The sequence below is a fragment of the Perna viridis genome, chromosome 7 (genome assembly GCF_037379345.1).
Source record: "Perna viridis isolate PV_CMFRI_1.1 ecotype Kerala chromosome 7, ASM3737934v1, whole genome shotgun sequence".
In the NCBI taxonomy this organism is placed as follows: domain Eukaryota; kingdom Metazoa; phylum Mollusca; class Bivalvia; order Mytilida; family Mytilidae; genus Perna; species Perna viridis.
The window spans coordinates 36,999,723-37,288,080 of record NC_142451.1 but is presented as its reverse complement, the minus strand read 5'-3'; the positions used below and the strand labels follow the sequence as shown (position 1 = coordinate 37,288,080).

At 33.1% G+C, this 288,358-nt stretch overlaps 13 protein-coding genes and 1 pseudogene across 32 annotated transcripts; 3 read left to right on the top strand and 11 right to left on the bottom strand.

Annotated features, from left to right (window-relative positions):
* Positions 1 to 11,467: 11,467 nt before the first annotated feature.
* LOC148612542 (uncharacterized) lies at positions 11,468 to 13,026 on the bottom strand. The gene is made up of 2 exons (XM_088594095.1): positions 12,867 to 13,026; positions 11,468 to 11,885 (listed from the first exon to the last, which is right to left on the bottom strand). Exons 1-2 carry the CDS (start codon positions 12,919 to 12,921, stop codon positions 11,551 to 11,553), a joined length of 390 nt encoding a protein of 129 aa, XP_088450221.1. The 5' UTR covers positions 12,922 to 13,026; the 3' UTR covers positions 11,468 to 11,550.
* An 18,953-nt stretch (positions 13,027 to 31,979) lies between these two features.
* Positions 31,980 to 39,163, bottom strand: LOC148612541 (uncharacterized). 2 transcript variants are annotated; one of them, XM_088590534.1, is made up of 6 exons: positions 39,006 to 39,163; positions 38,403 to 38,508; positions 35,287 to 35,361; positions 34,184 to 34,260; positions 33,244 to 33,340; positions 31,980 to 32,161 (listed from the first exon to the last, which is right to left on the bottom strand). In XM_088590534.1, exons 1-6 carry the CDS (start codon positions 39,068 to 39,070, stop codon positions 32,129 to 32,131), a joined length of 453 nt encoding a protein of 150 aa, XP_088446660.1. In that variant the 5' UTR covers positions 39,071 to 39,163; the 3' UTR covers positions 31,980 to 32,128. The 2 variants fall into 2 exon arrangements, with proteins under 2 accessions (XP_088446660.1, XP_088446659.1); XM_088590533.1 differs by having other exon boundaries at positions 31,983 to 32,161; positions 35,137 to 35,361; positions 39,006 to 39,161.
* Positions 39,164 to 40,054: 891 nt separating this feature from the next.
* Positions 40,055 to 53,926, bottom strand: LOC148612540 (dynein axonemal heavy chain 7-like). The gene is made up of 3 exons (XM_088594094.1): positions 53,824 to 53,926; positions 42,344 to 42,526; positions 40,055 to 41,626 (listed from the first exon to the last, which is right to left on the bottom strand). Exons 1-3 carry the CDS (start codon positions 53,845 to 53,847, stop codon positions 41,474 to 41,476), a joined length of 360 nt encoding a protein of 119 aa, XP_088450220.1. The 5' UTR covers positions 53,848 to 53,926; the 3' UTR covers positions 40,055 to 41,473.
* Positions 53,927 to 60,642: 6,716 nt separating this feature from the next.
* Positions 60,643 to 80,412, top strand: LOC148612539 (ras-related protein Rab-14). 3 transcript variants are annotated; one of them, XM_088594093.1, is made up of 10 exons: positions 60,682 to 60,731; positions 61,207 to 61,271; positions 65,200 to 65,312; positions 65,786 to 65,831; positions 66,889 to 67,020; positions 67,431 to 67,497; positions 72,280 to 72,367; positions 74,203 to 74,233; positions 74,716 to 74,784; positions 75,778 to 80,412. In XM_088594093.1, exons 3-10 carry the CDS (start codon positions 65,207 to 65,209, stop codon positions 75,881 to 75,883), a joined length of 645 nt encoding a protein of 214 aa, XP_088450219.1. In that variant the 5' UTR covers positions 60,682 to 60,731; positions 61,207 to 61,271; positions 65,200 to 65,206; the 3' UTR covers positions 75,884 to 80,412. The 3 variants fall into 3 exon arrangements, with proteins under 3 accessions (XP_088450217.1, XP_088450219.1, XP_088450218.1); XM_088594092.1 differs by having other exon boundaries at positions 60,686 to 60,731; positions 61,207 to 61,301; XM_088594091.1 differs by lacking the exon at positions 61,207 to 61,271 and having other exon boundaries at positions 60,643 to 60,731.
* Positions 80,413 to 83,737: 3,325 nt separating this feature from the next.
* Positions 83,738 to 98,441, bottom strand: LOC148612538 (tektin-like protein 1). Its single transcript, XM_088594090.1, has 6 exons — positions 97,912 to 98,441; positions 92,840 to 92,944; positions 91,134 to 91,520; positions 89,244 to 89,339; positions 87,125 to 87,238; positions 83,738 to 86,829 (listed from the first exon to the last, which is right to left on the bottom strand). The coding sequence occupies exons 1-6, from the start codon at positions 98,284 to 98,286 to the stop codon at positions 86,644 to 86,646; spliced, it is 1,263 nt and encodes a 420-aa protein (XP_088450216.1). The 5' UTR covers positions 98,287 to 98,441; the 3' UTR covers positions 83,738 to 86,643.
* Positions 98,442 to 98,798: 357 nt separating this feature from the next.
* LOC148612537 (uncharacterized) lies at positions 98,799 to 131,202 on the top strand. The gene is made up of 3 exons (XM_088594089.1): positions 98,799 to 101,538; positions 122,041 to 122,278; positions 124,881 to 131,202. The coding sequence occupies exons 1-3, from the start codon at positions 98,917 to 98,919 to the stop codon at positions 125,078 to 125,080; spliced, it is 3,060 nt and encodes a 1,019-aa protein (XP_088450215.1). The 5' UTR covers positions 98,799 to 98,916; the 3' UTR covers positions 125,081 to 131,202.
* Positions 131,203 to 135,350: 4,148 nt separating this feature from the next.
* LOC148612536 (uncharacterized) lies at positions 135,351 to 156,954 on the top strand. Of its 7 annotated transcripts, none has more exons than XM_088594081.1 (13): positions 135,351 to 135,508; positions 136,087 to 136,226; positions 138,360 to 138,383; positions 140,751 to 140,792; positions 142,183 to 142,435; positions 144,370 to 144,636; positions 146,443 to 146,605; positions 146,964 to 147,180; positions 147,683 to 147,879; positions 148,930 to 149,014; positions 149,635 to 149,823; positions 150,863 to 150,964; positions 154,258 to 156,954. In XM_088594081.1, the coding sequence occupies exons 4-13, from the start codon at positions 140,771 to 140,773 to the stop codon at positions 154,287 to 154,289; spliced, it is 1,527 nt and encodes a 508-aa protein (XP_088450207.1). In that variant the 5' UTR covers positions 135,351 to 135,508; positions 136,087 to 136,226; positions 138,360 to 138,383; positions 140,751 to 140,770; the 3' UTR covers positions 154,290 to 156,954. The 7 variants fall into 7 exon arrangements, with proteins under 7 accessions (XP_088450207.1, XP_088450205.1, XP_088450202.1 ...); XM_088594080.1 differs by lacking the exon at positions 135,351 to 135,508 and adding an exon at positions 135,519 to 135,701; XM_088594079.1 differs by lacking the exon at positions 138,360 to 138,383.
* Positions 156,321 to 187,902, bottom strand: LOC148612535 (uncharacterized). Of its 4 annotated transcripts, XM_088594084.1 has the most exons (19): positions 187,871 to 187,902; positions 182,716 to 182,891; positions 175,632 to 175,690; positions 173,732 to 173,791; positions 173,291 to 173,378; positions 172,478 to 172,576; positions 169,382 to 169,516; positions 168,967 to 168,996; positions 168,550 to 168,591; positions 167,774 to 167,926; positions 166,071 to 166,100; positions 165,661 to 165,684; positions 164,879 to 164,902; positions 164,199 to 164,351; positions 162,246 to 162,275; positions 161,424 to 161,564; positions 159,203 to 159,227; positions 158,776 to 158,807; positions 156,321 to 158,168 (listed from the first exon to the last, which is right to left on the bottom strand). In XM_088594084.1, exons 1-18 carry the CDS (start codon positions 187,885 to 187,887, stop codon positions 158,801 to 158,803), a joined length of 1,293 nt encoding a protein of 430 aa, XP_088450210.1. In that variant the 5' UTR covers positions 187,888 to 187,902; the 3' UTR covers positions 156,321 to 158,168; positions 158,776 to 158,800. The 4 variants fall into 4 exon arrangements, with proteins under 4 accessions (XP_088450210.1, XP_088450209.1, XP_088450212.1 ...); XM_088594083.1 differs by lacking the exon at positions 156,321 to 158,168 and having other exon boundaries at positions 158,709 to 158,807; XM_088594086.1 differs by lacking the exons at positions 156,321 to 158,168; positions 182,716 to 182,891; positions 187,871 to 187,902 and adding an exon at positions 177,423 to 177,482 and having other exon boundaries at positions 158,709 to 158,807.
* Positions 187,903 to 193,553: 5,651 nt separating this feature from the next.
* Positions 193,554 to 214,923, bottom strand: LOC148612534 (uncharacterized). The gene is made up of 13 exons (XM_088594087.1): positions 214,777 to 214,923; positions 213,189 to 213,247; positions 209,852 to 209,911; positions 208,253 to 208,306; positions 206,925 to 207,045; positions 205,424 to 205,579; positions 203,639 to 203,677; positions 202,618 to 202,770; positions 201,818 to 201,844; positions 201,338 to 201,478; positions 195,075 to 195,102; positions 194,588 to 194,617; positions 193,554 to 193,617 (listed from the first exon to the last, which is right to left on the bottom strand). The coding sequence occupies exons 1-12, from the start codon at positions 214,880 to 214,882 to the stop codon at positions 194,611 to 194,613; spliced, it is 951 nt and encodes a 316-aa protein (XP_088450213.1). The 5' UTR covers positions 214,883 to 214,923; the 3' UTR covers positions 193,554 to 193,617; positions 194,588 to 194,610.
* Positions 214,924 to 221,804: 6,881 nt separating this feature from the next.
* On the bottom strand, positions 221,805 to 239,943 carry LOC148612533 (uncharacterized). Of its 7 annotated transcripts, none has more exons than XM_088594067.1 (14): positions 239,863 to 239,943; positions 238,659 to 238,714; positions 237,712 to 237,771; positions 235,323 to 235,452; positions 231,951 to 232,052; positions 230,980 to 231,132; positions 229,911 to 229,949; positions 228,424 to 228,579; positions 226,847 to 226,999; positions 226,421 to 226,465; positions 224,510 to 224,668; positions 223,476 to 223,503; positions 222,343 to 222,372; positions 221,805 to 221,863 (listed from the first exon to the last, which is right to left on the bottom strand). In XM_088594067.1, the coding sequence occupies exons 1-13, from the start codon at positions 239,903 to 239,905 to the stop codon at positions 222,366 to 222,368; spliced, it is 1,131 nt and encodes a 376-aa protein (XP_088450193.1). In that variant the 5' UTR covers positions 239,906 to 239,943; the 3' UTR covers positions 221,805 to 221,863; positions 222,343 to 222,365. The 7 variants fall into 7 exon arrangements, with proteins under 7 accessions (XP_088450193.1, XP_088450196.1, XP_088450195.1 ...); XM_088594070.1 differs by having other exon boundaries at positions 224,510 to 224,650; XM_088594069.1 differs by having other exon boundaries at positions 228,424 to 228,576.
* Positions 239,944 to 241,311: 1,368 nt separating this feature from the next.
* LOC148612532 (uncharacterized) lies at positions 241,312 to 245,746 on the bottom strand. Its single transcript, XM_088595386.1, has 2 exons — positions 245,531 to 245,746; positions 241,312 to 242,289 (listed from the first exon to the last, which is right to left on the bottom strand). The coding sequence occupies exons 1-2, from the start codon at positions 245,744 to 245,746 to the stop codon at positions 242,119 to 242,121; spliced, it is 387 nt and encodes a 128-aa protein (XP_088451512.1). The 3' UTR covers positions 241,312 to 242,118.
* Positions 245,747 to 247,840: 2,094 nt separating this feature from the next.
* On the bottom strand, positions 247,841 to 248,492 carry LOC148612531 (uncharacterized). The gene is made up of 2 exons (XM_088595385.1): positions 248,264 to 248,492; positions 247,841 to 248,040 (listed from the first exon to the last, which is right to left on the bottom strand). Exons 1-2 carry the CDS (start codon positions 248,388 to 248,390, stop codon positions 247,841 to 247,843), a joined length of 327 nt encoding a protein of 108 aa, XP_088451511.1. The 5' UTR covers positions 248,391 to 248,492.
* Positions 248,493 to 254,576: 6,084 nt separating this feature from the next.
* Positions 254,577 to 256,100, bottom strand: LOC148612530 (uncharacterized; annotated as a pseudogene).
* Positions 256,101 to 262,670: 6,570 nt separating this feature from the next.
* LOC148612529 (uncharacterized) lies at positions 262,671 to 271,779 on the bottom strand. 2 transcript variants are annotated; one of them, XM_088594065.1, is made up of 5 exons: positions 271,691 to 271,779; positions 271,108 to 271,159; positions 269,440 to 270,386; positions 265,927 to 266,090; positions 262,671 to 264,903 (listed from the first exon to the last, which is right to left on the bottom strand). In XM_088594065.1, exons 3-5 carry the CDS (start codon positions 270,368 to 270,370, stop codon positions 264,538 to 264,540), a joined length of 1,461 nt encoding a protein of 486 aa, XP_088450191.1. In that variant the 5' UTR covers positions 270,371 to 270,386; positions 271,108 to 271,159; positions 271,691 to 271,779; the 3' UTR covers positions 262,671 to 264,537. The 2 variants fall into 2 exon arrangements, with proteins under 2 accessions (XP_088450191.1, XP_088450192.1); XM_088594066.1 differs by lacking the exon at positions 271,691 to 271,779 and adding an exon at positions 271,397 to 271,432.
* Positions 271,780 to 288,358: the final 16,579 nt, after the last annotated feature.

Below are 288,358 nucleotides of genomic sequence, written 5' to 3'. Positions count from 1 at the left end.
ATCAGAAACTTCCATGCCGATGCGACTTTGTAATATCACTCAAGGATACATTCTCTATTTGAAAAAGACCATTATTTGATCTCTGTATCACTGGCTTTGCTCAGAATTTTTTGTTTCAATACAATGTTAGAATAATGAGGTTTTTGACAGAGTTATCTGCCCTTGAAATGTTCGTTTTCAGTGTATTTCAATGAAATTATAACTCAATGCAACAACATGATATGGAAAATATTGTCTATTTTTTCCTTGATTCTGATGATGAAAATAGTCAAGTCATACCATGTTTCACCCACTGTCCGAATATTACTGAGACTGACACTTAAGCTTGCCACTCATTATCCAAAGATAATACTTTTCATTCAAATACGAAGTGACAAATTTAAAGCATCTTTCTCGTCAAAATTCCATTTATCGCTTTCACTAGACAAGCAATTCAAACGCAGCATTCGAAACCTTGAAATAGAAGATCATTCTTGCCTGTCTAGGTTGATTTGAAGATAAAAATATTTGAGGACGTGAGAAACAAAAAATAAAAAAAAATTCTTAACTTACGTAATGACCTAAATGAATTGTAAAATACCAAAGATAAATCAATTAACAACAACCAAAACTCAAATATTCTTTTCAATAAACAATTACTACCGTCTTGCTTTTCTAAATAAAGCTGTGAACCCGTCGGCAAGAATCGTCCAGTCTTCGGGTGTACGATTTATATTCATTTGAATTAAATGGCAAAGAACCAGTTACTTGAATCATTCTCAAGCACATACATTATAAACTTGAAGCTAATTGCGGACATACGATTGTGTTCAAGTAATAACTCTTGTCATATGCAAATTTGTTTTGTTCCTCCGCTCAAATCATTTCTTTTCATAGAAGTAGTTTAATCAATGACCACCCGAATATACTTGCGTATAAACTAGTACAAATATGTTCACGATCGCTAGTAAAGCATTATAGTTAAACTTATATATTGTAACGGATTAAAACAAAAACTGTTATGTTGTCATCACTCATGTTTATGAAATGTGTTGGATTATTTATATATGTCATTTGTAGGATAGCTTGGTCAAGTTTATATTGCGTATACAGAAGTTGTGGTGATCCATTGAGATGTGTTTTTCATGAAAAGTCAAAATGGTCTAACTTTTACATTATAGGATTCTGTTTACTCTGTATGATGGTAGTTAGCACGTATCTTCAATATTGAATTGTTAATTATGTAATTCATTATTAAGGAAAACTTGTTTTACATAAAACCTTGTTTTTCATACAGACAAAATATGATAGTCACCACATTTCTTACCGTTTTGAATTGTTTAACTGATCCGGCGATTGGAAAACTGTACTAAACCATGTATCTCAATGAGAAGAATGCTAGCATCACTTGTTTCAAAACGAATATCTATTTATATGTCAGGAATAGCGAAACAACGCCTTAGTCAGAAACACAAATTTTGACGTTGGCCATGTTTTTTTTTGACGTTACCGTAAATGAGTCTTTACGTCATGACGTCATAATGTTGCACAAGCTGTCAAGTGGTATAATAGGAGAAACATCGATAGAACTGATCAGTCGTTATACGACCTCCGAAGTGTATCACTTCTGCCTATCAATAAACGTTATACGTGAGACTGCCTAGTTGAAGTTAGCATACCAACCAACGTTTATTATAACGACAAACATATTGTCTTTACGGCGCTGCTTCCAAACAACTAGAAGTCATATTTCAAAAAGCTCATTATTAATAAAGAATTGTAGTCTTTTCCAGTATAAGAGACGCTTTACCAAAGTTCTTATAAATATAAGAGTCTACAAATGTTTATAACTTTGTCGAATTTCACTCTCACATAGAGAAAGTTTCAAATTAAAAGCACGTATACTTCCGTCAGGTTAAATAACCAAGAAGTCACATACTGTATTCCAATACATTCGTAGTAAGGATATTTTCGATGGATTAAATAATCCAATGCTCACATAAATCAACCATACCGGATTGAATAACCACGAAATAACTCTGATGTCATCTGAATAAAATATAACCAGTCCGAACACCAACTAACTAATGATAAGAACCTGGTCTTATATATCAAATGCATTAACTAACTTTATTTTTGCTATATATATATATTATTCTTCGTCGACACGAAGCGCTTGACCAGAGCTATTCCCACATGCATACTGCTTTCTAATGTTATGAAGTTTTATGTTAAACTATTCAAATGAATACAATTAAAATAGTAATCTATTTTAACACGTTCGCATCACTTATGCCAGTGTATTAAACCAGCTGCATTACTGGGCCATTACTTGCGTCTGTCGTTCCAGAGGTACTTGTCTGCCGGTCAGTAGTCAGTCACTTCAGCCGTAGCGGTCAAGGTCGTTACACATTGGGTGGAGTCTATCAGTCACTTCTACCGTAACGGTCGGGGTCGCTACCATATATATATATAATGCAATCAAAGCACACTAGGTGATACCCCTCTCCCTGCATATAGGAAAGGCAAGTATTCTTCAGATGGAAAGATAAGATGCATAATAGTGTTATCTGTGTAAGTATGCAAGATTCTTCGAACTTCATTCATCGCTTTCTGAAAGTTTGCGAATAAAATCTGGGGATAAATTTCGCAGGGACGGACGGAACAGAGAATTATACAATTATTATAAACATCCTGCATTCAAACAACAGTGTGAGTAATTATTTACGATGGTAAAATATCTATGTTGATAACACGTTGTGCTGCAATTACCGTTGCCGCCACGATTAGCGATTTAGATTGCAAACAAAATGTATGGTACAATCACTCACGCATGAAAGAAAACCAAATAATTATCAAAATTTTCTTAATGAATAAATGAAACCAAATTTGTAGATTTAATATATGTCGCCTACTAATTTTATGACGTAAGTGGCATCTACTTCCTTCTTTTATGCCTAAAATACAGTTCTGAGACCTTAGTAGATCTATAAACTTGAAGAAGAAAAAAACACGTAGGTTGATGTCTTAGTTATTTGAGTAGTTTTATTTATAACAGGGAAGTATAGACAGCTATTTTATGCAGATAGACGGCCTCATTATTTTGTTTAATGAAAACAGTCAAGTAAATTATTTCCTCGTCTGAATGGCCTTCCGACTTGCCTAGTTTGTATATTGTGCTAAAACAAACATAGCTCTCTCATAATATAGATAGTCAAATGGAAAGTCTTTATTACTTATGGTTATATTAGGTTAGAATATGTTTTGGAAACCACTGCAATGGTCTTGACTTTGTACAGGCATTTCCGATAGGAGTTGTGCGCCAAATCAGGTTTATATCGCGCTAAACCTCTAAAGTTCATTATATTAAAGTTTACAAATGGCCATCGGTCAAAATCGGCACAAGTGGTAAACAATATGACAGTTTTAAGATTTGGTTTCACAGTTGTATACAAAATTCCCCCATATTTCAAAGACAAATCCATACCAATTATTTCATATTCCTATACTTCACTCATCGCATCCAAAATTTTCAATTATAAAAGGCTATTGCAGAACCTCGAGATTGAGGACTTCAAGGCTAAACCGCCTGACTGTTCTTGCAAAACCTCTTCATTCAAATATGGTCCTTCTGGTCACGTCGTTACGGGAGATTTAACCATTATCGAAAACGAATCTCTGCGTAATATCCTTTCTAAAGGTCCCAAGTACCGTGAACCACGCTCCATAAATTGGAATTATAACTTTAAAGTTCTTATGGATGCCGTCGAGGACTATGCAAGAAAATGTATAAAACAAGAACAAGAAGACATTGATTCTCTGTCAGAGTAGTTAAAGGTCGTGAGGTCTTTAATTTTGAAACGAATGAAAGTTTTAAGTAAGTCAATGAGTGCCAAGACTTAACTATATCAGTTTTCAAAGACCCCGATGTAGCAAAAACATTGTCTACTATACATGACAAATATGTTGTCGTACCAGCAGACAAAGCCCAAAACAACATTGTTTTTGTTTACAACACGTTTTATATCCAATGTTTATTATCAGAGGTAGACGTAGAAAATAATAGCAGTGATAAGACCTACATTGCTACCACTCTCTCCAAAAAAGAGATTATGGAAAACCATAAATCTGTGCTATCCTCTTTTGGTCTCTCTACCAAGGACGATGATTGTGATTTACCGTCTATGTACTGGATTCCGAAACTTCACAAGAATCCATACAAACAACTTTTCATAGCTGGATCTGCAAAATGTACCACCAAACCTCTTTCAAAACTTTTAACTTCTATACTCACAACTGTCAAAGAGGGTCTACAGTCCTACCACAATACTTGTTACTCCCGTAATGGTATTAATTCAATGTGGATCCTGAAAAATTCGAAAGATCTCTTGGAGACAATCAGTTCATGACTATTATCTGACTATAATAGCATTAAAAGCTATGATTTTTCAACACTGTATACTTCTATTCCCCAATACTTAGTTAAAATCCCGACTTAAAAACATTATACATCGTTGTTTTTCCAAAAAAGATGGTACACCTAGATACAAATATATAGTTCTTGGTAGAGATTCCTCATACTTTGTCAGACATTATTCCAAATCATCTTCCAAATATACAGAAGAAGATGTTTACAAAATGCTGGAATTTTTAATCGACAACATATTTGTCCAGTGTGGTGGACATGTCTTTCAAAAAAACGGTCGGCATTCCAATGGAAACAAATTGTCCTCCTTTACTTGCTGACCTATTCCTTCACTCTTATGAGGCTGACTTTATAGCTGATCTGATCAGAAAGAAAGAATATCATTTAGATCCTTCAATCTCAGTTTCCGCTATATAGATGACGTATCATCTTTAAACAATCCTAATTTCGGGGATTTGATACATCGCATCTACCCAAAAGAACTTGAGATAAAGGATACTACAGACACTGTGAAGTCAGCCTCATATCGTGACCTACACTTAGAAATCGATGGTAAGGGAAAACTATTGACCAAACTTTACGATAAACGTGATGACTTTTCATTCAGAATTGAAAACTTTCCTTTCATCTGTGGCAACATCCCTTCGGCTCCTGCGTATGGAGTGTTCATATCACAACTCATACGTTATGCCAGAGAGCTGCCGAAACTACGCAGACTTTTTGTATCGCGCTAGAACTCTAACAAATAGGCTTCTGGAGCAGGGTTATGTTGCTACAAGATTTAAGTAATCACTACAGAGGTTTTATGGTCGTCATCATGAACTCGTGGATCGTGTATCCATCAGCACCATGAGAACTGATTTATTCAACGGGTCATAATTTTCCTTCCCTCGTTTGTCTACCCCGGACTTGACTTTTTATGAGCAACTCAGCGGGTGTTTCTAGAAAAGCAGAGGACGCTTACCCTACCGGTGCACCTGGTCCATGCTCCCAGTTTTTAGTGGAGTCCGAGTTGCTCATTTACTTTTGTTACTTTGTATGTATGCTTTTAGTTACTTTATGTTCTTTGGTGTGTATGTCTGTTTTCCATGTCTGGTCTTTGTCCCTGGATTACATTTTTTTGATTACCGCTATAACCTTGGTTCCCTTGATTACTCTTATAGACCTCCTCCCCGTGTCATTAATTAAATTACGACTAATGTCCTGTATAAAGTTTTGATGTTATCATATTGAAATTTTAATAAATATTTCCGTATGTCTCTTGATATTGTATTTAGATTATAAAGAGTAATCAAGTCGAGTCCAGGGTAGAGGAAAGGGGAAAGGAAAACTATTGAACAAATCAGTTTTCATGATGCAAATGGATACCCCTTAACGATCCATGAGTTCATGACGACCATAAAATTTCTGTAGTGATGACTTCAATCTTGTAGCAACATAACCCTAATCAAAAAGCCTAATTGTAAGATGTCTATTGCGATACAAAAAGTCTGCGTAGTAACGGCAAGCTTGGTAATAACGTATTAGTTGTTGTAGGAAAACTCCATAAGAAGATGCTGGAGGTATGTTGCCAAAGATGAGGAGAAAGTTGACAATATGGAATGAAAAGTCATCGTGTTTGTCGTATATTTAGTCAATTGTTTTTCAAAAGTATAGTTAACTAATCTCTCAAGCTAGAAAATTGTGTTGAGTTCGTCTTTTGTTATGGATAAATTCTGCATTTCTATCTTAAACTGAAATGTACAGATTCCATGTCTGGTCTTTGTCCCTGGATTACATTTTTTTGATTACCGCTAGAACCTTGGTTTCCTTAGTTACTCTTCCATTCTATACTGAAATAAGCTACTTTGATTGAAGCCCCGTCTCAGATTATACTCACTTTTTACTTTTCTGGTATTTGTTTTTAAATTTTGCACATACCATTTTATCACTACTTGCGCGCATCGTTAAATTTCGGTTCTCTTCTAAAACTTACCCTCCCTCCTTTTTATATAAATAGTATAACTGCACTCGTTTTTAGTTCCATGTGTGTCTCATGAGAGATAACTAAATTCGCTGCTATCTTTAGTGTGCTTTTTATTTCTTTCCCAGATTAGTTTACAATTTAATGAGAAGGATACCACGGAGAGTATAAAACGGCTTATAGTGAACTAAAATGTATATAACGTTTTAATGGACACAATACAAATAGCTACAATTCCAATAGGAATCAATCACTGTTAGTGAAAAATTCTAACTATTGTACAGTTGGTCATTAAACTCTTAAAAAAGAGTGATAACTCAAGCTCTCTTCGATTGTGTTCTTCGTTTGTGTCAATAAGTAATCAAGGGAACCAAGATTCCAGTCAAAATCATAAAATGTAATCAAGGGACAAAGACCAGATATGGAAAACAGACATACACAACAAAGAACATAAAATAAACAAAATAATACATAGAAAGTCAAAAAAGTAAATGAGCAACTCGGATTCCATTAAAACCTGGGAGATCAGGTGCGCCGGTAGGGTAAGCCTCCTCTGCTTTTCACTGCTACTCCACCCACCAAATTCCGCATAGAAAGTCAAGTCCAGGATAGTCGAAAGAAGAATGACATGTATTAAGTCTTGAGTGAACGTTGGGAATATTAATAGATCGGCCATTTTTCATCGACTGACAAATTGATATACTAGCATATATTAAATAAATAGTTTGATATTTGGTTTATAGCTGGGTAACACTGAAAACCTCTGCACAAATATATTAAATATGCCCAGTTTTTAGACTTATCTGACCCCATTTTTTCATAGATTATTTACCAAATTAATTAACAAATTAGATAAAAACTGAGATTTCATGCCTTGTATTTCACTTGGATAAACCTTCTTGGTGCAGGATAATAGAAAATAAGGGTAACAATAAAATTACCGAATACTAATCCGATTTATAATCTAGTCAAGTCCAAACTAAATCTGGTAAAATAGATATTACACCACCAAAGCAGCTGGTACCGCAATGGTCCTGACTTGGTATAGGCATTTCAAATGAAATGGTAGGACAAATCTAGGTTTTACAGTGCGCTAAACCTCCCTTTTCCATTGCGGCGTGAATATATCAGTGGTAATTAAATAGTATTTGCATGCTAATTTCAAAATCGGTAAATCAGCGGTCAAATCATCACGGAAGACAATTTACAAAAGAAGAAACTAAGTATTTTTCAATCAAGGACTGATATCTAAAAGAATTTGGTAAGAGACCTTTTAAGACGCATTTCCTCATACCTCCGATTCAAGAGACTGTTACGCGGATATTTTTGCGTTCAAGGGAATCAGAGTAGTAGGAACTTGCTCTTGCAAAGCGAATCAGTTGTGAAATACTATATGCAGAAGATGAAAGGATATTGCTACACAGTTAAGGAAAAGTTATGATATTAAAATTAAGTCGTTTTTTTATAATGAATCTTGGTGCTTAGATGACCACTGTTGTCAAATTCGAGATATAGGTCCAAAAAAGATCCAGAACAAGCTGTTTCTTTAGTTTGTAAAATGCAAGTAAAATATTTTGACCCTACAATGAAAAGGTAAATTACAGTTAACTATCCAATTATCCAAAACGCTTTTCTTGATACATCTGGTCTGTATGGAAAAAGGGAGAAAAAGGGAGAAAAAAAAACATATCTTCTCTGAGTAGAATGATAATCTTTATTGAATAACTTTGGAATGGCTTTCAATATTTGGTACCTCTTAATTTGTCACACGAAAGATAACTGTATTTAGTGTTTAGTGTTTATATTAGAAATAATCGTTTATGTTAATGATTAGTAGGTCGCTTTCCTATGTTTATGTATCTATTTGAGCCCTTTTTAACGTTTGTGTATCCGTTGGGATCTTTCTTATATTTTTGTTTACGTTTGGTCCATTTCTTCCTTTTTTTGGATCCCTTTGGTCCCTTTCTTATGTTTTTTATGTTTTATATATATATATATATATCTGTTTGAGTTCTTTCTTATGTTGGTGTATCCTTTTGGGCTCTTTCATATGCTTTTTGCATCTGTTTGGGCCGTTTGTTACGTTTTTGTATCCGGTTGTGCTTAGTATCAGTATGGCCTGTTTCTTAGGTTTTAGTATCCGTTTGGTCCGTTTCTTACGTTTTAGTATCCGTTTGGTCCGTTTCTTACGTTTTTGTATCCGTTTCGGCCCTTTCTTATGTTTTTGTATCCATTCGGGGCCCCTTTCTTATTTTTTTGTATCAGTAAATTGTAATAACAGAACTATTTAATTCATTACATTGAAGTAGCCTCTGGTCAACATGAGGTAGTATTAGTAGAAAGTTCACTTTGAAAAATTCAATCTCGTTTTGTTTCGCTAATCATATTTAGACAGTTGTAAGTATTTTTCCGAATAAAAGTTGGTTTTTCTTGAAAAAATCTTTTTAGTACACCGATGAATATACGATGACGATACAGGCCGTTTTTCAGTTTTTACATTCTCTTTATCATAATATTCAATATAGTTTAGATGTTATTGGCACGTAAAAAGAATGGTATCTTAGCAGCAGGTAAAATAATATTGCAAAACTTATCAGCGAATTTATGATATGTTGATGTTTCGTCAATGAGACTATTGGGCTAAGTCTTCATCACAGTCCCATTTTATATAACAGTCCCAAATACAATATTCATTTACAAGAAGTACTACTTCTACATTACAAATTCTAAGATGTGTCTACCAAAAGACTAATCAAGGGAACCAAGATTCAATCGGATGTCAGAAGTATTTTTTTCCTAGGATGAAAACGAGACAGAGAAAACAGAAACATACAACAAATAACATGAAATAACCAAAATACCACGTACAAAGAAATACAAGTACATGAGTAACCCGGATTACTTGCTCATTACATTCACGTCCAGGGTACATAAAAAGTATAAAAAAAGAAAACCATGATTTGAACGAAGAACAAAATATTCATGATCCAGGAACAAAGCATACAACCCCATAAATATAACAAACCAATTTGTATAACATACACACGAATAAAAGAATTTACGAGTCCTACTAAAACCTGGAAGCTTGAACCACTTGTACAGACAGGATAACTCTCCTGTTTTTTTCTTCTTCTAAAAGCACTACCGAGTTGCTCATATGATGTTAAATCTAATTTAAAATGACAGAGAGAAACTGTGGCTCTGTGACCACATGAAAAACAATGTACGAGTTCAAAGTGTCGATCATTAAATTTTTGAACTGGTGCATTAAGTGTTGAACCAGCGTAAAAATAAGTGTAAACACACCTTTAAGTTAGCTCTACAATGCCCTGACAACAAAGTAATAAAACCATGGTTACTGAACAATGACAATTTTTTCAAAATCAAACTAAGAAGTAAAATGACGACACAAAGACATATTAATAACATCTCTTACACTAGTTTTATAATGACTTAACCATCCGTTTTAATGTAAGGTCAAAAATAAAGTGAAAAAAACAAACACACCATAAAATACCTCAACATAAACCATATAGCCAAATGATATAGCCACTGAAGTCTCTCAGTTACTGAAATATTAAAGGATAACAATACCATCAACACTACCAGCATTAGGAATAATCGGTTACTACAATCACAGTTGGTTGGAGTTGCAGTAGTAACTTCAAGTACTGAAAAAGCAAGATTCAATGTACTTTAGCCATTTCAGAAAAGTGGAGGAACGTCAATGAAACCGGAGTTGCTTTGGAGTTCGTTAAAATATATAGTTAAGTCTCTTTTATTTATATAAGTCCCATTTCGGTTGAGCATTTTCCTCAAGAAAAATATTTGGTCCTCTTTTGCTCGTAAATGATTAGATATATTGTTCATAAATAAATATGGTCTCACTAGCCACTTCTAAGATTTCCATTATTTTACATGTTAAAAAAGTAATTTTCAAAGTCTCACTGTGAATTCCCAGGACAAATGACATCTTAAAGCTGCATACCGTTGCGAAGCTTGGAAAATAAGGCTTCCAAAATCATTATGCTAATGGTACGATGATAGTAGAAATTCTTCACAAAATTTACTTGAATAAATAATACTGAAAATCCACATTTTTACCTGTTCTGCTAACTGACAGCATGGAGGCAAATTACTCACACATGTAAACAATATTCATACACTTTTGTAGTTAATTACATATATGATTTTAAAGTACACATTCTCAGCTTTATTTTGACTACTTTTAATCATAATACACACAAATAATGCACTTACAATGCATATGTCTAAATTCAGTGTGTTTTTGGTACTACCTAGGGGGATGGCTATTTGACCCGGAAGTGGTTAGTGAGACCTATTGCATATCATAGAGAGCTTTTATGTAACTCTATGGCTTGGGGTACCAGTCTTGCATTTTATATCCCTTAGCATGTGGACTAAAAACATGGAGGATATGAAAATATAGCGAGTTTTCCTCTTGTCTCCTTACAAACTAATGTTTTGTAAAAAAAAATATGAACAATGACTTATAAAATATAGCAATCACTCACACAATTACATTAAAAACAATTTCCACTGAGAAGGTTAGTTTATAGTTACAGTTCAGGACTAAATTTCTACAAAATCTGACAGAAAATCTGAATATTGGTAAATTCAACGCATTTGTTTCTGTCCTTCGAATGAGAGAATTATCAAAAGTCGTTATGTTTTCTTATTTGTAAAGGATTCAAGTCTGCAAAATCACAATTAAATCATTCAACACGTTATGATTTATTTTCATTTGTTTACTGATTTAAATATCAAAATAATATTTGACTACTTTATATACTTAAGTTTTATATGAAAAAAAACCACCATAGTTTTTTCTTGACGCATCAAAATATGCCTAGTAGGGATGAAATAATGACTATGAACTCATAGCATAGCTAATATATTTGCCTATAAGAATATACAACAAATTTGTTTGGTTTGATTATTACAGTTCCGTTTTATTAGAAGTAGTCTTTTTTGTCCAACATTGAGATATTATTATTACGTTTGAGATTGGGTACTATATAAAAATTAGAATAGCAATATTTTCCTTTCACCAAAATTAAACTTAAAGTTCCTTCAAGTTTCCTTCCGAAACAAATTATTTATTTGGATCAAAAATTATTCATCCATGTTCATGCATGTTCACCTCGATATTGAGGATTTTTCATTTACCACGATCGGAATCATCAGTGCCATAAAATCCCTGATCCCCATTATACTGATATTTATATCCATAGTCTTGGTCTTTGTCTTTGTATCCGAAGTATTGGTCGGCGCCTTTGTATCCGTAGTATTTGTCTGTGTCTTTGTATCCATATTTTTTGTCAGTGTCTTTATATCCATAGTATTTATCTGTGTCTTTATATCCATAGTATTTGTCTGTGTCTTTGTATCCATAATATTTGTCTGTGTCTTTATATCCGTAGTATTTGTATTTGTAGTCATTGCCCCCATAGTATCCGTTATCGTCTTTGTAATCATACTTGCCCTGAACGTAATCTGAAATGGTGTAGTTATTTCTGTTATTCATACATATTTTACGTTTCCGTATTTACTTCTGGGTAACAGATAAACAGCAAATATTTGGGCATATGTTTAAGAAAGAAAATGATATAATTATACGGAGGATCGAATCGTAAAAGCAGCAGCTCTTGTTTTCTGATCTTTTAGTCATATTGTTATGTCATGGGTTGTGATACTTTGTACTTGTCTTTTCCTGAATTAAGTGTGTTTGAATTAAAGAAAAATATAAACTACTTAACACTTGAAACGGTTATTTTATTTATTATTATATAAATAGCAGTGATATACCAAATTTTCACGGTGTTATAATGTACGATAATTCTCATTGTGAAATATAAATTGGTAATTTCACTCTTAGACATTATCCCATCGAAACGTCACAAAACGTCACAACACGAATATCAATCCGCAATCCACAAAATTTATAATTTAAGTTGAAACTACACGTTTAATCAATGTGTTCTTCAGCACTTGTGATCATATTTTTCGTGATTGATTAGGACCAATTTATTATTATTTGTTGCTTAGTGATACAAATGTAATTTTTTTTCATGTAACTTTTCATGTGAAATACACTTCAAATGAAATTCGCAAGAAACTTACATTATTTTCAGATTAAAATTCATTTAACATGCACTACATTGGGAAAGTTCACATGAATTTAATGTGAATGCTCGTTTTTCCCCGCATTTCATTTTAATTCTGCCATAAATTTTATTTGCTCAATTCAGGTGAAAATCACATGAATTTGGTGTGAAAATCGTGTGAAATAATTCGCTTGTGTAATTGTGATTCAGTTTTTTATTATCAACAATACAGTCAACCTACAATCATTAGTTAGGAAGTGCCATTTCTTATCCAAGACGGTTTTTCCAGATAAAATATGATACCAATAAAAGTTACTTATATGAAAATACTATTTAATATATTAAAAGCTTTAGCGTTTGTTATACTTACCTTGTCCCTGGACAGAGACACCAACCATTAAAATAACTACCAATGTCAAATACATTCTGAAACTCTGCTACGCAGTGGATGGTTTAGTCGTGGTCCCATTGGTTTATAAACGTTCACATTTCCGTCTCGTTTAACAATTTATTCAAGCTATGATTCCAATTGCCGGGAATTTGGGTTTCAAAAAACCTTTAATTTGAAGCGGAATAGAAGAAAGTAAATTATATGAAAAAATTCAATTGAAATATTATAAGTTTTATAAAATAATATAAATCACTTCTATGCACTGAACTTTCAGATTTTTTGTACAGCGCATTCAGGTACAATAATACAATGTTACGTAATAGCTTTATCGTTTTACTTTAATATTTCAACATGGCCATTAACCGCAATATCAAACAGTTTTTTCTGCAATACGAAATATGAATTAATTCTCTTATAAAGTAAAATTATGCGTCCGATGGAATTTCATTAAAGAATTTAACAGGTAAAAATCTTCGAAAAACATTTAGCTAGCATAAATATCTTTACTGTACTAGGAGATGGTAAGAAAATATTTCTGTGCTTGACTCAGCAAGAACATGATGTTTGTAAGTCTCCTGGTCGACAACTTTCTCATTGTTTCGTTTTGTACAAGCAAAGACCAGTCATTATTTACTACAAAACAGTGATTAGTAAAAAAGCCGCTTTAAATATTATACATTTCCAGTTAATCTAGAGGTAAAAGTATGCCGATTGATAACATAAAGTTCTTTTTTTTGTAAAAAACAATCATGGTAGTGTGTATTTCAAACATGCTTAAAATATACATGAATTTTCTCCCGAATTATATTAGCGCATTTTTGTCAGGCATCTATGGACGCATTACATGGAGATAAATCCATGCCATTCGATTTAATATGGACGAAACAGAGACATCACTGAAAATGAAAGGAATTTCGGCATTGTAGCAGCAAAATCACAATCGACGAGTTAATTTTGTCGACCTTTAAACTTTTGAAATAATGATATTGATTTTGGGGCATTATAACAAGAACAACACCAATATCAATCAAAGTACTCATGTACTGAATCAATTTATATCGATCGTTTGAATTTTTATGCCTCAAATAATCGTAAATTGCAAAAATTGGGATAAAAGGAAAGTACGGGGATCGAATTCAAACCTAAATACATAGAAATAAATAAGTACAGTACTGATAAAAGGTTAGAGGTCAACTATTGGATCGTTGTTTATACAAACCAAATTTAGCGGCATATTTAGTTCCTAGTAAAAGTTGTTTATTTGGTTTGTTTATTGGCGTAAATAACATGGAATTAAATTTGATATATTAGAAATACCTACGAAGTGGAACTAACTATCTGCATTTGAACCTTAATGGGGAATGCCAATGGGACTATTTTCCTGCTGTAGTGTAAGATAATTGCAGATGCTATCAGGTTTTACAAATATAAAGGCTGTGATGACCGTTATATCAATTCTGATCTTCGATCTTAATTGATAATAATGACTTTTATTTAAACAGAATAAATAGCATATTAAGTAAAAAAAAACTGGTTTATAATGTGGTACTGTGTGATATACATTTTTAGACAATGTTTCACGTTTGAATAGCTTCTTAAGGCTTTGTATTTAGTTTAACATTTGACGTTTTATACATATAAAACTGTTGAAGTGATATTGCCTCCGACGAACAAAAGAACAAGTGAAAATTTTAAATGAAAAAAGGACATTGCACTTTTCGTATAGTTTACTTATGAGTGTTTCTGAAATGCGTATTCTAATTGATTTTGTAACTTCATATATAAAGAGTAAAATCATAATGACACATTTTTCTTTTGAGCAAAATGTCAGCCAGCTTTTTCAAATCTAATAAAAGATGTATTTCTCAATGTACTCTTTTCCAAAAGGCAAAACTTTGCTGTAGAATTTGAACGATTGTCAGAATACTCCATATTGCAGTTATTATCTTGTAACTATTCATTTTGAATTGTGCTTAAACAATTGTAACGCGAAGATAATGGAAGGTCGTCCCTAAGGATAAGGAGGATTTTTTTTATCTTTCAACTGGCGAAAATATATGATAGCATTACCTAAGAAATATAATGAAAAATTTGATAGGGAATGAGCGTCAGCAACGTCTTACAATTGTAGATTCTTTGAAACATAAATGGATCAAAAGTATTCTGTCTAGTATGGAAATGACGTATGCAGTTAGGAATTTATTGTCAAACGAAAACGCACAGCTTGTGTTATATGCAGTCAGACATATTCCTGTTGGTCGAGACATCAAACAACTTGAAATAACCATAAAATCGATATGAAATTACTTTCGATTTTTTTTTCAAAATGAACAGTCGGGACTAAAGAAGTTCGAAACCATGTCTATTGTTTAATTTGAAATATGCATCGATGTTTTTGTTGTTCTACTCAAGAACATTGATACTTCCTTTCCCATCTTTCCGTTTCCTTTTGACAATTACTTAGAGTTTATCAGTTCTGTAGTTCATAGAGGTTCATTTTGATGACTGCTATCAAGAATGCCTGTACAAAGTCATGACCATTGCGGTTGTTTCCAAATTTCCGGGTTTTCCCTCGATATTGCCATTTGTAATATGGATTTTTCCTTTGACTATTCCTTTTGACAGTATATAGAGTTTTTCAGTGCTGTAATGTTGCTATTAAACTATCAATTAATCAATCCTTGTGGTAGAAATTCAAACATTTTACGATCAGAAAGTGAATCTTTACGGCTGTTTAACCATCAAAGTGATGACTGTTGCATTGAAAAGAAATTTAACAAAGAACATTTGTAGCAAATGTTGTAGGATATCAAAAGTTGAAAACGGATAAAATAAAACTTAAATTAAACATTACCATACAACATTACCTTTCTTCAAAAGAAAGAACAGCATTTACTTTTTTTTTAAATGAATAGCATTTAACACTTTAATGAACATTTTATAATATTGCAGGGTCATTTTATGGCAAAAACAAAACTCGGTGAAACTTAAGAATGTCAAACAAGACATTCGTCATAAAGATTAAACAAAATATTCAAACTCCAACTGAATGTTTAAAGATATTATTTTTTTTAGATACATTCATAATTCAGGAACATGTCAGTCCAATACTAGAAAAGTGATATATATATATATATATACACCTAAAAAAAGATTATATTTAAAGAATGATGCTGTAACAATTACGTCTAAGAAGACTCGAATTCTACGTACAGGAACCTCGATTTTCATATAGTTTCCAATACACTGTTGTTGAACTACAAAACAAAACGAAGAAGAATGAATTTTCAATCTCAGTGTGCATTTTTCTAAGAGGAGATTATTATTATTGAATTACAAATTTGAAATTAAAGTGACCTCTTGAATGGTAAAATTGACAACGCCATACACATTCGTGCTAAGTTTCAGTTCAATTATTTTTTTCTTACATTTATGTTCCAAAAAGGATTGACAATCAATACGTTGAAATCAAAATTCCTCCAAATTATGAAATTACTACATTTTCTTGAAAGTATACAGGATTTTCATTTCTCGTGATGGCGCCCGTTGAATTATTAGACTATGATTTATCTAGATTTTTAGGGGAAACCTCGCCATACTTGCTTATTTGTTCACGAGGAAGGCTGTCGAAGATGTATAACTGAACTTTTTTTATATTTAATGTTAAATGTTTTACAACTGCCATATATATTTTTGTACCTTTCTTATTCAATCCTTTTCTGTAATTAAATTAAGGTAGTAGACATGGGGTACCTCCAACATATTTCCATCATGTCTTTAAATTTGTACATTGTTCTTAACGAACTGTAGTACATCTTCTGACTATTTTAAAGAAATTTCACCGTGCAGATTTTGCACAATGGGGACTTAAAAATTATTATTTTAAAAAATCTGAATCATTGGCCAAAATGATCCATATCCGATATTTTAGGGTCATTATAGACAGATCATTTAAATATACAACTGAGTATTGAGTCAGATTTACTTTAAAAGGAATAATGTATAAGATTTAATATGAATTTTGTATTTTATTTATGTTGTGGAGGTGTTAATGGGCTTACCAAAATGACAAAAACGGGGACAATTTTAGGCTATTTGCTTATATAAAAATCTTTTTTTTACAAAAAGCTATAATTCCACTTTCGTACAAATATAGTATTTTTGGACCATTTATGTACAAAACCATCAACAAAGAATTTTTTAAATGTTTAACTGATTTTGTGTTTCTAGAAAATCAGAGGACGCTTACCCTACAGGTACACCTGGTTCATGCTCCCAGTTTTTAGTGGAGTCCGAGTTGTTAATTTGCTTTTGTTGCTTTGTGTGTGTGAGTTTGGTTGACTTGTGTTCTTTGTTGTTTGTGTCTGTTTTCCATGTCTAGTCTTTGTCTCTGGATTGCATTCTTGAGTACCGCTATAAACATGGTTCCATTGATTACTTTTTGAGGTACAGCATTAGAACAATAATTTCCTTATTAGTCAAAATCATGTTAGTCTTCAATATAAAGGTTACCTAATACCAAATTATGATGACCTATATTAAAGAAAGAGCATTGCCGAGCACAGGATGATGCAAAGATAGGACAAATTTTTATGTGGTTGGCAGTTATATGCTAGATAGTGTAATATGCTGAACGCATCTACATAATTAAAGCAGAAAGCTTGAAATATCAATAAAAAGAATTGAAATAGTATCTTTTTTTCAACTCTTAAAGGTTAATGGGGTATTAAACCAAGAAATTTATTGGTTAGCCGTACTGTGTCGTTCATGACAGTTCATATTTATTTATATTTCAATATAAACAAATTATCTCAAGGAATCTTTTCATGTAAAAGATGGCGCCATTTCAGACATTTTCCGAATATTTAATCAATACTTTTCCACAGAGCAAAGTTGCTTGGCGCTGTAATTCTTGTTCTAGAAGTTGCCTCTTGTTTGGAGTTGTTTCCATTTTACATCAGTATCACTTTGAAGCTTGAATATCAGGAGTCATTCAACCTTCTAGTGACTGAATGGCTTTCTATTTGGATTACCTCCTTTACCCCACGTTATGCTCCCTTAAGTTTGTATTTCATTATTTATCTTACAAAATGTAGTATAATTGAAATAGAACAAAATTTAGATAAATTTAAACAGCTTCAAGAAAGTTCAAATATTTTGATAAGCTGATGATGTAATTTGTTTGAAAACACAGAGCGTGTGCAAAACATTTTTTTTTTGCTGATTGCCTCATTTAAGTAGTATCCACCAATAAGAGTGCAATTGACAGTTGGTAACCGGAGATATGGATACTTTGAGTTTGGTTACGTTCTACCAAAGAAGAGTATGGTAAAATTCCCCGCCTGAATTTTTATTATATAGCTATATATATATATATATATATATATATATATATAGCATATTGAGGGAAATCAACACAGAAAGAGTTGCTTTATGACATAACAAATGTATTTCAACAGTTTCATTAATTATCTCAAGATATGATGAATCACCCTTTGCCTGATTTCTAGACAGGTCCATACTTTAAACCTTTTTCCATTGAAGTTGTTAACATTTTAGCATGCTGCATATATCGGTTAAATATCATTTCTGCATAGAATCCGAAAACACATACAGCATACAGTATATAGATAAATTGTAACTGCAAAAGCCAACAAATCCCATCTAAAAGAACTAGAGATATAGAGTGGACAATTAAGTGACAGTTGATTTCAAAATTAAAACGCAACTATTTAGTTTTATAAGGATGGGGGTTTGGCTAGGATCAAATTTGAAATAAGAAGGCCGGACGAAAATGTATTGTTTACAAATATCTAGGATGAAAAATTGGGTAAAATTAAAAGGCAGGATGCGAGTGGTAGAAAAAAATTAGAATTTGATTTGAAAAATTAAGGTCAGACTAAGCCACAAAATTGGATCCCAGCATCTCAGTCCCGAGGAAATCAAATGGCTGCTCCCTTAGGCATTAACGTAGTTGTTCTCGTGTAATCGTACAGATGAAAAAGGCGTGATAATCAATGCAACTGGGACTTTACTGATATATTTCTTAATTCAATAAAAAAAAACAAGTTTTTTTTACGAATATTATTTATCCATGTTCATGTCTTTTATTTGTCATCCTAACCGTATTATCCATCGCCGCCGTAATATCACTGATCCCCTTGGTAATGATCCTGAAAATGATATCAGTAGGGCTTTATATGTGTCATTATATCCGTCGCGGTCAAAATTATGGTAGTGTTAGCACCTACGGTTGTATTGGTTGTGATCACCATATCTGCTTTTGGCGTCCTATCAGTCGACACCATAGTAAAAACCTTTGAAGTAGTATTCATTGCCGCCATAATTTCGAACACGACGAACAAAATTTACTTCGCCCATTTATTTATCCCTGGATAATTTCTGATATTTCCATTGCATCTATTGCCTCAATTATGTCGGTTATCGCCATAGTAACCATCGCCTCCTCCGAAATGTTGGTTATTACCATAGTATCTTTCGCCTCCATAATATCAGTTATTGTCCATGTAACCATAATTTTCCTTGTCGTATACTGAAATGATGTATGTACATGCATAGTTTTACAGAGAGTTTGCTTTTTATCAGTATTCTAATTGTTTGCTTTTTATCAGTATTCTAATTGTTTGTATTCTAATAAGTAGATAAATGGAAGTATGTTTAAGACAGAAAATAAAGTAATTGACAGGACATGTGTCAATAATTGCAACACAGCTATTATGTAATAAATAAGTTTGAAATGAGGTGCTATCCTGCTTTTTCTTGTGGTGTTTTAGCCCAAACAGAAAACAGGAAAGGACATAATTGTTTTAAAAATATTAATTTTTATATAACACCAGTATAATAGATTTTTAATAAATCAAAGAATAAATTCATAGCATTTGTTAAATTGATATTAAGTAATTGTTGTGGACCCCACCAAACGATTATAACTTAATATAATTGTTTTGTAACACTAATTTTGTTTGATATTTTCCCATTATTTCCAAGTTATCTACTGCGTTTACATAATGATCCTTATTTGAAATGACTGATTTCCCCATTGTGTAAATAGTGTTTGACACGTGTCGCGGAGATGCATTATGATTAATAAATTTTAACTGAATTATACTTACTAGTAATATGGCGGGTGCCGCTGGCGGAACAGAACATGCTTATTCTTCCGGGGCACTTAATTTCATTTCCAGTTTTCTGTGGGAGTTCAGATTGAAAGTACTGTAGTTTTTGTATGTGTCGTCGTGTCTTGTTTCCCTTATCTACAGTTCTTGTGTGTAATCCTTTGATTACGTTCGCTACATTGTGTATGTAGGTCGTTTCATGTATTAAGGGCACATCCCACTGCTGGCGCTTCGGTACTTATTTGCCAATATTTTTTACCTTTATCAAATAGTAAATCTTTATAAATATTAGACTGGAGGTGATTCATGCATGATAACAAAGAACATTATACATTCACTTCTTTATAGAAACAATTACAGGCCACGTAATAAGTCTCAGTTTGTAGTTGTTTGTTACACTTTAGAGATCAAAAGTATAAGGATTGTACATAAAATTGAAAATTCTTAAAGGTTATCGTTCTTATTTTTGTTTGATTTAGTTGAATTAAGTGGGAGATGAAAGGACACTCCTAACGTGAATATGTTTTCCCAACTTAGGTACCCATCTTCTACAAATCATTATTCTATTGTAACTTTTCATTTAAAAAAAACTTTTGTTATGTTCTGAGTAGAACAAAGAGTAATCAAAGGAACCAAGATTCTAGCGAAAACCAAAAGAATGTAATCCAAAGACAAAGACCAGAGATGGAAAACAGACAAACACAACAAAGAACATAAAGTAACTAAAATAAAACATATAAAGAAACCAAAGTAAATGAGCAACTCGTACTAGTACGGATAGACGAAAAAGGAAAGGGAAACTATGACACGTTGAGCAAATCAGTTTTCATGGTGCAGATTGATACACCGTAACGATCCAAGAGTTATGAAGACGACCATAAAACTTCTGTAGTGATGACTTCAATCCTGTAGCGACATAACCCTGTTCCAGAAGCCCTAATTGTAAGAACTCTAGCGCGATACAAAAAAGTCTGTGTAGTTATGGCAAGCTCTGGCATAACGTATGAGTTATGATAGTAGAACTCCATACGCAGGTGCCGAAGGGATGTTGCCACTAATGAATGGAAAGGTGACAATTCTGATTGAAAGGTCATCACGTTTGTCGTAAAGTTTGGTCAATAGTTTTCCTCTGCCATCGATCTCGAAGTATGGGTGACGATAAGAGGCTGACTTCACAGTGTCTGTAGTATCCTTTATACTCTACACTTTTTGAAGACCTTTTTGTGACCTTTACCGTATTTTGTATCACGGTTACATGCTGGTACATTTGTTGCGTATCACCATATCCGTTCATTTCTTTTTATTTGCGTATGATGGACACATGATTACAGTGCTTTATAGTGTTTAGTTTTCTGTATCATGTCATATAATCGTTAGGATATAAATTACTTTGCTGAGGATTTAATTATGTAAAAATGTATTTCTATTACTAGAGAGTATCAAATTGAAAATAAATTGTATATTATATCAATTACTTATATGCACTTAACTTAACTTTTTGGACAGCTCTTTGTCTATATTAAAGCATTGTATGTGTGAGAGGCACAAAAGAACTGTAGGCAAGAATGCTGTATTTTTATTTAGTCATGAACGTATTAAATGCATTGTCTAACAGTTTTTTTTCTGCAATAACCAACATTAAAACAAATGAAATTTATGCAAATAAATGTAAATCATTTATTTGGTAAAAAATTTTTCTACATCTGTTGTCTATTTTATACTCAAGGATGCATTATCTAATAATTCGAGATGAAAACAAAAGAATAATATCCAAGGATAAAGATTAGACAGGGAAAACAGACACGCATACATCAAAGAAAATGACATAACTAAAGTATACGTACAAAGAAACAAATGTGAATGGGTAAAATTGACTCCATTAAGTTAGCGTCATCTGCTTTTCTTCAAATAACCGCCGATTTGCTCATAACATGGCAAGTCCAATGTAGACGAAAGACGAAAGGAATACTATGACATGATGAACAAATCGGCTTCATTTCTTTTATCGAATGTGGTACGATTTCTGAATTATGAAAAGTTACTCCTTGAAACATGCGTACAACCTACCGCAATATTTATTTAAGATCGGTATTGTATTCATTTTCATTGTGTATGTTTATATCTTTTGTTTGTTTGTTTGTATTTTGTTATTGCTGTTTTGTTGTTGTTTTTTTTACTTTGTTTTGTTTTTGTTGTGTGTGTGTGTGTGTGTGTGTGTGTGTGTGTGTGGATTTTAAGGAGTTTTTTTTGCTTTGTCTTTGCAGCTTAATTTTCTGAAATTTTACGTTTTACTTAACCTGTTTTCCTTGGATAACAAATGTTAAAGTTGTCAAAACTATGAAATTGTTCTACATGCTATGAAATAACAAACATTAAATTATTAACACTTTTATTTTATATTTAGCAGTTTTTTGTTGTTGTTGAAACTCCTGTTTCTGAACCTACCTCATCATTATACAGACTTGTAGCCATCATTTTGGATATTGGTTTCTACAGACTCTTCAAACAAGTTTGTGTTAAAGGTCAAGATGAAGAAAAACAATTATTTCTTCCACTACCTTTTATCAACAAATGTTTAGATGCAATTAATTTGGCCAATATCCTCCATCACAAAACGTCACGAACAAAATTCCCCCATTTTGCAAAGACAAAACAATACCGATTATTTCATATTCCTATACTTCACCTATTTCGTCCAATTTTTCTTTAATTATAAAAGGCTATTGCAGGACCAGGAGATTGAACATTTCAAGGCTTTACCGCCTGACTGTTCTTGCAAAAATTCTCTATTTAAATATTTTCCTTCCGGTCACGTCATTACGGGAGATTTAAACATCATCGAAATGGAGTCTCTTCGTAAGGTCCTTTCTAGAGGTCCCACATAACGTGAACAACGTTTCATAAATTGAAATAATATTTTTATAGTTCTTATGGATGCCAGGGGGACTATGCAAGAAAATGGATAAAACAAGAGCAAGAAAACATCGATGCTCTGTCAGAGTGGGTTAAGGCTGTGAAGTCATTAATTTTGAATGAAAGTTTTAAGTAGGTCAATGAGTGTCAATGCTACATCAATTTTCAAAGACTCTGATGTAGCAAAAGCATTGACTACTATACATGACAAATATGATGTCGTACCAGCAGACAAAGCCCAAAACAACATTGGTTTTGTCTGCAAAACGTATTACATTCAATGTCTTTTATCACAGGTAGACGTAGAAAATAATAGCAGCAATTAGACCCATACTGCTAATACACCCTCCAAAGAACAGATAGTGGAAAACCATAAATATGTGGTATCCTCTTTTGGTCTCTCTACCAAAGACGACAATGGTGATCTACTGTCTATGTACTTGATTCCTAAACTCCACAAATATCCATATATACAACGCTACATAGCTGGATCTGCTAAATGTACTACCAAACCTCTTTCAAAACTTTTAACTCCATTACTCACAGTTGCAAAGACTTCCGGTAAAACCAGTTCAAGTTGCACATCGTTGCTTGCTATGTTTTCCAATGCGAGGAATGCTTTTGGTCCTTGTAACCAAAAGCAGTCATGGAGTTCAGATGCTAGGATGGACCTCGTAGCTGCATCAGCAGAATTTCTGTCTGTCGCGACATAGTTCCATTGGTAAGGAGTACTGAACTTTCGGATTCTTTCTACTCTGTTGGCAACGTAGATATAGAACCGTTTTTTATCATTATTGATGTAGCCAAGTACTACTTTACTATCGGTATAATGCTTGACTGTGTCAAATCCGATTCGAAGTTGGTCGATTACAATCTGTGCAAATTTCAATAGCTAGTACAGCTCCACATAGTTCTAGTCGTGGGATCGTGTGCCCAGTAGTTGGTGCTAACCCGACCTTGCCTAGAATAAACCCAACATTTGTTATACCATTGGAGTCTATCGTTCTGAGGTATGCCACAATGGCTATAGCTGACTGTGGTGCATTGGAGAATACGTGAAGTTCAAGCACTGGTTTCTCGCTAAAATGTTGTACATATGGACGTGGTATACGTATGGTTTCTAACGCACTCAGTGTATCTTTCCATTGTTCCCAGGCGGATGCAGTTTTGTCAGATACAGGTTCATTCCAGTCGGTGGTTTCGGACACCAAATTTCGGAGCAAAGTTTTACCATAGATTATTACTGGAACTAGAAAGCCAATTGCATCGTAGATACTGTTGATTGTTGATACAATTTCTCGTCGTGCAACTGGCTTTTGGTCTTGTGATAAGAGGATAGGAACTCATCCGTATTGACGTCCCATGATAATCAAAGGCTACCTTAAAGTGGTTTATCGTCAGAGTCCAGATCTAGATCTTTAGATTGGAAGCAAGATCGTTCAGAGGAAGCGCTGCCATAACTTCCGGATTGTTAGAAGCAAACTTATGCAGGCGGAAAATTCCGCATTCCATGAGGGTAGCTTGGGTATCTTTCATGATCTTGATTGCTTTCTCTGGCGTCAGAATATGAGGTAGTTCCGGTGGTCCTCTCGCACTATAAAACAGTGAAACATGTGTTGAATGTCTGCGGCGACGGCTACCATATCTTTACGAAAACGTAACAGAACCCCAAGAAGACTGTTTGCTAGATCTGGTCCTGTTAACAGAACGTCGTTTAATGACACTCCATTGTATTTACGCCTCTTATCTAGTCTGGCTTTTTAGGGTGGTAAACACCGGGCAGGGATAGGTACCAACATTTTTCGTATTTGTTTAGAGACGGAGCGATCTCCGCATGATAGTTATCCAGTATCTTAGCCATGAACGTCTTGAAGTATCCCACTTGGTAGGAGTTTTCTTAAGACTTATCTAGCATTTTGGCACGGACTCGCGGTTTGAGCGGAAAGGTAATGATGCGACCCAATTTCCATTTCCGTTCCTTTTGAACTCTCTGTCTATCTGTGTAATGAAACATCGATCATCATGTGATAATCCAGGTTTGTCGTCGTCGGGTGTTCTTTCGAATGCATTTGCACCCAAAGTGTCTACAGATGTTCATTCTGATACGGGACCATTGTGGTGTTCTCGAAGGTGTATTCTGTTTGGACAAGGTTGTATCGTCGTAGGTCGTCCATCTGGGAGAAAGAATGTTCTCTTTACATCGACATCTGACGATACGTGTTGTCTGTCAACACAGGTTTCACCGATGACTACCCATCCTAGGTTGAGCTTCTGGGCATATGGAGCATTTTGTGAACCCAATCTTTGATCCAGAATGTGATGCGATAAGGGTACATTTCGTCCAATAAGTAGGAGAATTTCACAGTTCTCATCGATTGGTGGAATAAAACCAGCTAAATCTTTCAAGTGCGGGTGATACATCACCGTTTCGGGTGAGGGAATTTCGTTTCTGTTGTGTGGGATGTAGTCACACTCGATAAGTGTTGGCAGTTCGTACTCTGTGCCATCGTGTATCGATCTAATAATCAAATCCTTTGCCCTTCTCCCCGCCGTTACCATGCGACCTGAACATGTTGTTAGAGTGTACTTTACTTCCGGTCCGTCGATATTAAGTAAGCCGAAGAATTCATGTGTTGCTAAAGACTGGTTACTCTGGTCGTCTATTATGGCATGCATTCTTCGTATATTAGACGGGTTACTGTTCGAAAATACGTCAACAGACAATATTTTGGCACAAGACTTTCAATTTTGTGGGTTCCCATAAATTTCAGTGCATGTTGATGTTACTTTTTGTTCAGTTTCGGTCTTAGCGGGGCTCCCTGTCTCTCCGCCTTGCTGTGGCGTAGTTTTGCCGGGCGGTCCCGCACGCTGGCTGTTCTGGTTGATGTGGAGACCTGTAAGATGGTATTTACTATTGCAATCTATACACGGGTCGGCACCCGTACAATCTGGACTCATGTGAGTGTTTGACTGACAACATTTAAGTATATATTATTTTCCGTCAGTATTTTCTTACGATACTCTATTGATTTTCCCCTGAATTTTCGACACTCATTCAAGGTGTGCTTCGACTTGTGTAGAATACAATAGCGTCGTGGGTCGACCGTTTTACGATTCTCAGTTGTTTGTTTTGTGTTAGTCATTCGAACGCTTACTTTCGCCTTTATTGGGAAGTGTTGTTTCGATATGTGATTTGAACCAACAATTTTAACAGGAGAGTCATAGTTCAGTCCTGGATTGTTCTTGGTTCTGCTCATTTCCGCTATAAACTTACGGAACTCTGAGAATGGCGGGTGAGTGACCCCATACTTTGTTATGTAATTTGCAGCTCTGGTAATCTATTTTTCCTGTAGTCCGATTGGCAACTTTTGTAGAATGGGTTTGATTCCAGAGGACCTGTCGAAATAACTCAGAAGATGCTCGTAGGTAGGGTTTCCTTTCAGGAATTGAACCTCGGCGAGAATGTCAGAGAGTTCACACAAGAGTTTGGTATCTTTATTTGTCAATCTTGGGAAGCTTTTAATTTTGTTTGTAATTGATTCTTCTATCATTTCAGGGGCACCGAATCGTTCATCTAAACGTTCCCATAGGTATCGCAGCCCTTCTGTGTGATTTCCAACACTGGAAGTTTGGATGCTGATAGCATATCGAGATGATTCTGGTCCCAACCATTTAACCAGAAGATCCAGTTGTTAGGAGTCTGTTACTCCAAGCTCTTCAGCAAAACATTTAAATTTGTTTTTCCAAACGTTATATGTTTCGGCTTTATCAGTGAAGGTCGACAGACGGTTGAACAGTAGATCCTTTCGTTAGAGAAATTTAGTGACCTCTGATGTAGGAGTAATATCCATTGACAATTGTTTGAGCCTGTAGAAGGCACTGCCGTCGTCTGTCTTTGTTGCGACGAAGAGACAAATGTCGATGCTTGAACGTTTAATGGTTGTGACGATACGGTAGGAAAACCGCACGTCACTGCTGGATCAGGAGTCTGTTTGGTGACTGGTGTTCCATAGTTTTGTGACACATAATTTTGTATCATATCTGTGTGTTGTTGCAGGAGCTGGATATGAAGAAATTACGGGGACAGATTTGAACCCCAAAAATCTTGGAGACTGTGAAGCAGCAATCTTGAATTTCGCCGCGGGCGTCACACCAGTATCGTCGTCGACTTTATCGTATCCAATGGCCCGCATCTCTTGCCTGAAGAACGTTCAGGAGATCATCGAGATTCTGACTTCCGGCTCCGTCGCCTTCCTCCAAAACACGGGCTTCAACTTCAGCAACTGCAGCTTCTTCCTCAGTTTTTAGAAGTTTGAGTTTCGCTTGAACTTTGGCTTTTTTCAGTGCTGCGGTTGCTGCTGTGATTTCTAATTCAGCCTTTTGGCAACATCTGCTGTTCCATCTCGGTCCGTTGCTGTAACATCTGTTCCTCTATTTCAGTGTTCTGGTGGTCGATTTTCCCTTTCTTTTGTAAAGCCCGACGCTCCATTTCTTTTTTTATTGTAGTACTTTACGTTCCATTTCAGCTTTTTGGATTGCCGCTTCTTTTATCTTATTCTGATTAAGTTCGGTTTCTTGTTTGGTGAGGAAATTTTCCTTGTGAGCAAATGCGAGTCTTGTTTTCAACGCCTCGGCGTCGGCTCGCTTCAGCTTAGTGGCGTTGGCGGAAGTTGAAGAGCCTTGACTTCCAGAGTTTTTATGTTTACCAGAGCACTGCCCAGTTATCATGGATTCTGCCTTCCATAGAGAGCTAAAGACAATCTGCAGTGCATTTAAAGATAAATCTGTCTGATCAGTGCGCATATCAAAGATTTGCTTAAAAATTTCTAAGTCTTGACTGCTCTCTTCGGACCGTTGAGACACAGGGAATTCAATGTAGTCCTTACTCTGCCTACGGTATTTTTCGACTGATGTGAAGATTCGCTCCTGTGGCGTAACAAGTGGCTCGTTTTCTGGAGGTGTTGATTTAATGTCCTGAAGCAGTGAAGCAATATATTGCCATAGAGTCTTCAATTTATTGGTATGCTTTTTACGTTGACTCTGATAAAGCTCGAGTCCCTTTTGGATTCAATTTCCGTTGACGCGGCTGATCGCGCGGCTGGTCCTCATCCTGAAATAATGTATCAAGCCTGGGTTGGTCTTCATTGTGGTCAGACATTCTGTTGTAGAATGGGAATCACAAGGTTGAAGTTTCAGACATATGTACGCTACTTGAACATTTTTCTTTAATATTGTTTCTTTCCGGGGTAAGGTTCAGGACGTTTACAACAATACTTGACTGAGACGTTTTGACAACGTACTTTGGTATGATAAGTTTATAACTTTGGTAAGAGTTCAATACAACCCTCTTGCTCCTTTAGAAAGTGGCTCTTTATTTCACCCCGTGTAAAAAAATCAGACTTATGTGGGATATATATGAGCAGCTTCAGTGAGGTGTATTCGAACACACCCAACAGACAAAGTTTTATCTTTTTGTAATTCGACCTTGAAGTTTGGTGACCTAAGAATCCTTTGTGAAGTGTCAATTGTCACTTTGTTTTTACTGAGAAAGTCATTACCCAGAATACCATCTAGTTGGCCTATTTCTGCTACAATAACAGGATGGGCTATTCTTTGTCCATTTATGTTAATGGGAGTGTTAATCATTTCCTTAACATCAAGTGGGGTCACCGTCTGCACAGTCTTTAAATTGGAAGAAACATCATGCAGGAACATATGATTATTTTTTTTTAAATAGTTCGGAGGGTACCAAAGTAACATCTGAACAAGTGTCCACAAGCATAGCTAAGTTTGTATGGTTAATCTGAATATCAACAAATCAACAAAACTGAGAAATACTACAAATTTTATATGAATTTGGCCTATCAAAAATATTACAATCAACTTTATCCCGGACGAGCCCCCAATGTCTTGGGAATGAGTTTTCCCGAGTTTCTACAGATTTTTGCCTGTAATGAAACCAGTAGTCTCATGTTCAATAATTTATTATATTTTGTAAAAAATTGAGCATTTACGATATTCCATACGATCTGAAACTAATACGGAGTGCAATGGTGGTTTATTTTTACTTAAACGTGTAATACCAATCAACGGATTGTGTTGAACAAAAGATCTCCTCTAACTGTAATGAACACTGAACCAGAACTGTCGGTCACTGGACCAGTGAGCCAGGAATACGCTGAGTAACGGCTGGTCCACAGGAAGTGGACCGGAGGGTGCTTCCAAATGGCTGCGCCCATAGAATTGAGAGTAAATGATAACATTGAAGAGTAAGACGACAATATAAAACGGTCTACAACAGAACTACACTTTAATATGCATAGAACAACATTTTATGCCTGACTAGAAAAAAACGATAAATCTAGCAACCAGATTACCTAGAAATAAAAACTATCTATTATAAAAGTTCATGGACGATCAGTAAGAAAAGACCCAAAATAAAAGTATTCATTGACAGCAAACAACTTCTACTATATGTCAAGATGGCGGGACCTTATTATTTATTAATTTATTTATAGATGACTGATAATTGAAGACCCGAGTTTTTTTAATAGATTTGGCCGAGGAAGAGCTTAGTTTGTCTTAGAATACATCTCATTCTAAGAATCATTATGAGCTTACATTAAGTTGTAGGTTGTTCAGTCAACAAAGCTGTACCCCACATGGTTAAACGGGAAAACAATTTAATCAGGGTTGTCAGACCATAGAAAGAAAATCTGACCATCATTGGTCAAGTGAGTCGAAAGCTCTACGTTACGTATTGGATCCTTCTTTAGATTTCTACTACATGGAGCTGCTGCCGATAACAAATTTTCCGCACGTATCCAGTTCTTCCATTTTCCGGTGGCAGTTAAAATTGACTTCCTCCATCCCGATTATACATTTTTTATGGTAGAGATGAAAACACCGTAACGATTCACGAGATCATGATGACGAACACAAAACTTTTGTAGCGATGACTTCAATTTTGTAGCAACATAACTCTGTTTCAGAAATCCAATAGACCCCTTTAGTGGTAAGTTGATGAGTATGCTCAATATACACTTCCGCGAGGTAGGGCTTGGGTAGAACTAAGGAATTTTCCTCGCGGAAGTGTATATTGAGTATGTTCTACGCATGCTCATTGACTATCCCACAGTTAGCACAAAAGTGGTTATTGTAAGAAGTCGAACAAAAAGCGCAATGTAAATAGGTACAACTTCATACCCCGTGAATTATTTCTTAAAGGAAGCGGTTGTAACATCTGTTGGGGAAGGTAGCTTAAATATGTCAAGAAACATAAAACTTCCTTAACAAATAAATTAACCAAAGTGACAGCTAGAACCAATCGCCAACTGAGCCTACGGAATAAATCTATCATTTTAATAAATGTACAGGCTATGCAAATAACCACGACACAGTCTTATTTCTGGCACTAGAAAGCATGGCCGTTTTCATAAATTAACCTTATGGGACGCTTATTCATGACACATATTTTTTTAAACTTATACTTGAATTATTTTGCACGATAGTCGCGGTATATCATATTGAGTAATCAAAGCCATCATTTCTGTCTATGGTATATTTTTAGCTTGTATAGGGTTTTGTATGCTTTCGTACTTGAGACTAAAGATATTTCGTCGGCGAATGTTTATACATCGTCTGTATAGTGTATGGTGTATGGACTAATCTGATTAGCGCACTCGAAGAGTCATTGAATGAGACAACGTATCGCTAAACTCTATTTGTTTTTGGTCTTGTAAAAAATTTGAGATGTAATACGAGATTGTGTTGGACCATGTGAACACCTTAGTAAAATGCACCTTATTGATGCAAGCTACATCACATTGAATATGTTACGATTTGTATTACTCTAGCGTCATATAAGCGTTTTTATTATGATTGTTAGTTGACAATGTTTTAACTAACTGCACGTTTTGTACAATAGACTTAGAGAGTAAATAGCGGTTACCAGTAATTAGTAAATTCTTTTTTTGCAAAACCTTTATCCGTCTATACTTATCTATCTTTCTGATTTAACGTCCTCTCTTATAAAGAATCTGACTATTATTCTAGTGGGTTGGTATTATGTTCTTTGAAGGTACAATTAAGTACCAGTCCACATTCAATTCAGACACTACCAATGGTAAAGTTTTTCATGGTGCAGAAAATCCCACCAAACAAATAATGCTGTTTTAGTCTTCATTTGCTATGCTTTCACATAATAATAGTCATTTTTGCGTTCAGATCTGCACTTTTTAAGAAAACCGTACATTCATCTCCCACTGAAATCAACTAAATGAAACCAATTCAAGAACGATAACTCTTGCAAAGTGCCAATTTCATGTACAATCTATATAGTTTTATCTCAAAAGCGCAACAACCAAATGAAAAACTACGACTGAATATGTAATCAGTAACTGTTTCAGAACAATAATTAAAACTGAATTTGGTGGGTTTGGTGGGTTTTTGACATGTATGAATCACTTTTTGTCTGATTTTAGAAAGACTCTACTTGAAAATAGACAACCGTTGCCTCGGCGCTTAATCAGTGTGTCTTTACATCATCTTTACTCCTGATTAACATTTTTGTCAACGTCAAATACGTAAAATTGTCATATCAGCATTTTATTTACTGTTCAAAACAATACATGCAGGTGCATGAGCCCTTTGATTTAGGATGATTTTATTTATAACAACTTTTCTGTCTAGTATTATTCTAAAGTTTGTTTGCAGCGCCTTTTAATTATATCCAGTGTGAAAACCGAGGAAATCTAAAATCACATACAGGGAGCGACGGATCCAGTAATGTACAAAGGGAGAGTTCCAGTCTATATTTTGCAAACCTTGGTGAAAATTTTACACTAAATTAACACTTTAATTCTGGATCATTTGTTTTTACGAAATAATAAATTCCTAAATACTAGTACTAAATATTGAAGATGAGCACACGCATTCTTCTGCTTTTTTTCTTTTTTCCAGCAAAAGGTGGGTACCAAACCTGGATTTACTACTGAATTCGTCTTCATATGAACCCTTTATATCATCCAAATAAACAAGATTTTTTTTTTTTTTTTATTGTTTTTTTTGACTAATTAATAAATTCATAAAATATTAAATATTGTAGATAAGAATATGTATTATTCTGTTTTTTCTGGTACAAAATTAGCTTTTTTTCCAACGTTCATGCGTTCAAAACGTATCATTTTTCACTCAAATAGTTGGTCTCTCTCTTTTTGTTACCTTCTGGAAGTAAACAACGAATAACAGTTGCAAAAAATTGAAAATTCAATCATGTATTTTCCAGATTTTTCCAAATGATCTACTGTGAAATTGAATCTGAGAGTAAATGTTGATAAAATGTTAATAAGTTGTGATAAAGAAAGTGTGAAATTTTCATTGAATTCCGTTCAACATAATTTGCAGTGGCGTTGTCAAATTCCTTGCAGCAGTTTGAGATAATTTGTAGATCAGAACTGAGAACGTGCAAACAAACGGACGGACGAACAGACGGAATATGATCACTATATATCTGCCGTTATGCAGGAGGAAGTAATACAAAAAAATTGTATGGACATAACACTTTTCCTGCCGTTTTTACATTGCGCCTATATTTATGTACCAGTGTATATATAATTCCGATACTGGCTGTGGTAGAAGTGATTCGTGGTACAGGAAACCCCACCTTTTGTCTACATATGCTACATTATAACGTCATATAGTCCTTTCTCTATTCGAATCTGTAATTTTTGTGAAAAGCATGTATACTCTCATCTCCCACTAAAATTAACCAAATTCAAACCAAACCAAGAACAATAACTCTTGCAAAGTGCTATATATATATTTTTCGAAAGTGCAAAACCCCAAAAAACAAACTAATACTGGTTATATAGTGTATAATTGTCTCTGAATAAATGTGAATCCGTGGATTTATGTAGTCTATAATTGTCTCTGAATAAAAGTGAATCCCTGGGTTTTTTACCATGCATGAATTAGCTCCATTCTGATCTTTATACAGACTGCTACTTAAAATGATTTTTTGCAGATTATCCAACCGGCAAACGGGGTGTTCAAGTTGTTTTGGTTGAGTCAAGATTTCTCATTTTGCTTTAATGTTGTGTTATTTTTTATTTTACTATATTTCTGTCTTTGCAGCTTGGTCTTTGTATCTTGACTTCTAAGTTTTTTCAAATTGTTTAAACCGTGGATATCCTTAATTTATCCTAAATTACTTTGAGATAAATGTTGAAAGTAAGAAAATAGACAACAAGGGAAGACCAAGTACGCTTAAAAAAATAAAACGCGAAGTTTGCAAATAAGCAACTTACCTGTGGTACGGAGAGTTCGTTTCGTTTGCTCATTTTAGAAATGATCAACATTGCTGATAAAACCATGATTCGGTTTACTTGATTGGCTGAATTGGTCCTAAAATAACCATGATAAACTTACTTAAAAATGTAGATGACTTAAGAATGAAGATGCAGAAGTTTTAAATGTCGAATAATCAGTTTCAGAAATGCACTACTAATTTTCTGAGATGCCATTAAGATCCTTTCGAAAATGGTATATCCAACTAATATCATCGGGCCTGAGCACTACAAAACTGAAAATATATACTTTGAGAATTTTCTTAACATTCATGGTAACTAAAATCAAGTTCCTTAAAATTTATAATGTCATAATCTTTTCTTCTAGGTATCTTTTTAAAACGATTTGTGGCGCTGGGGCCGGAAATCATATGCTGATATTCGGAAATGTAAAACAGATCTGTGTTTAGAGCACAGGGGCTTGCTCCCACTACCAAATATACAGCCCGACTATATTTTAGTGGTAACAAGCCCCTGTGCATGTACCAAGTTGTTTTTAGCTTAGTTTTTGCAAATGCTTTGCTTATATTTCTATATTTCGATTTTGCAAAAGTTTGGCTAACTCTCTAAGCGAAGATAAAACAAGTTTACAAATATCGAATTTAGAAAAGATTTTTTTCGTTGTTTCATTTTGGATCTTACTTTCATATTTCTTATTATTTTTTTTTTTTATAGGCTAAGCTCGTTTTGTTGTTAAGATTCTTCGTAGTTTTCTTTTTTATTTTCAGGAATAAGACAGAATGCGCGGGAAACTTTTCTATGTCATAAACCGCCTTAAGTTGTGATTTTTCGTATGTTTTAAAAGTTCAACAGTTTAATAGGAAATATGAAAATTAGATACTATGCTCGGTAAAACTTAAAACGATGCCACTGCATAAATCGAAACAAAGACAAATCTAACCTTTCACTAAGTCCATTCTTCACTGACTCTCTGTTGTAAAATCGGCATTTAAGATCATCAACTAATTGACTAGTAAGCTGAAACAAATTAAGCAAATTGATTTGTTGTTAATTCATATTTTAAATAACACATAATATATACATGTATACCACTCTCGACTTCGCCTCTTGCAATATAATTACTCCGCTGATAATCCTTTACTATAGGTACAAAGTGTATAATATCACTTATTTCACAATCATGGGGATATGTCTAATGAAAAGCGGCAAGTACTTTTATTTTTTTTTTGTCTTTATACAGTGAAACATGCACATGCCCTGAATAATTTGAAAACTTGCCTAAAACATACACTTTTAAAAGTCTTTGATTAACCGGACACCTGTCTATTCCAAACCAATTAAGTCAAATATGGATACGAAAAAATATACACTTATAAACATTATAAATAGTAGATTAACTTTGAAACGGAGAAACAGAGGAAACAAGCAACCTGCGACTAAAAAACAAACAAACAAACAAAAACATCCCATCCTTAATAATGAAAATAAAATGCAACAAGTCAAAGATCTTATATGAACCCGAAACTGGTGACTCATTTCTTTTTCCATGTCACAGTAACGGAGCACCGAGTCAATGAAAATCATCGGAAAATTCTGACTATAGAAATATTAATGGAGAGCATAAGAGTTTGGTAAGATATGATTAAAAATGCACACATACAAAAAACTAGATGTGTGCAATGTCTTTAAATAAAAAATACAAATTATGTAACCTCTAGACTTGAAATGTTCTAATGTATTACTAAGATCACACAAAGTGGTAAAATAATATTTTTTGAACCTTGAGATGATGAGTTGGTGACTACTGATGTTGCTAATTTACCTTAAACCACCAGTCTTAATTACGCCTAAAAAACAAAACAAATAAAAAAACACACAAGCTACGACCCTTACTATTTTGATTGTGTGCCTTATAGAGACTTCCTTCATCAGCAAATTTTGGTACTTATGAAGCTCTTTTAGTGCTTTCTGAGTTTGCACTCCAACTTTATCCTTTAATAAACCAATAGTTTTTAAGCATTCCTTTCTCTTTTCTTTCTTCACCTTGTCAAGGAGACGATTTCCGTCATCTAATCGGAATCTTGTTTTGATCATCCCGCTTTCAGCCCAGAAACAAATCTTCGAACATAGAAAATAGTTTTTAGAATAATACTGACGAAGCTTGAGTTAATATAAGTGTACAATATATTGTGTTCATGCACTTAAAACACTATGACATAAAGTCGCATTACAGAAATATTATATATCTCAAGTTTTTTTTTTTTTTTGGAAAACGCAAAACATAAATTGTATTTTAGACTAAAATGCCAAAATCGCAAAAAAATAAATGCACACAATAATGTTTGCTTTTTCTGTATTGCGTTTTTTTCTGGTAAATATTAGTCAACAATTAAGTCCGAAAAAGGACAATGGCGGATCCAGAGATTTACAAACGGGTGCATTGGCGGTGTTTTTCCTCTGGTTAAAATTGAACGTGTTTGCATTAATATCCTTCTATGTGTAAAACAAACAAAAAAATTTATCATTTAAAAGATTTTTCGATTCCATTATGGGACCAGTTAATGAGTTGTTAACAAACTACTAGGTCCCATCTTCATAAATGGCTGAACTGAGATGCTATTGTTTAATATATTTGTTTTCGACTTTGCCATGCAAACTCTTCGTCAAGCAAATGTCTCTGTAAACTAACAGAAAGACATTTATCCTATAATCAACGAATCAGACCTTATAGTGGATTGTCGGTAAACATACATGTAATTATTCTTTGTTTGGTCGACCTCTGGGGGTATTTTAGTTACTTGCTTTAGGTACACCATCGGTCTCCTGTATGCGCAAAAGTATGTATATTCGCTATTTCAAAGTTTTACACCTTGCCCACACTTAATGCTAAACACTACCCCTTTATGCAAATTAGTACTATACTCCGGAAGCAGCTTCGCGGATTTGTAATGAGTAGTGCTAAGGGTGCAATCAAAATAGTTACATTTAGGCGCACCGTTTCGAACACCAATTGTGGAAAGTACTGAAACTATGATATATTTTTCAGTATGTTACCATGGCTACTGGATTTTATGACAAATATCACTACTTTACTTAAAAATTACTTGAACCCTCACACACCATGGATTAGAAAAATGCGTACTTTTTATTAAAAAAAATGAAATTTCTATGTGAACTGCCTCAAATCAGCTTTATTTCAGCTTTATTACCTAATACCGGGTACCTATAAAATGCGAAATGAAATCGAAACGAAACAATTCGAAACGAAACGAATCGAAACAAAATCCATAAATTGCGAAACGAAACAAAACAGAACGGAGAAAACAAATGTATGTGAATTGTAGTAACTATGTACACATATATGTACTTGAAATAATTTTTTAGATGGATACAGTGATAAATATTCAAGAAGGGTAACCAAAATTAACGTATGTATATGTATGTATGTAAGTGTGAAATACTCTTATTCATGTCCATAGCATAGTGAATGTCTTTTTCTCATTTAGAGTGTAAATACAATGTAGCACCCAATGAACCGCATCATACAATAAACATACCATTAAAGCTTCAAAAGAACGACCTGTGTTAATACCGAAATTGTAATTTCCAGCTGCTGACATTTTATGATATTACATGGTCTTATATTATGCCGACGGCCTTTAGATTTTCCCTGATTAAATGGAGTTGATTTCATTTGCAATTGTTTCTTTACACCAGTAATCCCCCCCACCCCCTCACAGTTCACATCTAGCAAATATAACAAGATGCACACTTCAAAGATAATTTCTCTGAGGTCATCATTAGATATCTTTTGAAGTCTATATGAATGAAAATGTATTTATGGCTATCACCATGTTTTATTTAGTAGCCGTCCATATGTCCGTTCGTGACTTCGTCCATGGCTACTAATCAACCTCATTTGTGTATTATTTCACATGCAGTGACTAAAATCATTGAAAAAACATTATTAAATGTCTTCTGTTATTGATTACAATTTTTTATGTTGGCTATTTTATTTTGCTCGACTCTATTGGCAGTATCGGACTGAGTCAAATCGTAGGACAATGCAATAATAATGCAGCCTTGATGCCTCTTGTGTAAATAAGTACAACAAACAAATAACAAACGTTGGTTTGTTGACAAAAATCAACATTGTTTCAATTGTATGAACTAACTTGCTATTTAGGCCACGTCCACCTTTTACGGAACTACTTTTTGTTTGTCAACATCCAAAACAACGTTTTCAGTCACATTGTAACGTTGAAACGTTTTTGTGACAATAAATTATTAACTAACTTTATGTCCGCCGGGTTTATGTCAAATACCTGCTTTAATAACTGTGTCTTCAACTTTGGAAAATAACTGAACATTTCCCAGTGATGAAATGACAGTGTCTTGCCGCTGATTTTAAAATGGTGGCCAATTTGTTTACTAGAATTACTACACGGCGGAAAAATTTGCTGTTTACTCAGTGTTAATAAAAGTGATGGATATGTCATTTTTTTTATTTTTAATTAAAATATAATGAATGTATTCAATTTCTGATTAGTTTATACGCTATAACCTAATTTGGGTCCGTTTACGCTGAAACATATATATATATATATATATATATATATATATATATATATATATATATATATATATATATATATATATATATATATATATATATATACACACGTCTCAGAATGTGACGACTCTATTCGCTACACTGCTCCATCGGATCAAATTGATACAGGGAAGATATATAAATGTATAGAAAGGTCTGAAAAATTCCCAACGATGTTAGAACTGTCAAATTTGCGATGCAAATTTTTGGTCGTTCCCTCCGCAGAACTGGAACTCGTACCACTGTACATCTATGGCAACACCGCCAGCAAAAAGTCTAACGCCCTAGACCACTCGGTCTAATAAATTATAAATAAAATAATCAATTATAAATTAAATAAATTATACAAAACACGTTTCAACTTTTTTCTTCGTTTCGTTTCGCATTTTATAGGTACCCACCTAATACCCTATAATTTTTTACATCCTGTATACCAGAGCCTATAAGCTAGCGGAGTGATACGTAGTGACACAGGAAGCGGATGAGATTGGGGAAGCCTCAAACCAATGACAATGTCAAATACAATACAAACATCAAAATATCTTACTTCTTCTTGCTTCAGGATTTTGTTGTATATTTTCTTCTGTTCTTTGATCTTCTCTTTTATTTCCGTGACCCTCATTACATATTCCTTATAAGAGTGTTTATCAAACCTTCAGAAACAAATAAAGAATTTGAAAGACCATCTACCCCTAAGAAATGGAGGTACCATGCTCTACTTCTGATAATTAGGCTTCTGAAATAGGCATTGTTGTTACGAAATTGTTATGATGTCATCATAAACTCATTGATCGTTATGGCGTATCAATCTATACCATTAACTAAATTTTGTTTACGGCGTCATAGTTTTCTTTTCCTCTTTCGTATACACTTTTTGTTTTGTTTGTTTGTTTGTTTGTTTGTTTTTTGTGGAGTCTGGGTTGCTTAATTATCACTTTTGTTATTTTGGCATTAGACCTTATTTCTCACATTTTTTGGGTAAAAATCGAGCGTTATATGATTAACACATGTTTCAGTTTACCTATGATTATCGCATGATCATACATTTAACATATGCATACTATAGTCATGTTAGTCGCCAATATTTACATGTAACTATGAGTATCGTATGAATCGAGCGCATATGATCTTTTCATTTAATATAACTTACAAATCGTTAAAAGTTGCACTCAGTTTCTTTATATCTGGAATATTTACTACTTGAAGTTTCTCCATTTTTCAATAAAATGAAAACTTCCGCAAAGCGCTAATTCTGTGTCTTTCTTCCTCTCGTTGTGAAGGAAAATGAATCGGAGTCAGAAAGCTAAAGCATAACGTCATAAGAGGCTTGTTGATCGTTTGGTCGGCGAGACAGATGGCGTCACAATTACAAAATTTAAACCCTGCCACACGATCACGACGATATCGCTATGTAGTATGTGGTTGCGTATTCATCCGTCCGTCCGTCTGTCTTTTCCACTACGGTTTCCAGATGATAACTAAGTTTTTTTTAAACTTTGCAAAATTGTTATGTACCAACTAATACAGGTTAAGTTCAATTTTTAATCAAATCCAAAATGCAGCTTTAGGCTGTATTGAACATTTTCCATCCCATCTTATCACCATTACGTGGCGGGATGTTCCATTAATGCAATTTTGTTTGTCTTGCCTGTTTGTTTCGTTAGTTCGTTTTATTGAAAATATACACTACAAATACCGGCAAAAGTTCCAAATTCATAATTAAATCGTTCAACACTTATGATTAATTTTCAGTTGTATTTTAGGCCAATAAGACCCTTTATCGCCCCTCCTCCTTTGACCTATCAATATATTAAAAGGGCAAAGTTTACAAATACTTTGATGGTTATTTCTGGAGGGTATGAGGTATAAATATTTGGATGGTGCGATAAAATCTCGATCTGCGCTTTTTTTTCCCTCATGTACCACAACTTATATATATTTTGCCTGATTCTTACACAGAGAAGTACTTAAACATGTCATAACCCACCAATACAGTTCATACTTCCACTCACGGGGGTCTTTTCTATTTGAAATGACCAGTTTTTGATCATTTTATCACGGGGTGTGTTTCGAAATTTTTCATTTCAATGTTAGAGAACCGAGGATTTTGACAGAGTTGTCTTTCCATTGAAATGTTCATATGCTGTGCATTTCAATGAAATTACTGACAGAGACTGACATTAAATACTCAACTTGGTGATTCAAGATTTTATTCCTAGTAATATGCATGAACAATGACAAAGCAAAATGATTCGTAAAGAAGAAGAACACTAAATATCAGTAGTGACATAATATACATGAAATATATGTTTTTTTAGTTATGACACATAGAATATAACTATGAAAATACCAAGACACAATATCCAATAATGATATACCACAGCAAGGGAATAAAAAATATCAATAGTTCGCTTTGATGAAACTTTTTACAAGTTATTTTTCTCGTCATTTATTTTGTTAATCTAAAATAATGTGGTCGTCCGAAGACAGAAACCGTACAAACCTGTCTTTAATGTTTAAAGCTTGAAATTGTTTTTTATCAATAACGAGAATAGGTATGGTGAATATGACTAAGAGACAACCCCACCTGGATGAAAATATCGACCCAAGGCCACCCATTGGCGTCTTCAATGAACGACGAGGAAACCCTCACACCACAGGGAATTTTTACTATGTCTAAAAATTGTTCTCTAATATGATCAAGTTTATTACATTTAAGCAAAAGGTGGAGTTCATCTTCAGTTTCTGAAGAACATACTTAGTAGTTTACAAAGTCTTTGGTTGGTCTGAAGACCTATATAACATCCTTTTCTATATCAAGATCATGGTTACAGCATGGTTACAGCATGGTTACAGCATGATCTAAACTTTGTTGTTGTTTTCATAGTCTCCCCATTCCAAATATATTGTTTTTCAAAATGGAAATCTGCTTTGAAGTTTCTATAGGTTCCTAGTTTATTGCCATAGTCTTGGTTGGGATAAACTCTAAATAATTATTCATCCCAACAGTTTTTTTCAATATTTTTCATGTAATGTATTCAAATCTAACCTTTTATTTTATTTTTTTTTCACTAATAAATAATTCGTTTTCTGCTATGCTCATAAATTCTGTTATAAATTAAAGGAGGTAGACCTAGGGCAAGGAACATAACTCAAACAAATCATTAGAACATTTGTATTCAACTTTTTACATCATTCTTATGTAAGCATCAAAGTAACTTGGTCTGGTTTCATCATCAATATTTCAAATGAAAGCTTGATAGGTTTTGGTGAAATTGGATATGATACAAACATATCACCGATTTCAAGAGTTATATCCCTTTCTGTTACCCAAGGTCTACTTCCTTAATATAACTAAACCATGATGATTTCTTATCCTTTAATCACTGTTCTGATATAAGAAAAGCTTTGCTGATCATTATCACAAAAATATAATCTGGTATAATATTATAACATATTTAAAATAACCTTTAGCATTAAACGCAAACGACACTTGTGCAGAAATTGTCTAAAATTTATGTGTGTGACTCTAAAATGTCCAACAACAGACCTCTCGTAAAATATACCAGTAGCATAGAAATGTCTTAGTTATGATCATCGTAAACATCAAGTAGTCCATCATTCGGTCCCTTTCTTTTGCTTTTCATACTCATTTATCTCATGCACCCAACGACAAATACTGGCAGCCGCTGTAGAAACCTTTTGAACACTTTCGTATGAACTTTGTGGATCTTGTAAGTATCCATCGCGGATTTTCTTCAATGCATCTGTCTGAAATATTTCATATAAAAAATTACAAAATTTGTAAAAGAAAAATTCGAATAAATTATTTTCTGAAACTAGTAAAACCATTGATTTACTCTTGTATATACGCGTATGTCATATCATTTACCGCTCTATTTATAGGCGCTATTTCATCGAAATCTGGTTTTCTGAATACTGAAAAGACTCGGTATATTTTACTCAGTCTGAAGAAGTTGTATGTATACCAGTGAATTATTATAAACTGCAAGGATTTATATATATTTAACTCCTTGTAAACTGTTATGTCACTACAAATCTGAATTGTGCAACAGATGATTTTAGCAGGAAACCCCACTCTCTGTTCAATAAAGCGTATTTGTCCGTGAGAAGTAGTCGTGGAACGTATTTATAATGCAACTTTTTTTATTTCTTTGCAAACTAAACTAGGCAGCGTTTATTGTACATTCACCTAAATTTGGAAACTTTTATAATCATCGCTAATGTGCTAAAGTTCTAGAAGTCTAAAATTATACTAAACTAAAATTATTAAACTTAAAACAGTGAGATGTGGACGTTCGTTATCTCTCTTACCAGTTTTGGACAGTTTCGGATATTATTGATTTTATCACATTCGGATACTGTCGCGTTAAATCGAATTTGCACGATTCCTGCAGTCTGGAGCGTCTAAAGTCGGGTGCCATTTTGGAGTTTGTTACAACTAGTTACAAGATTTATTTTAATTACCGGTATGTTGTCTATGTCATAGGTGTTAAGAAGATTGAAAAAGTTTGAATCTGCCATCAACTTCTTTGCTGCTTGCCAACCTGTTTGCTTGCCAAGCAACAGACATACAGCATCCATTGTCTCTTTGACGAGTCTTGGGGGTGCTGACAATGATTTTAACTCAGTTATATCGCCTTGCTTTATCTAAAATTAAATTAGATAAAGATAAATAAGAGTATTATCTAAATTAGAAACGATAGGTACTTAGGTAACAGGACCGAGTTTCTCGGCCCTCCCCTTTTTTCAAAATCTGATGTCCGTTGTGAATGGTAAACAAACAAATGTCATTTATTGTATATTTGTGTGTATTGTAACAGTAATTAACATTTTGATCACTGAAATCTAAAGATTTTGAAAATGTGGAAGGCCAATAAACTTCCTGTACCCAAGTATATATGATTTGAAACTGTTCATACCCGTAGCCAGGGGGGTTCGAGGGGTTCGGACGACCCCCCCCCCCCTTGAAAACCAATAAGCACTATTAAACTCGCAATTCAGATTGAAGCCTGACTATTGAAGTCAAGATATTAATTGAGTTGATCCATAAGTGCTTGAACTGTTACTCATTGTTCACGTTTTTATTGGAGTTCATGTCAAATGGTTTGTTAACTAAGCTCGGTTATTGGTTATTCTAATATATCAAATTAAATTCTACGTTATTCACGCCAATAAACAAACCAAATGAACAATTTTTGCTGTGAACTTAATATGCTGTTTAAAGATCCAATTAAAAATAGTTGACCGGTGCAGATTTTGTCCGGCATTGATTTTCTTTTATAAGAAGAACTGTTTATTCACCAATGAAGGGCCCTTAAAGGGCATGATTACAATACATTTTTTTTCATACAACAGTTTTGATTGAACATATATAATAACATAGATCAGGGAGGGAGGTTACAAAAAGATATATTGTTTGGTTGTGTTAATATTCTACCTGAAGGTTTCAAATATGCAAATGAGGAAGCGGAGGATCATGTTAGTCTCAGTCATGATGTGTTGAAAATATGTTCTTGGAATATATCAAAAGGGCTTATTCGAAAAATTCAAGATAAAAAGTTTCAAAGTATTGTGAATTCATATGATATTGTATGCTTCCAAGAGTTTTGGGTTAAATGCCCAGAAGATTTTGATATGTAAGGATACGAAAAGGAATTTGTTCATAGGAAAAAGTGCAATGGAGGTGGTGTTATTGTATGGTATAAAAAGTGGTTGAAATCATATTTAAAATTAATCAAAATTAGTGCTGATAGTATAATTTGGTTCAGAATTGATAAGAGTATAATGCTTAATAATAAAGATATGTTTTTATGTTCTATTTATATGCCACCTGATAAAACATTTTTCACAGGGAGTATGACATTGATGTATTTGAGACACTTGAAACAGATATTGAGCATTTTTCCAATAAAGGTATTATAGCAATTATAGGTGATATTAACGGACGTGTGAGTTTAGAACCAGATTACATACAAGGGGAAGCAATTCAATCTCAGTTACGTGAAATTTTAGATTTTATTGACTACCAAAATGACGATGAATATTATAAGGTTAAAAGAAAATCTGAAGACGATAAGACAGTCAATGCTTTTGGCAGAAAATTACTACAGTTATGTTATTCTACAGGTCTGCGTATCTGTAATGGACGATTTGGCATAGAAAGTGAAAAGATAACATTTAATAACAAAAATGGGTCGAGTGTAATTGACTATTTATTAGTTCCAAAAAATGATATGAATGTTGTTAAAAATTTTCATGTTAGTAATTTTAATACTTATTCTAGCCATGCTCCTATTTTTGCAGATATTTTCCTTAAACATAATACCTTATGTCAAGAAAAATGTAATTGTCAAAATATGAATTGAAACGTTTTTAAATGGAATGATGAGAGCGAAGATGGGGTCAGAGGGCGTTTGATTGAAAACGCAGGTAAATTTGATGATATTGCATCGTTAATAGACGAAAGTAGAAGACATTTTTGAAGGTTTTAGAAAGACCGAGATAAAACGTAAGTGTGACTATTGTGAGCAAAATAACACTACATGTACAACTATAAGTAAGACTGAAAACCCACAGCTGAGTTAAAGAGATTACATATTGACTATCAGAGTGCTTTAGAAACTTTTAATAAACTTCATTCTAACGAAAATAGGCTACAAATGAATTTACCCAAACAAAAGTACAAGACTTTAGAAAATAGACTTAAACGGCAATATAAAAATAAATCAGGAAACATGATTGAAAGTCTAAGAAAAACCAACCCAAAGCGGTTTTATAAGAAATTTTAAGTGAAGAAGAAGCAAGTGAACAGTATTATTTCACTGAAGGATTTTGAGAACTATTTTAGTAAGCTTTCATATGATGAAACTCTACACGGAGAAGCGCAAGATAATCCATGAGTGAATGAATCTGTCTTTGAGGAATTGGACGTAGACTTTACTGAAGGCGAGTTAGTGTCGTGTATGAATAAACTTAGACGTAATAAATCGAGTGGTTTTGACAATATATTAAATGAATATGTGATATTTAGTAAACCGTTAATCCAGTGTTGATTAAGCTTTTTAATAACATATTAAATAGTGGAAGTTTTCCAGAAATATGGACTCAGAGTATAATTATTCCGATTTATAAAAAAGGAAACAGTAATGATCCAGGAAATTACCGAGGTATTTCTCTTGTTTCTCATCTCGGAAAATTGTTTACAGCCATTATAAACAATAATCTCACAAGATGGAGTGATAAACATTCTGTTCTGACCGATGCACAATTTGGCTTCAGACCGGGTTTTGGCAGAGTTGATGCCATCTTCGCTCTCCATTCACTGATAAATAATTCGTTTAGTAAAAATAAAAGGCTATATTGTTGTTTCATTGACTATAAAAAAAAAGCTTTCGATAGTGTTTTACATTCTAAATTATGGTTAAGATTAGCAAAATGTGGCGTGACTGGTAAATTGTTTAATATTATTAAATCTATGCATCTAATATAAAAAGCTGTGTTAGACCAGACGGTCTTTTCTCTAACTTTTTCAATTGTAATGTTGGTCTGATGCAAGAGGAATCACTATCTCCTCTGTTATATTCTTTATATATAAATGACATTGAAGTAGACCTTATTAGACAGGGATGCCAACCAAATGAGCTTAAAATGTTAAATTTATTTCTGTTAATGTATGCTGATGATACTGTATTGTTCAATGATGATATAAAAGATTTACAATATATGATTAACTGTGTTGACAAATATTCAAATGAACATGGGTTGAGTATTAACCTTAATAAAACTAAAATTGTAGTTTTTAGGAAAAGTGGTCGTATTAATAAAGATAATAAAAATGGTTTTTGAATAATGTACAATTAGATGTCTGCAATGAATTTGTATACCTTGGTGTTTTATTCAGATTTAATGGTAACTGTAGTTTTACACAAAAGATGTTAACAAAGCAAGGGAGAAAGGCAATGTTTAGCTTGTTTAGTAAAATTGTGGATGAATGTTTTAATCATGAAACTTTACTCTCATTATTTGATACTTATATTTCAAGCATTTTAAATTATGGTAGTGAAGTGTGGGGCTTTCACAATGCTGAAGATATAGAACTTGTCCACATACCATTTTTAAAACGTATTTTGAAAGTAAAGACATCGACGAGCAATTTTATGGTGTATAGTGAATTGGGGCGAAGCCCTATGTTTATACAGAGATATTGTAGAATTATCAAGTATTGGTTTAAGTTGTTGAAAACTGAAAATTGTATTTTGGAAGGGCTATATGGAGATATGTTGGATAAACTATCAGGTAGTAATGACAAGTGTAAATATAATTGGTTACAAAATGTAAAAGTGTAATGATTATTTATTACTATCTTCCAGTTTGTTTCCTTATGTTTGTCATTTTGATATTGATGATTTTGACCCTGTTATTGTCCGATGTACATAACTCAATACACATTTCTCTTCGCATTAATTCACGTAGGGGGAATCAAAAAGATAACACCCCCCCCCCCCGCGTTACAAAACCAGTCAAGTGGAGAGACAAAAACAGGTCGAGTTCGCCCAATGTTTACACGGTAAACAAATTGAGTTGACAGATATTTTATAAGATATTGATCATTTACACATGATCGACTACATTGATCAAAATGACATGGATAATGTCATTGGTAAGATTTGTGGAGTGTTTCAATCAACTAGACAACAAGTATTCAATAAAAATAAACCTCGAAAAAATAGATTCAAGCCCGATTCAAAGCCATGGTATAATACTCAATGTTATGACCATAGAAAAAAGTTCCACAAGGCTAGGAAACGATATAACGAACACAAGAGTGAGCCAAATCGGCTGAGTATGATTCGGTGCAGTAAACTGTATAACAAAAGTCACAAGCAAGGCATACAATGACTTTCAACTGAAATTTGAGACAAACATTCGGAAAACTGCAAAATCAAACAGTAAAGAATTTTGGAAGATACTTAACAATTGTCTGAAAACAAATAAAAATAACCCTAACGATATTGATTTGAAGGTGTTGACTGAACATTTTAAGAATTTAAACCAAAATGTACATGAGGATGAGAGTGTTGATGTTGATATCAATGTAAATGATATAACTCCAGAAATGGATGAGATACTCAACTCTCCGATTACTGAAGTTGAAATTAAAAAATTGGTAAAATGTTTGAAGAATGGGTAGTCAAATGGAACAGATGAAGTGCTAAATGAGTATATTAAATATTCCATTGACGATATGATGCCCATTTATGTTTCTTTATTTAATTTGGTTTTAGATTCAGGGGTGATACCGGAGAGTTGGGGTGAAGGTATTATTATCCCTATTTTTAAGAACAAGGGGTCTACATCTGATCCGTCACGTTACATTAAATTCGTGTTTGAGTAAACTATTTTCAGCAATAATTAATAACAGATTGAACACTTTTTCAAAAGAATTTGATCTTATAAACAATGCACAAGCAGGATTTAGGAAAGGGTTCTCAAGCATTGATAACATTTTCATTTTTCACTCTCTTTTATCTATTTATTTTTCACCTGGAAAAAAGTTATACTGTACTTTTGTAGACTTCAAGAGAGCTTTTGACACAGTATGGAGAGTAGGTCTATGGCAAAAGATGCATAGATCGAACATACAGGGAAAGATATTTTAGGTCATTTATAATATGTACCAAAATATCAAATCTTGTGTGAGAAAAGGGGATGATTGTTCGGACTTTTTTGGCTGTGATATTGGCGTGAAACGGGGAAAATTTATCTCCTTTCCTATTTTCTCTTTACCTCAATGATTTAGAAACCTTTTTCACAGAAAATGATGTTGATTGTTTAGAAAGTATATCTAATATGTGTTTAAATCAGCTGGAAATGTTAATTAAACTATTTATCATTTTGTAAGCTGACGATACTGTTATTACGTGTGAATCAGTAGAAGGTATGAAAAATGCATTCGAAAAATTTGAAGAATATTGTAATGTATGGAAGTTAAAGGTCAATACTCAAAAAACCAAAATTGTAATTTTTAGCAAGAGGAAGCACAATCCTCGAACGACTTTTAAATTGTATGGTAATGACATAGATATTGTAGATTCATATTCTTATCTGGGTGTGTTATTTAATTATAACGGAAATTTTTGTGCAGCAAAAAAAAAGTTAACTGAACAAGCTACCAAGGCTATGTATGCCTTGTACAGAAAATTGCAAAATTTATCTCTTCCGGTGGATTTACAGTTAAAATTATTCGATTCTCTTATCAGTCTCATTCTCACTTATTCTTGCGAGGTTTGGGGTTTTGAAAACATAAAAATTGTTGAGAAGGTTCACTTACAATTTTGCAAAAAGATATTAAAGATACGAAATAATACACCAAGTTACATGGTGTACGGAGAACGTGGACGTTTTCCCATGGAAATTATTATTAAACTGAGAATGGTTAGTTTTTGGAATTCTCTTTTAGAAGGAAATAATAGACTGTCAAGTATTATATACAATCTTATGTTAAAGCTGCAAACAAATAATATTTTTTTCATTTAAATGGATTAATTTTGTTAAATCCATATTTGATGGAACTGGGTTGAGTTTTATATGGAATGACCAGTTGAGTGTTAAGAAAATTATGTTAAAATCAGTTGTAAAACAAAAATTGGTTAATCAATTTATTCAGGATTGGTTCTCACAACTAGGTACTTCTTCACGGGGAAAGTTTTATGGATCTTTTAAGACTGAATTTAAGTGAGAGTCGTATTTGATTAAGCTGAACAAGGCTGATCGTATTTATATGGCAAAATTTAGATGCTCTGATGTAAAACTTCCTGTTGAGACTGGGAGATGGGCCAGCATACCGATACACCAGCGAATATGCAAATTTTGTAAAACTCTGGGAAAGGAATATCATTACCTATTTGTTTGTAACCATCCCGAAATTGTGGAAGCTAGAAACAAATTTATTTCACAATATTATACTCGTAATCCAAATGTGAGCAAACTGAATGGGCTATTAACGTATTGTAATGTTCGTGAATATCGCAATATTTCATATTTCATCAAAAACATTATCAAAATTCTTGCAACTATGTAGATTAATTAAAGAATATGCATTTTAATTTCTAATATATAGTAATGTACTTACACATTTGAACAAATTTTAATCCATTCACATTAATTTTTAAAAACCCACGTGCAGAAGTCTGCGAATGAAGTCACGTGGTGTAGCAAGCTTGGGATATATATACAAATTCATTCATTAACTACCAAATACTATTATGTCACCTTACATTGCCTTAGTTGCTATTGTTAGATGTATGTAAAAAAAACCTGATTGACCTCTTGTACACCGCGGTGTCTGAGGAAAAATAAAGTCTTTGTTGTTGTAAAAAAAATAATAATAAAATACATATAATATCAACAGTTAATTTACAAACTAAATAATTGTCACATTTTTGAGCTTTTACTTGCATTATGAGTAATACATCAGAGTAATCAGCACATAGTGTTAAGTTATCATACAGGCACACCTCACTTTCATTTACAAAATTGGATTATGATAATGGAGATTATAACTATGATCATCAAATTATTATATGAATAAAGAATATAAATGTATATTCATTTAAGGGCATATCTATTTGCAATAGTGATAATAATGCAAAAAAAAAGAAAAGAAAAAGAAAAGAAAAAAAAATAAATGCAGTGGACATAATTCTCACTAGAAGCCTCCTTGTGCCCAGTGCAGAGAAGCAAGTCTTTTGATTTGCTTCAAGACAAAGGACACCAAGGGACGGTGCTCTGGGCTTCAAGTATGAAAATTAATGATCAAATTTGCATATACTGGGCTTTTAATTACCCCAAATTCTTACATTACATATTACAATATAAGCAGAAAAAGATATGGGAAGATATTAATGATCGATAAAAAATAATAATAATAATAAATAACATATACAAAAAGAAAAAAGAAAATTTAAACACCACTTGATATAACAAGATCACTTAAACCAGATAAAATAATAGAGTTTTCACAATTTAAAATCCATATCAATTTGTTTTCATCACTGAGGTTAATAAAATGTGGACATGTAGATATTATTAACTCATATAGTATATCTCTCTCTTTTTTATTTGATGAGCATGAAAAAAGAAAATGTATTTCATCGTCTACTTCTCCTGAGGCGCACCTGCGACATAATCTATTTTGTCTAGGAATACCATGATAACGCCCTGTTTCTATCTCTAGTCTATGAGATGAGATGCGCAGCTTTGTAATTTTTCTCCTTTGCTCAATATGTACTTGAGATAAGTATTTCTCTAGCCCAAAATTGTTTTTAATTTTAGCATATACATTAAGTTTGCCTTCACTGTTCTTTCTCAAATTTCTTACCCATGTCTCTCTATAGTGCTGAGAAAGGATCAGTTTAGAGATTCGTTCAAATGAGAATTGAGTCATGTTTTATATCCTGAACAATGTTCATAATGTATTTTATTGATCCATACCATGAGGGTTTATTTTGTCTAAACAAATTTTTAGATTCTGCAAAGGCCTGTTGAAGCAATGGAAAGTCCGACTGTAAATTTTCTAGTCTATACCAATATTTTATCATCGATTTGATCATATCAAAGTGAAATGGAAAGCGACCTAGTTCTGACAATACTGCTAATATTTGTTGACCTTTTATGATCACCCGAAATGAATTTTGAAAGTCTTTGGTATATATCTTCGAGTGGTAAAACTTCCTTTTTAAGTCTAGTTTTGTATGGGTTAAAATATCCACATATCTCAGCACCATATAGAAGAATTGGTTTGATGGTATGACCAAAAACTCTAATAGAAGCTTTTATTGAAGGATTTAAAGATAAAAAATCATTTCTAAGCTTGTGATATGCTTTCAATCCCTTTTGAGCAAAGGAGAAAGTGCCTAAGCAACTGAATGTAATGCCAAGGTACTTATACTTGGACACACACTCTATTTGTGAATTATTAAATAAAAAAATTATGTTTGATGAGTCTGCCTGCTTTGTTGAAAGTCAAAATCTTTGTCTTTGAGGTATTAATATTTAAGCACCAATCTTTACAGTATAAGTGTAGCATATCTAATTTAGCCTGTAAGCCTGGTACTGAAGATGACAATAATACTATATCATCTGCATACATTAAACAGTGGAGTGGGCTTGAGTTCATATCTACTGGGTCAGGAGTATTTTTCAAGTAAGCCGGCAAGTCGTTTATAAATATTTTGAATAAAGTTGGACTCAAGTTGTCCCCTTGTTTTACTCCCAATTTTACCTAAAAAATCAGTTAACTGGTTCTGAATTTTAACACAAGACTTACTTAGACTGCACATACTTTTGATGATATTATAAAATTTTGACCCAACTCCACTTTTTAATAGTTTGATTTTAATACCTGTGTGAATGACAGTATCAAAAACTGTTTGAAAATCAACAAAGCAAGCAAACATCCTACCATCTTTTACATTACAATACTTATCTATTAAGGTTTTCATAATAAACATATGGTCAGATGTTCTAGCTTTTCGTGTAAATCCAATTTGTGTATTGTCAATAACATTTCTTTCTTTAAAAAATTTATTGAGTCTTATATCAAGAATTTTGTTGAGTAATTTTCCAAGTGCATTAGTGACAGTAAGTCCCCTATAGTTATTTGGACAAGAACTATCATCCCCTTTAAAGATAAGCGGTATATATTCAAGAGCCCAATACTTTGGATATTTTTCACTAGACAAACAAAGATTAAATATCTTATGAAGACTTTTCATAAGTGATAACTGGCCATATTTTATCATGTTGTTGATGATGCAACTGTGGAACTTCCATCCCTTCTTGGGGTTTTCTTCATTAAGCTTTTCTAGTTCGGATAGAAGGGATTGTTTATATTTTCTGCACTTAAATTTTCTAGGTTTAGTGTATTCTCTGTAAAGTTTGTAAAAGTGTCCATTTACAATTGGATCTTTTGGATATTTGGAATAATTTTTTCCATAATCTATTAGGTTTTTTTTTCTTAAGGAAAAGATCAGTATCAAACCATTTCTTTTTCTTTTTTGTTTTTTTACTCTTTTTTCGTTTCAATGATTTTTCTGCAGCCAAAATTATGATTGCGGGGTATCATGAGTATAATCGAGGGCATGTACATACTGCTGTCTCCTTCAGTAAAGTCAAGTAGTGTGGAAGCGCGAGCATTTAAGTCTCCACAGATTAGTATGTCCCCCTGATTTTGATAAGTCAAAATATCTTTTTCAATTCACTCCATAATATCATAATCTAAGTTTTGTAGGTAAGGTGACACCTCTGGTGGATTGTATAAAACACAAGCAAAAAGGTCCTTTTGAAATAAAAAAAAAAACTTTTTTTCTAGTTTCACCCACTGATAGTCAGCAACAGAATTTTAAAGAATTTTTACATATGGTTTAATTTCAGGTTTGCATAAAATTGCAAGACCTCCAAAGTGCCTGTTATTACCTTTAGAAGCCAATCTACATACAGTATGGCAGTATATCTTACCAGTTTTTGTCAGTGGTTTATTTGCACCTAAGTGAGTTTCTGCCAAGAACAGTATGTCAAAATAGTTAACTTTATTTATGAAAGATGGATCTTCTGTCTTATCGTTATATTTTGTAATCATGCCCCCAATGTTCGAAAACCCCATTTTAATTGAGGTCACTTTCAACAATTTAAGTTTACCTGCTACAGAAAAATAAATATAGAAATTGGATTCTAATAAATTTCAATTACTGGGTCTTAAAATTTCTCATGATTTATATCAATGTATACTTTAACTTAAACTGGGGCTTTAGAGCTTCTGTGTTCAATTGAGGAAAACTTAACAAACATTTAATGGGGAAATATTTGATGTTTCAAGGCTGTCTTATATATACATGTATCCCCGTGCAGGTCCGGGTGTTAAAATAATAGGCCTGCAGCAGCGCTAAGCTTGTCGTAAAAGGCAACTAAATAGTGCTCAGAACCGTAGCCGGGGGCTAGGGCGCTCTGCCCACAAAGCAACTGGGATGTGTGCCCCAGGTGGTGGAATGGGGTACCCCTGGCGTGTTACATGCTGGGATTGTCAGGCTATAATGCGGAAAACCTGACCACAAACCATAGTGGTGCACCGTGTTGGGAAAGATGCCACGTTCCTCGCACATTCTGAGACGTTTGTATATATATATAAACGTCTGAATATGTTTCACATCACCAGAAGATGGTAAAATTTAGATTGAATATTTTGGATAACTGATATCCTTCCTCTGCATAAAACTCATAAAACTAAAAACTTCACGAGCATAAAACTCAAAAAGTTCAAGATCAAAACATATTCTGAAGCTGAATCGCGTACGCTGTGGGTGATTGTATCTTTATCAAAGGCTCACATAAGCAACTGACAAGGAGCCTGAATGAAAATTACAATGTGAGGTTGCAAATTTGCGATACAAATTTGGTCGCTCCCTCAGCGGGATTCGAACCCTCTCTCTTCTCTGACATCTATGGCAACACTGCCTGCACTAAGTCCAACGCTCTAGACCACTCTTGGCTATGTAAAAATATAGCCTTCCTTTTTCGTTTAATTTATATATATATAAGCTTGCCGTAACTAGAACGCAGACTTTTTATATCGCGCTAGACTTTTTACAATTAGGCTTCTGGGACAGGGTTGTGTTGCTACAAGATTGACAGTACTACATAAGTTTTATTGTCGTCATCATGAACTCGTGGATTGTTACGGTGTATCCTGTATAACTGCATTCAGTTTTTGCATTGATACTGCTATTTGTCATAAATAATCTCCTTCTTTAATGAGACTTATCGTGCATAGTCCTTTGAATGTACTGCAAAATTTGCAAATGAAAATTTTAGATCAGTCCAATCTTTCTAAGAAAAAATCGAGTTAACAAAAAGTTTTATAAATATCAAAGCAAGTAACATTACAATACCTTATGAATCTGTGGTGATGCCATTTTCTTTAGATTACACTATATGTTCATATTAAGTCAGGGATGTTTATATAGAGAGAACACGTTTTGAAATCGATATTGTGACACAAAGGAGTAATGGTAAGGAAAAATCCCTTTAAATTTTCTAATCTAAATTTAAATCATATTTACGTTATTGAACAAGTATGGTGTTTAAATTTAATTCACCCTTCCGAATCATATATGACTTATTCTAGTGTCCATATATTTTAACCTCATGTTCATACTTTCTGTTTTGCATAGTAACTACATATAAAAAACTGTCATTAGTCAAAGCTACATCAGTTTTCAAAGATCCCGATGTAGCAAAAACATTGTCCACTATACATGACAAATACATATGTCAGTGATTAGTTTTATTTTTTTCATAGCTTTCATTGGTATTACTCTCATTTGGGTATATATGTTAAAAAAGGGTAATTATGTAACTTTTGCATTAAACAACTATATTAGGGGTCATTATAGAATACTGTTTAAAATTTAAAATGAGAATTGACCATTTTCTATGATAATGGGAAACTATTCTTGTAACTCAATGTTCCCAAACCCTTTTTGTTGTATAGAGTGCTTATATTTTTAAACAGTAAAATTTTAGTTTAACATGATTATGGACTGTTATAGTTGAGGTTCACTTTTAAGCTTGTAAAAAGCAAGTGTATGGAGTTTTAACCCCCACACGCCTTAAAATATTGAAGTAAAATGATTTAAACTCCCCTCATCAGATTTTTAAATCATATATATGGTGAACAGAAAATTCTCCAATTCAAACACATTTTATACACATTAAAGGAATTCTCAAGTAATCCCTAATTCATAAGCTTAGAAGATGGTGTTGGAATCAAATACACTGTATTTACTCATTTGCATTACATTATGAATAATAAATAATGTTACAAAAATGTATATTGTTGTATTATTGTTTTTTTAATCCATGTTTAATAGTATATCATTAATGCCTTACATATTTGAAAATTTTGACTTCTTTTGCTATGTTGATTTGCTTAAAACTTTGAAGTAAAAGTATACAGATGTAAATGAAATTGAAAATTATGTCTATCTTTTAAAAAAATGGTTAAAAAACCGGACTTTCTCAAATACAAAAACAGTGCCAGGAAATGGCCAGCTAGGCTATATAAAAATATAGCTTTCGCTGACCGGGTCATTCCTCTTCGTAGGATTAATCTAGGGCTGTAACTTAGTACACGATGTGTGGTAGTATGGGACAGTTCATTTAGATGTTATTATGTAGGATAGAGGATCATATTAATGATGCATGTCACAACAAATCAATATTATACAAACGTCTCAGGATGTGACGACTCTATTCACTATAGCGAAAGCTATATTTTTATATAGCCTAGCTGGCCGAGTGGTTTAGGGCGCTGGACTTTTTATATAGCCTAGCTGGCCGAGTGGTTTAGGGCGCTGGACTTTGTGCAGGCGGTGTTGCCATAGATGCCACTGCGGTACGAGTTCGAGTCCCGCGGAGGGAACGACCAAAACTTTGCATCGCAAATTTGACAGTTCTAACATCGTTGGGAATTTTTCAGACCTTTCTATACATTTACATATCTTCCCTGTATCAATTTGATCCGATGGAGCAGTGTTTTGAATAGAGTCGTCACATTCTGAGACGTTTGTATATATATATATATATATATATATATATATATATATATATATATAAAAGTCTGAATATGTTTCACATCACCAGAAGATGGTAAAATTTAAATTGAATATTGTGGATAACTGATATCCTTCCTCTGCATAAAACTCATAAAACTAAAAACTTCACGAGCATAAAACTCAAAAAGTTCAAGATCAAAACATATTCTGAAGCTGAATCGCGTACGCTGTGGGTGATTGTATCTTTATCAAAGGCTCACATAAGCAACTGACAAGGAGCCTGAATGAAAATAACAATGTGAGGTTGCAAATTTGCGATACAAATTTGGTCGCTCCCTCAGCGGGATTCGAACTCCCTCTCTTCTCTGACATCTATGGCAACACTGCCTGCACTAAGTCCAACGCTCTAGACCACTCTTGGTTATATAAAAATATAGCCTTCCTTTTTCGTTTAATTTATATATATATAAGCTTGCCGTAACTAGAACGCAGACTTTTCGTATCGCGCTAGAATTTTTACAATTAGGCTTCTGGGACAGGGTTGTGTTGCTACAAGATTGACAGTACTACAGAAGTTTTATTGTCGTCATCATGAACTCGTGGATTGTTACGGTGTGTCCTGTATAACTGCATTCAGTTTTTGCATTGATACTGCTATTTGTCATAAATAATCTCCTTCTTTAATGAGACTTATCGTGCATAGTCCTTTGAATGTACTGCAAAATTTGCAAATGAAAATTTTAGATCAGTCCAATCTTTCTAAGAAAAAATCGAGTTAACAAAAAGTTTTATAAATATCAAAGCAAGTAACATTACAATACCTTATGAATCTGTGGTGATGCCATTTTCTTTAGATTACACTATATGTTCATATTAAGTCAGGGATGTTTATATCGAGAGAACACGTTTTGAAATCGATATTGTGACACAAAGGAGTAATGGTAAGAAAAAATCCCTTTAAATTTTCTAATCTAAATTTAAATCATATTTACGTTATTGAACAAGTATGGTGTTTAAATTTAATTCACCCTTCCGAATCATATATGACTTATTCTAGTGTCCATATATTTTAACCTCATGTTCATACTTTCTGTTTTGCATAGTAACTACATATAAACAACTGTCATTAGTCAAAGCTACATCAGTTTTCAAAGATCCCGATGTAGCAAAAACATTGTCCACTATACATGACAAATATGTTGTCATACCAGCAGACAAAGCCAAAACAGCATTGTTTTTTTTAATGCAAAACGTAATACATCCAATATTTATTATCAGAGGTAGACGTAGAAAATATTAGCAGTAATAAAACCTATATATACTGCCACCACACTCTCCAAAGAAGAGATAGTGGAAAGCCAAAAATCTGTACTATTCTCTTTTGGTCTTTCTACCAAAGACGATGATTGTGATCTCCCGTCTATGTACTGGATTCCTAAACTCCATAAGAATCCATGCAAACAACGCTATATACTGGATATGCAAAATGTACCACCAAACCTCTTTCAAAACTTTTCACTTCTATACTCACAGCTGTCAAAGAAGGTCTGCAGTCCTACCACGATACTTGTTACTCCCGTAGTGGTATTAATTTAATGCGGATCCTGAAAAACTCAAAAGATGTTCTGGAAACCCTCAATTTAAGATTATTGTCAGAATACAATAGCATTGAAACCTATGATTTTTCAACCCTTTATACTTCTATTTCCCATACTCAGTTAAAATCCCGACTCAAAAACATCGTTGTTACTTAAAAAAAGACGGCACAACAGGATACAAATACTAATATATAGTTCTTGGTAGAGATTCCTCATACTTTGTGAAAAATAATTCATCTTCCAAATATACTGAAGAAGATGGTTTCAAAATGTTGGATTTTTATCAACATATTTGTCTAGTGTGGTAGACGCGTTTTTTGTTTGTTTGGTTTTTTTTTTCAACAAACGGTCTTATGATGCTGACTTTATAGCTGATCTGATCGGAAAAAAAAGGAATAGATATATCATGGACACTATTTTATCATTATTTTACCACAGGTTGGTCATTAATGTCGCATTGTTTTAACCCCGAGCGACAGCGAGGGTTTAAATAACGACATAAATGGCCATCCCGTGGTAAAACAATGATAAAATGGAGTTACCATGATTTATTTCAATTCTATTAGAACTATTTTCTTCATATTTTATGCTAGATCCAGCCTATGTGTTGCACGATATGTTGGTCATGTGTTTATCACTTTTTTACCATGGCTTTGGTCTACAAAGTTTTGAAGCAAGATATATTAGAATGCTATATTCCTTCACTCTTATGAGGCAGACTTTATAGCTGATCTGATCCGAAAGAAATCCTTTCATCTCAGTTTCCGCTATATAGATGACGTGTTATCTTTAAATAATCCTAGTTTCGGGCAACTTTCCTTTCATCTGTGGCAACATCCCTTCAGCACCTGTGTATGGAGTTTTCATATCACAACTCATACGTTATACCATAGCTTACCATAACTACGCAATATCGCACTAGAACCCTAACAAATAGGCTTCTGGAACAGGGTTATGTTGCTACAAGATTGAAGTCATCTCTACAGAAGTTCTATGGTCGTCATAATGAACTTGTGGATCGTTATGGTGTATCCACCTGCACCATGAAAACTGATTTGTTCAACGGGTCATAGTTGTCCTTTCTTTTTTCGTATATCCCGGACTTGGCTTTTTATGAGTAACTCGGTGGTTGTTTCTAGAAAAGCAGAGGACACTTACCCTACCGGTGCACCTGGTCCATGCTCCCAGTTTTTAGTGGAGTCCGAGTCGCTCATTTACTTTTGTTACTTTGTACGTATGATTTTAGTTACTTTATGTTCTTTGTTGTGTATGTCTGTTTCCCATGTCTGGTCTTCGTCCCTGGATTACATTCTTTTGGTTACCGCTATAACCTTGGTTCCCTTGATTACTCTTTAATGTATGATGCTAAGGGATGTTTTACTAGATAACCTGTTGGCTGGTTAACTTTGCTTGGAACTCGCCAAATTACACATCTACTCGTATTTGTGTTGCTTATATACTTTTGTTACTTTAATGTGTATGTATTATTTTAGTTACTTTATGTTTTTTGTTGTGATAGTCTGTTTTTCATGTCTGGTCTTTGTCCCTGGATTACATTCTTTTTATTTCCTCTAGAATCTTGATTCCCTTGATTACGTTCTATATTTTATATGTATATATAAGGTAAGGTTTGAGACAGGGTGACCTATTCAAACCCTTTCTCTGCATTCATTTCAAAATTGCTTCTAAATGATCCAGACGAATGTTTTTTGGTATCAGAAAATATCAATGGTCTTAGTACCACAAGTAAATGCATAGAAGAAAAACTAGGAAATATTTATGATTATTTTATTTTCTTATATGCCGGTGATACTGCTTTAATTATTATTTGAATGAGCTGAAGATCAACAACAGCAGTTAGATAATTGTAGTAATTATTGTATTTGGAAAACGATCGAAGTTAACGTAGCAAAACCAAAGATAGTGGTTTTTGGTTTGAGTAGACAGGAACCTTATTTGTACTTCCTATATAGAAGTTTAAAATCGGAAATAGTTCCAGAATTTAACTATCTTGGGTTTACTTTCACCTAAAGCTACAGAATTTTAAAAACTGAGTTTAAATTTGAAGAATATTTGAACATTCTAAATATTACATATGCTGAAATATTGTGTAAATTTAGAACAACAAATCATTTTTATCAACCGAGAGTGGTCGTTAGAGAAATATAGCTGTATAGAGAGTAACCAAAATAAGCTGGGTGTTGAATATCATTTAATTTTTGAATGTATATAGCTCTGAAAGAGCGAAGTTCAAAGTATATCAACAATTAATATGTGAAAAATCACAATACGTTAAAGTTCAATCAGTTATGATCATATAATTAAGAAGAATGCTGCTCTGGTAAAGATGTATAAATTCAAAAAACAAACCAATAGTAGCATTTTAAATTCTGGCTAAATTATATCTCATGTCGGTTTGTATATATTGTATTTAGGGTGCACTATACAGTTACATCAAGGCGCACTATCTGTTGCGCACACCAAGTTACCCCCGTCAAAATTTGTAAAACTTACATTAAAAGTTGAAATTTGGTGGATATATTGTTTAAATGTAGTTAAGCATTTATACATAGACAGATGTAATATATGTAATGGTAAACAGGTGTAATTTAAAGGAAGAATGTTATCAGGAATGTTTTTGTACCCTACTATATTAGGTTTTCTCTCCAGCATCAGATGGCTGATTTTCAAAATACCTTATTTCGCACGAACTTTGGAAATATAATTGTGAGAGAATGAATCAAAAAGGGTCTTACCCTTTTTCCACCTACTCCTTGCATGCTTTCATCCTGTGGTAGTGTCTAAGTGTCTGATATTTTATAAAACATAGTAATTGGCTGTTAGTTTTGGAAAGGCGCCTCTGATTTTTACTAAAACTCAGTAATATTTTTTTCAGTATGTTAACATGGTTACTGGATTTTATAACAATAATCACTAAATTACTTAAAAATGACTTGAACCTCCACACACCAAGGATTTCAAAAATATGCAGTTTTTTATGACATAACACTATAAATTTCTGTGCGGACTGCCTCAAAACAGCTTTAATTCAACAAAATGAGACCAAATTTTCAGAAATGACCTAACTGTATTGTACTACCTTAGCTGTTGGTGTATGTTATCTCCGTGTATGTTCAACCTAAACTAGTTTCGGAATTTGTCGGGGACTGTATGTAATATTCGATCCCTTGTTTGGGTGAATGCACACCAACTTCTATGATTAATTTATCCAAATTTATGAAGAAAGCCAATGGATGTCAGAACTTCGATGACGATGAAGGTTTACAGTTTACCACCGACGCCGTCACATCGTGGAAGAAGGATAGTAATTAAACTAATTATTTCACTATCAGTTTTACTTGCGTTTTGCAAAAAAAAAGTACATGTTAATCGAGATTTGAGACGATATGTGCATTCTTAATTTTTATTTAATAAATTAATAGATGTTTAATTAAAATTGAAAAATCCCATTAGCTGCTAAACTCTGCTTACTATAAAAAAATAAGTTTATTGATTGTAATTACAGGGAGGTAATCGGGAACCAATTATCTTCCTTGTAGTACAAGGGGCGCTGTGATTGCCTATTTACTCCGCCATCTTGCTGCTGAATCAGACGTATAACTTGGAGCTTTCTCATCAAACTAGGTACTATACAAGCACTGTTTTGGCTTAAAACACAGTTTAAGTACCTAAAATGGATGAAATCCCCTAATCTGATTATGTGGAGTAAGGGAAATCCACCGCTGCTCATGAAATGATACCCTTGATTCTTAGCAGGCGTTGAGATTCACCCCTCCCCTTCCAAACCGAATAACTGTCAAAATAATATTCGCGAATTCTAAAAACATTTACTGTAGTTTAGCAACTAAATTCTATAGATATCAGAAATGTTATTAAAAATGTGCTCAAAGTTAACCTTGATTGGGATCCTTTTTCTTCTGCTCAGTTACAAACTATACACCTTCAAAATCATTTTTTTTCTCTACTGAAATGAGTGTTGCAGTATGTAAGACTGTTTATTGGCTAATAATGGACCCATTCACATTAGGTACTTTTGTACAGAAATAGCTACACTATCCTGTAAAAACTTTTTTAACAGTTTTTAATTAAATTTTTACAGGAAACTTCTAAGTGTTTCAACTACTTTGCAGAAGTAACCAGCTTTAAAAATGCTTGGAGAAATTGGCACGTAAAATTCTGTGATAGGCTGCTTAGGTATAATTGTGGAACCAATGTCCACACACCATATAGTGTGTTTGTGCACTGCGTCACAACCGCTGTATAAGGCTCAATTCAAAGAAAATTTGTTTAAATTGTGAATATACTCAAAATACAAATGTACATTGATCTTCAATTTAAAAAATGAAGCAATTGAAATAATTCCTTTATTCATGCCTACATATATTTTGTTACCCAAAATCACTGCATATTTCTCAAGTTGACAACAATGTCATGGTTTAGTAAACTAGAAAAAAAAACAATTTATCATCACTCAGGGATCGCGCTGGGCTTTGCCAATGTTGCAATTTGCGATTTTTTTATTTAATCTGGCGACAAAAATAACCAGTTGGCGATTTTCTTGGTGCCTAGGTTTTGTATATTAAAACTGACATGAAGTTTGTCAGCAAGGGATATTCTCTCCAATTTAACAATTGTGTTGACACCTGGTCAAAGTTAATTGACCATAACCAATTTATGACTAAAGCCAATCAAAGGTAATTAGACCAAGTGGTCATGACTCGCAATATCCTCCTGGGAGGTGTCAATCAGATGTAAAATATATTATTGAGCCAATCAAATCTCTCACCATCTGGTCAAAGGTAAACACAATTATGGTCATGTGCACGTGGCTACATACAAGCTTCACGGCTCTGTTATACCATATGATACTTCAGACACAGATTTACCTTATAACAGAATAAATTAAATCCAATTAACAATGATTATCCCTTCAGGAAGTCTTTAAAACACCTCGAAATGCAAGAATTGATACAAGAAAATGGATGACATTTGTTTACACTTTTGTCATGTGCCTTTTTGGCGGGAAAATCGGTAAACAAATAGATGGGGATTCCCAAATTCTAATTAAGGAAATACTGAATGCATTAAGTCACAATATTTAAATAAAGAGAATTAGAGATAATTGAAAAGAGACACAATTAATGGTCCATGTTAGTTTGCTAGAAATTTTATTACTTGAAAAAATAATCAAGTTGTTGAAAATTTATAAATAAAATATAAAATTATACAATGTATTTTTAGAATAACTTAATTAGACCACAAAGGACAAAGATCAACATGTTTTAAAATCAGGGACTATATGAGCATAGTAATATTAAGTCCTTGATAGAAATAAAGCACCTGTATCTGGAGTAGCACTTAATTAATTTGCATACAAAAAGTGACAAATGGTTCTAGATCCTGACTAAGACTAGAGCTAAAAACCTGCTTTACACATGCATCAAGAGTGAATCTTGGATACATGCATGTCATGAATGAAGGGGTTATTTTGATAAATTTGCAAAGATAACTCATCACTGGACTTAATACTGTCATATTTTTAAAAAATAGAAAAAAAATTGTGGCACCCATTTTTTCTATAGTTTCTGAAAAATGGCGACAAAAATTGGCAGCTGGAGATTTTCCTGGCAACAGAATTTTGAAAGCCAGAGCAGCCCCTGCTCACTAAGTCATAGCACTAAAGGCATTTAAGTACCCTATCTGTACTTAAATTTTTGCATTGAAAATATATAATCTTTCAACTGTAACACTACTTTATTTAGCATGAAACTGCTCGAACGCCCGGTCCTGCTCTGTAATTAAGTAAAATAGGAAGACATTATTTTAGCTACATGAATTTTTCTTCAAGTAGACTGCTCAAAGACAAAGTTGTACAATTTATTGTTATAAAACTGTGGTATTTTTTCAGTTCAGTTGACCCATATTCCGATTCAGTTTTGGTCCAGAACCGTTCCATTTGATAGAAATTTCTATAGTGACAAAGCAAATGGTGTAAACATAAGTTTCCCCTTCTAAAATGATACAAGAAATGCTGACAAAAGGGAATACAAAACTTGTGGATTATTGGTAAACCAAAGTTATCAATCCATTGGTGCATTTGAGAATTTGCTAGTAAAATAATTTTTAACAAAAATGTACTGGGTTACAGGTACTGCACTGGCTTCCAAATTCTGTCTCCTGAAAAATTCTAACTGCAATTTTTGTCACCAATTTTCAGAAATTGGAGCCAACTTGGGTGCCAAAAAAGTGATTCTTTTTCAGAAATATGACAGTAAGTCTATTGATTTATGACAGGATGACAAAAGTATATTATTGAATTGTACTAATTATATACATATAAACCAGGCTGAGAAGGATGCTGTTATGGAAGCATATATAATAAGCTACTTACAATTGTCATTCTTAATATACTTTGATCTCAGAGTAGAAATTTCAAAAACATCTGCATGATATAAAAATCATTACTTAAGAGGATAAAATTAAACACATTTTTGTGGGACAAAAATGGAAAGTATGGACTACATCAGTCATGTCTGTATAAAGCTTTACACAGACTAATTCACTTCACTCTATAACAAAATGAAATTCATCTTCTACACCCCTGACTTACATATAGTACATATTCTATGCTCTAAAGGGATGTTTAGGTGGCGTCCCAATGTGGGAAAGCACCCCTCGCCAGCTCAACAAATACGAGTAGATGTGTAATTTGGCGAGTTCCAAGCAAAGTTAACCAGCTAACAGGTTATCTAGTAAAACATCCCTTAGCATCATACATTAAAGAGTAATCAAGGGAACCAAGGTTATAGCGGTAACCAAAAGAATGTAATCCAGGGACGAAGACCAGACATGGAAAACAGACATACACAACAAAGAACTTAAAGTAACTAAAATCATACGTACAAAGTAACAGAAGTAAATGAGCGACTCGGATTCCACTAAAAACTGGGAGCATGGACCAGGTGCACTGGTAGGGTAAGCGTCCTCTGCTTTTCTAGAAACACCCGTCAAGTTGCTCATAAAAAGTCAAGTCCGGGGTAGACAAACGAGGAAAAGAAAACTATGACCCATTGAATAAATCAGTTTTGATGGTGCTGATGGATACACCATAACGATCCACGAGCTCATGATGACGACCATAAAACTTCTGTAGTGATGACTTCAATCTTGTAATCTTGTAGCGCAATAAAAATACGTTCCTTACATTTTAAGAAGTGTAGCTTGTATATGTCAATTGAATTTTGGTATGATATGCACAATTTTATTGACTTGTAAAGCATTGTTTACGATCTGCCATTTTAATTTCTGGTAAACAGGATGTGCCAAAACCTACACAAAGAGCATAGAAATTGTTTGAATTAATGGAAAAAAATTGGCTTGTTGAATTTCTATTTGGCTAGCAAGATCAATATTTCACTAGCCAGAATGGCAAGTGGGGGGAAAATGGTTTCCCACACTGTGTCCTTTTTCTGTATAAAGGTTACTATCACTTACTCTTAACTAAATTTGAGAATGTTTTTCTGAATATTTAGCAATGACAATTCTCCAACTCATATCTGTTGTTAACTTTTTATATGTTCTAAACTTGTTTTTAGCTTTGTCGGAATCTATTGAAACATGTGTAAAGCAGGTTTTTATCTGTAGACTTAGCCATGACTCTAATAACTTTTGATTGGCTTCAGTTGTAAATTGGTTATGGTCAATTAACTCTAACCTGGTTTCAAAGCATTGGCAAAGACCAGTGGGATCCTTGTGGATTATATATAGTTTTTTTTTCTTTATTATTTCTAAGCTGTTTCATGTATTTTTTTTAATAAACTTATACATACATGCCCATTCTCATGCTAGTGCATGGCTTGTGTAAAGGATATGTAATTGCCCTGATGTCAGTAATTCCAACCTTTGACCTGCAAGCAGAAATTGTCTGTTATTTTAAGACATTATCTTAAACTTTCTATTAATAGTATTCTGATGACTAACTGATGTGAGTTACAAAAAAAATGCGGAAAAAAAATACTACATTGTACTATTCTTTTACTGAATTTGTTTTTGTCCCTTAGTATTCACTGATTTAAGTCATATTTTTTTACAGAGCCAAGATGGCAGCAGGCCCATATAATTACTCATATATTTTTAAGTACATCATCATTGGAGATATGGGTGTTGGAAAGTCCTGTTTATTGCACCAGTTCACAGAGAAAAAATGTAAGTACATTGTATACTGTACACATGCTTACAGACTGCTGTAGTTAAATGGATTTTTAGATGGATCCTATAAGGAATTGTTATTTGTTGAAAGTTCCTTTGTACATTCACTTTAGTCATTGCAAAATTAATTTTCGACTTGTCTGACCAAAACCCAAATTTGACAGTTTTCTCCTACATGTATAGAAGCAGTCAAAAATTACAAACTTTCTGTCTGACATCTTTAGTTCAGGTGGTATTTCATGATCATTGTACATTAAAAAAACTTCCTGCTTAAATCTACCAGTTCTTTAATCCACTATTAACATGTTTATGTCATGGGACAATAATAAACAACAGACTTATATCTTGCAACCTGTGGTAATCACTCAGGAATGTATAATGACCAATTTTACACATGTAGCCAACTTGTAATATTCTAAATTTGTTTCATGTATATCAATCACTCAATAGTTCTCTTCTTTCTATTTTAGTCATGGCAGATTGTCCGCACACTATAGGAGTAGAATTTGGAACAAGGTAAAAATATTCTGAGTCATTTTCCTGCACAACCAAGTCTGTAAACCTTAGTCCTCAAGCAAATAATCGCTTTGGTAAAGGAAAACCTTTGAACAATCTCTAAGGTTTTTATAGCATACAAGACCGTGATTATTATGTGTAAATTTCCAGTGCGAAATATTATCAGAAGATAAGATTTTGTTGGTAATTTGATGTACACAGATTGATAATGCTTGTCACAGCGTACTGGCCTTGACACAAAAAATGACAGGTCAGTTTAAAACCAGGCATGCATGATAGATTGTAATGTCTCAGTGGAGTTGAATGAAGTTTGCTCATCCCAACAAAAAGGTCATTTGAAAGTATTCATTTACTAGGTTACAGTTCTAATTTTTGTATTTTTTTAACATTAAAAAAACAAAAAATAAAATGTTATCTATAAAATATGCATAAAGAAAATATTAAACAACTGGTTTTTGATACCCATGATAAAGGTTGTATCAAATACCAATTGTCCAATATACCCATGATAAAAGTTGTATCAAATACCAATTGTCCAATATTCTGTATTTATCTTTGTTGTTGTATTAATGAAATATTTCCTTTGTGATATCTCAAGAGGATAAAGTTAGAAAAAACATCTCTTGTTGACCAGCAGTCGGAATCTTCAGCAACTCATCTTAAGCATAGTGCAAGTAAAAGTTGAATCAGGCTACTGACAGTAACTGTAGTTTTTTCATGATATGATTGAAAAAATATGCAATTGTGTTGCCTATTATGATGAAAAATATTTTTTTGTAGATTATTGTCAATCAACCTCATAGGGTAGATGTTTTTTTTTTTTTCTTGCACAAACCTCAAGCTAGAAAAATTATTCCAAGTGAAAATGATTAATAAAATTAGATCTTTTAATTTGGGCTTGGGCGTAGATGATTTTAGCAATAACAAAGTCTTGTACATCCTTAGTTCCTAGCAATGATTTTCACTCATTCACAGGTCTGAGAAAGGAAATTAATTGTTCATAACAGCAAAGTGAAAAATTGTTTTGTAATTTATTTAACTGTTAAAATAATTTTAGAATTATAGAGGTTTCTGGGCAGAAAATAAAATTACAGATTTGGGATACCGCTGGACAGGAGAGGTTCCGTGCAGTGACACGTAGTTATTACAGAGGAGCGGCAGGGGCATTAATGGTGTATGATATTACAAGGTATAATCTCTGTTAAGTACAATGTATGGTTGAACAGTACAGTGAAAATTATCTTAACCAAACACCTTTTGGTCTTTAAAATTGGCTTAGGTATATGAACAGTTTACCCAGGTGAGAAAATGCATATAAACTGATGTAAAGGGACTTCAGAAATTGTCTTGTTTAGACAGTTTTTTAATTAATCAGGGTTTGATTATAACAAGTTTTACTGCATCAATATCGGAAGCCTTGCTAGAAGATTAGGTTGTTCAAATAATGTTCATGTTAACGAATTCTACTTATACATTCATATTAACAAATAAGATTTATCTAATTTTTATTATTGTAATTCAAATTCATTCAACATTGATATCCTAGAGCAATTATCTAGTTAACAGAACAATTATATTCTAAAGACAATTACATTGTAGGAGAAGTACATACAATCACTTGAGTAGTTGGTTAACAGATGCTAGAAATTTAACCAATCCAAATACAGTAAGTACTTTTGAGTATAACATGTAGAATTCCACACAGGAATGGGAACTGTTGTTAGAAACTTAGGGGAGGATCCTGAGATTTTGAAGGGGGTTCCAGGTCACTATTTTTATTTCAAATTGAATGGCATTTTCAATAAGGGCTGTTCCAGCAAAACATACAAGGGACCCGGGACGGCATTTTAAAAAAAATATATACTTGGTTGTGGGTTGGTGGAAAATGCATCTATGGCACGGTACTGGGCTTGGAAATTCGCTTCTGTGAGTGGTTGTTGGGAAAATGAAGGAGCATTCTGTTGACAGTTGTTTTTTACTTTCTTGAAATAGTCCAAAAAGAATCCTTGTCATTGTATAAACCTTTAGTATAGTTGAATTACGCGCTTTTGTTTCCAGAAGTTCACACCATTTTTACAGGTGTTCCGCCCGGAAATTGCCCCGTGTTTGTTTTGACATTATTCTTCCAGTATTCTCGGGGTTTTGCTGTGGAGCAGTGGTGTGACCAGAGACGCCCGAACATCAGAAAAGATGTTAACTTCCGTCGTTTGTTGATGTAGTTCATAAGTGTTCCTCGTCTCTCGATTTTTATGTAGATTAGACCGTTGGTTTTCCCATTTGGATAGTTTTACACTAGTAATTTTTGGGGCCCTTTATAGCTTACTTTTCGGTGTGATCCAAGGCTCCTTGTTGAAGATCGTACTTAGACTTATTATTACGATTTATACTTTAAATAAATAAATTGTGACTTGGATAGAGAGTTGTCTCATTGGCACTCATACCACATCTTGTTCAGTGTCTGAATTATCATCAAAGCAACTCTTCCACAATTAAACTTCTTTTGAAACTGAATTTGCCAGAGCTTGCCGAAACTACGCAGACTTTTTGTATCGCACTAGAACCCTAACAAATAGGCTTCTGGAACAGGGTTATGTTGCTACAAGATTGAAGTCATCACTACAGAAGTTCTATGGTCGTCATAATGAACTTGTGTATCGTTATGGTGTATCCATCTGCACCATAAAAACTGACTTGTTCAACGGGTCATAGTTTCCCTTTCATCGTTTGTCTACCCCGGACTTGACTTTTTATGAGCAACTCGGCGGGTGTTTCTAGAAAAGCAGAGGACGCTTACCCTACCAGTGCACCTGGTCCATGCTCCCAGTTTTTAGTGGATTCCGAGTTGCTCATTTACTTTTGTTACTCTGTATGTATGTTCTTTGTTCTGTATGTCTGTTTTCCATGTCTGGTCTTCGTCCCTGGATTTCATTCTTTTGATTCACTATGTAGTCATTGCATATAGATATCAAGAATAACCCATTCCAAAACTTCTAAATGAAAGGGTATGGGCTATGGAGTGAATGTGTAAGTGACAAAAACACCAAATCATCAAAGAACAGGGCTTTTACTTCTGTTCTTCATCTTAGAAATTGTCAGAGAGTCTACAACAATGGACAAAATTTCCATACCCTTAAACAGATAGCCCCCAGTGTGCAAATGAGCAGAATTTTCGACATTGATGCTTAAATACAGCAGATTTCCAGCTGAAAGTGCTAGGTATACAAGAAGAGAAGTTTTCTTGAAATCATTGATCCCCGATAAAAGAAATGAAAAGAAACTTCACACAACTATCAAGGCAATCATATGGATACACACCAAAATTTCAACTGGTTAGATGAGATACAAAATAGTTCATGGTAATACACCAGCTTCATATACTGTCACTGTTGTACAGTGTGGATCAATAAAACTTCTGCATTATCTTCTATTTCTCTTCACATACCAAATATCATTGACCTTTGATATAAAGTGGTTGTTGAAAATTTGCTATGGACAAATACTCTTACAATTGTAAATACCAGAAAGGTTATCCCTATATTCTGGCCTTCTTCGAATTAGCTCTTAGGCAAGACAAAAATCAAGATTTAGCTATGCATTGGAAAGAGCATATGTGTGGATAAAAATGAATGTTAGTATATGAAATAATTTTAAAAATATTTTCAAGTTGACAGGTCTATGTTATGTAGAACCATGGGTGTAAACAATTGCATGTTGCATATGTTTGTTTATTCAATATGTCAGTTATCTCTGTCAGTTCAATTCTTTTTAAAATTTTCTATATCGTCAACAGTACAGGTAATTTTTCAAAAGTTATAATTACATTAGTTAGAGAAAATTATACGATTTTGAAATTGAATTGGAGCAATATTGAATATTTGTTACATTTCATGCAACATTTTACCTCATAGTATGTCATAAATGTTAAGAATCACTTGCCCTTAATCTCCTTTATGGTGTGATAGTATACTGCTTTAAATTCTACAAAAGTAATGTTAATTTTTATCTACACATCATTCTTGTATTATTTAGTAAGAATACATACATACAAGAAAAGCAAAAAAAAATATATATGAATTTTAATATACAGATAAATGAACGCAAGCAGTAAAAGCGCTAGTCTATACATGAATATGTGCAACATGCAAGTGATAGGCAAAACTACAGAATATGTATAAATGAAATGAAGCATTCATGAAATCATGCTATGTCTTGCTATTATCTGTATGAAATGTCTCACATGCAGCTGAATTATATAAAAAAGTAATTTCTCACCATGGGAATACTGTTAAAGAATATATATAAATTTTAATTTGCTTCTGTTGGTGCCTATAAAGCTTGGGTTTTTACCTCTATGGGTGGGTAGGAGTGGAAAAATATCGCTTCTATGGGAGGTTACCCCAATTTTCAAGTGCCTTCCCCTGTCACATGTATGTTTTACTGGAACAGCCCTAACAATATAGAATAAAATATGGTAAATTTAGTGCAGTACATATTCAAAAATAAAAGAATTAAGATTTAAACTTTAATGATTAAATCAATTATGCATGAGAAGTAAGCATTAAACAAAAACTATTGGCTTTCCATAAAATGGTGATAGATCCATTTTGGATCCATTTTTTATACCATCACTTGGCCTCCATTGTCGTCCTGAACAAATTTTCAAAAATCTTCTCCTCTGAAACTACTAGACTGACAGGTTTTAAACTTGGCATGATTGTTCCTTAGGGTGTTCTGCACAAAATGACCATTGGGATTTTTGATCCATGAAAAAACATGGCTGCCGTTACTAAAAGTAGAACACAGGGAGTCAGTTGGCAGTTTTTTGAAAATAACTGAAAAACCGTTGCCTTTAATAGCAAATTTCTGGCATTGGGTAATGTTGTTCAGCATTATGAGACGGACCTATGCCAATATTTTCAAAACTATTCATCAACTGATGTAGGAGTTGCGGCCCATGAAACAGTTTTTATTGTATGTTTCACATGTGCAGCTTTGAAAATCTTCTACCCAAAATCCATTGCACAGAATTCAATGAAAGTTAGCATATATGTTCCTTAGGGTATCCCACAAAAAATGATGTTTGGGATTTTTGATCCATGAAAAAACATGGCTGCCGTTACTGAAAATAGAACATAGGGGTCAGATGGCAGTGTTTTGCAAAAAAACTCGAAAACCGTTGCCATTAGCAAATTTCTGGCATTGGGTAATATTGTTCAGCATCATGAGATGGACTTGTGCTAAAATTTCCAAACGATTCATCAACTGATGTAGGAGTTGCAGCCCATGAAATAGTTCACATGTTCAGCTTTGAAAATCTTCTACTCAAAATCCATTGCACAGAATTCATGAGGTTAGCATATATGTTCCTTAGGGTATCCCACAAAAAATGATGTTTGGGATTTTTGATCCATGAAAAAACATGGCTGCCGTTACTGAAAATAGAACATAGGGGTCAGATGGCAGCTTTTTGCAAAAAAACTCGAAAACCGTTGCCATTAGCAAATTTCTGGCATTGGGTAATATTGTTCAGCATCATGAGATGGACTTGTGCTGAAATTTCCAAACGATTCGTCAACTGATGTAGGAGTTGCAGCCCATGAAATAGTTCACATGTTCAACTTTGAAAATCTTCTACTCAAAATCCATTGCACAGAATTCAATGAAAGTTAGCATATATGTTCCTTAGGGTATCCCACAAAAAATGATGTTTGGGATTTTTGATCCATGAAAAAACATGGCTGCCGTTACTGAAAATAGAACATAGGGGTCAGATGGCAGTTTTTTTGCAAATAACTCAAAAATCGTTGCCTTTAGCAAATTTTTGGCTGGGTAAAATTGTTAAGCATCATGAGAAGGACCTATGCTGAAATTTTCAAAACCATTCATTGACTGATGTAGGAGTTACGGCCCCTGAAACAGTTTTTTTGTTGTTTTTTTTTTCACATGTACAGCTTTGGAAATCTTCTTCTCTAAAACCATTTAAAATCATTGAATGAAAATAAGCATAACAGTTCTTTAGTGTATTGTGCACAAAATGACTTGTGATTTTTAATCCGTGAATAGATATGGCTGCCTATACTAAAAATGGAACTTAGGGGTCGGAAGACAGGTTTTTGAAAATAATTAAAAAATTGTTGCCTGTAGCAAATTTCTGGTTTAGGTCATGAAAATGCTATTAAAAGCATTTCCTGCATTTGACAATTTAGTTGATTTTAACTTATCCTGTCTCATTCCTCAAGTTTTTCAAATAAGCAAATTTGACTCATCACAAGATAACCCTGATCAGCTGATTGCTCTTCAATGGAAGAAATGCCATTGAAAATTATATTATTGTTTTGAAATCAATAAGATTAAGACCAGCAGTCCTGTAAACCAGTAAATAAAACAGAACTCAGGCCTATTCTGTAAGTTTGTAAGCTTTGTAATGAACTGTAATTTCTTGTTATAGGTTATATTTTTAATTGGAAATAAATCAGATTTAGAAGCACAGAGAGATGTGACATACGAGGAAGCTAAACAGTTTGCTGATGAAAATGGTTTGTACATCGTATTTAAGCTGAATGGATTAAAAATGGGGGCATATTTAATATTATATTAATAGTAAATCAGTGATTTTGTTATTAAGTCTGTTTCTAATGGCAATCACAACTTTTTACAAGGTATGCCTATGGATAATTTTTATGTAAAAAGTAATTGAATTGCACATGGTGATTTCCTCTTATCCAAATCACTGGTAATTCTGAAATTTGTGTATGCAGTTACATGTATTTTGAACTTCACATTTTGTGAATTAAAATGAAATCACACATTAGAAATGATGAAAATTATGTTCTGAAATGCATACAGCCTAATAAAAATCTTTGAATTGACACATTCTAAACTATGAATCTTTTTTATTTTTAGTACTAGAGCACAAAAAAAAATATTTGATTTAATTTTTTATCAATAAAATTTGCTTAGTTTTTAAGAAGGAAAAGCATATTAATTTGTATAAGCTCATTTTCAAACAGTTACTGACACAGTTTGATTATCAAATACTGAGATGACCAAAGACTTTTAAAGATAACATTTAAGATATAAAGAAAATAAAAAAGTTTTATAAATTTGAAAGGCTTCACAATGGGACTGCAAAAAACTGGCTGAAATCTGATGTTTATATACTTCCATTCAACAAGTACTGTATATACCGAGTCAATTGGCCTATAAAATTTCTGGAACCTAGCCTTGACCCGCTTATTAGTCGAACTGATTTCTGACAGCTGCATGGCTAACATTCTTTAATACCATAAGTACACCTGTTTGTTTTGATAACTTCAGTAAGTGTTAAATTAAATAATTACAAGCCTTTGTTGTTTTTATAGTAGTAATAAAGTAATTATAATCTTGACATGTTTTGATATGGTATTTCTTTCATTCATTCTTAATTTTGGTACAACCAATAACCCAAATTAAAATCATAAATATAGTGAACAGCAAAGAGTAAAACAGAAGATTATAATACTATAACAACTCATTTTTGAAGATATTTCATTTAGTTCAGAGATTTTATATTAAAGAAAAATAAGTCATTAAAAGAATTGCTATAACCAACTAAAATATTGATTACTTTTATCACAACTTATGGTACGTTATTAGGTCATGGTTTTATTACACCTTTAGGTCTTTAGCTATATGAGTGTACACAAGTTAAAATCAATACACAAAATGGATGAGTGGGAAATAGGAATAAAATCATGAAAGGCCAGTATTGTGGCAAAATAAAGACTAAACAGTAAATGTTCTTTCACTGCATCATATTTTAGCTGTAGAAGGTAGAAGAAGAAGACAGTCTTCCTAAAACTAATGTTTACAATTTAAAATTACTGGGGTAAACTTCATGGCGCGGGTCTGGTTGTTCAATGTTGGTGTCACGCTCGTGTCAACTATCAAGCTTTTGACATTTTCAGGCAGAAAATTTTAGTTCATATCTAGATCTTGTCTGTAAGTCAGAACCCTTCCCAGCAATTAAAAATTAAGTTCCAAAAATTTGACTAATAGGTGAGTATATATGGTAGGTAGCATATTGGAATCACCTTGTCTGTCTGTCTTTCTATTCTTCTGTCTGAATTATATGGCAATTTTACGAGCACATAATAGATGGATCTATCTGAAATTATGTATGTGGCTTAAGAAAGATGGGGCATACATTTTAAGCAATTTGGCTGTTTTCTGAAATATCTATTTTCTTACAGGAGTGGTGGTACATCTGGTACAATGTATTACGGTATGCAAACTTCATCTTTTGAACATCATAATTTTGTATCTATAAATGAATTATCTGTATTGTAACTGTGAAACATAATAATATGAATTCATATTTATTTTCTTTTAGGTTTAATGTTTCTAGAATGTAGTGCCAAAACGTAAGTACTGGATGTTACATAGATATCAGAATCAAATAATAGTTATCAGAAAAATCTATACTCAAAAGTTTCTAATGAGCTTTTTTTATGTATCTGTAAAAAGTTGTGGTTGTATGATGGTATGCTGTCAGCAGCAGGGTTTTCTTCATCCTTATATATATCACATTCCAGACAATAATGTTTGAAATTCTTGTATATTGTAGTATTAGATAATTTAAAAATTGCAAAATGTAGCAATGGTTTCAGACAAGAATTGAAGAGTGAAACTATTGAAAAGGAAAATTTTGATTGATGTTTTGGTGCAGCTCAGCTCAGAAATTCTGAGCATGTAAGCATAAAACACCTACACAAATAGCAGTTCTTTGGACATGCACACAGTCCTTTTCAGGAATATATTCTCTTAATTTTTATGATGACAAAATAATGTTATTAATTTCGGGCAGGATAACGAAGATGAATGTAAAAAAAAATTTATTTTGCAGGGGAGATAATGTAGAAGATGCATTTTTAGATACAGCAAAAAAGATTTATCAAAATATACAAGATGGAAGGTTTGTCAGGCTTACAAATGTATCAAATAATTTACAGTTAACTTCTCTTGCTTTAACTCCGGATTTCTTGAACACAATTTTAGTACCAAAATTCGCCTATATAATCATTATGAATAAGCTTGGATTTCTTTAACACTTGAACTAGGTAGTTGGTCTGTTTGGTTATAAATCTTTGAGGATAACCTTCAATAACTTGGAACTCGTCAGCCATTTTGTCAGCTTGGGTCATAAAAGGTGTGAAAAGCTGAAAACCTATCATTAATCAGTTTGATTTTAGTTAATTACAGGTAATATTTAAGTCATCACAAATTAAATAGTTTTAATTGTACATAGTACTGATCGAAATTCAAGAACGTTCTGAACTTAGCACAATAAAAGCATCAAAGAAAATTAGATGAAAACAAATTATTGACCAAGAAACTTGAATTCTGAAAGTTTTTATGAAAGCAAACACAGAATCTTTTAATGTCCACAAAACAATGTAACCTTCTGGAAAGTGTATTAAAAATATCAGAACTAACAAAACTTTTTAGGAAGTAAGCAATTTCTAACTATTAAAGTCGGACCAACAACGAAAAAAATCTGGATATATATGACCTTCAATAAATGTAGAGCTACCTTAGGTTTGACTTTATATTTGTTATATTATCAGTCCAAAAAATGTTCAGACTTTTCAAGGTCAGATACAGTGTGTTCTTATAGTCTACATAACTTGGGAAGAGTTGTAATAGAAGGATATTTTTTTGTTTTGTTCTAACTTTAGCAAGTGTTTGAAAAAAAAAGTTGTCTGAAATCTTCTCTTAACAATTAACACCATTGAAATTTTGCATTCAATGATAGATTTTATGATCATGCAAATATTGTTGTGAAGTTATTTAGAAAAAAAAATTGACGTTGGAAAGTTAAAATATTTTTTAATCCAGTCTCCTGTTGAAATGGTTAGCATTTGGAGAGTTTTTTTATCTATTAATGAGATGTTTCTTTCTTCTGCAGTTTGGACTTAAATGCTGCAGAGTCTGGAGTTCAACATAAACCTGCCACACCTAGGAGTCCAATTAGTACAGATCAGGCACCCAATGATAAAGGATGTGCATGCTAGTCTTCAGAGATTTTATCTAGACAATAAATCCATTCCAGCAGAATGATTACTGGTTAAACTAGCTGTACAGGAAACTAGACTGTACTTCCTGTTTCTGGTCATAATGTAGTATGACAAACTTTTGGAAGTTGTTTGATGTATCAATAATAAGAAAATTATTTTTTTTCTCTGAATGGAATTATAATGTTTTAGATATGTAATAGAAGTCAGGCACTTTGTATATGAATACTCAATGATGCGATTCTAGTTATCACCAATTCAAGTACATTATAATTATATTTTCGTTCCTTTCATTTTAATACATGCAAAAAAAAAAGTGATGAATTACTGTGAAACCTATCTACACCACACCCTGAATAAAACCTGTCTAAACCAGACACTTTTTAAAGTTCTTTTTATATCAGTTAAAATATAATTTAACCTGCGTAAACTGAACACCTGTCTAAATCAGTCGAATTATACTGTCCAAAACGGGGTTTGATATTGACAGATTTCACTGTACAAGATACTAATGTGTTTTGTTTACCTGACTTAAGGACAACGAATTTAGGGGATATAAAATGATCACTTCTGAAAATTAAACAACATTTAACTTTACTCCTTCATTTGTTAGTAGGCATATTTCAGGGTATTTTATTTTTGTACTTGTCAAAATTTATAGCATATTAGTTTATGTAATATGTATTATGTATTTGCTTCTGTATGTGATAATTTAGCTTGTGCTTGACCCAGTATGTTTTTTTGTTATATTTTTAGAGTTAATTGGAGATCATGTTTACAAACATTTATATCCTATTTGTAGTGCACATATTTTTGACACTAAGTGGGTGTCTATGAGGAATTATATGTATGTCCAAACCATAGACATAGTATGAAAAATTCAATTTAACCAGTAATCATTTTGGAAAAATGTTCCTCGCAATTTTATGTAATTTTGTCATCACTTGATATCATTTTTCATTGAATTGTGTTATTAAATTTGAAAGATGAGTGTAAGATGGAATTCAAAGAACAGTAAATATAGAGTAGATTGTTTTTGTGGATGTTAAATTTAGGGGAAAAAACAAATGGGGGAGAACAATATATTTTATAACTTGGGTCATTTCATTTTTGTCAGTAGGTGATTATTTTTTTTTTTTTTTTTTTTTTGTATTACATCAAAATTGCTTGCAACTATTAATTTTTAACTAAAGATCAAATCACCTGATTTTAAATGATTTTATGATGGTATTATAAAGCTGTTATTTGAATTTCCTATCGATGTTTTTCTTTTATCAAATTGTTTCAGGTGCAACTTCTTAGAATGCATTGATTAAATTGGCACTCACAAAAAGTAATCCGCTATACGGTAGTTGATAGTTTTGTATATGGACACATGCATGTACACCAGAAGTATTCTCTTCTACAAGTGCAATCAGCTGGACTGAACAAAAAAGTGAATGTTTTTTTTTTTTTAACTAAAAGTAGAAGTTTAACACCAGCACATTGTATTATAAAGTGCTCATCAATGGGGAACATATGTGGCATGTCAATGTCTTATTAGCTCTTTCATATTGATAATTATGTTCTGAGCTTAAGTGTGATTTGTGTGTAGTTGTGTGAGAGTGTGTAAGTTTTTGATAGATGATAGAATGCCAATGATTATGAATGTGATAGATTGTTTACATTGTATTTTGTTGAATTCTAGACTTATATTTGTTGCTATAAGTGCTTCTGTTATCAATTATGTTTCTTATCAGTAAATATTCAAATGTTATTAGTTGTTATGAATGCATCACTTGTAATGAAAGATGTGCACTTATCTATACAGCTAATTTCTCATAAGTTTGGCATCAAGGCAATAAGTTTTATCAACCTCTGTCCATCTTTTTAATCAGATTTAAGAGAAATGCTGACCTCAGTTTATTGATGATTCTCTTATGTCTTTCAATTATTGGGATGCATTCAAGGACACATTTTAAGTATTAGAACCATAGATTTGTCTGGTGCTCTTTCCTTTGAATTAATGCTGGAAGTCTTTAATTTTATGAGTTGTGTAATTATTTTTTGAATCAGATGAGCATGACTGCAAAGATGTTTGCAATGGGCACAACAATATTCAAGCATACTTTAGTCGTAATATGTGATCTTATTTTAAAGAGATTATTTTTGCTAGGAGTTGTAATTATTGCTGTGATATAAGTCTTTAAATAATCAGTGATTCATTAATAGGGTTTGTGCACATACCTCTTGGTTTGCTCAATTATGGGTGTTTTTTAGGGTCTTGAAGTGGAAGTACTTGATTTCATGGGTATCAATTAGGTGTTTATATTCCATTTAGATTTTAAATAAATAAATACCTTTCTGAAATGAAATTATGAAAAACTTGTATCACAAAGAAAAATAATTTATGAATTGGTTTATGTTCTTAACATGTATTTTCCACTGTAAACATACTAATTTTCACCATTTTCATGGTGGACAGAGCAGTGTGGATAATAGTACCCATGAATTTTAGTGCTTAAAGTCGAATCATGTTTGAAACCTTAAAAAATGATACCCTCAAGTATGTTCACTTGACAGAATCTACAAAAATTACTAGGTTTACAGTAATTGTGGTTTCCAGTTCTTGAATAATTGTAGCATTCAATTCTGAAGTATGAAGAAAAAAAATGACTTGGAATAGTTTTGATTCTGTTTCTCAAGGAGGTATACCTAGGGTAAGGGACTGAACTCTTACAAATCATGGAAATGTTTGTGTAACATCAATCTCATGTAAGCATCAAAGTAACTTACAGTGATTTCATTCTGCTTCAAATGAAAACTTGATAAGCTTTGGTGTAGTTTAATATGATACAAACATATCACTGATTTCAAGAGTAACATTCCTTACCCAAGGTCTACCTCCTTAAATAATGACTTAGTGCATCAGCAACTTTATTGAATATTTTAGATTTATGTTTATCAAAAGTGTTGTTGTCTGAGGGAATATATGATGGAGCACTATACATAAAGTGTTTATCACTTCATGACTTTAAAATTAATCACATTAAACCATATTTCCATAGAATGAAATTTGAAAGATATGTAAGATCATCAATCTCTAGTCTGTAAGCTGTGTCAAGGGAGACTCAAGTTGTTAGACACTGTATTACCAGTAGCCAAAATGTTAACAGCAGATGATGCTTTTCTGTTTTAGAGCATTTATTATTGATAATGCTTTTTTATATTTATTGTCATGTATGCTTTGTCGAATCTAAAAGTTCAAACAATCAGTCATATCTCAATGGGACCAAGCTTGAAAAAGGGTTGCTTTGTGGCTTGCCTTTGTACCATAATAAACTTTGAAGGTAGTTTTCTTAAATTTTTCACTACTGAATGAATATTAGAGTAGATACAGTCAATGAATTTTTAATTTTCTTACCTGACAAAGTCATGCATATATCCTTCAATGCACTTAATTTCAGGGGATTTTTTTTTAGGAGAAGAATGACATAGCACTAGAAAATATTTACTGTGTTTATCAAAGTTAATATTGAATACCCAATGTGTATGAAATTTCAAAAAGAAATTATAGATAAATAAAGAACTTGAAAAGTAAATTGCTTGTTGACTGAAAGGGGGAAAGCTGGAATAGGATGAATGTGATAGATTACATCAGTGCTATTTATAATCATTGTTTATTTCCAATTTTCTGTTGTTATACTATTTTTGTTGCTGTGTATAGATAAATATGTACTAAATGTATGAAATTATTTATTATATCACTTTATCATGATGAATCATATAAACATGATTAAGAAAGGACAGTTATGTCCCTTGGATGTCAGTTGACTTGTCTATAATCAATTGTAAATTGAGAAATTGTCACAACTTCTTTTTGTGTTATTTGTGTTAGAAATTGAAATATAAATTTTACTTTTACAAAATAGAAGTATTGGTTAAAGTATCTTATTTGTACCCAAAAGTTGGGATGTGATAATCAGTCTTTTAAAATTTTAGATGAAAACAATTTTCTTGAAAAAAAACTAATGAAATTTATCCAAGTTATGTTTAATGTAGGCAGTGTTCAATAAATCTGTATGTATAATCTCACTGATCAATTGATTATTGAAGTTAGTTATGTAGTGAAACTTATCGAAACCAAACCCTGGACTGAAACATTTGTTGGTTTTTAAAGATCTTAGGTATACTTGAGTACCAAATACTGTAAAAGTACTTTAATTCATAGATACCAATTTTAGTGGATTAGGGAAGAAACACATGATGTTGGATTCTTTAATTTAATTTAATAGTTACACTGTAGTTATATTATATGACAAAACTAGACACAAACAAATCGTATGCAACTTCTTTTAATTTAACATTATAAGAGTTAAGGAACTGTCAAAAAATACAGCATTTAACTATCTGGTACTATCCACACCTTGTCTCTTCACTGATGTAGGTACACTGGCACTTTCCATAAACAAATATCATGTCAGATTGTGATGATTTTAATGTCAACTGTACATATGATATTGACGAATAAATTATATGAAATATTGTTAGTTCTGCTTGTTTTGTTACTGCATGGACATGTGTATATGCTGCATTGAGGTAAAATGGGTTTTTTCTTTTGAACATGATCAGCTTATGGTTGTTTTTCTGAAAAAGAAACCGAAAAATTAAATGTGTTTTTGCCTTCAAAAATATATGTATGCCTAGTATATTTCATGTCATTTTTAAGTCGCTACTAGTGTTAGTGACTTCTTGCATTCGTAATTTTTGCATTTAATATTCGCATATGATTTACATTAATGTGAAGTTATACACCACTTAATCCAGCAGGTCTTCACTGTGTTCACCGCCACGGCGTTATAGTTCTAGATTCATACGAGATAAAAATTTACCTCTTAAATATCATACACGTGTGTGGCCCCGTGCAGGTCCAGGTGTCAAAAGAACAGGCCTGCAGCAGCGCTAAGCTTGTCGTAAAAGGCGATTAAATAGTGCTCAGAAACCTAGCCGGAGGCTAGGCGCTCTGCCCACAGAGCAACTGGGATGTGTGCCCAAGGTGGTGGAATGGGTACCCCTGGTGTGTTACATGCTCTGGTTGTCAGGCTATAATACGGAAAACCTGACCGCAAACCATAGTGGTGCACCGTGTTGGGAAATATGCCACGTTCCTCGCACGTTAGAGAACCCTGCTGTGGTATTTGATAGGAGTAGGAACCTTTGCGCTCCGCCACGGGAGGCTAAATTGCCCGACCTTACCCATCCCTCCCTTTTGCTAGTGGCAATCAAAATTTGTCGACCCTACTGTCCTTGTGTCCCATCCCGTTTTTCATTTCATGTTCATTTTATCATCTGTTTCATGTTCGTCGTCTGAATATAGCTGAAATATTGCTGCTCGGACGTTAAACCCCAACAATCAATCAATCAATCAATCAATCAATCATGTTTTACGTGTGTTTCTTGCTTGAATGAGAACAGGATGTTTGCACGAAATGATCAGTTAGCTTTGAACATTACCCAGTTTCCGATTCAGGCACTGTAATATGCATTAGCATGCCCCATAATATTTATGAATATTCATTGCCAGCTGCTTAATCTGGTTCATAAACTGGCTCCCTGTAATATCATAGGCGACCCAAAGATTGCTACAATGTACCTTTTTAAAAATATATATACATGGCTATGCATGTTTTTCGTTTGTATTAGGATGGGAAGTTAAAATGATCGGTTAGCATCGACTATGTAATATTGCCCAGTTTTCGATTCAAACACAGGGTTTTTATTTGGGTCATAACGGTTACAAATGAGTTGGAAATAATATCAAGGAAACTTAAGATTTTTGCGGAAGTCCCCCTATTTTAGAGCATATCACATTTGTACCATTTCAGATATTTAAAGTATGCCAAAGTAAGTGACAGTGAATATTTGACCATTAGCAACTTTGAAGACTTCAGTCTTTGATTAAGTTCCAAAATGCATTACTCCAACAAAATTCAACAAATTTCTGGTAATAAGCACCACTATATGATGTCCTAAATCCCTACAAAGGCTCATGAAATAATAACTCCTTCAACTATATATTTCATGAAGTTGAAATACCACAAAATACAGTGGATCAAATTTTCCTGGTAACATGCACTACTTAATATTATGTCTTAACTACCTTCAAAGATGCATGGAATTTGGTTCAGTAATTTCCGAGGAGTTGCACTTATAAAAGTGAAAAACAGACCGGAGAAAAACAACATATCTTCCCACCAAAGTGGGGGAGACATAAAGTAAAAGAATCTTTCAAGCTTTTTACACAAACTGGTCATTTTTCTAGTACATGACCAGTCATTAAGTCACCCAAAGGAAGTTAAGGGACATATTGTTTTTCCATTGTTTCAAATGCTATTATTATTTTCCTGAGTTGAGTGTTGGTCCAAAATGTTTACAGATGCTTTAATTCAGCTTTGTTATCATTAAAATGAAGTTTATTGAAGCATGCAGTAGAGCAGTTGATATTCATTTGTTTGGGCTACAGATTAGTATTGTTCATGTTATCCTAGACAGTATGTTCAATATTAGTAGATTTATTTCTATTTTTACCCCACACAGCAAAAGTTGCAGGATGTAACATATTTGACTTGTTCTTTTGCCATCCATCCCAATTTCTGGTCACATGGATAACACCTTTATTTTTTTTAACCAATTTTCTTTGAACTTTGCTGAATATTTAGTAGCTATAAAATATTGGATTGGAGGGGTCCTAGTTAAAATCAAGGATTCAGGCTTGTTGCCTGGAAAGTGCTTCTTTTTACTGCCCTTTTTTTTAAAAAAACCTTTGGGAAATGCTAAGTAGCTTTAAAATCTTGGTGGAATTGATTTTCACAAAAATTGGACAGGGGAAACCACATTTTGGGAGAGGGGCTCAGTTAAAAAGTAGTGATTTAAGCTTGTCGCCTGGAAAGCACCTCTCTTTTTTAGGATTTCATTCAGACTTTGGTGTATGCCTAGTAGCAATAAAATCTTGGTTTGGATTGATTTCACAAGAATAAGTTAAAAGTGGACCACTATTAGGGTATAGGAAATTAAGTTTTTGGAAAGAGTGCATGTGAGGTATTGTGAGCATACTTACTTCTTTAATATAGCAAAATTCCAAAAGTTGGTATTGATTTTGGGGGTTATGGCCTAAAATGTTCAGGAATTAAATATATGATTTATTCTAAGTCCAATTTTGAATCATTGTTATTAGATTCCACATGAAATTCCCTGCTTGCATTTTTGAACCAGATATTTCATATGGTTTAGGAGTTATAGGGATCTAAGGCAAAGCAGTACTTCTTTCAATTTGAATTGAATTTCAAATATTGTGCCCCAACAAATTGTGTTCATAATGAATTGTTGGTTCTCTTGTTTAAGTGTGTAATAAACTAATATTCAGGGTTCACATTTGCCCTAAGAGAGTTCAACATGCTGCACTTGGCAAAGTTTTTTGTTCATATTTGACCTATGGGTTTCAACTCATGAAGTAAGCATACAGATGAAAAGGGGCATATAAAAATCCAAAATTAAAAAAAGACTGAACAAACAAAACTAGAAAAAACTGAGGAATGATCAATAATTTGATACCCCCACTACCCAATAGATATCATGCACCTCTAAATTGATTTAGATCAAAGTCTAAAACAGAAGGCGCACAATGGGATTAGATTCTGTGATACTTTCATTCAATTCCATTCAATTGTGCCGGAGGATGAACAGATAAGAAATGTGTACCAATCTGTGTAATCAAAGTATGAAAGGAAGGAAGTATTGACTGAAAGAAAGGTCGACTTTCCAATCACTGTATACCACTCCACTCAAAGCGGAGGGTATAACAAAAACACATTAAAAAACAGTGGTTGATGCTTTATTTTGTATAGCACTCATGATAACAATACTTCAGGTGCATAAAATAACCTAATCAAACAACAGTGAACATACAACATTACAATGAAAACAAACTAATACTGATCATTCTCTAGCAAGTAGTGTGGTCCAGTGAAACCTTTATAGAACCATAGAAACATGTCTACAGTACCATATGAAAAGAAAACATATGGAAAAAAAATATTCTAGAATGAATTCTAACCTTTTGGAATATCTCGTATAATAGAATTCTCCAAAATTATTTCTGACTTAAAATCAAAATCATTTATTGCTATCATTTAGTGATTTTAGCAAACCGATGAGATATGATGGTATTAAAGCCAAATTTTCAACCATTGATTCAGGAGAAAATAATAGTTTAATACTGTAAACTAACATTTTTGCAATTAATCTATTACCGGTAGTTATCATGTATTTGCAGAAAAAAATTATGGTTAGGAAGGTTTCATTATAACTGAATAAAATTGCTTAAAGTTTGAGTTATATTAAGCCTTATGAACTGATATATAAAAATCTATGCAAAGCTGTCTACATGTAGAAGTGGAATGTCGGCAGTTAAGTAGATTAGTATACAAAAGTGATCTCAGTAATTTGAAAATTATTTCTTTCTTTACAGCACTCCAAAAATATTTCTCTCACACAAAATGACAACACTGCTCATTCTTTCACAAAAACAAATACTACAATTATAAACATTTTAATTCATGTTCATTGGCTACCAGGATCTAGCAACGTATTCCTGCACCTACTACTTATAAGGTAAAAAGACAATGCCATAGTATAAGTGACAAATAGAATCAATAGGCATGTAAATAAAGTCAACACTTAATTTGTATTTTCAATTATAAAAGACTGAGCTAACATCAACAAATCAAAAAATATATATATCACAGAATTGAAACTATCGTAAGACTGATTCCTCACAAAAATTGGCTGGCAAAAAATAATTGGTTTAGTGTGCCTAGCACTTATAAATAAACTGTTTGCAAAATGTATACCAGTACATTCTTGCAAGTAAGATATTAATGAGATTCATATTTGGGTTTTTACCATCATTTGGGTGGTCTAGGAATACTGAACAGGTTTTCAAACTCAGTATCATGCATCACTGTCAGCTTGATTTGAAAATTTTAAATCAAGTAAAAAAATCATTACAATAAAAAACAGACCTAAAATTTGTTTGCTTAATTTTTTTTATTTACCTTGTATAAATCTTTCTTCCCATGGCAAGACAACAGGCCTTGATTTATCCTGTACCCAATCATACCTTTCCTTGAGAACATAAGTAATATTTCCGAAATTAAAGGAGATTTGAGAGGTCAAAACCTTAAAATTAAACTCTCCTACTTACATATGCATTATAATTGCACCAACCTCTCAATTATGAATTCAAAGTATCTCCTTCAAAAATAAATGTAACCAAAATCTTCCAATCCCAATTAAATCTTCAAAAATCTTTATAATTCCTAATGTGTCAAAAGTTTGCATAAACGGAATTAACCTTGACAATTTAAGCTGTAAATTGCATATTTACATTGTAATAATAAAAATAGTTTATCATATAAACTTTAATACTATAATTTATGACTGAAAAGCATCATTTCAAAAAGAAACAGTCTGAAATGCCCCTGCTTGATATATAAAACTACACCATCATACAACCTTTATAATAGCTGAACAACCACAGCAGTAAATTGTTTCAATACTGACTAATTCTAATACTTCAACAAACACCTTTTGATCACCATAAAAATACTGATCTAACATTAGCTAATTACGAAAAATATAATCAGCAGCAACTAATCTGACATAAAAAGTGTAAAAAATACTAAACAATTAACAAAACAAAGAAAAAAGACACTAAAACAACAAAATGTATCACAGTCAACAAGCAATAATGATTAAATTCTGTTGTATTTTTGGATATCATCATCAAAAGCCTAAAAAACAGTGAAACCAGCCTAATCTGGATCTAAAATAATGCAGGAACCTGTTTTAACAGACCATTCTTTGAAGTACCTTCACACTAAAAACCCTTTGCAAACCAAACAACTGACAAAACCAAACATACAGTCCAGTTAAGACAGGATTCTCTGATTCATCTTCCGATTTAATTTTTAATTTTGGCCTCAACAACTAACAGTTCAAATCATTTGTAAAAATAACAAAAAAGTCATTATGAATCAATTTTTTTGTTATAATTTCATAAATTCAAAATACAACAGAATTTGACAAAATATATTATTAGAGCATCACCTGAAAATGGTAAGCCCTTGTAAACAATGAGAGATGAACAATTGAGCATATGGATGACAGTTATATGAAGCAATACTGTTTTCTGTGAGATATATGATGTCATGGTTATATGATAAACAATGACTCCTTTTTTTAGAAACCCTGTACCAAATGGCTAACTCCAGCATTCAATGACTTTTGTTAGTTTGCCCATTACAAAGTGCAACTAACTACAGTCACTTCAAAATATAGTTCCACAAAATCCAAGCCAATGACAAAAAAATATGCTCCAATTAAAATTGTGCTTCTTATAATGATAGTGTAAGATTCAACATTTACATGAAATACTGTAGTAAACTTATGCTTAATATTACTTTAACATGTAAAAAGTGTTATATATTACATAAATATATTTGAATACTCTGTTTAAACAACTTTGAAATTACACACTCATATTGTTTGTGTTATTAACACTTAATACACCAGGACAGACTGGTGAAAAAACGTAACTAAGTTCTAAAATTTTGATTTCATAACAACAAACATATTAATCAATGAAAACGTGTTTATAATATTAAGCATTTATGAAAGCAGCTTTGAAAAAATAACAAAACAAAATGTCTATTTTTGTTGCACTAGAATGCCTCTCCGAGAGTCCATCGATGGTTTGACTTGCTTCGTCTCATTCTTATGATACTTCCGTCAATACCAGCTGCAGCACTCTTACTCTTGATGTCATTACGTAATTTGAGTTGTGTGAGTTTGAGGAGACCAATATTTCTACTTGTGGCTGTCAGAGACTGGAGAAGTCCATCTCCTCCCTGAAAATGAAAGAAATACATAAAATGTTCAACTTTTAGTTTTTTTAGTAAAAAGTTTACATTCTAGTGGGAAAGAATTTAAATGATGTGAATATTTTATAATATATATTTTATATCTAATCTAATAACAGATTTCTGTTTATAATAAAAAGATTGCAATATTTTATGGAAGGTTCTTATCAAGATGAATATGTGTTCTGAACTTCAATCTTCAATAAAAAATAAATCTTTGTGAAATTAGAATGGTCAACAAAAACCAAAAATATTATTAAGTTGGACTTAAAACAGTACTTACCCTAATAATTTCCTGAGCTTCAGGTAACTGTGTTCCTGGATGTCTCTGGAACACTTTGACAAGAGGTCTGTCTAATCTTTCACGGGTCATCAAGTCAGAACTGGCTACTGGACCCTGAAATGGTCAAAATTAGTTTGCTGATTTGTAATACTTCTAGACAACTTGGTAAGGAATGAAACTGGTGAAAAAACAGGAATGTAAAGTGTAAGTTTATGTTCTGCTTCTCAATATATATGAGATTTCAATATTTTTTAGTGTATAAATTGATCTGTGCTAAGTTCATTGCTTAGTTTTCAGCTATCATTCATTTTATCAGAGTTTCTCAGTAGATATGTTGCCAATATTAGAACATTATTTTTTTTTTAATTCTATGATTATCAAAATCTTTTAATTTGATCCTCTTTTTAATATCTTGAATTGGAACTATTTGGCAAAGTGAACAAATGCACTAAGCACCATTTGATATTGTAGTTCTTTACCAGAAGTTCTATGCTATGTAAACAGGTATCCATTTTCTAAAACTGGCATATGAACAAAAAACTTCTTTAAGGAGGTAGACCTAGGGTAAGGGACATAACTCATGAAATCAGTGATCTGTTTGTATCGTATTCAACTTCATCAAAGCCTACCAAGCTTTCATTTGAAACAGAATGAAATCAGTCAAAGTCACTTTGATGCCTACATGAGATTGATGTAAAATGCTGAATAAAAACATTCCAATGATTTGTAAGAGTTGTGTCTCTTACCCTAGGTCTACCTCCTTAATAAAGGATGACTTTCATAAGAAATAATGTAAATAAAAAAGAAACTGAGTCATGATCAACGAAACAGAATAAATACATTCAAGTCACTTACCAAACTCCTATTAGTCTATTATAAAATGGCTTTGTATGTTTATATATGCAGTCATTTACATGGACAATGTACATACCATATAGCAGGTAATTTTGGCGAGGTGCTTCTCAAGGGCATATTTTTGCAGCATGTCTAAAAATGCCAAATAAATTCTGCAAAATATTTATTCTGGACTTAAGTATTTTGTGCACCACTTACATCCACCAAAATAAGATATGCCAAAATTTTTCTTATATCTTTTTGTCTAAAAATTGCAGAATTTTACACCTGCCAAAGTAACCTGCCATACGGTACTCCAAATAGGAGATAACTTCAATCAGTAGAATTATCAGTTGCATGGTATATTTTACACTTGCTTTTTATCTTTTTGTATTTAATAATATTGCTCTCTGTTCAACAACTTATTTTGAATAACAAACATGATAATTGAAGTTATCTCCCTTATTTTCAAATAGCAAGAAGAACATGATTGATTGATTGATTGTTGGGGTATAGCCTGACAACCCCAGCATGTAACATGCCAGGGGTACCCCATTCCACCACCTGGGGCACACATCCCAGTTGCTCTGTGGGCAAAGCACCTAGCTCCCGGCTAGGTTTCTGAGCACTATTTAGTCGCCTTTTACGACAAGCTTAGCGCTACTGCAGGCCTATTCTTTTGACACAAGGACTTGCATGGGGTGCAAGAACATGAAATACTGAGTCTTCTTATCACCTAAACAGTGACTTAATTACTACATCAGTTGTTTGAATGGATATTAAATTCTTGTAGATCTTTAAAAAACATATACATGTATCACTATATCTTTTTTTTAATATATTTAATCATTTCTGGATAAGAGTGTTAATCATTAAGACGTCAAAGTTCTGTGTTATGGGTTTTTCATATACTATACAGCATTGATAGTTACATTGCAAAGAAATAGAATAGTGTCAGTATAGAATGTCTCAACTAAACATCACATCTCTTCATATTAAGCTTAAATTGGTATATTCTGTAATTCAAAACTAAAGTTACTGTAAAAGTACTTTAATTCATGGATACCAATTTTCATGGATTAGGGAAGAAACACAAGTTCAAGGATTCTAAGTTTTTAAGTTTTCAGTATACATATCAATGGAAATCTCCTTTTTGTTGGGAACCAAATTTTGTGGTTTGGCTTTCCCACGAAAACCATGAAAATTAGTACCCAACAAACAATAGTACTTCCACAGTATTCTGTGAATTTGCATTGTATGAAATAGTTTTTACCCAGTTACCTACCAGAGTATAACTTCTAGCCTTGTCTGTTGCATCATACCATCTCTGAGCTCTGTGCATACCATGACGATTTTCTCCTAAACTGACACCTAGGTGTTGCTGAAATATGAATTAAACAACTAATGAATAAGGTTGCTTAGAGACAATAATTATGCTAACATACAAACTCGTAAACTGTTAACTGAATAAACATCAGCATGAGGAAGACAATAGTGGTAATGGCAATCAAACAAACCTATTCATCACTAAAAAGCAGAAAAAAAACACTAACAAAATGAATGATGGGTACATTCACACAATACTGATTTTTAGTGTTCCCTGCAATTTTAAAAGAGGTAAATTCAGGTAAAAAAGGGCACTCTAGCACATAAGAGGCAAATTTGAAGGCACATCATGAAACCATTAACATCTACTACATGACAAAAAATTGACAGAAAAGGGCATGTAGTCCATGTATTTAAAACCCATCAGAAAATGCAGGGTGTCCACAACATCATAAAAGTGTCTGTAAGGAATACTTATTTTCAATATTATTGATTTTAAATCTCAAGGAAATATTTAGTTTGGAAAAGGTCCAATTGAATTCCTATTTTTTTTTCAAATAAAAGTGTCCCCTCTTAAAAAAACCCTCCATAATACAAATCTGAATTTTAGTATTTTTGCATGCATGCTTGTCAATGATATTGTTAACTTTACTTGAGGTATTGCATGCAATAAAGATTGATAGGAAATCAGGAAGCATTGTCAGATGTTCACAGTCAGCTTAATAGAGAAATTTTTCAATAAAATAGGTTGTCACCCATGAGATGTATGTAAAAGAGATAAAATCAACATCAGAAAAATCAATCTGTTGACAAATTGACAAAAGAAGTGATCAAAAATGTTGAAGACTTAAAAGCAATCACTTCATACCTCAATTCAAACCTGTACAAAAAAGAGTAATAAAGAAGTTTTATTGTGCGATGAATCGGCTGTAAAAAGTACAGGATTAAGGTTTTAAAAGGGCCTTAAACATTTTTTGTTTGTGAATACACATTTGGGCATTTAACATTCATCCAAGTATGTATACCTATGCACTGATGGAAGTAAAGAATGCTCTATATTGGCCTACTCAAGGTATATACATTTACACTACTTGATAATGATTACATTTTCCCTTTCAATATACCTGTGAGGCTTGATCTCCAAGAATTTAAATTCTATCCCTTTATCAATCCACAGAACCTGGGGGTTATTTATCTAATATTAAAAGGATACTTGAATGTGCAATTGTTGCTGTTTTGACACTAACAAAAGATGGTTTGTGTATCTTTCTGTAGTTGAGTAGCCTCATGATACAAATCAAATGCATGTGAACAATATTTATTGTAACCAGTACCTCCTCAAAACAGTTGTAAATTAAATTCCATTTTTTTTTAATTTTACACTTGAAACTGAATTTTAGCTTAAATCTAAAATAAATAACCAAGGAAAATATTTGATAGCAAACATTGGGAAAATGAAACTAAACTTTTTTTTTGTAATTGAAAACACTCAGAATGAAAGCTTCTTATTTAAAACTGAACCATTTATGAGGAAATAATTACAAGGGTATTTAAGCATTATGCAAAGTACTCAGAAAATAACTTCAATGATAATTATAATATCTGAAGCAGAAATATTTTTTTTTCATATCTTAAAGTCATAATTTAAAACAGCTGCTCTAACAGTCAACACTTTGTGAAAGTAATTTTCACTAAAGGCAGGAAATGAAGCAGTAATTGCCATGCAATTTTTCAAAGTTGATTTAAGAAATATCTCTATTATGGTTAGTGCATAGTGTTGAGACAGTTAAATTTTTTTACACCTTGTTTGCCAAACCATCATTGGAAAGTTTGAGAGCTTTGTTTATACCTTCAATGTGACAGTTTCTGCCAATTTCTTTGTCAGACCATCATTGACAGATTTGTGAGCGGCTTTCTGTAGTTTATCTGTTCTATCAATAGCTTCACGCAACTCCCTCCTGAGGTAAGCTGATCTAGCCCTGGCATCGTCAGCATCTGCTAAAGCTTGGTCTGCCTCAGGTGTGTATGGACCTAATGGATCAGGTTGGTTTACGGCCATACGAGAATACCTGCCATCTTGTACACTCTTACTTCGGCGCATACCAGATGATGACATGGCATTTGATGCAGCACTGTTTACATTAGTAATGGAGGACAGAGAGTGGTTGAGAAGATCCATAACTCTGGATCTCTCTTGAAGTACTGCAAATAATCTTTTTCTTGCAGCATCTAATACCTAATCACAAGAAAAAATATCAGCTTTTAGATTATATATCAGTGACATATATATATGCAGGAATATAATGAGAAAGAATAAATTCATGGCCTAACTATTGACCGAACTTTACAACAAACGTGATGACTTTTCATTCAGAATTGTCAACTTTCCTTTCATCTGTTGCTATAACCTTGGTTCCCTTGATTACTCTAACAAACATTATGTTTGCTGATGAATTTTTGTAATCAGATGTTAAAAGTATGCCACAGTAGCATGAGGGGCCAAGCAAAACAAAATTAGCCTCGAAAGGCAGCATAATCATTTGGAATATAAAATTAGCCTCGAAAGGCAGCATAATTATTTGGACTAAGAATTGTGGGATTTTGTTACTACTTCAATTTATTTTTTATATAATTAAATAAAAGTACTGAAACTGTATATTCTGCCCAAACATTGTTCTTATGTACATGACATGATATCCATTTTTTCATTTTTTTTTTACTTTTCTTTGTTATTAATTGTTCAGTTTATATTTTCTATGCATAGCAATTAATAAAGCTTATAACAAGACATCAATATTTGGTCAGTTTAAGGAGGTAGACCAAGGGTAGGGGACATAACTATTGAAATCAGATCTCACTAACCACTTTCGTGTCAAATAGCCACCCCCTATGTAGTACCAAAAACACACTGAACATAGACATATGCATTTTAAGTGCATTATTTGTGTGTATTAGGATTAAAAGTAGTCAAAATAAAGCTGAGAATGTGTACTTTAAAATCATATATGTAATTAACTACAAAGGTGCATGAATATTGTTTACATGTGTGAGTAATTTCCTTCATGCAGTCAATTAGCAGAAAAGGTAAAAATGTGGATTTTCAGTATTATTTATTCAAGTAAATTTTGTGAAGAATTTCTACAATCATTGTACCATTAGCATAATGATTTTGGAAGCCTTATTTTCCAAGCTTTATAACGGTATGCAACTTTAAGATGTCATTTGTCCTGTGAATTCACAGTGAAACTTTGAAAATTACTTTTTAATGTGTAAAGTAATGGAAACGTTAGAAGTGGTTAGTGAGACCTCAATGATATGTTTGAATTATATTCAATTCACCAAAGCCTATCAAGCTTTCATTTGAATCAGAATGAAATCAAGCCATGTTTCTTTGATGCTTACATGAGATTGATGTAAATTACTGAATACAAATGTTCCAATGATTTTTAAGAGCTGTGTCCCTTACCCTAGGTCTACCTCCTTAATCAATTAAACGTGAATATCCTGAAAGTTCTCAATAAAGGGAAATAATTAATATTTTTTCATATAACTTACAAATAACTGTTGTTGTACAGACTTCAGCTGCGCTTCTAATGCCTTTTTACAATTAAGTAAATGTGCCTTCTCTGCACTTAATAAATCATCAGCTCCATCATGCTCCTACAAAAAGAAATAAAAATTATGACAATAACGGACTTATAGTATAATAGTTTATATTTATATAAATATTATGGAAACCATTAAACCATGCTTTGGATGTAACTATAAATTTGTCACCTATTCATGCATTATAACTTTTATATTTTTTCCTTTGTTTAACATTAATAAATGAGTTCCAGTGGTTTCATATACATTAATAAGCATAAATTTATTTTTTAAAGTGTAGTTTTCAATTTACAAGACAATTTTTCCTACAACTTGTTAAAGTGTACATTCGTCATAAAATGTGGAATACCCCAGTTTTGCAGATTTTTCTTACCTCTGTATAAATATATTCATATCTAGAATTAACAGTAATAAAAAAGCACAAAAAGTTTCTGCCTTTTTTTCTCTTTAAATGTAATTTATGCATAAAAGAAAATAATTCTAGTTTCTAATGGTTTCATAGAGATACATAACTTTAAATTACTATGTTTTTTATCATAAGTGACTATAAATCAAAATATTTATGCAGTGAATGCAAAGAAAATATGAACAGGTACATTAAACCTTTTATTGTTGTCACTCAACAGCTTTTATAAAAAAAATTCTCTGAAGTGAAGTTACAAAAATTTTATGGACTTTGAATTGTGACATTGCAGTTCTGAAATGCAACTTTTCATTATTCAATGGTAGATAAATATCTTTTCTAAAGTCTCTACTGCTTGATAGGCCTTTGTAAATATTGAAAACTTGCATTTTGACAGTTAAATGATTTAATTCAGTAATGTTTTGAAAACAACCAACTCAATTGAATAGACCTAACAAAGTTGTATCTATACCTACAAAAGTATAAGCCAAATACAGGTTTAAATCCAATTAATATACAAAAAGCAAATAAAAGAATCCATCAAAATATAGAACCAATATTGGGCCTCATGCCTTTTAATGTTATATAAATAAAAAGTCTATAATGAGAATTTGACAGTAAATTTTTAACTTGTCTGTCCAAGAAATGATAATCCTTTTCCTTGAGAAATTGAACACAACATGGCTTTGGAAAACCTACATGGCACTAATTAGATAAAATATGTGTTTTTAATAGTCTAGTTTTTTATAATTACTAAAGGAATGACTTTTATATTTTTATTGTCTGTGAAGAAATAACCTTAATCACATGGTCACACTAAATAGCATACAAAGCAGGATATTTTCTAGTGTACACCATGGACACTAATGTTATTCCAAATAGACCGAAAAAAATATGAAAGTCATTCCTTAAGTAATTATAAAATAAACTAAACCAATACTTCAAAAAAGTCACATTACAAAATTTGATTTTTGAGATGATGGGACAAATTTTTTTGTCCAATCAGAAAGCATGTTTCTTCTGATATTAAATTAGTTTTAGTATGTATACAATATAATGGCAAGCTGTAAAGTTCACTTTTAAGCATACTAAATGTCTTACTTCCAAATTAAATACTAATTTCTTATTTCATCAAAACCACATGATTTCTTCTTTCAATTTACCTCATACTTGTACCTGAATTAACGAGGGACTGAGACCTTGCATTTTCCCACTTTTGGAATTAACAGGTGAAAGTTGGTTGTATGTTACGCTAAAATAAATTTAAAAAAAAATCTATCTTCTCTTCAAACTAATTTCTTATTTAAAAGAGAGAACTGAAATCTAAAACTTCAAAGCACATATACAAGTATGGGTATTTGATACATGTACATATAGCTGTAACAGGATGTTGGGAGAAGAGTAACCACCTAAAGACCACAATCTAGTACATTTACAATAATGCATAAAATACTAATTTTCATGAAAAAAAATTATTGTCTACATTGTAGAACTGTTATAGCAGGAACAAAACAGTAACGAAGTAATCTAAAAAATATTCCAATAGGATTTGTAGTAATGCTTATATTTAAAGTTTATACAGATCAATGATCTTTTTGTATTTATGCCAAACCATTTCAATGTTTCACAATACTGTATATAAAATGCTGTAGACCTAGTGAGGAAATGACAACCACATTGATTGGTGTAAATAAAAACATCTTAATTTAATTGTTACATAACAACTTAAATTGTTCTTTTCATGATAAGGTTGATAATGGCATTAACTATGACATCACACTGCCATACTATCTTGGTGCTTGTGTAAAGTTACATGAACAGTGAAACTGAAAATATGCAAACAAGACAAGTATGCAAATTTAAAAAAAAACACACACACAAACACAAGACAAACATGAATACATGTACATACAGGCAACATGAAGCATAACTTCCCCATTATCTTAAAGTTTGAAAATTTACTGAATAGATCAATAGTGTTTTAGATAATATCTTTGAGTGAGTGGTACGAAGTTTGGTCAAAATCTATTGAGAAATGATGTTTTTTTTAATTAAAAGAACTTGGAATGTAATGGACACAAAGCCAAAGAAAGTATCCCTTCACAATTTCATTTTTTAGGGGGTAATAATTCGTAAAATAACACATGTATTACAAACTTATAGAACTGTGACAAGATGTCATAAAATCCACCTCCCCCATTTTGTTTCACAGAAATTAAATAAGCACCTCAACAAGACACTAGAACCTAACAGAGTAAAATAGAACCAGCTAGCATAGTTTATTTCATGCTTCATTAACATGTGTGAATAATTTTCAGCATAATACTGCAAAATTAACTGTATTTGTTTTGAATTGCCTTAATTATTGATGCTGTCAATTGATTTCCAATTATCAAAATATACTTAGACTTTACTGTGGCAAAAAACCAATAAGGTAAAGCAACAAACTAACTTTATATGCTAAACAAGAGAGAATGGAGGTCAAATGTTACATATGATATATCAACTTGTATACATCACACTATACTTAATGTAATAACATTGAAAATTTTTTCACTGAAATAGAAGAGGCTTTACAAAACATGTATAAAGTAAAGTTATCGTCATTCAGTCTGACATCTTTTCTGGGATGTATTTTTTTTGCTTTTTCTAGGACCTCTTTCCCTGGTTAAAGAATTACTATCCTCATGTGTTGCAAGAAGACTTTTTTTTTTAGTTAACCCACCATTCAAGATACATGTATGATGATACAGGAGTTTTATTGTTGATTTTTCATTGCACCTGATCACATTCCATTTCATTTAAAAGTGAAACTGAAAAAAAGGAATGTGAGCGCACAATTATTCAGTGTTCTAGGATTCTACTTTCCCATCACCTGGTACAAGTGCAATTTTGGTGTAGGAAAGCTGATTTTCATGCCCAACTTTTCCTTTGGCCAGTGGAAAACTTGAATTTTTTAAAAGATTTGGTGAGTTTAGAAAGCAAAATTCAAGTGTCGAAAAGTTCATCTTCATTAGAACTTTCTTGTGGAAACCTAAAATTTTGAAAACTCCAGAACACTGAATTATGTATACATTTTTGTACATTGATGGATGAACAATTAAGCTATCCAATAATTTAAACAAGTAAACAAGTAAGTGACAAATCAAATTTGTTGCCAGTTTCTGAGTCAACATTTTCATTTATAAATTTTAAACATTTTTAAAAAAACTAAACATTATGCAATTGCTTTAATCTACATTTAAATGACAAAATGCAATTAAATAGCAAATTTTTAAATTTATCAATCAAATACAATGTACATATATATTGTAAACTTGAAAGACCACATACAGAAAATTATTCAATACAGTTAACAGAGAAAGCAAGATTGAAGAGCAATTAAATGTACAGAACTATCATATTTCAATGCATACACTTACAAATGTATTTGTAACTTAAGTTTTACAGAATTAAAACTGCTCTCATTCAAATGTACAATAACTAATAATACATTATCTGCATGACCATTGGATATCAGGAATAGCAAAATACGTGTAAATACATGTGTAGAGTATAACTACATGTACAGGTGTACAATGTAATTACAAATGTAATTGTAACTTACAGTTAAGGTACATGTATTAATTTTTCACAGTGTACTAATTTTCACTATTGATAAAATTGATTTTTAACAATATGTAATACCAGTTTTTTTTTTAAACCGTGAAAATTGGTACCTGCGAATATGTTCGCTTTGCTAGATCTGCGAAAATTAGCAACCAGGAAAATCAGTATGTTTACAGTTCTTCATTTCCAGTTTTGATAGAATGCATAGAGTGGAGGACTTAATCATAAATTTATCATAATGCAATAACTTCAAATGAAAAAGCCATGCAACCAACTGGTTAGTAATTACTTCAGTTATTTTCTTTTTACAAATTTCAAGAATTCAGTTTAAATAACCTTTACTTTTACTTTACTATAAAGTTTATAGTTAAAAAAACATGACAAATAGTGCTATATTTGTAAAAAAAATTGAACTTATATTTTTTGGCAAAAATACCTTACCTGTTTAAACTTACTTTAACATTTGCTCTCATACATAAAAAAGGAGACTACAAGTATGAAAAAGGGTAGCATCCACTGATATATCTATTTGGGTTGAATGTAATGGCAAAAGTGTGTGCTGGTGCTCACTTATTTTTATCACTAGATAGAATGCCTTTTTAATCAAGTAAGCTGAATTTTTTATGGAACTAACTGTTGCTTGGTAAGAATTATCTTTTTGAACAAAAATATTGTATTATTCCTTCTATATATACATATATATTGAAACAAATTCACTAAATATACATTTGCTTCTTACAACATTCTGTCACAACATTGATGACTACAGTGTACTCATCAGCAAATGACAAAATAAATCAAGAAATGATGTGTGTAACAAAAATAATAATGTGTGTTATGACTTTTCTAAATCAGTAATATGCAAACTTGATGGTGAAGCATGTGTTAATGTTGATTGTCAATGTGTTCAATCATGTGATTGTGAAACTGCAATACAAAACTGGACGTGTACAGAAAGACCATAAAACACTTAAGGATCAAATCACACCATTTTTACGCAGTGATTTACCTTTTCTCTTAGTGGTCTTGACATTCTAACCTCTTTACTATCTTTATTCAGTCTGATATCTTTTCTTGTGTGCTCGATAGCTTTTTCAAGGGCCTCTTTCCCTCTGGTTAAGGACTTTATTTCCTCGTTGGTTTCAAGAAGGCTTTCTCTAAGTTTAGCTACAACTGCTCTAACCTCACGAGCGTATCTATGGATTTCATCGTTACTTAATTGAGCTACTGTGTCCCTTAAATGTGGCAATGGATCTAAAGATCGCCCAACATCACATGCTTTATCACTTTTGTTGACAACTGTTTGTGAAAGTTTTATTCCTTTTAAAGTTGAATTTCTCCATGCTTCAGGTCCTATAGCGGTGGCAGCTTTTGTTCCAAGCATATTTTTGTTTCTTAACTACGTATCTATCATAAAACAAGAATTCAAGACGACGTAACTTCACCTAACGCGATGTTAATTAACGAAAGTGTGAAGTTTGAAATCCTATGGCGTCGTCCACCTGTAATCGTTGCTCTTGGAAACACAATCATTTGTATTTCCGGTTTAAGTATTGACTTCCGGAAGAGAATTTTTTTTAAACATTCATATTCTTGCCCTGTCAAATATTTTTGTCAACTGTTAATTTACAAAATATAAAATGAGGACAGTCATGAAATAATTTGTAAATATTCAGTTATTTTACTCCTCGTGTTACAATTGAGGTCCCATAAAGGGTTATCGCAAAGGGATCTTGTATTTTTTATCTCTTGTGAAATAAAGCTATAGAAACAGACGTAAGCACCGATATTCTTCACAAATGACGTATACTGAAATAATAAAAAAAATGTGAAATGGCCTAAATCCGTCAAATATTTTACAAATTGGTGACCTTCACCTTACTAACTTATATTATAGGACTGCAGTGAATCAGATGTGACGTAAGGGCACTTGTTCATTAAAGGAGGTACCCGGAAAAGGTGAAACTACAATACACACACATGTCTAGATTCAGTCCCATTCACAAAAACATTTATGACAAGTCTTGTAGAAACGGCTTCCATTTCGCCATGGAAGCTAAGTCTATCTAATTTCAATAGAGATTTTGATAGCTATACTGGAGTTAATCAAACTATTTCTAGCAGTGGTGTTAGTAGACTCGAAATGATTGACATTCCATCCTGGAAACAAGAGCCAATGTCTAAAAGAAGTAATCATTTGTTCCAGGATAGTAAGAAGACTTGTGTGTTTGATTCTTCTGCAATTTCACCAGTGATAGACACTAGAAGCGATGACTTCACATCCCTTCACGAACCTTTTAGCGACAAAAGTGAGGAAATGATTATCCCCGTTCAAAAGGAAACTAGTGCTTGTAATGTGATTTCCGCTAGATCAAATATGAACCATAACACTGAATATTCTGAAGTAAATGATAAGAAAGAGGTAAGAAGTGGGATCGAGACATCACATTTGAAGCATGTTCATAGTAATCCCTTTTTCATGAAACTTGGTGTCGATCATCCTCATGGACAGGAAGGTGAGGATGTTGATGGAACTAGACTATCAAATGGTGTACAGGAGGATGATAGTGAAAAGCAAGAGGAATATGCACCCAATTCCGGATTTGTAGATAAGTTACGTCAAAAGTTTGCAAAGCTAAATAAATCACAAGAAAAATCATTGAAGCAGCCACGAAGGTTTGCTAGCTTGGAGAGTTTAATTGAAGTTGGAAAGTCAAAAAGAGATGTGAAGTCTTCATTTGATAGATCAAATCAGAGAATTAAGAGACCAGATGATAATGTAACTAATATAGGTGTCTTACCAAGCACCAAACTTAGAAGTGCTCCAAAACCTCCAATACATCCATCTAAAGTGACTAGTGTTGAGTCAACAAGTGTCAATGTTACTACTAAGCATGATCAGCATATATCAACAGACTTCATAAAAGGTAGAGATGACATTGTTATAATTGAACATGATTCTCAACCAAAATCTCCTGTAAGCAGGAAGACAGTTGAAACTGTGGAATCTGGAAAAGTAAAACCAATTAAAGATTCTTCTAATACTGACTTACCCAAGCCTAATACTGTGATAAACTTTAGGTCAATATTTGAGAAGCGTGTTACTCATTCTCCTAAACTTCCAGATTTTTATGCATCAAAATTCAATCTTCAGAAAGGGAAAGCTCCTAAACCACCCCTTCCTCCTAAAAGGACTTACTCACATGACCTCACTACAACTACAGCTAAAGAGGAATCTGTCTCAAGTGAAAAGATTGACAAAACTGATACTCCGGTTCTATGTAAAACAGAGCGTAATACTTCAGAAATGGTGGAGTCGGCTCCATCACAATCAGTGAAGGATTTGTCTATGAAGTTTAAACAGAAACCTGATCGTCCCTTTGAGTCACCAAAGTCTAAAAGGAGGTCGCCTGAAAAGAAAGCTATTTTTGATTCAAGTGCTATTACTCCTATTAAAAATGAATTGAAAGAGGAAACCACTAGCAAGTCAGTTCACAATGAAAGGAAAGGTACTCTCCATTTATCAAATAATCAAGGTAAGCCAATTGCACCAGTTCATAAACCTGAGCGAACTAACAAGCCAAGAGTTCCTGTGAAATCGCCAGACACTGATAAACCAGAATCACCTATCAAAGCAAAGACATTTCAAGATACAAGAGGTAAAACAACCATTGAGGTCAGAAATGTTTCAAAGGATGTGCCCGCATCACCTACTCAGAATTCCTCCTCAATGTTTCCAAACAGGAAGCAAATTTTTGATTCATTGAACCTCTCTGGAAATGTTTCTACCACACCTATTGCTCCCCCTAGGGTAAAACAGCAAAAACGCAACTCTGCAAAGAAACAATCCACACCTCCACAATCACCAACACCAGTTGTTTCAAATGAAACCCAAGGCAAAGAAAGTGCTAAAGAAGAAGAAAATGACTTTCTCACTAAGAAATTCAGTGTTGAAGAAATTAATGAACGAAATAGGCAAAAAGAAAAAGAAGCTGAAAAACGTCTCAGTGAAATTGCACAAAATTCAACAAAAGTTGAAAATAAGAAACAAACAATTGAGAACAATAAAGCAAATGATGTGAAGATCAGTGGCTCTGATGATGCTCCAACAAGAGGTCTTCCTTCAGTTATTGCTAGGAGGTTAAATAAGACTGACAATACTGTAAATCTAGGCAGAGGAATAATCATAGAAAGTACAAATGATGATAGCTCCGATGAGGAAGTAGAACATAGACTTATTAAACCAAGTAATCTACGTCCAGTCAAAACAACATCTCAAAATGTGCCAAACAAAAAAGAAGATTCAAAAAGCTCAGATTCTTTTAATTTTAAAGATGTTCTTAAATCTGCTAAGAATGATCAAGTGCCACGAACAAACATTGATGATTTAATAGGTGGTAAACGGAATAAAAAACCAGCAGCTGTGTTCGATTCAAGCAATATTGCACCTTCACCAAAGCCTGTCACCAACGGTGTTCCACCGTTAAATCTGTCAGATTTAGTGAACGATCAGCCTCTTGGACATCCATACCAAGAAGGATACATTCCAACTAAGATCCAGCCTTGTGGCTATGTGTTTGAAGGAGCTGGGGTGAAGCTGAAAACAACTCCACTCATGAAAAGAAGAAAGGATAAGGTGAGTAGTTTAAGCAGGAAATACAGCTGTAACTTCATCTTAACATGTACATCTGATATTTAATTTTTTTTTGTAGACTTAATAGAATATACATTTTGTACATGTATACATGTAAAAAATGCATACTGTATGCTGAAATGTTCCTTTGTAATGTTTCATTTTGCATGATACATTTATAGGTCAAGGTGAAATTGAGGGTTTCATAGTACAAAATATACATGTGCATGTACAAGCAAGTGTTCCACAGTGACATTGTATTTGTTAATTAATTACTGAAATATATGAATATCATAGCCAGAAATCTTTTGGGGGAATTCAGAAGGGGGTTATTGAGGTAAAACTTTTCCCAATACATTTATCATTTTTTTTACTTTACGATTCATGTAGTTGTTATTGTTTTTGATACTGTGTTTCTTTCCAGTGGTGGGGGTGTCATTAATTCCAAACCTCCCTGGCTTCAGGTCCATACAAAATTCATAGTACATGTATACAATGTACAGTACACAGTGAACTGTACATGTACATTTTTGAAAACTACAATGTAATTCAATTTATAATGATTAGTCCTTTGTAAACAACTAAAGTTGTACTACCAAATTTTTTTTACTACTATTTTTTTTCTTAATTGAACAACTATAATTGAATTATTAGAATAATTCATCAGCTGATTTCAGACATCAATAATATTGACAGATGCTTGTAATATAATATGTTGGTTGAGAGTTTCAATTATTCATGTTCTGGTGTTATATTGCTAGTCATACACTGTAGTATTGTTTCATGACAGTTCAAATGTACACAAAAATGTTGTATAAATTTATGAAAATGTACATTGTGTATGTTTCAATTGTACTTGTGCATTTGTACAATAATATATGTGTATATTTTATATGAAACTAATACATTTAAGGGAATTTGGATTGGAACAGTAATATAAAAAAAAACATAAAATGTAATACATGTACAAGGACAGTGACCAGACAAGGAAATTACACACACAAAACAAAGAACATGAAATGGCCAAAATATTACGCACATAGATTAGAAACAAAAGTAAAGGAGCAACCTGGACTCCACTATAAACTAGGAGCTTAGACCATGTGCACCAGTAGGGTGAGCATACTCACTGAGCATACTCTGCTTTTGTAAGAAACACCTGCCAAGTTGGAAATGAAATGTCACTTTTGTGCATTAGTTTATGAACTACTTTGTGTCTGTAATTAATTACATTTTTTGTACATGTACATTGTACTTGTAGTTATTAAAGCCATACATACATGTATAGCAAATATACTTGTGTACTATTTTCCAGCTCTAACTCAAAGTAACCACTTCTCAATGCTAGTAAATGCATTACATTGGTTAGGAAGAAATCTAAAATCAGGGGTTCAAATCAGCTCTGGTCCAAGGTACAGGAGCCTCAATTTCTTATGCAAGACCATCGAAATTTTATTTACAAAATGTACATTTGTACATGTACCTTAATCCTGGACCTGCCATACTAAATTGCATTTACTCCTGTTGTGGACCTTTCATTTATAATGCAAAAAAAGTCCAGGACCTTTCATTCTTGAAAGTAAATGTACATGCACATATATATTTGAACACTTATATGTATAAAGTACATTTGTAGTGTCAATAATGAAAGATGAAATGAATTTTGGTTACCCGGCCAAACAGTGATTAAAGATTTTTTAGAAATTGAAGAAATAAGATTTGATGTTTAAAATAAACAACCCTTTGGCTTCTTTATCTGAAATGTCATTCTGTTATCTTCTTGTACAAGGTACATTTTGTGTCTTGTGGAAAATGTACTTGTTTGTACATGTACAAATATAGACAATTATTTCACATGACTTTCTCATTCATCATTATGCATGCATAATATGGGGGGTGGGGTGGGGGAGATATTCATATATCATATACCCAGTAGAGTGTTTACTGTTTATGATTTTATCATTTTTATACTGGGTTCTTCAAAAGATATCAATTTTTTATATGGTTCAATTCATTTCCCTGAGCCAAGCATGTTTTTGAGAAGATATCCCTCCAAAAGTCATCATTGATTTTTCCTGTAAGTGAACATTTTATTAAGACCTACATGTACCAGTAATTGAATGTTTATTACTTGTAATAGTATAGAGTTGTATATGTACCTTGATGTGTACAGTATATATTTGTACTAATCAGGTACATGTACATGAGGTACATTTTCTACATGTGTGTTCTAATGGCCAAGACATTGCTTCAACTTTTGGAAGACTTACTTTGAAATTTGAGTATTAGATGTTTTAAAAAGTGTTTATGGAAATTTAATTGGTGAGGCTGTATTTTATGAATAGGATACTGTACCATATTAATTCTTGCGGTTGCTAATTTCACGATTCTGTCAAGTGAGCGTATTTGCGGGTATCAATTTTCGCAGAATAAAAAAAATGATTAGCATTATATAGTGTTAAAAATAATTTTCGTGTGTACTATTTTTCGCACTTTTCTGTCCACTGTGCCACTTTTCTAGTACATTTACAGTAATTGAAGATTATAACAAAAAGGCTTCTAACTTGAGTTTACGTATAGATGCCTACATGTATGTACATATACAATGTACATATACATTTGTAGTAACAATATTCAAAAACAATTATTACCTATTGCATACAGTAGTTAAAAATTCATGTCATAATCTATCTCAGTACAAACAAATAAATTTTATAAACACATATTGTTACAAACTTCCAAGGTGGGGCATCAAATTTTGCCCATATTAGTTTAAACATACAATTAGGCCCCTTTATCACAAGAACTGTAATCTATTTACCAATGGCTCTATACATTCATATGAATACTCAGTGATTAACATATTTACTTATTAGTGATAAAAGCCTTTTGATTCAGTGACATATTTGGCAAGGTTTGAAGGCCATAAATTAATAGATTGCTATGTAATTTAGTTATTTAATTTTGACAAAAGAGAGAGTCATTTCTTATGATTAGTATATCAAGATATACATTTTTGTATATTGTTAATACACAGACATTTAAATTGGTTATTGTCACAATTTTATTCCCAAATGATACATGTATTAACTATTTCCCTCTAAAAATATCAATCTGTTGAGTACAAATTATTGTCCCCTACTGCAATACTGAAGTTGACCAAAGACGATGATAATGATCAACCGTCTGTACTGGATTCATGAACTCTAGAAGAATCCATACAAACGATGGTACATAGTTCAGGGGCTGCTCTGGCTTCCAAAATTCTGTCGCCAGAAAAATCACCAGCTGCCATTTTTTGTCGCCAATTTCCAGAAATTAGAGCCAAAGGGTGCCAAAAAAATATTATACTTTTTTTTTTTTTTTTAAATATGACAGTATTAGGTCCACTGATGAATTACCTGTGTCAATTCATCAAAATAACCTCTGCATTCATGACATTTATGTACCCAAGATTCACTCTTGACGCATGTATAGAGCATGTTTTTGGCTCTAGTCTGTTACTTTCATATGCATAAAATAATAAAGTACTACTCCAGAAAAAGGTACTTTATTTCTATCAAGGACTTTATATTACTATTCTCATATAGTCCCTGATTTCAAAACATGTTCAGCTTTGTCCTTTATGGTCTAATTTATCTTACAATATTATTTGTTCTTTTAATATTTTTAACAAACTTGATTCTTTTTTCAAGTGATCAAATATCTAGCAAACTACATTTTGTACCCTGGACCATTGTGTCCCTGTTTAATTATCTTGATATTTAGTATTTAGTGGTATTTCCTTAATTAGATTTTGGGATCCCCATTCTATTTGTTTACTGATTTTCCCGCAAAAAAAGTCACATGCCAAAAGTGTAAACAAATGTCCATTTTCTTTTAACTAAGTTGGATCTACAAAAAGTACCACCAAACCTCTTTCACATCATGAACTCATTGATTGTTATGGTGTATCCATCTGCACCATGAAAACTGATTTGTTCAATGTTTCATTGTTTTCCTTTCCTCTTTCATTTATGCTGGACTTGACTTTGTATGAGGAACTTGGCATTTGTTTCTAGAAAAGCTAAGGATGCTTACCCTACCAGTACACCTGGTCCATGCTCCCAGTTTTTTGTGGTATCCAATTGGCTCACTGATGTTTGTTACTTTGTACATGTATGTATTATTTTTGTTATTTTATGTTCCTTGTTGTGTGTGTCTGTTTTCCATGTCTGCTCTTTTTCCCTGTATTGCATTTTTTTTTATTTCTGCTAGAATCTTGGTTCCCTTGATTACTCTTTTAACTTTTTTTGTAGCTGCTTCGGGTACATATGGCTGCGAGTTGCTTGTTATACTTGTTTACCTATACAGTACATATGCAGTGATTGGCATTACTGTGCGCCATGCGCCATAGTCGCATCTCCTCTTATAATGCCGCATTCAGTAACTAATGTGTCGTGTCATGTGCACGCATTAAGTTTCCATCATTGATGGTTAAGTGTTGTCCATGACTTGTGACAGTAAAAAAGGCATGAACGTGTCTTTTAACAACGTTCTTTTTAGCTGCAGTCGGATGTTTGATCACCACGTTTTCGAGGGGATTTCAAGACCGGGGAATGAAACAGTACTTTATTGATTTTTTAGATTACATATTCTTGATCGCTTACACATTTGAAAGAACAAAAAAACATTGTTTAAAAGAATAAAAATAATTTGTTAACATCAGAAAAGCGTAGACTGGCTGTTACATTTGAAATTGAAAATGCCACCAGATATTTTTAAGCTTGACCCAAATTGTTGTAGATACTAACTTGGCAGCTGGACACGGTTATGAACCCACTATTGATAATACTGTTAACGGTGTAGACATATTATCAAGTCCTGAAGCACCCAAAAAAATCAAAAAATCTGATGACAGCTGAACAAAACAATAGACTGCCTATCATTTGCCCTGTACAGGCCTGCAGCAGTGCTAAGCTTGTCGTAAAAGGCGACTAAATAGTGCTCAGAGCCCTAGCTGGGGGCTAGGGCGCTCTGCCCACAGAGCAACTGGGTTGTGTGCCCCAGGTGGTGGAATGGGGTACCCCTGGCATGTTACATGCTGGGGTTGTCAGGCTATAATACGGAAAACCTGACCGCAAACCATAGTGGTGCACTGTGTTGGGAAAGATGCCACGTTCCTCGCACGTTAAAGAACCCTGCTGTGGTATTCTACTGGAGTAGGAACCATAGGGCTCTGGCACAAGAGGCTAAATTGCCAGACCTACCCACCTCTCCCTGTTTCCAGTGGCAATCAAAATTTGTCGACCCCATTGCCCTTGTGTCCCATCCCTTTTTCATTTCATCATCATTTCATGTTCATTTTATCTTCAATTTCATGTTCATCATCTGAATGTAGCTGAAATGTTGCTGCTCGGACATTAAACCCCAACAAACAAACAAACAAACCTATCACTTGTGATAAACTACTTTAATAACCAAGGTATACATGATGGGGGATCTGTGGACCACAATAGAGGACTAGACAATACATTAATATAAAAACTCTAAAAACAAAAAAGAAAAGTGATTTGATGTGACTATTAATTGAAACTTTTTAAAATTGTTGACTCTTAATAAACATTTGAACTGCAGTGTAAATTAAAGTTAGTTTTTGTTACAAATGTACCTATGGTCTTCATTGTCTTATCCGGCCTTAGCTGCTATTCCAAATTTTGTCCCATGTTTTTTTTAGAATGGCCCATTGAAATTGAACATGCCCCATTGAATTGAAGTGTAAGGGGGCCATAGTCCCATTGGCAAAATTTTAATCCCGATCACTGCATATGTATTGGTCAGTCAATCTGTGAAACTTTTTTTTTGTCTAGTTTGGATTATAGTCCTTCATGGTTTTCAGATCCAGTAAAATTGTAATGTACAAAAATGTACACATGCAGTTATGTTCACAGAATTTGGTGCTGAATCAAGTTAACTTGAACATGAAGAATATACTTGATATTTGCATTAATACATGTAAAGTTTTAACAATACACATGTACAGTTGAACATGTTCATGAAATGTAACGATAAGCAGCTGTTTTCAGTTATTGAAATTTACTTCCTCCTTGCATCATGAAGGGAAGTACATTTACTTAGGAGTCACAGTACTAGGAGAAGATCATACAATATATGTACATGTACATACGTACATTGTTAATTTATTATAATAGTGTCTAGATTTAGAAATAAAATACATCAAAAGATACAGGCAGAAAGCCTTAAAAAATGGTAATAAAATATACATAAATTTGTACATCCTAAATTCATTAGGACAGTGTTTAGATTTAGAAAAAAAAATATAGAAAGATTATTAATTTAAGAGGGGAAAGAAAGCATGGCTCTACTCCAACAATACTGCAAGCAGATATGGAAATAATTGATAATTTGCAAAAAGCTATAAACATATCATAATGACATAAGACAGGCTATGTCAAGGCAAGAAATATGTCCCATAGTAAATGTCATTTATAATGTAAATATGAAACTGATATTGAATACATGATGGAAAATTGATCAAATTAGTTTCAATTAACTATAATTTATACACCAGTCTGTAAATTACATGTCACATATAGGAGACATATGTTGCAGTCAGTGTTGTTTTCAAGATTGATTTGTTCATGTGAGGCCATCTTTAAATTCTATTGAAATGATGGGGATTCTGTTGTATTTTTTCTTGCGGATTTGTGTAGAAAAAAATTGAGGTACAAATTGAATGAATGAAAAGAACTATGTCAGATATAAGATTTATTTGTAAAGTTTTCATTTTGGCATAAAAATTTCAGTTAAATCAATTGTGCTGTGAGCATTGCCAAGTTATCCTTATTACTCTTAGATGACCTAAAGCCCTTCTTTTATATTGTTAACTGAAAATTTGACATTTTCTTCACTATAGCAGTGAGTTTGTTGTATATTAACACTAGTTTCATGTGATCAGTATTCCAGATTAAAACGAGTGAATTCCTAGTAGATTAGCCATATCAACAAAAATTTTAATTGCCTCATGTTGATAGTACAGAGCATTTATATGTTGATAACAGTTTTTCTTGACCATCATGTTGTCCCTTTGGCTATTGGTGCGATTTAACGTTTAAGTGACTTAATTCGGATTTGTGTTGTACAGCTCAATGACTGGAATGTTTTTATTTTAACAAATGACTCAGGATTATGTCTGGTGTTTAAATGGCATTATTTCAGTTTAAAAGGGTCGATATTATGTATGTTTATACTTGCTATTAGTGTAATACAAAATCCCTATCTGAAATGACTGGTTTGTGTATCTAATATAAAAAGGATTAATATAGTTTAAAAGTGTGTTTCTATATATACATGTACATTGTTTTTATATATGGTAGTATGCATATACATGTAGGCATGTGTGTCCTGGTGTGATGAGTCATAATATAGTTTTGAAATGATACATGTACATGTCATGCATCTTAACTTCTCAAGTCATACATGTACAGTAAACAAAGACTGAAGAGTCCGCAAACTGTCTTGAAAAGCGCTATAAATGGCTCTTTTCTAAATGTTGGAGATGCCTTTCATCAATAAAAAAGGATAATGGATAATAAATAATTAAGTAAATAAATTTATTCTTGGGGAGTAAATGTACATGTGAATTTCTCTGCTCATGTGTTTCTGGTACATTGAACATTTGTAGCTCTATTGTTTTCTCTTAAATCATGCTTCATAAAGGGTGGTTTATCTTGAATGGCAGAATATTCACTTTCCATATATATTTGTAAATGTTGGTTATACAATCCTGAATACTGGTATAAATTGTTGCAAAATTAAGGAAAACACATTAAGATAAATACATATAACTGCATGGAAATATCTTAACTTTATGAACATAGGTTGAGCTGTTATTGTTTATGTGGACACATTCATGTACATGTATGTTTTCCACAGTCTGTTTCAATGAACAATGCTTGATTAGTCTTCAAATTAGTTATCTTCAGGAAACATGGGGACAAAGGCATCTTATTCATTCTCCTTTGGATGGAAATTGTATGTTGTGTAACGCTTAGTCATATCATGTTTTGTCAACAAACTTTCCTTTTTGTGGTGTAGTTACTTTCCGTTTTCCAAATATTTAAAAAATCAATAAAACGATAACACCAGTGACTGCACTGACATTTCATGTATTTGTAAGTTTAAATCTGATCTTTTAACTGTCATACAACTCTAAGATGCATTTATTTTAATCAGTACTTTAGATATATTTGATAAATATTCAATCAACTGTAGATGAAAGGAAAGTGAATGGTTCCTTGCACCTTCAAGGTCAAATTTAACTTAATACTATTATAGAAATGTGTACTGGTAGTTGAAGTATTACAGAAATTTAAATTTTAAAAGTCACCTTTGGAGTAAGCAATTATCTCCCTTTACAATTTTCTCTTTGAAAATTAGATATGCAGTGAAAAATATTAATTTTAGCCAGTTGTAGATATAGTAGCATCTGATGACTGAATGAAAATTGGATGCTACATGCTATTTAAGTAGCTCTCCAGCTAAGAATCATGCAAAATGTGATTCTTGGGTAAAAAGTGTACATATTTCTATTTTTGATATTTTGTTTGAATTGCCATAGTGAACAGAAATTAACATTCAGTTTTTCATATAACCTGTGTTCTTAGGAGATAAAAATTATATAGAATGCACTGTAGATTTCAAAATCAAGGGAGATAACTATGTAAATGACACTCAAAGGCAATAGAATATATTGGATTTTTAATGTTGATTATCTCCTAAGAGCAGGCAGATTTGAATGAATAATTACACAATTCATAATTTAGACCAATAAGGCCACATCAAGTTAATTTGTAGCTTAAACCTTAAAAAAATGGGGTGGGTGGGAGGATTTTAGTTTTTATTTTTCACTTTTCCAAGATTTGTAAAGTGTTATTCCCGCTGACGAATTCATTAAATAAATCCTAGAAAAGTACTTTTCTATTGTTTGTGCCATATCAAGGCTTTATTTCTTTTATTCCCCTTATAATGCGACTAACAACGAAAACCATCCTGAGATATTCTGTAAACATACACCACATTACTCGTTTTTTGACCAGAACTCTATAGTATTATGTGTAAGTAGAGTCCCGATGGATAAGGACTTAAAAGGAATTCAGAAATTCGAACCACTGTTAAAAAAATCAAAAATCAAAAAAATTGGGGCAGGCCATTTTGAGTAGGGGGCGGATTGGGATGAGAATCTACAAATTAACTTGATGTGGCCTTAAGCAACGAATTATAAAAGTAAAAATATGTAGCCTTTTTGGGGTGTATCACATTTTTCAGATTTTGCATGATTCTTACAAAGACTGAAAAGGTCTTGAAGTGTATAAGATCAAGTTTGATTTGGATGCTATCTCATAATCTTAGTTATGCCCTTGATTAATCAAAAATGTACTAATTTGAGAAATGTGATTGAATGATTTGTAAAGGTTTATTTAATTTTAATTTACACTTTATTGAAGACTTTTGATTATCTTTAAGTGGACTATTGATTTGAAACTTGGAAAAGTACAGGAATTTCCACTGTTTGAAGTAATGTTCTTTAAAGGGCCATTGGAAATTGGGACAAAAAATAGGGAGTGATAGAATGGGCAGGTACTGGTAGAAAGGGATTTGAAATAAAGTAGAAATTAGGGCACTGGGGCAAGAAGGAAAGTAGGTGTAATTTTTAAAAAAGAATTTTTAATATATATTTTTAATTTTTATTTATTACATATTAAGGAGAAGTTTGAACAGTAACTACTGCTGTAAAGCAGGATATTTTTTAGAGGTTCTGATGTTTGCTATTTTTGTGTGGTTTTGGGAATCAAGAAAATGAAAGCTAGCCAAATTTAAGTCCAAATTATTTACATAAAATTTCCATTCCATTAAATCTGAAAACAGGAAAAATAAAGACTGCTTTATTCATTGAGCAAATTGTGATAATTGGCAAGAGAGAAAACAACCTGCTAAATAGTATCTCTCCTCTTTTTGTTCCCAGCATTAGGCCACATCAAGTTAATTTGTAGATTCTCTTCCATCAGCAACTGAAAAAATGGGGCGGGTGGGAGGATTTTATTTTTTTTAGTTTTCCAAGATTTTTAAAATCTTATTACTGCTGACGAATTTGCTGAAGAGCTCCTGGAAATTTTTACTTTATGTTATTTTTGTGCCATACCAAAGCTTTATTCCCCTTATAATGCGACTAACAACGAAAACCATCCTGAGATCTGAAAAATATCAAGATATTCTGTAAACATACACCACACCACATTACTCGTTTTTTTACCAGAACTGTATGGTATTGTATATAAGTGGAGTCCTGAAGGATAAGGACATAAAAGAAATCAGGAAATTTGAACAACCATAAAAACATCAAAAATGAAAAAAAATTGGGGCGGACCCTTTTGAATAGGGGCTGGTGGGGGTGAGAATCTACAAATTAACTTGATGTGGCCTTGGAGTTACTTTCTGACTTGTAATACTATTTTGTTGTCTATGGGTCTTCCTATCCTGTGCTGTGTGTCATGAATATCTTAAACTGTAAGCTCTTGGGTACACAGGGGTTGTATATTTACATTATTCTTACAAGGCCCCAAAGACTTGTACAAATGGAGCACAACATTAATAAAATATTTATAGGTTTTCCTGTGTTAATCCTGTAACCTTTAAGTGGAATTTTGTGTATTGTGTTTTTACCTGTAAGGTGAGAACAGGTGAGACATATAGGTGTGATGATCTATGTAATTCAGTCTGTACCTGTGGGTGGAATGATTATTATCTACATATTTTATTATTTATAATTCTATAACACTGCTGTGGATCTGCCTAAACTAAAACTCTTCTGGACTGTAGAATTTGTGACATTAACATATTTGGTTAACATAGGTTCAAAACATTTATTATGCTACAATGTAATGCATTGTATGTAGGCGCTTTATCTTCATTAAATGTCTAGTTAACTCAGTTTCCAGGTTTATCCAGGGATTTGTTAAGCCAGTTTTCACTGTATTTTTTGTGTCAGATAAATTGGACTGTTGTCTGGAAATACTTCAATGCAAGTTTTATAATTGTTTATAATAAGCTTGAGATATTTTGAAATGGCAAGAAGGTCACGATAGCATGTATAAATTACATGAAAAATATTTTAAAGAAAATAACAAATTTTAATGAGTTTGCACCAAATCTAGAACAATGATGTATAGGATTACTGAGTAAAGTCATGTAATAATTGAAGTACTTTGTTCTTGAACTTTATTGATGTACCAGGCAGGGGTTTCATTAAAAAAATAAATAATTGTTTAAAATTTCCTTATGTCCTGAGTTTTCCTCAAATCTACAATTTCATGTTTATGTTTTGTTATGACAAACAGTGGTAGACATATTCATAACCTCACTTACTAGCTCCAAACAGTGGTAGACATATTCATAACCTCACTTACTAGCTCCAAACAGTGGTAGACATATTCATAACCTCACTTACTAGCTCCAAACAGTGGTAGACATATTCGTAACCTCACTTACTAGCTCCAAACAGTGGTAGACATATTCGTAACCTCACTAACTAGCTCCAAACAGTGGTAGACATATTCGTAACCTCACTTACTAGCTCCAAACAGTGGTAGACATATTCGTAACCTCACTTACTAGCTCCAAACAGTGGTAGACATATTCGTAACCTCACTGACTAGCTCCAAACAGTGGTAGACATATTCGTAACCTCACTTAGTCTTGCGTAGGAAGACTGGACACTGTTCCAGAGCTTGTTAAAGCTGTTGCTCTGTCCAGTCAAAATATTTTCCATCTTGAGTCTTGTTTGGTGGTACATCTAGTATACATTCCAATGGGAATTCCATGTGAATTCAAATCCTCAAAAAGATCTATTCTTTCGAGGTTTGATTCAAATGAATATAGATTATCTAATTTACATTGATATGTTTTTATAATGTGTAATTTGAACTTGCAGTTTAATACACATTCCACAATTGTTGTGATCACAGCATTGGATGTGTCCAGTTTAATAGTAAAACTGGACACTTCAAATCTTCAAATCTCAACTCAAATTTTGATCTATCAGATTATTTAAATTGGTGATTTGAGGAAAAACTAAAGAATTTAAGGAAATTCTCATTGTAATGTTTTTTTATGAAACCCAGACCTGAATTGAAATAACTGTTTGTAATTCAACAATTATGGTAGTGACATTACTTAACAGTAGTACTTTCATTTGTGAGTTGGTTAATGTAATTCAAATACATTGTACACATTGCAAGGCAATAATTTTTCAGTACTCTAGTGCACATGTTCTGTGAAGCCTGTCAGTACAAGCCTGAGCGTCACAAAAATTGAAAAACTACTTAATTCTGTGTTTGTGAAGTCATCAATTTCAAAGACTTTGGTTGGAGTTACCATTGAAGGTACATTTGTAAGAATATTCTCAGACTTAAGTATTTGTGGCACTGCAATCAAGTTAAAGATAGCAATTTTTTTTTACTAAACTTTGTATTTTATATTATCAAACTCTAGTTTCTAGCTATAACTTCTTTAACACATCTTTTTTTTTGGTGTTGTAACCAAGCCCCTGGTAAGGTAAAATACTTCTGAACCCCGTTAACAACCTAGCATGATAGAACAAAAATTCCAAAAGCCAATTTTACTCTAATTTGTATGCCATATTAGTTCTAAAGGGGAAAGTTTCATTCATGTTCATTAAAAAAAAATCAATCACGTTTCCTCATATTGATGCTCTCTGAGGATTATTATTTATAGGAAAAATGTCCTTTATATAGGCTTAATCTTTACAATGTTACCTATATGGAAGACTGATTATTTTTTCCTTTTATTCAAAATAACCATATTATGTATTCCCCTTATTCCATTCAATAAAAGACTTAATCTGTTTATTGATTGCAAAGTCAAGAAGTTCAATTCCAAGACAGAAGGAAAAAGAGGAAAAACCAGAACTGTAAGAATGGTGAATAGTAATTTTATTATACATGTATCTCACAATAAAATAATTTAAATTTCAAGTTGAAAAAGGACCAATTTTAAGTTTATATTTTGCAGAACATGGTGAAATAATTTATTGAATGATACTTATAATCATGTTTTATGAGATAAATTCAGATTTGTTACTATTTATTTTCACCATATACACTCTGTCTATAATATATGATATTAGTATGGGGACTTAGTTAGGGAGTTATATTTTTTGTGATTCTTTTTCGTGCTCCAAAAATTAGTTAAAATTAATAGATTGCAAAACATTGGTTTCCTGTATACGCTGACTGATTTATTTAAAATTATAAAAATCTCAGGCCTCATGGTTTTAAATTGGATGACAAAAATGGATATTTAACATTTAGCCACCACAATACATGTACATGTATATACCAGTTTGCTACAGTCAAACCTGTTGGCAACCATCAATATCCAGCAACAACTTGTTTTAAGAGACTGCAATTGAAATTTCCTTATGTAGTGCATTCTATATAAAAATAACCTGTATATAAAGAGCACAAGGATTGTGTTTTCCTTTGATAGGTCATTTATGGCAGGTTTTTACTTTATATGGCACTACAGTAAATTCCTACAGTAAATATTCTAAAATTATCTTTATAGCTATTTGTTAAGGATTTAAGATAAGAATATATAAGTATATGTGTATTGATTATCAATATATGTTATCTGTAGCTAGCAACTTGCTACAGGCATAAATACATGTACACAGGTGCATGTACCATTGTTATACATGTACATTGTATCTGTACCTGATCACCTACATGTAACATTTAAAACATCAAAAACAGAACAATAGTCATTAAAAATCAGTTATGTCAAGTAATCATACAAATTAACTGACCGTAAATATCAAAGAACCACTTGTCTGTTGCTGCTGGACATAGCAACACCATAGTTGCTGATCGTTTAATTTTGCGGAAAATATTATCTAAGATCTTTTGATTTTTTGCTAGACAATGTTGGCTCGTCCTTCCCTCCAAGCAAAACAAAATAGCGAGGAAACAAGATAAAAATTGAAGATTACGTAAAACTGGGGGTAAATTGTTTTTAGTGGTTGTTTGACAATTAGGTAGAGATTTTACTGGTTTTATAGTTGTTGACAGGTGAAACTGAAAATTATCAGTTTGTCTCCAGAGATAAATACTACCTTATTGCTGAGCTGATAAGTCTACACTTTTAAAAATTCGAATTCGATCGTCACCTGTCGGAAGTGAAGTTTCAGTTGATTTGTAGTCTTATCTTGTGCATATTAGACGTGATATGGGTGTTTATTCGGATGGCATGGAGTACTGGAAACCCAAATGTCATCTGATTTGGAAGTCGGACCATATGGGTCCTGTGTTAAACAAGACATTCATTGTTGGATTTTCACAAAAAGTTATTACAAAAAAGATAACATTCTTTGAAAAGTATAATTCTCCAGGAGGAAAAAAGAAGGTAGTATATTCTGTTTCTTTGTCATTTGAAAATTTCTCCGTTTTAGTATCATGACTTCAATTTATGGACTTCAGGTTTTCAGTCTAAATGGGCTAATTTGCACATATTTTAGACTGTGATGTTGCTCTAAAATTTGCATTACAAAAAATATAAATAATAGTGTTTTGGTAGCAACTTCTTAAATTGGTCAATGAATTTTTTAAATGATGAAGTATTTACATATAGATGTGTTCCAAGCCTTCACACAAGGAGGGTTGCCCCTGCACTGAAAAATATTATTTCCCTCCCAATTAGATGTTTGACCTTGTTGCTTAGTTTTTATAATTGTGAAAAACTAACTTCCTCATTCAATTCTTTTTTAACCCATACAATCAAGTTACAGGTTAATGCAAAGTTTGTCTCATTTTTATGTAATTTTATACCAAGCTAATTACATACATGTTTTTGTATTGATATGTAGAAAAAGAAAAAGTCTGTAATTGTATAAAGTGAGGATGAGACAAGGATGTTTAACCACATGAAAGAAAATAAAAACATGGGGATGCTGTCTAGACTTCATTATGAGCAATGGTCTTGTGGTTATGATCAGTACTGAATAGGTGACTTTTACAATTTTCAATCAATTTGATTTATTGCAAGGAACTCTTCCCATTTACTCATGATGATGAAACTTCTATTTATGTAGACTTGTTCCTATGGGACTTTCAAATGATCTTCTGCCATTAACTGTATTCTTTATACATACATAATTACACATATATTTTTATCAATCTGACATGCAGGAGGACTTGGCTTTGCTTTCTGATCAAGTTACAAATATATGACTGTAGAATTAAAAACTGCTATTTATACTGTAGATTTCTTGTATATGAGAAAATACATATACAAATGCACATATATAATATGAAAGGCCCAACTCAGCGGATGCTTCTAGAAAAGCAGAGTTGATTACCCTGCTAGTGCATCTGGTCCATATTAGCTGTTTTTAGTGCAGAGATGATTTTCTCCTTACTTGAATAGGAATTCCTACTTTTAGATCTGAAATTTAAGAATCAACTGTTACAGATTTTTGTTTGAGCATGAAGAAAACAGTGTTTTTTTAGACCTTACCGGCTTACCCCCTTAATTCCTATTTTTTCTCCTAAGTCTTTTTTCACAGCGGGGAAAATTATATCTATTTTAGTAGTGTCTGGGTTGCTCTTATTGTTTATTTTCTGTGTGTATTCTTGTAGTAAGTTTGTGTGTTATTTATGGTGATTTCTTAGTCTAGTCTTTGGATTATGGATATCCTGTTCCTTGTTCATATCATGGTGTTTCACTTTTACTTTCTTGTTCCATGTATGGTTTTACAAAATTTTGTTTTCTATAACAACTCAGTACAGTACAATTGCTATGATCAGACAGGACGTACGTTTCAATCAATCAGTCTATATTAGTGCTGTTGATTTGTCATGTCTGGTTGACAGTCTTGTAATTCAGCCTAATGTGACCGATGCATTTCTTGTCATGCCTAATGGAAAACATCGCTATACAACAGCTATTGATTTGGAGTAAGTCATTGGTTTACATGAATCACAAAACAATTTCCATGTAAAAATATCTTCGAACTACATTTTTGCATTGTTAAGTAGTTAGAATGGCTGGCTTGTGTTTTTTGTCATACTGTTAGATGGTTTAATCAATATTAGATCATAAATGTCCAATCTAAGATATAAGATAGCAGGATATTCAAGACAATGTAGTCTTCCTGGGTAAAAATATTTTTGTCACTGTGCATGTTGTTATTTTGATATTTATTGCAATATCTTTTGTTGATTTATTGATAGTTCAATGCTGGGAGTTGTATTGTTTCCAAACAACACACTTTAAATATAGAAAATTGGTAATGGAATTTTTGTCTAGTTTTCCTTTGGTATAGAATATAACTGGTCCAATAATACATGTACTTATATGTGTTAGTTAGATTTGTTGGGTAAATGCCAATCACAAACAGTCTAATCCTGATTCATACTACATGTATATTCATCCAGGTTATGATTTCTTACCTACTTGAATAATTTGTTGCAGTAAAAGCCAGGTTTGTTTTCTAATATTCGGCTTCTTGATGGGATTTTTAAGCTAGCTTATTGTTCACTTCCTTTTACAGAAGCGATGCAGTAAAATAGAATAATGTTTGTCTTTCTGTCCTTGCATGTTTTCTGTTACATATACCTTTGGTTTCCTTTGATTCATATGTATGAAACATTAGTGAAAAGGATGAAGAGTTCTGTTGAATTTTTTTTTTAAGTCAGTGTGTCCAAGTTCAAGGCCATTGTTACTAAAAATAGATTTTTGTAAGGTTGGGAACTTAAACTTAGAGGACTGCCCTTGTTTAATGAAAAGGGCCAGTATAAGACAGTACAATTTGGCATGTGTAACTTTATGAAAACAACCAAACTTATATTTGAATTGTAGAACCTTTGTATCCCACTTACAAAAATGTACATAGGCATGGCATTCAACCTTATCTGTTGCCCTATACATTTATGTTACTGGTTTAAGTACAATGAATCTTAAAAATAGTAAAATTTAAGTTCATTTGGACTTAATATTTTATGAAGGTTACTTTCAGTGATCATGAATGGTAGTTTGATATAAAAACTCATGTAGAAAGTATTTTTGTTATACATGTAGTGCTAGAGGTGAAAATTTGATGTGTCCCAGACTTATGATATCATCAAATAGTGCACTTTGTGGTTAGGAAATTATTTGGTCTATTTCATTTTATACAGTATACATGTACATGTAGAAGAAGAAAAAAAAACAATAATGCAGAATTCTAATGACTGGTTAACATAATAGGTCAGTTTAACAACATCATGGTAGAGAATGTGAAATTTGTCAAAAAATATGGACATTGAAAGCCTCTTAAGTTTAATGAAAACTCAAAACATAATCTGCCTTTGGATTTGAGCCTTTAGGTCATAAAGTTAGTTCATCTTGAAAACTGATAATGCATTAAATGTATGATTTCATACATATTATATTTCTATTTGAAAATTTAACATGCAATGTATTTTATTAGTAGTATATTATGGAGAATGCAGGGAATAGAAAATTGGAATATAGAAAGTTCAGTTGTCTCCCCAGGTTACTATAATGCTATGGTTTTCATTACAGTTAAGTTCATGCATAAATTTACATGTGTCAGTGTCATCTCAAAAACTGATGATGTGTTGAGATTCAGTCCGTTTTTTATGTAAAATAATTTTAAAGCTGCATTAAAGCACTTTAAATATGTGTATTATTGTTTTAAAATAATGGACATCTAATGGACCCAATCTAGACATCTATGACAAGAAGAATTTTAAGTAAATTCTGTTTGAAAACAACAATATTGAGAAGTGAGCACAAACAAAGAGAATTATTGCTAATTTCTCCCACTAGATTAGGCCTTGCATCTCCCCTTTAGAAAAAAAGATTTGTACTATTGTCTCTGAGTATTATTATTTACATTGTATCAAAAAGATACTGAGGGGGACACTAGACTATTTCATGGAATTGGTACAATTTGGTTTATGAATTATGAAAAATACTTTCATAGTGAATTAGATAACTTGTATAACCTAGGTGTCTTGAAGATATGTACAGTGTATATGTAACATGATGTATGTAAAGTATCACAAATAAAATTTTCTCATAGTCATGGTAATTTTTGTCATGAATGGGAACTTTAAAGTAAAGCTTAATGTATGTAACCTCTAGTTAGATTAGATTTTGTGATATATAATAGAGAATAAGAGAGGATGTAGGTGGGGCTCCTTAATACAATGGCATTAAATTTGATGCTTAACATTTGCATTTTTAAGAAATTGAATTGCTAACTATCTATTTAGGCCATGCAAAATGAATTGTTTACTTGAATTAGTGAAGAGACCAACAATGTTTTTATTTGATCATTTTCATTTTGATGGAATATTAATGATGAAGTTACCATAAAATTTGTTTTTATTATTTTTTTTTTTATTATTGTTTTTTTTTCTTATATGAAAGGTTAATATAAGGTCAATAATGAAATTGAAGATCCTGGTCTTTGGACCGTCACTATTTTGAACTCATGACATTGCTTTTTTATCATGGTTGCCATTTCTATTATAATTTGCAAAATTTGTTCCTGTAAAAATTATGGTAACAGTATTAACCTAATACTCTGACATGGGATGAAGAAACTGTCAATGGTAGACCTTAAAGTTTCAGATGAAGCCATGACATTTTGTATGTATTTCCAGTGTTTATATGAAGAGTTTGTAAACAGTTTTTAAGCCTTTCCTGACCCACAGGGAAAGTTGTGTTTGGCCGGAAATAACTGCCTTATCAAGATGAAACAAGGAGACTCAGATTTTTACAAATTTACACATTGATAGTGAAATGGATACAGCCATTAAAGTGTTTTTGAATTTGCCTCTGGACATACTGAATGGAAAATTCATATTAGTTTTACTGTTGTGAACTCATGTTGATGTTTAACACCATTAGAAGGCTTCAAGGGTTGAAAAATTGGTACAGTTTAAAAAAAAATTTTCCCCTGGTATTTCAAAATGAATGAGTAAAATATCAACATGACACTATGGAGACATAGAACCCTTTCTTGGTCTCTGTCAACTGTATTGCAGAAGCCAGAAGGAATATTGAATAGGGATGTAGTATAGTTTTGGATGGCCTGATATTTCTCAAACTGAATTGAGGGTGTTTAAAGGGAAAATACCAAAAGATGGTCTCTGGTCTTCATGTGTCCCTAATTGGCTACATACAGTGTAGACCTATAGATATAGAATGTTAACAAACTAACACAGTGAGGTTGTGAACTCTGATTAAAAATGAAAAGAGGCAACATCACTCGATCATGTTAGAGTGAATGTCCTAGATATTTCTCTCAAATGATACTAGAAAACACCAATTATTTCAATTTAAAGTATTTTGATATGGCCTGTGATAGTTTCAATTGCTTTAAATACTGTTTGTTAAACATTACAATGTAAATAAGTTAGGAGATGAGAAAGGGTCAAATGTTTATGGTATGGTTTCCAGCTTTTTTAATTGGTATCTTGTTGATATAAAAATAGATCTTCATAAGGAGGCAAATGGAGCACTGTCTAAATGTGACATGAGTAAAATATGCCATCAGTTACCTGTCAGGTCCTTTATTAATTTTTGTATTGAATGTTTTAGAATGTTGTTTAATATTGAAAATGATCTCCTTTTCATGCATGTACTAACACATGTACAAATATAAAACTACTTGTAGTTGTTGATTTCCTGCTTTCAGTAAGTGCAAATTGGTGTTATCTTGAAGGTCTTTATCAACTTATAATGTTTATATAGATGTAGGTGACACATTATATACACTTGTACATAAAATACCACTCTACTCTCAATGGGGGGGGGTTTGTAGGACAATTATGTTTCTTTGTTCAGTTTACTTTCCTGGTTGAAATATAGTTGTGTATTAGTTTTATGTTGTTATCATTCTTGAATCAATTTAAAATCAGCTTACCCTACCTGTGCACTTAGTCCATGCTTCAAGTTAATGATGGAGTTGTACATAAGACCTGTCTGTGACAATGTTTGTGTTTTCATTCTTGGTTTCTAAATAGTTACTGTGTTTGTTGCTTCTGTCTCATGATAAATTTGCTCAGTCGTTTTAACAATGGAGTTCTAAAGTGGACGTTTTATTACTTAAATTGTCAACCTTAATTAATTTATCATTGTAAAATTACAAATTACAAAGATGGAATTTGAAGGAGAGGTATTTCATGTTGATATTTTTATGCATTATCAAATAAGGAAGATAGATTTGCTATGGAAGTAAATGTGACCATTAGACTGATGACCTTTATCAAGCTAGGCTTTCGAATGGTGGTGAGAATTTCTCTCATGGATTTGCCTGGTAAAGATTTCTGAAAGCTTATGAAGTTGAATGTGCAATGGATAATCGTTCATACATCAGTATTTCGAGATCATAGATTTTCTTCAATTATTTTACAGGGAAAAATCAAATTCCATGACGATCCTAAATTTCATGAATATCAATCAGAAGATGCTGCTCTTAAGGACTACCTGGAACAAAACCCTCATGAGACAGAGGAAGTCAAGAAACAAGAGGAGGCGGTCGTGATGACCCTAGGAGGATCATTTGGTGATGAGTCCTCAGATGACGTAGATGAGCCTGTCACACCACGAGAGGATAGCAGTATTAAATCTAACACACCTCTTGGACATTCTGGTTGGTAGACTTGATTAAAACATTTGTGCCAACACAAGGAAAGACTAAAAAATACATTCGTGTTAATTCTGTACCAAACAATTAAGTTTCAAATTTGTTTAATTCTCACAACTTTTTATTCATGTACCCAACATGATTTTTGTCTGCTTTAAAGCAGAATTCTGCTTTTTCAAATCTGGATTTTAATGTAATGTTTCACTTTTTACCATATATTTACTTCAGTTTCTTCTTTTTTTTCTGTTGGTTTCATAAAATCATATCTGATAGACGATATTATCTGCGAGCAAAATTTTGTTGAAATGTGCAGGATATTGTGCTTTCATATTTTTGTTTCAATAACAAATTTTGAATTTTTTTCATAGATTCTGCTCTATCAGAATAAGTGTGTAGGGTCAGTATGTCATGTTACTTCAGTTTTAAAACCGATCTTTAATTACAATTTAAATTAATTACCGGTAAGGGCAATCTTTGTACTATGACAATTAGCCAATCATTGATCATTTGGTTTGATATATTGTTTTTGTAAATTTGTACAACTCCCCCACTCATTACGTCATATTTGCTTAACTAGGAAGAACAATTAGCCAACCTTAAAACCAAACATTGAGTCTTAATGTTCATAGGAAGAGCATGTGGTGACCTAAATAAATCATTCATTAAGAAAAAAGAAATTAGTTAATGACAGCATTTATTCATATGTAGTTGTCATTTATTGTGATCATTTGTATGTTTTATTTAATAGCTTCTAACCTGGGGCAAGGAAACATCTATAGTTGTATATTGTCAATAAAAGGTCACTATCTGCAATAGAATAAATTATAAAATTATCACCTTTTTGACAGCAGATTTGTTTTGACCTGATTTTATTAGTGCCATCATCATTTGTGCTATGACATTCAATAATTAACCAAACTTTTGATTTGATGATTAAATAGAATGTAGGAAGGGGGGGGGCAAATCAGGTCACTATGTCAGGCAGGTAATTTCATGTAAGACAGCTGCATTTGTATCCTTCTTCCTTGTGTTGAAAGTAACCCCTGATTAAAAGATATTGGAGGACTAATAAATGACAAGATAGCTCTTAAAATATTAGGTCTGGAATAAGTTTTATGTAATGGAGAAGACCTGAGTTCATTTTTTACAACAGATTTATTTATTGTGTCTGTTGCATTCATTATATTTCTTCCTTGTTACTTGAAAGAACTATAAATTATATTGTAAAATTCCCAGGAATAATCCTTCTAAGTTGTTGTAATTCCTTTACCTTTTCAGTTTTAATATTGGGTATTGTGTAAATACAGAGCCTCTAAAAATATCACTGTTTCTACATCAACTTTGCAAATATCAATAAATCATACACTACACAATCAGTATCGATTAGTAATTATGTAAGAGATTTGTATATTTGTTTGGTTTTAACTTCCTTGTTAGGTGTAAAATAACCAGTGATGTTGTTTCAACTTTTATGTGTCACCGAGGTTATATTAAACATTAAAAAAAGATAGTTTTTTACAATATGAAGTATGAATATGAAACAGTAAGAAGAGCCTGATTTCTTACGTATTTCGGAAAATCACTACAATTTACTTTGTCAGTCCTTTCCTTCAAAATTCTCAACGACTAGCATGAATAATAGAGGATTGCGTAGGATTCAACTAGCCCAAAACAAGAAAAGTATACATCATTTTACTGAATCAATGTTTACTAGTCCAAGGATCCGGGCTAGTGGCTAAAAGCGAGCTTTGTGTATAGATACTGTTTCATATCATTTGGTAGCTTTATATGAATCTTGAAGAAAATGTCAGTAGACAGAGTTCTGAGGGTGGTTATATGTACAAAATTTTCATAACTTAAATAATGCTTAACCAATTTAAGGCCAGATTTTTAAAATTTTGTACTCTTCATTGCTTCTATAGGCTAGTGTCCCCTGGCTTCAAGTCTGTATGAAAAAAGAAAGAATTAGTTGGTTTATTTGAAAAATTATTCATTTTTTTAACATCTATCCAACAAGACATTTAGTGCATCTTTCAAATATTTTATGGTATGCCATGAAACTTGCAACGCAGAGTATGCATCATTTCTAGATTTACAGCAATGTTATGCAGTGACTTCTTAAAAGTGACATAATCCAGCTTATTTCTTTTACACATTTAGAGTCTTATTTAACATACAATTATCATATAGATAGCAGTGTTTTATCGAATATTCCCAGTGTAATAAATTTCAATAATTCACAGTGTGAAATAAATTTGGTAATTTCACTCTCGTGCTTTCTCCTGCCAAAACGTCACAATTTTGATGTCAATCCGCCAATCACAGAATTAAAAATTCATATTGAAAATATCTATAAATTATGAAAAAAATCCATATAATAAATAGGATAATCAATTGGTTATCATGAATAATCAAAATATGATCACTCTTGCCAAGAACGCTTGAGGATTTAACTTATGCGCGGAACAAGTCCACACTCTCCTTAATATAGGCGTTCTTCATCACTTGTGATAATAGTTTGGTTATTCACTCTTTCCAGTTAATTATCCTGTTATTATTACATGAGTAAATGTTTCCAAGTACAATGTATATTTGATTTATTTTGTAGGTGAGTTTACTAACTACAAGTCTAAATATCAGACAGAAGAATTTCAATTTGGTATGTCATTCAATGAACCTGAACCAGAGCAGAAAAAAGTCGAACCACAATCAGAAGATTTTGATGAAGAAAATATGGACCTGCGGCCTGCTGATGAGGACAGCACTATTAACTATACTGACTCGAGTATATCAGACATGTTATTTTAGACTGTTATTTATTTTATTTAAACATGTATCCATTCCATTACTGTCATAATTTGATTCATTTGGATGACACAATTGTCTTTCTAAGCTTTTTTTAGCCTTGGCACTGAGAGCTGATTAAATGTGCTCTGATAATTTTATGGATTTCCAATTATTACTCATGGATAGCAGGAAGAGCGAGTGAATTCTGTATATTGATGAGCAGGGCCTCATTTTAGTAGGTTAAATGCATGTCAATCTGGGGAAATAGAAGATTATAGGTGTGTGCTCATTTTTGTGTGATATTTCTTATACTTGTTGTTACCATTGTGTGGTTGTGTGTACGTGTGTTATGATTTAGTACTAATTTAGTTTTGTTAGGTTTGTTGTCTTTAATTGTTACAATGGTTTTTGTATACAGTCTAATGTTAAAAAGATATTACCTGTTGTTTAATCTAAGAAATTTTTGTTTTTGGTGTTTTTTTCAAATGTTGTATACATTGGGTAGTAATAAAAGTATTTCATTATTTTTCTGGATAACTCTGTCAATGTTTTGACTAAGTATAATGCTTTAAATGGCTTTGCATAATATTTGAAAAAAGAAAAGAGTGGTGAAATTTTAATTTGACTTACCAAAAAGATCAATTGTATCTGCTTCCTGTTAGTTAGAACATGATGTAGTTGTGTACACGATCCCTTGAATTTTGTTTTTAGGCAAGACACAAGAGTAAGAATAACTTTTTCATTATATTGAGTAATAAAAACGAATTAATTATGATGAGATCTCCTTTGTTTTAACATCAAATTAACCAAAGATGTTAGAAATGTCTTGATGTAATTTTTTAGGGAATACATATTACAGTACTATATATACTGACTTTTCTAAATTCTGTTTCTGCATCACTTTTGTAGCGTTTCGTTGAATTCTGCCTATAAAAATGATTAAAATTTAGGGTACAACTAGTTAAGTAACAGGGTTCCAGATCATTCATTGTTAATATTTTTAAGAACTTCTCACTAGTCATGAAAACCTTATAGCATTTTTCTTAATTGTCACTACTCTTCCCAGTCCCTTTTAAATATTTCACTTGCATAATTGCTCAATAATGCATTGCTTTATGGATATGTTTTTAACATAATTTATTTAAAGTCTGTGTATAGAAGGCCATTTCAAGCATTTATATTACAGTGTATAGTCATTGTTTGTGAAGAAATCTACCAAATTGTCGAAGATAAACTTTGTTTTATATATTATTGTATTTATAAGAGATGATATTGTGTCTTTTCGAGAATAACAAGACTTTTTGTGAAAGGGCAATAAGCAAACAATTTTTTATTTTTATTAATTTTTTTTCTTTTTGGTTTGGTTTCTTATGGAGCTGGTCTCTATCAAAGGGGGATAACTCAGCTATGTTCAAGGCTTGATTATTATTTTATTTTAATTTCTGATACATTCCAAGTTCATTTAGGTCCATGACTTGCTTTAAAATGGCAAATTGCTTTTTTTTAATTGTTTATTTTTCCATGTTAAATTTACATATATGTTTGCCATGCTTACATTCATTTAATGCTTTTTAAGATTTCATTCCATTATATATTTTTTGCTTTATACATTTATACATACACTTTTCACCTTTCATGTAATTCTATGAATCAGTAGAATGAAGCATTGGTTATGATTACTGTAAAAATATTAATTTTCACAGATTCTGTCAGGTGAACATCTTTGCAGTTTTAAAATACAATTATCATTTTATACTGTTAAAAATCAATTTCGTAGGTACTTATTTTCATGCCTATCTGTCAACCGTGATAATAGCAAAAATTAATATGTAAACAGTATTTTGTTTTTAAACTGATTTTACTGTGATAAGTCTTGATTAAAGCTGCATTAGCTGTCATTTTCGTAAAAAAAAATTCTGTTGAAATATGCCTTAATTCTACTAAATTGCACTTTTCCTACATAATTTTATTCGATATCCAAAAATGAAATGTGTTAAATACATGAAATAGGTGTCTGTATATTTATTGTCTTGCAAGACAAAAAATCAACCTAGATAAATTCATATGCATGTGACTTCTGGTGACCTTAATCCACACATGTGCTGTAAGGGTGGTTTTTTTTTAAAACAAATCTGATTGCAAAGCGAAAGTGGTTAATCAATGGCAAGAAAGACTGTCAGACTCAATCCATAAAAGAAAAAAGTTTGAATATAATGCAAGGATCCTTTTGAAATTTGCGTATTGTGATATAATGTGGCACAAGCATGGTCAGTAACTGTCATTATTTATTTAAAAACTAATCAAGAAATAGATGAAATAAAATGTAAACAAGACACGTGCTAACCTGTTTACCCATTATTGTTATTTTTTTTACCAAGGTTAAAGTATTTTTAACCTGGGTTAATGTCCTGTCGTCAATCTTAGGAAGTAATGGCGAAAAATTAATTAAATCTGAGCTATCGATCTTCTTTGATTGAAAAAATGTTTTTACAATATTCTGTAGGTATTAACGACATTTATTGCTTCAACTGCATTACTACAAACTTATTTCATTTTATCAGCAAAATTCAGTAGAATCAAAACTGAACAAATTTGGCAGCTAATGCAGCTTTAGTAAACATTTTTTTTTTTCAGAAAAAATTTACAAAGAAAGGATGTAGTATTGAATAGTTAATTACAGTGAACCCTATCTAAACTGGATTGTAGAATTTGTTTGCTATACCCAGGTTCAAAATGCATTTAAGGAGGTAGCCATAGAGTAAGGGACATAACTCATGAAATCAGTGATATGTTTGTATCATATTGAATTTCACCAAAGTCTATCAAGCTTTCATATGAAACAGAATGAAATCAGTCCAATTTACTTTGATGCTTATATGAAATAGATGTAAAATGCTGATAACAAACATTCCAATGATTTAGAGTTGTATCCCTTACCCTAGTTCTTCCTCCTTAAAATGATATAAAGGGACTTGAAAAACTTGTGGAGTTTTCTATTTATTATGGTTTGTTTTGGATTAGATTCACGGTATTTGTGTCATCACATATTAAGTAGCACTCCACATAAGAATCTTGCAGAATGTTATTCATGGTTGGAAAGCCTACATATTTTTATTTTTGGTATTTTGTTTACAATGTCATAGTAAACAGAAAGTAACATGTGGCTTTTCATATAACCCTTGTACATAGGAGACAAAAATTATATAGAATGCACTGTAGAATTCAAAATAAAGGGATATAACTCTGTAAATGACACTCAAATACTATAGAATCTATTGGATTTTCAATGCTGATTATCTCCTAATAGTAGACAGATTTGAATGAATAATTACACATTTCATCATATAGATCTATATAATTTCTAAAATAAAAATATGTAGCCGTTTTTTGGGTGTATCACATTTTCAGATTTTGCAAGATTCTTACAAAGACCACTACTGATTTTTTTTAAATCTATTACCAGTCCCATTTTCCATTTTACAAGATCTGTAGAATTATAAACTGGACCTTAATTAAAATAGGCTGCATAATCTGCTGAACATCTTAACTACATTTTGTTCATAATCAGTACTATCTAATAAGACTTTCATCTTTTAAAGTCAGGTTTTAAGTTTTGACCTCTTTATCAGTTTATTGATTTCTAGTTATCTTTTTCAATTTGCAGATTGATAATTCATGATATTGATATCATTTCTCTGATTACATGATTACATTATTACATGTGATAATCATTTGCTTTACATTGGGTGTATGCAATTGATTTTGTAAAAATGCAATAAGAATCGTGAAATTAAATGAAACTTTCTCATTTTGATTTCTTACTCCTTCAAATTTCAAACATATTTGAATGTCAGATGTTTGAATTATTGCTCTAAGTTAATAATATTTCATTTTCATCAATTCTTTTCGTGTGTTTTTTTTTTTTCAATGAAAAGTGTAAAAATGTATCACTGTCTCGTCAGTCGTAGTGTATATATACTGCTAACTTGTATTGTAGTGTAACACAACAAAGAAAGATAACTCAGTTTTTGTTTTGTGTTTGTTTTTACTGAGGGAGATAATTCTGGTTTTAAAGGAGGTACATGTAAATTCTTGTTCTCTGTATCCTTGCTATAACAGTTATTGTGCCATGAATAAGTAGTCATTCCATAAAATATGTCATAAGATTGTAAAATAGAAGTATACATTATGGATTATTCTGATATAGGTCTTAAAATTTGAACAATAATTAAATTGTTCATCAATTGTTTAAAATGCTTCACAACATTCTTAAGTTTTGTACAAACTATTTTGTCATTGAAGATTAAAAAAACACAGGTTATAATGAAAAAAATAATTGTCAGATTAAAACTATTTTCCCTTGCCTAGCAATCTGGGCAATTGGCTCATCAAATTTAGTACATTGTATATATTTACATTGTAGATATTTAAGAAACAAACACTGATAGTTTCATTTCATTAAAAAAAAATACTGCATTTCTACAAATCTTAAAAGAGACCATTTAATTTTGTCACCATTGAATTTAAATGAAAATGCATTTATAGTGCTTAGACATGATAGCTATTAGAGAAATCCTCATTTAAAAGACTGTCTCAAAAATTCATTCACAACATAAAATTAGAGATTTATTCTGATAAATATGTAACTTTATGACTGTTCAAGGTCTCCTAGATGATCTTATTTTATACACTAAAATTTGATTTTTTAGTTTGATGTTTATTTTACTTTAATGTGATGAAGAAGTTGAGGGAGTCCATGCATATTGTACAATGTTCTAATATTTAAATTCAAACTAGATGTTGGTGATTAAGTATTGAGATTTATAATTTAGTTGTGGGTTATTTATTATTTTTTTTTACAGTAAATGAAAAGACAAACTACTATAAATAAATGTGGTGACTCAGTACTGTTTGCTTAAAATTTTAATGTACAGACCTAATGCAATTTAGGCTGCAATCATCCTTTTTCAAAGTAAATATGTGTTTACAGTACATTAATAAGCGATATACAGTCCCTGACTGAATATAACTTTCTGTTGTGATGTCACAAAGTTACTTGTTATGAAGTTTACATGTTGCCTGCTTCAATTAAAATAGTTATTATTCTAGCTTAAAACTTAAAATTTTATTTTTAAATTTTGATGCTGTATATTGACAATAACAGGGCTGTTACTAGACTAAATCTTTGATATTCATGTATATACAAATTTGGCTCAGACCTGTAATACTTGATGCAGCCCCACATTTTTCTTCAGTTTTAAGCTCATCTGTACATCAAATTATGTCTAGTCTCTACACTGCTATTGTCCTTTTATTTCTATATCTACTTTTGAAAAATTGATAATTTATTTTCTGAATCGGTTGATTAATTGTTTTGTTTTGGCATATGGCACAGTTCTTCTTGCATTCCTCACTGAATTTGTGCTGGAACTTATAAAGTTTAGTCAAAGTTTCATTACATTGCTGGTTAAGCAATATGTTTTATCAAAATCCATTTAGAGGTGTCTACTCTCAAAATACCTGAGGTGTAGCTCAAGGACAGGTATGGCTGGGGCCGTACCAATAATTTTTATTAGTACAGCATGCAATATCCAAAATTCTTGTCAAAAATAATAAACATTTGTAACTCATGCCATATTAATTATGTTTAAGATGCTTCACCTCTGAATACCAAACGGTTTTAATAAAAGAAATCTTTTACTCCAACCACTTAGTTTTAGGTCAATCTTAATAGAATACTTGCATAAATTGTCACCTAGTTGTTGTAGTTTTGTTTCATAAGTTCATAATAGTGAGGTTTACTCCCAGTTGATTAGAACTGTTGCCATGGTAACTTTTGTTGAACTCTGTACTTGTCCCCTGTTCACAATTTTCCAAATTTGTGTGTGGTACACTGTGTGTTTTCCAAGTAATCAGAATTATTCCATGTAAAAACATGTGTAATACTATTGTATTATGATACATATAATTCTTGTCAAATACCAAATTAATTACATATATATACTAATGAAACTGTTTACTGTGATCTTAATGATTTGTTTCAAATTTTCTTATAATTTATACATAACAAAACTCATTTTTGTTAAAAAAAGATAATCTATCTTTATAATGTATATATATTTCAAATAAATTGTGCTTATTCACTTATGACTTCTTGATATTCTGTATAGTGAAACCTGTCTATATCAGACACTGAATATTCTGAATTCGTCTCTAAACCACACACGTTTTAAAGTCCCATCATATCAGTTGAAACTATTTTTAAGGAGGTAGACCTAGGGTAAGGACACACAACAAATCATTGGAGCGTTTGTATTCAGTATTTTACATCAATCTTATCTAAGCAACAAAGTAACTTGGACTGATTTCATTCTGTTTCAAATGAAACTTGATAGCCATTGGTGAAATTGAATGTGGTACAAACATATCACTAATTTCAAGAGTTATGGTGCTCATCCTAGGCCTTCCTCCTTAAACTTGGTAAACAGGTCTGTCTAAACTGAACTAGGTTTTATGTCCAACAGGGGTTCCATTTAAACAAAATTTCAGTGGATTTACTGCGAAAAATGTACTTTATTTCGCAATGATTAAATTCTACTTACTGAACTTTTCACATAGAATGCGTGTGATTTTTCTCAAAATCACAAAATTTATTTGCCATTTTATACCGTCACGAACAAATTTTGTGAACATTTAATGAATGGTATTATACTGTTGTCATCATTATGTACCATCCCCTGCAAACCCTGTCTGTCCGTCCGTTTATCTGTTCAAACTGTTTTCTAAGCAGCTTGCAGCATTGTCATGAAACTTTGTGGGATGTAATATCACCACAGGAAGATGTACAAAATGTAATGAATTAATGTTTTGTCAAAATTTGTGAAAATGACGTCTTTTGACTTTTTCTAAATTGTAGCAATAATGACCATTGGAATTTACACATTTTCAGCAAAACTTGGTGTCGTGCGTTGTCAACAACTCCTTAACGACATGCAGGATTGTAATGAAACATGATAAAGTGATAGATTATACCATATGGAGATATGCATAATGTAATGTTTGGGAAAATTGTAGAAGGACGGCTGTTGGTTTGACTAGTATTTCAGAAAAAAAAAACTTGCATTGTCTACAACTTGCAAACTTGTTATGAAACTTGATGGGGTGTAAAATTACCATATGGAAATGTACATATTGTCAGGAATTTATTTTGAACAAAAGTTGTAGAAATGACAGCTGTTGGACTTGGGTGTTTTTCAGCAAAACTTTGTCTCATGCATGCGTTGTCCGCAACTTCTCCTCAACGACTTGCAGGTTTGTTATTAAAATTCGTGGGGTGTTAAATTACTATATTGAGTTCGATGTGCATACTCTCATGATTTTGGGTTTGAATATTTTTTTTAGAAATGATGACCGTTGGAACTGAGCAAATTTTAAACCTGGTCTGATGCGTTGTCCACAACTCTTCCTTAAAGACTTGCAGGATTGTTTTGAAACTCAGTGGAACTTAGATTACCATACGGAGAGTCGCATATTGTCATGATTTTATGTTAATCTGATCTATATGATTCTGTTTCAAGTGTGTTCCTTTTGAAATTCTGTATCATATCGAATACACCTATCTTGAACTGTTTATTTTTAGTTACAGGGGGTTCGAAATTGGCCTATGCCTACAAATCAATTTCTTTGTTTTTGCTCTGATTTTGAAACCATGTATGTAGATTTCTCTTGAAAATATCTGCATGTCCTTTCAGTTAGATTACATGGGTCAAAATCAGGTCACGCCCCAAATTTTGGTCTGATTTTGAATTTATCTTTATTTTATTCCTTGTGAAAGTCCCTGCTTGTATTTTAAACCATATTTCAGATACCTGTATCTCTAACGGTTTTCGTGTGAAAGGATATTGTAGACAAGTGTGTTTGATGTGCACCCTTAAAGCAGAACTTTTTCAAATAATTGAATTTCAAATTTTGTGCAATATTGTGTCCAAACCACTTGTGTCCATAATGAACTGTGAGTCCCTACATATTTAATGTGTCAAAAACTAATGGGAATACTTTGTTTTAAATTGAATACGATTAAATGGCACAACTCAAAACGTACACAGAACTCATGCTCTGGAACGGAGGGCAGTTTTTTTCATTTCACCCACAACTGAACTGGAAAGTATTATGTCAGACACAGGTCTTTTGTTATACTTTATAACAAAAATTTCGATCTGTCAATTCATGGTTACGATCGTTGAACTTTCGTTGGGTTTGCGATCTTTAATTATGCACAACTCATCTTTGTTCCAGTAGCGTGTATGTAAACCACTGAGCCCTCTCTAGAAAATAGGCGTTATATCGTCAATTATATCCCGTTCATTAGAATGAGAGCTTCACTGCAATCACCTTGCTTATGTCCGTCTGTACATCCATTCACCTGTCCGTCTGTTATACTTTTCTGTAACAGATTTCTCAGCTTCTGTTATATGGAAGATTAAATATTTGGTGTATTGCTTTTGCGTGATGACTTAATTGTACTGTATTTGCTCATAAGCTAATTTTGTTAACCGTTCTACTTTTAAATGTTTCAGGTGATGTATAATGAAAATTTTCTTGACAGACTTCTCAGCGTTTATTGAAGGGATTGCTCAGACATTTGCATTATATACTGCTTTGCAGATGACTTGTACCATTTCTTGTGAAAAAAAATGCAGTGTACAACATCATGTTCTACGTTATGGAAGAGCTTTCCTCACATGTCAATAGTCAGGCTCCGTGCAATTGTTTTATGTAGCAAGCTCAGGGATTAATGAGTTGAAGATAAAATCTGGGAGTACTTAGTGCAAAAACATCATGTTTAAAGATGAAGATGAAACTAAAGGTCTATGCCAACTTGCCCTCCTCTTTGGATTAGATAAGCTTTGAGTGGATGTCATGGAAGTGTGCACAATTGCTGCCCATCAGATTGCCTTTGCCATACAACAAGGATTTATATTTAACCTATTGATTACAACAAGGAAGAATGTTGCCAGTAACGAAATTTTACATACAAATGATTTTTTCATTTAAACCTTTTTTATACAAAGAAAGATTGATTTGTCAACGTGGATTTGTCTTGTCCTCTGACTACAGTTACTTACATCTGCGTTTCACCTGTCCCACGTAAAATTAGAATTGTCAGTTATTTTACTATAAATAAGATAAGATAAGGATAGTTTTATTCATCAGTCTTTGACCCACTCGGGTAGAAAAAAAAGAACATGATGATTAAAATGATTTAATTTTTTTTACAAAATGTGCAAATACAAGATAATCATGAATAACCCTCAAAGCAAGTGTGATTGTAGTCTAGAAAGTATTCTGCTCAAGGGTTGTTATCCTTTGTACATTTGTTGCCTTTTTTCGTTTTTTTTTTTATTATGTTAACTATAACATAAAAAGGAGATACTATCAATATTTGTTCCAAATGCATATCTTAACACCAAATCAGGGGTAGCACAGATTATGAAAATTTTGAAAAGCTTAAATCACAATCGTTAAGATTGAATTAAGAAGCTTATGAAGAAATTTAATTTGTAGTCAGTTGCATGACAGACAACTAGCTAGCAATACAGAAATGTCCTTGATATTGAGACAACTTGTATGATGATCAGAAATCCAGTAAAAAAGATTGAAGACTTTTCGGAAAGAGCTCAAGGAAATTAAGATTTTCGATTTTCTCTGACTATATCGTCCATTGAAAGAAATGAGGCTTAAAGAATGTGAGATTTTTTAAAATTATTTTTTTATTTTATTTTTATTTTTTGTAATTACTCGGTTTTCTCTCATAGACGATGCTATTTACAACGACAACAGCTAACACTACGTATACCAACGTCAGGATCTTTCAAAACGAAAGTTACTCAAATTGAATCATTGATCTTACCGGATTGCATCTGAACTGGTGTCTTTCCTTCACTCGTTTGATTCATTTTAGTTTATAATTATATAAGATTTCAAAAGTATTAAGACCCATTAAAGGAATCATTAATTTATTGTGTGAAAAATGTTGATTATTTCGGTTAGCTTGTCTTGATATATATATTTTTAATTAAGCATTTAAAAAAACTCACTAAATCAGCTTGAAATATTATCGAGCACTTCAGGGATATATAATACTAATATAGATAGTATTATAAAGTCCCTGGGTATTTCAGTCCTTTCAGTATATATGTATATAAGAAAATAAAACTTAAATCAACTCCGTCTTCCTTTTTAAATAAACATTTAAAAAGAATTTCTAAAATGGTAGTACGGAATTAAGAGCATATTCCGAAACGTATCCAGCTGTTATGTACGCCAGAAATGAAAACAAATTATGTCTTGTGATTTTGAATTAATATCTTACTTAAGTCATTTTTGTTTATATTTATTTGATGCCCCTTTTAAATGTTCCAGATATTGAAACCCCATAGATGCAAAGAGGTAAGTTTTGTATTCCGTCATTCCAAGATCGTCGAATTTTTGCGTTGCATAACTGATAACTCACAACACAGCTGACATGAGGAGTGGACATGTGACAGGATATTTTACATCAGCGAATAGTTTTAGTTCAGTCATTTGCACGGTGATCATACTTAAATCAGCTTGAAAACTTGAGTATAACATTATTTTATAGGTAAAAGTCAATTTTTATAGCATTAAAATTATTTCATTCAGAATTGTAATTTAGTATGTCATTTACATTGTATTAACTTATATATACAATACATGTACATAATGTATAGGTACATGTATAATGTCCTGAAAGCTGACCCATAACATGTAGTTGTAGCAAACTTATTGTCAAATGGATGAATTACTTTTGTGTAAAACAATCTTTTGACTTAATACTAGCAAACCTTTGCTTTCTTAGTTTCTGGTCTGTATGATCATGTTTTAAACAATTGTCTTATATGCTCACAAATATTAATCGTTCATATTGAAGTATTACTCGGCTATCTTAATGAAATCTTAAATAACAAAATATGATTAAGAAAGGTTATGTATGTGCTTTTTTTTAGTTTTTAGGCACTGATACATTTATCAAGCATCTAGAAGAAAATATTGCTTGAAGGTGAATCAGGTGACCCATTCATGACAATACTAAAAACATAATATATTCAGTAATACACCCCAGTTGAATATTACAGTCAAGACAAAGGTAAGCACTATAGATCCATTATTTCCTCTTAAACGAAAAAAAAAATTCAAACTTTTATATTTGATATTTGCACCTTTCTTATGCAGTGTTCTACAATCCGTCACCTGTGGCATGTGGATTTTGATCTAGAGAAAGTGAAATTTGACTGCTTTTTGCATTCCTTTATATTGTGGCAAAGTGATTTTAATGCTAAAATGATTCAGGGAAAGTGAAAAACTTTTAAAAATTCTAGAACACTGTTAAATTTGGTCCGTATACTTCCTTAAAGTTTTTAACTTACAATAGTCTGACTTTGAGTCCAGAGACTTTTGTCAACTATTGGTGGTTCAATAGTCTGAAGATGAAAAGGCCTAACATGGTTCCTTATGGACCACATTAGTGACATTGTTCAACTTGTTATACTTGATTACATTCTGTGACTTTAATTTAATATGTTCTTGGTCTCATTGTTAAAAAAAGATCGTCTTATTTGTAATTTACATGTAAATTTTAGCAAGTAATATCCAAAAGTAGTAGTATTAAAAAATTCACGCATTTTTTGCTTGCAAGGAAATAAGTTGAAGCAGTGAAATTCCCAATTGTGACTTGAAACATTGTTTTAAGATGTGTACATGATTAAAATGAGGAATTGTAATATGTACAAGTAAAAATCCTTTCTGAACTCTACTGTATTGAACTTGTCATCCAGAGGTAATCTTGTGGATTTTGATACAATGGACTGTAATGGTATTCATCAAGGATTTTACTTAGAAATTGTTTTAAAAATGTTGAATAAAAACCCTTGCCTTCATGTGTATAGATTATTTCTCAATGTCACAATTTTCCAATTGCATGGTCTCCATGCCCCTTCTCCAAAAACAGTAGGAAAATCACTTATACATCTAATAATCAAAACTTGAAGTTAAATACTGTAAACATGCTAAGTTTCGTGGTGTTTTAATTTTTGCTTTTTTCATGGTACGCAGGAAGCCATGAAAAATAGCACCCAAAAAATTTATTTTGAACACAATTTAATGCTAATCATTTTGAAATGGTGGAAATTGATAGCCGCAAATATGTTCACTTGACAGAGTCCATGAAATTAGCAACCACGAGAATTAGCATGTTTACAGGTTTAAATCAATTACAAGTACATGTACATCGTAGTTTACATAGGGAAGTAAATTTAAATAAATAAAAATTGGGTCATCCTTATAAAAAAACTTGGTTTGCTGTTAAGGTTACAGACCACCAATTCAACCAATGAGCATTTGGAACGTACGCAAAAATAGTCCTACGCAGAAATTACCCCTGTTCCTCATAGTGCTGTGAAAAAAGTTCTCATCTTATTTAAAAAATTTAAACAGTTTCTGAAAGGAAAAACATTTCTGTACATTTTATAGGTGCATTTTGCTTCTTGTGATGTGAAGTCTAATCTCCATAATGATTTTTAAATATACCTCTATCTTGTGAAAACACTTGGATTTCCCATGCTATTTATAGACCCTTCACTTCCGGTGACCAGTACTGCACTGCAAGTCTGCTAACCCCACATGCCATTCTGAGGATTGTGAGCTGACATATGTAGAATCATGCTGATATATAGTCCTCTGCAGGTTAAAGTTAAGGTAAAGTCCAGAGAAGCCATTGAATATTGTGAAATTAGCATAGAAGCCTATGGGAAGTGGAATTAGTGGTTTTTAGCCTTAAATAGCCACTAAAAATACTGAAGTATGAACAATAGGACAATATTTAAAAAAAATGTCAAAATCCAGATACATGACCAGAACATGAAATCAGGAACCAAAGACAATGGACTTTTAAACTACATACATACCTATTAAAAACTTTTTTTTGGTCATTTCTAAGAAAGTCAGTTTGATGTTCTTTTCAGCACATTTCTTTTGAAAATTGATATTTTGTTTTCTGGATATACCGATAAAAGCCATGCCACAACACAGGGGTTTACAATGCCCTTGTTGATACAGGTTTGTATATGAACAAAAATTGTTGTATTCATTAATAATAAATAAATGTAACTTATTCCCCATTCCTATAACCAGTAGTTGATTTGAGTTGTTGTGATACACTATCAAACTGTAAGTTAAGATTATTAAATGTTTTTTATATGGTTTGATTAAAACTTTGTTACAGATGCAATACTGGAGTTTGAAGTTGGTAATTTCTTATTTAGCATTTTTGAGTTTAGGAATGAGATTTCAACGGATTCCAGTGCTAATTTCCATACAAAATTTGAAACACTTATTTTCAGTTTTTGCATGTTACATTTAGTTCGGCTTTTTTTGGTGCTTATTTAAGTCATAATGCTATAGCTTATAACATAATATCTTATGTTGGAATTTATTTAGATTAAGGGCAAAAATTTGCTAGATTGACTGGAGTAACATGAAAAAAGCTCTAATTAGTTAAACATTCTAAGATATCAGTGAGAATATTACAAAATTTAAAAAAAAGTATTTCTCAATTTACAGTACTAAATATAGTTGCATGTACTTCATCTGACTAACATGATGTTTATCACATGTTTGATTTTTTAAAATTACTAATACATGTACATTGTTTATGCACATGTTTCTTTAAGGACGTAGACGTTTGTATTCAGCATTTTCCATCAATCCCTGGATGCTTGATAGGTTCTGGTGAAATTGAATATGATACAAACATATCACTGATTTCAGGAGTTATTTCCCTTACCCTAGGTCTACCTCTTTAAAATAGTTGCAGTAGCATACTGTTTTTGACTTCTACAGCACTTAAGTTTGAAAAATGCTTACTGACAATTATATTTTCATTGTAAGTGGTGTTCTCTGTATTACAGAATCATTTAAGATAGTATAAAATACGCTTTTAGACAGAGTTTTCTGCCCCTGAAATGTTCTGTTACTAGCTTAATTTTTATAATTACTGACTTAGAAAATAGTTAGGGGTCTGTCAGATTGTAGATTCATGTATCAGTATAATGCTTTGAACATAAACAGTCTACCATCAAATCAAACCATCATTTTGAATTGCAATTTTCTTTAATTAAGGTTGATATGAATTTGTATTAGGCCAAGTTAACTTAAATGGTAGATTCCATCCAACGTAATTCACAAAAAATATGGGGAGGGTGGGAGGGTTTTATTTTTTACTTTATATTTCTTACTAGATATTTGATAGCCTATTGTTTGCTACACAGTGTATTTGAAGTATAGATATGTTCTAAATCCAAAGCCACAATAGTTTCAGAGAAAAAAACATTGTTTTATTCATCAGGTTTAGCCAAATTTTGACATAGGGTAAAAGTGTTCAGCATGGTGAGATTTATCTGTGGTCAAATTTTCTTATTAAGCCATGTAATGTTCCTTATGATAAGTCCTACCAAAGTCTTCTTGAGTCAGAATTGTTAGACAACTTGTTGTTAAATTCATTGCCATTGAAGACAAAATTTTCACTAGGTGAGCAATTCAGGCTTCTGGGAGCCTCTTGTTTTAGGTGTATCACATTTTACAGAATTTGCTTGATTCTTACAAAGACTACTACATAATTAACTATCACAAGAAACATGAATAAACCAAATATCTGTCGTAAACTTCAAGTTATTTGATGGCACTATTGCATGGTTTTGGATATTAATACTCATTTGAGAGAAAAAAACATTATAAGTGCTTTTCTTTTGGAAATTTTATTTAATCGACTTATGTCTAGGCACATATGTTTTATCTTGTTTATAGTATACTAAGAGTCTATCTGACCAGCTGTAACTGTTAGACAGATTCTGATGGACACTCAAACTTGAGGGAGGGTTGAGGGATTTTGATGTTTTTTGTAAAGAGAAAAACAATACATTCAGGACACTGAAAAAATCTTTAATGAAATATTGAAATCTGCAACACTATAGATTTTTATAAAGGCCCATTTAGACAATCAAAATTATCATCAACATTTTTTTGAAGTTTTTCATTCTTGAATAAAAACTTTGTCAGTGAAAATGTTTGTTCCAGAATGTTTCAAAATACCTAGATGACACATTTTTTCATTTGGCATTTTGGTATGATAATTAATGAATTTACTTTCCAGTTTTTACCATGATATTGCCATTTGTGATATGGACTTTCCTCTTTTAGACTATTGCCTGTCATTTCGGGAAATTCCATTGTTACCCTACAATGTAACTGCCTTGGTGGTCTCTGGGTAGCTTTCTTGCCTTGAGTGCAGGATATTGTTTGTTTGATCCCTGACTGAGTATCACCAAAGACTTTAAAATTGGTAGTCACTGCATCTCCAACAAGCATGCAGTATTAAGGGAATACGTGTATAGAGGTTTCTCTAGACCAATTTAGCATGGCACTGCACCATGCCTTCATCTTCTAGCACCATGCTGCCTTCATCATGAATTTAAAAATGTGTTGCAAATTTATTTGATACGAGTATTAACTATAACCAACTTATGTGCCAGTGTAATTTTTTAATTGCCTTTACAGATGATGTAGAAATAAAATTATTGAATAAATGAAATATAAAAATCATATTTTATCTTGTTAGATTCTGGTGAACAAAGCAATATGGAGAAACAAGAAAATAATGGTAAGTTTATGATTTTCAAGAAATTTTCACATTTGTTGTACAGGAGAAATATTCCCTGTCGGGTGGTTTTCATGCTATGCCTTCATATGCAGAATATTTTACCGTCTGTTCCAATTTGAAAGATTGTCATTTTGGAACTATAGGTATGAATTCAATGCTGTCAAAATCTTTCAAACTTCAAAGATAACCCTGGAGTGTCTGAGATGGTTATGCTGCAATGCCTCTAACATCCTCAGCAAAGGCCATTTTTCATCATGTGTTTAAAGATGGCCTCAATTTCTCAGATCTCTCTGTCCTGAATGTCTTTGACAATTTTATGATTGCTTAGTTTATTCCCTACATAGTTATGTACAATACTGTAGATTCTATAGGTTTCATGTCATAAGTTATTTAAGGGATGACTGTAATATTTTTTCAGTCCATGAAGAAATAACCTCAATCATGTAGTGCACACTAAACAACCTGCCTAGCAGGTTTTTTTTTAAGTATCCACGACGGGAATTGAGGTTATATCAAATAGACTGAAGATATATAACATTCATTCCTTATAACTTAATTATAGTATCAAAATTTAACAAGTAAATCTTCCAAGAAAGGTTGATGACATAACAGTCACATAATAAAATTTGGTATATGAGATTATGGACAAACTTTTTTATCCAATCAGAGAGCGTGTAACATCTGAAATGAAATTATAGTAAAATAATCGTGTCAAGGGAGTAAGGTAGAGCTTCAACTATAACTTCCTAATCTTTCTTGTTTACACAGCAGTAATGGCCAAGTAGGTAAGCAGTAGTGTTTGTAAGAGTCATGTAAAGTCTGTAATATGTGATACACTCGAAAAAAAACTACACATTTTTTTTATGCAGTTGTTTTTTGGATTTACATGATGAAATGCATAGTCATTAATTCCAATTTGTCTGTTTTTAGGAAATAATTTACATTGAAAATCAAATACTTTCTGTTATCTCCCTAAATTTTGAATTCTACAATACATTTTTTATAATTTTTATCTCCTAAGAACAAGTGCTTAAGTACAGGATATATGCAAAGCCACATGCTACTTTCTGTTTACTAAAAAAGAAATCAACCATGAATCACATTTTGCATGATTCTTACCTGGAGTGCTACTTAATATAGGTTCAGTTGAGGATATATTTGAATCACCTTTTCCATCCGTCATTCAGTTCTTTTGTTAATGCATCTGTTCAAATATCATCTCAGTTATCTCGACTCCTAATGAATGGATTTCAAATTTGGTACATGTATGTGGCTTTATATAGATGTACATGTAAGCAAATTTGGTTGAAGTCTGATATTAACTTCCTGTTTTGTGGATCTTTGTCGTTTTCACTCTTTAACTTTATTTATTTATTTTACTTTTACACAGTTGCTATGGTAGCAGACAACAGACCCATGCTGAAGACTTTTAACTTGACCAATGTGTGGGCCTTGTTCCTTTTCCTTCTAACATACCTGTTGAATCAGTTGGACAGATTCCTGTTTGGTATTACTGCCAAGTCTATGGCACAGGAAATTCACTTCGGTGACAGAGCATGCATGATCAACACTAGCTTTGTGGAGAGTGATTTAGTCAGTGATAATGGAACAAATTTCAAATGCGAAGCTACGAGTCAGGATAGGTATGTATGATACTGTCATAACAATAGAAACAATACCATGTGGCAGGTTATTTTTGCAGATGTGAATTTTGGCTATTTTGGGCCATTTGTAATTTTTGGTGGATTGTAAGTGGTGCACTGAGTGCTTATGCCCAGAGTAATTGATTGGCAGATTATATTGATAATGAAATATGCCAAAAATAGCACCCCACGAAAATATCCCACTATACATGAAGCCATTGAACATGGGAAATTATTTGTTAAAATTTTAATAGTTGTAGTGGTACATTATTTCTATTAATTAGTATACTGTACAATGGATCAGAGAAAGAAACAAAACAATTGATGGAGATCTATGCAATTGATTAAACTTTATGAAAAAGGGGGCATATTTGTAAGCCCATGGAATTTTGAATGTCTTGAGACAAAAACACAATAACATGGGAGTCTTTTATTCTATGAAAAACATATATTTTGTTCAATTATTGAACCAGCAATTTCAGTCTATTTAAAAGGCTACATTTTACCAGATGCTTTATGAAACTTATTAAAATTCAAACTTTCTATTTTTTTTCTGTACTTTTCACAATTAAGTACAGCTCTTCTTTAAAACTTATGATTAGTGATTCATGCATTTCTTATTCCCAGATATATTTTCTTCGGAAATCCTTCAGTAGGCCTTATAGAAGCAGTATTCGAAAATTAAAGCGCAAATGAAAGTTGCCCACTTGAGATATTAACACTTAAAATTTGGTTGCATTCTACTGTAGAATAGTACTATGAAAATATCCTTCTAGAATTTCATGCTGTACAGTATACATGACTTGAAAGAAAGGTATTTAACTGGCTAACCAGGAGGGCATTTTCTTTTAAAATGATTCTTATGAATTAAGATATTTCGTGGAGATGGCATGAATTTTCACTTGATAACCAACTTCTATATTATTTTTTTAAATTCTTTGATGTACATATAACAGAAATAGGTATCATGTATATGTCAAAGAGACATCAACCCCAACAGGATGAAAATGTCCGCCCAAGGCTCCTCATTGGTCTTCAATGAATGACGAGGAAATCTTCACACTATAGGGCAGGTGATAGCTGGCCCTGAAACAACATTATACAATGGGAAAGAAGAGTTGCCCTTGTATACTCATGTAAAATAAAAAATAAACTAAAGGTGAAAACAAAACAAGACGTACAGAGGCCTGAAAGTCCTGACTTTGGACAGACAAAAAACATGCGATGAATTTAAGTACGTTGGCATGATCACAAGCCTCCCCCTTTACATTGTGGCCACTGTGGGAAAAAATATTACACAATTAATCACACCTGCATATATGTAAAAATCAGTTCTAAAAGTTCTGAGATCCCAGTTACTACTGAAATAAAGAAAGTGAATACATGTACAAATTATAGGAATGTACAAAATAAGGACGACTAGCAGTAGCAGTAACTGACATGCCAGCTCCAGACCAGTTTAAACCTACAAAAGTTATGTCCCTATCGCATGTAAAATCAATCCCAATTCTTCCCATGTGGAGTAGAGAATCACGGTACATCATAATGTACATGCATTTATAGTTTTTACATTGACGAAGTTGGAACATTCCCTTAAAAAGGGGAAATCTTGTTCAGAACTCTTTATAAAATTGTTATGTATTTGAAATTTTATTAATAATTGATAAATTTATGAATAATGATAAAATGCTTTTGACTCGTCCATCTGTCAATCCTTGGATGTTGTTACATGGATAAGACCTACATTTTTATACTGATTTCCTTCAAACTTCAGTGAATGGTAAACAGCTATATTAGTTTAGAATAGATCAATTGATTTTCACAGAAATTGGTTATGGGGACCCTTTTTTGGGTAAAGGGATGGGACTTTTCTAAAGAATGCAAATATGGAAGGAAGGAGAGTTCTTACTATGGTTCTTTAATCTTTATTACAGATGTATTGGCCTGGTGGATATGAATGGTAGCCATGTCTGTAAGTGGGACTACAATGGACAGGGCTTGGAGTATCAGCTAGTTGCTGGACCAGTTTTCATCGTAATCTACACATTCTCTGGAATCTTTATTAGCTTCCTAGCTGATAAGTACAATCGGAAGATAATGTTGGCAGCATGTCTAGTAATATGGTCAGTGATGACTCTACTGACTGGATTTGTCAACAGTTATTGGCAGATTGTAATCTTAAGATTTGGACTAGGTATAGGGTAAGTGATGAACTATTTATAGATATAGCAATTAGTGGGTTGTTGAATTCCTGGATTTTAACACTCCTTCATCATAAATAGAAAATTTCCCTTTCTTAGGGAACCAAATTTTATGGTATTTCATACCAAAGAAAACCACAAAAATTGTTACTCAATGAACAATATTACTTTCACAGTAGTGGTATATCACTAGAGAGAGATCAGTATTTTGTATTGATGTACATTTTGTACTAGTATATCGAAACCACAAGATTGAAGTTTTTGTTCAGTTAGACAGTAGTTAGGTTGACACTGGTTCAAACTGAATTGTAAAAAAAAAGTACTGTGAAAGTACTATTGTTCATGGGTACCAATTTTCGTGGTTTTTGTGGGTAGACCAAACCGTGAAATTTGGTTCCCAACGAATAAGAGATTTCCATTGATGTGTACACTGAAAACTTTCAAACCACGAATTTAAGAATCCACGAACTTGTGTTTCTTCCCTGATCCACGAAAATTGGTATCCACAAATTTTCACAATATTATTTTAGTTTGGAATTATTTTGGATTTTAGAAAATAATTAAAAATCTTTTTTTAGTCATGCTGTCATGACTAAGGGGGGTTAGTAGGTTTTCCTTGCCTTTTGTTAACCAACTATCCTTACCCCTTAGCCATGACAGCATGACTTAACCCCTTAGTAAGGGTTTGTTTTACAGATTATTTTTTTAGTCATTTTCTAAATTTCAAAATAATTCCAAAGTCATATACATTGTAATACCTTGTATAACTGACACTGAGGGACTCAGGTGTCCAGATGTGTGACAGATTTTGCTGTAATTTGGTAGAGATGGGTTTTATTTAAAAAAAATATATGGATAAATATTACTTTAAAACAAGATTGCTTGTGTGGTACTAATTTTCATGGTTTTCAGGTTCTATTAAAGCATGAATTTTAAGTCCCAACTGAATGTTAAATTTTAACTGAAAATGGTCTAATAAAATCCATGAAATTAAGAATCCACACAATAACAAATTTTAAAAATTAATACTGACAAATAAAAGTATCTTATTGTATAAATAGTTGTAATTTTTCAAATGTTCCCTATGCAAAATATTTGAGTAATTCACACTGTGAAACAGATTTGGTACTTTCAAAAACTGAAACATCACAACACTCATATCAATCTGTAGATCACAAAATTTTTAAATTTATGGAGAAAATAGTTATAAATTATGGAGAAAACCTGTATAATAAATAGAATAACTAATTGATCATCATGAATAACCAAAATATGTTTATATGTGCCAAGAACTTTTCAAGATTCAACTTATATGGGGTGGGAAGTTCTCAACATCTTTTAATTCTAGAGGTTCTTTGGCTCTTGTCATATTTTTGTAATTATTATATAGATAGCAGTATTTTATCGAATGTTCCCAGTGAAATAAATTTCGTAATTTCTATCTAGGACTTTCTTCTGCCAATACATCACAACTTTGAAATCAATCTGCTGTTCACAAAATTTGAAATTTATGTTGAAAATAGCAATGAATAATCGAGGAAATCTATATAATAAATAGTATGATCAATTGGTTATCGTGAATAACCAAAATGTGGTCACTCATGCCAAGAACGCAGTAGATTTAAATAAGTTCTGCACACTCGTAAATCTATGCGTTCTTCGCACTTGTGATCATATTTTGGTTATTCACTCCTTCCAATTAATTATCCTATTATTCACTCATTCCAATTAATAATTTTATTGTCACAGAATTGGATAATTTGGACAAGCCTACCAATAACACAAAATCTTCACTTTATTTTACAGGGAAGCAGGCTGTACTCCATTTGCAGCATCCATGATTGCTGATTTCTTCCCAAAACAGAGCAGAGCACTGGCCTTAGGAGTATACAACTGGGGAATTTATATAGGATATAGCATGTCATATGCTTTTGGAAACTTCATCACTAGGGCAAATATTAATAATCAGGTAAAATATACAGAATTAGGGGGGAGGTAGGGCCTTTTCAATTTGACTAATTTTACCAATAGAAAATCTATGACATTTGGTCACAAAATACTTATGGTTTTAGTCTAATAACTGCTTTTTAAGACTTATCCCATTCATATGATACAGTCCTCACTAGTGCATTAAATCTAAAAAGGTTTTTCCAGAAATTTAAAGTACAGTGCCCTCAGCATCATCTTACAAAAAATCCTGCTTAGCTGCAGAGCATAATTATATTGTATATTAATCTTGGGAGAATGCATACTCATACTATACCCCAAATGACAGTGTGTGTGGCAATGTGGCAATAATGCATTTGATGCTTTTTTTTTATTTTTAGGGTTGGAGATGGAGTTATTTTTTATCAGCTATTCCTGGGTTTGCCGTTGCTATATTGTTGTTTTTAACTGTCAAGGATCCACCTAGACAACAAACTACAGCAGATAAACCTCATTCATCGGAGAACTCTTTAGGAAACAAAGCCAAAAGAGTCTTGACAAAGTTTTTCAATGGTTCTGTGCTTCTTATTTTACTAGCTTCGTCAATAAGAAATGCAGGTACGCATGTACAATTTATCTTATTCATCATATTTTATTTATGCCCCTCTCCCCCCACTCGCAATGTTGAGAATGTATAATGGTAGTGCTGTCCACCCTTTCATCCTTCATGCCTTCCGTTATACAAGAGGGATCCATTTCTAATCCATTACTCCTCCAATACCATTGAATGGAATTGAATGAAATTTTTATAGAATCTTTATTACACGTTCCCATGGTGCATATTTTGTTGTATTTTTTAATATTTTCATGAGATTTTAAAAAAAAACTAAATTTTATTCAAATTACTTGAAGGCTTAATCCTTCAAAAATTATGGTTTCTTTTTTTAATTTATCACTTTAAATATTTGCCTGGAATGGAAATTCATGAAGTTTTCAAATAAGTAGATGTGTTCTATATTTAAAGTTTTTTTTTGTTTTGTTTCTACAAACAAAAAAAAGACATGAGCTTATATATATAAAAACAACATTTCAAAAGAATGTTTTTTTTCTGATTTTTCAGCTGGATATGTAATATCATACAACACTCAGCAGTATTTTAATGACTTGGGTCAGACTAAATCACAAATTGGGGAATATATGTCCTGGATACCGATTGTTGGAGGAACATTTAGTGTAACAATTGGCGGTTTGCTTTCAGATCTTATTGTCAAAAAATTAGGATTGTATTCAAGAGTCCTAGTGATAATGATCAGTTTGGTAAGTATTTACGTTGAAAATAGATATGAATTCAGATATTTTAATTTCTGTTAAATTCTGAATAGTACAGAATTATGGAGCAACATGGTCCATTTGTAACATGGTATTTTAGCCAAGCCCCATAACTATGGAACTACTTCAACGGAGTATTCTAGTACACTGAAAACAGGTAAATTACAAACAGTGCAATAGCTTGACAGTTGACAGTATTGATCCTTGTTAATAAAAATGTTGATTTCATATCATAAAAACAATATAAGTATTGTTATTTTGTTTTTGCATTCTGGTGTTTTGGAATTTTTTTAATTGCCGGTTAGATTATGGGATATAAACAACTTTGGGTCAGTTTATGCTGCAACATAAACCCCTTGACCCGAAGTCTTTTATATCCCATTATCTAACGAACAATTGGAAACAACCCTTAAATAAAGGGATTTGAAAAAGTGTTTGGTTTAGACAGGTTTTCAGATTATTCAGTGTTCTGTTTACACAGGTTTCACCTTATAAAAACATAGATACTTTTCTTTCAAATAAAGAGCCTTTTGCTTATAAGTACAACTCCTCCTGAATGGTTGAATGTAATTAAATGAAACTTGATATGATGGTTGGACAGTAAACTTATAGTAAGTGAGAGAATTGCTGACAGATGCCTACAAATAGAGATGATTCAACATAAGAGTTTTTAATGACTATTTTTGCAAGTAGAAAAGGGGGTGCATTAATAAAAGAATTAATGGTGATTCAAATGTAAAGAAATGCATAAATGCAGTATTAGAAAAAGTAAGAGGTTGAATGATACAATCATAAACAAGTAATACACATGTCACTTTTGTTTTTATTGGTAAGAAAATGATGCTGATAAAAATATTCCATACCTATGTGTAATCTCCTATGGATTTAATGAGTGAGTGAACAAGAAGGTTCCATATCAATGGTTTTGATTGGTTTTTGGAGTTACCGGTAATTGTCTTTTCAAATAAGAATTTAAGGCATTTTTAACACAATTTATACATGTACAAATGATTAATAATTAGTGTCATTTTATTTCAGACTTTAGCAGCACCTTTTGCAGCAGGAACTTTATTTTTCATGCCGCCAGGAGCTTATCTTTGTCAAATACCTACTTATATATTTGGCAAGTAAATCAATATTAAGATTCTAACATCACTGAGAATACAAGAGAAATCAATCTTTCACTTTTAAGAGTGTTAGATTTCTTTTCATACTATTAAAGAATTGGCAGAATTGTCCTATGATGTCACCAGTTGTTTTGAGAGAGCAATAATAATGTCTCAATGTTTCTTTCAATCATTTAGATTTAACAGGCAATGCAACACAATCAAGCAACAATAAATCACTACTATGATTTTTTTTTAATATCATTTGATTGTATTACATCATCCATGGTGTGGTATCACAATTATATAGCCATTCGAGAAGTTGATAAATGACATAATCATATGGAATCCTGTTTTTCAAATTCTAATATGGTGATTGAAAATACAAGTATCTTTTTAACCACTGTGTGATGATAAAATTTCTGCAAAAGTTTCTCCCACCATTTTTCATTTTCTAAGCTTTCTCCAGATCTCATTGGAGAAACTGACTCTCCTTCATTCTCTATAGTAAATCGAAGATTTTAACATGCTCACTAAAGTCATACGTTGAAATTTTAATTTTACAATATCAATCGGAGAAATAATTTATACCACTCATTACTGTGAAATCTGAGAATCTTTATGTATATATTTGTAGGTGAGATGTGGATAGGAATAACTATTGCAGTTATTGTTGAGTTGATACCATCTGACATCAGAACAACTGGGATAGCTGTATATCTTTTTATAATCACAAATATAGGGGGTAATATGCAGCTGCTGGTACCTCCCATCAAATCATATTTTAAAGATACCCATGATTATTCAGAGGTAGATGCATTGAGAGGTAAGAGCTCATTATTATCATATAGATTGTAGCGATTTATAAAATGTACCCTGTGTAAAAAAAAATTGATAATAATACCATGAAATAATTCACTCTCAGAATTTATCCATCCAAAGTGTCACAACATGAATATAAATGTGTAGATCACCAAATTAAAATTTTATGTTGAAAATAGCAATGAATTAATGAGAAAATCTATACAATAAATAGGATAATCAATTAGTAATCGTGAATAACCAAAATATTATAACTCATGTCAAAAAGGCTTGACAATTTAACTTGTGCACTGAACCAGTTCTGTAGGCTTCTTGAATCTAGATGCTCTTCAACAAGCATGATTTTCAGTCAGAGAAAAAATTACAAAATTATGTTATTTCTTATGAGATTGTGCACACAACTTATATGTTATATTTTTTACTTCAAACAGATCAAAGATTATACATAAGGATTGACAAGTGTTTTGTAGTTCTATTCCAAAACAAAATATGCCCTTTTACCTTTGATGTTTTTTTTATTACTTAAACTAGGTTCACATTTAGAACTTTTCTTTATTATATGAAAAAAAACAAAAAAAAACATCTATTTATTTTCTGTAAATATTGCAAAAAATGGTTGGGATTCTAATACAAGTAATTGATAATCTGATTGTTGAATTTTCAACATTGCTAAATTGGATTGACAACTGTAAATTTCATTCATTCTAAAATTACAGATTCACAATAATAAATGTATGCAAGAGTGATAAAGGAAACAAATAGTCTAGCAGAAATCAAAAGAATGCAATCCAGGGATTAAAAACTAGACAGGGAAAACAGACACATGAAATAACCTAATTAACATGTACAAAAGAAACAAAGATAGATAAGCAACTCAGACTCCACTAAAACTGGTAGCATTGACGAGGTGCACCAGTAGGGTAGGTGTCCTCAGTTTTTCAGTAATACCTGACAAGTTGCTCATAAAAATCTAGTCAAATAATTTTTTAAATTACTTTGTTAAATGCCTCCAGTTCTGATAGGAAATATAATTTTGTTTTCAGCGGCACTGTATATTCTGTACCCAGGGCCATACCTGTATGGTGCCTTTGTTTATATCTTCGTCCTTTTCCTGATGAAAAGAGACCAAAGACGAGCTGAACAAAGTAATAATTTTATGAGATTAGAAGAACCTGGTTACTAGTTTACAATATTTTGGTTTCATTATGGTAACAATCTTTGAGATTGAATTTACAGTTGTTTAATTTTGTATGTCTAACAGTCAATCTAATTAATATTAGACCCATCAATTTTTCCATTCATTCACTGTATGTAGGATCTAACAACACTCCATTCTACTTTCTGTTTAGATGACCTTTTCAGAATCCTCAGGTTTTTTCCCTTGAATGAAGCTTTCAAAATCATGAAAGATGAATTTTGATTGGTTGATCAAAAAGTTCATGCAGTGACTGAATGGAACTATTGATAGGTCTAATTTTAATTAGATTGGCTTAACTGTGTGTTAAAAGTTTTGTTCTGGCTAGAAAGTAAGACACTGTGAGGTGTCACTATATGTAGGGTTTGCTGACCAAAACATTACTGATTCAAGTTGACCAGAATAATTTTTACAATAAAGCTGATTTTCTGTGAAAATAATTTTTTGTACCTGGTAACTTATTAGACATACCCTGACTTACATCTTCATTTTCCAACTTCAAAATGTTGTTAGTAAATTGTTGGCATTGTGTGTGTGTGTGTGTGTTTCATTGTAAATTCAAATTCATTTCAAATTTAAAAAAATAAGTTTATATTAATGTTTCTGCAAATATTTTACATGATCTTTTTGTATTTGCATTCTTTTTCCCACAATAAACACAAAACTGTAGCAGATTGTGCAACACATTGCTGTTTTATAATGTATAAAATGTGTGTATCTTACATCCTGGTTCTAGTATGTAATGAGTGAACTAGTAGATTATATCATTTATATGTGTCTGGAATTGAAGGTGTACATATGTGATCATATTGCAGTCATTGCAGTGGCCTATTACTTACAGAGGTACACCTAGGGTAAGGGACATAGCTCATGAAATCAGTGATATGTTTTTATCATATCCAATTTCATCAAAGCCTTTCAAGCTTTCATTTGACACAGAATGAAATCAATCCAAGTTTCTTTGAAGCTTACATAACATTGATGTAAAATGCTGAATACAAACGTTCCAATGATTTTTAAGAGTTGTGCCCCATACCTGAGGTCAACTACCTTGAATTGTGAAAAAAATTGAATTCACTCACTGACATGTCAGACATATAAAAAAATTGTGAAGTTCACTTTTCAGATTTAAGTTGATAAATATCAAAGATTATATATGTTGATACATATAAGTATATCCACTCACTTATTTTATAGGGTATGAAATGGCAGTTGTGACATGTGATTTAAACATATGACACTTCTTGTTAAGTCCCTTTGAATTTTTATGTGCCATTACCAAAGCCTTCAAAGTTAAAAGATTTATTTAGTTTCAAGCAGTTTCACTGTTTCACTGTTTCTAGTATGATTGCCATTGTCTGACAATCTTACTATGACTTCTCTACACAAGGGCCTGTGATTTTTTTAGTCGAGTTAAATGACAGTGTTAAAGTATTCGGCAGAAAATACACCATCATTTAACTTGATTTGAGAAATCTAATAATCTGTCCTTTACAATATTAGAAGCAATATATTTTCATACTCCAGGGAGCTATTTCCTTAATTGGTTGGAGTATGGAGAAATTTTATTCCAACCTCTTATAAGTAGGAGTATATTTTTATGAATGCTTAAGACCATACCATAATTTAAACAGGCAATGAAAAACAATCAACAAAAATATGATAGAGCAGGTAATAAATGATTTAGGCTAGTGGTGGAGAAACATCATATTTATTGTGTCACTGTCAAATGTCGTTTTTCATATAACCAGAAAAATATTGTAGAGTTGAATAACATTTTGTTAGAATCTGTGAGGAATTATCTCCCCTTTGCAGTTATATCCTTTTAACAAAAGGCATTGTAGACAATTTAGATTTTTTTTTTTTTGGGAGGGGGCTAAAACAAATCCCATCCCCTCAAATAACTTTTAAATCATGATTTTGAAATGACTCAAAGTTTTTGAACAATTTTTGAAGGGCAAATTACTTGTTTTGATGAAAAGTTTTGAACAATTGACTTGTTTATAACAGGTTTTGAACATTTTTTTAAATGCAAATTACTTGTTTTGATCAAAAGTTTTGAACAATTGACCTTTTTTATGAAAGGTTTTGAACAATTGACTTTTATGTGAAAAATTTTGAACAATTTCTTAAATGCAAATTACTTGTTTTGATGAAAAGTTTTGAACAATTGACTTTTCTTTGTAAGGTTTGGAACATTTTCTTAAATGCTAATTACTTGTTATGATGAAAAGGTTTGGAACAATTGACTTTTTTTATGAAAGGTTTTGAACAATTGACTTTTTTATGAAAGGTTTTGAACAATTGACTTTTTTATGAAAGGTTTTGGACAATTGACTTTTTTTTATGAAAGGTTTGGAACAATTGACTTTTTTATGAAAGGTTTTGGACAATTGACTCTTTTGTTGACTGGTTTGGAACAATTTCTTAAATGCAAATTACTTGTTTTGATGCCAGGTTTTGAAACTAAAGGGGAGATAACTGCATTCTGCTTTTAGGAAGTTCCAGCTTAAATCTTAGGAATTTGATATTAGATGCTAGTTACATATGTAGATAGCTACTGTACAAGGTGTACATTTTTATTTTATTGAATATGTTGATTCCAGTGATATTCTTGTAACAATGAAAAATCACAATTTGAATTCTGTTTTTATATTGTAGCGAAGGCTCAGAGCCTTAAAGCTTAGGAAAAAGGGTTTTTCACATTCCTAAAAAAGAATTCTGTGAATTGTTATAGGTCACTTGTTCAATGATATAGCAATGCATCAAGATATATAGAAATTGAGAATCTGTAATTTCAGAATAAATGAAAATTTTTAATTGCACAAGGCATTTTAAGTTTGCACAAAAATGTCTGATGTGCTTTGTCTTTATTGCTCAGTATCACAGTTTTTATTCTTTTGTTTGTATGTGTATAGATTCACCTCCAGGTTGGAGGGGTTTTATCTGAGCATGTTGAAAATCTACATTTAACTATGGAGAGTGGAGAGGTGTTTTCAATAAAGATTTGGAAGTTGTAAAATCAATTCCTCCCATGAAACTTTAAGATGGAAATATGTTATAAAATCTTTTCATTTATGTAAACTGTACATTTGTATTGCATGTTTAAATTCTTTTCTGCATTGCAACTTTGACTTCTTAACATCTTTTGTGTTCAATACATTTTTTATAGCTAGCAGTATTGCTTCAGTGAATGTCCATCCTTGCATACCTTTATTGTCATATTACTCTCTTTTTTTGCAGATGCCTACACACGACTCCCAGAAAGTTCTTGACCTTCACACCTTGATCTTGCCTTGACCTTCAATGCACTTTGATCTCAGATGTCTCACTGATTCCTGGATGGACATGAACATTATAGAATTTTTTTTAAATCGGGAAAAGGGTATTTAATAATTATACTTTCAAAGTTTCATGCTTAAGGCTAACTTTAAAATCACTAGCTTAGTTAAGATTTTCAGGTAAATTAAGGTATGATTTTTAGTGTGAATCAAGGTATTGCAGGAGTATTTTCATACAATTTTACAAATAAATTGATTATAGCAGCCTTGAAATCGTAGGTCCTCATTGGTTTGTTTCTAAAAGACTAATATTAATTATTGATTTTTTTTTCAATTACAAAAAAATTTGGCTATACTTTTACATTCTAATGTTTCATTACAAAATGAAAAACTTTTTAACACTGTTTTTGTAATAAAATTTTGTATTAAAAGATTTAGGTTCATAAATTACATTCTTTTGATTACCGCTATAACCTTGGTTCCCTTGATTACTCTTTGAAACTTATTACTTGAGGTTAAGTGTGAAATAACTTGAAATTTAGATGTAATGATATTGCTTTTTTGTGACAAAAAATTATAGAAAGATTTAGATTTTATTAAATATTTTTTTCATAATGGTCTATCCGAATTATTTTCTGTAAATTTATTGCTTCAGTATTGTTTTTATACTGTTTTTTTTAGAGATATAATGTACCGGTATACCACTTTTTCTGGACCTCCCCCATACAATGTACCATAATATAAAAAAATACTTTGAGGAATAATTTTTTTTTTGATTTTGGTTTAGTTTTTCATTGTATTCTGATTGTTGGTTTCAGAGTTTGGAATTTGAACAAAAAAAGGGACGGAGATGGGTTCTAAGTGCATGTCTGTATTGAAAATTTAATTCTGTTTTTGAGCATTTAAAACAACCAGCAATGACAATGCATTTCTTCTTAAAATATATCATTTTTAGCTCGCCTGGCCAATGGCCATGTGAGCTATCCCCTCACTTGGTGTCTGTCATTGTCCATTGTTGCCGTTAACAATTTTCAAAACTCTTCTCCTCCGAAACTAGTTGAATAATTGGAACCAAACTTAGTATGAATGTTTCTTGGTGTATCCTGCATAGAACTGATATGGGGATTTTTGATCCATCGAAAAACATGGATGCAGTTACTAAAAATAGAACATAGGGGGTCAGACAGTAGTTTTTCACATATATCTCCAAAACAGTTAGGTTTAGCCAAATTCTGATGGGACAAAAGTGTTCAGCATGATGAGATCTATCTGCAGTCAAATTTTCATTTTAATCTAATAAGCCATGTTGGAGTTATTGCCCTTTTTCAACGTTTTTTTGCTATTTTTAATGTTATTTCTTTCAAAAATCTTCTCCTCTCACACTACTTGACCAATTGGAACCAACCTTGGTATGAATGTTCCTTGGGGTATCATGCATAGAACTGATCTTGGGATTTTTGATCCGTCGAAAAGCATGGCCGCCATTACTAAAAATAGCACATAGGGGTCAGACAATAGTTTTTCGCATATATCTCCAATATGGTTAGGTTAAGCCCATTCTGAAAGGGGTTAAAGTGTTCAGCATGATGAGATATATTTGCAGTCAAATTTTCATTGTAATCTGTTCAGCCACATTGGAGTTATTGCCCTTTTTTGATGTTTTTGTGCTATTTTTAATGTTATTTCTTTCAAAAATTTTCTCCTCTGACACTTCTTTTACCAATTGAAACAAAACTTGGTATTAGTGTTCCTTGGGGTATCCTGCATAGAATTGAAGTGGTTTTTTTTATCCTTCGAAAAAAACATGGCCACTGTTACTTAAAATAGAACATTAGGGTCAGACAGTAGTTTTTATGCCCCCGCAACGATAAGTTGGGGGGCATATTGTTTTACCCCTGTCTGTCTGTCCGTAATTCTGTCTGTAAGTTTCGTTCAGCTATGCTGAGTTTTACTCTAAACCACATGTGGGGGCATCATTTGTGTCTCACAGACACAATAACACATCTGACAAAGTACTTTTTACAATTAATGAGTTATGATATAGCTGTATGAAGGTTAAATGCGGGGCATCACTTTATCTAGTTTGCATATATCTCCAAAACCGTAAGGTTTAGCCAAATTCTTTCAATAGCTGAAATGATCCTTATTTTTAGGACTACAAAGTCTTCAGGCATGAAATTTGTCAGATTTCTTATAAGAGTTATTGCCCTTGACAGGGGAAAATGACAGGTTTTTTTTAGTTATCAGCCAATGTCTTGAAAACTATGATAGATTCAGACTTTCATTTACTGATAAGTCCTATCAAAGTTTTCTTGAGTCAAAATTGTTGGACAACTTCTTGTTTAATTATTGCCCTTGAAAGGCAAAATTCAACCAGGTGAGTGATTCAGGCTCCTGGGAGCCTCTTGTTTATTTTTAACCGAACAAACACCCAATGCATATTTCATGTTGATATTCATAGTCATGAACAATGACATATTTTATTGTAGTCAATTTATATAAAATGTTATTCAAATGGTCATAGTATTAAATTAGATTTTCTAAATAACCATATATATTGTTTGATAGACAACGAGTTAATTTTATGTTTTTGTACGTCAATTTTTATATTTATAGTTTGAATTGAGATGTTATGATATTATTAAAGAGTATTATAATATTGTTGCTGTAAATCTAATCCTGAAATACCTAGTAATTGGCATTAGTGGTATTGTATAATGTAACATTGTTGTTAATAGACATTTGTTTTTTGTTACATAACTTTAATATGATTTGGTGTATCTTAATTAAGTTTTACAACAAGGTCCTATGCTACAAAAGGAAAGATGTTACTAACTTTAGGGATTATGGTCTCAACCATGTTGGATTTAGGGGTAAAAAAAAAGCACTTACTGATTTGGGTTTATGAATCTCTCTCGGGTGTGTAGCTGCCATTAGGCAAAAAAGCTTTTGCCTGCACTTAATTTTGCCATTTTTAAAAAAAATTTTTTAAATACATCCAGGAGAGGCATAAATGATGCTCTAAAACACCATCTCCGCGGAGCTTAGGGGGGGGCTTTGCCCCCCTGGACCTGCTGGGGGCCTTAAGCGCACCCCCTGCCATAATTTTGCCTACACTTCAATTTGGCCTCAGCTACGCGCCAGTTTCTTATGTTGTATTACAAGGTCTTATACTTCAAAGATGAGATTGAGATTGATTTGGAGGTTATATACTTGACCTTTTCAAAATACTGTTTATATTACACATGAAAATGCATATTTAGCATTTGCCTACCCCAGACATGACATTTTATGAGCGAGTTGGTGGAAGTTTCCAGAAAAGCAGAGGTTGCTTACCCTACTGGTGCACCTGGTCCAGATTCCCAGTTCTGAGTGGAGTCGGAGTTTACTTTTGTTACTATTTTAGTGAGTGATACAATTGCATTTTATGTTCTTTGATTTTGATGTAGTATTTTTTTGTGTAGTTGTCATTCCTGGATTTTTTAATACGATTTGGAACCCATTTCATTGAAAGTGCCAGCAATAGCTTAAAGGACAAAAAAAATGATCAAATGATTATTTTATGACACCCGTGATCATACATGGAATAATTTCATTTTAAAATTTACCTTAAATTTGCACAATAATTCTTTGCTGCGAAGTAAATATGTATGAAGAAATCAAACATTATTTGCTTTTAATTGTTATTGATCATTGTACTGTTTGTTCATGCTTGAGTAGAGAAACAAATGATAATCATGTGTCACCCTTTGGTTGCGTTAATTTTTGAAGTGGTAGTTGAATAATAACATACTCGCGTTCTTAAAATACAATATCTGCACCAGTTTCCTTCTACTTTTAGACATATTGTTGTAGGGATAATTAGATACAGTGCTGTAAGAAATCAACAATGAAAACATAAAAATGACGCACAAAAGAGTATCAAACTTTAAGAAATAGATAAGACCTTATTCCTTTGTGTTGCACCTTTGTCTGATCATTATGTTTTACTGAAGTATTCGAAAGTATAATTACACTAACTCTCTTTGTTAGTTGAAACAGGGACTCTTTATTATACACACTCCCTGGTTTAAATTGGTTTTGGTGGTGCATATTCTTACTACTTCAACATGAAACAAGTAGGCAAATACCAAAGCAAAACTAAAGGAAAAGAACAAAAAAGCAAACCCAGAATGATACCAGTAAATAAAGGGTAATAACAAAATTACCGAACTGGTTATTTTAAAATTTTAGCAGTAGCCAAAAGGAAAGTCCGAACTTTCATTGCTACATTGTTCCTTGTAGCAATAGAGGGCCTTGGTTGTCCGGGAGACATCCTATCCGGCATCAAGTTCATTATGTTTTTCATAATTGCTTAAATCACGCTACCAAGTTGCAAAATCATATGCATGTATTAATTGCACGTCCACTATACTCGGATTCTAATTTTTAATTATTAACATATAACAATGTTATCATATACTGAAGAAAATTATATGACCTTTCTTAATTTCTCCTTCGCATCTTTACTTCCTAAAAAAAGAAGAACAAATCAACATTACCTTATACGGAGTTTCTATACAAATGCGCAAAATAAAGAATAAAACAATGACTACACTACCAACAGTGTTATATAATTCTTTGTTGTGCTGTAACTGTACTGTTATATTGACTGTTGATACAATAGTGTTTGTTACAGTATAGTTACAATACTCAAATTTATTTTAGTCAATTTCATTAAAAATCTATCGGTAAGCGGTGACAACATAACAGAATATAGCATCGTGACGTCATATCTGATGATATTTAAAACTTACGATTATTGTGAATCGATATCAGATATGCATATATTTTATCGAACTCTCCATGTGAATTATGAATATTATTTATTGAGAAATTAAAATAATTCTGAAACTAATGATACATACCCTAATGCTGACTGTAAGAATGAACCTGAAAAACAGACATACGTTCTGTTCTATGTTTCTGAACCGTTGTTTTCAGGTAAAACATAAGTACGAAATTGTAAGCATTTAACATGCAATTTATGAACATAAATCGTTAAAGAGAAAGACTACCATTGCATTAAGTTAGGCTCTTATGATAAATCATACCCATATAAACAAACATAAATAACCTTTAATGCAAAATGCACTTTTATAAAATGTTCAAGGCTATGAAAAAGTTCGAAATCCTTGAAATATAAGTGGATAGCCATCTTGCAGAACTCTCCTATCTGAAGGAAGATAGTCAGACTATTGATTTTGACCGATAGCTTCCGATTGGCTCGTGACGTCACTAAGTCGGTTTGGTACTGATAGAAGTATTGCAAATGATATGTAAACAAAGAATATTCCGTAAATATTTCTACGATCCTGTTTATTTACTCACCAAAACATGACTTGTCGAGCTTCCGATTGCACGAATGATAAAAGTGAAATGTTCTAAAAGGTTTTTTTACCAGCAACACGAACATTCTTCGGGTCATGGAAGTAGCCATAAGATTTTCTTTACAAATACTAGCCATCTGGCTGCAAATCCCGTTGTTCGTCAATAATGTCTGACATTTGCTTACATGTTGTGCCTCAATCTCTTATTCTATTTATTTTGGGTTGAATTTATAGGGGGAAAGTCCCTAATTTGCGATTTCGTCGGACATCGTAATCAATAGGATTTGTAAGTCTCGTTCTAGTTTCAGTTTCCCTTCCGGAATTTCCGGTGTAGAACGTATTGAAATCCGAAGACCGATATGCATTTTATTGTGTACTTCCAGGAAACTCAAACACTGTTTCACAATGCAAAATCTTCTATTTTATGATATTCTAAACATTTTTATCTCTTAGAACTTAGTAAGTAAGTAAATTTTATTTAAAGTCGGCAGATATATGTAAAATATAACAAGCAACATGTGCTCAGTAGAGCGCTTTAACCGACTGAAGAGCTCTTTAACCCACTTGATAATTGTAAGTTTTAATCAGTATTTTTACCAAAAAATGATACTTCGCTTTTAATAATGAACTCAGTGCTATGTTAATGACATATCTCCATACATTTGAATGGTAGACTAGGACCCATTCTTACGAAACCACGGAGCCACGTGACGAGACTTACATACCCTATTACCTATTTTCTTTCACGTTACAAACCGACTTCGTGACGTCACAATTCAACCGATAATGATGGCGCCCATAGGCGCGGGAAATTCAAATTTCCTAATAATAAATCTCGATTAATTAATTAAGAAAAGGAAATTATTTTGTTTCAATTTAATTTTCATGAATATTTAACAGATTAGTTTCGATATTTATGATTTGCACAATAACATGGTATTCTCCTTTAAGTCTTTTAAAAGTGATTGAGTATAGTTAGAAAATGGGTTATTAGGGGTCATCATCTTGTACAGATTAGTATTTGTGAACATTTTCTATATCCTATTATACTGAATCAGGGAGAAGGTGATTTTAAAAATATAAACAAAATACAAACACATAAGAACAAACAACTGTACACATGGAGAAAAAAAAACAAAAACAAAACTCTTACTCTTTTGACACTTCAATAATTTATCAACTCCGAATTTTTCTTTTTGTTTTTTCTTTTTTTTTTCGCATTCTCATTTAATTATGTTATTGGTTTTGTTGTAAATAATATGATAGGCTAATGCAAACTATGTAATCCGAATAAGAACACAGTATATTTTCTTTTGCTACGTTATAGAGGAGTTTGGATATCCTGAACTATGTCATTAGGTACTAGTCTTTATAAAAATAAGACAGGAGGTGATTAATGCTCGCCCAAAACCCATCAAATTCGCATTAATTTCTAATTAAGAAACATTTTCAGACCACATTGTCATTCGGTTGTTGCAAATAAAATGATATAGATTGTGCATGATATTTGCACTTTGCAAGAGTTATTGTTCCTAAATAGGTTTGATTTGGTTGATTGTAGTGTAAGACGAGTGTATGGTTTTCTAAAAAAAATGCAGACCTATATACAGAGAGTACTATCGTTACGTGAAACTATTGCTTATGTAGACCAAAAAAGCTTCAATTGTTTGGTGTTTTTTCCACACCTCTACCATAGACAATGTCTGAATTTTATATGGGCTGGTATTTAAATGCACAAAATATCAAGTAATTAATTTACCTTCATTTTGCGGACAGAGATTGCACGATTTTTGACAATTTTGGCTGGCATATGCTTTAGTGTCTGGGTTTGTTGAGGTGCAAATGATGTTCTTGTAGACTGGATCAGCACATTTATCAATGAGATCGACACACGGCTGAACTGTGGATTGAAAATTAGTAAATATTGAATTGATTCAAAGATAAAAAGTTTAGACAAAATATCCATAGTACTTGTTTCAGTTGTTTCTTTATACGTAACATTTCGGTTGTTTCATGTTATCTGTTTTGCGTGTCTATTTTCCCTGTCTCGCCTTTTCCCTTTGAACTCCTTTAGATTTCTGTTCTATTTTTGGTTCCCTTGATTTTTCATTCGATAACATTTTGTCTTAAAGAAACCACATTTGTGAAATGGTATGTTTTATATGTACAAGTTGATGACATTTAACCTTAAAGACCTTAAAGTGTTCATTGATTTTAAATACTTACAGACATTTTTGGCTTGACTGCGGAATACTCTTTGCGCATTCCCAATGTATACTTACGCGAGGAAAATTCGTTTGTACTACACAAGCCCAACCTTACCGAAATTATGTCGCCCATGCATGCCCGTGAATATTCTCAACAGAATCAGAAAAAAAATAGCAACCACGAAAACGAATACGTTCACATTATCACAAGTAACCAAATGTTTTTTGTCGTCCATTTTTTTGTTTTTTGTTTTGTTTTATTGTTTTTTGTTTTTTGTTTGTTTTTTATGTCTCGACAACAACGTTGGTAATATTCAATGTACATTGAGCATTACAAATGGATATTATATGGTCGACAACCTAGAAGAAACTACCTGTAGATGGTTCCATTGTCGTATGTAGTGCTGAAATTAGAAATTATAAAGCATCTTGTGTAATGCGGATGAGGTCCTTAATTAATTTGAAGGACTGACAAGTATAACAATAAAAATCTATCACATGATCTCATGAATTTGTGCTCTTCATGTTTCTAAAACGCTTTGATCCGATAACCGTTGTAATATTTTGTGACATTTTTAATGTCCTTTTCACGGGCAAAATTGATGTGTTTAAAAAATATGGAAACATATGTTTAGGACCGGTATGGAAAATATGTTTTTTGTGCATTTAAAAATACATGAAATCATGCTCGTTTTATATAGGAAGTCATATTGGAAGAATACAACTACCATGATATGATTCTTGTTTACTGGTTTTTCTTGTCTTAATTCGCGAGTAAGAAACAGAAGTTTTTCATACTGGTGGTTCTTAACATATGGAAAACATATGAAAAGCACATGTTTTTCAGGTGTTTTTTTTTCCACACATTTTATGCTAATAATATATAAGCAAAATAGGAGTGAGATGATTTAGAACAGACCATAAAAAAATAAGGCTTGTTCTCATTTCGTCTTAGCTGTCAAATTTGGTACATATTTTTTTGTTTCATTTATTTTTATTTCGTGAAATGATTAAGTGGTATTGGTTGGGGTTCTGTCTAAATATCTATTTATGAATGGCCTTTTCATTTTTTTTTCTTTTTTGATGGATACTAAGAACAAATTCAAAATAAATATTACATGACTGGGCACTTTGATAATAACTTGACTCAAGAAATTGCATCCCAATTTTTATAAGCATACAACATTGAATGGGCAAATTAAGATATTCATTAACATATAGCAAAGATATTGCAAAATCGTTATAGAATATGATTCCAGCAGAACAAAATTAAAAGCAGCGAAAGACAGTTTCAGGCTGAGAACAGCTACGTAATAATGAAGGTTCATAGACCATATATATATATATATATTCAATGAAGCTTCAATATTATTGATAATGCATATCCAAAATGGGTACAGTAATCTCTCTGCAGTAGTCAGACTGAAGCTGGCGAAAAGGTCTGAGTGTGACAACTTAATGGTCAAAACTGTTACAGGATGTTTAAGAACTAAATTGCAACATGTTACAAAACCTTACTAGGAATAAACAGGTAATGTTGAATTACATGATGTTTAGCTTATTTCATTTAATTATCTATGATTTATGCTCCCATATTTATAATGTCAATTTATTGATGTTGAATTTGCAAATAAATAAAGAATATGAAGATTAAACATTTACATATGTGTATAATAAGTACTTCGATAATAACTTTTGATATGCTGTACACGTGTTTCAAAGAGTTATCACTCATTAATTGATTGACATGTTGAATTTAGAAAAAAATAAATAACAAGCAATGACTTAGAAATGTTTTCACTCTACTTAAAGCAACTTAAATGATCGTAAGTTATGACGTAACAATGCTATTTTCTGTTATGACATCATTAATTACGATCAATTTTACACTTACGACTTTTTGTGAAACTGTCGCCTGGTGCGCACTGAGGTTTATTTAGTGTTTTATGTAATTGAATTAGTGGTTCTTTATCTTTATCGGTTTTTATGATTTCATCTTTCGTTCTTTAACCTTGAAGATTAGAATTTCATGTCAAACGCCATTCCACATCATTCCAACTTCTGAATTTTGAGATCTTGTATTTAATTTATAGTTAACAATGTCATACTGAACATTGAATTCAAATAAAGGGACATTACTCTTTAATTTCTCCATAATTGAATTAATTTGTTAAATAACTTGTATTATGAGTCATCCACTTTTGATACAGAAAGTTCCCTCTTCTCTCTGACATCAAAATAAGTAAATAATTACATTGCATAAAAAAATGTATCTACATGGACGGACTCATTACTCTATCTTTAAAATCTTGTATTTATGTATTTACCGTAAAATTCCTTGCAGAGGTTACACGAAAGAGGACATGTCTTTACATTGTATGTAACTTTGGTTAAATCGGTTGATTTGCATTCTACATTTCTATAAAATTCAGTTGCGCACTTTGGTTCATGATCAATACACAGCGTTTGAAAACTGGGCGCTGCAACATAAAGCAATAAAGTGACAAAACATTTAATTTTTATACAAACATTTAGACAAAACTTTACATTAAGAACTAGTGATTTAATACAAAATTGTGACGTCTATGTAACTTCTGTATTATGTATTATATAGGTTTTTATGTCATGACCTAAAATATACATAAGATTACACCAAGAAGCAGTAATGGTGGTTGGTGTAGGAGCATGCTACGCTGTCAAATCAGGCAGTGATCTGGCCAGATGCAAAATAACAGCCGATGACTATTTTGAGATGAGACTTCGCAGATGCCATGCTAGTTAATATGGAATAAGGCAAAGAGATCAGCTGAAAAAACGTAAAAAGTTTTTTTGACATTATGCCCCTAAATCGATTACCAGGAAATCATGTATTCAAATGTAACATGTATGACATAACGTCAGTCGGCACCACCGTAATATGAACGATTTTTTGTTTTGAATAATTAAAATTATTAAAAGTCAAATTCCTCTCTATGATTTTACTAACGTTAGTATCGTATTTACATACTTCTTGTGGTCTTTGTTGGTATTTCTGCAAAGGATGATGTAAAATAAATTGAAAATTTAACTGTACTAATCAGATTAAACATTGAAACAAGCTAAAATTTAAGGTTTCACTAACCACGTCTATCATTTCCTTTAATTTACATGTTAAAAACTCATTTACAAAGTTTCACTGTGAATTCCCAGGACAAATGACATCTCAATGTTGCACACAAATGCGAAGGTTGGAAAAGAAGGCTTTCAAAATTATTACATTAATGGTACGATGATTTAGAAACTTTCCACAAAATTTACCTGAATAATGATACTGCAAATCTACATTTTATGCTAACTGACAGCATGGAGGTAAATTACTTACACATGTAAACAATATTTATACACTTTTGAAGTAAATTGCAAACATGATTTTAAAGTACACATTCTCAGTTTTATTTTTATCAACATACACACATTTTATAAAGCTACAATGCATAGTACTAGGTTTAGTATGTTTTTGGTACTACATAGAATGGTGGCTATTTGCCCCGGAAGTGTTGAGTGGGACGTAAAGTAGATTATTCCATTACCTGAGTACGCTAGAATCTTTTACTACTTACAGTTATTTTACTACTATTTGTAAACTTGTTACTATCATGGTTTGTAAACTATCAACTACCCCGCAGTTTATAGGGGAGGATCTATTTATACATGTAAGCCATAGGCATTTTTGAATATTACAAAGAGTGTTTATTAGAGTAAAGTTGGCTGAAATACCAAAATAAAACAAAACAAGAATATACTACTTACGTGTAGAGGTCGTCAATGGTATTGCTACAATTGTTAATGAAGAAAATCTTTATTTATAAATTGGTTAAGCAACCTGTTGCTTAAACAAATGTACATGAATTTCTGTTTGGAATGCCTCATTTTAAAATTTTGCGACGTTTTATTAGAACATGTATTTTTTTATTTAAAAAAAGGACATTTTTACTAGCATATTCAGTTTGGTTTTTGACCCACTAACGCCATTCTCTTGTGTCCTTGTCGTTATAATTGTTATCTTAACCGAAAGTTTCAATATCATTAGACCTCAAACTTCCTGTCTAGCAGTTTGACATTCAAAAATAACTTTCATAAAATTCTGGCAACCATAACGTTTCATATCTTATGTTTTAAGCAACATGAACACCGGGGATTTATCTATCCTAGACACTTACTTGTAGTGGGTATCTGTGTCGTTTGAAGTGCTATAAAACAAATTAAGTACTACAGTGAGTTTAAAATAACCACCACTTATACTGTATTTTTGCTACAAATTTAGTATCGATGTCTTGCTAGATACGTACAAGAAGATAGTGCTCTGACAGAGTACTTCTAACCAGGAGGTTTCTCAGAAAGAATCAAATGTCGCTATGTTTTCTTTTAAGAATGGTTTCAGCTAATTACAAAAAAGTTATTAAAAACAATACCATATTTTTGTTAGAGATTAGCGTTTATGCAGTTAAGCTTAGTGTCAATCTGGAAAAAATGTGAGGTAGAAAATTTTGCTGATATAAGCAAACAAATAGTTAGGCACTTAAAAGAAACATTTTATACTTTTTTTTTAAGTATTTTTCATTCTTTCTGTACGGCATAGGAATGTGTTATATATTTCACTTGATTGATAATTTGAAAAAAAAAAGTAGCAGTTTTTATAAAATCAGACAGGAGGTGAAAACCTGCATATTTCACTTTTATCTCTTATTCAGGGACCGTTACACAACCAATCATATATATCATCCCGTTGTTTCCCTTTTGATATACAATTAACATGGATAGCAGTTTTCAGATATTATTGCTGCTGATATGGTTGATTTAAAGTAAGAGGTATGTATTGTTTCATCAAAATTAATCTATGAAGATCGAAAAAACCATAACTTATGGAGTTTATTTTGCACTATTGTCAGTGACGTAAAACTAATGATTAAAAGCGATGTCCTTCGCACTATCACTTGAATTCATTATAATATATGCTATACACTGTAAGATTCAAGCGCTGTCTATCAATAAGTAAGGACTCAAATTATTTGAAGCTTATTTCATATTTTCACTATATATAGATATAACTCATTCATATTGTACTATAAATTGTTTATTCTCTGTCATATTTGTCATATATGTATACTGTGTTATTTGCTATAGCATTGTTTTGCTGATGAAATAAAGTATTCATTCATTTAATAGCATTAACTATGAAGTGTAAAAGGATAATTTGAAAGGCATTGAATGTATCCAAATTATTAAACATCATGTAAAATATAGATATTTCACTGGTACTAACAATTCTGCTTAATTTTCAAATTGATCTGTACTTCAGTAATTAAAGTTTAACGCATTAGGTGCTTCTGCTTTTTATCATAGACCCGGAATTGAACTATAGGTCTATGTCTATTTAAATAAGGGTATACTCAGTGGATTCTTATGAAATAGTTTAAGCATTCTTTGGAATGGTATGCTATGCATTTGAAAATCCTCCCCAAAAAAGCACAAAGAACAGAGGACGTACCAAAGAGACAAAATCCAACAATACAAAAAACAAAAAAACAAAAGACAAAAAAAGATAATAAAAAAAATAAATAAATAAATAAATAAAATAAAATAAAAACAAAACAAAACAAAAAAAATTGACATGACTTCACTCATTTTTTGTCGTTTTCTTCGTCGCGGTACTTGTACTTGACGGCTGCCTATTGATAATATGAACATTATAAGATTAGCATAAAATTTGACTCATTTGTATTGGTCGAACATTTCGACTGCCAATCCTTTATTGTATGATGACCTCGTATTTCATCTTTGTTCAATGCATTTGAGAACCGAGAATAACAAAACATGAATCAATCATCTAAAAGGCTGTTAATGTAAACTTGGCACTACTCACCGTGATATTCGTTACAGAGGCTACATGATACAGGACAAGTCTCAATGTTGTATTTGTGTTTGGTTGGATCGGTTGATTTACAATCTACAAGTCTGTAAAACTCCTCCGAGCACTTTGGATCGCGGTCGACGCACACATGCTGAACGTTTATTGCTACAAAATATTCATATTGTTGACATACTTTGGCGACCTTATTTCAATTCGACTTAATAAAATGCAACGTGTTTTCAGGTTTACTATATGTGGCAAACTTTTACCTTAATTAACATAATTTACTTGTTTATTGATGTCATCCTCTTCCTCGTAGTAATTCATCTTTACTGTTGCTTAGGTAGCTAAGAATCATGCAAAATATGATTCATGGGTAAAAAGCCTACATATTTTTATTTTTGGCATTTTGTTTGAATTGCCATAGTAAACAGAACTTAACATTCAGTTTTTCATATAACCAGTGTTCTTAGGAGATAAAAAAATTATACAGAATGCACTATAGACTTCAAAATTAAGGAAGATAACTCTGTAAATGACACTCAAATACAATAGAATCTATTGAATTTTTCAATGTTGATTATCTCCTAAGAGCAGGCAGATTTGAACGAATAATTACATTTTTCATAGTATAGACCCATAAAACAACTTAATTTACAAAAATAGAAATATGTAGCCTTTTTTGGGATGTGTCACACAGATTAGCATTATTCTTTCAAAGACAGCTACTTAATTAAATTCTTAATAACACCAATCACAAGTATTTCTACATTTTATCAAATACATACAGCCAGTGGTTATCGTTGTTGTTGGCAGCGTTCCAACAAAAACTGAAAAATATGAAAGACATTTACACATCTATTTGTACATAACATATTTGAAATAACGAATCCTATTTACAAATCATTAGTTATCTGAATAAAATATTTCAGGTAGTAAAGTTTAAGAAAAACACCTTCATGAATATGAATGTATTGATAATAATAATATGATAGTTATTATATGAAGATGAAGGGAATAACTAGATAACTTGAACCAAAAGCAACTGGTGAAAGGAAAAAAATGATAAATGTTTAAAAATATTTCCATGCAACAGAATGAAAGTTTCTTTACTTTTATCTTCGTGGATATTTAGAGTATCGAAAGAAAGGGCATACCAAATATTTCTGTTTTGTCTTTCAGATCTATATCAGATATATATTTACCTGTTGTAGGTGCTTGTTCCGGGTGGAGTGCTAATAAGGTGAAAAAAATTCATAAGCTAAACAAACAAAAAAGAAAAACATGCTAACGAAATGATAGACATATTAAAACAAACCATATTGTTCTCATTGTCCCCCCATACAACAACAAAAAAAAAAAACAAAAAAAAACAAAAAACAAAAAAAAAGAAAGAAAAAACAAACAAACAAACAAAAGAAAATAAACAAAAACATGACATCTTCACGAGTATTTTACAGTATGTCCTCTTTATTTCTGTTATATTCATAAATATATTTACATCAACTTTAATTGCTGATTATCCTTAGATTAATTAAGAAAAATAAATTTGAAATATTGCTTAAAATCATTTAAATACCTTATTACACAATGTAAAATGTAAATCTGATTAAACTGTACCGTAATACTCCTTGCAGAGGTTACATGATAGTGCACAATTTTCAATGTTGTACTGAACTTGAATAGGACTAGGGTCTTTACAGACAAACTGCATGTAGATTGTATCAGAACATTTCGGAACTTTGTCTATACAACCTGAAAGATAATAAGTACTATGAAATAATGCCATTATTCATTTTTTTAAAAAATATGATATGTGTGTGCTATACACATTGACGAAATATGTTTCACAAGAGGTGACTGAAAACCTTTTGATGTTAAATGATATACAAAAATATCGGCTATCAGCCAGTTAGTGTATCAAACAACCACTTTTGATTACAAGAGAACAAAAGTGCAAACCACAAAACATACACGCCGGTAAAAATCGTAAACGTTCGTTGTCATTGCATGTCTGTTTGTGAAAGAGTCCAGTATTTATATAGCAAATAGTACAAGGCATGTGTAACTTTTAAGAGAACGAAGTTGCGTGTATTGATATTTTTTTTTTGAATAATCGTGCCCAAAATGAAAATAGGCGTGCCCTTTGTTACTTTAAATCAAGTAGGGTTTATTTTTCTTCATAATTTAACAAAACTTTAAGAGGTTTAGAATTTTAGTTTTTAAAGATACGAAACTAGTGAAGATCTTTACTTGGTATAATAATAATTTTACTGCTGCCAGACTCAAATCTCAATGATTCAAAGTCAAATATTAAATTCTAATTGATTACCATTATGATGACTTCGTTCGCTTTAGATATAGTTTTTAAATGACAGGAAACAGGATCTTTTCATTCGCTTCGATACTAGTTTGCTACACCCAACTGAATGTATTCCAATGTGGCTGAATTTACCTTATTACGTAAGTCAGGTTTTTAGGAGATTATTTTTCAAGATCAAATTATGCTCGACATGTCAACTGCGGAATAAGAGTGAGAGTACAATGTCATAATAACGGTTATTTATATGAAATTGACTGATGACCTTACAACCACTGGGAATCTTAGCTAATGTTAAATATAATTAGAATAAAATAACTGTTTAAAAACAAATTACTGAAAACAATCAAAAGCTAATGAGTCTTTAACCTGTCCTCACATTTGTAGAAATATGAAAATAATTTTTTCATAAAAAATTGCATATGAAATCCTGAAAGAGTAATCAAGTGAACCAAGATTCTAGCGGAAATCAAAAGAATGTAATCCAGGGACAAAGAAGACCAGACATGGAACACAGATAAACACAACAAAGACCAGGTGCACCGATAGGGTAAGCGTCCTCTGTCTTCTGCCTTTCTAGAAACACCCGCCGCCGAGTTGCCAATAAAAAATCAAGTCCGGGATAGACGAAAGAGGAAAGAAAAAACTATGACAAGTTGAACAAATCAGTTTTCATGGTGCAGATGGATACACCGTATTGATCCACGAGTTTATGATGTCTTCTATCTTGTAGCAACATAACCCTGTTCCAGAATTGTAAGAAGTCTGGTGCGATACAACAAGTCTGCGGAGTTACGACAGGCTCAAGATAACTTATGAGTTGTGATATGAAATATCCATACGCAGGTGCTGAAGGGATGTTGCCACAATGAAAGGAAAATTGACAATACTGAATGAAAAGTCATCACGTTTGTCGTAAAGTTTGGTCAATGGTTTTCATTACTATCGATCTCTAAGTATAGGTCAAGATATGAATCTGACATAACAGTGTTTGTAGTATCCTTTTTCTCAAGTTCTTTGGGGTATAGATGCGATATATCAAATCCCCGAAACTAGGATTGTTTAACGATAATACATCATCTACATAGCGGAAACTGAGATTAAAAGATCCAGCTAAACAATGATCTTTCTTTCGGATCAGATCAGCTATAAAGTCAGCCTCATAAGAGTGAAGGAATACATCAGCAAGTAGAGGAGCACAATTTGTTCCTATTGAAATGCCGACCGTTTGTTGAAAAACGCGTCCACCATGCACACTGGACAAATATGTTGTCAATAAAAAATGCAGTATTTTGAAAACATCTTCTGTATATTTGAAAAATGATTTGGAATTATTTTTTACAAAGTATGAGGAATCTCTACCAAGAACTATATATTTATATCTTGGGGTACCATCTTAAGGTTGTATTTGTAACTTGAAACACCATTTTTTTCCTTTTCTTGACTTCTCAAATGCCAATTATTAAGATGGTCCTGATATATTCCTTCATTTTCAGGTTTCAAGATAGTAGATGCCCCATTGAGCCTAAAGCTTCTCGAAGAAACTTTTGAACATAGTCATCTGACTTATCTAAGGGAATAATTCTGCAAAGAAGGTATGACTTACACCAATTGTAAGCATTACAAATCATAAAAAGAAACAAAAACAAAAATGCATATATTTAGTCGACTGAAACTTGTATGGAAATAACCTTAACTGGGTACAAAATGGAAATCTTGGTAGGCTCGGTAAAATACCTTTGTGCAAACTTTATAGGTGTGGTCAGTTACAAATCACCAAACTGCTTTTAACAAGTGTAAGCACACCTTCAATAAGTTCTGAAAGGCTCCGACAAAAGTAACAAACTCCATGGATTAAGAAGGATGACACTTCTTCAAAATGAGATACAAGCTTGAAGAATGCTCCGAGTTACTGAAAACTACCTCAGAACATCTTGGAAATGTTACTATAATATTGGAAATTATCGATCACTACAATTCCAGTGGAATGGATTTGGAGTTACGTCAATAGGCAAAATTTAGTATAGTGCACTGCTAATAAAATTACGTTAGAATGAAATTAAGAATTGAATTTTCTCTGTTTGTGAAAACAAGATTCAAAGAATTGACAATAACTTGAAAACCATATCCTTTTCAAATAAATATATTAAGGGCAATTAATAAATCCATCGGATTTTGTTTGAAAAAATGGGTTTTATAGACTATATTTCCTTTTAAATCACTGGATGAGCAAGACTCAATTTAATTATGAAAAGAACCAGTTGTGAAATGTAAGTACTATGGTATTTGAAGGAATACCAACATCTAGGAATGGAAAGTGCTATGAGTCATTATATATCTGTAGGTAACCTTAAACACACGACCTTATATAAAAAGCGGGAACTTTCCAGTTGTACCTGTTATCGTTGTAGCCGAAGCATCTGTCATTTTTTGGACTGTTGTTGGTACTGTTTGTGCTTCTGTAGTAGTTGTTGTTGTCGTCGTTAATAGAGCATCTTAATTGTAAGAATATAGAGAAAAGTCAAATATTGTGAAATCATAGTACATTCGACTGAAAGAATGAAAAAAACTACTTCAGTATATGTTAAATTAATTTTAATACTAAAATTAACGATAACAGTATAACCACAAAAATAATTATATTTACCCAATAAAAGTTATAACTATATTTTGAGTTATTTTGAATTTAATCCAACCATCTCAACACAAAGCTTAATACTACAAATATATAGAATTTTAATCATATAAAGAAAAAATGTTTATTATAAAAAAAAAAAGTTAAATTACAACAAAACATCGGAAAACAGTAAAATAGAACCATTTCCAAAGTCTAACAACACTGAGAATATAAGCCAGAGATAATACAGATAAAATAAGATTTCAAATTCTCTAACGAGGCCCTCCCGAGTTAGAGACTTTCGAAATCTAATCCAAGGGTGTCATAGATTGACTTGTCTTGCATTTTCTTGCGGTATTTGATACTTTTTCTTATCTTTTAAAATAAATTCTAAAAACAATATTTCTTAGAATGCCAATTCAGAACGTATTGCTTGTCGAAATTCCTTCGTATTTTGAATAAGAAAAAGAAATATCACGTGGTTCAAAATACGAATATCTTTGTCGAAGTGGTAAGAAAGTATTTAGAAATGTTAACAGTAATTAAATTATTGCAATAAACAGGTATTAAACATTAAAGGTGGCCGACTTACATGCACGATCAACACAGCCCTGGTCTTCACAGTGACAGTGGGAATCTTTAGGAAATGTTGAAGTGCATATCGGGTGACCGTGAGAATGCTAAAAAACGTAGTGAAACGACATTTCGGTACCAAGTAGACTCCTTTTTACAGAGTGTACGATATCCAAACTTTACATACCATAATGCTGTATGTTAAAGCAATTACGGTCTGTCAATTGCTGATTTAATTGTATGAATTCAAACTAGTTGTCTATATCGTTTAAAGCACAACTTAAACTCTGACATGTACAAGTATTAACATGTTTTTATCATTTAATGACCATAAAATATAACTTACCCGTAATTATTCCTAAAACACAGAACAAAACACTGCCTAAAGAACGGGTGTTCTTTAAACTATTTTTAAGTTATCATGATAACTACGAAATATAAGACGCCAATACCAACTTACACGTCTATCACAATGCGCATCAACAGGATATCCAGTTACGTCAAATTCGAATTTGCACACCTAAAATGTCAAAAAAATACGTTTTAAAAGAACCAATCATTAGAATCAGGTAATGATAATCAAAGCCATCAAAACTGAATGACTAATTTTTAATATGTATTTTTAACTATTTTTCTATATTTGAATGGTAATGATGCTGAAGGCATTTTAAATGGTCGAAAAGCGAATGTATTTTCTCCTTACAACATTACTTCCCTCTTTCGTTTACCTCGGACTTGACTTTTTATGAGCAACTCGGCGGGTGTTTTTAGAAAAGCAGAGGACGCTTACCGTACCGGTGCACCTGGTTCATGCTTCCAGTTTTTAGTTGCATTAACACCTATGATTTTTCAACACTATAATTCTATTCCCTATACTCAGTTAAAATCCCGACTCAAAAGCATTATACATCGTTGTTTCGTAAAAAAAGTTGGTACACTTATATACAACTATATAGTTCTTGGTACAGATTCCTCATGCTTTGTTAAAATAATTTCAAACCATCTTCCAAATATACAGAAGAAGATGCTTTCAAAATGCTGGAATTTGTTATCGACAACATATTTGTCCAGTGTGGTGGATGCTTTTTCAACAAACGGTCGGCATTCCAATGGGAACAAATTATACTTTTCTACTTGCTGTCCTATTCCTTCTCTTATGAGGTTGACTTTATAGCGGATCTGATTCGAAGGAAAGAACATCGTTTAGCTAGATCTTTTAATCTCAGTTTCCGCTATATAGATGACCTATTGTAGTTAAACAATCCTAGTTTCGGGGATTTGATACATCGCATCTACCCAAATGAACTTGAGATAAAGATACTACAGACATAGGAAGTTAGCGTAATATCTTGCCCAACACCTAGAGATCGATGATAAAGGAAATCTATTGACCAAACATTACGACAAATGTAATGACTTTTTCATTTGTTGCGTTATATCCATCTGCACCATGGAAACTGATTTGTTCAACTTGTCATAGTTTTCCCTTTCCTCTTCCGCCTACCACGGACTTTTTATGAGCAACTCCGCGGGTGTTTCTAGAAAGGCAGAAGACAGGAGACGCTTACCCTACCGGTGCACCTAGTCCATGCTTCCAGTTTTTAGTGGAGTCCGAGTTGCCCATTTACTTTTGTTACTTTGTATGTATCATTTTAGTTACTTTATGTTCTTTGTTGTGTTTGTCTGTTTTCCATGTCTGGTCTTTGTCTCTGGATTACATTCATTTGATTTCCACTAGAATCTTGGTTTCCTTGATTACTCTTTTTATTGAATCAAAAGGTTAAAACCTATCAGTTCTTTAAATTGAATAGACAAAAACCAAAAGAGACATAAAAATGTAAGAAAATTATTTCTTAAGATTTCACTGGTGAATTCAATTTTGACCCAGAACGCGTGATATCCTTTTGAGGCAACCCAAACCGGTATCACAGTGTTTGTTTAAAGCATATAAGAAACTTAAGAAAAGTACCGTCCGCCAATGTCTCTACCATAAGCGAATTTCCCTGACCAAACAATATCTTGAACACACCAAGACACGATACATATCCGTTGGAAGGGGTACCTGTCGAGAAGCCAAATTATCTCCTCCGACGACACAGACGTTTTTATGACTTCACATTTGTCTCTATAATCCAGACTATGTTTAGGAATAACCTGTGTCCAAAGCATTCAATCTCTTTAATGTAAGAACCCGTAAAATAAACAAAACTTTTTATTCCCATAAATATTCCATACTAGAAGAAAGGGTACCTTAATATTACTGTTATATTTTGAATCAAATAATATTTCTGCATTGTTTACCTATCGGAGGCGTCTGAAAAAAAGTGCTGAAGTATTCGTAACTGACACGTTTTACATACCGGATGAATTGAGTCACACATTTGTCCAAAACATGATAAAGAAGATGCAGTCTGTGAAACTATAAAAAATATAAACATCGTTTAATGAAAAAAGAAAACGCAACGATAGTCCATGTTACATAAACGAAAGTGTACAAACAGGAGCACCTAAGTTAACCTTACTAAACCGGGGTAAATTCAGGAAGGTTGACCAGCTGCCTAATGTAAGACTGTAAGACAATCTATAAGCTGCTGAAGCGCAAGGTCATTAAAGAAAGAATAACTGACCTCTGCATGTCACTTGTCATGAGGAAAGAGGAACCACAATATCGATAAAGCGTGCAATAGAAATAGAGAAATCAGCGTTCTCCTGTTTGTCTAAGTGTTTAGTAAAAAGTGCCTTTGGTGTTACTTTTAAATATAGGAAGCAAACTTTAATGGTCAAAATTTGAGTTCTATGGTAAAGTATTCCGTATTAGTGTAAGAACAAAGGCAGATGCAAATTGTAGGTTAAGTATCAGTCTCTGTAAGAATCAAGCAGTGGGTGAAACATGGTATATAAAAACCCATGATTTTGAAAGTTCAATTTGACTAATTGCACCTTTAGAATCAAGAAAAAGACAAATTATCCATAACACTTTTGTAATTTAATTGAATTATAATTTCATTAAACTTCACTGAAAATGAATATTCCAGCCGATAATTCAGTCAATAACCAAATTTATTGAAAATTGCTGAGGAATTCCAGTTCAAATATCATGTACAATCTATATGATATTTATCTCAAGAGTGAAACAATTATATTTAAATAACCAAGCGAAGGCTGGTTATGCGGTCTGTAACTTTTTTTGAAATGGAAATAAAAGTGAAATCGATGGGTTTTTGACATACATGAAAACCTATATGATTTTTAAAGGCTTCTGCTCAAGAAGTCAAACCACTACAAAAACAATATGCAACGCCAATTTACTAGCTTTGTTAAAGTCTTTACTATACAGAGTAAACAACAGCAACAACAAAAAATACAGAAACAAAGAACATAATAAAAAAAAAACAACAACAACAAAACAGAAAAAAAAACAACAAAACCCCTTGCTCAAAATATGCTATTCGAATGTTTATAAATAAATGATATTTCGCGATCTTCAGAAATATACATATTTGTGTACCTATAAATCGCTTTAAAGTCGTGCCAAAAACTTCTGTTAGATAAGGTAGCCTTCTGTTGGTTGACAATTAAAATTACATTGATTAACGACTGAGACATACCTTCTTTAAGTCAACTGATTTTAATATAATTAGAGAAATGACGTTCCAATTATAATATGTAGCACTCTTACCAAGCAAAACTAAGCAAAGTTGCACAATAGGAATGGAAGCCGCCATTTTGCGTCAATCAAATCACGTGATGCTCTGCATAATTTCCTCAATGAACAATTTTTATCGTGACTATAGATAAATATGGACAACCTAGACGATTTACTGTAGGAAATTGGACCACAGAATTTAGTTGATAACTATCTTACTTTATGCAAGATGTACTATAAGAATTTTATATGTTAATTACAGGCATATTTTAATAAATACAGGCGCACCTGGTTCATGCTCCGAATGGAGTCCATATTGCTAATTTACTCTTGTTTTTTTGTACGATTTATTTACCCAATTGTATGGAATCTTAACATAATTCAGCCATGATCAGGTGTATTCAGAAACATTAAAAAAAAATAGATGCTGTTATAAGTCCTTTTAATTTAGATTTATTTCAGTCAATTGTATCCTCCAGCTCCTGCAAAAAAATATAGATCTTACAGTGATTCATTCTCTAATTTTGTTATTGCTGTCATTCTCGGGCGTCTCCTATATCTATTGTGTTGCTTGATAAGTTCACCAAACTGCAATTATGAATTTGTATATATGAATAATAAACAATCGTCTTACACGGCGCAAATTACACTATTACTTTTGAAAAAAAAATCACCAACAATAGTATTTCTCAGTACCGGATTTGACTTCATAAATTGATATATTAGGGTTTTGAGAAAGGTTGAGGTACATTTATCGGGGAAATAATGAAAATTTATGTATGAGTCACAGTAAACTTTTACTCGCTGAACCAAGTGTAAATCCTTATGTTTAAATGCATATATTAACAAGTTATCTGTACTGCATATTTAAGTCAACATCACGGGTCAAAATAGCTGGTTTTCTTAAATTCACAAAACGAGGAAGTTAATTACTTATTCCACATGAAATACAAGTGTCTGCGACAATGTAGACCCATGTAATAGCTTGATATTCCGAAACATTTGTGTATATTATATCAGAAAATCTGAAGATTTGGTGGGTTTTCGTTAGAACAGGTATAAAATATTTCCAAAAATGATCAATTTCGTACGAAATTTCAGCTTTTATTTTGCAAAAAAAACTTGGGTGTGTTTTTAACTATATTTTACTGTCATTACTCAAAAATCTAAAATCTTCTAATATGGTAATGTTGTTTGCTATATTACCTCCTTAACGGAAATGTTGATTGGTAATATTATATTACAATATTTAGAATTTCAGTCTAGTGGGGGGGGGCAAAGACACCCCTAAGTGTACCTCGTATCCAATTTGTTTTTGATTTAGACCTTCCTATGAATCTGATTCTAATGCGCTGTGGATGAGATGTTCCTCTTTGAAACACATTTATAGCAGGCTTGAATTTGCAATAATAATATTATTTGCATTTGTGCATTTAAGTTATCACATAATGTTTTCTTTTGCACGACCCTTAGGTTTGATAATACTATATTAGAACAACACTTAATGCAAGCCTTTGATTTTCATCATTTGAATCGATTCGGTATATGACAGGTTTTATTTTGAAAACAAAAAACAAAAAGATACTAATAGTATTTGGAAGAGTTATCAAGGGAACCAAGGTTATAGCGGTAATCAAAAGAATTTAATCCAGGGACAAAGACCAGACATGGAAAACAGACATACACAACAAAGAACATAAAGTAACTAAAATCATACACAGTAACAAAAGTAAATGAGCAACTTGGACTCCATTAAAAAATGGGAGAATGGACCAGGTGCACCGGTAGGGTAAGCGTCCTCTGGAAATTGGACAATACAGAATGAAATGTCATCGTGTTTGATTAAAGGATATAGTTAAACGATGTTCCTTCCTTGGAATCAGATCAATCATAAAATCAGCCTCATTAGAGTGAAGGAATAGGTCATAAAGGAGCACAATTTATTCCCACTGGAATGTTGAATGTTGTAGATCACAAATTACAGCATTTTGAAAATATCTTCTTCGGTATGTTTGGAAGATGATTTGATTTTTTCCCCATAAATGTAAACTACTATTGTCAAAAAAGAACGTATTGGCAAATTACTGATTAACAAATGATATACGAAAAGTTTTATTGCTGAATAACATTTGTCTATTCTCGTAGAGACCTTGTGGCACGCAACTTTACCATTAAAAGTTCATCTTATCTTGTAACTCTCGTCCTGATTACTTGATTTATGAACCAATTTTGTAAAATCATTTTATCAAGTGTGTAACATGTGTAACACGTTTCAGCGAGAAAGAGAACGAACACACACACACACACACACACACACACACACACACACACACACACACACACACACACACACACGAACCTTGAAGACATATTTTCCAGTTTTTAAGTGGAAATTAATGAATTCAAATAATTTCCCAAAATATTTCAGGTGTCACTATGTTACTAAATGATCCGCCTAATGTCATTGATAGGTACAGAAGAAATAAACTAAAACGGACTGGGTCCTCATACAAAATTGTGTTTTATCACTGAATCTATAAGATTTCAAGATTATTCTTATAATTCACAAATTGTTTGTCGTAAATATACCGTAGTCAAACATGTCCATATAATTGAAAGGTTATCATCCACCCTACCCCCCGAAAAATATCTTCAATATTAATTTCTAAAGTGACATAAATTTACTGTGGATACTAAAAAATAGAAATACCTTCCAGAAACTCATCTCAAAGCTAGGTTATTATCGGAATAAATTAGCATCAAGATCTCTGATTTTTCAACTCTTTCTAATACTATTCCCAATACTTAATTGAAATCCCGACACAACAGCTTTTTACATGGTGTTACTCTAAAAAAAATTGAACACTTGACATGTTTTACTTGGTGTAATTCGCTGCTCTTTGTACAGAAGGTGTTGTAAGAATGCACGCTTTTTTTATCTACAAAATATATGCTCAGTTTGAAGCCACGTTTTTCAAAAGACGGTCGGCATTCAAATTGGAACACATTCTGTTCCTCTGTTACTTGTTGACCTATTTTGTCACTATTAAGACTTTTAAGATGAATAGTATAACATTTTATTATTAATGAATGAATTTTGTTGTGTGTTTCTTAGTTAAGGCCTTATAAAACTTGTGTAACCCCGCCACAGTTATCATGCGCCTGTTTACAGACAGGATATGTTAGTCATTAATGTTTTTGTGTCGTAATATTACTTTTTTGTCTGATTTTGAAGAATTGTCTTCGTACCGTAGATTTTATTACTTTGTTGTCGAGGCTTTCCAAAGCTTACTTAAAAAGACCTTTTGGTGATATTTGAAAGTATTTAATATTTTTGTATTTCTGTTGCATTTGTTACGTTTCACCATAATTTAGCATATCCATCCTTTCCCTCTTTGCAGCTGGTTTTATTCAACAGAAAGGACATCGTTTAGCCAAATCCTTTGTTGTCATTTTTTGCAATTAAGAGGACGATTTGTCTTCAAACAATTCTAGATTTTAACATTACATCTATTTCAATGAACATGAGATGGACACTACAAACAGTATGATGTCAACTTCATACCTTGACCTACTCTAAGAAATTGATGTAATGGGAAAACTTATGACCAGTTTTTAGGACAAGCACAATGACTTACATTTTGTATTTTCAACTTTCAATTTGGTAAAACCTCTTCAGCTTCTGGGTAGAGAGTTTTCATATCACAACTCATACGGTATGTCAGAGCTTTCCAAAACCACGTCGACTTTTTGTACATTGATAGACTTTTTACAATTAGGCTTCTGGAACAAGGACATGTTGCTAAAAGATTTAAGTCGTCACTGCAAACGTGGAATGGTCGTCATCATGAAGTCGTGGATCGTTATGCGGTGTATCCATATGCAACAAGAAAACCTATTTTTGTAATGAGAAATAGTTTTACTTTTTTTCCTTCGTCTTCCCCAAACGTGACATTCGATTATTTACCTGAACTTGGTGCTTGTTACGGGTGTAATGCTGAATAAGAAGTTATAATAAAATTAAAATATTCATAAATTAAATACACGTCAAAACGATAGACATATTTAGGATTCATATTGTTATCTACCGTTTGACAAAATAAAAATTGAAATTAAAAAAAAAAACGAAATGTGACGCATTTACGATTCTTTCACCGGCTGTTTATTTCATAAGTAGTTTAGCTATTCACAGATAAATTTACTTTTTATTGTTGTTTATTTTCAGATAAATTACGAAACATTATTTTGAAATACTGCTTGAAAGCCAACCAAAAGTACCATAGCCCTACAAAAATGACCACAGTGTAAAGTGATATCATATAAAACTGTACCGTAGTATTCCTTGCAGAGGTTACAGGATAGTGCACAATTTTCAATGTTGTACCTATTAAGAGTAGGATTAGGGTCTGGACAGACAAATTGCTTGTAGACTGGGTCGGAACATTTCGAAACTGCGAAAGTGCTATAGAAGACATGCCGCAATGTTTATGCCAATCTGATATATGTTTTATGTCATATGTTTCAAAAGAGTGGAGTAAAAATCTATAGAGACATGTTGAATGATACAAAAAAATTGTTGGCAACCAGTGCCTATGTGTCAGGGACAGGGACTAGCAGATGCGATTTTATTGGGCTAGCAGATTAGATTCTGACGCATTTTTTCAAGCGTGCCATATCAGATTGCATTTTTGTTTGTGAAAGGTCAGCCCTAGATTAATCCTACGAGGAGGAATGACCCGGCCAGCAAAAAGCTATATTTTTATATAGCCTAGCTGGCCGAGTGGTCTAGGGCGCTGGACTTTGTGCAGGTGGTGTTGCCAAAGATGTCACAGTGGTACGAGTTCGAGTCCCGCGGAGGGAACGACCAAAAACTTGCATCACAAATTTGACAGTTCTAATATCGTTCGGAATTTTTCAGACCTTTCTATATATATATATATATATATATATATATACACATACACATATATATAACAAATTGATATATTTATTTAATGATACAAAAATGGTATTTCATGTGCAAAGATGTTAATTTTGCTACCCTTGAATGGTATGTATATTTACTTTTTGGCAATCACAACAGGCTTCGTATAGGTTTTTTTGTACGAATTAAACCTATGACCTTATAATCAGTGAGGGTCTAATTTCAGCATGACATGTATTGACACGCCGTTTTTTTTTATATCCCCACGTGATACAAATACGGAAGTTAAATAAAAGGACGACCCGTTTGCAGAAACACGTCGATTCAAATTGTCTTGTCTGTTTAAAGACAAATGTATCAAACAGGTTCTCATATATCCGAACATATACAGTTCAAATGAATGTCGATGCTCCTGAACAATCACGTAGAAAATTTTAACTTTTTTATTCGACATATCCAAGGCAACAATTCTGTAAGGAAGATATGAGTCAGACCTTTAGAAAGCATAAGAGAAGAATGAAAGACAAAAGTTGGTTAAAAACTGTGAGAGCTTTTACGGAAAATGTTACAAAACTCTCAGATAATTCGCGAAAAAAGATTGATTTATTACCAAGCCTATCAAGAATTCCATTATTGAACAAACTAGGTTCATGTCTATAAAAAAGCTTCAATGTAACTATTTATAAAATTTGTATTTGTCTTCTTTTTTTTATCTCCACTGCATGTCAAATTAGCACTTAAGAGTCTTTTAGGATCATTTTATACTATTTATGGTCTTCAGGGGAAAAGAAACTCCTACTATGAGTCATTATATCAATGAAAATTACTTTAACACATTGACCTTATCTTAAAAGCGGTTACTTTCAAGTTTTACCTGCTGCTGTTATAGTCGAAGTCGATGTCACTTTTTGGACTGTTGCTGGTACTGTCAATGGTTCTGTAGTAGTAGTGTTGTTGTTTGTGCTTCTGTTGTAGTTGCTTTTGTTGATGTTGCCGATGCTTTTGCAGTAGTAGCAAATGTTGTTGTTTTTGTTGAAGTTAATATGGCATCTTAATTGAAAGAGTAGATAAAGAAACAAACATTGTACACAAAACATTCTGCTTGAAAGAATATTGATTTGAATGCTTCAAATGTAATTGTGTGTTTCGGAGTATTTCCCGTATACAATTCATTTTTGAATCCTGAACTTTCTATGTATTTGGTTCTTATGCTGCTGATGAGTGATAATTCCTTGAAAAACGTGCATACCGAAATTTCAGCATTTAGGTGATTGGTATTTTAATATTAAGTATATGTTCTTTAACTCATTTAAATACTGACAAAAATAACGGTAACAGTATGATAAACAATTTATTTTCCCTAAATTATTTAAGTTATATCTGTATCATAACTTTTTTCTAATTTAACTATCTCATCTTAAAAATTAAGACTACGAATATATAGAACTGTTTATTTCTAGTCAAATATGACCATTCCCTAACAAAAACATTAAAAAAATAAATGACAATAAAACATCGAAAAACAGTATAATAGAACTCATTCCAAAATGATATATTACAGATCTAATACCACAATACAGAGCAACATTAAACACCTTAAAGTAAGATTTCAATTTCTATAACATGGCCCTACCGAGTCAGAGAACATTAGAATCATAGCAATGGGCGACTGAGATTTTCTACTCTAGCATTTCATGAAGGGGTTTGATACTCTTTCTAACTTATGAAATAAATTTACTGATTAGTTCACCAATTCAGAACACCTTGTTAACCGAAATTCCATTTTATTTACAAGGCATCATAAAGGTAAGGAAAACTACATGGGTACATATAGGAATATCTTTAGAAAGGAGGTGATATACGTGGATTAGTGTTCAATATAAGCGAATTGTATCAAATATACAGTTACAAACGTTTGTAGCAATGGTGTTGAAATTAGAGTAACATAACAAAATGTTATCCTCATAACAGAACGTCACGTTAAAGTTGGCTGACTTCACAACATCCTCTGAGGCTATAAAAGTGGCTTAATTAAATTGAACTACTCCTATACTTTAGAAGTATTCACCAATTCAATTCTTGTTGTATTAAGACTTTGTAATAACCTACACTCACTTTATAATTGATATATCTAATGTAAAGGTAAAGCAGTTAATTAGATATTAGATAATTACTTAGATATTACAAAAACACCTGAATCATCACATAACAATTAGTCCATTTTCTATTGTTTTTTTTCTGCATCAGACTTGGCTCTTCCATCTCGTTTACGATTATCTTATGTGGTTGAAAATATTACAGGGTGCACTGTACAGTTTCAATGCACTGCTTCGCACACCAAGTTAAATTATGTAAAACTTAAAATTAAAAGCTGAAATTTGGTGCATATATTGTTTAAATGGAGTTATGCATTTATACATAGACAGATGTAATATATGTAATGGTAAACAGGTGTAATTAAATGAAGAATGGTATCCAGAACGTTTCAATCCCCTGCCGTATTAGGTTCTCTCCTCAGCATCAGATGGCTGATTTTCAAGATGCGTTATTTCGCAAGAACTTTTGGAACTAAAATTGTGATAGAATGAATCGAAAAGGGTCTTATCATTTTTATCCTTTAATCACCTACTCCATGCATGCTTTCATCCTGTGGTAGAGTCTAAGTGCCTGATATTTGATTAAACATGGTATTTGGCTGTTAGCTTTTTTAAAAAGGCACCCCTGATTTGTACTAAAACTCAGTTATATTTTTTTTTTCAGTATGTTACTATGGCTACTGGATTTTTATAACAATAATCACTAAATTACTTATAAATGACATGAACCTCCACACACCAAGAATTTAAAAAATATGCACTTTTTTATGACAAAACACCAGAAAGTTCTGTGTGGACTACCTGAAAAAAACAGTTTTATTTAAACAAAATGAGACCAAATTTCCAAAAATGACCTAACTGTATTGTACTACCTCACTAATCTCAAAAGGGTAACATTTTACGATGGGTCTGCCATATTCACACGGCCACAGAACACACGAGGTTGTCTTAACCATTAGTGAATTGAACTACATTGAGTTCCCAAGTTGTTCACGGAGTATTGTCATCGTAGATTTGAACTACATCTCCGACTTTTACAGTCTATTCTTAATTTCCAGATGTCCCACGAAACTTGGGTACGATGTTTATTATTATTGTTTCCATCTCCCTAAAAACATTAAGTCAGTTGATATCTTCTTTTAATGTTCTCATTTTAAAGTTTCATTTTTTTCTAGTTTTTTATTCTACAATGTAACAGTAGCTATTACGTTAGTATAAGTATAGATATGGTTCCGAGTTAATCTGTCTGCCGTACAGTAAATGCGACCATTTATGTGTCTTCAGATCGGTAATGACTGACGAATTATACGTAGGCGGTCTTTTTTTAAATGCGCTTCTATTTCTACAGAAAGTGACCATAATAACGGGAAGTCTTTACAGGCACGATTCTTCTTTATGCAATTTTTGGTAATATCTCTTGACATTACCAGAATCCCATGTATCACGGGGCATGATGAAGGTACGAACTTCTATATTGAACCATGTTTACTACGTTTTCTAGCAAATTGTATTGTAGCGTAAAGGACAAAGAGTAAAGAACGGAATTTGCGTCTCTAAAGTGATTTGATATTGATGCTACACAGTAGACCTAAGACCTTGATGCAGTCAGTAATATCATTCACATTTGCGATTTTACTTGGTGATTAAGTTGTTACCAATGCGATGCAAAGAACGTTCGTTGAAACCACCATTTGTCATCAATTTTCTAGATTCGTTGTAGAAAAGTTCGCATGTACTGTTACATTCTTCGGTTATGTTGTCATTATATGGTATGTCGTTGATTGTTTCTGATGTGTTAATGTTAATATTACGTAGGTATTTGAGTAGGGTTGTATTCAAAATGAATGACAAAGGCGTCGCTCCAAAGAGTACAGCTTAATTTGGGTGGGTCTGTTGAGTCTTTTCACCAAAACAATCTCGCTGTAATTTCTTTCACATATAATGCTTTTGTAGAAAAGCCCCTCAATATCAGTAATAACAGCATAATTAATCTCTCTAAATCACAGTAATAGCGTGAACAATGTCGTTTAACTTTGTTGGATCTTGGCGAAAGCAGTCGTTTATAGTTGACATCTACACTCGTAAACAATACGAATCGGTGTTGTAACGGACTTTTTCTAGACTAAATGGTTAGAAAGGTAATGTGAATATTACGAATTCATCTCATCACCTCTAACTTTCTCTATACAGCTTCTGTTTTCTTATCTATTTATAATTTTGCCCTGCGTTAAGTAGATAAGGGCCTTTACCAAACTGTCTGACTACATTATGTTTCCACTGTCTAGCAATAATGATATTTGATAGGAGAGGTTCGTGGTCATATCCCCATTTGTGCGCTGTATTAGCATGTGATGTCATCATAGGAAATTTCAGAGTTAATGAAATTATCCAAGTTTCTCCTTGTTTTGCGGCAATATGCCTAAAGATTCTATTTTCCACAACTTCACGATTTATGATTGATTGGAACCTTTTTCATTGATAAATCTCCTGTTTCAGCTTATTTTCTCAGACGGATAACAAATATCCTATTCGTTATTTACCTCATTTTGACTGTCTCCTCAAAAGAAAAGTTAACATCCAGAAAGCGGATGGGCTAATCTCAATTCACCCTGGTATGACGATTGATTTACCTCAGTAGTGTGTTTTAGTAACGATGATACTATTTTGGGGTGAGTTTTATGAGCCTATCTATTACCAATGAACACCTTGAACGATAGCATCAACCATTTTGGTAATTTTTTAATCTTCGTCCAGATCACCCATTTTTTTTATTTGTGGAATATAAGACCATTCAGTTCTAAGTGACTCCGCTATCTGTGCGTACTTTGATTTTTTCAAGTGGCGTACAGAACTTCAATACTTCCGCCTCGAAATTCAGTAATCGATATTGTGTTGTTTGTGTTTTAAAAACCACTTTTGCCGCTAGGCTTTCCATCACAAATAAGCGCACAGTCCCTTTAGTACGTGGGCTGAGATAATTCCTTGTCCACCCTCCCCCCACCACCCCACCGTTTTGTCGCTGAATAAATAAACAACTGAAGCATTTTTGTATTGTTTGTTTTTGTTTTGTTTTTGTTTTGTTTTTAATTTTGTTTTTCTTAATTTCAGCTTTCCAACGAAACCAATTAAGTTGAGGTAACACTTGAGGGTTTGAAGTTAAATAAAAAATGTACCCCAACCCCACATATTGAATCACTTTAAATAAAATAGTTTTCAAAGTCTAACTTCGCATAAGTTCTACTCTTCAAGTTATTGCTCAACCAAAGCGTCTCAAATTTTGTATCATTCGATAGATAAATCAATTTTCTACATACTAAAACCACGAAAACTTTATTTTCATAAACGGATTTTAAAAAAATAATTTAATATATTACCATTACCACTAGAAAACTGGTCACAGTTTCAAACAAAATTCTCATTCATAGCATACTGTCACAGTCTACTTAAAATTGTTGTCATTTGTAATTAGATAATGATATATCCAACAAGTCTGTTTAATTCAGGAGTATATATATATTTTTGTGGTTATAATTATAAAATCGTAAAAGGGAAATTATCAGAATTTAATATTTTCTTCGATATCACCTATTAATGTCATTTTTTTCTTAACGCGGTGGTTCAAATAAGTTTTTGTATGATAAAATATATCAATACGGTATTCTAGCTTTCAGTGAGCGCAAGTAATAAACCACATTAAATGCACAGTTACAAAAGTTAATTATACGGACGTTACAACTAGAGTAACGTTACAATTTATTTTTCTAATCGTGGAATGTAAGGTTAAAGTTCGCTGCCTTCACAACAACATTTTTGTCAGAAAGGTGAGAAATTATTCATATTTGTTAGGAATTAGGCAAGATTGATAGTTGAAGAGTAAAAAGGATTTCCCCTAATTCAGTTGCTTTTGACTTGCATTAAACATGGCCGACTTACATGCACGATCGACACATAGCTGATCATTATAGTGACAATGAAAATCTCTAAGGAACATTGGAGGACATATCGGGTGACCATAGCCTGAGAAATGCTGGAAAACATTGATTAAAAAGCAATTAAAAGAATATAAATAACCTTCATTCGAATTGAAATAAAACATTTTGTCTTGCAATGTCGGTGCTTGCAATTAGATCATTTCTAAGAAGGAGTTTAACAACAGGTCGGTAAAATGTAGTCTTTTTAATATAGTTTATGATAAATTATTTTCTACTACTGTGTTGGTTTAATTGAAAACAAGTTCTATTTGACAAAAAAAAAAATTAAAAAAAATAAAATAAAAAATAAAACTGACAATTTTTAATTTATATTCACTCAATTAAAAGATTCTACGATGGCGCAACGTTTGCCCAACATTAGCCATACTATATCCGAATTACATTTTGCCTTGCATGTCTCAAATTAAGAACTTGTTACTTTAAGCTTATTTTTCTACTTTAGAGTATTATTACATTTCGAATTATTTAAATCAATACCATGGTTTCTTTATTGTGCATATGAAAGCAAATCCGGGCATATGCCAGCAAATAATACTGTGGTTTCATTTTAATTTTTTGGGTTATTATTTTAGTGGTTTTCGAGGAGAATCTGGAATTACAAAATTAAGGTTCAAATGGACATAAATTCGTTGATGATTGATAACTCAGTTTAAATCTCTGTCTCGGTCAAGTGACACGAGGAAGAAGCCATATTATAACATCCTGTCACCACGTCATCCTCGATTGTTAAATAAAATAGCCCATATAACCATGGGGCTACGTGAGAATAAAGCAAAACAAATCGTAAGAGTGACTTTCGGTATTCTCAATTTTCCCATCTTTTCAGTGAAAGTGGTTGTCGTAAAAGTGACGTTCAGTGAACTCGGGGTTTTACCACATTCCATTTACCATTCAGTTAGCAAGCGCGCCTCAGTTTTTCATTTATAATAACTTACTTGAATTACTTTGAGAAAAGAAAATACGAGTCTTGATTTCCTGACGGATGTGTCATCCATGTTTCATTCGTAATTATGATAACTGTACGTGTCCACAAAAATACTATCATATATTTAAATGCTTTGAATGCTTACAAAATCGTGAGCATAAGTAGTTTCGCTTCAATGATAATTTACCAGAAATGCAAAGCAATTCGTCGATTTTTTTAACCAACGAACAACGAATTCAAGTATCTAACGAAATGTATTTTCCCCTCTTACTACGATAATTAATACCAACGAAAATAAATGAAATTACAGAAGCGATGTATCAAGATACTACCTTTTCCTAACGTTGGACAAACGTTGCCCTAACTTGTTTTCTCTCTGCACTTTTAAGTGTAGCCAAATCTAAATTATTATGCTAATAATGTATTTGATTACACCCCGTTATGCGGCGTTGGAACTGAAATTATAGACTTTTTTTCAAAATAGAATAAAACTATTCTTTTATATTGAATAAATATATACTAGTGAATGTTTTCAATTTTAATACTACCTAGATAATGAATAGTGCCAGACATTACAATTTATATCTTAATGCAAAATTCAGCAAATTGTTTAAATCTGATATACTGTGGCTTGTGTCACATATATTTAAAATGGATTTTTTTAAATGTAATATAACCAAGTTTTCACTGGTAATGTGGGTTAGTTGAATGTAGGCATGACGTTGAGAAATCTTTTGCCCTTTTCTGTGCTTACTTTTTAATTTAGTTTGAAGAAGTGTCATTGTTCACCATGTTACCATGGATTTTATTACTTTTTTGTCGGGGTTTTTCAGAGCTTATTTGATGGTGTGTTTACACTTATTGAAGACCTTCTAGTGATCTCTGTAAGTATTTACTATTTTCATAAACATTTTACGACTCATTTGTTGCATTTCACCATATCTATCACTTTTTTTCTATCTATGAAAGATTATTCCCAAACACTAACTTACTCGTTTATCACAATGCATAGCAGCGGGATATCCAGTTACATCCAATTCAATTTTACACACCTAAAATAAAAGTAATTTTGATAATACCCCAAAGATAAAGATTGTGAAAGGCAAGATGTGAATGTGTTTTCTACTTACTTATCCGAAATATTCAACTCTATTATCAACTTTCTCAAGAATGATGTAAAATTGATAGAATAGTTTGGTTTCTGTATCCTTATTTGCATTAAATTTATGTTGATATTTTAAGGTGGCAGTCAAGCCCCAGTATAACAACGTATCCATATGACCAATAAAGTATGTCCAAAAATATAGAAAAGTTCGGTCCACAAAAATCTCTACCTTATGCGAATTTCCCTGACCAAACACAAATCTACACCAAACAATGACACGCTATGGAAGAAGAGACAATCGACACAAGAATTCAAACTATCCCTCCGACGACAACCACATTTTTTTCTTCGACATAACAATATAAAAATTGCCCTAATAATCCATACTATATATATAAGTATAACCTTGGCTCAATACATTGGGTTTTTTATGCTAGTCGCAGTAGAACTTACGGAATTTTTAAGTCCTCAAAAAATGTTACGAAAATAAAAATAGCTGTAAATATAACTGTAATTCACTGAAACTCATATTTTTTGCGATGTTTGCTGAAGAGGATATCCGAATAAAAATACAAATGTTTTACTCACCGGATGAGTTGAATCATTTTTGCCCAAAACATGATAAAGATGATGCAGTCTTTGAAACTTTGAAAAAAAGATACACAATGTCGTGTGAAAAAACCGTAACGACGATAAAAGGTAAGGTAACTTTGTGGAGTTAAGAAAACTGGAAACTCCAAAAGAAAAAAAAACAAAGGAAGGACGAAATTGGAAAAAATAGTGAATATTGTTCTATTCGTGTGTGTGTAGATTGCCATTTTTAAAACTATGTAATTTTCAAATTATATTGAGTAAGACCTTATCTGATTAGAAACACATTTTTTTTTATTACAAAGTACACTGTTTCTTCATGCATTTCACAATCTTTTCTTTTTACTTCATGTCTGATATTTGAATTCTGTATGTATTTATATTTTCTCATTTTTGAGACAAAGATAATTTCTACTATATGTTTGACAATGTGATTTATGACACCATAGGTATTTCATCGCCTGTAGACATGGGAAGATTTTGACATCACAATAGGATGATTTTGTCCTGTAACTGGTGTTTTGAATTGCCTCATTATCACAAAATTGATATTAGAGGAGAGAATAAGAATCAAACACCGCCAGAAAATGCAAGACTATGAAACTTCAGATTTTAGAAGAACCACGGAATCTTTTCCTTGCACTCTCAGTCGTGTAACGTACTTTTTATCTTTATCAAGATGATTTCTAAAAATACTTGTTCATTCTTTTCTGATATAAAATTCTACGTTTCCAACATTGAAGTTAATTGTCAATTGCAAACTACAATGATAATGATCTTCATTGCTTGAACATCTCCTGGATTAGTTGAATTTGTTTATTCGATAATTTGTAGAAATTGTCAGAACATTATTGGTAAATCTTTTAACAATCCCTGCCTGTTAAAGTTTGGTCTCTTTTTCTTGTTTAAAAAAAGACTTACGATGCCTTTACAAAATAAATTTGTATATGAAAGACAAAAACATCATAGTATGTAATATTGGAACAAAATAATGCAACAAATAAGGACAATTCGGAGAAATCAACCAGCAGAGATCACGAACAAGATACCCTTCTTCAGATCATTCACCATTTCTTTTTTTACTTAAGAAAGTAGTATAGTTTGTGGTTTTCAATGTTGTCAATCATCACCTGTTGGGTTTGCAACCCCTTTGCGCTTGTGTGTTATTTTACTTTCGATGGACCCTTGATCGGAAGTGACCGTGGCCCTTGACCATTGACCCTTTGGAACAAGACTGGAAGTGGACCAAGAACAGGAACCTTGACATTTGACCCATAACGTTTAGACGCAATTAATTTAAACAGTCCTCTAGGAACCCCAGAAATAGAATTGTCGATTGGTATGACGATAGGAAAGTATAGAAAAGGACGTATTATAACTAGAACTATCTTTCGATTTCGTCATTATGTGTACTTTTGTCGAGTTTTATCAGATGGTCAAAGTTAACATCATTGAATTTCGCGTGCATCCTACCTGTATCGAAGAAATTCGAAGAAATTATATTGGTTTAACCTGTTTATAACTAAATTTTACTTGCGTAATGTTTATGGTATAAGGTTTGTATTTTTGGAACCATTAGAATATTTTGGCCCTATTTTTCCCCCAAAGTGCAATTTTATTAGTCGGTTTTCGTTTTTACCCCGAGTTCAAATATTATCGCTGTCTTAATTTTAAACAGATATCGTTTTGCCATTTGACGATATTTGGGTTGTTTGTTTGATTTTTTTTTATTTGGGGGTTGCGCTTTTGGATAAATATTTATATAGATTGTACATAAAACTAGCACTTTGCAAGAGTTATTGTTCTTGATTTAGTAGATTTCAGTGGGAGGTTAAAGTGTGTTTAGAGTACAGATATAAATACAAACAGCACTATTGTCACATGAACATATAGAATATCTAGACCAAAAAAGCAATATCTGACCCATGGGTTTTTGTACACTATATAGCGCATAAATCACCTTCCCATAGGCAGTGTCTGAATTTTATATGGACTGGTACTTTAAAGTCAACCAACGGTGTAAAATAGTGTCATTGGTTTTATGAACTAATGGGTTGTTTCGTTGTTTTAAATACTTTAGTACAAATCCAGTTTTTTTTTTTTACATTTTTTCAACAAGACTTTTTTCCTATATATTTTTTAAATTCCATTGCCCGTGGTCTGCATGATGCATCCAATTTCTGCATGTTCGGTTCTTTGTCTATGTTCTCACTATCTACTCCATAAACACTCGTTACTATTTACTTCATATTACCTCTTATTATTGTACGACATGGACATGGTCTACAAACATTGATTTTCCACTTTTGTATGCCTTGCTACGACTCTGGTTAACGGATGGGCCCAGAGCATAAAATGGCCGTCCAAGTATACCTTAGATACGTCAAAGGCAAAGAGGTTGTCTATCGAATATATGAAAAAGTGAGTTTCATTTCCTTTCATTTTTTTATGAATTGTGTTTCTATAACCCAGAGGGTGCATCTTAATTTCCTTATTCCGGTTATATTTTGTAAAACAAAATAATAGGTCAGGGTATACAATTCTGTCAGTTATTTCAGACAATAGTATTTTCATACCATTTTTATTTTGCAAACTTCCGTCGACGATCTAAGTGGTGAAGGATTGTTTCGAAATATTTTTGATAATTTGTGGAAACTATCAACCATGCAGTTAACCACGTGATTTGAAAATTTTACGTCACTCGGCAATAAATTAATTAATTAAGTAAGTAAATTAAAAACTGAAAATATTTTGGAATAGAAAGATTATCAAATGTGTTAATAATTGTGTTTGATATTAATATTACTTAAAACACAAATGTCATATAAGAACATACTGGTACATTTATGAGGTAATTAATTTTTTTCTCAATCTAGCACAAATTATTTCTCTACTGAATTTGAACTAAAGCAGACCGCATGTCATCTGTCCGATTCAAGCACATGTTTGGAATCCCAATATATTTCAGCCTTGTTCAGTTGTATTGAAAAAAAAACCAGTCAATTGAGAATATTTTACAAAGTCCCTTTATTTTCGACTTTTTCAGCCTAATTATATCCTTTAATTCCTGCAAAATATAGACATTAAAGTTTTATTTCCAATTTTGTTATTGCTAAGTGTCTTAGGTGTCTTTCCTTTCAAACATTATAATACGTAACTTAATCAAAATGCAGTTAATAAACAAGTGCTTATCAGCATATTCATTACATAATGCATTTCAAAAGTCGCCTAAAAAGAGGGACAGTATTCCATCTTACTCAAAACAGAACGGTAGTTGAAGTATTTGTCCTTTTAAACTCATAGAGGTATTGATTAACACACCTTTTTGTTTGTTAGTAGCATGATGCATTTTAAGCCTAAAACAACCCGCGAACCGTTGCTTACTCAACAAATAGTATTTTATCACTCAATTTTTACTAGTTATAGTGGTTTTAAAATTTCGGCGGAATGTTTCCTATGCCCTTTTATAAAAGTATCTAACTCAGTTTTAGCTGTTAACATGTACTTAACCAAACTTTTTCCCACATTTTCATTGTGTAGATCGTGGTCTATATGCCCTCTTGAGGGGATCCAGTCAAAAGTATTTGGGTTTAAATATTGATGGTACAGTGTTTGCTTTTGTTTGGTCCAAATGTTAGATTATATTATTTACGGTAGTAGGAAAATAATTTATACAAGCCTCTGATTGATTTTTCGTCACTGGAAAACGATTCTGCATTTGATTCCTTTATGTTTTAAGTTCAGTAATGATTATCGCAATTTTGGTCATTTCAGTCACAAATGCGATTCTAATATTTGTGATTTTTTACACAAATCCATTGTAAGTTATGTACAAATATCTGTTTTGTGTTTAAAAGTCAGATGCATTTCTCAAATACTGAATAAAAAAACAATAATTTCTAAATTTGCAGTATTAAAAAAAATAAATTAAAGCCCCGGTTTAAATGAAGCTAATTGACAACCTCAGAATTAATTATTAAACAAAATACTAATTGAATATAATTTATCATTATCATTTACAACACATGTGTATTTACCTTGATATGGGATGGTAGAAACTTCATTTTCTAAAACAAAAAGAACAAATGTGTTCATTTTCAATATGGCATTTTTTGCCTTTGCAAAATTACAGGATTTTAACCGAAATCTTATTCAGATTTTTAAAAAAAGATATGTTTCCAAAAAAAAAAAGTTTGTCATGGTTCTAGTTCACTTTAAAGAAACAGTGAAACATAAAAAAAAGAAAGAAAATGTTACAAAAGTGATGTTCCAGATTTACGTAAAAAAGAAATGCCCGACATGTTAACTTACTTTCTCAGTAAAACCATTCAGCCAACTTATCTTTTTATTGGTTTCAGAACGTATACGAAAATAGAGTAACACATTAAGTCACATTTTCATAAATACATTAGTGAATTAACTCCACCTTACATTTAAGGAACGTGTTGATATTTTTTATCATAAAAATACAAGTTCTGTATTGTTCTGTTTGTATCTGAAATCTAGGCACATTACTTAACTTACCCTAATACATGTTGAAGGGCATTTGGATCTGAAAAAAAAATATCAGGTACTTACATTGTTTCTATCTTATTTAGGCAGAATTAACGAATATTGTTAGGCCAATGGCCCGTTTTTCGCTCAAAATGTTTCTTTTTCATTATTATCAGAATATGTATTAAGAGGTGAATAAAACGTTTTATTCACACACAAAATTCTAATAACATTGTGAACGTGTAATTTAATTGTCAAAAAGAACCTTTTTACTTGTAAAACATGCAATAAAAATTTTGAACGACAAGTTATGTTTGATTGCTGGTATTTGTAAATTTTTTTGTATCTTGAGGAAATTTCATATTATTTAGTTTTAGTCTCTCGGTACCATAGACTCACACATATTTCTATATGAATTCATGTTTTTTTCTTAATATGAATATAAGTATTATTCCGTTCAACTTATGTTTTAATTTGAAAATAAATTTGAAAATAAATCTAATTATGTAAGATGCTTTTAAATGCAAACTTGATTCTTTCGGAAAGAATCGTACATTTTATCTTTAAAAAATATATGAAAAGATATGCATGTATCACATAAACTTTGATAAGCATGGTTTTTCAGCAAATATATGGTTATATATAAGCTGAACCTGGCATGTATACTAAAATTCTTCCTTCTTTTCATTATGAATCGCTCATGTCTTTGTGGTGACAAAATGTCTTACCACTTATATATGAAGTATTATTTAACTTATGCAACTATTGTTAGAGCTTAGGAGATTAATCTTTCTATATTGTATTTAATTTTAGCTATATATTTCGTTAAAATAGAGAGAGAGAGAGAGAGAGAGAGAGAGAGAGAGAGAGAGAGAGAGAGAGAGAGAGAGAGAGGAGGGAGCACTATTGTAATGCATTGTTTTCTTATTCTTTTTTTTTCTCTGCGTTTAGCATTGTTTAAATGAAATCAATTCCAAGAAATCCAAAAAATAAAATTAATTTTCGGTCACAAAAGAAATAAGCAAAACTATATGCATGTTCAATCTGTATAGGTTGAGTAAAGTAAACAAATACAACTTATTATAAAGTTTCACACAATTCGATAGACGTATGTAATAACAATAATTGGAAGGAGCTAGTCTGGAACAGAACAAAATGTATGATAAATATTTATTTTCTCTTCAGTGTGGGTCTGTTGAGTTTTTTAATTGATATGTTAAATTAATGGATTATTGAAAACACAATATTTTATAGGTGATTGTCATGACCATATCATAATGTTAATATTTTATTATTAATATTTATATGTTTATTTTGGATTCAGTCGGTGGAATGTTTATGTAGCGTCAATGTCTTCGCATAATTAAGCATTAAAGCTTCAAGTTCAGGAGGCATTAAGATATAAAGTTTACTTTTAACAGCCCAACGTAAATGTGGTAAAAAATGATTCGTTGGGAAGTCAAGCATTGGTAAAGTCACTTACTTACCATTTAAAATGCTTCAATTACAAGTGGGCTATTGGCTAAATGTGGTAAAAAATGATTCGTTGGGAAGTCATGCATTGGTAAAATGTCACGTACTTACCCCTTAAAATACTTCAACTACATGTAGGCTATTTAGAATTTACATGTTTATACATGCAACCCATAAACCGTTCGCATCAGCAAAGTAATTCAATGGGTAACAGTTTTGATATAAATGCAGATCAGTGTTCACAACATTTTTGGCGTATAGTGCTGCGGACAGGTATCAAGAACGGCTATATCATATGTTAATGGAAAGATAAATCAAAGTAGCTTTTGAATATCGCACTTATCAAAGTGAAAAACGGTAGCATTTTCTGCTATTTTGCTTTAATTAGAGGAGGAGTCAAAGATCAATCGACCCCAATACACTTTGATAAGTAAGTTAAGGGAAATCGTTTATTGTAGGTATTGGGAAACAAGTAAAATGTTAAGATCACATGTATAGAATCTCAAACTGTGAAAAAAGAACTTTTCCGGACAAAAGTGGACAATTTAACAGAACTAAATTGCCCCTAAAATGGTTGTATTTTAGTGCATTTTCAATTATTTAGAGATAATAAGACGCCGTAGAATATTACAATGTCTATCTAAGTATTCTTTACTGAATAACAAATAAAATAAACACAACGTTCTCGATTCGACCTGCAACATGAGCTTTATAAAATGTGTTTGAAGTTGCAAAATTTCACATATTTTAACTACTAATCATACTAAAATTGTAAAATACGGAATCATTTCCCGGACAACCTGTTCTGTTTCCGAACTGTTGGTACAACTGAAAAGCATGACTATTATCCAAAGTAACTTATTTTTTTTAAATGATCAACATTTTAAGTGCTTTCAAGTAGAAAAATAAAAGTTTGACATACTTTTTTCTGTTATTCAATAATTGAGCGCGCCATAATGTTCCTTTTGCGGACACTGGAATGAAGAACGGGATATCCATAGTCAAAACAAAAGTAAAAAAATACAAAAATAGTCATAAGAATAACATGTTTAAATTTAAAGAATTAATTAGCCAGCCAAGCTTGATAATAAAAACTTTGGGGCTTGGACCAGGTTCATTGGTAGGATATTCATTTTAACGCCTTTTCTCTGTTGTTCCTCCAGGGTCAGTCGATCTGTTCTTATATAAATGATGTCATTCCAGATATAAACAGACGGGGGAAACTCTAGCATTGCTTAAAAGTCATATATGTGATGGTGAAAAAGAGAACATTACAAAGATTTTTTTGTAAATGGATTATTTCAAATAAAATCGGCCGTTACTATCATATAGACCAATGAATAGTTCCCAAGTTATGAGTGGCTTATTTCCAATTCCTAGATTTTACAGCATCCTCGTTAGGCAAGGTTTACGGTCCTGACCCTCCCATTGCGTGAAGGGAGGGGATAAGGCCGTATCCCTTCGCTTACGAAGATGCTTTTATAGTTGTGATCCCATATTCAGTTTAATTCTTATGGGTATTTAGATTGTAACAAATCAGAATTCAATAAGTGAACCTTAAAGTAGCTCATTTATTCAGTCTTTGTGTGAAGCATACAGACGTGATTGGCTGCCCGAAAATTAAAATTATGGCATTGTAAATGTTCAAGCAACTTTTTTACCTTGTCAAAATATGATAACAGAAGTAACGCACAATTCAATGCACAAACCACTTACTACAACTGCTATGTACATGTATGTTTACGCCGCTAAAAAGTTTATAACAACTTATAGACATTAAATATAGCAAACGATAGACTGTATCCAGTGGTTATAAACGTCTTGATCAGAGCCTCTCTCCTTTTCTAATATTCTTGATCCGCCCCTGGCTTGGACGATGATATTTCCTTTGAAGTAATATTCTAACTACATGTATGTTGCCACTGTGCCCTATTCATACGGCTACTAAAACTGGAGCCTTTTTGAGAGATAAACAAATCTTAGAAGTTTTTATTGCGTCTGAACTTCTTTCTTCTTTTTGCGTTAGAATTTTTACAAGGAATCAGGTTTGTTTTTATCAACTCGTTTAGTATAATCCGTTTAGAGCAGCTGCGGATACAGAGGGAGTGTATGGGGTTGGCAGCACTTTTTTATTGGAAAATTTGTCACTTTCATGTATGAAATTGACAAAAATGGTAAATAATATCCTAGCACACATACACACCCCTTTTCTAAGAAACTCCGGCTGGCACTCGGCCCTCGTTTTTATAGTGTGTATCCGCCACTGAAGAGGATATTGCATTACAAGCATTAGCCTGGCGCACAGTTAAACATCATAAGACATAAATATTGTGACAACATGCATGTACATTTTTGCACATGCTTCCATGCAAAGTTCAAAGTTTACAGTATATCCAGCCTTATCATGAGCCACCGAGTCGTATTATTTGAGAATCCCCGATTCACGGTTAAATCTTAAACGTTTTATTTGAAGTCCAAACATATACAGACAAATGCAACAAAAAATATGTATGATTTTTGTATGTACAAAAATAAATATCAAAACTTAAGTCTTTTACAAAACTTGATACTTTACTTGTGTCTTTGTTCATAAAACAGTCCGGAAACTAGACACATTGTCCGGAAACGATTCCGTGTCATGCAAATTTAGTTCAATTAATAGTTAAAAGATGTAAAAATTTGCAACTTCAAACTCATTTTGCAAAGCCCATGTTGCAGATCGAATTTAGAATGTTGTGTTTATTTTATTTGTTATTTAGTAAAGAATACTTCCATATACATTGTAATATTATTTGGTGTCTTATCATATCTTAATAATTGAAAATGCAATAAAATACAGCCATTTTTAGGGTCAATTTTATTCTGTGATTCAATAGTCAACTTTTTATCGGAAAAAGTTCTTTTTTACATTGTTTGAAATTCTATACATGCGATCTTTACATGTTACTTGTTTCCCAATACCTACAATAAACGATTTCACTTAAATTTCTTATCAAAGCCGTTTAATCAATATATCTACTCAACGTGCTACGGTGGAATCAGGGCTTCAGGGGTACATTACCTGAGTGGCCGGGTATTTAATCATGTTATAGTTATCTAGGTCACATGATACATGTACGGCTAATCTTAAACTATAAATGCGTGATTTTTGAAAGTTTTTTTTTATTTTACTAAAAGGACATAAAAATCCAGCATTAACCAAAACACCCTTTTTCTTGTAGAAAGAATCAATAAACGCAAACTTTCATTTCCAATATTTTTTGGTTTTTGTTTTTGTTTTTTTTTTGTTGTTTTTTTTGGTTTTTTTTGTTAACGCCGGACCTCAATATAATATAAATTGCTGAAAGTTCTTACAAAGGGTTTTTGCATTCGTTTTTTATATATATTTTTTTTAAATTACAACTTAATGCAGTAAATTGAAAATTTACAATATACATTACATTACAATTGAGTTTCCATTCGAATTAATGATAATTTTCCAATGATAATTTCAGTAGGCATTATAAGGCCTTGCGGACCCTCATCCTTTCTACTAAAGATCCACGTTCGTAAATGTTTGGAATCACACCATAACGAGCACTATTTGTCTAATTGCATGTCTAGAACGCATTGCTTACATCGATTTGTGCTTTAACAATCTGATGACTTAAGGTGAAACGTAACTTTATTACGTTGCCGATTAAGTTTTCTCCCTATACACGACGTTCTGAGGTACATAATGTCGACCTTTCATAAAAGAAGAAAACTAATAAATCAGAAATGAAAGAATGGAAAAAATGGAGAAGGGATGCTGAACTATGAATACTTGAAATGCTAATGTCTAGAGTCTTGTCATGCACATAACAATATTCCAAATTTATTTGGCCCTGCAATCATTTTTCATTTTTATTTTGATATTGATATGTCAAATGGGTTGCTCCGAAATTATAAACATAATAATTTAAACAAACCAAATCTTTTTTCACAGATATTGGACATATAAAGCTTCTCATAGCAGTAAGAATCTACTCCTAAAAATGTGTACCTTGGGCTTAATAATAAAAACATCTTTATTTATACAATCCCAATACATCATAAGGTAAAAAGCATATATATATAGACCACTCGGCCAGCTAGGCTATATAGCTGGCCGAGAGGTCTAGGGCGCTGGACTTAATGAAGACGGCGTTGGCGGTACGAGTTCGAGTCCCGCGGAGGGAACGATCAAAAATTTGCTTCTCAAATTTGACAGTTCTAACATCGTTGGGAATTTTTCAGACCTTTCTATACGTTAACATATCTTCTCTGTATCACTTTGATCCGATGGAGCAGTGTAGCGATTAGATTCGTCACATTCTGAGACTTTATATAATATTGATTTGTTGTGACATGCATAATTAATTTGATCCTCTATCCTACATAATAACATCTATATGAGCTGTCTCGTACTACCATACATCGTGTACTTAGTTACAGCCCTAGATTAATCCTACGATGAGGAATGACCCGGCCAGCGAAAGCTATATTTTTATATAGCCTAGTTGGCCGAGTGGTCTAGAGAACTGGACTATGTGCAGGCGGTGTTGCCATAGATGTCACAGCGGTACAAGTTCGAGTCCCGCGGAGGGAACGACCAAAAATTTGCATCGCAAATTTGACAGTTCTAACATCGTTGGGAATTTTTCAGACCTTTCTATACGTTTACATATCTTCCCTGTATCAATTTGATCCGATGGAGTACTGTAGCGAATAGAGTCGTCACATTCTGAGACGTTGTATATATATATATATATATATGTAGAGAGAGAGAGAGAGAGAGACAGAAAGAGATGTGTACTTACCGTTACTGTTGTGGCATAAATTGCATGATTTTGGACAAGTTTTGACGGCAAAAGCATGTGTATCAGGGTTTCCCGAATTGCAAATAATGCTCCTGTATACTGGATCTTTACATTTGTCCATGGCATCAACACACGGTGGTGCTGTAGAAAAAACATTGACTTCTAGTAAATTTCATTATAAAGCAATGTTATTAAGTTTTCAAATTTATTTAACTTCTAAGTTTTAATCCTGATTCTCTGGGTTTCCGCTCTGTCAATTTTTACATCCGCAGCCGTCATCATGGAAAAACATTACGTTATTTATTTTTTAAAGTTGACATTGCACGTTTTTATGTTGTTATATTAGAATATATCCTATATTATAGATAAATTTGATGAAAATAATTTTATCCAATTTCTGTTAACTTGCATTCTAATATGAAAATTGTAAACAACTTTGATATTTTGTTAAGGTTCATTTCTATAAATAAGTAAGTTTACCTGTAGTTTGTGGTTGTGGATTGAGTACTGTTCATAAACAAGAAAACGTATCAATGGAATACACAAATAAATGATAGCTTCCTTAGAAAAGAGCAAACATGAATTCAGTGCTAGTATATTTACTTTACATCCATTTTAGTGGAAATATTTTGATTTCGCGACATAGCTTCTTTAATATGTATACTTTCTCATACACTTTGCTGTTATGTCTCTGAAAACATTTACCCTTTAATAATTCCAATCTAATTTGCATATGCCTATATCGTCTTTATGATTGGTTGTTCAACTTTTACGACCTTAGCGATGACAGTTTTTACAACAGTGTAAAACTCCATGTACAAATCGTAAACAACATGACTGCCATTGCTTCATCAAACGATAGAGGCGTTTAGAGGATTAAAACGATATCCTTTGCTTTAATCCCTTTATTTTCGACATTGTTTATTCAAAACAACAATTTTAAAAGACCATAATTATCAGTAGCCCATAAATACTTTGAATATCGAAATTGCCACGTTGTCGGTTAAATGCCGCCAATTACAATGCCGATTTCTGAATAAGTGTAAAAACAGCTATCAATACATTTCAGATGGTTAGAGATCGACTTATTCGACTTAATAAGGATTAAACACTGTTTTCCAGAATTTATGGATGTATTAAATCGGACCATTTACTCACAAAACTGACTTAAGGTCCTTAGGACTTTCTTTTTATTTGTTTTGTGAGTGAATGGTTGATGAATTCTGGAAAAACAGTGTTTAATCCAATAATATGGGTGATTATGTGACTATGGTACTAACTGTAATATTCTTTGCACAATTTGCATGCAATTGGACAGTTTTCAATGTTGAAAAATCGCACAAAAGGATCAGTTGAAGAACAGTTAACGACTTGGTAAAATACGTCGGCACAAACCGGATGACGATCTGCACAAACCGTTTTAGGGATGGATGCTTAAAAAATAAAACAATAATATGACTCATACAAAAAATACTCAAATCTAAACTTATTCTTTATTTCATTTTCAAAATAAATCATTTTCGATGACAGAACATTTTAATTTTCTACTTTCCATATTAGTTTAACTTCAAATATCTAGTAACAAAACTAATGTAATATAATATATATAGGAAAGAGAGAAAGAGAGAGATCTGAAAAATTCCTCAACGATGTTATTACTGTCCAATTTGCGAACAAACTTTTGGTCGTTCCCTCCGCGGTACTCGAACTCGTACCGCTATGACATCTATGGCAATACCGCCTGTACTAAGTCCAACGCCCTAGACCACTCGGCCAGCTAGGCTATATAAAAATATTGCTTTTGCTTGGTAGGGTCATTCCTCCTCGTATGATTAATCTAGGGCTGTAACTTAGTCCACGATAGTGCAGACGGTGTTGGCATAGATGTCACTGCGGTACGAGCTCGAGTCCCGCTGAGGGAACGACCAAAATTTGCGTCGCAAATTTGACAGTTCTAACATCGTTGGAAATTTTTCAGTTCAGACCCTTCTATAAGTTTACATCAGCTTCCCTGTATCAATTTGATCCAGTGGAGCAGTGTAGCGAATAGAGTTGCCACATTCTGAGACGTATATATTTTGATCACATTCTCACATTAGGAATAACATGCATAAATGTGATCATTGATACGTGGCCGTCAGCTGTATAATAAGTGTATAATATAGGTTACATTTAAACTCGGTTCTTTATTTTAATCTCTATTTTTCGACTTGTAACTTAGAGGCTTTGTTGCTTATTTAGTGTACAATTCTTGTTTATTGATTGATGATTTGTAAAACTGATTTGATAAAAGGTACTTACTTATCAAGACTGCAGCTGTTGTACCAGACTGTGACATAGCTGAAAATATTTAGGAGTACCCAGTAATTGTATTAAAGAGCTTCATGTTGATCGTTTTTGTCCTATGTGTGCTCTATTGTAAAATTAATATTTCTGTTATAATTAGACCTTTACGAGTTTCTGTTAGTTGTGTGCTTTTTTAGAAGAGTGTAATTACTACATGCCATGTGTTTTATCACTCCGAAACATATATACCTATCTGATTTGTCTTTAAAGGCTGATAACAATTAAAAAAAAAGCAATCAAGTAACTCGTTTTAATTTCTGGATATTTTTAAGTAATACAAAATTGTGATCACGTTAACAATTTTGTAATTCGTTTTATAAATTAATTTAAATCCATGTCGTTTTAAAGAGAGTCCGTTTTTTGAGTTTACATTTACAACTGGTGTTTGAACTCAAGATAATCATAGCAAGGAAGTAATTCTGGATTGACAATTTTTATCTATTTAATCTTAGGCTTAGAGAAACAAATACTTGTCCAGGTCGCTTTTTTAAGCCACTGAGTCCATCGTAGGAAATACTTTAAATTGTCTCGCAATTTCTAATAAAGCGCATGTGTTAAGACACAAACGTTTGAATAGCTGTTATATTGCTGTATTTAAATGGACATTTGATCATTGGTGAAATCAAAGTTATTACATTTGTTGTAGAGTTCAATCGAAAAATTGAAACAAAAGAGATGTGTGTGTGTGTGTGTGTGTGTGTGTGTGTGTGTGTGTGTGTGTGTGTGTGTGTGTGTGGTGTCTTTTATTTCAAGCTCTTTTTTGTAGATGAAATGTATGTAGGCACTAATCTATGATAACAAAATAATAAAACAATATGTATATAGATAAAGCTGAAACTAAATAACTGGACTTTAAGAACTTGTTTCCCTTTTTGTTTGAAAACGTTTTGATGTGGTCTACGTTATAGGAATATAATAAAAATAGCAATTAGAAGTGTATACTTGGTGGTCCCATGTTGTTTGTGGAAACACTGTATTAAACGGTTGTCCATCAAATCATTCAACAATGTATTCATTTCATCATTTGTAAGAGTAATCATGGGAACCAAGGTTATAGCGTTAATCAAAATAATGTAATCCAGGGATAAATATTAGAAGTATTTTTAACAATGTTGTATTTCTGCAAGTACATAACACCACAATGAATGTATACCTGAATTTCCTCCACTTGGAAAAGACAACAACTTGACTTGAAATATTATGTCTTGATTGTGTATGGAGACATAACGTTTTTAGGCTTTACGTATAAGGGAGGGAGCTTTGTGTACGAACAACGCCTAAATATTGTGAGATGTCTCAAACAAAGAAAATAAATGAGACTTCCTATGGCAAGTGTCAATCATTTCCTAACTACATATGTCATTTCATACAATATCACTTGCGGGATAAAAATGATGATCCTTTCATGTTTCATGGCATTAACATATAAGTCCCTGTTACTTAAAATCATCAGAGGAGAGAATTAATTTCACTATTAATTATTAATTTATGAAATTAATTAAATTAATTTCGTTTAATTTCACTATAAATTATTGTCCTTTCTCCTCATTATTCTTTCAGATCTGACAAATCTGAATTTAAATATAAGAAGTTTCAGAAGAAGACAAATATTTTCCATTCACAAGTTCGATCCGATTCTTACCAGTCACGTTTTAGGTTAATCTTGTAACTCTAAAACAATAACCTAATAAAGGTATTAAACATACAATGCTTGATTAAAAGCACCCCTTATAACTTTACCTGTTGTTGCTGTTGTTGTTGTGGTGGTTGTCGTTGTTGATGTTGTTTGCCTTATTGTTGTCGTTGGTTTAATTGTTGCTGTTTGTGTCGTCAATTGAGCAGCTGTTTGTACGTGAATTGTTGTCTGGTCTTGCATTAAATGTTTTATATATTCCTCTGAAAGAAAGTATAATCATATTGATATCCATATATCAGCAGTATGTACAATTTGCTTCTTCATTCAATTTTGATTATCAACATATCAATTATCGTAATAATATAAATTACACTGAATGATAACGAATATACACATCTTTCGGGGTGATTGTTAATAAATGAAATTCCTACGGTCTTAACGAAAATCACTATAAATCATATAATTTACGACTATCTGCTCACGGTTTAAGAATCGTGTCACTACCAAACATATGCAATTGCCTTTTCCTGATAAAAAAACTAATAGTACGTCTCGTTGTTCTGCTGTTTATTATGGTTGTTTTTATTTATTTTGGTGATAAAAGGATAATCAAGCGAACCAGGACTCAAACAGAATTCAAAAGAATATATTTAAGTTGAAGACTAGACAGGGAAAATAGACAGACACAACAAAGAACATGAAATAGCACAAAAACAAGTAAAATGAAACAAAAGTTAAATCACTATGAGCAACCCGGACTCCACTTAAAACTGGGAGTACGGACAAGGTGCAGCGATAGGGTAAGTGTCCTTTGCTTTTCTAGAATCATCCGCCGAGTTTCTAATACAATGTCCCGTCCGGGGCACACGAAAGAGGAAAGAAGTCAAAGAGTATATCAAAAAGAGCCCGTCTCATATTTACTTCTTTATCGGCTGTTATCTGTTTGGTTATTTCAACCTCTTATCATGTTTTAGGGTGAATCAATCGACATTTGATATCCAGCCAGTGCAAGTCAACTTGATACTCAATGTGCATTATCCTTCAATTAATGTACCTTGTCAATCTATTAATCGATCAATGTATAAACAACAATATTTCACAAGATGGAGGTGGTTTAAGCAGAAATCTTCATAAAATAAGACAGGAAGTGATTCATGCATGTCAGGCACTCACCTTTATCTCTAATTCAGAAATAGCTATAGACCACATAACGATTCCTAGTTTTATGACTGCACTTTTGTGATAAAAAACTGTATAGTTTGTGTATAAAATTGGAATTGTGCGAGAGTTATCGTATTTGATTTGGATTGATTTACTTAAATGGAAGTTTAATGCATTGGTTACTCAAAATATAGATCTAAATACAGAAAGGACAATAACTACGTAACGTTATAGTATCTTTATGTTTTATCTACGCGATGCATCACCTATACCATAGGCAATTTCTAAATTGTACATAAATTGGTATTATACTTAAAATTACGATCATGTCCCAGCTGTTGATACAACTAACATCAACGCAAAGAAGTTCTTGATATTTGAAACAAATATTATTTTTGAGTGTAAATATCCCTTGAGTGTTTGTTGAGTGGAAATAAAACTCACCAATTTTCTTCATACACTCATGATCAAAACAGAAACAATATCCTTGAAGAAGTTCGTCAAATAAGTTCATATGATTGCAATCAAGTTCATGATCATGATCGGGATGGTGAGGTCCCTGATCCTTTCAAAATGTAAATAATTAAATAAACATAAACACTGAACAAACAACTTTGAAATTCTTTTTGACGTCACGAAAAAAACTGTGCTTAATGTCAATACAGTGAAACCTATCTAAACCAAAAATGAATATTTCGATAATCTGACTAAACCAAACACTGAAAATTCCGATAATCTGTCTAAACCGAACACTGAATATTCCGATACCCTGTCTAAAGCGAACACTGATAATTCTAATAATCTCTTTAAACCGAAAAATAAAAACTGCGATAATTTGTCTATTCAATCAATGAATTTCTGATAATCTGTCTAAACAGAATAATTATTATTCCAATAACCTGTCTAAACCAAACATTGAATTTTCCGATAATCTGTCTAAGCCGGACAATGTATTTTCCTATAGTCTGTCTAACTCATACACTTTTCAAAGTCCCATTATATTAGTTAAATTGCATTTTGAACCTTGGTGAATCGACCAACTTTATAAACCAAACCTATTTTAAAGTACGAATATTTCTTACTAAACATCTTATAGACATCACTTCGTTATCTAATGAATTGGAATTCTTAATTTGTTTAAGTAACATAAAACAACTAACAAAACCAGTAACTAGCAAATTAAATTTTGAAATGACTATGTACAAAATTCTTGTTGATGATTCATAACGATAGAAAACAAATAATTGCAACTTACCCCACCTCTGATAATTATCAGTTGAATTCAACTAATTGGCGCTCTGTATTTTGATCACGTGAAGACGGTGTATTTCCGATACACGGTCACTATTTTAGCAATACCCTGTCAGTTATTGTTTTTTAGTTTACTACAACCAAAATGGCGACCAAACGTTTTGCATCGCTTACGGCAGACGATATACAAAAAAACAAAGAAAATGATGGTGAATTCAAAGGAAACCATTAAAAGTAATCAAAAGGCCGCACGGTTATTTAAGCAAGGTAAAAATTGAAACACACATCAGGAACATTAAAGAAAATTATTGCTATCTAAAAATCGGGTATAAACTTTTTTTTCATAAAAAACAAAAAACAAAAACAAAATCATCGATGGGGTAAATTCGCTACACAGTGATTGAGTGGCCGTGTACGGAATTTACCCTGGTCAGTATATTCCATGCCTCGCCGGGTATGAAATATACTGACCAAGGTAAATTCCGTACACTGCTACTAAATCACTATGTAACTAATAATACCGGTACATGCGGGTGGGGTTCGGGATGACCAGGTCCTTGTGGTGCTCCATTATGCTGAAAAATATAAACATTTTCTATTGACAAGTGACCCTGATTGTACATGACATTTATTTTGACAGATTGAGATCTTTTTTGTTGAAACCTATTTTGATTACATCGAATGTACGAATTCAACTACCGTATATCGGAAATTTTTCGCAATGTTTTGATTTTCTCTGTACTGTGAAAATAGATTGTTTGCGGGGTACATATTTTTATGGCTTTTGTGGGTAGACCAAACCACAAATATCGGTTTCCAACGAATAGTAGATGTCCATTGAATTTCAAAAGCAGGAACTCAAGAATCCATGAACCTATGTTTCTTCCCTGATCAACCAAAGTTGGTATCCACGAATTAAAGGACTTTCACAGTATTTACGAGGTTTTAGGAATCGTGAAAATAGAAGCTCGCCAAATTTCAGTCCAGACACTTTGCATGTAATTTCCAATTCATTTTGTCTGAAGACGCGAAAAAACAATTACCGCTTAAAATTACCCGCTATACGTATTTCATACCAACTCCAACAAAACCAACTCAAAACAAGACGCAATCGGAAACAGAAAATAAAATTATAATTCAATTTCGAAATTGGAGAGTTTGAAAGAGGTGAAAATGTTGCCATTTGTATCTTATCTAAAAACAACTATAAATAAAGATCTTTTCCGACTTTGAAGCTTGTTGTCCATCAACTTTTAAGTCATTTTTTTTTAAATATACAATCAATTTTACGAACAAGCGTAGGAATAGACAGCCGAACTATTGGACTGATCGGCGTATACATGTTTTCATTTAAAGCTAAGACATTACAAATCGAACTACTTATAAGTGGAAAATATATACTTTATAATTCATCTTGTTGATATCATTTGCAAACTCTATAAAAATTATTGAATTATGAGCTAATTCAAGAGTAAAATGTATATACAACATAAGGGCGTTATACAGCAAATAAAAGCCTGGGGCTTAGGATTTTGCCTATTTCAAAGCTGTGCCACGTCATGTTCTCGCCCCGCGTCATATCCTTTAAAAATACTTAAATTGTTAAATTGTTTATAGTACTATTTTTCTAAACATTATTGTGATTCTTTTTATGCTAGTAGTAATTGCGTGAATAATTTTACTGTTTGAGAAATACATTTAGATTTGAACCAAGGATATAAGTAAATTACTTTATAAATATAAACATCAACTTCGTACATAAATTAAACATGAAATTGGACCACATAATGTGTTTTACGTGTTTGACGTCGGTCGTAACAGAATACTGGACAAATCCCTGCCTAAGAAATACAAACAGATGCATAAGAGAGCGTTGTTCGCATTATGAACTAAAAGTATTGTGATCAAGTTTAGAAGTGAATACTGTTTAAGCGTTGTGGACAGAGGAACTAATGGATGAACAGACCGGCACACAGACATGTCGATTCCAATACATCATCCTAAAACGTTGTTTGTTTGGTTATGAAAATTTCCCCGGTTTTGCCACCAATACTAAAAAACGAGTGGAATGTACAACAAATAATTGAATTTCCCTGTTTTCTAGCATTTATTAAACTTACAGCATGTTCACAGTATCCGTGTAATAATGAAATTGAATCCTTGAATTCTACTCTGCACTTCTGAAATAAGGGGATGAATTTTAACTACAATGAATTTAAGCTAACATTTGTATTATTCTTCAATTAGCTTTATACGTGTTATACTCAAATCTCATGATGTAATGTATTTGAATAACCAAATTCATTTCAAGACGTATATTAACCAGATAACTCCTCCTTTTGGGAAAATAGAGAGACGTAGCCTACGGTGTTGGTGTCATTTTTGGTAACGTCGAAATCGGCAAAATTTGACGTCTCTTTTGTATTGCGACGTTCTATAATTGTTACATGTAAAAAGACGTGTGCTTAATTATTTGTTTACATATAATAACACACACGACATGTTTTATTATTCAATTATCCGATTCGATATTAATTTTTCGTACGTTTTGGTCAATTGAAATGATCAGATTACATCCTGATATGGTAAATAGTTTGGAATCAACCATTTAAAAATGATTTAAAGGAATTTTTATCCTATGAGAAAAAATGTTAAGAATTATGTAAACAAATTTCGTGATGCGAAAAAAAGTAAAACACTCTCACTAATACAGAAAGGCAACAAGCCTACAAGCAAAAAAGTCAGTAGCACCCCACCCCCCTCCCGGAAATCATACTGTAAAAGCGTATAAAGTGAATCTGACGTATTTTGTTTCATATCTCTAAACTAGATGTATGTTGATATTTCCGAATATATGTACTCGTTTCGGAATTTTATAAGGTCTGTTGCTAAACATTAAAACATTGCTAAACATTACGAGAAACAGAACCTTGCCAAATCTCCCGTTTTTATTATATTATTATTATTTATTAAAAACTTGCGGTCGTATAATGTTATTGCACAGTCGTCGTCCGCGTCGTCGTCGTCGTGGTCTGGGAACACTTCGTTTTCGTGCTATAACTTAAGTTGTGGTTGACGAATTGTTCTGAAATGTTGATATGATTTTACCAACGAAGAAGATTCCTATTTAATTTGGACTTTTTTGCACATTCGCTTTAAAAAGGGGCCTAAAAAGGGTAAAAATACATATTTTATTAAAACCCAGGTAGATTTTTTTTCGATTTTAAATATCCTATTTTTAATGTTTTCTTTATTTAATTCGGCTAAACAAATGTATAGCAGATTTTATGTGTTTTGGACCGTTTTTAAGTTATAGGGGGTTAAAGTTGGGCAACGCCTAAACACATTTTCATAACTTTTATTTTCCGATTTCGAAATGTTTTATTTCTTTGAATTCTTCATTTAATTCTACATTTTTAAGTATATGAAAAAATCGACTCAACACCATTTGCCTTTTTGAACAATTCGTTCGAAATTACGCGTGAATAAATGAATGAATAAAATATACAAATTGTAGATGTAGTGACATTTTCGTTTGACACATACAAAATACTGCGCTTAGATACATGTTCAACCAAGTACCATTATTTTTAGAATATACTATCTACAGCATATATACATGTAAAATTCATAATTTCATAGTTATTAGTGCATTCAAAGTTAACGAAATAAGCTTTTGATAAAGACTGGATAGCATGCAACGTGTAGAAAACGTCGGGAAAAAGACAACGTGACATCACAACATACGTGCGTATTTATCTACTATTAGACAATAAAACTCATTGGTTTTTTTTATAGAATAAACATGATATTCTGAATAAACACACAGTCCTTTAAGCGTGAATATACTTTGGTAAAAATACTATTCGTTGTTATATTTTACAACCGTAAGCAAGAAAGTAGCCAATGACCAACATCGAAACAATTAAGATTTGTGACATAATTGAAATACGAACAAAAAGACTGATTGTACATTTTATATATAATTTCATTGGGGTTATGTAATAAATTGTCAATATAGTTAAGAAAAGTCCCTATTAAAAAAAACCTGTTCGCATAACTTAAAAAAAATGTCTAACATTTTGTCTTTCCATTTTTACAAGTCCACATCAAAGGGGTGATACTGTAATACGCTTTGATCTTATCATTACGTCATGAGAAATATGATATCATCTGCAGCACAAATTGCTCTTTCCAAAAAAGTTTGTTTTATTCAAAATACGCCAAGAAACAACTTAGGTACATTGGTGAAATGGGATGCAAGCATTTCTTAATGTTATCCGTCCACATATGAAAATGGACGTTCTTGTGACCGAATAATGCTTTCCCTCCACAATTAACGGCATCTTTCATAGATTTATGATTGTAATCCTAAAATAACAACCATTTTCGAAAATTTTAATATTGCCTTTGATAACTCCACATTCTAATAGCAATATTTCGGTTTTCGTAACTAGCCCCGGTTCAATCGAATGTGACACCAACAACGTACGCACCGTCAGAATATTTTTTTTTTCATTTTATAGAGTGGATAACTGTGATGTGTATTATGAAAAAGAACTTCAACTAAAGAACAAAATGTCTGTAAAAAGACTGAAGGTAGTTAACAACCCAGAAGAGGGAAAATCCCAACCTCATAATATAATGTAGAACATAAGCAATTCTGGGAATGAACCAGTTTGTATTGTCAAAAGCCACGTATCAAAAGTTTGATTCGAAAAAGATTTAATTTAGCAGGTATTTCCCGAAATTCAAATCATATGGATCGCAATACTTTGTCGCATCTTTATTTAGAATTAAGGTGCACGCGACGCAACCCAACACAAAATGTTAATTCATTAATTGATAGATTGATTGAATGGTTGCTGTTGTTGTTTTGTATACTCTTTCGTTGACAAAATGAATTTTGTAACTAAAAATATATCTAATAGGGTAGATTTTGGAAATAAAAAAAAACAAAAAAAAAATCATTACTTATAATCAACTTAAAAAGATTTGACAAGAAAACGATATCAAAAGATTTAAGTAAATAAGCAAATAGCTTGCAAGAAATCAACAACACTTTGTAATGGAACGGTCTTTAACAAACCAAATATATTGTCGCAATCAAAATAATGTCAAGTGCCTTCTTGGCATAACGCTAAAGAAAACCACATTTTAAACATCGCACGTTACATATAGGACAAATACACAAGATTCAAATAAAAACAAGGCAATAAACACTCATGTCTGGTCGTTTCTTTTCTAAACCCTTTATGACTTTATACGGTTTATTTAGACTGATTAACAAAAGTGTATTAATATGTTTTGTATTTTTTCTATTGAAGTAAAAGGACTTAAAAGTGTCTGGTTTGGACAGATCTTTGGATTATTTGGGTTCGGTATAGATAGGTTTTAATGTATATGTTTCCCTTTTTACACTTAGTTAAAGTGTAATTTAATTACACCAGGACTTACTTGTTCATGATCATGACAGTCAGCGTTGAAACAAGGAAAGGCTGTTACAGTGTGAAATACTTCAATACAAATTTTAAAAAAATAATTACTTAACAAGAATACAAAGACATTTTAATTATTTTATGTTCGGTTTTTTTAATGAATCTTAGTTGGAATTAAATGGAATAGAAAGAATTGAAGGTTAATCAAGAAACCAAATTCGAGCAGATATCAAAATAATATAATCCAAGATAAAGACCACACAAGGAAACAAACACATCCAACAAAGAACATGAATTAACCAAATAAAACGGACAATTAAAAGAAGCAAATACAAATTTGCTTTTCGGACTCCCCTAAATTCTTGGAGTATTGAAAAGGTGCATCAGCGGGATAAGTGTCTTTTACTTTTCTAGAACCACCCACCATGTTGTTTATGTCAAGTCCTTAGTAGATGAAAGAGGAAAGGAAAACTATGACGCGGTAAACAAATCGGTTGTTTACACAATAACGATCCATGAGCTACATGCACAGCACTATAAATTTCAACATATAGGGAGATGCTACAAGATTAAAGTCATGACAACAGAGGTTTTATGGTCGTAATCATGAACTCGTGGATCGTTATGGTGTATCCATCTGTACCATGAAAACTGGTTTATTCAACGGGTCATAGTTTTCCTTTCCTCGTTTGTCTCTCCCGGACTTGACGTTTTATGAGCAACTCGGCGGGTGTTTCTAGAAAATCAGAGGACGCTTACCCTACCGGTGCACCAGGTCCATGCTCCCAGCTTTTAGTGGAGTCCGAGGTGCTTATTTGCTCTTGTTACTTTGTATGTATGATTTTAGTTACTTTATGTTCTTTGTTGTGTATGTCTGTTTTTCATGTCTGGTCTTTTTCCCTGGATTACATTCTTTTGATTACCGCTATAACCTTGATTCCCTTGATTTCTCTTTCATCATAATTTACTTGGTTTATTCATGGACGTTTAACAGATTTTCTGAGTCGTCCAATTCCGATACAGAAACATACCATTTATTACTAGGAGGCAGCATGATAACACTACAAACCGCAAATGGAATAAGTATAGTAAAACCAGAATCCATGTGTTATGTCCCTTACCCTATGTGTACCTCTTTAACACAGGTTCAAATCGTTTTAAAACTGAAACGAAAGGACTTCAGAGGATGTTTGGTTTAAAGACGTTATCGGCTTAACAACGGTTCGATGTAGACAAGTTGCACTGCATTATAACTGACATGATCGGTGGTTACTAAATTCCTAAGACATTGTAAGTTCATTGTTAATCAATATGTTAAAGAGAATTAAAACGCCACCTAATATACTGATTTTTTTACCTTTTATCTTTAACCCACTTATTGTCCTCAACCTGTCATACTCAAATGAAACAAATAAATCAACGAAGTTCAATTTATTAATGATTTTTGTGTCCCTATATAAAAAAGAATATAATGTCCATCCGATTTTGAAAAGAAAACATTTTATGAACAAGTTTTTTATCGTCAAATGTAATTTACCAACATTATTAAAATACAGATTTGAGTTACCTTAGTCTGTTTTTTTTTTCTTGTAATAAAACAAACTTACCAAACAAAATTAGGCCCAAATACAGTATACTGAACACAGCCATTTTCAATCCATCCAGTGCATTGACGAACGAAGAATCGTCCTTCATGTTAATAGATATAAGCATGCGTGACCTTGCCCAAGGCACACTCGATCTACGCAATTAAGTAGACCAAGGATTCTGATGTGTGTATTGCTTTTTCTGTTAATTGATTAAATTTTGCATACTTAGTAGCGGATTACGAAATTCAATAGGGGGCGTTGACTGGCTTTAAGGGGCCCACTCTTGTGATTTTAGATATTTACTACTTTTTGAGCAAAAGGGGGACCACCCACCAACCCCATCTTGACTATGCCTATGATACTTATTCAAATGTTATTATAAAAAGTGATATGGACTTCAGATACCTTTTGTATATAGGATTCGGATTATTAGTGAACTTGCCCAATTAGTTTTTGTTTTTTGTTATGATTAATATGTTCTCAAGTTGTTTGTTTGTTTTGTTTGTTTGTTTGTTGTTTATTTTAGTAGCTTATATTTTTAGTGACTTCTTGCACTCGTAATTTCAGTACTTATTATCCACATATGATTTGCATAAATATGTAGTTATACGCCTCATAATGCTGCAGATCCTCACCGTGTTTACCGCCATAGCGTCATAGTTCTAGCTTCATAGGCGATAAAAATGTACCTCTTAAATATCATACACGTGTGTTCTACGTGTGTTTCTTGCTTGTACGAGAACTGGAAGTTTACATAAAATGATCCGTTAGCTTTGAACATTTCCAATTCAGGCACTAAGACTCGTTACAAAAACTATATAGGTCATATACATTAGCACGCTCCGATATTTAAGAATATTCATTGCCAGCTGCTTCATTTGATTCCTAAACTTGTTCCCTGATCAATATCATAAGCGATCCCAAGATCGCTACAGTGGGCCTTTTTTAAAACATACCATACACATGTCTATGCGTGTTGTTTTTTTTTTTTTTGCTTGTATTAGAACGGGAAGTTTACATTAAAAGATAAAACGATCGGTTATCATTGAATTTATGTAATATTACCCAGTTTCTAATTCAAACAGCACAGGCGTGCGTTACATGGAGTATATAAAGGTTATGTATATTATCAGGACACCGATATCTTTATATTGCCATTGCCAGTTGTTTAATCTTGACACGGATGATTGAAAATTTTCGGATCATAACGGTAACGAAAGAGTACGCAATAATCTCAAGGGAACCAAGATCTTAGCGTAAGTCACCCGATTTTAGTGCATATCCCATTTGTACCATTTCGGATATTGAAAGTAAGCCAAAATCAGTGTCAGTGAAAATTTGACGATTAACGACTTTGAAAACTACAGTCTTTGATTTTCAATCTTATTAGGGGCATTATAATAAGTGTGTGACGTTTTTATCGACCATGCTTTTTATAACTGATTCGTTCAAGTTTTTTTCTATGGGCTGCAATCTTTTGACCAAGGCATTTTAGGCAATGAATACTGCTTTCCCTCCTCTGACTGTTTGATTGTCTGAACGCACGTATTTCGAGAAGATGATGAAAGAAAATAGAAAACTTGCAAATTCCGGTAAGCTGCATTTGTGTATTAAGGAGTAATTAACATCTCATTGGCAGCCAATACAAAGGAAATCTACATCTAAAATAAATTGTAAAGAAGTACTCCGAATAATAACCAAAAGTATCGAAATAGGGTGCTACATCCAGCACCTAGAAGTTCTACCATGTGCAATGCAAAGAATAAAGCCTTTTGTTTTTTGGCTTTTGAATTTTGTGATACTGCTATTTTCGGTAAATATATTTTGATTTTACTCGCGTCATGCAAGTCTGACTTCTGGACTGTATATTTTCTTTCAACTCCAGAATGGACGAAAGGAGGGGGTGATGGCAAGCATATCACTGATATTTGATCAAATGGTTTTGTTTAATTATGATATCTATTTACTACAACAAATAAATCCAACAATTTTGTTATTAGCCATATTTTTTTTCACGAATAATACAGCACACATATTTTTTTTCTTCTCTCACAAAAGCATAATGGTACATTTATTTGACTCTTAGTTCACCAGCTGCGCTCAAAGCATACGAATTAAAAATTTAAGACCTTATAGAGTTCCCAGGTAACTGAGAACCAAATACTTCAATGTACCGGACCTTTTCTCAAATCATGCATAGAATATCCACTTCAAATGATATGACATGAAACAAAAGTTTATCACCGATCATATGGACTGAAAAAAAAGTCTTGCGAAATATATCCATTGAAACTTCAAGACAGTCGTTCTACTTTCCAATCTTTGAGCACCTATTGAAGTTATTTCTTATCTTGACTATATGTGACGTTCAGATGATGTTATTCATGGTTCTGTCATTATTAGTACAGCAAACTTCACGTACATAAACCTCCAACAGGACAATGCCATGAATACACTTGTCAAGAACAAAATCATATTTTGCATGACGAATTGAACGAAATTTTGTATAAATCACCGCACAAAGAGTTGTTTCTTTAAATGATATTAAGCATATTTAAAAATTAAATGAATTAATTAATACAATGTACAATTTGTCATTTAAACTAGAAAAAAATAGCCTATGGAGTGTAGTTGTACGTGTCATGTCTTGTGTCACTTTTGCCATATTTTCCTATTAAACTTTTAGTGGAGTCCGAGTTACTGTTGTAACTTTGTATGTATTTTGGGTATTTTATGTTCTTTGTTATGTGTTTCTGTCTTCAATGTCAGGTCTTTGTCCCTGGATTCTTTTGATTTCCGCTAGAATCTCAGTTCCCTTGATTACTTTTTCACTTATATGAGGATCTATAAGGCAATGTTCTGCCTACTGAAATAATTGGTAAAAAATATCATAAATTCGGAAGAAAACTAAATAATAATGCAATTCATATTGTAAAGTTTCAATTTTATATTTTAAGTTCGTAATTCAAAAAGTAACGATTGAGAAACGAATGCACAAATACCGCATGGAAGACTATTCTGTAAATAAAATAGTATTTTTCCACTCTTTTGCCACTTATTTTATAGTGAGATCCAGCGTTAACCAAAAAAGGGTCAAACTGAAAGTGTGCATTTATTCATTCTTTCTACATGAAAAAGGATTTTTTTTGTTAACGCTGGACCTCTATGTGCATTTAAGAAAAAACCTTAAAAAAATCACTTTTAAAATCGCCCCAACTTTACCTGTACATGAATCATGTGATCTAGCTCACTGTCACATGATTAAGCACCTGGCCATCCGTGTTATATAAACTAAGACCCTAAATACGTTGTAGCAAGTAGAGTAGATATCTTAATAAAAGAGCTTCCATCTCAACTTAATGCCAAAGAATGAATTAAAGTCTGAAATAATCTTCGATCATATGTCGATTTTGATATAGCCACTGCTATGGACATGCACTTACTTCGAACCGCGTCATTGTCCTTTAAGTGGAATTCTATGGATTGGAATGTAATAGTTCGTTTGCTCTAATATCCATATAAATCTCCTCGATAAAAGATTGTTTTACATTATGATTTACTTTTGCGTTGAATGTAGTACAAAATGAGATGCTTTAAATAAACTCGTATAAGCATTAGTGTTTATATAGAAACCTGCAGCACGCTATCTAAAGATAATTTTATAATAAATGTCTCAATGATATTTCATTCCCGGCAAAGTTGGACACACTGTTATAATATCAAGCTCGAATAAAGCTTTTTACTCCCTCCTATTTTAATTTTGAAGGTAGAAAAATCAAAAGCCATTTGCTTCTTTTGCCTGTAAAAAAAATCCAGGCTTAGGATATTTATCTATTCAAATGATTGTGCACAGTTCTATATAACAAAGTTCTTTCAAGACTGCCTTCTCTACCCGGGAAAAATCTTCAATACATATACATTTACAATGTGCACATATCAAACATGTCCCTACCTGTATATTGTAAAGTTAATGTATACAAAATGTTTGTTCAATTTTACGCATTTGTGTGTATTAAGTACTGCTGCTTAAGTTTCTTGGATATAAAGTAAATTTTCCAACATTTCTTTCGTATTTAGTGTACACCTACATAGTACGCCAAGAAACATGTAGACACTTGATTAAAATACCTGTATTCATATTAACAGTGGCGGATCCAGTGGGGCCAGGGGCCCCTGTCTCCCACCCCCCCCCCCAACCTCATTAGAAAAAGTTGAAAATTGTGTGTGTTAAATCATGAAAAACACTCACCAGTGATCCTGTCAAGGAATTTATTTTCCCCCCTCCCTTTTTACCTAAAACTCTGGTTCCGCCATCGATCAAAACTGTTTTCTGATGTTCACCCCTAAGGAGGAACATGAATGTACATGTAAATTTTTCACGTTCATGTGTAAATATCTGTGCTTAATAGCCTACGTGTAGTTTTCGTATCTGTTATCACAGGCCTAATATAATATTTGTGCCAAGCGGCCCTGTCGTGCTAATTGTTGTCTGCAGTTCAGTTTTTTTGGCGTCTTTTGGAATATTTAATGCAAATTTAAGCGTCTATATTTTATGTGAAAGAAGTTGTCTTTTATTTTAGTCAGCTGCATCTTGTGTTACTTCCGTGTTCAATCCATGTCTCCAAAATTTTGTTATCCGCCTCTTTAAAATCTTTAAAAAAAAACAAAAGCAGGCGCGTCCCGGGTGGTGGATTTGATGGGGTGCGACAATGCTTTATAGGTTGTCAAGTTATATAAGCATGGCCTGATCGTGAACCATCTGAGGTATAGTGGTATGAATATCCACGTGATATTTATTGAAATTATTTTTCGAACCTGAATTTAAGATATGCCAGGCTTTCATGCATTTTAGCGGAGATACGATTTGCATTTATGTTAATTTTCGTTAACTACAAAAGGAGACCCCTTGCTATTTTGATCCAAAATTGAAGTTTGTCACTTCTGGGCTTCTTAACTTCCCTTTTTATACCAATCATTACGACTGATGAATAGCGAAAATTTCGAAAGCTGCAGGTTTTAAGCTCCCACCGGGAGACGGACAAGACCGCTGGCGATTACGGAATGTATGATGAAATGTTGGGAGGCTACAGCCGAAAGCGGGAGAGTTAATACCTACATAGATTCATTTATTTCAAACTTTCCCATATTAATTTAGTACTATTCGTAATCATAAATTCTAAAGAAAAAGTTCCACTTTTACTTTTCTCATGTATATAGTTCAAAACTTCGCAAATGTTATAGGAATTGTTGTTTTAACTAAAAGAAATGTAAGGTTTTCAACAATGATTAATTTTATACATGTACGTGCTTATTATGTTTCAGCTATTGTACTCAGAAAACATTTAAAACATTGCTCGGTGATCTTTCGGTTTATCTGTATGTCTGTAGTTAAGCATGAGAAATATTAGTGAGTTTTACCTAGTTCTGAAGATATATATAGTCACTCATGCAGTGTTATCATGTAGTTGACGAGAAAACGGTAACATATTATTTGTATATCTGCCTCATCTCCATTGATTCTGTTTTCAGCGGAACATACTCGGAGGCGCGACGATCACCGAATTTTTTACAAGTTTGATTCAAGTAAAACGCTATTTTATGGAACGGGAGACAAAAATGATTTATTGACTTAAGTTTTATAAAATGTAGAAGTAAAGGAACGAATGGCGATATTCTTTACAGGGCTAAGTGCGCGACTGCACCAATTCGAAACTACCCAACGAATTATAACATGGGCACTGGAGATAAATTTTTATACATGCCTCCTTAATTTGAATCTTCAATGCTTAATTCATGCGCAGATATAAGCTCTAACATTTTTTCTGGCCGATTCTAGAAAGCATAAGCATAAAATATGAACATTACATGTATGATATGGTAAATTATTGTGTTATCGGAAATCGTTTCATCACGCATATCAATTAAAAAAAACGTTTTTGACTTTATTCAACATACACTCATTTAATATGATTTAAACTTGTTTATTTCATTTATAAATGAAAATAAATTTTCTCCTTTGATTTGTATAAACAAACAGATTTTTGAAACAAATTGTTTTAATTTTAAAAAATTTTGAGTTTATTAAAGGGAGATAATTTTTTTTCTTATTGTAGGCGCTACAGCGTCTTATGTACCTTCATCCTTTACCGAAACGTAAAAAAATAACACCAATAGGGACAAAACTTCCACTCAAATACTGATTATGTTGCTAATGCATCGCCATTGTCTACTCAGATGATGACTTTGACGCTCATGCACCGTTATTATATTATACAGTTGTGTTGTTGGCCAACTGGATTATGCGAGACTCTGGAACATCCGTCTTTCGCCAGGATCAACAGTTCAAACAATCACTTCTAAATTAAGTAGGTCATTCTCGAGCCATTTATGAATCAAACTTCCAGGAGATTACAGATCTATTATATTTTTTGTGTGTCTTTCATTTAACCACACCGTTGTTTTTACATTGGAGATTTTATTGGAAGTGGTCAACAAGGTTTGTGTGTCCTTTGGACGAATGCTTATTTCTCTCGTCTCCGATAGGCAGTGGAAACAAGAGGACCTTTATTGGAATACAAAATATAAAGAAGAGGATCATCATAATCCAGAAACACTGAAAAGAAAGACGGCAAAAATGGCTTGGCTTTGTGAAAAAATCTATTCAAATGATGAGGGTATACACACCATAGTGATTAATAATGAGTTTTGTCACAGTCAAAGAAGTTACAAAAAGTACAAAAATCCATTTTGTAGCTTCGGCATTCTCTAATAGAATATATGAACTGTGATATAAAAAATTATACACAAGAGCCGAAGGAATATTGCAACAGACAAAAGGAAAATCGACAATATGAGATAAGAAGTTATTGCGTTTGTCTCATGGTTAAGTTATGTGATTTCCTCTTTTGTCAATCTCTACTAGGGCAAGATATGAAGCAGAATTTTCAGCGTCATTGTAGTGTTATTTATCTCACGTACATGTTTGTAGGATAGAAAAGTAAAGGTGTGTAGGGTATATACAACGTTCATTCATTCACAAATTAAAAAACAGGGATGTATTCACCTTTATTTCTACATGATTAAGCCGAATTGTGTTCTCCAGATCCTACAAAACAACATTTAAGTTTTTTTTATTTTCATGTCTTTGAATATAAATTTTTGATTTTCACTGTTGGTCAATTTTTTGAGGTATGATATTTTTTCTTTAATACTACTAAACAAATGTAATGAAATGGAAAGAAAGATCGGTGGTCTGACTCAATCATATCAAAAGAAACGAAGGGTTAATTTAACACCATTCTTCTGAAATACCAGATGAAAATTATTTTTGAAGATCATTTCTCACAAAATCATGAAAATCTAAGAGTTATGATTTAATGAAAACAAAAGTTAAAATCAAGAAAATGATTTATGAATCTAAATCGGGTTTTAGACGAGATCAAAGTTTGGGTGCTTTTGCAACATGATATGTAACACTGTTTAAATGAAACAATCTTCCAATTGTTACTTTTAATGAAAAATAAGTAATTACCATATTTTCTTTTAGATGAAAGAAAATTGAAATAACAACACAAGTGTATATACCTTGATGCAAGACATTCATACGACTACTTTCTACAAAAAGAAAATCAAATAAGTTTGTTGTAACCACTGTGCTTATATGCAGTGCTTCATAACATATTTACCAATAACACATTTATGTTAATGATTTGGCATTTGAATGGTAAAAATTACAATACGACTTTTACGGCGTGAACAAATATATTATATAGTTCTATAGAAACTTTGGGTTTTTGGGTATATTTTGTCGGGTATAAAACGATATTTGACAATGTTGCTTTAACGTTTTTAATACCTATGCATTTGGTCTTATCAAACAAAGGTCATTTGGTAATATATTACATATGGTGTAACAGTCTTCTTTGCTCATTGGTTATTATAATCACGTGATGCAAAGGATATCCCACGTAGACGAAGCCTTCTTTCAGTTTTTAAATATATTAACGCTATGTTTCTATTTATATGCATATTGACGCTATACTTCTAAATTTAGATCCGGATATAAACCGTTCCACTCCGTAATTACTCTCAGTCAATCATGAATGAAGCGCCGCAGACGAAGCAGACAAAACAAAAAATACATTATCTATTCATGTAATATATAAATTAAAGACTTTCACTCAGTCGATACGTTGTATATAGACCTGTTAGATTACATTGACTTCGTTAAAAGTCCATAATTGATGAATATATCACCGGTCAGTCGGCCAACAAACAATTATATAGATCGAAGCGTAGCGCAGAGTTTAATTTTTGGGGGCAACCAACAGGTCCATATTTTGCAATTTGATCTGAGGTATCAAGAACTTATTGCTACATTGTACTTTTTAAATATAGTTTAACCTAGATCATTAGTGAGACAGAAAAAAAACACAAACAACTTCTTTAATTATGACGTAATGTTCTCACTTCAGAAGGAGGCGGTCCACCCACGTAATTTACTATAGGTCTATTTAAAAATGTAATATGTACGGACCACAAGATATATTTAAGAAGAGTACTTACTCAAACAAAAATATTAAGGTATAATATTGAATATAATTTGTATGAGAAATGAGACATGCATCTTTTCACAAATTGCTTCTACATGTATTTTCTCTTTTATTCATCTTTTAATTTTATTTACATGCATCACTAAGCCTTTTTATATAACTTACCCAAAACCATGCTGAACGACTTTTGGATCTAAAAAAACAGTGCTTATGAATTTGAATTAAAGTGAATGCGAATTTAATTTTTAAAGATGTTGATTTTTTTCAGAGACTTCTTTTTGCAACGAATGAAGGACTTAATAAGGGTTTGATTTCCCTTTATATGGATATCATACATTTAAACAAAAATACAATATTAAGAGGCTGTTCACGTAAAAATAAGGCAGATCCTGTAATATGGTTGGCACAGGGTAAATTTTATTCCACTAATGTCTTCGTTCCAATGTAATGTTTATTTCATAAGTATGTCAAATAGTAAAAAGGTTTTTTAAAGCGATAATTGATGGCTCGAATAAAAAAATTCAAAGTTCCCTAATAAAGCAATCAAATTTTGCACAAGAATACAGAGTTATCCCTCTTTTCAATGAATTTCAATTCTTTCTATGTGTTTTTTTCTCTAAAATTGTTGCATTTAATCAAAAACCAACATTCAACTTTGAAAAAGAATGCATTTATGATATGAAATGGATGTAAAGGTTTTGAAAACAAATAGTCATTTGCCACCCACTGCCTGATTTTTGCAATGACACCTTCTTCAGTGACAAGAGTAAACGCACCATAAACAGTAATAAACCATGTTTGTCTTGCAACATATGACTCGATGCTTACAAAATATTTCTAATCAGTCTTTTAACTCCAAAAAAGAATTTAAAGAATTTAAAGATATGTAGCCAATAGGTTTTGCTGAAGTGGAAATGAAATACTACTGGTTTAGGCTCAAACATAAATATACAATTATGAAAAGAATTATGCTATAGCATTAAATGGCATTTTGCTTTTGGTATTGACCATATCACGGTTCATATCAGGAGATTTTTGTAAAGCCATAAAATGAAGTTGCTTTTACCTAAAACGAATTTGTTTTGATTTTTGTTGTATCAAGCGTTAATTAACTTTTATTGTTTCTACTGGTTGCTTTTTTACAATTTTACATCCAGATAAAAGAATCTTTGATAAAATAACTTTATCTTTTAACTAACCATTATTTTTCGGGCACAAATTGCAGGACTTCGGACAGTTTTTGGTGGCATAAGCAATTGTGTCAGGGTTTGTTGAAGCGCAAATTAAACTCTTGTAAACTGGATCTGTGCACTTGGTCATAACATCTTCACAGGGTAGGGCTGTAGAATTAGATATTGCTAGATAAAATATTTGAGGTTTGGCTTATTATTCTGCATACAAAAAAATGTGTGCAAACAGAATGCATATTTGCCTATCAGAAACGCAGATACCAATGTTATTGAAACCTCTTAAGTCCTGGCAAAATTTTCAAAAATAGTCATCAGTGGGCATTTATTGTCTGTTTTGAGTAAAAAATCATCATAAGTGTTTTGACAGATCAATGAAGAAAAACACGTAACAGTGAAACCTGTCCACACCAAACCCCTGTTAAGGAGGTAGACCTAAGATAAGGGACATAACTCTTGTAAACTCTTGTAATCAGTGAAATGCTTGTATCATATTCAATTTCACCAAAGCCTATCAAGCTTTCATTTGAAACAGAATAAAATCTCAGTCCAAGTTATTTTAATGCTTACAAAATGTTGATGTACTGAATATAAACGTTCCAATGATTTGTACGAGCAATCAAGGGAACCAAGGTTCCAGCGGTAATCAAACGAATGCAATCCAGGGACAAAGACCAGACATGGAAAACATAAAGTAAATAAAATAATACATACAAAGTACCAAAAGCAAATGAGCAACTCGGACTCCACTAAAAACTGGGAGCACGGACAAGGTGCACCGGTAGGGTAAGCGTCCTCTGCTTTTCTAGAAGCACCCACCAAGTTGCTCATAAAAAGTCAAGAATAGTCGAAAGAGGAAAGGAAAACTATGTCACGTTGAACAAATCAGTTTTCATGGCGCAGATGGATACACTGTAATGATCCATAAGTTCATGATGACGGCCATAAAACTTTTGTAATGATGATTTCAATCTTGTAGCAACATAATTTTATTCCAGAACCCTACTTGTTAGAAGTAAAGCGCAATACAAAAAAGTCTGCGTAGTTTCGGCAAGCTCTGGCATAACGTACGAATTGTGTTATGAACACTCCATACGCAGGTGCTGACGAGATGTTGCCATATATGAAAGGAAATTTGTCAATTCTGAATGAAAAGTCATCAAGTTTTTCGTAAAGTTTGTTCAATAGTTTTCCCTTACCATCGATTTCTAAGTAAAGGTCGAGATATGAGGCTGACTTCATGGTGTCTTTAGTATCCTATATCTCTTTAAGTTCTTTTGGGTAGAGTTTGTGGCTCTTACCCTAGGTCTACCTCCTTATACTGAAGAATTCCTTCGGTTAAGGCCGGTGTTCAGTTTACACAGATTCAAAACATATTTAATTTAATATAAAGGGACTACTGAAGATGTCTGGTTTACACAGACTTCCAGTTTCTTCAGGTCTCGGTTTAGACAGGTCATATTGTTATGTGTTTTCTCATCGTTCTATCACAACATTTATGATGATTATGACACTCAACTATATATTCAAAACCGACCGGGGTAATTTGTGCCCGAAAAGTACCAACAAGGTTTGGTTTTTTTAAATGGCACTGATTATCAAAACTCCAATGTTTCTACGAAGAGATGTGAATAAACAGAATGTAGTAATGACATTTTTGAAAGACACTTTGGTAATTTTTTTTAACATTTACAGCTTTATTTATTATATGTATATGTGTATCAAGTAAATTCTGAACCCCATTTTATTAAAGTTCTGAAACTTTTCTTTTGTTTTCATGACATTCCCTGCATTTTCTTCTTCTTTTGAATGAGTTAATAGTTGTTGTATCTTTCTACCTTCAATCATTTATATGTTGTCTATTTGAAAGTGTTTATGTGATATTAAACCATAACCACAAAGCCAGTAAATAACATTGATTACTTGTCGTCGTTGTTTTTGGTGGTTCAGTTGGAGTCGTGTGAAGCACTGTAAAAAAAACAGAAAATGTGCGGAAAATTCACGACGAATGGCTTAATCAACAAGATGCCGTCTACAACATTGACATGATTTGATAATTATGTTTTCCGTTGGACGTTTTATATGGAAAAAGTATGATTCTGTATAATTTTTTAATTCATATCTTGATATTGACATAAAACACACTTTTCTATTTTGGTCATAAACATATGTTTCAATGTGTTTTTAAATATATGAAAACATATGCAGAAATTTATCCTGTGTGTAAACTGTTAAGTATTTCCAAAATTCTCATATTATTTAAATATTTCCTTTTTTATTTCTCCCTTTCTTATTCAGCGAAAGCTTGTCTTAAATAAATATGAATATTTCTTAAACAAAGGTACTAACTGTCAAATTCTGTACACAGACCGCATGACTTTGGGCAGTTTTCAACATTGAATTTGTGTATAGAAGGATCAGTTGAAGTACAATTAATGACCTGATAAAATACATCAGCACAAACTGGATCACGATCGGCACAAATTGGATTAGGAGTGGACGCTTCAAGAAAACACCAACTCATTAAAATTAACATTGAATACAAATATTGATTGCTAAAGATGATAATCTTTAAAAAGTTGTACATGAATGCGACATGTCAAGTTTATACAATAATGCGAATCACTACCTTTGCGAGAAAAAAATGCATTTACAAAATGTGTAAAATTTATACATCATGTGATTTTACACCAGTTAAATTTTGCAGTAAAAGAAACATCGAGTTTATTGACGAATTTATAATTTTTAAACGATTGAGTTGTTTGTGGTCGAGTATTGTTGACTGGGAAATATATACCTCTGCAAAATGCAAAATATAAAGTTAAGGTGAGTTTAAAGAGTTTTATCAATTTTTTTTTTATTATTATTATTTTGTTTTGTTTTGTTTTTGTTTGTTTTTGTTTTTGTTTTTGTTGTTTTGTTTTGTTTTTTGTTTGTTTGTTTTTTTTTTGTCATAATCCAACATAATACATATTTACATATATAAATGAACAACCCTAGTAATGCAGAATTCTGACATAGATAACGCATCTTATCGAGTATCGATTTGTAACCCCAATTTTCAACTAATACAATTTGTTTATGCACTGACTGATAATTACGTGATTAATTAATTGAAATGAGTTCTGTCTTAGTTAAAAATTGTCTTCATAATAATGATGGATTCTGATAATCTATTTCGTTGTTACAGTTTACTCTGTAACTATTTAATGCAGTCGTAATTTTGACAGTTATATAAAGTATAAATGAGTAATCAAGGGAACCAAGGTTATAGCGGTAATCAACAAAAGAATGTTATCCAGTGACTAAGACCAGACATGGAAAACAGACATACACAATAAAGACCATGAAGTAGGCAAAATCATACATACAAATTTAAAAAAAGCAAATGTGCAACTCGGACTCCAATTAAAATTGGGAGCATGGACTAGTTGCACCGGTAGAGTAAACGTCCTCTGCTTTTCTAAAACACCAGCCCGCCGAGTTGCTCATAAAAAGTCAAGTCCGGGGTAGACGAAAGAGGAAAGGAAAACTATGACACGTTGACTAAATCAGTTTTCATGGCCAGATGGATACACCAAAACGATCTACGAGTTCATGATTACGACCATAAATCTGTATAGATGACTTCATTCTTGTAGCAACATAACCCTGTTCCAGAAGCCTATTTGTTAGAATTCTAGCAATACGTAGCAATATCGTGCAATTCGATGTCACACTCGAGCAATATCAACCTCTCGTAAGACCTCTTTAAAACTTTAAAATGTATTGACCATTTGCTTTCTTGTTGTTAAGATTGGCGTATCCTTAAGTGTGATTTGCGAACATTTTTTAGCTTGCTTTTGTTTTTATGTAGATTTTCCCTTAAGCAGTTTGTTAATTTTATTCAAAAATTCAATGAATATTTCTAATCCTACCGTACTTACTTTGTATTTCTGTGCACAGATTGCATGCCTTAGGACAGTTTTCAGCATTGAATGTCTGCACAATAGGATCAGTTGACGTACAATTCACGGCTTGGTAAAATTCGTCATAACAAACTGGATCACGATCGACGCAAACTGTTTTAGGAGTCGACGCTTCTAGAATAAACTGTCATATCAAACTTGGTACTTTTGGGAGAGGATCGAATTATGCAATGATTATTGGGAAAACGATATATATTGTACTCTATCCCGTGAATAATGTATAATAAATAAATAAATAAATACATATCAATGCAGATAAAACTTGTGAGAAAGAAAAAAAAGGAGTTCCAATTTTTCGGCCTAACGGCTTTCGTCTGGAGACAATAGCAATGGCCAACAAGTAGACATCTACAGACAAACAAGCAATAAGAAAATTATATATGACCTTAAAATGCAAAAAATAAAGTTCTTAAACTTTATGAGAAAGACGCGTCAATTTAACCATATAAAAAAATAAGGAAAATTTATAAATCTGTTACAAAATTATATATTTTTTGTTTTAACATCCATACTTAACGGGTAGGCATTCCTAGAAAATTTGTTTATCCGTTGATAAAAGAGAGTGTTGTTGTTTTTAACATGAGAAAAGTTTCTGAGATAAACAGTTATATCATGTCATAGACAGTGTGGTTGGCCAATCCTGTATTTTGTTGACGCCTTGTTTGTGCTCTACAAACGATCACCTACTATACCTTAAGTCTCGCTCAAGTAAGCAAATAAATAATTTCGGAAATTGCAATATACTTCACGACTTTAATTAGCTGTATTTAAACAGTAAAACATGAAAATCAATAAAGTCTTTATCCTTCAGAAGATTATATTTTGATCAAAATTCTTAAAAGCTAGACATTTTTATTTAAGTTTATAAAACAAAGAAACATATTTCCCTGATAAACTGTGGATCTTTACCCCAAACTTTCTGCTAAATAATAGTTTTATTTTAAATACCAGGGAAAAATTAGACGGTATGGTATTATAAGAAACAAAACAAAACAAAACTCACAAAACGATGTACATTTGTTTTATCATTTTACTTCATTAATTTGCTTTTCGAGTGATTTGATACAAGTTGGACAGAATGCAAACTATTTACGAGGAGGCGTTATTTATAATGTAATAAATGTAAATCAATAAAAGATGCAATGCAGTTTCGAAAGCACAAATAATAATTATTTTACTATTTTGTTTAGTAAATTAACGTTGAGGTGTTAAATATCAATCTCAACTTACACAGTTTTATAAATGACGATTTGCACAGACATAGAGAAAATTGTAAATATAAAATAGTAGTATAATTTAAAATTGTGATGGTCAGTGTGATGCATGAACTGGTAATAAAGGGGTCAATTTTAAACATTTTGATTCCTGCTTTACAAAATCACTATACAATGTATAAAACAAGATGTTGATTGATTGATGCAGAAGGTTTGTATGAATGTACTTACTTGTAGCTTCTGGTGTTGTTGTACGGAACTGTAACATGGCTGCAAATAAAAGTCTTTATCAAAATCAGGATGGAGGTGATCAAGTAAAAATCTAACAGATTATTTTTTTAACTCATAAACAGACACAGGCCACATATTCAGTCTTTTTTGTAATTTGGTTATTGTACGTTTTAAATATTGTAGATTGTGTGTAAATTTTGCATTATGCAAGAGTTTTCTTCTTGATTTAAAGGGGAGATAACTGTGAAATTATAATAATTGCTCAAGTAACATTCAATTGCTCAGGTAACTTTCGATTTCTCTAAAAATCGTGAAAAAAACACCGCAAATTGCTCCACTATTTTCTATAAACAAGATACAAAATGCAGTGTTTGTACTGTCGTTAAACATATCTATATCTTTCAATTTAGATGTTTAAGTAAAGAAGGTAATTAAAAAAAAAAATCAACAAATTTTTTGCTCATCTTACGGTCAAAATAAACAGTAAAAATTGCTTTTTTGTAAAGTTGTCAGAGACAAACTGGTTCCTTCAATGTGATGTAAACAATCAAATGTTACTGAAGTTAAATAATGTTTCCTACTTAAACATAAAAATATCAATCATATAAATATTGAAAAATTGCTGTCTACGTGTTTCAAGGAATAGCCTCCTTTCAACAACATACGAACCACCAATACTTAGGAGTTAGGAAATTCAAAATTCAATCAAGAGGCTCCCAGGAACCTGAATCGCTTACCTTGTTAAATGTTTGCTTGTCAAGAGTTGTCCGAACACTTTGATCCAATGCAGATATTTGTAGACCTTACATGACCCCTGTGCTTTTTTTGTAACGGCGGCCATGCTTTTAGAGAGATCAAAAGTTCCCACACCAGTTCTATGCAGAAACATTCATATCAATTGGTTCACAAGTTTAAGAGGAGAGGAGTTTTGAAAAATTGTTAACGACGACAGACGACGACGACGGACGCAAAGGGATGGCAAAAGCTCACATGGCCTTCGGCCAGTTAAGCTAAAAAAATAAACGAAGAAACCAGGGAACCTGTTTCATAGATTGGTCACTTATCATACCTTGGTATACTGAACAAAAGTTGCACGACAATGCACAATTTTCAACGTTATATTTCCGTGCTATTGGCTCAGTTGATGTGCATATGTACTTTTGGTATGATGGATCTGAACACTTTAGATCACGGTCAAAACACCATTGTTTAGTTGTAGGTTCTGCAGAAGTAAAGGTTTTATTATACAAGTAGAATTATACCAAATAATCTAGTAAGCTCACAGTGAACAACCCAACCAGAAAGCGTGAAATAAATCAAATTAAAATATTTATTTTTTTTATTCTACGGACCTAAGACATATAGTAAAGAACTAAAATTCCCCTGCGCATGGAAAATAGTTAATAATAATAGTTAATAGTTAATAACAAATATAAAATCCTAAAAAAAGAACTTAGCTAAAGGATCGTCTAATTGTTGATAGTACTGTTTTAACTGCATTTATTTTATCTTGCGTTCGATTCAGCGTTAAATGTTATTGCTCCTGATTATATAGTATACATTTGTCCATATTTTTGTAGAAACTCACTATTCTGCATTGTTTAAATCTAACCTCCTTTCATCAGTTCTTATCTTGTTAAGACGGAGACTTTACATAGTCTGCAACGCTTACAGTAGATATGTAATCAAAATACAAAAATACCAATCATATATATTGGAGATTTTGATATACCGGACACGTGTTTAAAAGAGTAACCTCTCAGCAGCAGCATAAAAATCACGTATAAAGGAAGATCTAAATCCAAAAATTAATTAAAACAAAATGTAGTGGTGCTGCAAAAAACATCGTTCGCCTATTTCTACTTCCGTATGTTTTTTTTCTGTTAAGAACAAACCCGGCGCTCCAAAGTTTTGACAATAATTTCTCCTTATATAGAAACACACTTTAGCTATCCAGGTAAACTACTGATGTGTATGACATTTCAACGTTGACAATACAAAATATATTACAATAGTGTAGACTTCTCTGTTGTGCTTTACCTGTTGTAGTTGTTGTAGTTGTTGTATGTGTTGTTGTTGGCATAACTGTTGTCTTATCAACGATGTGTGATGTTGGGTGTAAAAAATTAGCAAACAACGTATCTAACAAAGAGATATTGTAAAATGGAGATCAAACAACAACATAAATATTGCAATTTATTAAGCTGTGTTAATATTTGTAAAGGGTTGTGAAATTCTAAGCACTTAATAAATGATAATTAATACAATCTATAATAACCGTCAATATTTTGGAGAGTAAACGAAATAGAGATTTGAAATTGATATTTTAAATATCCCAATCATTTACTTCCTAATGCACTTCTGACCAATAATGGAAGTGATTATGGTTGAAGTCTGTTCCATATTAAATACAAGGGAAGGTGTAAGTATATAACGAATTCACCTACATTCCAACTGACTAAATTTTCATTAAGTGAAATTGTGGACAAACACAGTCGTTACATTAAAAACTTTGGCTAGAAGCATGAAAGTTCCTACTGTGTACTGGATTCCAAAACTTCACAAATCACCTTATAAATATAGATTTATTTCCTCTTCCAGCCATTGATCTACAACTGGTCTTTCTATTTTACTTACTTGTGGGCTCGATACCACAAATATATATTTTTTGTAGCAAAGCTTACGAAAATAGTGAATTTAACTATTTTGAAGTATTAAAAACTCGCCTAAAGTGCTTGATAAATTACAAGCCTATGAGGGATCATTCAAATCTGTTCAATGTTTTGATCTATCTATCCTATACACTACTCTTTCACATAATCATAGACAAAAATGCGCATATCTTATCAAATTGTCCTTTGATATATCGGGATGTGAATATATTCATTCGAATTCTTTCAGATCATTTTAGTAACAACATAAAAACTGGGTTAATTGGACTTCTTTTGGTTTATACAACGGGTCATAGTTTTCCTCGTTTGTCCACCCCGGACTTAACATTTTATGAGCAACTCGGCGGGTGCCTCTAGAAAAGCAGAAGATGCTTACCCTACCGGTGCACCTAGTCCATGCTCCCAGTTTTTAGTGGAGTCCGAGTTGCTCATTTGTTTTTGTTACTTTGTATGTATGATTTTAATTACTTTATGTTCCTTGGTGTGTGTGTCTGTTTTCCATGTCTGGTCTTTGTCCCTGGATTACATTCTTTTGATTACCGCTATAACCTAGGTTCCCTTTATTACTCTTTGATATGCTAACAACACTCAAAATTCCTGTTAGACATTTTCGTTCGATTTAGCGAAGCAGTTTATCGTCAAGTTATTGGAATTTCCATGGGGACCTATTGTGCACTACATAGTGCGGACCCCTTTCTAAATTGTTAAGAATCACAATTTATGGCTAGAATAAATGAAGTCCCTCCAAACAACATTTAGTAGATAAATTTCATAACATTTTCAGATATTTAGACGATATTTTGCCTCTTAAAAACGACGACTTCAATATATATTCAAAAGATTTGTAACCTTCAGAACTTTCTTTGAATTAAACAAATATCATAATAAAAAAATGTCCGTTTCTGAACCAAAGTATTCATATCGGTAATTTATACTAAAATTTATGATATAAGGGATGAGTTTTCATACCCTATTGTTAACTGTCTATTTTCAGATTGTGACGTCCCCTTATCACCTTCATATTGTGTTTACATATCACAATTGGTTCTATTTGCTGGTATTTGTAACAATTTTTCGGATTAAAATGAAAGAAATTTTTGTCTAACTGAAAAATTGCTGCATCAGGGTTTCTGATATTACAAATTCGTAAAAACATTCACATTTTTCAGCCGATACAAGGAACTCATTCTCAAATACGGGTGAACTTGTAAAGGATTAATACGTGCATGTCATCTCATCCAGTAAATTGACTAAACCGTTAAATAGGCTAATTCGTGAGGAATATAGTTATGATATTGTAGTCATATCGTTAAAGATTATTTGTTTTATTAACATTGTTTCACTAATAGGGTCTTTACATAGAAACTAATACACTATCTTTAAAATCAGTTTCGGCAAGACACGGATTGTCTCCTTATTGCATGACTTATAATGAACTATGATTTTCAACCCCACATGAACAGAATTGGGATTAATCATACAAACATGTGGACATATTTTTGTAGATTTAAAATGGTATGTGGCTTGTATGTCAGTAAATTGTCTTTTGTTTGTGCATCTGTATAACGCATAATCAGTTTTTTTTTTATTTCGGTTTTAACAAGGGCCTTAGACCTTTTTCAAATGATCTTCAGATGTGTTTAATTGCGTACTATATTTTTCACTGTGGCAAGAAATAAAAAGGGTGGTCATAATCACGCAAAAGTATTCTTACCGCCGCATTTTTTGCGCCTGTCCCATGTCAGGAATTTTATTGCCTCTGAATGTATTTTTTCGTTTTCACTATGTTGCTTGAGTATATAAGGCAGCTATTTCGCTGAGCTTGTGTTTAATGTTGTTTTTGAGGACAGCTGCAGCCTGCCTCGTGGTGTGAGGGTTTCATCGTCGCAAAATCTTGTATTAGTTTTATAAGCATTTGTTCAGGCAGAATATCGTATGTTTACTTTCAAGTTTCAACATTCAAAATTTGGCTTTTAGCTGAAATTTTTCATCTCGATGGGGTCGCTGTCTCTTTTGCCATATCCATTCTCGTTATATATGAGTAAAAAGTAGTATTGACATACTGGAAACTGTGTTTAAACTTTAAGTACAAATGCCACTATATTACAATAATGGATAATGGTACAAAATACAAAGTGCTTTATCATCTTTTGATTGCTTTTTGTATATACCTATTGTTTTTTTAATAAAACAAATAAATATAAACAAACTAGAAAACAGGCATGGCGAGTTTGATAAATCAACTTTAAAATCCCATTAGTCATTCAAATGTCTTTGACATACAACGTATTTAAAGCGAGTGGCACCTGCATGGAATTAATTTAATAGATTAAGTAGCACTCCAGCTAAAAATCGCGCAAAATGTAACACATGGTAGAAAGCCAACATAGTTTGAATTTTGATATTTCGTTTTAAATATAATAGTAAATGTAGCTATATATGTGGATTTTCATATAATCCTGGGTCTTAGGAAATATAGATTATATATAATTAATTGTAGAAATCAAAGGGAGATAAATTAGTAGATATCAATCAAAAACAATAGACTTTATTGGATGTTTTAACGTCAATTATCTCATAAGACCGACAGATTGGAATGAATAATTATACATCATATAAACCCAGGAAGCAACTTAATCACAAAAATAAAATTTTAGCCTTAGAGGTGTATCGCATATTATAGACTTTATATGGTTCTTACAAATATGCTACTTAATAATGTCTATATTAGCTAACTTACGTATTCTTTGCAGACAGTCATCACTATAACAGTAGCAAAAGTCATGATGATTCATCAAATCATGCATTCCATGGCACTCCATGATATATTCATTATTGTGATCATGGTGACCAGGTCCTCCTCCTCCATGCTTATAAAAACAATGTCATAATCAAATAAAATTTATAAAAAAATCACATTTGTGTTTTCATATTTTGCTTCATTTATATTTTGTTTGAGTTCTTTTTTACAAGTGTGGGTGATATCATTATAATATAGCAGTGGTCTACTAAGTATGCTTCGATGAAACTTTGTAACATTGGGATTACGTAATACCATGTAATGTCAACTTATGATAGAAAGGTCATGCCGAAGTATTAAGCAGTAGTATCAAAGGGTAATATCTTTCAATGAAACTTGTCTAAACCGAATCCTATCCGAACTTTAAAGTTGTACGGTTTACCCAGGTTAAAATACAAAGGGACTTCAAGAAGTATCTGGTTTAGACAGGTTTTCAGATTGTTTCGGGGTTTTGTTTAGACAGGTTTTCTGATTATTCAGGGTTCGGTTTAGACAGGTTTTTTGGTTATTTAGGGTTCGGCTTAGACAGGTTTCACTGAATTCATTTGTTAAGTCCGTTTAAATTTTAATAGGAATACATGTCTTTGGTATTTCCTAGAACAATGTATTTCTATCAAAGCAATAAAACAAACATGAAACTAACATCATTTTAATGCACATTACAGATTATACAATAGGACTTGAAAGTCCGTGACCATGTGAGTTCACGAGAATATGACTCATTACTCCAATTTAAAAGCAAAAGCAATGCCTGCGATCTTAATTCTTACGCTTGAAATACCTATCATGACATTTCACTATATCTACACTATTAAAAATTTGGTATTAACAAATAGATAGCATGATGATTATAGTATTGTTATCTAAGATAGCATATCTACCCGGAAAGAGAAAACTGAATACAAATCTGTCTTCGGTCTTAAACGTTTCAACAAAGGAAATTCAATGTAAAAAATGTAAGAACGTGACTTTCAAACCCCATTGAACGCAAAAACGTGACGGCCTGATTAACACAATGTTAGGGAATCTGTTTTACAAATGTTTGTTTGTTTGTTGGGGTTTAACGTCCGAGCAGCAATATTTCAGCTATATTCAGACAATGAACATGAAATGGATGATAAAATGAACATGAAATGATAAAAAAAGGATGGACAACAGGGTCGACAAATTTTGATTGCCACTAGAAAAAGGGGGGATGTGTAAGGTCGGGCAATTTAGCCTCCTGTGGCGGAGCGCAAAGGTTCCTACTCCTATCGAATACCACAGCAGGGTTCTTTAACGTGCGAGGAACGTGGCATCTTTCCCAACACGGTGCACCACTATGGTTTGCGGTCAGGTTTTCCGTATTATAGCCTGACAACCCCAGCATGTAACATGCCAGGGGTACCCCATTCCACCACCTGGGGCACACATCCCAGTTGCTCTGTGGGCAGAGCGCCTAACCCCCGGCTAGGTTTCTGAGCACTATTTAGTCGCCTTTTACGACAAGCTTAGCGCTGCTGCAGGCCTATTCTTTTAACACCCGGACCTGCACGGGGTTGTTTTACAAATAAAACACAATTTATTATTACTATGAATTTATGATTAATTCATATGAACATATTTTTCGTCTACCCAGAGACATTTTATAAGAAACTTGGCGGACATTTCTAGAAACACAAAACAATTTAAGAAGCAGATGACGCTTATCCTACTGGTGCTCCTGGTCCATATTATAAGTTTAAAGTTGACTTTGGGTTGCTCGTTTACTTTTGTTGCTATGCGAGTGCTATTTTAAATTCAAGATCAAATGCCTCGGCGTATATATAGTAGGTATTGTCCCATGTTTTATGGTGATTTTTTATTACCGTAATTTCAATCATGAAACTTTGTTGAATTGAATAATACCGCCCAATCATGTGTGCATTGTTTTTGAGGGGACACATTTGTGATTCGTGTCGGAGAGCTGCATTATTGTTGCGAGACTATTACCTAATTATATTCACTTGCTTCAGGAAGAATTACCCTTCTGGATCACCAGATGTTACTCCTGTTCTTTTATGTTCATATTGCAAGATCTTTCGGGTTTTTTTTGTTACGTCTTGTTTTCCTTATTTGCAGATTTTGTATAATTATAATCTATTTTGTTCGGTTCGCAATATTGTGTGTGTAGATCGTCTTTGTTTCATGTTTTCACGTTCAGGCCATGTACTTTGCATTTTGACTTTTTCAATTGCAAAATTGTTGACGATTTGGTCTTTTTCTTTATCTAGTCGAAATCCCCGGATTGTGTTTTCTTTAAATTATCGTTCGAATCCGTGTTTTCTTTCATATTTATTGCTAAACTTACAGTTTTATCACAATGATAATCTAACTTTTCTTTATGCAGATCGATAATCAATTTACATCTCTGAAATAATGCGAAAAATATACAAATTATTTTTAGAACCTTCCATTCGAGCACAGAATGAGCTATTGTATAAAGGAGATTTTTTTTTATTTTCTTTTTCTAGTGCTTAGCTACCAGTGATCTTTCTTTATACCTAGATAATTGTAATGAGCAAAAATATTCCTGAGATCTCAATGCATGGTAATATAAAAACTGTTGTAAACAGACAACACACAAACACGTCTTAAAACGTCTTTTTTCTCTTTTGGTTAAGACTATAAACTTCAAGCAAAGTATTTCATAATTTATAATCATATCTAACTCAATTTATATTTTGAAATTTGATAAACAAAAGTGAATCGCATAATTATTTGCACATGTTGATCATAAGGTTATTACGTGATTCTCGTATAAAAATTGTAGCTCACTATACTATAATATGTAAATTAAATCATGAGAGAATGCCTTGTAAACTACAACATATAAATGCCATATATTTTTCTGAGTATACGTACTACAAGCAAACAATTCAGGGTGAGATTAAATATATAAACCAAGTTTTTTTATCGTTCTATTGAAGAAAAACAACCCACCTTCTTCAAAACTATAGATTTAAAACTTCAAAATAACTTTTCAAAATAATATATATATATATATATAAGTATAGATACAACGTTTAAAATGTTTGATTTAACTTTTCAAACATTACAATTGATACCTACAAAAACTAGAACTTTAATATGTCTTATATCCAAAAGCAATTGCAGGACTCTAAATAAAACCACGGAAGTTTACTTGTAATGGGGTGTGCGGCAAAGTAAATTTTTATCCACGCCATTCATATATTCCGACAATGAAACCTGACTTCGGTCTTGAAATTGACAAAAAAGATAAGATCGACTACCTACCTCATCATTATGACAATGGTGGTCACCACATCTAAGGGCTGATCCTATTTGAAATACTATAAAACGAACACAATCGGCGAGTTAACCATTTTCGGTCACAATGAATATATAATGAACACGGTCTGTAAATTATACACAAACTTTGTTTGCGGCTTAGATGACACCGTTATTCCAGTTAAACGAATTATGTTTACCATTGAGAGTCATAATATGTTCAACGTGCTCTGTAAATTATTGACACAGTATACGTAGTAGTTTGAGTAACAGGCTTCGAAATTTCGTTGCATGCTTGATGAATAGTTGACACGGTTATTGTTTTTTTTCAAAATGTTCCGTCTATAAAATGGTTTGTAAGTCTCATTCCATTTCCTTATCATAATTTTCGATGTAGGACGTATTAAAATTTACTTCTGGGATCTCGAAACACCGCATTACCATTTTACAAAATGTTTATTTATTGCTTTTCGTAACACTTGTATCATGTTAAAATATACTTGTCATCTTTATACAGAAATATGATTTACTTTTAATACCGCACAAAAAGCCCTTTAAATAATAACGTTTCCATGTACTTGAATGGTAGATTAGGTACCACTCTCTTGGTCACAATCGGTACATAGCAGGTCGAGGTCAGTGTTTTCTTTTTAATGTGCAAGAAATACACAAAGTACGTCTTGATAATATAACACTACAACGAGCCTATAACCTTAACAACTAGGATACGAGTTATTTGAATTAACTGTTTAACTCTCATGATGGAAAATATTACACTTTTTACTTTTATTTTGAATATACATGTAATATACAATAAAATGTTTCATTGTTATATATACTGAATATTGCATGTCAAAATCTGTTTCAAGTGCCGTATCTACCCGAGACTCCTGTATCATCCGAAGGCACACTGGTCAGCGGAGTGATGTAGACCGAGAGTTAATATACCGAGTGCGATACCGGTTTTGGCATGTCATATTCAATATATCATATTTTGAAAACTATTCTTCCTGTGTGTGTCGTCTTGGTGCGATATGAAGTGTATGCGATATAGAAATAGAGGTGTGATAAATGCGATGTAGGGTAATTCATATAGGGTTTAAATAATCACTTCTAATACATATAAAACGTATAATATTACAATCTTAATATATGTATAATGCTATATTTTAATTTTAAAGAAAGTTACCAGCTCAGAAATCGTTCTTACCTAGCAAAACGAGGCCCGAATACGCAACAGTCAATATCGCCATTTTCTATTCATCGAGTCATGTGACCTTATACACTGAAGAACATTCATGATTCTCATTAATAGATACGACTGTCGTGTCCTTGAACATGGCACAATTTAGGTACATTTAAACTGGATCAAGGTTTAAGATTCATGTAATATTGTCTGTATGTGTTGGGAGTGGTAAAAACAAATGAGAAAACTTTGTAAAATTGCTTATTCTATTGGCTCATTTTTTCGGAATTTCCTTAAACTTAAATTCGACAAATTTATGTCATCGTTGTTATTTGTATACAAATGTTTTTAAGTCTTTGATAAAAGATACAATTTTGTTCAAGATTGGACCTGATGTTTGAATAAAACAATATAAAAATAGCAACGAGCAATTTTCTACTCGATGTTTTAGTAGCATCAACGCAATTACCACGATCTATGAATGATATTGAATTATTTTCTTGTTCATTGACGAATGTAGTGTGGCACGTTCCAGAACAAAATAGTGAAATTCATTGAGGTGAAAACAGAGGTAACGATTACTAATATTCCTTGAATACATATCGAATACAAATATGTTTCTACAAAAAATAATTTCAAAAACTTTTTCGTGACAGGCCCTTTAAAAATTTGCAATCTCAACACAGGTTTTCAACATTATCTTTCCAAACTTCAAAAATAGTGGTTGGTTGGTTTTTTTCTGGTTGGCAGAATCGTTCAAGACAGAGTTTCCTTTTAGTATTACACATGATAGTGGTGTTTTGATATTGATTAATATCGATTTTTTTTTTCAATATGTATTGAAATATACTGGCTATAATGGACTGTAATTGAAGCGGGAGGTTAATCGCGATATATGAAATCAGGTTTTACACACCATTCATTTTAAATTGCCGGAATCAAATCAGGACCATTGCGGTGGTTTTCCAAATTTTCGGTTTTTGTTCTGATATTGCCATTTTTTATACGGACTTTCCTTTTAGACTTTTTTTTAATACTGCCCAGATTTCATCAGTTAGATATTTGTGTCATTACCTTCATTTTCATGAATTATAAACAAAATTAAATAATCACTAATAAAATTATGCTAAATTTACTAAATCCGGAAAATTAACACCGCAAAAATATGTACGACGCTTAATGAGAATTGAAGATTCCAATATAATCGTTTCTCATTGTAACGATTTATAAAGCACTGACCGTTCTACTTTTGTATCCTTCAATCCCAAGGGTGCAACTCTTCATCTACACAGTATTCAACGAAGTTAAAAAGTTAATGTAAGCATCCTTTATACTTGTCTAGGTTTTCAAGTTTCACACATAATTCGGTGAACCACGTGACCAAACCATATCAATAAACAATTTGTTATATGGTCGCAAAAAATTATTAGACTGTTTATTTATTAATTTGTAAATAGTGCTTACGACTACTTATTATTATGTGGTGTACATCTGGCTTCTATCAAATTGGTCTTCAGTATGCGATATTGCGTCTGTCTTGGCTGGAATCTGGAAATCGTCTGCCTCGTTCCGGCTGGCTGGTTTTTGGCGGGAACAGTGTCGGGGATTCCCCAAAGCTGCATCCTATTGGGGCGACATATACCCCGGACCACTACACACCCCGTTTTATTAAAGCGCCCCCTTTTACATCCTGTGTTCCCCTTGGGCTAATAAAAAATTTCCATATCCCATATTTACGGAGGGAGAGTTGTGGCCCCAGGGCCCCCAACTGGTGAACACCCCTGGTTCCCCGCAACCTCTCCAGCCTTGCAGAGGCTAAACAAATGTCCTTATAATTTTTAAAATCCACCCCCTTCCACTATTTAATATTTGACCACTTTCCCCCTTATAAAAACTAAACGTACAGATGTTCAAGTAACACAACACTTCACTCTCCACTCTGGGAGTTGCCAGAACAATATATTTACTTACCCTACTTGGGACCACACAAGATAATAATCTAAGATGGCTGCTATCCCTTCTTGGGACTACCTAATAGGAAGTCATTGGATTATTGGATTTATTTCCCTTTCTGGGAACAATTACTTGATTCTACTAAAATTTTAAATTTTTGTTCAGCTCACCCCCAGTATGCCCTTCTCTATGAACTGTTATTAGTTATTCTCTTTTGCTTTTTTCTGAGCATCCGGGGTTAAACTTAAATTTAATATATCTATTGTTCTGGCAACTCCCAGAGTGGAGAGTAAAGTGTTGTGTTACTTGAACATCTGTGGACCCCCTTCACTTTGGGTACCTCCTCTGGCTGGTTCTCTTTGCCCCTTCCCCGAAACCTGCTTCTCTCGTTCCCTCCTTTGTCCACTTACTGGATTGCCCTGGCACAAGCGGCCATTGGAGAAGTGACGACTGCCAAGACCTCCGTGAGGTTCCCGGACTCCCCTCTTCTGACATGATCTAAAAGACAGTTAACACACCTTACCTGTGGGTTGACTCCACCCCTGGTTGAGCACTGTGGACATAAATATTGTTCCCAATGTTCAGCTTCTTCCGCTTCTTCAGCAGATATCCCAACTATCACAACTAGCACAACTATCGCATTGTATCATAAATTTCCCATCATCAGGTTTATTGCAGATGCAATAGTGTTGATCTGTGACCTGCCCATCATCAGGTGATTCTAGTCCTAGTGCACCTGAGACTTCTGTTTCTGGATGATCCCTCTCCCGCACTTGCTTCTGTAGTTTAGTCACCCATGTGGTCACATCCCTATCCCTACAAAGTTTCAACCGGTCGTGATGTGCCGTGAGCACTGTTTTCTTGAATTTGACTTCATACAAGTAGGGGGTTATCCTTCTTGTAACTACCCCTGGACCCTTCCAAGACGGACTGAGCTTCCTACACTTCCCCTTGACAGTGACGGTATCTAATTGATAAACTAAGTCCCCAGGGGTGTATTGGTGGGACACTACTTTCAAGCCATAGTCTCGCTTATTGCGCAATTGAGATACCTTCAAGTTCTCCCTAGCAATCTCATGAGCTTGAAGCATTGCTGCCGCTAGCTCCTGGACATAATTTCCTTCTTTAATGGACTCCTCATTTCCCGGTGGCCTAAACATTAGTTCTGCTGGATGATCAACCTCCCTCCCTAACATCATTTTGTTACGGATAAAGCCTGTGGTACGGTTAACAGAGGCCCTTAACGCTGCCGGCAATTGGGGGATGTACATATCCCAGTTTTTCTGATTCCTTCCCACAAAACACCTAATTGCTCCCATAAGGGTTCGGTTGCACCTTTCAACCTGACCATTGCTACTAGGCCTATAGAACGTAGTGCGGGTCTTATGGATATGCAACAGTTCACAGATCTCTTTGAAGAATTGCCTCTCGAAATTTCTCCCAGATCCGTATGGATTTGGAGGGGAGACTGAAACGTGAGAAGAAATTATTGATGGCGGCTTTTGCCGTTAATTCTGCATTCTGAGATGGGAGGGGAATACATTCTACCCATTTGGTGAATTGATCCACCATCATTAGGATGTTTTCATTACCACTTTTAGACCTAGGCAGAGGGCCTATGAAGTCAAGATGTACTCTTTCCATGGGTGCCCGTGCATGGTGTAAAGTGAGGGGATACTTGGCATGCCTATTTGCTTTCTAGGTTTGTTTACAATGAGTACAACCCAAAATGAATGTCACAATGTCACCTTTTATTCCCGCTAGTAATACCTTGATCGGACTTAGGGTTCGTGCTTCCCCTTGGTGCCTGGCCGTAGGGATGTCATGGTTTAGTTCTATTACCCCTTAATTTAGTTGGTACCACTAACAGTGTGGGTTTGTCCCCAATCGTCTTCTTTACTAAGACCCCATCCCTCTGAAGCTCAAAGGCCTCCCTGTTTATCCAATTATATTTGGCTGCCGGGCCTGCCCCAAACAATTCTGCTTCAGAAGATTGGGTGCCATCTTTCAGCCATGCCAGTACCCACTACAGGTAGGAGTTACCACCTTGATATTCTACTACCCTTTCATGTGGTACTTGCTCCCCGTCGGCTTCAATTACTGCCTCTGTGGCACCCCCTCTCCTGTTACAACATTGGTTACCTTTACGGCTGGTTCCCCCCTTGGTGGGACACCAGGGACCAGTCTTGTCCGGATTGTACCACCGACAACTTCACTTGAATAACATTCGAGACCCAAATGCCTCATTGTCAGGCCTATTTCTCCCAAGGAGTACAACATTGTCAACTTCTTCGGCAAACCTCGTCCAATTGGTGAGCCTTGGCAGTAGTTACACACACCGCATGGCAAACTGGCAAGGGGGGGGCCTCTGGTATGAACTCTGGACATGGGAGTGGGGAGGTCATTCTCGACAGGGCATCTGCATTGGCATGCTTGGACCCTGCTCTATGCTGTATCTCCATGTCGTATTGACTAAGTTCCTCCATCCACCTTGTCTGCTGCCCCTGTGGCTCCTTGAACTTAGCCAAGCCAAGGCGTGGTGGTCTGTCCGTACTATAAATGAACCCAAATAAATAGTGAAGAAAGAGGCGTGTAAACCGCACAATGGCAAGCATCTCTTTGCGAGTTGTACAGTACTTCTGTTGTAAACAGTTCTGGAGTCAGAGTAAAACTGGCGAAAGACACTGCTCACACCTGATCCCCCTGGACCTGCAAAAGATCAGCCCCCACTGCCCTGTCAGAGGCATCAGTATCTAGGATGAACTGATCCGCAGTATTTGGGATAGGTAGAACGGGTGCTGACAATAAAGACTGCCTTAAGGTTTCAAAGGCTTCTTACTGTTTTGGACCCCACTCATAGGGTCGTTTACCTGTTAGGTCTTGAAGAGGGGTGGCTATTTTGGAATAATCTTGATAAAGGCGCCGCATGAGCCAGTTCAATCCCTTTTCTAGCTCAATGAACCAGTCTGACACATTGATGAGACACACAATGGGCTCTGAGCCCGCTCTATTCAGTATACGTGGGATCAAAATCTCTTTGACTGTGCTTGCCCTAGGAAATAATCCCGATTCAAAGTTTCGCATAGGGTACCCTTCAGTTTGGGGGTATTTTCACTCGTGTCTCTAGAGCCACCCTTGCTACTTGGGGGCATTCTGAGACTGGCCCACTGCTCATTGGGACTGACTCACCCCTAACTGAAAATGTACCCTTGGCCAACTGCAGGTCCACCCCCTTCTGTTTCAAGAAATCAATTCCCAACAACATCTCATCGCTTATTGGGGCTACATGAACATCAACTTCAAATGCTTGCCTACCAATCCCAATTTCCACAGGCCTTGCTATAAACCCATTCATCTGCATATCTCTGCCTGCAGTGTTTATAACTACCTTCCGCTTAATGAATGGCGTGATGTTTAGGGACTTGAACACATCATCAGAAATGAGGGTGACTTCTGCGGTAGTACCTACTACCGCTGTCACCCCCCTGGCCCTGGACCGTAACTGAGATTCTTAACATTTCCCTTCCAACACATTTCGGACTGCAACAGTCTCAATTTCTCTATCTACTTCATGGGTCCCAGTTTCCGAACTTTAATCAAGGTCAATAGAATCCCACTGATTCCTTCCCTCTGTCATCCCACTTGCCTCACTGGGTGATTTTATCCTATCCCCTACCGTTTCAGTATCTACTGCCCCATGATCCCTTATTCCTTCATCCTATTCCCCTTTTTGACTCACCAACTCCTCCCAGATCTGAGGAGGGGGAGTGTCACTTTTGTGCTCCTGATCTTCTCCCCATTTCGACCAATTTTTCAACTCAGCACTACCAATTGTTATCCCCTCTGCATTCAGGCGTATGGTGTCATCACTACTAGACGAGTCGTCCCTATTGACTGACGCCCCGAAGAAGCACTGCCCTACTTCCTTATCCAACTCATCAGACATCAGATTCATAGCCTTTTTCTGGAGTTGAGGTTACATTATGCGCGTCCCCATGGGATAGCTTCTTGTCCCAATTAGTGTCATGTGATAATAATGTATAGCCACCTGGGCTTGATGATCGGAAATTTCTAGGCATGGGGCTAGGAGAACGTTCTGGGCTTTGCTCACTATGGGCTGGACTAGATGTGGATGTGCTAGCTAGTCCATGGTTTGGAGAACGAGTCACCCGCACCCCTCTTTGCGGTAAAGGGCTGTAAGAACGGGCAGGACTTTACGAGTTTTGGTCCCCTAGTGGTGGGGTCCCCAGAAGGGTCCTCCCTATCGTTTCTCTAGGGCTGCCTTGTTGGGCTCTAGCCCTCCCTGCAGACACTTGCCTACACTACTGTACAAAAAAACTACTGTCCGTACCATAGTCAGTCATATTATAACTGATAAAGTATATATATGACTGATAATGACTGACAAAAGGACTGATTTTGACTAATAAAGTTGGTACAATCTTTTGTATCAACTGTCGAAGTTACAATTTGACAGAGTAAGTCACTTTTCTATGGCCGTCATCATGAACTCGTGGATCGTTACGGTGTATCCATCTGCTCCATGAAAACTGATTTATTCAACTTATCATAGTTTTCCTTTCCGAGTTGCTCATTTTACTTTTATTACTTTGTATGTATGGTTTCAGTTACTCTATGTTCTTTGTTGTGTATGTCTGTTTTCCATGTCTGGTCTTTGTCCCTGGATTGGGTGCGTATAAATTGAGCGACATTGTCTTTTCAGCGACTATCTTTTGAGCGACGCTTTTTGAGTAATTGCGTATATCATTTGAGCGACATCAAATCAATACAAAATATAAAAACGGCATATAAATTCAGCGACATATTTTTTAATTGATTAAATACAGATGTACATAAAATTCACATAAACGGTCCACCAGTTCGCACTGGTCAAAACTAGCCCTTTCTCGAATGTATTAGTTCAACTTCAGTGAATCGACCAGTACTTTTTCCCTTCTGAATATCACTAAACAGATTAAACGACAATAAATAAAGACAAAAATATATTAGTGAAATACATTTAAAATGGAGATTGAGAAGTACACAACGAATCGAGGGAAAGAATGTATAGTTGTTGATGGATTTAAGTATAGGCTTGACAAATCATATAGTGCCACACATCTTTGGAGATGTATAAAAGCCAAATGCAAAGCCCGATGCAAGACAGATTTAACGGATTTGATGATATTGGATGGACGTAATGAGCATAACCATGAAAAGGAAGAAGAAAGAAAGATACACAGACACAACATCAGACAAGCTTGCAAGAGAAAAGCTGAAGACAGCATAACAGAACGGCCACACAAGCTAATAGTACATGAAGTTGGGAAAACAGAGAACGCTAGTTTAGTCCCAGAAGATGTTGGCCTGATAAGACAAGCTGTTTATAGAGTAAGGTATGTTCAATAAAAGTATTATAATATGATCATGATTACTAAAAATGGTAAATGTCGCTGAATTTAAAAAATAAAAAGTCGCTCAATTTATATGTGTTTTGTCGCTGAAAAGATCATGTCGCTCAAATTAAAAAAATGCAAAATGTCGCTCAATTCATCATCTCCCCCTGGATTACATTCTTTTGATTACCGCTATAACCTTGGTTCCCTTGATTACTCTTTTAAATAGCATTATTTCATATTACATGATTACAGGCCGCACTTAATTATTAAGTAATTGGTAACGGTTTATTCTGGCTATTCCAACATCCTAAAATTTATAGGTAAAAATTATAAAATCCGTGTAGGAATAGCCAGAACGGTTGTATAAACAAGGGATTAAGTTTGTGTATATTGTAAAAATCAAAACTTTAATTGGAATTCTAAATGTGTTGGAATTACCTGTCCCATTTTTGCTGTATGTATGAAATTTTATTTTGGATCTGTAAAGGTTTCATGTGAAACTTCTTATGAATTTTAGACTTGCAAGTGTTTGGTGCCATTTAAAGTTTTCTTTTATAACAAATAAAAATTTTTTCATAGTTTTATTAAATATTCAATATTCATGACAACAATGAGTCATTGATAATACACACTTTATAAGTACATAATATTCATGCACTGTCGTTGTTCTCTAGTGCATGGAACCAAACGTCTTCAACTGTGTCGGGTGTCAATAACGGCAGTACAGCAGCACGTCTTACTAGGGTACGGATGTCGTCGTTGTTCTTATAGGGTACCTGCAAACCATGTTTCTGTGCGTTCCTCCAGATGCATTGGGTATACTGAAAGAGGCAGCCTTTGATGTTGATTCCTAAAATAGACAAAAAAAATACATTAAAGTTTATTGCTAGTTAAATTTAAAGTCATAATAATTTACATTAATTAAAACAAAATTATTAATAATCATATTGAAAAATTCAAATCATCTATATTAATGATTAATTTGTTTTTGCTTCAGTGCTCTCCGATACATTAGTTTTTATGAATTCTGAAACATTCTATAAAGATAAAACAAACGAGAAATATTATCATACCTGGGGAAACTTGGGTTGCTGCATTTCTGATGGCTGCTTCGTAGTCAAGAAAGAGTGTGTTTGGTTGGAATCTGATGTTGAAGTTCTGGCAAGCGTCTAGTAGTAAGTCAATTACACCGTCAACCATGGCATGGAAAGTGTAGAGCCCGTAAAAAAGAGTAGTGCCATCACCATAGATAGGTAAGGTTCTGTCGAGCACTGAAGAGTAGTATGCGTCCGTTGGTGTTGTCGTCGGCGAGTAGGAATTGCTGTCCCGTAGTAGTCTCTGTCCATTCTCCTTGTTGTTGTAGGTCTGCTAGTCAAGTACGTACTGCGGGTAGTGTCTTGTGTCGCTGGTTGTAGAACTGGTCTTTACACGACTGGAAGGTGGGTATCTGTTGAACTAGATATTGAGTGTCGTCACTCCATTCTCTGTTGCGAAGTTTTACTAACTCTTCCTCATAGATGGTGGGTATTTGTGTGAGTTCGTCTCTACCTCTGTCTTTCATAGTTTGGAGTATTGTGTCAACTCTGAGTTTGGTTGGGTCTGGCTGGTGGTTGTGGTTACCGGCTATCTTGGTATGTATGCTGTTGAGAGTGTTGATGGTGGCACGGCAGTCACGAGTAGAACACTGCCAGTAAATTCTGTCACCACGTCTAGTCTTTATGTGTATCAGGTGCTGGTTCCCGAGTCTGTTGGTAGTAAAGGTAAAATCTAACTGTGTATTTGTCATGGTAAACTGAGAATGACTTCAATCACAGAAATCAGCATATTTATAAGAAATACATGACTTGTACTACTAAAAATGAACAAATCTCACCAACTGGTGAGCTTGGACCAACTGAAACTCAACATGTCATGTTTTAATCACTTTTATCATTTATAATTGATTATGAATTAATTAATATTATAAGAAGTTTCATAAACATGTATCAATAATTTCCAAACCTTGTATTTGAATATAATTGAATCAATCTCATTTATTGCTTACACATTAATGTATATAAATATTTTCAGAATTTGTTTTAAATGTATATATATTAAAAAAAAAACTTCTTTTGATATTAATTAACTGAATTTAATTTTCCGTCTCTGTCTTTATTCCTATATTTCAACATTTTAAGTCTATCTTTCATCTTTCATTTATATATTACCATGAAAAAAGTTGTAAATTTGGCAAAAATAGCTCCACATTTCTCTAAAACACTTTATAATTTGGTAATAAAATGTTTAAATCCAATGTTGAATCCCAATTTGACCTGTAAAATTAATTAGGCAATAATTACTAAAGTAACAAAACCTATTAAAACAACATCCATTGTTCTCTGCATGTAGGAATATCCAGAATATATATTTTCAAAATGTTGGAATAGTCAGAAGACACCCTGGTAACTCATTATTTTTTTTTACCGTTAATGAACGGTACGCCGGAATGAGAGTATGTGAATGCATGCAGTATTTACAATTTATAAGATTATAATATAAGACTTATACTATATACTAAATTTTAGTCTTTTATGTACGGTTCCACGATACATGTATGCTCTTTTAAAAGCGTAAGATGAAATGTCTTCCCTGTGAAGTATACATTATTTCCACGACTATTAGACATTTATAATAAATGGGGGAAATACACAGTCTTCATCGGGGAATAACTTATAGAACTTTAATATGTTCAATCTTAATATTCTCTGCATTTTTGCTCTATGTGATCTAATTTATATGCAAAAATGATTGCAAACTCCAACAGTTATGTATGCGCTCGTACTATAACATTTGTACTTCATAACAAATACAATGTAATCACGTTTGGCCGATGATCAATTAAAAAGTTTGTGCAAATAATGGCGAATCTCGGCATAGACTGATTTGCAAAACATATTCCGCTAAAAATATCGAAATCGAACCACTTCAATGTAATACACATAGATCGTACATTAGAAGACTATATCAAGCAGTAATTTACAAAAAAACCTTGTAAGTCACAAAATTTTAAATGACAGAATGAAATAACAGATTCGCACTATATGTGAATGTTTTTCATCTAACGTGAGCGTTAGTATCTTTATTTCATTTTCGATTAATCCGTGTTTCAGATTTGCAATTTAAGGCCGGGACAGTCTACGGTCGGTCGAATCCATAGTTCTTTGAGTCCAGGTGCACAGATAAAGATCAAAGAAGTACCCGATAACGTAATCTTGACACCTGAGGCGGTAACCTTGATTTATTACCTGCACGACCTACAGGTAGAAAAACTTGCCGTTCGTTCAATATGATACCCTGCAGTGTATTGAATGAATAGCTCATTACAATCATGAATTTTTAATTTAAAGTTTTGTCGTTTCATTTATACATACGGACGCTACCGCATAAGAAAAAAATGTGGCTCTTATATAATTCCCGGGTTTTCAGGACTACTCTTAAGACCTCATCCCAGTTGGTTATTCTTATAAGGTATACCCGAGTGTTACTTGTACGCTTATACAACACTGATAAAAATGTCCAGTAGGTTTAATTGCGGAATATTCTAATGAGTAGGTATTTGTTTAAATCTTCGATTTCTCTGTTAAGAGACTAGATACACTAATTTAAAGTTACACCCGTTGTTGTGCTATGAGAAACTACCTCCACACGCACAATAGCGAAAATTGCTAGCAACATGTGCCCCACGAATATTATGCCGCATATTATGATTTTAAATTAACCCATCAAGTGGGACCTGAGTTCTTGTGACAAAAAAGTCTGTATCATTCCGTAAGTTAAAATGGGAGTCCAATTAAGCCGGATGTTAAAACTACAAAATTACAAAACTTTAAATTAATCTGTCCAGGAGAGGGCTAGATGTTTGTGATGAAATTCATACTGACGGATGGACCAACCGACAAGGTGATTCCAAGTTCCAAATATTATAGATTGTTTTGGTAATGAGGTATATATGAAAAAAGTTTCATGTGATGTGATGTCATATACTCGATTTTGAAATATTATTTAGCTATAAATCGTCATATATTTCTTCTCAAATTTAGATTAAATAAAGGTAAAAAGAAGACATTTGATGTACAGAGAGTCAGGTTACTTATCGTGACGCGTAGATCTTAATGAAATAATACGACCAGGTACCATACCACCAAAGGAGGACTTGGATTTCAGGAAGAAAAAAGTCTTACATATACAAGTTGCTTGTTAGAATTGGTAAATACACTCATTTTAAAGGCGACACTCATGAAAGTGGCTGTGAATTAAGTTGCAACTTAAGAAAAGTATTGTGTTTTTCAATTTAAAAAAAATATCAAGTATTAAAGTTTGTACAAATATACAAATATATGCTTTAAACAACACTAAAATGAATTTATGTAAACGTGTCTGGATGCCCCCCCCCCCCCGGGTTGAAACAGTACCAGTGATGCAGTGGCTTAATTACCGGGGAAGCTAGGGGGCTAAAGACCCCCACCCTGTGTATCTTAAAAATAATAATTATCACCATAAGATTAAATTACAAGTGTCGTATAACTTAATTCGTTTTATCTCACAAATATAAGCGAAACCAATTAACACCCAGTGTGTGTGTGTATATCTTGTGAAATATATGTCACCCCACCCCCTAAAATGTTTACGACTACTGAAGAACGTTTTTCGATACGTGTACATGTATCTTATCAACAGATAAATGTCCAATTTTCAGGTAAAAGATTATTAATACAAGTGTAGGTGAATAAATGACTACAAACTGAATTATAATGCTACTCATACGTAATATAACATTATCTTCAATGATACAATATAAAAGAACATGACAATTGCCTAGAACATTATGTAAGTTGGAAAATAAAGCCTTTTGATTTCAGTAATTTGTTGGAGGTTTGCCTTGCGAGACTCAAGACTTGTGGTTCTACTTGACTTTTTGATTTTTAAAAAAGGTCGACGACAGGCACTTTTATGAAACTTTGGTGAATCATTCATATCTATCGACGTAATCTCCCTTTCGATTTTTATCATTTCAGACTTTTCGTTTCCGTGTTATAATTTTTTAGTAATACTTAAAAAAAGAGGGATTTTCTAGTTTTTGGACAATAACACAAAAACACTTTCACTAACTTTTATGAAACTTTGGTGAATTGTTCATATCTATTGACGTAAGCTCCCTTTGGATTTTTATAAATTTAAGATTTTTCGTTTCCGTGTAAAGATTTTTTGTACTAAAAAAAAACGCAGAAACGGCCAAGGAAATATATTCCTTGAAAAATCGTTGAAAACGGACCATTTGTTATGATGATCGACTAATAAATGTAAACGGTACTTGGTAACCTTGTCAGAAAAGTGAGTTTTGAACAAGATAGAAATTTATGGGTGAAAATCAAGACAACAAACTTAGTTAAACTTGAGGTAGCCTTGATAGTGCAAAATTTTTTGAGTAATTTTTATTTACTTTTTTTTTTTTGGGGGGGGGGGGTATTTGACAGGGCTCACAGTATTTCTAGTTGATCATATAAATTCATTAAAAGCATAAGGACAAGTTAAAAGGGCAATGGACGTATCGTGCGCTTAAAGCGCAGCTCTTCATTAACAAATTTACCCCGCCCCAAATCATTTGCATTGCTCCGCCTTGCATTAAGGCCAACTAATCTGCATTATTCACCCCTTTTTATTATTGTATATATAAACAAGTTCCTAAAAAAGCTGACATTTGGTCAGCTCCTCCAGCTGACCAAGGTCTGGATCAATCACTGTGGTATTATACCAATATATCGGCATAAACTTAGATATACATCTACATGTATTATATTTCCACATGTCGGTGTGTTTAATGAGGCAGAAAATATAGAAATCGTACGATATAAAACAGATTAATGATACAGAACATTATGAATATTTCTAGTTGTGTTTCAATATTTCATGTATAGGGCAGATACCAAACTATATTCATGTGAAAATGGGTGATTCCGATCAAAAACTTTTGAAAAAAAGGGGGTTCAGAGTATTGTTGCTCAATTCTGCTCTAATTTTTCTATTATATCAAAGTTTTTTTTTCAACCGATACTACCCTTTGGTATTCGCTATCTTCACGTGCATTTCTGAATTTATGAAAATGGAACATTTCTTCGTATCACACTGACGTGAATGTACAGTAAGATTGTTATTCGTAGCACGAATTTTTCGTTTAGGTTTTCTCCCTAAACGAAAAAAAACAAGCAAACAAAACAAACAAACGAGCAAAACATATACATGCATTAAAAATAATACTTGTGATGATAGAACTGTGTTTTACAGGATTCATTGTGTACGAGACGATACGTAACATTGAAGCTATATGTGTATTTCTAAGAAATAGATGCGATTTGTAGAACAGATTGTACATATCTTAAGTTATATAATTTGGTTCATTATTTGACTTAGCTTGCACGGAGTTTGATTTGAAACTGTGGAAACCAGAAAAGACTAACGCCAGTAGGTCATTTAAACTGGTTGTCGATCAGAGGTGTTCAATGTAAACTGACAATGGTTTTGGTTGGGTTGTATTTTTCTAAATATACATATATTGCCATTTTTAAAAGATGTCCGAATTACGGTACATTTGAGGGGATCGCTGGTATAATAAAGCAATATTAAATTAATGCTACTATAACGAAGTTTACCTTTAACGTGAGTACAATGGTGGATCTAAAATACGGAGGGTGGAGGGGAGCGGTCAGGGATTTAAAGAGAATTTCCATATTTTCTATGGTGGGATTTGACGGACTTCTTCCACATGAATCTGACTATGATCTACATGCATGTGCATGTATTTTGCGAGAGGTTCTCGGAAGTTTACTATTTAGTAATACTGTACGCAAAATAAGTTTAGACAGTTGAAAAGTGATTTACTCAGTCAAAATTATTTTAAACATTTACTACAAAAGACTGTACCAATTTTATCAGTCTGTCTCAGTCCTTTTGACAATCATTATAAGTTAAATATGGACTGAATCAGTTAAAATATGACTGACTATGGTACGGACAGTCGTTTTTTAAAATAGTGCTAGGGTTGGGAATCTTCAACATTGTGTTTGATTCCAGTTGGGCCATGGTTTGAGTATCTACCCGAGGTTGGGTCCTAGGATACTCTGGGGGAACTTGCCATCCACATGAGCCCCCGGGTTTGGTTGTTTTTTTTTAGTATAGACCCTTGTACCCTTAGTGTACTGTCTGCCCTAACTGCTTCCCTACTGGTGAGACCTTTTAGTTCAGGGTCAAGTTCAGGCCTCGTGAACTAACCTGTTGCTGTTTAACGGCCTCTCTGAAAAACTTACGCTCTTTGGTTTCGGGGAGTCAGGCTTTCTATTTGGGCACTCCCTCTTAAAGTGGCCTTCCTGCTGGCAATGAAAAAACTTCCCCCTTTGAGCCTGGGGATGGGCTACGGGAGACTGGGGGCCTGAATTGACCAGCCATATTGGTAATCAGTCTCCTTATCTCCTCCATTTTTCCCTCCAGCCGTTCAATTTCATGTTTCCAGGGAGCCTGATTCGCCTTCCCTCCCATCTGCAGTAGCACATACTTGATGAAGCTCTTCCCTCTCTGTTCCCTCTCTGAGTGGCTGCCCCACTGCCGTTCGGAACCCACCCTTTTAACTTCCCCCCTGGCCCCCCTACCATATATAGCTTGGTGGTTATAGTGAAACCAGCGCATCTTATCAACTGCCTCCTCAATGTTTGTGGAGCGTATATTGGAAGCACAGCTCCCTGCTTCTTTGTCTGCCGCACCCTGACCGAGTTTTGGAATTGCCTGCTGGTACATGTGGGGTTCTGGGAGAGACCTGAATGCCTTAGTAGCCAAGGGACTCTTCTTGAGCTTGTCGGGCATTATTGAACTGCGCTTGGGCCGTCTCTGGGAGTTCTTTAAACCCAAACTTTCTGACTAAGTCATCCGAAGCCATATTGTGGTTGCGCTCCACCTGAAGTGCGTAATACTCACTGGCCTTCCCTTCCAGGGCCCAGTACACGGGTCCATGCACTCCTGTGGGAACCATTCATTTACCTCTGAGTACCGGGAGAACTTGGCATAAAAAGCTTGCCAGTTAGTCTTCCCATCATATTTTAAGGCCTTTGGGATGGTGACACCTTGGCATTCCCCCTCCCTCTCTCATCCTGTTCCCAATCATCTCTACCCATAGGTGCTGAGCTTGTACGACCTGAGTATGATCGCTCACTTATTCTGCCCGACGGTATTTATCCTTTTGGGCTCTTACACCCTGGGGCTTACCCCTAAACATGTTTCCCCTACTTTCTCTATAAGGTTCGTCCCTACAGTTCCTCCCACCGTAGGGCATAATTGTACCTCTCCCTGTTTCCCCCTTATTCGGGTTGCTCTACCACTCCACCTCTCTTTGAAATGACCCCTCCCACCTGATGATGTTTCCACCTCACTAGGTTCAAAGTGACCTATTCCGGTTGTAACCCCTACTACCAACAAATGTATCCCTCCTTGACCTTCTCTCCCCTACCATAACCTTCCACTAGTGGGGTGTCATACGTCAACCTTTGCGACACTGATCTTTGTCTCTGATGGGGGTGTCTCGGGCCAGGAATGGATGTGTGACCATGGGGTAGCCTGTGATGTGGGACCAGGAGTACCATGAAACGCCGAGTCATGCTCTCCATCATCTAGGGATAGCTCACTTAACTCTGGGGGTGAAGGGGCTCTTTCTGCCCAAGATTTGTCCTCGCTACCCAACTCCCCTCCAAACCCGGTAGTGCTCAGGGTTACATATGGTTTGGACCTTGTCCTTACCAATTCGTCAACTCTTTTGACCGTTTCTACATGCTTCCACTGGTCATCCTTATAATCCCCCTCACTTTCTTCCTCATATGGGGTAAAGTCCATTATTCCACTAACTGGGGGGTCACCCACGGGATCTCACTAAGGTTGTGAAAAGTTAGGGATCCTTTCTCCTCCCTCAAATCAAGAATTTGCCCCGCTAAAGCTCTACTAAAGCTCTTCACATGAGCAATAATTCACCTTAACCTGTGGACCCATCTTACGCTAAGTGGCTGATGGCTGCACCCTCTTCTATATAAAAAAATATCCGCAGGTTTTCAAAATAGTCCAAAAATTGGGGAAAAATTGGGCGAGGGCCTTTTTTGTGGTATTTGTGTCCAACAGCGTACCAGCCCTTCTAGACAATACCCTAGGATTTGGGCAAAATAATTTCCACTTGAAAATTCTTACAGAAAAAAAACGAATCTCTAACCCGAGATAAACAGAGACGATTCCTCTAAATCCCTTAAACTTCCCGAATGAACAACGAAAATCGGGAGCGATTCTAATGGCCGACCCTCGACCACGCGGTCAACGAGTTTCCTCCCTCAAGTTTTGGAAAAAAACAGAATTTTCCGCTAAATCTGCGGCTGGAAAATCCCGCAGGATGTAAATAGTTGCAGCGCCAATATAGTGCTTACGACTACTTACTATCATATGTGGTGTACGCCTGGCTTCTATCAAATTGGTCTTCAGTATGCGATATTGCGTCTGTCTTGGCTGAAATCTGGAAATCGTCTGCCTTGTTCCGGCTGGCTGGTTTTTGGCAGGAACGGTGTCGGGGATTCCCAAAGCTGTATCCTATTGGGGCGACCTAAACCTCGGACCACTACATGTATATCAAATGTTATCATCACTAAATAATATAAACTGCTTTCCGTTTTAAAGAAATAAGTGTTATTGATATTCTCGTGTAATTTTTTTTCGTTTCATGGAAGTCTTGTATTGCAAGATTTGTGAAGTTTCTCTATTTTTACTCTGAAACTCATGTCGTAATTTACGTATAAAATACGTAAATGAATGGTAACTTATGACATTACGAAAAAAAAAATTTTTTCTTAACAATGAATAGCATACGAAATGTGGTCAATAAATATTCATTGCATATGACATTTATAGTATCAGATAATCAAATAGGTAAAGAACTTGTCATGTCCAAAGACAAAATTTTGTTCAAGTCCGGACAATTCGACCCAAAGACATTTCGGACCATGACAACCCACAATTCCTTACCAAAGCCGAACATTTCGGTCTGTACATATTTCAGACCATCACAATAGGAAAATGCATAAAGGCAATTAAACCGTATATCATGACAAATTTCACCATTTTGGAAGTTAATAACATGGCTGACAAAAATTATGAAAGGACATAGGTGTTTGAATTCATATGTGTTTCTTTGGGAGCGTTTAAGGTTTCACCTTCCTGATATTAAAACATAAGGTACCGTGTAATGTGTTGTTTTATTTGTTGCAAAACCGATGACATGCAAATTGAAGCTTTCATTGTGGGGTATTCGATGAGCATGCATGACAAATGCTTCCGGGAGGTCACTTGAAGATCGCGACTTGATTTTCTTGCGGAAGTATTTACTTGGCATACATAAATACTACCTCATAATGAAGATAATGATAGGATAATTAATTGGAAAAAGTAAATAACCTAAATATTATCAAAAGTGCCGAAGAAGGCCTAAATTTAATGAGTTTTACTTCAGCACCCCGAAATTTATTTATTTTTACTAAGAAAAGCTTAGTTTTCACAACCGCGAATATTGATACCTGTAAAAGGTGTTCATTTAATTGGACGAATCAGTGAAAATGATCACTTTTATAATCAATTTTAAATATCTATGTTGATTTTAATTAATAATTCTGATAATCACCTTTTTGTTAATGTTGTATAAGTGTGCATGTCTTGCAATTTAACAATACAGAATGGAATGAAGAAAGGGGAATTTTCTATAGGGTATGTAATCTCGTTCTAGTTTTATTTTTCTTTCCGGCACTTTCGATGTAGAACGTACAGAAATCCGAAGACCGATCTGCATGCATAGATCTCGAAACGCTGAATTCACTGCAAAATATTCAATTTTATGCTTTTTAGCATTTTTATCATTTAGAACTTAGTATTTGTCTTTTTTTATCGGTATTTTTACACGAACAGATTTGTTGCTTTTAGTACTGAACATAAACCTAACGCTATGTTCACGACAAAATTTCTATGTATTTGAATGGTAGACGAGGAACCACGGAGTCACGTGACGAGATTTGTTAACATACTCTATTGAGAGTGGAAGGCTGGAGAAGGAGTTGGGGAATGTTAAATAGAAAATTGAGTACACCATGGATGAATGAAGAATGATTCAAACACACACACATGTCAATATGTCAATATACTCATTATCTCAATATATTATAAATTGAAAGGTTCTCGAAATTTGTCATACTTTGCATACCCCATAACACATTTCTGTATTTCCTCAAAGAATGTGTGAACATGTGAAATTTCATGCACATACATTTTTTTTTAAATTTGAAAGGCAAATGAAAACAGAAACAGATATGTCATTTCAAAATATTTATAAACTGTCCTTTGGATATCTTGCAGAAATGACTTTCAATCTTGGTTTTATGAGTGATTATATCTAGTGTGATATAAACGTTTTTGTGCTGGAAGGGCATGTCCTCGACCAAAAATTACATTAAAAAATCATAACATTGTTATGAGTCGTCTTCAACACGATGTCACAGAATAATTATACATATAGTGTATTTTCCGATGAAATATGCATTTGCCTAGCATGTGCAATTTTTTTTATTTTTTATTTCAAAAATCTCGCATCACCTATCAGAATGTTTCCCAAAACCATTTTTTTAATATATTTCAAGTAAACGAAAATATATATAATGAATAGTTTTTTGTTGTTTATAAGCGTTACAGAAGGTTTGAGTTAACTGTTCATTAAAACAATGAACGTATTATTAATTGTGTATGTGAGCGTCCTAGATTTGACTTGAAAAGAACGTTAATATAAGGGCAACGCCATTTAGGGGCTGCATTCCAAAACTTGTGACTGGTCTTACTCAATCATTCATATTCATAACTAATCCATTTACTATTTAATCAATGTCAAATCTACTACATGTACTTAAGGTAACTGATAATGCCTAAGCATGTCAATATTCTGATAAGTCCATGTCTTCCATGTCAAACGAACTTGTACCTCGTCCGATTAGCAATTAACTGATAACCCAGTGTCCTACCAACTGTTCATGTCAACTTACTTGAGTGATTGATGATAAACGAAGTATAAAGAATAATTATTCTATTAACGAAGTTACGTATATGTTGTATGATTTTTCATGGACTGATGACCTTCATTTCATACCATATTCTGAAGGTCTGCTACTTAAAAGGGTCAGTACAAATAAATCTAGCTAGTGATGGTGATGTAGCATCCCAATTTGTTTTTTTTAATATTTGATAGATTCGATAAATTCATTTTAGGAATACAAGTAAAAAGGTCGATTCCCGTCCATAGATATCGTATAGTGGTTTATGAGTAAGTTATTTTATGTGTATATATGACAAATTGTATAATCAATCAATCAATCCAATCTATCTGTTCTTAAGAGAAATTCAAATAGAAAACCAAATAGTTTCTATTGTATTTCAGTGCAATTTACAGAGTTATATCCCTTTATTTTGAATTGTATAGTACATTCTGTATAATTTATTTCCCATAAGAACGGATGTTATTTGAAAATCCACATGTTAATTCTGTCACATTTGGCACGATTCTTAGCTGGAATACCTGATACATACTGATCTACGCTATTTTAATTACAAGGATAAGAAAAGGGAATTCCGAAATCGTAAACGTTTAGCCGAAAAATTGTGGCGAGAAGAAAAATTCGAGGAAATACATAATGCTGCCGAAGTAGATATCGAACAATTCTACAAACGTGTTCGTCAATTTAAGAAACCGAAGTCGTCAATCAGTAAAGTATCCTATGATGGAAAAGTCGCCTGTGACGAAATTTCTATTAGTGACTTATGGCATGACTATTTTCGGGATTTATACTCAGAACAAAAGGAAAATGATAACGATTTTGACAAACCTTTCTTTAATGAAGTAACTAGTAATGTGCAGTCGTATTTTACTATGAAGACTGAACGCATATAAGAGATAGAAAAGTCAATTACTGTTGATGAAATTGAAGTGGAGTTAAAAATTTTGAAGTGTGGGAAAGCCCCTGGTCCAGACAACGTTTGTAATGAACATATTATTTATGGCGGAAAACGAGTATTAGAACTCTTGTGTAAACTGTATAACATGATTATGACTTCTGAATGCATACCGGCTTCGTTTCGTCACGTTACTATAATAACTCTGTACAAGGGAAATAATAAAGACAGAACATTACCTACCAATTACCGAGCTGTTACGCTTACTTCAGTCCTCCGTAAATTATTGGAAAAGATCATCTTAAACCGTATTCAAGTGTATATAACTCAGCAGAACATAACAATGCCGCACCCTCTTCAATTTGGATTTGTTAAAGACCCTGGTTCTATACCAGCAATTTACACGACAAAAGAATCTGTAACTTTTTACACGGAACGAAACTCTGTGGTATGTTCTGCATTCTTAGACAACGAAAAAGCGTTCGACCGAATTTGGCAGGATGGCCTGTTGTACAAACTTTGGAAGTTAGGAATATCTGGAAAGATGTGGAGATTAATATATGTATGGTACAAATCTGCAAGTGCTAATGTTCAATACAAATCAATATCTAGTCAATCATTCAAAATCTGTCAGGGAGTTGGACAAGGTCGTGTTATGTCTGCCTGGCTCTTTTCGTTATTTATCGATGGATTAATTAAACTTCTTGTAGAATCGAAAAATGGGTTATTTATAAAAAAAACTTACACATTCCTTGTATATTATTAGCTGATGACACAACATTATTAAGCTCATCTAAAAAGGGACTGCAAGACTCGCTTTACTTTGTCCACAAGTATGCGAAAAAATGGCGTTTGAAATACAATGCTTTGAAAAGTAATATATTACTGTCTACTTCTAAGAGACATTTGCAGATAAGTAATTTTCAATTTGGTGATCAAACTATTAACAGGATAGACAAAGTCACATATGCTGGAACTCTCATAGACTGTCATGCCCGAACGTTTGATAGAACTGACAATGCTTGTAAAAAACTGAAACGTAACTTGCACTCACTATACACCGTAGGTGTAAACTCGAATGGCATGTCACCGGTGGCAAATACCGTTGTATGGAAACGTGTAATTTTACCTACAGCTCTTTACGGATGTGAACTTTGGGGTCATTTGAACAAAACTGAAACATCTATGTTGGAACAGACTCAAAGATACTTTACTCGTTTTATATTGTGTTTTGACAAACGTTCACCAAGTGCTTCTTCTGTAAGTAACTTAGGACTGTGGTCTATAGAGGGGTTGATAGACAAGTTTAAAATGTTATTCTTTGGTCGGTTGTGTAGAGCTCATAAACTCATAAACAGTTATTTAACCTAAGGCTTGCAAATGTAATATCTGACAAACCTGACAAATCATCTTTGACTTACGATCTCGTTCGAACTTTATTGAAATATGATATGTCATCATTCCTTGAGCACTTCACTGAAGAAGCTTTCATTCCGGACAAGAGACTCTGGTCAAAAGTCGTAAGTCAAACAATAACTATTTATGAAGAAAACAAATGGAAATTATTGGTACAACAACGACCTGACCTTTGGCGATATTTCAAAATTCACCATTCTTTAACAGAACACAGATTGATTCCAAGCACCATTACAAACGCAATGAACTTATGTTACTAATTTATCTATGGTCGCTAGCTATTATAAGTGGACAATGCTCTCTTTGTGACCGATTTACTGACGACATAGTCAAACATTCCATACTTCATTGTGAATCGCTTATGAATGATAGAAACTCAATGTTTTACGGCGTTGATAATGATCTAGACTCTGACATATGGTACCAGCTAATGCTATGCGTCGCAGGTCACATAAATAAATTGTACACTAACTTCAGGAAAGTTATTTTTGAGTTAAGATTCAATACTAGTATTTAACATTCAATTACATGTAAGTGTATCATTCCAATATATGCTACCTAAAATTGTGTATTATCTACTCTTTTTTAATACAGTATTATACACATGGTATAAAAAGTATTGCATCAGTTTGTGTATATAATTATGTGTGTGTAGTTTTCTATTTTGTTAAGTAATTTTTGTATTATATTTGTGATTTTTTTTTCTTGTTTTAGGAATCTTCATCTTTTGGAGGAAATAAAGAAAATCAATCAATCAATCAATCCTCCCCTTTTAATGCAAATCAATATTGAACAACGGAATCAGTTTCGCTAATTTTTATGAGTAGTGCTAGTGCTTTGCAAAATTAAGTTAAAAACGGATAGCAATTTCAAGACATATAACTTACTGGAGTAAGTAATACGTATACTTAGTAGAGCAGTATGTCTGCACAGGAGATATAGTTTGGGATATCAATGTTTATTATGGACACTTTACATTGTAAAGCAGTGCCCTACGATTGAAGGCAGAAAAATCAACAACGACCAAAATTATGATCAATGTGTATAATTATTTAAGAATGAAAAACTCTTAATTTAAATGCTAAATAAATTGGCTACAGGATTAAAGCTAAACGATTTATGATGAAAATTGAAGGTAAAAGTTGACATTGGTTAATTAAGGAAAACACAATAACAACATATTTCTACTTAAATGATAAAATAATCACAATAAATAACTTCTGAGTCGAAGACGGTGATAACTGATAGAGTGTGAATGAAACTCTCGTGTGAATGTATAGTGTACAGTGGCGGATCCCGGGGGTGCAGGGGGTTGGCAACCCTCCTTTCATTTAATAAATTGTCCTTTTCATGAGTAAATTGACACAAAATGGTAAATAGTGTCCTAGCACCCCTTTTTTCTGAGGAACCCCGACTGGCACCCCTCCTTCCCAAATTGTCTGGATCCACCCCTGTTCTACTGCATTTGTTGAAATTTAAATTTCGGAATTTCATAATACACGGAATCCGTGTTGCTGTTACTCGTTTGCTTATAGTATTGTGAGGGTCAAAGTTGACCAGCTGCAAAAAAATTAAATTTTAACAACTAATAAGCTTTAATGTGACAAAAATACTCTTTGTATTGATATTTCCAAGATAAGAGGGTACCTACTTGTCCCTAAAACATGCAAGAAAAAAAAACACAGATATTGTCCATTTAAGGAATGTTAGCGGTTTAGAATAAAATGTAAACTGGCCCAAACCATGTTATTGAGTATAAGCTGTTTTTAAAGTAGAAAAATTCCTTATAATTTAATTTCTAATCGTAATCAAAACGTTATTTTGTTTGAATCTCGGAGTCCGGACGAATCGATGTAAAAAAACATCATGATACAAATTTTAACATGGTTTGACCAAAGAGGATCAACCAATCAGAAAGGTTGTTACAAACTAAATTATTACCAAATAAAAAATAATGAAAAAACAAACAAAAAAGAAACAATCATTATGTTATTTTCGTTGAAATATCACATGATGAGCCAAAGTTATATATGCGGTTTATATACATTTATAAATATGCTACATGTGTATCACTGCTAAAATAGTTTTTTTTTCAATCCAAGTTTGACTGCTAATACTAATCATTGTGACTCCGAAGCGAAGCCAAAGTTGACATGGTATTTTCAAGGGGTTGCAAACTGTATTATCAACCTCATAGTTATATTTTTAAATTAAACTTTATTATATTGAGCGTTCGGTTTTTATGAGAGGGTAAAAGGTTTGTTTGTTTGTTTGTTTGTTGGGGTTTAACGTCCGAGCAGCAATATTTCAGCTATATTCAGACGATGGACATGAAATGGATGATAAAATGAACATGAAATGATGATGAAATGAAAAAAAGGACGGGACACGAGGACAACAGAGCCGAAAAATTTTGATTGCCACCAGAAAAAGGGGGGATGGGCAAGGTCGGGCAATTTAGCCTCCTGTGGCGGAGCCCTATGGTTCCTACTCCGGGAGAATACCACAGTAGGGTTCTTTAACGTGCGAGGAACGTGGCATCTTTCTCAACACGGTGCACCACTATGGTTTGCAGTCAGGTTTTCCGTATTATAGCCTGACAACCCCAGCATGTAACACGCCAGGGGTACCCCATTCCACCACCTGGGGCACACATCCCAGTTGCTCTGTGGGCAGAGCGCCCTAGCCCCCGCCTAGGGTTCTGAGCACTATTTAGTCGCCTTTTACGACAAGCTTAGCGCTGCTACAGGCCTATTCTTTTCACACCCGGACCTGCACGGGGTGGGTAAAAGGTAAAAAGAAATTCACCCTCTAAGACATCTAATACAGCTGGATATAACACTCGTATTGAACCAATCAAAATACAGCAAACTGGAATGAAGAATAATAAAATATACTATTTCAATCTACGTCGGACTATGTTGCCTTTCCTTGCCGCTAGCATAACGTCCAGGTTCTTGCATTGGTCACCTTTCGTTTCTTTAACTTTTGACTGTTTTACACCTCTTCTCATGTACATTGACGTCAACTTCAAAGTTGCTATGGTAGACAGGATCTCCTTGTCTGACGCATCCCTTGGAACAAGGTCATTATCCTCCAACGTTTTCAAATGTTGTTTCGGGACATTCAGGCGGATATCATCTGGCGTCATTGGAAATTTATCTAAGATAGGATTCCCCTGTAGTTCAGCCTTTTCAACGATTCTGAAATATCTCTCAAAAAAACCCGGTCGATATCCTATACCTGCCATGACGTAAATGACCTATAAATATATAAGACATTGATAAAACGGATATATCAAAAGGATGGTACGTAGCACTCCATCTAAGAATCATGCAAAATATGATACATGGTCGGAAAACTTCATATTTTTACTTTTGATATTTTATTTGAAATGTAAATGTTAAAAGAAATAAACATGTGGCTTTTCATATAAACTTTGCTCTTAGGAAATATAAGTTATATATAAAAAATAATATATGTTGTGAAGTGGCTCAAATTAAACGTACAATGTAAATAAGAATTATAATGAATTAGTGGACAATGGCCACGTTTAAAAAGTAAAAAAAGGACTAAAAATAAATAAAATACAAACAAAACATTAATAAAACGTAAAAATATTGAAAAATTATGCGCCCAAATTTTCAGCTCTGTCGAGGATGAGAATATTGAACTCTTATCTAAGGGTGTCTGAGGTTCCTTAGTTTTTCATAGTTTTGCCTTTTCTTTATTTTTTTCTATTTTTAATTACTTTTGTGTTCAGAACACTCTGCTTGCCGTTATTCTTGTGTATTTATTGGAAATCTTAGAGATTGTATTATGACGGCAGTTCTCTATTGTTCAGAACATAATTATTACTTACTGAATTGCCGCTTTTTTACATTACAAACATGCACGGACTTAACATAAAGAAGTTAAGTTTGTAGTAAAAGAAAGAAATACGTGTGTATTACAGTAAAAAAAAACACTATTAATTTTATGATGATGATTGGGGGTTTTTAACGAACTTGAATACCAATACAGGCCTCTCACTGTCGATGTTAGTGGTTTAGTAGAACCAACTGGTGTTGGTGGCGGAGCCCAGCCTTCGGGATACCTGACCAAAGAACTCGGTCAGAGTATGTCATACTAGCGGCTGGGATGCTGTGTTGACGTTCTGGCCTACTCCTAGACCCCACTTGGGTCCGAGAGCGTTTCCCCACTCTAACTGTTTGGGAGTACGTTAACGTATAGGGTGACCATATTAGTTTTATTGCATGTGTTTCAAAAAATACCTATACCATACCTCAGTTCCAATCAAGTGTGGCCAAGAAAACCAGGCAACGGAAACAGATAAAACCGGAAATAAGAGGAGAGAGCAAAACACAAAAAAGACCTGTTTAATCGTTGCAGTAGTTGTCTTCCTTTTAGCCATGAAAAATACGTGCAGGGATTCCCAATGGTTTACACCTATATATAAAAAGAGTCATGTAAAATATATTTTGTCATTAATGCAATATTCAGCTGTAAGTCAACTGCTCAATATTCACAAATGATGGTGAAGCGGAAATGTCCATAAATCTACAGATGAGCTTTCGACATACACTCTTAACGTTATTTATAAGATCCTATCCTACCCTGTCATGTCCTGTATGTAGTTGCTATCCGCGTAGCATAATGCAGTTTTAGAATTTTGTGGTTTTTAAGAAAAATGATTACATATAATTTTTATTTTAGATGAGAGTTACAAGAGACGTGAACAGTATAAGAACCAATCAGAAATTCAGTCTGTCCTCGTAAACAACGTTGCGCTGTCGCGGCGTACTTATAAGAGAGTAATCAAGGGAACCAAGATTATAGCGGTAATCAAAAGAATGTAATCCAGGGACAAAGACCAGACATGGAAAACAGACATTCACAACAAAGAACATAAAGTAACTAAAATCATACATACAAAGTAACAAAAAGTAAATGAGCAACTCGGACTCCATTAAAAACTGGGAGCATGGACCAGGTGCACCGGTAGGGTAAGCGTCCTCTGCTTTTCTAGAAACACCCGCCGAGTTGCTCATAAAAAGTCAAGTCCGGGGTAGACAAACGAGGAAAGGAAAACTATGACCCGTTGAATACATCAGTTTTCATGGTGCTGATGGATACACCATAACGATCCACGAGTTCATGATGACGACCATAAAACTTCTGTAGTGATGACTTCAATCTTGTAGCAACATAAAATACGTCTTGACCGTTAAGGTATTTTCATGCCAGATCAATACACGACTCTTACATTCATTTCTGTTCTGGAAATGTTCTTCATTCATATAAAAGTCAACTTGGGTCTACTGGCGAAAGTCATCTATACCAATCCCAGAATGCCTTGCAGTTTCGGGATCAGTCCATTGCAGTATTATAACTGTACTATAATGCCTTATAAAAAAACCTCTTCGAATTGAAATTTGTGAAAGAATGAGTTTAACAAATTAAAGTTCTTAACTTTTTAATGTCATAAGAAGAAAACACGTTGTTGAATTTACAACCTTTGAAAATGTTACAAATATAAAAATATAAACTTTAGATGCCAAAATGGAACTCTAAATGATTTTTAGAAGGATTGCCACTTTTTTCCACCTTTTTCATAACACATTACAAAAGGTGAACTTTGGCCCATTACAAATGCGCAGACCTATACAAACAATCTAACATTAAACAGGGCCAGTACAAAACACCAATTACGCTCACAAATGATTGAATAAAATACTTCAATTAATATATTTAACGATATTTTTTTTGGCAAATTGCTTTCCATGGCTTTGTACATTGGACACAAATTACAAGATTATGTTTGAAAAAGGGTACTGTGCAAGAGTTGTTCTCATTACAAGGTTGATTTATGCGGGATATGAATGCATGGTTTTCTCCAAAATATAAATCTGTGTGCAGACAGGACTATAGTGAAGTAAGTATATGGCGTATGTAGATCTTTGGTTGCATTAACAGCGCCTGAATTGTTTTTGGAGTGGTACTTAGCCTATTTAAAACTACTTTTCTCATTACAAATTTCAAAGAAGTACGAACATTACTTAAGACATTATAAAGTTAAGTATATTCTAATAAACTTTCAATATCATGCCCTAATTAAAAAAGTTAATGGACGAAAACATGAAATGCCTCGATGACTGCTATGACAACAAACAATATTTTAGTGTAAAAAATACAACCATCCTTTAAAAGATCACTTACATTGAACAGCATAAACTTATTTTACTTTTAAATAACACCCAGACATTCACATCACGAAATAGGTCAATGGCATGGGGAAAACACCCGGAATTCGGTTTTTACTTAAATAATGACCAGAAACCACTAATTCCACTTCCCATAGGCTTCTATGCTAATTTCACAATATTCAATGGCTTCTCTGGACTTTACCTTAACTTTAACCTGCAGAGGACTATATATTAGCATGATTCTACATATGTCAGCTCACAATCCTCAGAATGGCATGTGGGGTTAGCATACTTGCAGTGCAGTACTGATCACCGGAAATGAAGGGTCTATAAATAGCATGGGAAATCCCAGTGATTTCACAAGATAGGGGTATATTTAGAAATCATTATGGAGATTAGACATCACATCACACGAAGCAAAATGCACCTATAAAATATACAGAAATATTTTTCTTTTCAGAAACTGTTTAAATTTTTTAATAAAATGAGAACCTTTTTTCACAGCACTATGACGAACAGGGGGTAATTTCTGCGTAGGACTATTTTTGCGTACGTTCCAAATGCTCATTGGTTGCATTGGTGGTCTGTAACCTAAAAACGAATTCCGGGTGTGTTCTTGTACAACGATGAACAGTTTAATTATATACATGTGTAACTACATTTTTCGTACAAAAAGTGTTTCTATTTATAGCATAATCTGAATAATTTAAAAGAAAAAGATAGCTCAACCGAGTCACCATTATGTTATCTTCTTTAAACTAATTGGAAGGCATACCTACATATACGATTATATATGTATTTTTCAACTGTGCGACTAAAACAAGTTTCGACAGAACCCGTCGTTAAAAAAATAATAATACAGGTCTAGTAAATGCTTTATTGTGAGAAATCGGCAGATTTTTTTTTATACTGATGCGGTGCCCTAACACAGACTATCAAGATTTTTAAAAAAAAACGTCCATGGTAATACCGTAATATTAGGAGAGTGAATAACCAATTGAAAATATAATCACGAATCACGAAGAGCTCCTTGATTTAAGGAACTTATTCCGCGCTCGAGTTAAATCTTCAAGGGTTCTTGGCACGAGTAATTATATTTTGGCTATTTACGATAACAATCTGATAATCCTTTTTCTCTTTAATTTATTGTTATTTTCAGCATAAACTTCAAATTTTGTGAACAGCGGATTGATATTCATTCTATGTGTTAAATGACTATGGATAAAACGATATTTCAGATACAATACACAGCCGAATATGCCACATATGATAATTTTATGACGCTCAATTCAAATGATATTAAGCATATGGTTATCTTATGATAATCATAAAAATATGTTAAAATTGGCGTGAAAACATGATAATCATAGTTTAGTTTAAAACATGACATAATCAGTTTTATTTGAAACATGACATAATCAGTTTTGTTTAAAACATATAACAATCATAATTAAAAAAAAATGTAATGCATCGATATGATCCGTTCAAATTACGTTACCCCATGGAGTTAAAGACAATCATTAAAAACTTTCGATTAACTCTCGATTTGTGTGTTGCAAAAGGAATGATGAATAATAGCAAAATAAAATTACCTGATATATTTGGTGGGATCTGAGGTTCTGTCATGTGGGAAGATGCTTGAAGAAATGATATTGCATAGCTCCAAATTAAAGGATTGGTCGGCCACGTGGTTGGGTTGTACCACGGACTACCCTGAACTCTGAATCCGTAGTACCAGAGGTTTCCAGCCATGTTCAGAACGGCAATAACTACAACAGTAGCGAATCCCCATGCCCAACTTTTACGAAGAATTCCCATGATTATATAGGCGATTGCCAAAAGACCGAACAGGAGAAGGGCAAAATTGACAGCAAATGCCTGGCCATAACGAAGCTCTCCAACGGTTGGAATGTTGAACTGGGCTAAGAACATCATGGACAACATGACATTCGTAGGAATGGTAAAGAAGTGGACGAATTTTGCTACAAAACCTTGGTGAAAGATATCAAATGTATACATCTGATACAACAAGTCAAAGAAATCCCACTGAACTCTGGGTACAACAAGCCAGTAGTTACAAAATTGCTCGCAACAGTTATCGCCTGGTATGTTCGAACAACCGGGATTATCGTCTGCCCATAGTTCGTCGGTGCTGGTCGGATTCCGTTTGACTGATTTTAAATACTCCACAAGCCTGGATGATACTACTTTGACACACTTGGGTAGAATCTCATTTAATTTCTGAGGAACAAGCGTCTCATCCCAATGTTCCATAGAAATAAGATGGAAATTTATTACGTATCTTAAAATACTTTCATTTTGGGATTCTGTATATCTTTGTAGTCGAACTTTGTAAAATGGGGTATATCTTCTATCATTGTTATCGACGTACAACGAATTTAAAGCGGTCTGTATATACGCATTTAATTCCTTCTTAGAGTCATCTCCCTTTTTTACAGATACTTCTTGTGCATAGATGTAAAGTTTTGCAAGTTCAATGTCCAAATCGCCGACTCTGCTCATCTTGACGACTTAATATCTACAAACACACCTGATTAAATTCGCTCGTACTAGAACATACGTAATGAAAACAAATAAATGAACAAAAGAGACTGTCGATACTCATCATCAATTAACGGATATTCCTTACGTGAAAAGTTAAAAAAACAGGAAATGCAAACAATGAAATACTATGTGCATTTTTAAGATAAAATTTACCAACTGTTTCTTTAAGATTTGTATAAACAACCATAGGCATTTGAGTGTTAAATTAATCTTATTTACGGGAAACCGCATCTACCGTATGTTTTTAAAACAAATATAACCGACTCACAATAGACGACTTTCACATTTACTTCCGTTTCGGAAAATGTCTTCAGTATCATGAAAGTCGACTGGGGTAAAAAGATGTAAAATCGAGAGACATTGCAATGTGAGCTAAGTGCACAGAACTACAAAGAGTTTTTAAACGATAATTACATTATAGAAGCATTTAAGATGTTTTCATGTTCGGAGACGTATCTCCATATAATTATAATGTTCTTGTAGCCTTCAAATCCAATATTCTTTCTTTCCTGGTATAAAACCGTAAACCAGTTTAAACCAGATTCGACGCAAATGGCAAATGTTAGAGCCATCCAAAATATCGAAAATTTCTTATTTGATTTAGTGCCTTTTCGAATAATTCTACATCCACAAATCATTGTTAAATATTAAAGTTAAATTTCATTACATGTGCATCACTCTTTTCTTCAGCTTACCTGAACGAGTACCCGCTTGAAGCCGGAACTTAGATGAATTGATGGAATGTGTCTAGTAAATAAATACAAATCTTTTTAAAATTATCGTATTTAAAAAAAATCCAACTCATTTGATATTTCACCTAGTGTTCGGTTACATATAAATATAGTATTTTAACGCCAAATTTTATAAGATGTATCCGGGTTAATAAAAGTGTTCAACTAAATCAAACGAAAAAAAGCGGTAAAAATGAAAGCCAAACTCAGAACGTCAAAAAGCATGAATAGTGCACAAAATACTTAAAGATACCTTTATGTCCTTAATCTAGTTGGATGAATACTTATTCTATTTTATGAAGTATTTTAACAAGAGTTGCATTTTATAATGGTTGGTGTTTCTAAGAAGTGGGCGACACGAGAAACACAGCAGTTCACCGAAATTTAATCAATTATGATGAAAAACTATTTTTAACCCTCCTTACCACTCTACATTTGCAGCGCATCCGGATTTTGAATTAACCGGTGTTTGACGGATATATAGGCATTTTCCGGCCGTTAGAGTTCAGTTGAAAATGCTTTATTTTAGTAATATGTATCTACTCACCGTGTATATAACAGAAACATTTCATTTCAAATTTTAAACGCACCTCTCATGAAATATGCTTTGACAGCTAGCTTACATCGCTAAATATACACGAATTTTACTACTTTCTGAAGAGGTCAATAACCTGGAGGACCTTAAAATATAAGTAGAACACAGATAGTAAAGAAATTGATATCAAACTACTTAGAAAAACAGTTTAAAAAGAAAATCTATAATGTTATCATTTTGCGTGCAGAAAAGACCAAACAAATACCTGGGCGTGTATTTAACCGAGATTTTTTTCCCAAAAATACTTATTAATCAATACGTGGAACATTGATTACATCGAGATTAAGTTCGACGTAGTTTAGTTTAAACAGTACTGAATAAAATACAGCTCAAACTAAACTACGTGGAACTTAATCTCGATGCAATCAATTTTTATACTTGTCGATAGGGGCTTGTACTTTAACATAATATATACAATCCAAAATCAGGTTGTATGTGTTTTTTTATGATACATGTATGTATATACAGCTACAATAAATGTATACTAGATTTCTAATCAGTAACGAAAAAATTGTGATTGACCTCTGTAGAACTCTGACCAGCTAATAACTATGCAAAATGTGATTCGTGGTTGGAAACCCTACATATTTTTATTTTTGATAATATGTTTAAAATGTCATAGTAAACATAAAGTAATGTGGCTTTTCATATAATAACCCTTGTTCATTTGAGGTAAAATATTATATATAATGTAAGTAGAATTCAAAATTGAGGCAGATAACTCTTTACAGATTTACTATGTGGATTATCTCCTAAGAGTAGACAGATAAAAAACTATGCATTACATCATACATTACAAAAATGTAAATAGGGCTTTTTCCGACTAAAGTTGATTTTTAACCACGGAACAAAAATGCCCTTAAATTTGGTTGCATTTTAGTGCATTTTTTAATGATTAAGCGATAATAAGACGCCGTAGAATATTACAATGTATATCTAAATATTCTGTATTAAAATACAAATAAAATAAAATAAACACAATGTTCTCGATTCGATCTGCAACATGGACTTCGCAAAATGAGTTTGAAATTGTAAACGAGTTCCAGTCCCGCGGAGGGAACGACCAAAAATTTGCATCGCAAATTTGACATTTCTAACATCGTTGGGAATTTTTCAGACCTTTCTATACGTTTATATACCTTCCCTGTATCAATTTGATCCGATGGAGCAGTGTAGCGAATAGAGACGTTTGTATATATATATATGTATATATAAATATAGGGCTTTAAGTTATTTAAGGACAATTACCGTAATTTAAACAAAAGTATGCTATATTTTATTATGATAACCAATGACTGAAATAAATTGCGTTAATGCTGACCAGATTTGTTGCTGCAATGATTTTGGTGGATTAAGAAGGTTTAGTTCCGAAAGAGTGTGGAGTCCAAATTTGTGGATATTTTCTTTAAGTTCCAAACGTGCTTGGTGGTGTTCTAAACAATCTATAAGAATGTGCTTAACGTCCTCTGAAACTCTACATTTTTGGCATGAAGACGATAACGATATATCTTTAACATATTTTCCTATTTGACCAGGTAGCATGGTTGTGTCCAGTCTGAGTCTAGTAATTGTTTTTGCGTGATGCCTTTTACCACTGTAAAAAGCTGGTTTTACATAAACATTAGGTTTTAGCTGTTTATACCAAATGTGATTCGAATTTTCCCAGCTTGTCTGCCATTTTTGTTTAAAGCTTTTGGAAATAATAGAAATCAAATTCTTTTGAACATAACCCAATTTTGACACCAATGGTAGGGTTTGATAGAGCTTGTTTTGCCAGTCTGTCGCTTATTTCATTACCCGGAATACCGACATGTGCCGGAATCCATTCTATAATTACACTTATATTTTTCTGTTTTAGAAATTTTGCGTATAGTTGATTAGGATTTAACAAGTCTGGTCTGCTAGATTTATTATTTTTTTATAGATTGAAGAGAACTAAAAGAATCCGTGAGGATGACCATGTTTTTGTCTTGATAATTTTGATCAATTATCCACTTTAACGCAAACGATATTGCAGTCATTTCTGTTAAATAATCGGAAATATAATCAGTCAACCGAGTAGATAATGATACTCTTTTACCAGTGATAAAGAATGCATTTGATGTTTTACCAGAAGCAGGATCCTTGGAGCCATCTGTATATATTTTTAAAAAGTTTCTATATTTTTCATCTATAATTTGCATAACAGCTGATTTAATCAAAGCGGATTGTCTTTTTTTCCATACCTGTACATGTATCCAAACTCCTTATATATTAGAACTCTCTACCTGTTAAAGTAGTTGATTCTCTACAAAGCGCGACAACTCTGAACATATTAAGACTTCAGCCAAATATTGTTATTTTCCTAAATGCAAAGCAAGTATTATGACAACGGATACATGACAAAGGGAGATCTGTGGTTTAGATGTAAAGACATAATACTCTCCGGATGAAATCTTATCCTGTGAAAATTATTTCATATTTTTTTCCGGGGGATATAAAAAAATTTCCACACCAGTTAAATGGTTTATGCTACTTAATATAAATTATTAAGGAAAAACTAGAGGCATTCCAAAATTCAACGAGGATATTTTGTCATACTACAGAGTTATAAAATATTCTGAATATAGTTCACATAGAGTAAACAGAATTCATACTTTTTGATAAAATGGATAAAAAATGATATCCTGGATGAAAAAAACTATGTATTAAACATCCCATGAAATAACATCCAGGATATGCACTTATTAATATCCGTAAACATTCTGGATGAAAATTAATATCTAAAAACATCCTGGACACAAATTTACATCTAAAGCTTCCTGGATGACGTCACACCAAATTTATCCGAATCGTTAAAATCTAATACTGGGAATTCGTTTTACCCCGCAAAAAGAAGCCCAAGCCACTTTTTATAGTGTTCCTAAAGAAACTCTTTCAGACATTTGTAAGTTTAATCATCATAAGGTTAAGTATGGAAGCAACTTAATAGCCATGGAAAACATTCAACTATTATAATTTTTTTGTTATTTATTTATTTCTGGTGGAAAGTATTTCACTCAGAATTTTATTAGATGTTATTATCAATTTACATCGAAGATCGGAATTGATATAGCAGTCGCCAGAGCCTTCAAGATTTATAAAACCTGGTGACATCTGCAATTATTCTACACCACCACAAGAAAATAGTCCCATTGGCATGCCCCATTCAGGTTCAAATATTGATAGTTAGGTAACTAAGGGGGTTTTGAACGTCCTTGACTACGCTGTCGGGTCTCGCACGGACGGCGGATAGTTAAGTCCATTTTACAGGTATTTATTGTAGTAGGGTTGGGGCACTAGGCCAAACAAAAATCAACTGCTCACTACATGTATAACTACATATATTGGTTCGAGCACTTTCCGTCAATTCATTTCTGATTCAATACGTTTGGAACCTGTATAAAACAGACAATTCATTCCTGATTCAATACGTTTGGGATATGTGTGAACCAGACAATACATTTATGATTCAATACGTTTGGAACCTGTATAAAACAGACAATTCATTTCTGATTCAAAACGTTTGGTATCTGTGCAAACCAGCGAATTCATCTCTGATTCAATACGCTTAGAACCTGTATAAACCAGACAATTCATTTCTGATTCAAAAATTTTGGAACCTTGTAAACCAGACAATTTATTTCTGATTCAATATGTTTATAATACGTTTGGAACCTGTGTAAACCAGAAAATTCATTTCTGATTCAATATGTTTGGTACCAGTGTAAACCAGACAATTCATTTCTGATTCACTACGTTTTGAACCTCTGCAAACCAGAAAATTTATTACTGGCTCAATACGTTTAGAACATATGTAAACCGAACAAAAGAGATTCAGTTAAGGGAAGTTTCACTGTTCATATTAAGAATGCAGTAATTAGTGTTTTCACAAGCTTTTTAAGGTTATCTCGCTTTGAATTCTCAATCTATCCAAGTCTGCAGAATGGATTGTAAAGTTGGGCCAAGATTTCAGGAGGATGGGGCGTGGGAACAAATAATCGTCGGTGAGAGCAAGATCGGCTATTCTTTCCGAAATTCAGCGGAAATAAATTATAAGGTAAAGTGCCGATGGTTGATGGTAAACGTACATGTACTTTAAAAGTTTAGAAATGGATTTCCTCATTGCTGGTCGTTTAAGATAATTTATACCTTTGTCAGATAGGTCACATTCCAAATAAAACGGGCATATACCGTCAGTAGCCACGTGATACTAGCGGGGCCTTCGTTCTTTCACTTTCATGTGCTACGCATATGAAATTAAAAAATTATCAATCACACACAAGAAAACTCTGTGTGTGCTATCATGAGTGTGAGAAATTCTGCCCTTGGTAAGAAAATTTCGGTTTACTCTTCTCTTAAGGTACCCTCAAGACTCAATATTCGAAATTGACTATCTAAAAACACTACTATTACAAACACTTCCAATAAAACAGACGTGGGTACCTTTCTATCGATAAATATCATGCCAATAAAACAGACATGGGTACCTTTCTATCGATAAATGTCATGCCAATAAAACAGACGTGGGTACCTTTCTATCAATAAATGTCATGCCAATAAAACAGACGTGGGTACCTTTCTATCGATAAATGTCATGCCAATGAATGGTTAACTTGTCCACGTCTTTCTTCTAATAATACATTAACGTCCAATCTTAATGTTCCCACTTTTTCTTTGAAATTTGATTCTGATATCTCTAAAAGCCAACACGTAAATATGTCCAATTATAGTGAATTATGCAAAAATGTAAACATGAAGGAAAATATGCTAATATCTTAAAATTGAAGTAACTCAAACTATATTTATGGTTCAAGTTCCCATCTTATTACAGGTAATCTGAATGTCGTGAAAGACTTAGATTTGAAAACATTTCTTCAAAAAGGACCTATGTGTCGTCCTCCACTCACTATCAATTGGAATAAATGTCGTAACATTATTCAGGACTCATTCCACTCGTATTGAATAAAATGGATAAAATGTGAGAAAGTAGACAAGAAAGCATTAGATTCTTTCTTCAAAACATTTATAAAAAATAGTTGATATCCGAATAAAACTTTACGATGAACACTTTATTCTTAATAAACAAAATCAAAACCGTATTTCCCGAATTAAACACAAATTGAAAGAACTTAGCAAGGAATTTGTTTTTTTGTTCCTGCTGATAAAGCTGCAAATATTATTGTTGTCATTAATCATAAATTTTATATTGAAATTCTACGAAAGAAAATTACGACTTCACCAACACTCCAACTGACTAAATTTTCAGAAAGTGAAATTGTGAACAAACACAATCTTATTTACCTCTTTACAAGTTGAGCCTAGTAGCATGGAAGTTCCTACTATATACTGGCTTCCCAAACTCTTCAAATCACCTTATAGATATAGATTCATTTGCTCTCCAAGTAATTGCTCTACATCTAGACTCTATTTTATTTATTATTGCGCTCAGTACCATAAAAATAATTATTAACGAATTAATTGTAAACTTTTGGTACAAATCTTATGGAAAAATTGGAATTAACTATTTTTGGTGTGTAAAAAACTCGCTTGAATGGCTTGATAAATTACATGCCCATGTGGGATCTATCGAATCTGCTCAGTTTTGATTTTTCAACTTCATACTCTACACTTCAAAATAATCTCATTAAAGAAAAACTCACCTATCTTATCAAATGGTCATTTACTAAATCGGGATGGGAATATATTTGTTCGAATTCTTTTAGATCTAGATCATTTTTAGTAACGAAAATAATGCGGACCTCTTTCTGTACTGTTACGAATCACAATTTTATCGACGGAGCCTCGCAGTTACCCCATTTCTTCGCCTTATCCTTTTATTCCATTTATGTGAAGTCAAGACACTATTATTGCTTTTGTACGATAAAGGAGACGTCCCCTTGTCAATATCATATGGTGTTTACATATCACAATTGGTACGATTTGCCCGTATATGTAACAATGTTTCGGATTATAACGAATGAAATATTTTGATAACCGAATAATTGCCACACCAAGATTATCGATATTACAAACTTGTTAAAACATTCACATTTTTTAACCGTTACATGAAACTCATTCTCAAACACATATGTACTTTTAAAGGATTAATACGTGCATGTATCTCTGACCCATTGTTTTACGGTAATATTCTACAAAAAGCACGGAAACCTCGATACTAACCCAATAAGTTAACCTTTGAATAGGTTCATTCGTAAGGAATATAGTTTTTCCTACTGCTATTGTTTTCAAACCGTTAAGGACAGCATTTTCTGGTATGTAATAGATTTAATGAAATGCCGTTGATTCGTAAAAAAGAAACCACGAGCCCGAAGGGCGAGTGATTTCTTTTTACGAATCAATAGCATTTCGTAGTTTCTGTTACTTAAACTATTGTTTTGACGTCTCCGAATTAACCTGTTTTTACTTAAAATTAGGTCTTTTGTGTAACTGAAGTGAGCTAAATTCTTTTCGGGTGTATATTGGGTATTTTCAACATTACTGTATTCGTTCGTTTAAAGAAGTTTACAGCAGCTTTGATCCATAGCAATAAGACAAACAGTTATAATAAGACAGACACATACAACACACAAATAGCAATTATTAAAAGAGCAAATTAAGCAATGGAAATAAAAGCAAAACAGGCAGTCAACAAACAAAATAAATAAAATCAACAAAATATGGTTTCGGGATCGCTGCACCAGGCATGGATTAACAGTGGCTACAAGCAACACAAGAACATTTTTTCCCTCCCAGCTTGAAACATGGTTTTGAAATGATTGAAGTTTTGAGCACAGAGAATTCCACAGGGCTGGAGCAGCGTACCTGAATGATTGTTTCCCATACCTTGTTGTTTTAATGTTTGTTTGTTTGTTGTTGGGGTTTAACGTCCGAGCAGCAATATTTCAGCTATATTCAGACGATGAACATGAAATGGACGACAAAATGAAAATGAAATGGAAAAAAAAAAGGATGGGTCACAAGGATAAAAGGGTCGACAAATTTTGATTGCCACTGGAAAAAGGGGGGGTGGTGGGTAAGGTTGGGCAATTTAGCCTCCTGTGGCGGAGCGCAAAGGTTCCTACTCCTATCGAATACCACAGCAGGGTTCTTTAACGTGCCAGGAACGTGGTATCTTTCCCAACACGGTGCACCACTATGGTTTGCGGTCAGGTTTTCCGTATTATAGCCTGACAACCCCAGCATGCAACACGCCAGGGGTACCCCATTCCACCACCTGGGGCACACATCCCAGTTGCTCTGTGGGCAGAGCGCCTAGCCCCCGGCTAGGTTTCTGAGCACTATTTAGTCGCCTTATACGACAAGCTTAGCGCTGCTGCAGGCCTATTCTTTTAACACCCGGACCTGCACGGGGCTTGTTGTTTTAACATATGGTATCTGTAATAAGTTGCTGTATCTGAAATTGTACGAGTGATTTTGTTTAGATATTAAATCAGATAATACAGGTAGAGCCTGATCATATAATATTTTAAAATGCCATTACTCTGATACGTCTTACATGTGAAAGAGGCATCGTGGCCTTTGATAAAAAAAATTGTCATAAGAGAAGTTATAATCAAAATAAACATATCGTAAAGCTCTTTCTTGTATTTTTCTCTGTATTAGTCAATGAGCAAAAGTGTCAAGAAAGAGGGCGCAAATTAACATTTCCTTGAACTTGATACATTTATTGACTTTACTAATGGTGCTACTATCAAACTGGTCCATCAACAACACTACGGTAACAATACATACGCACCGACATCAGTTTTCCACGCTTTATAAAATCATGGACCTTTTTTCTCCAATGTCAATTTAGGATAATAACATCGTGTTTTTCACTAAAATGGAAGCAGAGGTAGAAAAGAATATTTAGTACTGTAATTTTGTTCGTAATTTCCCAATTCAGGACAAACATTTCCTTGACGATATGGTGTAACCAAATATTTAAATTCATACTACATTATTAATAACAACAATTTTTCAAAAAATAGATATCATCTAGTGTTTGAGTTTGAGTTTGAGGTGAATTTACCCCTGAATTATCGTTTTTATTCACTGAACGAGATTTGTTCAAAGAAATAACTTTTGTCGAATTCATTGGACACCTATTTTTCATTGGGTTACTGTCAAAGTGGTTTTTTTTTAAATAAATAACTTTTTGTTTGTTTGTTGGGGTTTAACGTCCGAACACAATATTTCAGCCATATTCAGACGATGAACATAAAATTGATGATAAAATGAACATGAAATGATGAAATGAAAAAGGGATGGGACACAAGGATAATGGGGTCGACAAATTTTGATTGCCACTGGAAATAGGGAGAGGTGGGAAAGGTCGGGCAATTTAGCCTCCTGTGGCGGAGCTCTATGGTTCCTAATCCGGGAGAATACCACAGTAGGGTTCTTTCACATGCGAGGATTGTGGCATCTTTCCCAACACGTTGCACCACTATGATTTGCGGTCTGGTTTTCCGTATTATAGCCTGACAACACCAGCATGTTACACGCCAGGGGTACCCCATTCCACCACCTGGGGCACACATCCCAGTTGCTCTGTGGGCAGAGCGCCCTAGCCCCCGGCTAGGTTTCTGAGCACTATTTAGTCGCCTTTTACGACAAGCTTAGCGCTGCTGCAGGTCTATTCTTTTGACACCCGGACCTGCACGGGGCAAATAAGCAAAGAAAATGGATTCCCCTAACAAAGTAGAAACATTATTATGCTGCCGATTTTGCACACGAGTATTAATAAATCTTTGATCTATTGAGTTATTTTTATTATTTATTGGTTGATTGATTGTTATATTTTAATACCGTTTCGGCGACTAGGGCCATATCACGGCAAGAACATTTAATGAAATGGAAATATTAAAAGCAAGATCAAAGTCTCTTCATAAAATAATGAAAATAAAACAAACAGCTATTTACATATAAAAAGGTACATAAAAGGTGAACCTAAGACATAAAATACATATAGAAACATAACTTCGATAAAACATTTAAAATATTGAAAAATCAAGGAAGGTATCCAATTTAGATTTTATTAAATAAACCGATGTCCCGCATGAAATCGATAATGTTTTTAGATGAAACGGTCTTGAACAAATCAAACATATTAGCGCAGTCAAAATAATTTTGCCTGATGTTGGCAAAATCCACACAATCTAGAAGAACATGTTTGATAGAGAAAGGGCAATCACATGGGATACACTCATGTGGAGGATCACCAACAAGCAAATGGCCATGTGTAAATCTAGAATGTCCAATGCGGCTTTTAGTCATGACCACTTGCTCTTTGCGATTGCCCGACCCGGATTGATGAACGCCTAGATCGGGTTTTATGGAATCGAGTTTGTTGTGTTCAAGACCGTCCCATCGGTCCTGCCACATCTTTAAAATATATTTCCTTATTAAAGGTTTAAAATCTATTCTTTTGACACCCGGACCTGCACGGGACAAATAAGCAAAGAAAATGGATTCCCCTAACGAAATAGAAACATTATTATGCTGCCGATTTTGCACACGAGTATTAATAAATCTTTGAACTATTGAGTTATTTTTATTATTTAGTTAAGTTTACTAATTCTGCAATAAATATATAATTTCCCATGAATGTATACTCCGTCAATGTACAAAAAGACTGTTTTATGTGGCGAAAATGGTGCATCGTTTTTAAGTAGAAAAATAAGGGTTTGTCAATTTAATCGTGCAATATCGAAACAATTTATCAAAGAACTTCAAAATTAGTACAAAAAGTCATTTATTCGTACTTTTTAACTACTTTCTAAGTGAGAATTCAAATAGCTGTGTTACCCGGCCTTTTGATATACATTTCCCTATAATTATGACTTAGATTTATTATAATAATTAACATAGTTATCACTGGATCATTTCCGTTTTCTATTTTTGTATCTGTTAAAACTTGATTGCAATAGATGAAAACCATCTAGGTGTCGAATATATAAAAGTGAGAATATACATTTTGATAAATCCATAACACTATATCGTGTAACGTTTAATTAAATTTCTTTATATAAATCATTGAGACTATACCTATTGTTTGCGGACTAATTTAAGTGAAGATGGTGACTTCGTTAATTGTTTCCATATATATTTTTATATAGAATACACTGATAATAATACACCAGGATTTGTAATGTGAATGTTAACTTTGGCGGATTATATCTCCACAAGGCCGTTAAAAGGTGTTTTGCTTTTTATGTAGGTCTTCGGGGAAATAATAGAATGGTACTTTTTCGCCATGGGCGAAAATAGTAACTTTTGAAAAATTCACCCCTTTAAAATAATGACGAATAGTCATTTCTTCATTTTCCTAACAAAAAACGTGAGCAAAGTCAAAGCGTGACCGTTTACTTTTTTCTATTTTGATTGATTGATTGTTATCTTTTAATGCCGTTTCGGCGACTAGGGCCATATCACGGCAAGAACATTTAATGAAATGGAAATATTAAAAGCAAGATCAAAGTCTCTTCATAAAATAATGAAATTAAAACAAGCAGCTATTTACATATAAAAAGGTATATAAAAGGTGAACCTAAGACATAAAATACTTATAGAAACATAACTTCAATAAAACATTTAAAATATTGAAAAATCAAGGAAGGTATCCAATTTAGATTTTATTAAATAAACCGATGTCCCGCATGAAATCGATAATGTTTTTAGATGAAACGGTCTTGAACAAATCAAACATATTAGCGCAGTCAAAATAATTTTGCCTGATGTTGGCAAAATCCACACAATCTAGAAGAACATGTTTGATAGAGAAAGGGCAATCACATGGGATACACTCATGTGGAGGATCACCAACAAGCAAATGGCCATGTGTAAATCTAGAATGTCCAATGCGGCTTTTAGTCATGACCACTTGCTCTTTGCGATTGCCCGACCCGGATTGATGAACGCCTAGATCGGGTTTTATGGAATCGAGTTTGTTGTGTTCAAGACCGTCCCATCGGTCCTGCCACATCTTTAAAATATATTTCCTTATTAAAGGTTTAAAATCTATTCTTTTGACACCCGGACCTGCACGGGACAAATAAGCAAAGAAAATGGATTCCCCTAACGAAATAGAAACATTATTATGCTGCCGATTTTGCACACGAGTATTAATAAATCTTTGAACTATTGAGTTATTTTTATTATTTAGTTAAGTTTATTAATTCTGCAATAAATATATAATTTCCCATGAATGTATACTCCATCAATGTACAAAAAGACTGTTTTATGTGGCGAAAATGGTGCATCGTTTTTAAGTAGAAAAATAAGGGTTTGTCAATTTAATCGTGAAATATCGAAACAATTTATCAAAGAACTTCAAAATTAGTACAAAAAGTCATTTATTCGTACTTTTTAACTACTTTCTAAGTGAGAATTCAAATAGCTGTGTTACCCGGCCTTTTGATATACATTTCCCTATAATTATGACTTAGATTTATTATAATAATTAACATAGTTATCACTGGATCATTTCCGTTTTCTATTTTTGTATCTGTTAAAACTTGATTGCAATAGATGAAAACCATCTAGGTGTCGAATATATAAAAGTGAGAATATACATTTTGATAAATCCATAACACTATATCGTGTAACGTTTAATTATATTTCTTTATATAAATCATTGAGACTATACCTATTGTTTGCGGACTAATTTAAGTGAAGATGGTGACTTCGTTAATTGTTTCCATATATATTTTTATATAGAATACACTGATAATAATACACCAGGATTTGTAATGTGAATGTTAACTTTGGCGGATTATATCTCCACAAGGCCGTTAAAAGGTGTTTTGCTTTTTATGTAGGTCTTCGGGGAAATAATAGAATGGTACTTTTTCGCCATGGGCGAAAATAGTAACTTTTGAAAAATTCACCCCTTTAAAATAATGACGAATAGTCATTTCTTCATTTTCCTAACTAAAAACGTGAGCAAAGTCAAAGCGTGACCGTTTACTTTTTTCTATTTTGATTGATTGATTGTTATCTTTTAATGCCGTTCCGGCGACTAGGGCCATATCACGGCAAGAACATTTAATGAAATGGAAATATTAAAAGCAAGATCAAAGTCTCTTCATAAAATAATGAAATTAAAACAAACTATTTACATATAAAAAGGTACATAAAAGGTGAACCTAAGACATAAAATACATATAGAAACATAACTTCGATAAAACATTTAAAATATTGAAAAATCAAGGAAGGTATCCAATTTAGATTTTATTAAATAAACCGATGTCCCGCATGAAATCGATAATGTTTTTAGATGAAACGGTCTTGAACAAATTAAACATATTAGCGCAGTCAAAATAATTTTGCCTGATGTTGGCAAAATCCACACAATCTAGAAGAACATGTTTGATAGAGAAAGGGCAATCACATGGGATACACTCAGGTGGAGGATCACCAACAAGCAAATGGCCATGTGTAAATCTAGAATGTCCAATGCGGCATCTAGTCATGACCACTTGCTCTTTGCGATTGCCCGACCCGGATTGATGAACGCCTAGATCGGGTTTTATGGAATTGAGTTTGTTGTGTTCCAAGACCGTCCCATCGGTCCTGCCACATCTTTAAGATATATTTCCTTATTAAAGGTTTAAAATCGGTGTATGGCAAACTAACGTCCTTTATTATTTCATTTAATGCCTTCTTGGCAACCCTGTCTACAACTGAATACCAACATGACTGGGTACCCAGAGAAAAACAATCTCTATATCAAATTCCCGAAGTCGATGAATAAAATATAAAATTTGTAAGATAAGAGTGTTTTTCAGTTTGTGATTCTTAATTGCCAAACGACAGCTCAAAGAGTCAGAACAAATAATAAACTGTGACAGATTAGATTGAATAATCAATTTAAGTGCTAACAATATGGCTCGAGCTTCAGCTGTGAATATGGAAGCGCTTGATGGCAACCGTTCAGTTACAGTTCTGTCACCATGGACAGCAGCACATGCAACGCAATCGCCATCTTTTGAGCCATCTGTATACACCGTCTATTTTGAAGTTTCCCCCTCTTTCTGCTAAAAACACACAAAACGTTGGTTTTTTTTTAATATTATAATACTTATATCAAATGGTTTCAAATAAAGCAATGCATACTTTTTCAAAAGTATAATAATGTCAAAGTCAGGAATTAATAAAAGATTTTGTATATCAGCACACTTTGCCCAACCACAGTGTCCGGTAGTATTTACCTAAGTAGACTACACAATATAATAACCCAAAATAATGAGAAATAGAACCATTCTACCTTAAGTGTTCATTCTAGTGAACCAATAATATGCAAGAATTTGTGGGGTGCTATAATTTTTATTATTATATCTTTGTTGACATTTTCAGGTGCTGTCAAAATCAAATATCAAACATAACAATATATATTTTACTAGTAAGGGGGCCATTGTTAACAAAATAAATCTTGTAAAGAAAGTGGTTTACCGGTTAATTATTTACTTACAAAGATAAAGTACTTTCTTTGATACCATGTCTTAAAAATGTGTTAATTATTGAAAAGATTCGAAGTACGACCAAGGACTCTCATGAAAAATACAAAATTTAGAAGTTCGAAATTAAGGAATCCAAGACTTAATGGTATAATATATGGAAGTAGTACCAATATACAACATACAGAAACGGAAAGATATCACATAGAATGCGAAGGTATAAATAACTGTTAGCATGGACCAGGTGAACTGGTAGGACAGCGTACTCTGCAACGCTACAAACTGCATGTCATTTTCGGTCCAAACTGACATATCGACAAGTCCTTCACGATGATGGACTTGGTGGCTGTCTTTTTATCGATTGTTTGATTGATTGGTTGGTTAATTGATTGATCGATTGATTGATTGATTGAGGTGAACAAACGTCTACAACATGTATTTTATATGTTTAATGTTTGTTTGTTTGTTGGGGTTTAACGTCCGAGCAGCAATATTTCAGCTATATTCAGACAATGACCATGAAATGGATGATAAAATGAACATGAAATGAAAAAAAAGGATGGGTCACAAGGATAATAGGGTCGACAAATTATGATTGCCACTGGAAAAAGGGGGATGGGTAAGGTCGGGCAATTTAGCCTCCTGTGGCGGAGCGCAAAGGTTCCTACTCCTATCGAATACCACAGCAGGGTTCTTTAACGTGCGAGGAACGTGGCATCTTTCCCAACACGGTGCACCACTATGGTTTGCGGTCAGGTTTTCCGTATTATAGCCTGACAACCCCAGCATGCAACACGCCAGGGGTACCCCATTCCACCACCTGGGGCACACATCTCAGTTGCTCTGTGGGCAGAGCGCCTAGCCCCCGGCTAGGTTTCTGAGCACTATTTAGTCGCCTTATACGACAAGCTTAGCGCTGCTGCAGGCCTATTCTTTTAACACCCGGACCTGCACGGGGCGACTGAACAAGAAGAGTTAATTCCAAAATATTAGCCTTTAAATCTCGACAATTCCATTGAAGTAATTTGGCCATTTTTATGGGTGACGAATGGGGGATATTTTCTCTGACTTGGATCTGCGACCACGACTCGATGACCTTCTAGTACGAGTGCCACCATTAAGGTCAGTTCGAATTGACTGAGCGCGCTGCTCCTTTTTGGTCAATCTGATCAAGGTCAGGACCCAGCCAGTTTTCACCTGGACAAAGTCCATGATCTGTTGTTTCCATGTCAGACTCGGAATTCGAGTCCGACACCACAGGCGACACAATCTGTCGCCTAGACTTAGATTTCTCCAAGTCCTCCACACGGAAATTCCCCAACTTTTTTGGAGGTTGGACATTCTTCTGTTGAGATTTGGAAGACGATGACTGTTGTGATGATGGAGATGATTTTGAAGATGATCCGGAATTTTGGGATGACTGAGTCTGGGAACATTGGTGAGATTTCTTAGCTCTGGCCTTTTTAATTTCCTCTAAACATTTTTTGGATGGTTTCATTATTTTGGTGGATACCTCAGTGGGCAGTTTGGCAAGACCATTGATATCCTCTCTGCACCTCAACAGTTGAGGACAGACAAGCACGCTTTGCAACACTAGCATAAGATGTTTTGCCGGATGCAAGAAAATTGTTGGAAAGGGACCACTTCTGGCGAGCTTCACTATATGAAATTTTGTTTTTAGTTTTTATCTTTAAAATATCTTTTTCTTTCTTATAAAGAAGGCAATCTTTAGATGATGACATGTGAGCTTCCTCACAGTTTCTGCATTTCAGATCTTTTTTGCGGTCGATTCCCTCGTGTCCTTCTTCAGAGCATCGGAAACAAAACAGTTTTCCTCTACACTGGCCCTTTCCATGCCCAAACTTCTGGCATTTAAAACACCGAAGTGGGTTAGGAATATACAGACTGACAGCTGTCCTGTATAGACCAATGTAGACATGAGATGAGACTGAAGTGGAACTAAATGTTAACAGGATTGTTCTCATTGGTGTGGTTGCATTTGCACGTCGATAAGTAAACCTTTTCACTGACTTAACGCCTTGTGATTTCAGTTCCTCACAGATCTCTTCATCAGTCAAGGCGTCGAGGTCTCGACCTCGGTATTTAAGGACACCCTGTGACTGATTTAGCGACTTGTGTGCAGATGAAACCACATCAAGGTCACCAATTCTGGTTAATTTTAACAAATTTGATGATTGGCCAGGTCTGATTTGTTTGTTTGTTTGTTTGTTGGGGTTTAACGTCCGAGCAGCAATATTTCAGCTATATTCAGACGATGAACATGAAATGGATGATTAAATGAACATGAAATGAAAAAAAGGATGGGACACAAGGATAATAGGATCGACAAATTTTGATTGCCACTAGAAAAAGGGGTGATGGGTAAGGTCGGGCAATTTAGCCTCCTGTGGCGAAGCGCAAAGGTTCCTACTCCTATCGAATACCACAGCAGGGTTCTTTAACGTGCGAGGAACGTGGCATCTTTCCCAACACGGTGCACCACTATGGTTTGCGGTCAGGTTTTCCGTATTATAGCCTGACAACCCCAGCATGTAACACGCCAGGGGTACCCCATTCCACCACCTGGGGCACACATCCCAGTTGCTCTGTGGGCAGAGCGCCTAGCCCCCGGCTAGGTTTCTGAGCACTATTTAGTCGCCTTATACGACAAGCTTAGCGCTGCTGCAGGCCTATTCTTTTAACACCCGGACCTGCACGGGGCGACTGAACAAGAAGAGTTAATTCCAAAATATTAGCCTTTAAATCTCGACAATTCCATTGAAGTAATTTGGCCATTTTTATGGGTGACGAATGGGGGATATTTTCTCTGACTTGGATCTGCGACCACGACTCGATGACCTTCTAGTACGAGTGCCACCATTAAGGTCAGTTCGAATTGACTGAGCGCGCTGCTCCTTTTTGGTCAATCTGATCAAGGTCAGGACCCAGCCAGTTTTCACCTGGACAAAGTCCATGATCTGTTGTTTCCATGTCAGACTCGGAATTCGAGTCCGACACCACAGGCGACACAATCTGTCGCCTAGACTTAGATTTCTCCAAGTCCTCCACACGGAAATTCCCCAACTTTTTTGGAGGTTGGACATTCTTCTGTTGAGATTTGGAAGACGATGACTGTTGT

Excerpts from the sequence above, each read along its gene's own strand:
- LOC148612535 (XM_088594084.1), bottom strand. Across the intron at positions 173,792-175,631 it reads TGTGTGACTCAATTCATCCG|GTGTGCAAATTCGAATTTGA; the intron begins GTATGTAAAACG and ends TTGACATTTTAG. Across the intron at positions 164,352-164,878 it reads ACCAACAAAGACCACAAGAA|CGCCCAGTTTTCAAACGCTG; the intron begins GTATGTAAATAC and ends TTTATGTTGCAG.
- LOC148612533 (XM_088594067.1), bottom strand. The coding sequence starts at position 239,905 with ATGGCGATATTGACTGTTGCGTATTCGGGCCTCGTTTTGCTAG. Across the intron at positions 235,453-237,711 it reads ATTATCATTGTGATAAAACT|CATGGAGGAGGAGGACCTGG; the intron begins GTAAGTTTAGCA and ends TGTTTTTATAAG. Across the intron at positions 223,504-224,509 it reads TTTGTGCCCGAAAAATAATG|ATCCAAAAGTCGTTCAGCAT; the intron begins GTTAGTTAAAAG and ends CTGTTTTTTTAG.
- LOC148612542 (XM_088594095.1), bottom strand. The coding sequence starts at position 12,921 with ATGTATTTGACATTGGTAGTTATTTTAATGGTTGGTGTCTCTGTCCAG. Across the intron at positions 11,886-12,866 it reads TGTCTCTGTCCAGGGACAAG|ATTACGTTCAGGGCAAGTAT; the intron begins GTAAGTATAACA and ends ACACCATTTCAG.
- LOC148612532 (XM_088595386.1), bottom strand. The coding sequence starts at position 245,746 with ATGAATCTGATGTCTGATGAGTTGGATAAGGAAGTAGGGCAGTGCTTC. Across the intron at positions 242,290-245,530 it reads CTCAGATCTGGGAGGAGTTG|ATCATGTCAGAAGAGGGGAG; the intron begins GTGAGTCAAAAA and ends ACTGTCTTTTAG.
- LOC148612541 (XM_088590533.1), bottom strand. The coding sequence starts at position 39,070 with ATGGAGAAACTTCAAGTAGTAAATATTCCAGATATAAAGAAACTGAGT. Across the intron at positions 38,509-39,005 it reads AGTGCAACTTTTAACGATTT|GTTTGATAAACACTCTTATA; the intron begins GTAAGTTATATT and ends TTGTTTCTGAAG. Across the intron at positions 32,162-33,243 it reads ACGAACTCTCCGTACCACAG|AAGGTAACAAAAAGAGAGAG; the intron begins GTAAGTTGCTTA and ends GTTTACTTCCAG.
- LOC148612531 (XM_088595385.1), bottom strand. The coding sequence starts at position 248,390 with ATGGTTGACGGTGTAATTGACTTACTACTAGACGCTTGCCAGAACTTC. Across the intron at positions 248,041-248,263 it reads AGCAACCCAAGTTTCCCCAG|GAATCAACATCAAAGGCTGC; the intron begins GTATGATAATAT and ends TGTCTATTTTAG.
- LOC148612534 (XM_088594087.1), bottom strand. The coding sequence starts at position 214,882 with ATGCTTATATCTATTAACATGAAGGACGATTCTTCGTTCGTCAATGCA. Across the intron at positions 209,912-213,188 it reads ACTGTCATGATCATGAACAA|AAGTGCAGAGTAGAATTCAA; the intron begins GTAAGTCCTGGT and ends CCCTTATTTCAG. Across the intron at positions 201,479-201,817 it reads TCCACAACCACAAACTACAG|CACCACCGTGTGTTGATGCC; the intron begins GTAAACTTACTT and ends TTTTTTCTACAG.
- LOC148612537 (XM_088594089.1), top strand. The coding sequence starts at position 98,917 with ATGACAAGTCTTGTAGAAACGGCTTCCATTTCGCCATGGAAGCTAAGT. Across the intron at positions 101,539-122,040 it reads TGAAAAGAAGAAAGGATAAG|GGAAAAATCAAATTCCATGA; the intron begins GTGAGTAGTTTA and ends ATTATTTTACAG. Across the intron at positions 122,279-124,880 it reads CACACCTCTTGGACATTCTG|GTGAGTTTACTAACTACAAG; the intron begins GTTGGTAGACTT and ends TTTATTTTGTAG.
- LOC148612536 (XM_088594075.1), top strand. Across the intron at positions 140,793-142,182 it reads GGAGAAACAAGAAAATAATG|TTGCTATGGTAGCAGACAAC; the intron begins GTAAGTTTATGA and ends ACTTTTACACAG. Across the intron at positions 146,606-146,963 it reads GGGCAAATATTAATAATCAG|GGTTGGAGATGGAGTTATTT; the intron begins GTAAAATATACA and ends TTTTATTTTTAG.
- LOC148612538 (XM_088594090.1), bottom strand. The coding sequence starts at position 98,286 with ATGCTTGGAACAAAAGCTGCCACCGCTATAGGACCTGAAGCATGGAGA. Across the intron at positions 92,945-97,911 it reads CAAGACCACTAAGAGAAAAG|GAGCATGATGGAGCTGATGA; the intron begins GTAAATCACTGC and ends TTCTTTTTGTAG. Across the intron at positions 87,239-89,243 it reads AGGCTAGAAGTTATACTCTG|GGTCCAGTAGCCAGTTCTGA; the intron begins GTAGGTAACTGG and ends TGACCATTTCAG.
- LOC148612529 (XM_088594065.1), bottom strand. The coding sequence starts at position 270,370 with ATGAGCAGAGTCGGCGATTTGGACATTGAACTTGCAAAACTTTACATC. Across the intron at positions 266,091-269,439 it reads GATCCCACCAAATATATCAG|GTGTAAACCATTGGGAATCC; the intron begins GTAATTTTATTT and ends TTTTATATATAG. Across the intron at positions 264,904-265,926 it reads CACACTTGATTGGAACTGAG|GTCATTTACGTCATGGCAGG; the intron begins GTATGGTATAGG and ends ATATATTTATAG.
- LOC148612540 (XM_088594094.1), bottom strand. The coding sequence starts at position 53,847 with ATGGCATCACCACAGATTCATAAG. Across the intron at positions 42,527-53,823 it reads CATCACCACAGATTCATAAG|ATAAAGCAAGGCGATATAAC; the intron begins GTATTGTAATGT and ends ATTTAATTTTAG. Across the intron at positions 41,627-42,343 it reads ATGACATAGACAACATACCG|ACAGATGCATTGAAGAAAAT; the intron begins GTAATTAAAATA and ends GAAATATTTCAG.
- LOC148612539 (XM_088594091.1), top strand. The coding sequence starts at position 65,207 with ATGGCAGCAGGCCCATATAATTACTCATATATTTTTAAGTACATCATC. Across the intron at positions 65,313-65,785 it reads CCAGTTCACAGAGAAAAAAT|TCATGGCAGATTGTCCGCAC; the intron begins GTAAGTACATTG and ends TTTCTATTTTAG. Across the intron at positions 67,498-72,279 it reads ATTTAACCAATCCAAATACA|GTTATATTTTTAATTGGAAA; the intron begins GTAAGTACTTTT and ends TTCTTGTTATAG.